This window comes from Lontra canadensis, unplaced genomic scaffold (assembly GCF_010015895.1).
Source record: "Lontra canadensis isolate GAN:19392208 unplaced genomic scaffold, GSC_riverotter_1.0 scaffold81, whole genome shotgun sequence".
In the NCBI taxonomy this organism is placed as follows: domain Eukaryota; kingdom Metazoa; phylum Chordata; class Mammalia; order Carnivora; family Mustelidae; genus Lontra; species Lontra canadensis.
Genome location: NW_022631075.1, coordinates 3,493,579 through 3,697,078, shown reverse-complemented (window position 1 = coordinate 3,697,078; position 203,500 = coordinate 3,493,579). Strand labels below are relative to the sequence as shown.

The following is a 203,500-nucleotide window of genomic DNA, read 5'->3' as shown; positions in this document are numbered from 1 at the left end:
AAAGTGATAGTCTCTAGGCAGGATAAGGAAAAAATGAGAAAGCACAAATTGCTAATCCAGGCATACCTTGTTTGATTATGCTTTGCTTTATTGTACTTCACAGATAGTGTTTTTTACACAGTGAAAGTTTGTGGCAACCCTTTGTTGAGCAAGTCTATTGGTGCCATTTTTGTAATTGCATTTGCTCACTTTGTGTCTCTGTGTTACATTTTGGAAATTCTTACAATATTTCAAACTTTTTCATTATTTTATATTTGTTATGATGATCTATGATCAGTGATTATGACTTACTTAAAGCTCAGACGATGGTTAGCATTTTTTAACAATCAAGTATTTTTAAATTAAGGCATAGATATTGTTTTCTCAGACATAATGCTACCGCATACTTAATAGACTACAGTATAGTGTAAATGTAACTTTTATATGTACTGGGAAACCAAAAAACTCACTTGACTCACTTTACTGAAATATTTGCTTTTTTGTGGTGGTCTGAAACTGAACCCTCAATATCTCCAAGGTATGCTTGTATCTGGAATAAATGAAGAGACATCACTGTAGATCCCATAGACATCGAAAGGACAATAATGGCATACTATCAATAACTCTATGCTCACAAATTTGAAACCCTAGATGAAATGGACCAATTCCTTGAAAGATATAATCTGCCAAAACTCACACAAGAAGAAATAGACAGAAATTATGGAAGGAAGAAATTATGCTAATTCTCCACAATCTCTTTTGGAAGATAGAAACAGAGGGTAATACTTCCTAACTCATTCTATAAGGCAAGCACACCTTAATACCAAAATCAGACAAAAGACATTACAAGAAAACTACAGACTAGTATCTCCCATGAGTATATATGCAAAAATCCTCAATGAAATATTAGCAAATTTAATCTAATAATGCATAAAGAGAATTATATACCACAACCAAGTGGGATTTATCCCAGGTATGCAAAGTTAGTTCAACATTTGAAAATTGATTTAATTCATCACATCAGTAGACTAAAGAAGAAAAATGCCATGATCATATCAACAGGTGCAGAAAAAGCATGTGACAAAATCCAAGACCCATTTATTATTTAAAAAAAAAAACCTCTCAGTAAACTAAGAATAGAGAGGAACTTTCTTAACTTAACAAATAATATACAGTCCTCCATATGCAAACAGTGAATCATGGAACACTATATCAAAAACTAATGATTACTGTATGGTGACTAACAACATTTAAAAAAAGAAATAATATCTACAAATAACCAATAGCTAATATCATACTTAATGGTGAGAAGCTCAAAGCTTTCCCACTAAGAACATCAACAAGGCACAATGCCCCTTCTCACTCCTGCTTTTTAAAATCATACTGGAAATCCTAGAAAATGCAATAAGATAAGAAAAGGAAAACAGAGGTTTACAGATTATGAAGGAAGAAACAAAATTGTCTTTGGTTGCAGACAATATGCTCGTCTATGTAGAAAATCCAAATGAATAGACAATAAGAGAATTGGAACTAATAAACAATGATACAATTCAATTGCTTTCCTATATACCAGCAATAAATAAACAGAATTTGACATAAAAAATGCAGTATCTTTTACATTAGCACACCAAAAAATGAAAAACTAAGGTATAAATCTAACAGTATGTGTATGTAGGAGTGCTGACAACACTGACTCCATCTTTGGGCCCTCAATCTTGTTTATGCCCATGCAATTACCTCCCTGGAGGCAATGTGTTCCAGGACCCTTCAAGGTTAATGTATGTCCTGACTGGAATGTGAGAAGGCTTGTTCTCATCTACCCTAAAGTGTGGCACAGATGATACCACTTTAGATAATTATCCTTTGACCTCACCACAATGCTCTTTGCTCTATAAAAGCTATGAATTAAGGTTTGGACTGTGTGGAGAATAGCTGTGTAGTACCTGGATTGTTGGTCTGCCCAATCCCCCCTGCTAGCAAGTTACCCTGAATAGAACTCTGTATAAACCATATGGAGTGGCTTGCATCATTTTTCAGTCTCAGAGTGCCTTCTCAGTCTGGAGAATACTTCACTGTCTCTCAACTACCTTCTAACATATATACAAGATACAGATGAGGAAAACTACAAGAATCTGATTAAAACTAGAAAAGAACTAAATAAATGAAAAGATATGCCATGTTCACAGACAAGAAGACTCAATATTACCAAGATGTCAGTTCTTCCCAACTTGATCTATAGATTCAATGTAATCCAAATCAAAATCTTAGCAAGTTATTTTGTGGATATCAACAAAATTGATTCTAAAGTTTATATGGAGAAGGGAAAGACAGAATTGGCAAGACAGTATTGAAGGAGAAGAATAAATTTGGAGGACTGACCTTACCCAACTTCCAGATTTATTATAAAGACGACAGTGTGGTATTGGTGAAAGATTAGACAAATAGATCAATGGAATAGAATAGAGAACCCAAAAATAGATCCACATAAATACAGTCAGCTGGTCTTTGACAAGGGAGCAAAAGCAAGACAATGGAGCAAAAATAGTCTTTTCAACAAATGGTGCTGAAACAAATGGACATCCATGTGCAAAAAAAATTGTAGATTTTCAGAGAATTAGCTCAAAATAGATCACAGATCTAAAAAAATTTTTTTTAAGATTTTATTTATTTATTTGCCAGAGAGAGAGAGATTGCGAGCACAGGCAGACAGAATGGCAGGCAGAGGCAGAAGGAGAAGCAGGCTCCCTGATGAGCAAGGAGCCTGATGTGGGACTCGATCCCAGGACGCTGGGATCATGACCTGAGCCGAAGGCAGCTACTTAACCAACTGAGCCACCCAGGCGTCCCAAAATAGATCACAGATCTAAATGTAGAATGTAAAACTATAAAACTCCTATAATGTAACATAGGAGAAAATCTAGATGACCCTGGATTTGAAGGTGAATTTTTAGATACAACACCAAAGGTACAATCCATGAAAGGAAAGATTAATAGGGCTGGACTTCATTAACATTACATTTTTCTTCTCCACAAAAGAAACTTTCAAGGGAATGGAAAGATAAGCCACAAACTGGGAAAAAGATTAATAAAAGACATATTTGATAAAGGACTGGTATTCAAAAATATACAAAGACCTCTTAACACTCAACAGTAAGAAAACAAACCAACCGAATTAAAAAAAAATGGGCCAAAGAGGGGTGCCTGGGTGGCTCAAGTTGGTTAAGCGTCTGACTTCAGCTCAGGTCATGATCTCAGAGTCCTAAGATCAAACCCCACAAGTCCCATGAGCCTCACATCAAGCATTGTGTCAAGCCCCACATTGGGCTCCGCACTCAGCAGAGTCTGTTTGTCCCTCTCCCTCTGCTCACCCCAGCTCATGCTCATGCTTGCACTCTCTCTCAAATAAATAAATAAAATCTTTTTAAAAAATGGGGCAAAGACCTTAACAGACACCTCATCGAAGAAGATATACAGATGGCAAATAAACATATGAAAAAATGCTCCACATGGTGTGTCATCAAGGGTAATGCAAGTTAAAATAACAATGAGATAGCACTACACATCTAGTAGGCCAAAATCCAGAGCACCAACAACACCAAATCCTGGTGAACATGTGGAGCAACAGGAAATCTTATTCATTGCTGGATGGGAATGCAATTAAGCCACTTTGGAACACAGTTTGGTGGTTTCTTACAAAATTAAATACACACTTACCATACAATTCAGCAATCATGCTGAGGAGACAAATACCTTTGCCTACAAAAAACGTCTACATACATGTTTATAGCAGCTTTATTCATAATTGCCAAAACTTGGAAGCAATCAAGATATCCATTAGTAGGTGAATGAATAAATAAACTGGTACATCTAGACAATGGAATATTATTTAGCACGAAAAAATGAGCTATGAAAATTAACAAGTCAGGACACAAAAAATGTTGGCAAAGACGCAGAGAAAGGGGAATTCCCTTACACTGTTGGTGGGAATGCCAGCTGGTACAGCCACTCTGGAAAACAGCATGGAGGTTCCTCAAAAAGTTAAACATAGAACTACCCTATGACCCAGCAATTGCGCTACTAGGTAGTTACCCCAAAGATACAGATGGGCACCTGCACTTCAGTGTTCATAGCAATAGCCACAATATGGAAAGAGCCCAGATGTCTATTGACAGATGAATGGATAAAGAAGAGGTAGTAAATATACACAATGGAATATTACTTAGCTGTCAAAAAAATGAAATCTTGCCATTTGCAATGATGTGGATGGAACTAGAGGGTATTATGCTAAGTGTAATAAGTCAGAGAAAGATAATTATCGTGATTTCACTCATATGTGGAATTTCAGAAACAAAACAGAGGAGCATAGAGGAAGGGAGGGAAAAATAAAACAAGAGGTAATCAGAGAGGGAGGCAAACCCTAAGAGACCCTAAACTCTAGGAAACAAACTGAGGGTTGCTGGAGGGGATGGGAGTGAGGTGATGGGGTAATAGGGTGATAGGCATTAAGAGGGGGACATGATGTAATGAGTACTGGGTGTTATATACAACTGATGAATCACTGAACTCTACCTCTGAAACTAATAATGTGCTATATGTTAATTAATTAAATTAAAAAAAGAGGTATCATGCCATGAGAAGACATGGAGGGATCTTAAATGCATATTACTAAGTGAAAGCACCCAATCCTAAAAGGCTACACCCAATTTTAAAAGGTATGTTTCCAACTATATGACATTCTAGAAAAAACAAAACTATGGAGTCAGTAAAAAGTTCAGTGATTGTGGAGCTCCTGGATGGCTCAGTTGGTTGGGTATCTGACTCTTGATCTGGGCTCAGGTCATGATCTTGGAGTCCTGGAATCAAGCCTCCTGTTGGGTTCCCCGCTTGGCAGGAAGTATGCTTGGACATTATCTTTCTCTCTCTCCCTTTGCCTCTCCCCCAGCTTGCACTCTCTCTCTCTTTCTCAAATAAATAAATAGATCTTTAAAAAAAAGTTCAGTGATTGCCATGAGTTGAGGGTAAGGGAGACAGATGAATAGGAAGAGCACAGAGGACTTTTAGGGCAATGATGCTACTCTTTATGATAGTATATTGATGAATACATGTCTTTATACATTTGTCCAAACACACAGAATGTACAACACCAAGAGCAAACTCTAATGTAAACTACAGACTTTGGATGATAATGATATACTCATATAGGTTCTTGGACTGTAATAAATGTACCACTGTGGTGCAGGGTGTGGATAATGGGGGACACTATGCATATGAGGGGACAGGAGGTATATGGGAAGTCTCTGTACCTTCCACTCAGTTTTGTTACGAACCTAAAGCTGCTCTAAAAACCACAGTGTGCTTTAAAAATATTCAGAAAGCATTTTCTTCAAGCAGCACACAAAACTGACAGTGTTGAGAAATGTATGTCTCTGCAATGTAATGCCAAAATTTTATATGTGAAAAAAATTTTTTGATGTGAAAACCTCATTTCTTTACAGAACTATTAATACTTTTTCAATGGGATTTTGGATTTATTCTTATATTCCAGAACTTCTGTGTATGATAGTGTTATTTACTTTTGGCCCTGGCTTCAGGTAAATACTGATTTTTTTACACTTGGTCATTAAGCATTTTGCTTAAATGTATATCCACTGCACTTCTAGTCACCAATTAAACAAGAGCATCAGAATCACAAATTTTGTGATTCATCCAACAAGCATGTGTTCTGGTTCTTCTTCAATTTTAGGTGTATCTTCATAACTTAATATCAGTTTGAAATAAGAAGATAGATTCTTTATCTACTCCCCCATGTAGGTTTTATTATCACAGACTAGGAGTGACAATCATAGAGGTTTCAAACCAACCCCTCAAAAATCAAAATCACCTTTTTTGGTAGACATTCCTAAACATTTATGAAGTTTAGCACTAATGATCCAATTCAGCAAGTCACTTCATTTGGTTACCTAGGCATACATTTTACAACTAGTTTCGGGAATTATTGTTCCAAGCTAAATCTTTCCTGACATTCATTTTCATGACTGAGATTTGGTTACTGTTTTAATAGTTTTTTTCCAACCTATTATTACTATAGTGATGCTCTCTAGTTTAGAATTTGGGGGTCCGGTTCATTTATGTGCTAAAGCTGATCACAACTTCCTTCTCAAGAGTTTTACTGGCCCTGAGAGTGAGTAGTCCCTTGGCCTGCCTCCACACAAAAGGGCAATGGCTTTCTATTCCAGGATGGGTTCTTCTTTGGCTCATGTTTCACTTGGGTTGACTTTTAAACACATAGCTCTGCACTTCGGCAAACAGAATAGTTGTGCTCTAAGGACTTGTCAGACAGCATGCCCTCAAACCCACAGCTGGTCAACTTATCAAAAGCTCAGCTGAGAGAAATCAAATTTATGGAGGATCGCCTAAAGACTATGAAGTCTGGCCATTTCTCTAGTCTAAAATTTATCCCTGGGGGCACCTGGCTGGCTCAGTCACTACAGCATGTGACTCTTGATCTCAGGGTCATGTGAGTTCAAGCCCCGCACTGGGCATGGAGCCTACTTTTAAAAAATAAAAATAAATTTATCCCTGGATAAAAGTGCATCCCTGAATACAAGAAACCTGTATCCTTGGACTGAATTTATTCGGCCCTACATAACTGCTTTTTAAAAACTGAGATATAATTTACATACCATAAAATTCACCTATTTAAAATGTATAGTTCAATGTTTTTTCATATATTCAGAGTTGTGCAACAATTACCACAATTGTTCTTTGGAACATTTTCATCCCCCCCCCCAAGAAAATCCCATGCCCGTTAGTTATCACGCTGACTTTCCCCTTTCCACCACCCTCATCCACTAGAAACCATTAATCTCTGGTCTCTCTCCTATAGATTTGCCTTTTTTGAACAGTTCATAAATGGAATTATCCCATATATGGTCTTTTTGACTGGACTATTCATTATACAAAATATTTTCAAGACCCATCCATGTTGTAGCATCTATTAGTACTTCATTCCTTTTTTATGGATGAATAATATGCCATCCATGGATGTACGTCTTATTCGTGCATCTAATTCATTTGTTTAACTGATAGACATTTGGGTTACTTCCATATTTTGGCTATTGTGAATAGTGCTGCTGTGGAATTGCTTTTAATGAGTTGCATTTTGGCATTACACTAATAGCCTGCATTAAGGGATAGCCTAAGAAATATGGTAGAAATGGGAAGTTTTCCTTACTGTTCTTCCTTCCATTACTCAGGATCCTATGTATGAGATTCATAAGAGTTGGCCTTAATCCGAAAAACTTGTTTTATGTGCTTAGGGATACTGTGAATCCTGTCATCATTTTTTTTTTTTTTTTTTACTTTTCGTGTTCACCTTTAGGAAGCTCAGAAACAAACTTATGGCCCGCTCCTAGCAGGTATACAGGTCCTCACACCTGACTGATTTTTCACTTTTAATTATATTTTGTCCTGATTACTTGCTTATTTTTATATTGTTGTATTGTCTATTTTGAATAAAATAAAATTTTGAGCCCACTCAAAAGTCATGGCTGAATGGGAAGAAGGCCTTGAATATTGAAAGAAAGCAAACCAGAAGTCAGCTGGGCAAAAGAGGTCCATGCACATTCCCTCTTAAATTTCAATAACTGGTTTCAAGGCTGAGGCATAAAATTATGTTACCAAGACACAAAAAATCCTTTTACCTTTATCCATATTTTCCAGAATAAGCTCCTAGAAATATTAGAGGTCTTCAGTTAAACATTTGTTACCAAACAATGGAGATTTACACTACCTATAGGAACTCACTTGTTATTTTTATTTTTTGCATATTGGAGTTCTGTGTACTATGCAAAAAATAATTTCATGAATTTCATGAAATAGTTCTGCTAAAATGTTGGAAAACCCCTGGGAGTGAGGAAAATTAGAGACAAGTAGTCAAAACACTTGGGTTTGCCTTTAACCTGCTTTGTTAGTCCTTGTGTATGCTTCCATCTGTGTTGAATAAAGTGAGTTGGATTAGAAATTTCTGAGGTTCCTTCCAATTCTGCCTTTCTATGATAAGTCACAAAAATTAAATAGTTTTCTGAATGCAGCCACACTACCAATTATTTAACAAGGCAAAAATCTTAAACAGATTGAGCTGATTTAAGTCAGGAGTTCTGCCATTGGGGAAGTGAATAAGCCAGCAGTGTTCTTGCTGTTGTTGGCTAAGCTCTTTAATTACAATTGTACAGACTTCTTTAAAAAAATATTTTACTTATTTATTTCAGAAAAAGAGAGTACACAATTGGGGGGGTCATGGGAGGGGCAGAGGGAGAGAATCTCAAGCAGACTCAGTGCTGAGCATGGAGTCTGACATGGAGCTTGATCCAACAACCCTGAGATTATAACCTGAGCCAAAAACTAAGAGTGGGCCGCTTAACCAACTGAGCCACCCAGGTGCTCCACAACAGTATACACTTTTTTTTAAAGATTTTATTTATTTATTTGACAGAGAAAGATCACAAGCAGGCAGAGAAGCAGGCAGAGAGAGAGAGAGAGAGAGAAGCAGACTCCCTGCTGAGCAGAGAGCCAGATGCGGGGCTGGATCCCAGGACCTGAGATCGTGACCCAAGCCGAAGGCAGCGGCTTAACCCACTGAGACACCCAGGCGCCCCAACAGTATACACTTTTTAAACAATGGTAAATTAAGTTGTTTTCCAAAAGTATATACAGTCTGTGTGCAATTGGTTAGCTACCTCAGAGTCAATTTATTTGGTACTAGGAACAGGTTGTTAGCATTCCCTGTTTCCACAGACTACATCCTTCTTTCTTAGAAGCTAAGGATCAGTGATTCTTTCTTTTCTCTCTCTTCCTCTTTCCTCATTCCTTCTTTTCAGCATTTTGCTCTGGAGATGGTCAAACACAAAGGAAGTTTTTCAGAGTGAACATTCGTATACCCACCACCTGGAGTCTACAACTAATATTTTAACTACACATACCCATTCATCTATCCACCTCATCCATGAATTGATCCTATTTTTTTAAGATTTTATTTATTTATTTGGCAGAGAGGCAGAGAGAGAGAGCACAAGCAGGGGGAACAGCAGGCAGAGGGAGAGGGAGAAGCAGGCTCCCTGCCGAGCAAGGAGTCCGATGTGGGGCTCGATCCCAGGGTGCTGGGACTTGTGACCTGAGCTGAAGGCAGACCCATAACTGACTGAGCCACTCAGGCATCCCAAATTGATCCTGTTTTTAATGCATTTTAAAATTAGTTAAAAATAGCAATATATTTCACACTTAAACCTTCAGTATAAATATTAACTAGAATTAAATATTTGTTTATGGTTTTTGTTATGAGGTAAAGTATAAATAATATGAAGTGCACAAATCTTAAGTCTAAGGGTTTGAGTTACATAGGACAAAGCTTGTGTCACTTTCCAGTCAATTCTGGTTTTACACACCAAAGACAACCGTTAGGATTTTTCCCACTATTCCTTTTTATTGCTGAGTCATATCCCATTGTATAAATATACCTTGGTTTACTTATCCATTCTCCTATTGATGGAACTTGGGCTATTTCCAGTTTGGGGCTATTACCAATAAAGCTGCTGTGAACAGGCTTGTACAAGTCTTTTTATAGACATGTGCTTTTTACTTCTCTTGGATGAGTACCTACGAATGGAATTGCCGGATCATAGGGCATGTCTACGTTTAGTTTCCTAAGAAACTTCCAGACCTTTATCCAATACAAAATATTAGAGTTTCACTTGTTCCACATCCTTGCCAATATTTTGTGTCATCAGTCTTTTTGATTTTAGCCATTCTGGTAGGTGTGTAATAGTATTTCATTGTTATTTTAATTTGCATTTCCCACATGAGAGTAGTACAGAACACATTTCTCATGGGTTTATTTCTGCCTACCCATCTTCCATTGAAAAGTGTGTGTTCAAATCTTTTGCCTATTTTTATAGGTATTTATTTATTTCATTGAGTTGTCAGGGTTTGTCTTTTTAAGTATCTCTATGCCAAATGTGGGACTCCCAACTCACAACCCTGAGATTAAGAGCTGTGTATGCTCTATCGACTGAGCCAGCCAGGCACCCCTGGAGTTTTTTTTATCCTGGGTACCAGTCTTTTCTCAGATATATATTATATGAATATTTTCCCCCAGTCTATGGCTTATCTTTGTATTTTCTTAATGGTGTCATTTCATTAGCAGAAGTTTTAAATTTTGAAAGTCTATTTTATCAATTTTTTCTTTGATAGATATTGTTATCTATGCCTTAAGAAGCCTTTGCCCTACTGCCAAATCACGAAGATATTCTTCCCATGTTTTCTTATAGAAGCTTTAGATCTATAATCCATTACAGATTGATTTTTGTGCATAGTGTAAGATAGGGATTGAGATTCATTTTTTTTTTCATATGGCCATCCATTTGTTTCAACACCATCTTATCCATGAAGGAATCAGAATATAAAATTAAGATACAGAAATCAATAGCCTTCATATATGCAAGAAATAATCAGAGGAGATAATGGTAGAGAAAAATTCCATTCAAATTGTAATAACAAAGATAAAGTACTTAGAAACAGACCTAATAAGAAATGTGTCAATCCTCTGTGATGGAAATTTTAAACACTCCTGAAAGACACAAAGTAGAGTTGAACAAATGGAAAGAGAGTCCCCGTTCTTTTTTTTTAAGATTTTATTTATTTGTCAGAGAGAGAGAGAGAGAGAAAAGGGGGAGTGACAAGCAGCGGGAGAGGGAGAAATGGGCTCTCCACTGAGCAGGGAGACTGATGCAGGACTCTATCCCAGGACCCCGGGATCACAACCTGAGCTGAAGGCAGACACTTACCTGACTGAGCCACCCAGGCATCCCAATAGTACATGTTCTTGAATAGAATAACTTTAGCATCATGAAAATATCAGTTATCCTCAAGTTTGTTTTTAAATATACCACAAACCCAATAAAAAAAACAAAAATTTTATATGGAACTAAACAAATTGATACTATCTATAGGAAAAAATAAGCATGCAACAATAGCTAGGAAAGCACCAAAAAGGAAACCACGTTTGGGATGTTAAAGCATACTATAAAGCCTTTATAAGTAAAACAGTGTGGCATTGCTCACATAAATAGACAGACTGGTGAAACAGAATAGGAAGTCCAAAAATATAAACCAAATACACAGAGAAACTTAGTGTATGATAAAACTGGTATCCAAAAGCACTAGGGAAAAGTAAAGTAAAATAAAATCACTAGGGCAAAGATGAACTTTTAATAGTGCAGGATAGCCATTAAAGGAAAGATAAAAATCAGAGTCATAGCTCACACCACACAAAAGAATAAATCTCAAATGGATCAGAGAGCTGAATAAATACAATGAACCATGTACGTCCTAGAAGAAAATTGTGCTGAATTCCTATATATGCTGGGTGTAGAGAATGGTTTTAACTATGACTCAAAATCCAGATGCAATAAAAGATTGATACATTTGACCACATATAAATTGTAAGAACTTTTGCATGGCCAAAATATCAGTTAATCTCATAAGCAAAGTCAAAGACAAACGACAAGAGTGCCTTACTGACTCAGTAGAGTATGCCACTCTTTTTTTTTTTTTAAGATTTTATCTACTTATTTGACAGAGAGAGAGAGATCACAAGCAGGCAGAGAGGCAGGCAGAGACAGAGAGAGGGGGAAGCAGGCTCCCCGCTGAGCAGAGAGCCTGATGCGGGGCTCCATCCCAGGGCCCTGAGATCATGACCTGAGCTGAAGGCAGAGGCTTTAACCCACTGAGCCACTCAGGCGCCCCAAGCATGCCACTCTTGATCTCAGGGTCATGTGTTCAAGCCCCACTTGGGCATAGAGCTCATTTAAAAAAAAAAAAAAGACAAATGACAAACTGGGAGAAAATATTTGCAACATGTATCCTAGATAAAGGACAAATGATTCTAAAATCTAAGGAATTCTTTAAAATTGAGTGGAAGGGGCGCCTGGGTGGCTCAGTGGGTTAAAGCCTCTGCCTTCGGCTTGGGTCATGATCCCAGGGTTCTGGGATCAAGCCCCACATCAGGCTCTCTGCTCAGCAGGGAGCCTGCTTCTCCATCTCTCTCTGCCTGCCTCTCTGCCTACTTGTGATCTCTGTCTGTCAAATAAATAAATAAATAATCTTTAAAAAATAAAATAAAATTGAGTGGAAAACATGGGGCACCTGGGTAGCTCAGTCAGTTAAGCATCTGCCTTTGGCTTGGGTCATGATCCCAGGGTCCTAGAATCGAGTCCTGTGTCAGGATCCCTGCTCAGTGGGGAGTCTGTTTCTCTCTCTCTGCCCCTCCTGCCTGCTCATGCTCACACTCAGTCTCTCTCTCAAATAAATAAATAAAATCTTTTTTTTAAGATTTTATTTATTTGACAGAGAGAGATCACAAGTAGAGAAAGAGAGAGAGAGGAGAAAGCAGGCTCACTGCCTAGCAGAGAGCCTGATGCGGGACTCGATCCCAGGACCCTGAGATCATGACCTGAGCTGAAGGCAGAGGCTTAACCCACTGAGCCACCCAGGCAGCCCCTAAAATCTTTTTTTAAATAAGTAAATAAATCAAAATAAAATTAAGTATAAAACACAAACAAGCCTGATAATACAGAAGCAAAAGACATAAGACAATTCACAATAAAAGATGTAAAAAGGGCGCTTAAACAATAAAAATATTCAACTGCACTTCCATAATAGAAATGCAAATTGATGGGGTCCCTGGGTGGCTCAGTTGGTTTAGTCTTCTGACACTTGATTTCAGCTCAGGTCATCATCTTTGGGTCATGGGATCCAGCCCTGAGTGGGGCTCTGTGCTCAGCAGGGAGTCTGCTTGGGATTCATTCCCTCTCCCTCTGCCCCTCCCCCCACTTACATGCACGCACTCTCTCTAAAATAAAGTTTTAAAAAAATGCAAACTGAAACTACACTGAGATACCACTTCTCAGCTATCAGATTGTCAAAATTTAAAAAGTAAGACAAGATGGGGGCACCTGGGTGGCTCAGTCAGTTAAGCATCTGCCTTCAACTCAGGTCATGATCCCAGGGTCCTGGGATCGAGTCCCATATCAGGCTCCTTGCTCAGTGGGGAGCCTGCTTCTCCCTCTGCCTACTGCTCCCCAGGTTGTGTGCTCTCTCTCTCTCTGACAAATAAAATCTTAAAAAAAAAAGACAAGACAGTTGGTGAGGCTTTGGAGAAATAGGCACTTGTACATTCAGTACCATATGGTGGTGGAATGCAAATAGATACAAACCTTAGAAAGAGAATTTGGCAATATTTAACCTAAATACACAGGCATTTACCATTTTATTTATTTGTTTTAAAGCTTTCTTTTAAAAAAAAGATTTTATTTATTTATTTGACAGAGAGAGCACAAGCCAGGGAGGGGCAGAAGGCTCCCAGGGAGCCCGATATGGGGAAGTGTGCATATGTATGTGTATATGAATGGGTATTTCCCAACTCTGTCATCTAAGATGGCCTCTAGAAGCAATCACAACTCAGTACCAATGAACACGTGTAGATCCTATATTCTGGTTTCTAAAGACCATTCTCCAATAAAAGCAACTGGGGCTGCTTGGAAAAATGGCTGATTCCAAGGCTGAGCAGGGGAAATACAAAAGGAGCCTGGAATATTTTGTGGTATCAAAAAGTAATGAAACAATCAAAGAATTATGAGAACATATCAAAAGATAAATAAAAACTTGAAAAAAAAAGAGGAGGGGAGCCTGAGTGGTACAGTCACTTGGGCATTTGACTCTTGGTTTGGGCTTGGGTCATGATTTCGGGGTCCTGTCACTGAGCCCTGCAACGGGCTCTGTGCTAAGTGCGAAGTTTGAGATAATCTCTTCCTCTACCTCTATCCCTCCCGCTTGTGCTCTTTCTAACATAAATGAATAAATCTTGAAAGAAAGAAAGAGAACATAAGACACAGGAGCCAGTTTGAAAGGACTCCCATTGGCCAAATCTGGGACAAATTGATGAACGAAATACTATTAATGAATTATAACCATAGATTAAAACAAATATTGCTGAGTCCATACTGATATAAATAAATAGTAATAACTGATTAAGACAAGAAAGTTAATGAGTTATAGAGTATTTACATGGACTCAAAGTATCTCCCCACAAAGTACTTATTAAATACAAGGCAAAAAAATAGCAACTTCACAGTGGAGAAACCCAGCATCATCTCAACCAAGTAATCAAAGTTAAAATCACCAGTACAGGGACAAATCAACATCATGTGCCTCCTGATACGATGCACTGAGAACACATTATTTCTGTAGTATTCCTGCTAAAAGTGGGTAAGCCCAAAACCATCTAATCATGAGGAAATATTAGACAAGCCCAAACTGAGGGACATTCCATAAAATGACTGGCCTGTACTCTTCAAAAATGTCCATGTTATAAAAGACAAAGACTGGCGATATTTCTGGATTAACAGAAACTAGAGACATGATAATTACATGTAATATGTCATCATGAATTATTTCTTGGACTAGATATTTTTATTCTCTTGATATAAAAAACATTAATTGGACACTAGGAAATTTTTAAATAAAATCTGCAGATTAAATGATAGTGTTGTGTCAATGTTAGTTTCCTGATTTTGTTAATTGTAATGTGGTTATGTAAGTGAATATCCTTGGTATTTTAGGAAATATATATTACTTAGAGCTAACAGGGCATAGTGTCTGCAGCATTATTAAACTTTTCAGGAAAAAAATATGTGCATATTGAAAGAGAATGATAAAATATGGTAAAATGTTAACACTTAAAAATATGGATACATGGTTTGCAAGACTTCTATGTACTAATTCTTGCAACATTTCTGTAAGTCTGACATTATTTCAAAATAAGTAAATGTAATATATAAAACATAGACAAAAAACTATAAATATTGGACTCTAATAAGTGATATGCCTCCTAAACAAAATAGTTGTAAAAAATGACAGAACTTTCCACTGTCAGCCCAGAATACCAGAGAAGAGGAGCAACACCCTAACCTAGATCAGCTACCTTGGACTGCGGAAGGGCAGAGAAAAGCCTCTCTTATGTAAGCAACTGTATATAAGCCATAGTCAGGTCTTGTAACAGCAGTGTAGTCTACATCAACTAATACAGATCAAGTACCTGAAAGAGGAGAATGCTTCCAAACAATTTGTCATTGCCCATGGGTGGCCATGGATAATGGACAAGAAAAACTGCCAGAGGGAGGAAAAGGAAGACGAAAGAAAAGGAAATCCCATCCAGAGAACAGAACCAGAAGTCTTCACAATTTCTGTCTAGCTGGTTTCCTATGAACCAAGTGACTGCTACATTTCCCATCCTTCTGTTTTCTGAATGTGAGTCATTGTAGTCATTCTGTCCATGCCTCAAATTTCTATACTGGGTGTCAGAGGATATCTATCAGTATTTGGACCTGATGGAGAAGACTGGACTTGGAGCTGCAGAGAAACTGGACTTGGAGCTGCATGTAGTAACTGGGATAGGACATCAGGTATATCCTAAGGACTTCAAGTATGTCCTAAGAATAGTAGGATGGATATACGGGGATGGCAAAAAGGAAAAGACTGAGGCAGAGACTGCCAGTGGTCTGCGAAAATGAGTTCTTCCCTTTACCCTGGGCATATGACTAAGGTACATTTCCCAAAACCCCTGCAAAGTTAGATGCAGCCATATAACTAAATTCACTTCAAAGGAATGTGAACAAAAGTGATAGATACCACTTGCAGGCCTGGCCCATGAAAACCTCCCAAACACACTCCTCCATGATCTTTCCCCACCTCCTGTGGGCTAGAATGGTGATGACGAAACAACTTTAGAAGGTGTGTGTTAAAGATGGCAGAGTTGCTTCCCATTAGCCATTGTTTCTCAACAATTATACAGAGAAAAGGTACCTGCCAATTTGGAAGAGCCGTCCTGAATTGCTATCAGAAGGAGAAATAAATAAATGTATGATGGCAGCTAAAAAAAAGGCATCTCCAGAACTCCACCAAAAGGGCACAACATTCAACCTGCCATCCGTGGGTTAGCATGGGGCAGAGGGAAAAACTGTGATTTGGAGGATGAAACTAGTTCTACAGATAGGTTAGAGAGAATAATACTGGTAAGAAAAACTGGCAAAATGCAGGTCATTGGAACACTGAAGTGTTTCGGTGGAGTGGTAGGAATGAAGGCCGGATTGGAGCGTATATACAAGAAAGGATGGCAAAGAGGAATCCAGGCAGCAAAGGGAGAGAAACAGAGCAGTGGCTAGAGGGAGAGGTTTAGTCAGGGGAATGTTTTTCCCCCTAGTTCTGAGGATGAAAGATGTTTTTATGATGCTAGGAATGATTGAGGGGAAAATTAATAATGCAGGGGAGGCAAGAGGGGAATCCAGTGTCTCATATACAGCAACAGCTTATCCACCTACCAAAAGGAAATGTAGTATATAATACTACAGAGGCAAGTAGGTGGGTACATTTACTAGCACAAAGATGAAGGGAGGTGGTTAAAAGCATGGACTGTGAAGTCAGATGACCTGGGTTCAGATCAAGGCTCTATCACTTAAGAGTTATGTACCCTTAGGCAAGTTGATTTAACATGGGCATCAGTATCTTAATCTGTAAAATGTGTATACTATCAACTATAAATTCAGAGCAAGAATTAACTATCAGTAAAGTACTTTGAAGTGTTCAGCACACAGTAAACACCCAACAAATACTGGATATTTCTTCAAAATTACTTAGAATTTAGCTACAAGTACTGTGAAATTATTTAAAAACTAGCTTACTGAAGATTCTTTAGAATAAACATCTCATGCCTAAGATAGCAGAGGGTAAATAAGATAAATTCAAAAGTAAGTAAACTTACTGTAGCTGACTTTTTTTTTTTTTTAGGAGCAAGCAAGTGCACAGGGAGGGGACTGAGGGGCACAGGGAAAGGAAGAGAATCTTAAGTAGGCTCCACACCCAGCACTGAGCGCAATGCAGGCTCAACCTTACCTCCTGAGCCAAAATGAAGTCGGATGCTTACCCAAATGAGCCACCCAGGTGCCCTGTTGACCTTTCATGCTTGCACTATCAGCCCCAAAACTGACTTCAATTGAGCAACCTACTTTTCAAGAATTTACAACTCATTTTTAATACAACCACACAACTGATGAATTGTAGGAAAAGTACTGTATTTCTCAATGGTAGAATAAGCCCAATGTGACTCAAACATCCATTTTAGTAAATGAATCAATTTATCATAACTCATAAATGTACCCTACTATGACTATGGATACTTGCCAATTCTAAAGATATTGCATGTAACACTTCAATTACCAAAGGTGCCAAGTTGTGAACACACTTTTTCATTTTTAAAGCTGATGTAAGGAGGTAGATGGCCAACTATCTTCCACTTTTGCCCCACCCACCCTAAACAGTTACTGAATAGTTCTTACATCCATGATAGTCGTTTATGCTGTGGCCCTTGCCTGGAATTCTCAGCCTTGGTTATACCTTTCACCTAGCCCACTTCTCAGCTTTTAAAATTCAACTCAAGTAGTAGCTTTATTCCTAGAGCCAAAAGGTGGCAATCCAGATGTCCATCAACTACTGCACAGATAAACTGCAGACACATACAACATGAAGGAATCTCAAAAACATAGTGAGACTTTGCAAAAAAATACATAGTGTGTAACTCCATTTATATCAAGTTCTAGAATAACCAAATTTGATCTATGGTGGAAAGAAAACAGTTGTTGCCTCTAGAAGGGATGGAAGCAGGGATTGATTGGTAAGGAACACAGAGGAACTTTCTGGATTGATGGCAATGTTCATTATCTTTGATAGGGATTTGGGTTAAACAGCTGTTAAGCATTTGTTAAAACTTGGCAAATATGTATTCACAGTATTTCATCACATATGAATTACACATCAAAAGAAAAAATGGTAAACAAGTATTAAACTCCTTACTATGACAGGCACACTAAATACTTAAATGGTGGACCCATGTTTGCAATTTTGAAATAAAAAAAATTTAAGTAGGTTCCACACCCAGTGTGAAGCCCAACACAATGCTTGAACTCACAACCCTGAGATCAAGACCGGAGCTGAAATCAAGAGTTGGGATGCTTGACTGAGCCTCCCAGGGGCCTCTACTTTGAAATAAATTTTTAAAATGAGACCTATTGATAGAGGGGTATGTGGTAAAGCAAGTTCACTGTAAAATTCAGCATTGCCGTGTGAAAACCTGCGTAATAAAATGTTGGGGAAATGAAACCTAAAGTGACAACCTTATAGGAACACTTCTCCCAGAGCACACCCAGTTAGTGCCACCCTCTTCTGGGGTCCCAGAACACCCAATAAAAACATTGACTGTACTTCATTTTGTTAGTTTTGCATCTATATCCCAATCCCCCAGAACCATAAAAAACTTGACAAGTCCTACTGGTCTTTGCTTAGCAACACGAGGCCATGTACATAGTAGACAGTTGAGATTTGCTTAAGTGATAGTGAACTTCATCACCTAATTTTCTCATAAACAAAGGCCTTGTACTTCATTGGCTTTTTCTTTGGCCGAGTCATTACAACTACTAGAAGAATCTATCTGACCTAGAACTCACTCATGTGAATCCTTTTAAGTTCCCTTAACTTAAGGGAGGATATTGAAGGCTATTGAGGCAGGATATTGAAGACCTCTCTTCTGGGATATTCTCTTCTTTCCCAGTCACTATCAACTGGTAACTATTCATGGGCTCAGGGCTCAGATTTAAATTATACTCTGTACAGAAGCCAGCTGGGTAGCGTATTAAGGAAAATGTTACTTCACACCACTCAGTTCTATAGCCAGCTGGATTCCATAAAGATGCCCCATTTCCTCACCATGGCACAATGAATAATGTGCCATTCTATCTTTATGCAATTATCTATTGTCCTTATGTATCAGTTTCAATCCCCCTTGGGACTTACTGCAGCCAGACTTTCTGGACTTAAATGTCAACTCCCATCACTCACTAGCCATATATCCCTTGCCCAAGAGATTTTAACTTCTCTGTGCTTCATTTTCCTCACTGCCTCCTCATTTAAAAAAAGGTGGTGGGGTGGCGGATGGGGAGATGATAATAACAACTTGTATCACCTACTGTCATGACGTTTAATAAGTTATTCCATGTACACTGCTTAAAACAGTACCCCAGCTATTAACTATCATTTAGTATGCTTACTTCTGAATCACCAATGACAGAAGACTGGTCTTATAATATGATCTACAAACTAGACTAACCAATGTGCTACCTTTACAGTGATATGAAGCCTTTTCTAAGAGTACAATGTAAATCTTGACACGCTGAATAGTTTTTTTTTAAGTCAATTAGAAAGTTCTTTTTCCAAAAGTTGCCTTTCACTCACCTCCAAGGATGAGTCTCTTAAGGGAGGTTTTACACACACACACACACACACACTTTCTCATTCTCTAGCTCAGCACACACTGTTAATTTTCTTAACACTCCTTACAAGTTTAATTATTTTATTTTTTAGTCCACTAGATCTGTTAGGGAGGAACCTTATCTATCTTGTTCACTGTTAGATCTCTAACACATGTCTAGAACATAGTAGGCACTCAAATGTATCCTGGAGGAACAATGCAGACGTTTTAAATAATTTTTAACCCATGCCAGATACAAATTGAAGCAATAATGGTTGCAGGCTTCTATTTTAAAGATAGCCCAATTAGGGATTTAGTCTCATTTAAAAATACATAATTCATTAAACATGTAAAATGGCAATGTTTTCTATAAATTATCCCCACCCAAACATGTTAAAAGCTGTGATAAGAAATATGTTTTCTAAACCATTCATAGCCACCCTCCTCCTTTAACTATAAAAGATAAAACATACAACATGCTGTAGGTTTATTTTTATTCAAAAAGTTACTGTCTCAAGACATAAATACAAATCAGAAAACAGTACAATTAGGACAATAGAATGTGGAGGACAACAGGTTAGAGTAATATATAAAACATTTTTAGCTGGTTGAAAACAAAGCTGTAAGAACTGCTTTCACAAAGAAGTACTCCTTTCAAGAGTGAGAAAAAAAATCAACTTAGGTTTAAAATCATATATACAGTCCTCTCAGCAGTTCTAGTAATGCAGTGGTATGAAAAACAACATAGGCAGTACTTTTTGCACATAACAATATTCATAGATGGAAAATCTGTTAGACAAGTCTCGTTTCGTTTGTTATTAACCATGATTTAATAAAACAATTGTATTGTATCATGATCTTTTAGCTAACCTATGGTTTTTGGCTACCACAGCCCAATGCTTGTTGATTTCTGACTCTAAGAACTGAAAGCCTTTTGGTATTCACCCATCTGAAGATATTCTCATATTGCAAGCATATTAAGGCATGGAATGATTAAAATAATATACCTCAAGAACTGAGAGACGACTGACAAAAAGATAGATATACATGTAATATAAGTTAATATTTTGTTTTAAACGATGTCTAGCTGCCTAAGCTTCGCAAAATGAGTTGATGTCAAAATGGCAAGTAGCCACTTTCTGTTTTAAACTAATTTATTTGTGAAAGGACATAAAATGAAGTTTAAAGCTTAGCTTTCAAAGAATATTATGGGTTATGAATTCTATTATCCCATCTAATTTACATACAGAGGAAATGTACTGTAACCTGTTAGAAGTATCTTTAACCTGAAGACTGCTTGCAAAGACAGATAGATAAAACAATATAAAATACAAATTTAAAAATCATTTTAAAGCATGAACACTCATGCTTTTCTATTTTTAAACATTGTTAAACTTTCAATATATTTCTGAAACCTCATAATTTTAAGTTGGAATTTAAAAGTAAGAAAAAACTAAACAAACTGCGCAATTATAAAATCAGCACCAATTTATATATATATATAATTTTATTTAAAATTTAGATCCCTATTCCCACACTCTAATAAGCTGTATAATTTTTGTTTAGAATTTTTCTGCAAACATACTACAATAAGCTTCTTTTATTTGGAGACAAAATACAGTGGCACTACTGGAAGGAATATCACAACATTACATTTTTATCTTAAAGGACAAGCAAACTTTCAGGGTTGATAATGGGATAAGCATGTTTGAGACTGGTTACCTTCTGGCAGTTCACTGCATCTGGATTATTTCTGAAAAGTATAGAGAAGCTCTTGGATTTTAAAAATATCTTAAAATACATTTTAGATGAAAAAATTGTAAAAGTTCTGCTTATAAGTTTACTTTTCTCCACAATTACAATATTTAAAAGAAAGCTTTGTTGATTGATGTTTTAAGCATTTAAATTTAGAATGCTAAAAACAATTCTATCCTATAATTTCAGGGCAGGGGAATAAATTCATCCTTAACTTTGTTTCTTGGATGTAAACAGAAATCCAGCAGAGGTCATCATTACTTAGTACACCCAGTAAATAAATGTGAGAGGATTCACGTCTGTACCAAATGCCTCTTTAGATTGTTATATTTTCTTTAAAAAAAGCATGAAATAATTGATTCAAAAGCCAACTAACAGCGCATAAATAAAATATTTACTTTCTAAGAAAAACTGTAGCTTATCATCAAACTGTTTACTTGTCCTTTACTTTTTTCAGGCAAACAAAACTGCCCCTCAATGCACTTGATCTTGGTAAGCATAAGCATGTCATATTCTCCTTAGAGAAAAATCTGTACAGAATTTCACTGTATCTACCACACTTTATTTTAAAACTTCCTCTTCCACTTAGAAAATGACTTCACCACAGATTTAATTGAGTACTGGTATTAAAACATTGACACCCCAAGAACCTAATGAAAGAGAAAAAAAAAACCTTGTTAAAATTATCATTCATTTCTTTGTAAAATGCATCTGTGTAAATGTTACATTAATATTTGTTAACATGAAGTTTAATAATATGTTAGTAAAACCACTCTGAAAAATTCCCCTCCCTTCAGATATATAATTCTAAAATTAAAATTACCATGAATATATTATGAAGTAACAACATCAGGCCTAATCAAGATGTTACTTACCTCACAAATACAACTAAGAGCGGGGACCATGTCTCATTTTTATGTTTATTCATACTCCTGATGCCTAGATAATGCCCTGAACACAGCTACTCAACATTTGTTGAATGAACAAATGTATGTGCTTCTTGACATATACTTCTGGCACAGGGTCAATGGAAAGAGCTAACAATGTCTTGCAAACTTGGTCATCTACCCTGTGGAGTGGGTATAGCTTTTTAAAAGGCATTTGAACATGTAGACCAAAAATATCCAAGAACAATAAAAGTATGTAGAAAATTCAGAAAATCTAGCCTGAGTGAATAAAGAGAACTGTAAATTTTAAGAATTTAAATAAGGTGAAATCTGGGCAAAGTAACTTATACTGATGACTTTTTATACCACTCCTTTTGGTAAAAGAAGGATAAAATCTAAAAATCATCTGTCACTAACTAAAAGCTATTCAACTAAAATTCTAGCACTTACTATGATAAGTAATATTTTAAAATAATATAATGAACTAGTAAAAAATGATTATAAAGGCAGAGGTTATTGAGCTAAGTAAGATTAGGAATGTAAAGCGCTCTTATTTGTAAATGAGGTCTCATTTTAACAAAAGTGACAGAACTCAGAAATTGTTCTGATCTGAAGGAGGTGAGTATTTTCAGACCAGGAAACAAGTATCTACCTGATTACTTAACAATTCACTACAAGGAGGCTGCAAAGTGTTTGGAATCTCCAGTAATAAGAACAGAGAGGATTAATGTACCCCACTTCTTACCTGTCATTCACCAAAACCACCACTACTCACCACCACTACCCTCCAATAAAGTTCAGGGACCTCCCTTTTTGGTTAGAGTCAGAGATTGGATGCTTAGAAAATATTTCTACCAAAGAAGCCTAGATGATGTTTAAAGGTCCCTTCTAGCCATAATACTCTGTGACTCTGGGTAAGGGAAAGTCTGGTGATGAATGAAAGGATATAATCTTAGCTGGCAACTCTTAGTGTAGAGTGTGGCATGAAGATAAACTTTTCAGAGTGCCTAACTAGAAATCATATGAACAGTTTTTTTCCTGTTTTTTTGTACAGACTAGGTTATAAGTAGATTCTTCTACTAGAACATAAAATTAGCTCCACTAGACTAAACCCTTCTTTCACCAAGTTTATACTACAGATAATTCTAATATGAGAATCGCAACACAACAAAGAAGAATGACGTCAATGACACTTTCTGTGCTAATAAACTACACCTGTTTCTGGTGTTAAAAAGTATAAGGTATAAAAAGTATAAATAGCAAGCTTTTGTGTGTTGTGGCAATACTGACCCACTAGAAGCAGAAAGTGATGACTGCTTTAAAATGTATAAATAGTATAAACAGCCAAGTATAAATATTTAAAAAGTAAAAATAGCAAGCTTTAGTGTGTTGTGGCAATACTGACCCACTAGAAGCAGAAAGTGATGACTGCCACAAATAAACCAATATTGTTTCCAATAAAACTCACTAAAACATAAATCTACTATCTTGTGTATAAGTAACCCAAAATTGAGCTGCTCAGAGTTCTTACACTACCCCTTCCGAATCATGTGAATATCGTGTTACAAGATATATTTAGATTTAGTAATAACTTAGAGCATCTATACTAGGATGTTTTGGGTTATTTCACTTAGAACTAGAGAATCTTAGAACTAGGTATAAAAGGATTTAAGTCCCAATTTTGCTATTGTTTTGATGACTCACATATCACAGGCTTGAGTAAAAACAGATGTAGACTATTGCATAAAGATAAAAGATTTTTACATTTAAAAATGTCTGTTATTCGATTTCTTAAGTTACTGTTGAGACAAAGGTAAAGTTTGATATATATTTTAAAATAAACTAGTATTAATTTAAATATATATTAATCAATAAATATAAAATAAGTACATACATATGGTCAAAGAGATCTAAAGATACCCGAACCTTGAAAGATTATTGGGCACACAGTTATGTGACTGCTGCCATCATGTGGTAATACTATAAAACTACAGGAATAGATGCATGTGTTCATTTTCCTAATTTTAATAGAACCAGCTACACTACTATCATCTTAGTTATAACATAACATAAAAAAATCTATAAATAACAAGTAATTATTAGGTTCCTATCTTTGGCCTCACTCAGATTGTAGTTTTCCTTAAATTCTATCAAAAATACACACACAATTTACATTGCTGTTTCATTATTTTAGAAATCTGAAGAACACCTTTTTGCACATCTAGTAAGTGAATAAGGAAACAAATGCCTCAAGCTTTCCTGACTTTAGGTGACCACATGAAAAAATAAAGAGATCTCTAACTGCCCTTATCAATTCTGACTACAGTTAATCATTTTGATTTCTAAATTACTTTTCTTGGTGTTCCTTATAAATGAGGTCTGATTTTAGTTTTGGAAAGTACAACAGCAGAGACAGCATGAAATTTTTAAGTAAAAAAGAAACTCAGATCAAATTACTACTCTGACACTAGAGTCGTAAAACTGAACAAGTCAATGAACCACTTCTTCAGACCCAAGTGTGCTTGAGTATAAAAGTGAGATACTACCACCTTTTTCACAAGGTTGCTGAGAGGATCAACTAAATCATGCCTAGCACAGCATCAGGCACATTAATCTCTCACATACTAGCTTCCATCCTTTCATTTCAAAGAGACAGTCAAGGTGAACTAGAATACAAACTCCTGGAGGGCAGGGAAAAGACCAAACTGGTTTTAGCACTAAATTCCAGCTCAATAAATTGTCAAATTAATATATTTCATCATATCTGCTTGAAAAGATTCTTTTACTCCCCATCAGTCACGACCTTCACTTTTTTTTTTTTTTAAACTGGAAGATACATATTCCTAGATTATCAGGGAGCCATATACTTCAATATGCATGTAAACTATAGACTTACATGAGTAGGCCTAGATCACTTATGCTACTGAGAGTACGGACTGCAGATATGAAGAATTGACAGCACTTGTTAAGATACAGAATCTCAGGCCACACTCCAGACTTACTGAAGCAGAATCTTTAGTAAGATCTCCAAATGATTCATGGGCACATCCAGAGACTGAGAAACACTTACTTAAAGGATCTCAGGGTGGCTTATCCAAAGATTCCTACACCTGCTATTTTATGAAGTGGTGTCTTCTGACTCAAACATTATTTATAGAATAAATAATTAACAGAATATGTTGGTGTGAGTTAGTCTGTCAAAAATTTTCGAAGAACTATCTGAAAGCAGATTATGAGGTGAGGAAGGACAAGAAGAGAATAGTAGAAATTGGAGCATGGGAGGCAAGCCTCAGCCGATGGTCACCCAAGGCAGCAGGTGTTAGGAGGAAGGAGCAGAAATGGGTAGACACTAGAAAGTGAGATGGAAGGGGACTTAACCGGTTTATTCATTTGACAAATAAAACTAAACACCTATTATGCTAGGCAAAACTCAAAATGAATAAAATCATCACTGCCTGGCACTCAGCTTATTGAGCAAAATGTAGTATCTATTTCACTGCACGGATCTGGTAATTATCAAAATAAAAATGTACACGATGTGTTATGAGAGCCAAGAATAAAAAAGCATCTATCTGGAGGGGTCAGCAAAAACTTTACAGGGAGTATCAGAACTATTAAAGGATGAATTCACTAGGATGAAAAGGAAAGGGACAATTCTGGCAGAGAGAAAAGCTTATACAAAGTGATGGTGTCATGAAAGAGTTTAGTATGTCTAAGAGGAACTTTAAGACTTGATATGGCTGGAGAGTAAGAAGCATGTAAGGAAAAAGCCAAGATTAACTGGCAAAGGACCAAGAACACAAAAGTCTTTGTTCTCCACACTGAGAATCCACAATTTTTTCTTAATGACAATGGCGAAAAAATCAGTGGAAGACCTAAAACTATGAGGGACAGAACCAGATCTGCATTTTAGAAAGATGACCCCAAAAGAGCTTTAAAGGGGTGCTGTAGCAACGGGATCAGTCTAACAAATAAATCTAAATGCCTATTATGCTAGGCAGAACTCAAAATGAATAAAATCATCACTGCCTGGCTACTGCACCAGGCCAAGTAAAAACTGAAGACAATTTATACCAAGGCATTGTCAGGGACAATACAGCAGTGGGGACAGACAGGAGAGGTACTTAAGAAACAGAACTGACAATACCTAATAAGAACCAGTAATCTCAATTACCTTCTCTTTATTATCAAACCTTTATTCAAGTTCTATTTTTTATCATGTCTTCGTATTATGGTTTCTCATTCATCCTATCCATCCATAAATGCCAAGGATATCTTTCTGAAACACAATTCTGATCATGCCACTCCCTCATTCAAACTCAAGCTTACAGGAAAAGTCCAAATTCCTTAACATAACACTCAAGTTCCAGTTGGCCAGGGATTCAAAGGCACTTTTAATCTGTCACCACCACTGAATCACCCCTCCCATTCTCCTGAAAGCCCTCCTGCTGCCTGACTCCTTTTCTCCTGTCCAATTGTTTTTAACCACTCTCAAAGTGCTACCCCAGCTCTTCAATCTCAAATTTAGGAATTGCCTGTACTTTTGATTTTGCAATCCTGGGGTACATTTAAATTGAACGTACTGATTCATCCATAATTGAAGCTGGATCAAAGAAATCAGGTTTCAGTTCTGTTCTTTCTCGTCTGTTCTTTGATGGTGGCTAAGGAAAAAAAAAGGGTGGGGGAGTTGACAATCGCTATTATCTATAAACCAGACAGCAGCTGAAAATATTAAAATTATTAAGTCTTCACGTGGCATATTTAACTGTGCAAGTATACTTTACAATATTTTAAATACTGTACATTAAAACTACAGAATGCATAAAAATACAAAAAGCAAATCATTCACAGGAAATTATTCTGAAAGATGAAAACTAGAAAACTCATTTTTATTTTACTTTAAAAATGCCATTCTCATTTTCCTTTAAAGGTGCCAAATTACACTACTCTGAAGAGAAGCCATATTTAATTATTTCTTCCTTTTAAGGAGAACACAGCAAGGTACACTATGAAGTACAATCAGAAGACCTAGCTTATAATAAGTCTCAGCTTTACTGCTGCTTCTTAGTTTTGTCTCCTTGGACAGGCTAATTGTCTTAAGTTTCAATATCCTCCACCCTCCTAACCTACTTCACTAAGTTGAATAATATATGTGGCAAGATGAAATATGCAGAAGCATTTCATGTATTTGATAAAGCCTTATTCATATATGCATTTAATATGGAAATTTGTCTCAATAGTATGGTAATATCAAGTTACTCATGTATTGTTTTGATAATGGCAAATAAATGGAAAATAAGGTGGATATGATACCTGGTATAACAGAAAGCAAAATGAATACTTTAACTTTATATAGTCCTAAATTAATATGAAAATCTACCATCTTAAACTAAGAGTTAACACCCTCTTCAACCTTACCCTCTCCTCAATCCCTTCTCATATACCAAAATACCTGGCAACTATTTTATTTAATCTTTTTTGCAAAACTTACTTTTCATGGCAGGTATTTCCTTGAATTCCAACTCAATTTCCAAAGGATCTTAAACAAAAATCTGACAGAAATTATTAAAGTTTCTTACCAAGTCTATATCCATGGTGTCAAAATCCATTCCTTCGTTAAGATCTTCAATCCTCCCTTCTGAGGACATCATGACATCTTCAACAATCGGCTCTTCATCATCTTCCATTAGGCTTGTACCACGCCGACTAGAGAAATATAAAAACGAAGTCAAGATCTGAACCAATGTTGTGACTATTAATATACTGGCAGCAACTATGTAGCTCTCTATATTGAAGTGTAATGGAAAATGATGAAATTAAAGGTCAGGGAAAATGATTAGGCATTGATCATGTCATCAATGATGTCAAAACCCCAATGTTCACTTGTCTAAAAACACTAGGAGCTTTTATTCTACATTACTTCAATACATTTAGCTTGACAGTTCTGATATCCCACATAAAAGTTCAATGAGAATTTCCCACATGGGAACAGACAAGATACCTCAAATCCTTTTTGAAAGTAGGCAGGGTACAAATTAATAAACAAATATAAAACAGAGACCAAAGAAATGACATTTTCAGAATACATATATTTTCACTAATATATAATTAGTTTTACCCATCATTCACTCATTCACTCAGTACCTAATTTGTACCAGGTACTCACTCACTTACTCATTCACACAGTGCCTACTATATGCCAGGATTCTTTTATGTCCTATTGAATGGGGAAAAAAAAGGTAAGTGAGACATGGTTCCTGCCCTCAAGGAGCTCACAGTCTACTATGGGAAAACAAAGATAATTGTTACAAAATGTGACAAATATCACAAGAGAAGTATGTATCAACTGCTATTAAAATTACTAAAAGAAGAGATTAATTCTGCTTCAGGTAGAAATGAGCAACATTTAGGCTAAAACTTGGATTCTGTGTCCTATGAAACTCAAAACTAAGATATATGTGGAAAAGTAAAAATAAAAACTTAACACCAAAAATTCTGTATGTAATTTTAAGGCATAAACTCAGATTTCAAATTCATAAATTAGCCCAGATCAGCATGAAGGAAGTCAATGTAATAGTGAAACTGAAGGTAACTAGTTGCCCAGTTTGCCTAATACTGCCTTCTTTCCCATTCATTTAACTCTTTTCACCACTATCAAAATAAATTACTTACAATTTAAACAACACAATGTTGAGTTCTTAAAAAAATAATATAAAAATAGCAAGACATGATGTTTAACCCACACTATCTGAACAAACATGTTGACAATGGTCCCTGTTTTCTAAGAGTTCTGGAGAGTAAATGACAATTTTACTATATTTGGTAGAGCCAACAATGAAGGAAGTATGTGTACTTTGTGGACCATGTTACAGAAAACCTGAAGTCCATTCTGCATCTCATCTGGAGTGGAAGATATGTGATAGAAACTATAAAAATACAAAGAGATAACTTGGAAGTATTTTCAGTTATAGAGCAGATACCATTACAGAAAAATCATTGTAAAACAAAATTTTTTTAAAGTGTCAGGCAAAAGACCACTTATGGCACAGCAACCAAAAGAATCCTATGGTAATAATTACTTAAATGGGAGAATCTCTTTCAAGTCACCTGGGGAAGTTTATCTCTAATGGGAATTAAACTATAAACAAAAGAATAATGATAAATGGTACTGAGTAATGAGATGCTATGGAAGATCTTAGGGACTAGAAGGAAATTTTCAGGGGAGAGGTAAGGACCAAATGACTGTATGGTAGAATTCCAGAATGGCTGAACTGGTGACGGGCTGGAAGCTAAAAATTAGCTTGTTGAATTCAGCATGAAATAAGGATATACTACAGGGAAATGCGGTCACAGAAACAGAGAAGAGGGGACAGGACCAAGTCATAATATAGATGATGACCATATCAGACAAGTTAGGATCCAAATCTATAGATTTAATAGAGTGTACTTTATCTGTAGAGGTTCGTAAGACCAGTATAGAAATAACGAAAGCAAATTTTAATAGGTTACCATACATATGGTAAATAATCATTTCTTAAGAAAAACAGGTGGAATTCTCATTATTTAAAAACCAACAAAATAAAACATAAATTTTAAAAAGGTAACAATTACTATCTCCCAGTATTAAAACATGTGCTACATTATGTTACAAATATAAAGTTTCTGAACTCAAAACTTAAATAATCAGAATCATATGTTTCCTTTTTTGTACTAAACACTGAAAGACTGCTTTTCTGCCATCTCTCCTAGAGCCAAAGCTAATATTCATAAAAGTCTCATACAGATTCCAGTAAAAAACAAAGCATTTAAAAGTCAAACTACAATTTTTTTGCATTGGACATTTATTCATTCACTGAACACTTAACTTAGCACTTTTTATGTGCCAAGCACCAACAGGCAACAATGTGGTCCCTGCCCTTGAGGAGCTCACAGTCTAGAAAAGGGACAAATTCATAAACAAATATTAATAATACAATGTGGTAAGTGCTACAAGAAATATGAACATACATAGTGTTAATGGGAGCATAGATGACCACAGCTTCACTTAAGGTGACACCTGAGCTTATTCTTTTACAACGATTTTACCAGTTGCCAAGAAATGGGGGATAGGATACTAAAATGTAGGCAGGGATCATAATTTGAAGGATTTTGCATGCCATGAGCTAAAGAGTTTGGACTTTATCCTGTAGGCAATGGGGACCATGGGAAGGTTTAAGTCAGAGTTACATGATCAGATTCTTATTCTACAATAGTCATTTTTGATGGCAGTGTGAATGATGGAGTGGTGGTGGGGAGTGAGGGGAGGAGTTTGGTGAGAGGATAAATGGGAGATTTGAGGGAAGAAAACAAGTTAGAAAGCTAATACAATGGTTCAGATGAGGGATGAGGACCTGAACTAGGCTGGGGAATCAATTAAGATGTAACAAAAGGGGATTTTTAGCTATAATTCTGTGTACCAAAATAAACAAGGATTCAAATTTAAACTTTTTCCAACAGATCAACCTAAGATTGGTCCTTTAGCTAACTAGTGAATATTTAACTTCCAAAGTTTTCTTCTGTTGGAAAGACCAAATTTTAGTTCCTTGATTATTTCAGCTAACTCTAGAGAGTCTGCTGAAATTTTTAGGCAAGGCACACATCAAAATATGTTAAAATGAATTAGTGAACTTCCTAGACTCAGACAATAAGGCACTCTCACTTACATGGCATGCTGAAGATTAGTTCGTAGTTTAACATAGCTCACTGCTGCTCTCTCCTGCTGTTGCCTTGCTTCCTCGTGTTGTCTTTGAGCTAACATCCATGTTACCTGCGTGCTTCAAGGAGAATTTTATTCTTCTTTTAACTTAACTTTTTTCTATGTAATTAATAAAGTTGTAATACAGAAAATGATCAAATGTACTTACTTATAATCCAGAGGAGTTTGATGATGTTCAGTCTGCATGGGATAGACACTCATGAAGCTATCCTCAGGTCGTAATCTTTTGGGCTCTCTCATAATCGTTGAGGTGAGTTGTGGCGTCTGCATCATAACTGGGGTGTGCAGTGTTTGTTCTCTGCTTAACCACATACTGTCACTACTACTGCTTTCTTCAGCTAAAAGAGAAAATTAATCGCAATAAAGTTCAGTCACTAACTTTGACTAACCCAATGTCTACTACAACCTACTCTGGTCAACAAACATCTGGTTACCTTCCATATGCTAGTGCTAAACAGGGGGATGTATACCAAGGTATGTAAGGTGCGATCCCTGTCCTTGGAGACAAAGAAAACACAGGCAATGACAACACAGTGTGGTAGTACTACAAGAGAGGGCAGCACAGGTAGAATGGGAGCAATGAAAAGGATCAGAAACAACTCCCCAAAAGTGACTTCTAATTAGTGTAGATACTGTATAAACAGTGACATTTTTCAGGCAGGGAAAAGAACAAAAGCAAAAACGCTGAGGCATGAAACCCAATGACTGAACCTTATTAATTTGCTGATATTCAGCAGTTTTTGACCTACAAAAATGGCAATTTCATATGGTTCAAACTAAAAGTTTGATACTCCTAGGGTAAGCAGCAAAAGGTAAGGCTGAATAAAAAGACAGGAATCAATTTACAGAAAGTCTTATAAGCTGTGCTAAGGTGATGGGAACTACTGCCGAAGGTTTTATGGAAGGGAAACAATGTGGAAGTTACATGTTTTAGTCAAAGGTGGCAGTGTGGAAGGTGGACTTAAGAACATGAAGACTAGTGAGCAAACAGGCCAGTTAGGAGGCTAATTGTATATAGCCCAGGTAAGTTAGAGGTGGGAACAGGAATGAATATAGTGGAAGAATAATTCCTAGTTTACAGGATGTTCGCCAACTCCAAAGGGAGCACAAATCTGTATACACATTAAGCACTGGACCAAAAACACCAGATTTCACACCTGCAAAAGCTATTTGTTTTCAAATCTGTAGATGCTGCCATGATTAATAGAAGACAAATTCACATGCAAGTATTACTGAATTCATAGTGATTTTTTTAAAAAGATTTTATTTATTTATTTATTTGAGAGAGAGAGAGAGAAAGAGAGAGAAAGAGACAGACAGACAGACAGACAGTAAGAGAGAGCATGACAGGGGAGAAGGTCAAAGGGAGAAGCAGACTCCCCGTGGAGTTGGGAGCCTGATGCGGGACTCGATCCCAAGACCCTGGGATCATGACCTGAGTTGATGGCAGTGGTTTAACCAACTGAGCTACCCGGGTGCCCTCATAGTAATTTTTTTTAAACCACTGATTTGGGAGGTGAAGGTGATAGCACTTGATGACTGACTGAATATGAGTTTGCAGGAAAACTATTTTATTAGAAGATTATACATGTGCATACAGATGTGTTTTTAAGAAAAGAGTAGACAGGAAAATGTACTGGTACCTAATGACCTGGTGCCAGATAGATTAGACATAAATTTCACAATCTGTAATATAATTGTATCAGCCCTTAAGTTCTACTGTGTTTAGGCTCCAATTTTGCCTTCAACATTGCCCTGAACTAAAAGAAAAAAAAAAATGCCCCGAACTGGCCAGTCTGTCAGCATCATTCTTCCTTCTTCTAACTTACTAATGCCCCAATTTCTATGGTTTTCTCCAAAAACCTAAACAAAGAATATGGACTCTTTCTGTAAAAGCTTAACTACCTGGTTTGATAATCTGTCTTCAAGGTATTATATAAATACCAATTCATTTGTTCTCCATGTAGTCTAAGGAAAAGGAGAAAATTGATGGCCCAGCATAAATCTTCAACAATTAACTATTTGTTCAGATGAGAAATACTTATAGTGATGTGCAGGAAACATCATCTTTTAATCAGATAACTTTTGGACTTAAATCTAAGGTTGTATTAGTTATAAGTTTATACAGGGTTTTTTTGAAGATTTTATTAATTTATTTGAAAGAGAGAGACAGCAAGAGAAAGAACACAAGTGGGGGAGTGGGAGAGGGAGAGGCTCCTGCTGAGAAGGGAGCCTGATGCGGGACTTGATCACAGGACCTGGGATCCTGACCTGAGCTGAAGGCAGATGCTTAACCGACTGAGCCACCCAAGTGCCCCAGTTTATGCATTTATATTATTGGACAAGAGATACAACCATTACTCTATGGGACAATCAAGTATTGAACACTATATACTTGACAATGGCTGAAGAATTATGTAGCAATTAGAAAATATGGCCCCCAAATCTTTGACACTCCTCCCATTAAGAGGTGGACAATTATGTCCCATCCCTTTGAAGCTAGGCCCTGATTGCTTGATCAAGAGAATACGGTGGAAATTATGCTGTACCAGTTTCTGGCCTTAAAAACCTGGCAGCTTCTATTTTTCTCTTCAGACACTTGCTCTTGGGAGCCCAGTCACATGCTGTGAGAAAGTGAAAAGCCGTATGGAGAGGTCACATGTAGGTGTTCTGGCAGCAGACAATCCTGCTAAAGCCCAAACTAATAGCTAGTATCAGATAAGTAAAGGTGCCTCCATAGGATTTGTCACCAGCCTTTGAGTCTTTCTAGCTGAGGCATCAGACATCACGTCCCTGATATGTCCTAAGTTTTGGGGTAGTCCGTTATTCAGCAATAACTGGAATTTTGGCAATTATGCTAATTTGTTTAAAAGTTCCAAAAGAGGGGCGCCTGGGTGGCTCAGTCTTTAAGTGTCCACCTTCGGCTCAGGTCATGATCCCAGCGTCCTGGGATCGAGCCCCACATCGGACTCCCTGCTTGGCAGGGAGCCTGCTTTCCCTCTCCCACTTCCCCTGCTCATGTTCCTGCTCTCTCTCTCTCTCTCTCTCTCTCTCTCGCTGTCAAATAAATAAATAAAATCTTAAAAAAAATAAGTTCCAAAGGAGAGTGAAAAAGTCCCCAGGCCCATTACAAACCAACCCTACAGTGCTAGGAGTTCAAGAGACTGAAATGTCATATTGCATTCCTACTTCTAGGATTACAGACAGAAATCTTTATCAAGTTCTTCATGATAAATGACCTCTTCCCAGAAATTCAAAAGTCAGAACCTCCCTGAAATCTCTTGCTCCACACATAAACTAGATAATCTGATCTCCTAAGTAACAACTAGCTCTGTAATGCTGAGTCCATATCCCTACGTATATATAGTATAGCATACTAATTAAAAAGCAGAGGTTCCAGAGTGAGACTGCCTAGCTACTGAATAGCTGTGTGATCTTATGTAAGTTACTTAACCTCTTTGTGCTGGTTTTCTTATCTGAAAAATAAGGACATACCTGAAGAGTTATGAGAACTGAGTTTATGTATATAAAATGCTTAAAACACAAACTTACACATAACTGGACACACTGTGCAAGATATTATTTAACAACACATATCTCAAATGTGAACTTACTGACAATTCAGTTAGTAAATGTAAGGGGAAATAAAGAGAAATGAACCATGTTCTTACTGAGTGCAAGTTGCATGCCTTCAACTACTTTCCGTTTTCCTGTAGATGGTTTTGACTTTTTACTCCGCACAGTTGACCCCCGACTGCTGATTCCACTAATGACTGACATGGTATCATCATCACCACCAGCTAGCAAAGAATTTCGGTAAGACATCAGAGGAAGCCACACATCTTCTCTTCGGAGTGACATCTGAAAGGTCATGAACTTTTCCAAGTAAACATACCTTAAAAAGAAGTAGAAACTTTTGATACATAAAACTGCCACAGCTCTTTCCTCCTTTTTATTTATTCCTCCTAATGATCTTAATGTTCACATGCCATATGGAACATACAATGATTTTAATAGAATTAAACAAAAAGTAAATTAGAATGAAACAAAACAAACATTTTCTCAAAGCATACAGTAACAAATGAAGGCTGTTAACGTTTTTTTTCCTAATATGTCTCTGTTCTATCTTAATTTTACGGGTCTTCTGATAGAAGAACAAACCCAAGTCACATTTCTGGAAAGAAGACTGATTTAAAATCATGCAATTTGGGTTCTAGTATCAATTCCACCAACCCCTAGCTGTGTAAGTATGGGCACATTACTTCACAATTCAAACTCAGCTTCACTAGTACACTGACGAGCACTTCTGTAGCTGTCAAGAGTCTTCATTAAATGAAATAATCCAGAGCATTTCAGCTTAGTATTTGTCAAGCATCCACTATGTCACTATGTCCCTGGCACTGAGGATTGGTACAAAAATGAGTTAAGATATGGCCTCTATCTGCAAAAAAGTTTCAGCCTGATGGAAGTCACATATTTGTCCTTGGATGCAAGTATCACAAGGATTCTATGGGTTACATGTAATATAGCAATCAAAATTCAACCAACATTTGTGTGATTACTTATGTGTTAGTTATTTTTCTCTTGGGACCTTTAACTTTATTCTTAGTCATTTTTCTCATGGGATCTTTAACTTAATATTCTTACAATCCTGTGAGAGAGACATTTTCCTTGTTTGACAGATGAGGAAGCAAAAGATAAGAATGAGAAAGCAATATAACCATGATTCAAATCCCAGGCTTCTGACACTAAGAGTTCAGTGCTTTATTGTCTAAATTATGCTTCAAATACACGAACACAATTTTTGTCAACTAACTATAAAAAGTGCAACCCAGGGACGCCTGGGTGGCTCAGTTGGTTAAGCAGCTGCCTTTGGCTCAGGTCATGATCCCAGTGTCCTGGGATGAAGTCCCACATCGGGCTCCTAGCTTGGCGGGAAGCCTGCTTCTCCCTCTGCCTCTGCCTGCTGCTCTGTCTGCCTGTGCTCGCCCGCGCGGTCTCTCTCTCTCTCTCTGACAAATAAATAAAATCTTTAAAAAAAATAGTGCAACCCAAGTAATCTGTTGTCATAATTATGACTAATTCTAATCAATTCAAAAGCACCAGCTTTGAACACCATTAAAGAGAAAGGATAAGAGGAATTACTTACAAAGATATTACTTGGTGTTAGCTCAGTATTTAATTTTATTTCAGCTACACACAGTAGTACAGTACTCTTCAAAGTGTGGACTTTAAACTGGCTGTCAGTCTAAAAACTGTTACCAATCTGTGACAAGATATGGAGCTTGAGCCAAAATACACTCACTGGTAGAAAGATTTGTAGGTATGTATCTACCACATAGCTTACCTGAACATTCCAGATAAGGAGCCCTCCTTAATGCTACTTCCCTCTGATGCTATTTGTCCTCTTCCCTGCCACAAAGGCTACCACTAACTTGAACTTATAACCCCACACAAACTTTCATATTTTTAACATATTTTTTTCTCAATTTTTGATTTAAATTCCAGTTAGTTAACATACAGTGTAACATTAGTTTCAGGTTTAGAATTAAGGGATTCAACACTTCCACAGAACACCCAGGGCTCATCACAAGTGCCCTCCCTAAGACCTATTTAACCCATCCCCTCACCCACCTCCCCTCAAGTAACCATTAGTTTGTTCTCTATAGTAAAGAGTCTATTTCTTGGTTTGTCTCTTGTTTCCTCCTATGTTTGTTTTGTTTCTTAAATTTCACATGAGTGAAATCATAATATACTTTTAATATATATTTGTCTATAAACATTATAGAACAGTTTTATACTTTGCTTTTTGTACTCAACATTATGTTTTAAAAATATAACCATTTTTGGAAGAGTGGCATCAGCTAATGTCATGGTATTAATCATTTTCCAACATGTAAGTCTATCAAATCAACATGTTGTTCACCTTAAAATTATACAATGTTATATAGGTCAACCATATTTCAGTAAACTTAGGGAAAAACTTTTAAAGATGAATAAGATCTGAGGATATAACATGATTATAACTGATGATGCTGTATTATTATAACGCTGCATAATTGAAATTTGCTAAAAGAGAGCTTAAGTATTCTCAAAAAAAGCCAGAGTAAGTATGTGAGGTTTTGGATGTGTTAATAACTTGATCAGGGGGATCCTCTCATAATATATACATATATGAAATCATCATGTTGTACACTTTAAATTACATTACAATTTTATTTGTCAATTATACCACAATAAAGCTGGACAAAATTTTTTAACATTTTAAAAACAGAATAATCAATTTGGATGTACGAATCTTATTTCAAAGCCAATTCAATCAAACTGTAGAAATGAAAGTCATTTATGACATGAAACTACCACAAATTTGAAGAATGACTCAGTGTTTAAAAACATTAAGGAATTATATTTACTTTGAAAAAAATCTAACCATTTTGACTGCTCATGATATTCCACTATACAAAACTCTATTGATCTCATTTTCTAATTAACAGATGTTGTTTCGAGCTTTCCTCTATCCAAACAATGCAATGGTCAAATTCTTTTATGGTTCTCCATGTACTCACATGTAAGAGTTCCTCTAGGGTATCTACCTATGAACAGAATTACCAGATCATGAGATAGGGAGAATCTTAAAACTTTACTAGACATTGCCAAATAGCTCCACAAAGTGGTCTTGTACAAATTCATAGTCACCAACAATGTATAAAAGTTTCTTGCTGGGGCACCTGGGTGGCTCAGTGGGTTAAGCTCAGGTTAAGCTCAGGTTAAGCTCAGGTCATGATCTCAGGGTCCTGGGATGGAGCCCTGCATCGAGCTCTCTGCTCAGCAGGGAGCCTGCTTCCCCCTCTCTGCCTGCCTCTCTGCCTACTTGTGATCTCTCTCTGTCAAATAAATAAAATAAAATAAAATAAAAAAATAAATGTTTCTTGCTTCACATCTTTGGCAACACTTTAGACTATCAAGATGCCTTAACTTTTGCTAATCTGCTAGGCGAGAAATAGTTTTTCAATGTTTTAATTTATATTTTTTCTGATTAACAGTGTTAACATTAATTCTTAATTGGGATAAATTTATATATAATAAAATGCATTAAATGCACAGAACATTAAGAGTACAGTTGGGTCATTTTGCAAATAAATGCAGTAATGTAATTCACACACCTATCAAGATAAAGAATATTCCTACAAAGCACCTTATGTTCCTTTTCCCATTCAATATCCCCAAACTTAAAGTATCCACTATTGTAATTTTTATCACCAGAGATTAGTTTTGTCTGCTTCAGAATTTCATGTAAAATGTATACAGTCTTTAAATGCAAAATATTGGTAGACTTTCAGAAGTGGTACATATACTAGGAGTTATTCATATTCTCCTGCCCTTTTATACCTCAAACAGGGGAGTGAATTTTGAGTTTAATTCCATTAGTTGGGTTCTCTTAGAACGTAAGTCACCATTTTAGGATACTATACTAGAAAAGTATTCTAACTGGTCTGCTGAGGATAGGACTAGTAGTTAAAGCAAAAAAGATAAAAAGGAAACCTACTCTTCAGGGCACTCACAGCTCAGCACATAGACTAAGATGCTCCTGGATGAATTACCAATATTACTGTCTGTTAAAGGTTCCCTCCTTTGTTAGACTAAGTGAAGAATGCAGATAAGGATACATAAAGCATTCAAGTTACACCTCTAAAGCCACAACTACACTGTGAGGGGAACACACAGAATTAAAAAGGAGTATTATGCATAAGATATAGTTATAATCCTTAAATCATAAATTTTCTGAAGCATAAATTTTTTGTGCATTAATGTAATCCTGAATTCTAATCTGTGTGTGCGCGCTGAAAGGAGAAAAACCAAGTATAACAATTCATCTTTAAGAATTTCAAAACAAAATTAAACACAATTATTTTTAGCAAATACATACACCGTTCTTTTGTCTTGTCGGAGTAGTTTAGAAGAAAATTCACTCAAAATATCAAGAAATGCCAAATTTAAAGGTGGATGGCTCTCTCCTTGTGGGTTAGGCTCTTTAAAAGCAAATTCTATGCCATCTCTGCAACAGTAACAAAGAGACAAACATTAAAAAGACTACAATACAAATTTGCTAACTTAGGAAATTTCTCTCTACAGTTTGATTCCACTACTAAGATATTTCCTCTGCTATGTATTTAATCTGAGGAATAAAGAAAATAAGGAGGCTATAGTGTGAGAAAGAGCAAATATATTTACATTTTAGGTCACTATTACTTTAAAACAAAACAAAAACACACAGAGGTACACACATTCACACAGAAGCCTTTACTCTGAATGTGGTTTGGTCTATCTACTTTCCTTCCTTGGTTCTCTTCTCAGAGAAAATAGCCCAAATTCTCTCATGTAATGATCAATACATTTTCTATATTTTTCAAGACATAAAAGGAAAACTAACTTAAAAATAATTATTAAGAACTATCTGTAGTGACCCAGGTAAGAATAAATTTAAAACTTAAACTTCACTCAGGGCCTATTTTAACTATATTTACTTAATAATAAATACCTCTAATCAAGACAACAACCCAATATTATATTCTTATACTATACTGAAAATGTAACTGTAAAAAAAAAATCCAGATGAAACTGGAAAGAAGGAAGGTTACGACATGAAAAAAACAATATATTACCTTCCCAAAATAACCACTAATCACTACATGTGTGGTCCTTAAATATTACCTATTATCATCTAATGTATTAAGAGGCATAAAAAGGAATTTGAGACTTTCAGAGCAAAGTGAAAGGAGAGAGTAAACTGAAGTTGGGGTAGGTATGGAACTAACTTAAAGAGCAGAAAAACATCTGTAGGGAGACAATTAACACTTTTATAATTAAGTAAGGAGTATGGGATGCCTGGGTGGCTCAGCTGGTTAAGCATCTGCCTTTGGCTCAGATCATGATCCCAGGGTCCTGGGATGAGTCCCACACTGGGCTCCTTGCTCAGCAGGAAGCCTGCTTCTTTCTCTTTCTCTGATAAATAAATAAATAAAATCTTTAAAAAAATAAGTCCGGAGTAAAAGAGACACAAATCAAACAAGAGACCTTTCATAAAATTGGTGAGCTCAGAAGCTAAGCTCTTCATCCAGAATTAAGAAATTATCTGTGTTGGTTATGTTAAAACTCTAAAATATGCTCATTAAAAGTATGATTATCAGTAAATTACATGCCCCAAATAAGATCAGATCATTTCCAGTATTGATAAGGCAAAGAATATATGCAGACAGAAAGGTGGCTGTGGCTCAAAACATGGGAAAAGGTCACTATAAAATAGAAAACAGAACCAGAAAGAGAAAAACTGCATCAAGTCTCAAAAATTTCTCTACCTAGCAGTGAGATTATAATAAAAGCTGTTAAAAGAGATTTTATAATACCTAATGAATATGTGTTTTTCTTCACATAATTTATTAAGATTTTGTAATGCTTTAATTAAAGCAAAGACTTTCTATAAAAGAAGTTTTAGTCCCAACACATGTGTTAATGGAGATAGCATTATTACTGGTTCTCAAGAAAGAATATATGCCACAGATTTGAAAAAAAATAACACATCAATTGAGTTTGGTTATTCTAAACAAAAGAAGTAAATACAAAAAAATTTCATGATTAAAAAACAGGAGAGCTGAATAAAATATTTGGAGATTACTTGTGTAGCATAGCAATGGCCTCTCTTGTTTTCAATTGATCGAGTCCAAAAGTTAATGCAAAACGTCGAGCAAGCTCTTTTATGCCGCTAAATGTTGAGGATGATCTATCAAAATTATAGCCGTTTTCTTGTATCATTTCATTAAAAAGCTATTTGGAAAAAAAGAAAGCATGTTAAAGAAGTTTTGTTATAATTACAGATTACTAACATCTTTTAAGATCCCATATTCTCTACTTTAAAATATAGCAGATGCTCATAAATGAGGCATTTCATTTTATTCTAAAACATGGATTTTTAAAAATCCCATGATACAAATGAACAAAAACACAGTCCTTTATATATTCAGACCAGAGGTAGTTATGGACATTAGACACTCTTAAGATTATGGCACAACTCTGTTCTGCTGGTGTTAACTGGATCTTAAAACAGCATATAAAAATATAAAGAAAAAGGAAACCCATCCAATTATTAGGCAACTATGCTATTACTCTACGTTTACATAATGCTTTTTCACATCAAGAACTTCTATCATAAATAAGCGCAACAAAATACAATTTTTCAACTACCAAAGGGCCAAGGTTTTTAACAGACAATGGCTACTACTGCTAAGAATATTACACAATGAGCACTCTGACCTGGTAGAAACAAAAACTGAGATAACCTTTCTACGGGGGAATCTGTACTGAAAGCTGTAAAATTCTAATGTCCTTTGACTAAGCAATTCTAATTACTGGCCTTTACTCAAAGGAATTATAATAATATTTGTGCATGATACATAGGTACAAAAATGTTTTAGTGTTATCTGTAATGGCAAGGATGGTAAAAGACCTCAACGTTGAACAAGAGATCTTGGTTAAATCATGGTCCCTCTATAAAATGTAATACTATACAGTCATTAAAAATGCTCAGGAAGTATTTAATGGCATGAAGGCAGTATGGTTTTATAACATGAAAAATTCAGGCTTGCAAAATAGCATGCCCAATATGGTTTAGTTTTTATAAAACTTAAGACTTCATATAGGCATAAAAAAGACTAAGAAGGCTATTAAAAACTAAAAATGTATTTGTTAAGTGAAAAACAAGAATAAGTTGTATTTTTTCCTAGTTCCTGTATTTTCTAAATGTTCTACAGCAAAAGGCTATTATTTTATAGGAAAAGACTTAAATGTTACCTTTCAAAACCTTTTAAATTTTATTAATTTTAATTAGGAATATCTAAATATGCAAACGGAACTTAGAGATTTAACACCTAGATTTCTTAAAAACAAGAAAACTTATGACATTGAAATAGGTTAGGTTATATTCTGCATGCATTTGGTCTCCAAAGACAGAAGTATATTAAGCATATGATTTTTATGCAACTAAACCTACCTCACCACTGTCAAAATGAAAATGAGTATTGCAGTTTGATTATTAAGATTGATAAATGGTCATTAAAATAAATATGAAAATGAAAAAAAGTAAAATTCACTTGAACCCTACCAGAGCAAGTTAGCCACAGCTAAAATTTTGGTGATTATTTTTCCAGATAGATATACAGATAAGTACAATTTTATAGGGATGCTGTACTATAATCTTTTAAATTTTATTCTCAAACTATGTGTTGTGATCTTTACATATTAGTGAATACAGATCTACACTAATTTTAGGTGCTAAACAATAACCAATGCAGAGATACACAACACAACACATTCATCTAATAACCTCTTGATGGACAAATGTTTCTAATTTCTTGCTATTATAAACACTGTTGCCATGTGTAATATGGTATACCCCTTTTTGGAAACTTGTCCTATTACCACCTTGGATAAAATTTTAAAAGTAGAACTGCTGCCACAAATGGCAAACACATTATAAACTTTAACATACACTGCCAAACTGCCTACCAAGGTTGTATCAACACATAGTGCTGACAGTACTATTTCCCCCCAAACATTAGATCGTGGTTACGTTTTGCTAATCTTACCAGTCTGCAAGCAAAAAATGATCTCGCTTACAGTGTCTACTACTGACATTGAAAATCTTACATTTCTATTTTTATGAACGGTCTATTGCATCCTTTGCCCAGTTTCCTACTTGTTATCTTGAAAAGTATTAGGTATTAATTACGTTTGCCTAAAGTTGATACTCTTCATATCTTACCTGCTGCAAACTGAGAATGAGGGTCTTTGCACACTGAATTTTGTCTATCTGCCTTGTTTTACTCATTGTTTCTTTGATGATATCTCCATAGTCATTATAATACTAGAAAAGAAATTTGTACAAATTAGAGCTTTATTTCTTAAAACTCCTGGACAATAAGACTAGTTTTATGTTAGTCATGTGAGTAGTATATATTACAAAATTCGTATTTGGCTAAAATTATGCATTCAAACAGAGAAAAGAATGTTACTGAAACTTGAAGATAATTTCTAAGCATATTAATCCCTAACACCAATAAATTCCAAAATAGACAATCACTTTAAGCTCCAGACCGGTTTTAAGGAGGTGTGGAGTAAAACAATAATCAGGCTCTACACGCTTTCAAAAGTAACAAAAAGGACATAAACAAAGTTCTTCTGCTCTTTGTGAACTACTAAGACAATGAATATAATCAGTTACTTTTATAACTTTTTCATTGTTAACTGGCATGTAGATCATGTGCCATTTCCAACTTTGTTAATTTGGCTTATAGAAACTAAAAGCCTGGGGCCCCTGGGTGGCTCAGTCATTAAGTGACTGCCTTCGGCTTGAGTCATGATCCCAGGGTCCTGGGATCAAGCCCCGCATCAGGCTCCCTGCTCAGCGGGAAGCCTGCTTGTCCCTCTCCCGCTCCCAATGCTTGTGTTCCCTCTCTCGATGTCTCTCTGTCAAACAAAAAAAAAAAAAAGAAGAAGAAGAAGAAGAAGAAGAAAGAAACTAACAGCCTGTTAATACTTAAAAGAAAACTCACTGTGTGTCGACATTTATGTTGTCACATTATAATCTAAAACCTTGTTTCAAAATGAATACATAACAACTCTCAGAGATAACAGGATAACTATGCCCTTAAGACTAATAAAACTGACTTTATAGGGGCGCCAGGGTGGCTCAGCGGGTTGAAGCCTCTGCCTTCGGCTCAGGTCATGATCCCAGGGTCCTGGGATCAAGTCCCGCATTGGGCTCTGCTCAGCAGGGAGCCTGCTTCCTCCTCTCTGCCTGCCTCTCTGACTACTTGTGATTTCTGTCAAATAAATTTTTTTAAAAATTGACTTTATAATACGTAAGCCTAGAAAGTTTAAAACTTGCAAAAACAACTTCACAAACCTTAGTTTTTTTCTTAAAAATCTAAAAATGGTAATGCCAAATAACTTAAGTCCCAAAGTAATTTATGATGGTGTTAGAGTTCTATCATGTGGCAAAATATTTCAAAGAGAGAATTCATTAATTGGGTTTTTGACAAATTTATTACATATTTATCTGGTGACAGCAAAGACTTAAAAAAGTTTATATTCATAATTAGTTTTTCTTTAATCCTTTCTCAAGTAAAATCTATCTTATCATATTTAGTTATATTTCATTAGTATAATTAGTAATATCTTTTCTACTACCACTTAAATATTAGAGAATCTCACAGGTACTTATGAAGACTGTGAATAACACACAGTGAATCAAATCAGATTTTCAAAGCCTAAAGGAATCTTAGTTATCACAGTGGAACAGATGAAGAAAGGCAGGACCCAACAGGTACTGAATTACTCAAGGTCAGGAGCTACATAGTAACCAAGCCAAAACTATAGCGGCTAGGTCTCCTGAATCCTAGAACAATACCCTTTTTATGCTACATCAAGCAGAGGAGGAACACCATCCTATTGTCTTAAACTACACCACAAAGATAAATTCTAACAGTGATACTTAACCCAAAACATTTCCAATATTCTATATGAAGTGAACTCAATAAACTCAAAATGTCCATTAATGGAAGACTAGAAATACGAAGTAATGTTATAAAAAATGTTAAATTTTAAAAGAAATTTATTTTATGCTAGAAAAGTAATTTACTATTTAAAAAATTCAAAGGCAATCAGAAATAAAAGCCAGTGTTACATTCATTTTCTTTTAAGCATTATAAAAAATAAGTTGCTGTCCATTTTCCAACTTTACCTTCATATACTGCTTGAAGATATCTGCAGCAGTATTCATCTCCACCACAGTATATACAATTAGCTTACAAAACGCTGCAAGTAAATTTCTCCTCTTGTGCAGAGCTTCAATTTTACTGGCTTCATCCTCCTGCTGACCATCTGGGAAAAAAAGTTACAAACATTAAGCCATCTGTATTTTACTTCAGCCATATGTATTTTTAATTCTTACTATAAAATACCTTTATTTTGGAGAATTTGAAAAATACAGTAAACACATTCAAATAAAATACCAATTATAATCACTCCTAATATCTCAGTGAATGACCAGTCTATTAATCCCAATACACAAAATTTTTGTGAACTCAAAGAGTAAGCATAAGGCTGCTTATTCAACATTTAACAGGAACCAGTTGAGTGAGTCAGAGGAACTGATGTTTAGCGAAGTCAGGCTAAGCCTGCCTAAGGCAATCATCCACCTCCCTAATAGGAACGCTTGCCAATGAGATCTGCATATTCAATGTTCACTGGTTAAGGCCATTGGGGGGGCTGGGGGCAGCCAACCTCAGAAATTCTCCTATCCCTTCCAAGGATGACCCCATCCCACCTGAGCCCCAACTCTCACTGATACATACTTACTTTATATATATTACATATACTCAATAAGTCTGACCTAGGAACTATTCTGTCTTTTTAAGATAACTTATGTTTCTGCTCTGACCCATTATGTGAGATGTTGACATTCAGAGTTATCACGGAAATAGGCTTATTTCCAACTCTGTCGTCAAGGAAGCCGGACTATAGCTTCCAAGTACTGCCAAAAGATTATTTCTGATTATTTGATATTGCAAACAAAATTGTGATGAAGCCTTTTATACAAAAAGCTATGTAAAGAATTTTCCTCTGAACAAACTTTATCAACAAAATTCCTTATTAAGAGCTACCTTATTCTGATTTACATTTCTTTGGTTAGCAGTGAAGTTCAAGTTTTTTGTGCATTTATTAGCCATTTATACTTCCTCCTTTGTGAACTGTAGGGGTATACCCTGTCAGGTCTTCAATATAAGGTTCCCAATATCAAAAAAATAATTTGTAAAATAGGAATATTCTTTAAAACAAATGTTTATTTTACCCTACCTCTGATAATCTTCAATAACTGCTAGTAAGTTAAAACCAAATTCTGAGACCAGGAATTTAAGACAGACCATAAGAAAAAGTTTTATCACAAGTGCATATTCCAGAATCCCAAAGACATTTGCTTAGAAACCTAAAATGTCTTGTTTACTCTTTCAGAAGATTACCCTGAACATATAAACTTTTTGTAATTTTCTCTGTGATTAAAATGGATTTCTATACAATACTGTTTCTAATCACTGTTCAGTACTACTCTCAGAAGTACACATATATAGAGGTTCTCCCCTATAGACTAAATTACCCAGATATTAATTACCCATTTTTTTCACCTTTTTCTTTTAAGGTAGGGGTGTATGTGTGTGTGTGTGTGTGTGTGTGTGTGAGAGTGTGAGTGTGTGTTAATCTCTACAACCCAATATGGGGCTTGAACTCACGACCCTGAAATCGAGAGTTGCATGCTCTTCTGAATGAGCAAGTCAGGGCACTCTGGGGTTTTTTTCACTTCGCATCAAAAACTAGCCACCTTTTATCTTGTGGGGATTAAAGAATGTTAAAGAAGTATCCAACATACTGGGCCTTTCATATATGTCAACTGCCTTTATTATTCTGTGTTATCAGTGCCTCTAGAAGCATTCTCTTCCATTCTTTCTCATCTAATGTACATGGGCTAACAAATCAAATAAATAACCATGGGTCTACAACACCAGGGGTTAGATGAGAATGAAAACCAATGGAAACTCACCCTGCTGGTGGGAGAATAAAACAATACAACCACTAGGGAGAATATTTTCACAACATGTGGTAGAATTTAAGATGCACAAAGACTATATAATCTGGCAATTCCACTCTTAGGTATGCACTAGAAAAGCATTTGCACATGTGCTCAAGCCGGTAAGTTTAAGAACATTTATTGTACACTATTTATATAACAGGGAAAAAGTGGAAAAAGTTGGATAAAGTAGTCGTGCCTGGGTGGCTCAGTTGGTTAAGCATCCAACTCTTGATTTCAGCTCAGGTCATGGTCTCACAGTCATGGAATCGAGCCCCACTGAGCCCACCAGGCCTCTGCACTCAGTGAAAAATCTTCTTCAGATTTTTTCACTTTCCTCCTCTGCCCCTCTCTGCTCATGCTCTCTCTAAAATGAATAAATAAAATCTTTTTTTAAAAGGGTAAAGTGGGGCGCCTAGGTGGCTCAATCGATTAAGCGTCTGCCTTCAGCTCAGGTCATGATCCCAGGGTCCCGGGATCCAGCCCCACATCAGGCTCCCTGCTCAGCAGGGAGCCTGCTTCTCCCTCTCCCCTGCTTGTGTTCTCTTGCTCTCTGTCAAATAAATAAAATCTTTTTATAAGAAAAAAGGATAAAGTAGGGTTAATTCATATTACATAATAATTCAGCAGTCAAGATGAATAAGCTATAACCATATGTCAACACTGACAAATTTCAAAAATGTTAATGCAAAAAAGCAAGATGCAAAATAAAATGTTCAACATAATACCATTTATATGGGAGCTAGCAACAGAAAATAAACTATATATTGTCAACAGATACATAAACTCCTGGTATAGTAAAATTAAAATGCAAAGGCATGATAACACCAATGCAGGATAGCAGTTATCCCCAGGGAAAAGTAATAGGATTGGACAGGGATACAACTGAGGGTTTCTTCTGTATCTATACTTTATTCCCCCTCTAAAAAATTGCTAACAAACAACAAAATTTGACAAATGCTGGTGGCAGATATGGACAAACATGTTATATTTTACATTTTTCAAAAAAAATGGAATACATTTCATTTTTAAATAGGGAAAAAAAAGTCCAAGAAGGTAAGACTGAGCATAATTTCAAGAAGCTCCTAGAAAATTCAGAAGTATTGCCGAGCAATAATTATTCTCATTCTAGTTCTATGGTATAAATGAAGCAGAGGCAGTCCCCCAACTATAACAAAAGGATTAAAAAAGAAAACTGATTTGGTATCAATTTTTTGAATGCAGCTAGGCTTTCCCAAGAAGTTTTAAAAACTCCTACTCGTCTTTTAGGATCCAATCCAGATGCTAGCTTATTTCAATGTTTTGACTGCCAGACCAGTTAATATGTCCTCTACATGACAACAATGTGGACATGCTTCTATTACTTATCAAACCCGCATTATAATTATTTTTTTAGATATTTTTTGCACTTGAATTTTTTTTGAAGACTTTATCTACTCATTTAACAGACAAAGATCACAAGCAGGCAGAGAGGGGGAAATAGGCTCCCTGCTGAGCAGAGAGTCCCATGCGGGGCTTGATCCCAGGACCCTGGGATCATGATCGGAGACGAAGACAGAGGCTTAACCCATTGAGCCATCCAGAAGCCCCTGCACTTGAATTCTTAAAAGGAATTGTCTCATTTTTTGATATCCACAACATCTACTTCCTGACCAACAAATGTCAAATAAATGTTAAAAATAGAAGTGTAACTAAACCACCAACTCCAAGTAAAAGGTAAAAAATTTTAAGTATATAAACTTTAGTACACGGACTTTTGACAACTGTTTTTGCTACTCTAGGTTTCTCAATTCTCTTCTGGCTGTTTTAAATACTTAATAAGTTCTTATTGAAAATAAGCTACAAGCCATTTCTAAAATTATATGTATTTAGAATCTGATTTGCAGTGGTACATTAGTGTATGTATGGAGATTCACATATACTGATGTTATATTTTTTTAAAAGATTTTATTTATCTACTTATTTGTCTGTTTACCAGAGAGAGTGAGCACAAGCAGGGGGAGCAGCAGGCAGCGGGAGAAGCAGATTCCCTGCTGAGCAAGGAGCACAATGTGGAACTCGATCCCAGGAACCTGGAATCATGACCTGAGCCAAAGGCAGATGCTTAATAGACTGAGCCACCCAGGTGTCCCTATAATGATGTTATATTGTCCTTCAAGTATAACTTCAAATTAAGACCAAACCCAGAAAGAAGCCACCCAACACTTTTTTCCATGACCTCTTATTCAAGTAAGACATCTGTTGTATGTAATTAGGGTAGAAAGAGTAACTTACCACTAGGGAAGACTGGTGAGATTATTTTCCTGTGAACATTCTATACTGCCCCAGAGATTTACAGAACAATTTCAAACATCTTCTAACATTGAGAAATTACAAAGTTTAATAACCCCCTCAAAATATGAAAACCTGTGTTACAAAAGTATACAACAAAAATGTCACTTAAAGAAATACTTTATTCTGCTCTACCTACCTGAAAACTGGTATTACCAATAACTAAGGGGAAGAGGGAGTAAATTTTACTGAGTACCTACTTCATGCCCAGGCACTGCACAAGTCACTTTCCTCAATTAATTCAGACAGTTCTGTAAGGTAGCTACAAATTAGAAAAATAGGCTTGGGCTAGTGAGAAGCAAAGATCTGACTCCAAAGCCTATGCCCTGAGACATCACCATGTTTTTAGAATATTACAAAAATTAATATAAATGTGCTGAAACATGCACTTGTGTTTCATGTTTTCAGAATAAAATATCAAATAGTATCACAACACTTTACATCACTGTTACTTAAATTTATGGTGGATGCAAAGACTTAACAAAAAGATGCCAACAAAATTACCTGCACTGTTGTTATCATCATCCTGTTCAATGAAGACATGATCCAGAATGAAGCTGAGCAACTCAGACTGCAATGAAGAATCAGGGGTGTAAACTAATGGCTCTAACATGTCGCGCCCTCCTGACATAATTTGATGGCTGAAGATCATCAGAATATCACATAGAATAGTGAAGGCCTATTAAAAAAAAAGTACAGCATGCTATAATCCAAGGTTTCTCACCAACTGCCACAAGTAACATATATTTAACACAGAAACACAATCCAACTTCCAAGAAAAATCAGTGTAGAGTATGTTCTTAAGTTTTTAAAGGTGAGGAATAACATTTCTGTAAAAATGATTTCTAGTATTTGCAATCATGCTTTACTAACTGCAAGGTAATTTCATTAAGTATTATTTTCAGCAACATTAAGTGACTTGTACATAATCTGTTAACACTACCAAAACATGCAGTCAGGACTCGACTTCAGGTTTTCTGACTCCAAACCCCACTCTCCACTATATGACAATACCTCATGGTATACATCCCTAAATAGGGAATAACATAAACTTGGTACCATTCCTTTCCTCTATGAAGACAAAAACATACCAAGGAGCTCAACTATCTCCCAGAAGAAAGATCACAAAGCCCTTGGTACTTTTTAAGCACTCTCATTCTCAATACGTGTAGCAATTAAGTAGGGAAAAAAAACCACAATAAACTATGTGCCTGCTTAGGTACTCATCAGACAAATCCAATAATATCATAATAAACATAAAGCCAAAGTTGTATCTCAAGAAGCTTATAAAAACTCTGCCAGGAGTTTTAAATGGATTCAAACACTGGTAAAAGTATTCAGAAGAAACTGGAAATTTTTAATTATCTGTTGGGAACGGGTTACAAAAACAGAATTTAGCAGTCACAAAATCAATAGCAAATTACATTAAAGAATTACATTTAAATTACTGCTAAGACAGGTAACAGAGAGCACAAAGCAGATCTCAATAATGTTTTCACCTTTTTGGAACTAAACACATTTACTTCTTTCTCTTTTACTTTATGCTTTTACTTCTTTCAGTTCTTCCTCACTTTACTATGATAGTAGTCATTTACACCCATCAGGATATCTGAGTTTACAAAAACTTTCGCAACATACGTGGTAAGAAAAAAAGAGTGATAAGCATGGTGATATTGACTAAAATGGTAAACTGGCAGGTCAAGTGAATTGACCAGGACATATTTCTGAAAGCTATTAGGAAGACTGACACACAAGGTATTTCATGACCAAATAATTAATTGCCAAGGCCTGAAAAACAGATTAAACAGAAGGTTACATATGATAACCCATAAGAAATTGTGTTAACACTTTAATAGGGAATATTACGCTGAATATCTTGGTGGCATATGAAAACAAAGAGGAATACTTCATGTTAGTAATTCTGGATCAATGTATACCTCATTAAAATCTATCCTAAGAGTTTAACTCTAAATTGAATTTACTATCTATGGAAATTTTTGTTCCTTTCATGTGAACTATAAAGATGAAAATTAAATTTCCAAATCCTTTATTGCTACAATTCAAAACTACATACTTAACACTGGAGAATTTGGCAATGTAGTAATTATAGGAATATACTTCATACTTTTGCAAGAAAAATGTGGAAGTCAGTTACTGGATCTTGGCCATTTAATATCTTCTAATTTATTTATGCCCAAGTATACAGGTATGGGAGTGACAAATGGGAGTTGGAAGAAGAAAAATAAAATTAACAGCTGGATAATGAATGTGAATTTTTAACTACAAAACTCTAAATGTATTTCACTGAAATCAGTTTTGATACTTTAAAATAAAATACAGACAAGGGACACTCACAAAGGTTGAAGGAATTTACTAATCGCTTTATAGCTGGATGACCGTATCTGAACTACTTTCATAGTAGCTTTAAGAAGGACGGGACTGGAAGAGACTATGCTGAGTGAAATAAGTCAAGCAGAGAGAATCAAGTATCATATGGTTTCACTTACTTGTGGAGCATAAGGAGTAACATGGAGGACATTGGGAGATGGAGCAGAGAAGTGAGTTGGAGGAAATTGGAGGGGGAGACGAACCATGAGAGACTGTGGACTCTGAGAAACAAACTGAGGGTTTTGGAGGGGAGGGGGGTGGGGGGTTGGGTGATCCTGGTGGTGGGTATTATGGAGGGCACATACTGCATAGAGCATTGGGTGTGATGCATAAACTATGAATGCTGGAACACTGAAAAGAAATAAAATAAAATAGAAAAAAAAGAAGTATACCCTAATTTAAAATGAGTAGTAACCCCAAAAATTAAAAAAAAATAAATAAACAGTATCCAACGTAACACAAACTGTTGAAAATAGAACTTCTGATGACTGGTGGGGATCTCCCCCAATATGCAAAGGTTAAACAGAATGAAATGGGTCAAAAAAAAACCCTTGAAATCACCATAACCACTTTGACTGTATCACTATTAATATTTCTTATGATTATAAAAATGTCTTCTCCATAGAAGCATTAAAAAAGCAAATGTACAAAAAAGCTTAATCCTCTATTAGGGAATTAAAACTAAATAGGCTCTCAGTCCCAGGATTAGAATTCATTTTACAGATGGGAAAACTACCTATGACAGCAGTTAACAATGTATTTCCACAATGAGAGCATATGAAGTAGGAAGATAACACTTTGAAGGCAGGGGAATGATTAAAATTTTTATTTCAGACAAAGTCCACATAACAAAAATAATTTGCACAGTCAGGATGGGCAAGAATGTCAATATCTATCTGATAATATTCTCAGAGATGACAAAACCATGTGGACCCGTTCCCCTCCCTGAGGCATACTTGCACTTGTTAAGTTCAAGAATAACTTATGTAATTTCATACATCTAATTTGTATATATGGGCCTGTTTACCAAGTCATAAATAATACAGAATAATTTCAATGAAGGTAATCTATAAACTCCATATGAAATTATTAATCTGTCTTTTTGACTATCATATACATGGACAGATATAAGACATTTCTGCTTTGCTCAACCTCAGTATTACTTAAATTTTCTGTATTAGTTCAGATATTTATTAAGGGTTGCTTACAAAAGATGGCTACCTACGGTAATTACTAACCTGTTCCTTAACAGTAGTATTCACGTTGGTCAGGTAATGCTGACATATCTGACAGAAAACTCTCATCTGTTTCTTTAAACGCAGCAAGTCCTCCTTAAAAAATTTAACATGAATAAAAAAAATTTAAAAAAAATTTAACATGAACAATTGTATAAAAACCTCATTTGGTACTTAACATACTTCAAATTACATAAAATATTATGATATATTTAACTATATTTACTCCACTTATACATTAAATTCTTGTTTATTATTTATAAGAAAGAAAAAAATTTGACCTTTTTTTTTTAAAAAAAAATAGCAACAAACTACAGCCTTAAAAGTAACAGGTGTATTAGTGCATAATATCCAAAGTGGTCTGGGTCCTTTAAAATGAGAAAACCTATATGACTGTATATGGCTATCTTTTAACCAATCTACTACCTCAGAATGCTTAGAGAGTAAAGATTAATGCTCCATCCTTGTTTTGTAATTTGAAGGGCAGCCAACTGATGAACAGAAGAAATTAATTAATAAAAAAGCATCTTTTAGTTGTACTTTTTAAAGAGATGGAAAAAATCAGTTTTGTAGTATTACTCCAATTTAAACAAATTTTAATGTCTTGTAAACTTATATTAAAATGATAAAATCTGGGGCGCCTGGGTGGCTCAGTGGGTTAAAGCCTCTGCCTTCGGCTCAGGTCATGATTCCAGGGTCCTGGGATCGAGCCCCACATCAGGCTCTCTGCTCAGCGGGGAGCCCGCTTCCTCCTCTCTCTCTCTGCCTACCTCTCCATCTGCTTGTGATCTCTGTCTGTCAAATAAATAAATAAATCTTTTAAAAAAATGATAAAATCTTTTCCTAAAAACAGGTTTAACTTGATTGATTTGGTAAAGAAAACTTAACCAAGCTTCAGAGTAATTTTGTATTTAGTATCATTCATTTTTACCCTTTCCCCTCTACTCAAAATATAATCTTTTCCCACTTTAGTTTTTAATTCAATGCTTTTGACTCAGATGAGCAATCATATTTGGTTGTTGTTCCTGCTATAAGCTTGATATTGAGTTAAATGAATTTCTTAGCTGTCTGACAAAAAATACACTAACAACAATACTGAATTGCTTTTTCAAGGAGAAAATATCCATTTCTTGCTCTTTAAAAGCTCACAGAAATTCTAAGCATTTAAAATTATTCTGTGATTTTACACAAAAGAAACTTAGTATCAAGACTATCGTTTTTGAGGAAAAAAGCTATGAACAACAAATTCTCTATCTCCAAGATATTACATAGTATCTATAAAAATGAACCTGAATAATATTTACGGCTATATGTACAGCAAGTGTAATCTTTTTAAGTTTATAGTTTACAAATAAAAAAAGACAAGGGGCACCTAGGGTGGCTCAGTCAGTTACAAATGAAAAAGGCAATATTATTTTGGTTCAATTACTAAACAGCGACTTACAATGAAGTGGAACATCAGTAGAAAAATCCTGCGTATGAAAAATGTGATCCCAAAACAATACTGAGGCATAAGAAGATCCAGGGGCAGCTGGCTTGTTATCATCAATTTATATAATCCAACAGCTGTAAGCTTGTTTCGAAAGCTCTTGGTCATAATTTACAAAATCTGTATTTCTATATGTTCTCAATACTTTTGAGAACATGAAAATACATAAATTATGCCACCTTAAAATGTGAAATTTTTTAAATTTAAAATCATACCTTGAAACATATTAATGTTTTCACTGAATATACATCAAACTATAAACATAACTTTCTAATGGTACACATGCCTAAACAGTAATTTAGAAATAAGCAAGACTTTACCGAAATTGATCTCATTGAAAGTTTGCTGAAAACAGTTAATGATATTTAATGTAATAAGAACTCCACTGGACTACCACAAACCTTTGTAGAGCTGCTTTCAGTTATCTTTGCAAGCTGCCAAAGGATTACATAGTGAGTACACTGCAGTGCATGAATAACTATCTGTAAAAAGAAGAGAATACAGTTAAAACTATAAAGTCCCAAGTATTCATTCTCAAAGTTAAATATGTAACTTGAAAATAAATAAAAACCTGCTCAGGCATGTCTCCATTTTCAATTCCGGTTTTCAACAGTTTGTAATTACAAGCAAACAAATCCCACTTTGAAAGATCATGGGCACTATAAAAAAGAATCAAGTTATATTTAAAAGTTAAGCTTAATCACTTTTATTCTGGACTTGAATGTTAACAAAATGCTGTCAAAGTAAATACAGCAAACTTTGTAACATGCACCCACAACAAAAAAAAATGTATTTTTTTAAAAAGTATGCTGGTTGACAGTCTATCAATTATTTCTCACCTCAAAACATGACTCTGTCAACTACTTTTTACATATAAGCACAAGAAATCTAGCACAACTGGGACGCCTGGGTGGCTCAGTTGGTTAAGCCATCTGCCTTCAGCTCAGGTCGTGATCCCAGCATCCTAGGATAGAACCCTGCACTGGGCTCCCTGCTCAGCTTCTCCCTTTGCCTGCTGCTCCTCCTGCTTGTACTCTCTCTCTCTGACAAATAAATAAAATCTTTTAAAAAAATTATTCAAAAAAAAAAGAAATCTAGCAGAACTGATAACATTATAACACTAAAACATGCAAGTTGGTTTTGATTTTGCTACAGTTTTAAGAAATCAGAACATTAAAATTCAACTTACTTATGAAAAGCAGTGATTCTCTTCAATGTTGACAATACCTGATATGCATCATCTTCATCAGGTTCTTCACCCTATGAATATCAATTATATATAATATTAAATCTTAATAACCACCAAGTGAAAAATCTTAGACTATCACATTGGTGATACCACCTTGAAAAGAAAGAATAGCTTAATACCACAAATTAACTCTGTCATTCAATACCTAGATCTGTCCAAATTTAAAGCAATATGGCTGGAGTAATGAATCAACACAGTTATTATCACAGGTACATTACACCCAAGAGATAAACACTGAATGACATTCTCCCCTCTCTTTTGAAGTAATCTTGCCCAAACTATGAAGACATTTAGTCTTTCACAGTAAAAAATGTATTAGAACTATAAAGAAAAAAAACAGTAAAGGATACGTAAGAGATCATAAAAACAACACCTAAAAGACAAAACCTTAATGAAAGAAACATAGTGCCCAAGAAAGACATACCAGACCAGTAACAATTTGGATAAAACCTTCTGAATAAAGAGATTTGCATAGTCCTTCCTGGATATCAATTTTCCAATTGAGAGTAACTTAAGTTTTTTAAAAACTTAGGAGTCTTACTGTATGAAACTTGTAAATTTTTTTAAACACTACCAAACATACTGTACTGAACCCCAAGTCTCTCAAAAAATGCTTATTTCTAAACATGGTTTTTCTACATTAATAAACTTAATTAACCCATTGCTTGATTTTAAATTAACTTGTCCTAATCACAATCATATCTAGCCAAGAGTAGAGCCATCACATTTTTAAACTAAGAATGTGATCACTATACATTAACTTATTTCCACAAACTACCAGTTAAGCAAAACTTAGTAAAAGCATGGACTGTTACACAAAAAAGAAAGCTAAAGAAGCAGCTATTAAAAAGAAAACTGAAAATTACACTGTCCATATGATTTTTGCAACATTAATGACAAAATTATGTGAAAAAGGCTAAATGTATTGAGAATTACGACTTTATTTTAATGCAAGTCAATTAAACTGTTAAGTACATACTTCTTTTTTATTATGTTCAGTTAGCCACTATACAGTACATCATTAGATGTGATGTAGTATTCAGTGATTCAGTAGTTGCATACAACACCCAGTGCTCATCACAACATGTGCCCTCCTTAATCAAAAAAGATAAAAGTAAAAAAACTTTAAGTGTATTTGAGTGCCACACTTTAACTTTCTTTGGAAATATTAACAGAACAGAACACAGGAAACAAAATCAACAGTGGCTCTAATAGCAATTTATCAAGGCTTAACAATATCAAAGATTATTACCTTTCCTTACTAACACTGCCAAAACAGTAAGAAATAGCCTACTTTTCGCTCCTGTTTCATTTACACTGTGTTGCCTAACAGCCTCTAGTTTGGCTAAACCCTGGTAACATCTGAGATCATTTCTTTAAAGTTAAAAAAGTGTAAAGGGTATTAGTTTTGCTTTTACCTTCTCCAAGTCACAGATTCTTACCACCTTCCCATTTTGGTGGAAGAGTAATAGTAGCATGATGAATCAAAGAACAGAATATCTGAATATTTTTCAACATTACTGCTAGGGACTATCACCAGGAATGGTGACTAATTCAGTTATTAAAGGGGAGGGACCCAACTGACAAAATACTTTTAATATATACCTCTTGCAGAAAATCTTCAAGAAGCCGGTTAAATTTATCTGCCAACTCATCTATCAGTTGACTTCTTGAAATATCTACCCTGTTGAAGATTGTGAACTCTTCATTACAGAGTGCATGGTAAGTTTTAGAACATGCTTCCAAAACATCTGTATCTGTGTGCTTCTCTACGATATTCCGGATCTGTCGTAATAAGGCATCCAAATGCTGCAAAATCAAAGTTTTTTTCATTAAAACTAAGGTACCTATTAGAAAAAACTAAGGTACATATGATAGGCACAGAAAGCCTATACTAACTTGGTGAAAAGCTTCAAAAACAGTAACTCTACAAGTAGGGCATACATTTCAGTGTGTCTTCCTAGTCGTGGTAAGTAAACACACTGACCCAACCATACTTATTTCCTCAGCTTTAATGGGAACAATATTACCTATCTTATAGGGCTTTGGTAAGAATGTTAATACAAAGAATTTATATTTCTGGATATATTATATAAGTATTTATATTCCTGGAACACAGTAAAAGTACTATTAACTGATTTCATTTTATAATTGTTATTATCCACTTACCTACCCCCAATCTCCACAAATCTCTCAGATATAATCAAATAATGGCTAGGAATGAGGGCATGGGTATGGGTATGAATCAAAGGGAAGCCTCATTAATACCATTCTCTAAATATAACTTATAAAAAACAAAGAAGATATATAAAATGTAGGTTTCCTTTAAAATTAGAAGTTTCAAAAACATAAAGAAACAATATGATGGGACAAGCTAAACTAATGGTTTTTCTTCAAGGTTGTTTTTATACAGAGAAAACATTGTACCTTTTCTAATCGTCCAGTGGTATATATTTCCAAATCAAAATATTGTGGCAACTGCAACAAGTTAGTCACCTTTTCTGCATCTATAGAGTACTTTGAAATAAAAAAGTAAATAAATCATGTCAAAACATCACAATAATGTTAAGTAAACATTATGATAAAAATCAGTTTGACATTTCCAAACAAAACCTATTAATTTCTTATGAATACTCTTCTATTATACAAACTTACCTTAGCTAATAACTGAGGAAGGGCCACAGCAAAAAGTTCAGTGATTTTTGTCCTGTCATCCAACTGGGTCTTCTTCTCCTTCGCTGTCAGCACCTAAAGCAACACAACGATGCTTTTAAGTATTTATTAAACCTAGTAACACTGTTAGGTGCTCAAGTTGAAGTTAAGACATACAAAATAAGTAATGAAACTACAGTTCAAATGAAGGACACTAAAATCTCTACTGTAAAACATGAAACCCAAAAGTAACAAAGAATAACTTGCACAGTATTTTTTAAAAGCCACCTAAAATAACAGCACCAAAAAAAAAAAAAACCTCTAAATAGTTCTAGAGGCAAAATCAGTACCCAATTAGACTAACCAATGCTACCATTAGACAAATAAGGCAACAGTTAGGAACAGGAAAAGTTTAGGAGCTTATACAATAATGGGACTGAGTAGCATTTCAGCCTACTCTAAGCTGTGGGCCATAATGCATGGATTATGAACTCAACATGAACTCACTTAGGATAGCATGAATTCTATCATCAATTAGAAAAAGAAGAAAAAAACAGAAAACAAAATAAAACAAAATGTGTCACATACCATAAGCATTGTTCGAAGAACTTTTGCTTCAATTATACACAAACACACATATATATAGATGTATACTATGTGACAAACCATGTATTTTTACGCCTCATAATCAAAAAAAGTTTCAAAGGTTGTGAAATTATTGGTTTACAATACAAATATATGTGAACTTTGTAGTGATGAATTAAAATATAATCCAAGGAAATAGGAATTTCTCCATTTTGATGAATAATTATGTTTTAATTCCTAATTTTTATTAAAAGAAAAAGCAAATCTATAAATAAACCAAAATGAAAAAATGCACCATTCTAAAATGGTAAGCTATATTAAGTCTTGAGAGAAGTCAATCACTTTATCTTCTATAGTAACTAACAAAGTATCTCATGGAAGGAACTCAAAATTTCCCGAATTGTTAATGCTTCAAAATTTATTTCTAACATATATGTATGGACAAAGATCATCTGAAAAATAAAATGTAAGATTCAATAATTTGGCTTTATAGTTATATGCAAGAATTTTTAAAATCATATCAAAAGGAGAAACACACCTTAGAATAGTAAAACTATACCAACATACCCTTTTGCCTGTCCCTCTTCCCACAGGGGGATGACATTCAGCTGCTTGTCTAATGGTACAAAGCATTATTTCAATCAGAGCACTCTCTTGTCTATCTGTTAGTGCTGAAAAAAAATCAGAAAGAATTAACCTTTTTCATTTTTCCCTATGTTACTTGTAAGTATTACATAACAATCCTTCTGCCTGTGACAGAATCTGACCTAATGTACTAAAGAAAATCCCATTACTGTATCACAGCTAGGATGAGAATTAAACTTTACTAAACAGTACAAATCTGTGTACCACTGGTCCACAATTTAACCAAAGAAAATATGAACAGAGATACCACAAAAATTTTTTAACTCAGTACTGACAGCAACTACATTTTTCTTCATAATATTCACGTATATGAAAACAAAATTATTAATGTAGATTTTCAATTACTTTTTTTTAAAGATTTATTTGAGAGAGAGAGAGAAAAAAAAAACACGCAGGGGAAGAATAGAGCATAAGGGAGAGAATCTCAAGCAGACTCCATACACAGCCCGAGGCCCAATCTAAGGACCCTGAGAAAGTCCTATGCCCAGCCAACTTAACCACCCAGGTACCCCTCAATTAGTTTTTAGTGTATGCGCTGCCAAAGCAAGCACTCTCAATTACTTTTTAATATTAAAGAGAAAGAAATGGAGTAAGTAAAATCTATTTTTAAAACTGTCTAGGTAACAAAACACCATAATTAAACACCCATGTACCTTCTTCTCCACTCAGCGGCTCCTCCAGCAACAAGCTATTCATACATTCCCAGTCTTTCAGTAGCTCGGTAGCGCAGTCCCACATGCTATCCACAAGGTATGCCGCATGCTCATGTAACTAAAATTTAAAAAGACCAATGTGTTCTTAGACAGACAGCATACTAGCCTCAACTCAAAAGAATGGAAGCTTTGCTGGCAACATGTACAAACTCAAACAGCAATCTGGTTTTTTAGGTCAAATGGAAAAAAGAACAAAGAAGAAACTGCCTTAGCTTGCTGAGTATAAGTAAACTCACAATAATTACTATGATAGTTAACAAGAAAATTAATTCTGATTAATTATATGCATGTATATTCAGTACCTATTTGGACTCAATACTACATGAGTTAACCACACTCAGTTATAAAATACATTGTTAATTTAATTTAATGGGAGTAATTATGGTTACTTAAACATTTTTTAAAAATTTACTTATCAATTCAATATATAAGCATATTATTTCTCTTCATTTTGTGAAGACTAAAAGGCCCTACAGATTCCCAACTTGTTTCCAAGGACTATCATTATAATGATACCAAAACCTGTCAAAGACATTACCAATGAAAAAATATAGAGGCCAACATCTAACATGAACAAAGAGGGAGTATCCTCAAAAACCTAGCAAAGTGAAACCAGCAATATATAGAAAGGGTAACAGATCATGACTAAGTAGGTTTTATCCTAGGAATTCAAGGTTGGTTCAACATTAAAAAAACTAGTCAACATTATTCAAATATTAACATAATGAAGGATAAAATATTCATCTCAATAAAATAATCATCTCAGAACAAGCACTGGACAGAATTCAACATCATTCATGATAAAACTCAACAAAAGGGATAAAAGAAAACATTCTCAATATAAATAACTACACCATGTGACCTATAACTAAATAACAATGTAGAAATAGTGGATGCTTTACCCCTAAGATCAGGAACAATCAAAAGATGTCCACTCTCACCACTTCTAGTCAACATTCTATTGGATGTCTTAATCAGTTCAATAAGGCCAGGGGAAAATGGCACAAATACAGGAAAGGAAGAAGTAAACTGAACATTATTTGCATTATTATAGATAATCCCAAGGAATCTATTAAAACCTTACTAAAGTAAGTGAATTTAGGAAAGATACAGATGCAAAAGCCAACTATATTTCTATATACAGCAAAAATTTTAAAATTTAATTAAAAGACCCTAAAACTGACTGAGTAATACATAATATGAACACGAAAAATGTATGTTGGATCCTCTCAAATTCTGGTAAACAGGCAAATTTTCAATCTGAGGGAGACCTAGAAGAGCTGAGGTTAAATGTAAATCCCTACCCTCAACAAAAGTTAAAAAAGCAGGTACCAAATACTGAGAACGAAGCGCAAGGTCTGTATTAACAGTTTCACATGAAAAATGAAGAGTTTTACAGGGATTAGCTCAATGTTACCTGAGAAATTATTATCCACATTTTTACAAAGAAAATGAGACTTAGAAAGATTAAGCAACTAAACAAGTTACACAAGTAAGTAGAGGAACACAATTGGTAATAAGGTCTTTCTGACTCCAAAATTCATACTCTTAGTACTATACAGAAATCCCATTATTTGAACATCTTACTAAAAGAATGTTTTTCTAAATTTTGTGTAATGGGTACAACTTTATTCTATCCAAGATTTACTGCGATATATGGAAGATTTTAAGATGTACATCATTTCAACCCCTTCTCCAAATTGTTTTGAACGTTAAGTACAAAATGAACAACATCAACTAACCTCACTTTCCAGAAAGAAAAAAACCAATGTCTTAACAAGGTTGGCATTTGGACCTTGTCGCCCCCTTCTTTTCATCATTCCATCATCCTCTGGATCTCTACGACTGAAGAGCCTATGATCAAGGAAAATATTAACTTTTAAAACAACAACAAAAAATTATTTCCTAATTTTAAAAAACAGTTTGGATTCTATATTTAAGCATCTCATAGAAGAGAGTAAATGGGGCCTGTGTAGGTATTCTCCAACATGATACCCAAGTAAATAATAGTTATAAATCCTTTTCATTTCATACTTAATGGTACTTCTAAGTCCTCTTCAATTAACTTCTCCATTATTTCTTTTTGTTAATATTTTATTTATGTATTTGAGGGAGGGCAAACGAGCAAACAAAAGAGAACAAAAGCGGGGGGGGGGGGGACATGCAGAGGGAAGGAGGAGAAAGCAGGTTCCTGGCAGAGCAGGAAGCCTACTGCAGGGCTCAATCCTAGGACCCTAAGACCACAGTCCCAGCCAAAAACAGACACCCAACCGACTGAGCCACCAGACACCCGTGGATTTTTTTTTAAAAGATTTTTATTTATTTGATAAAGATCACAAGTAGGCAGAGAGGCAGGCAGAGATAGAGAGAGAGGAGGAAGCAGGCTCCCCACCGCGCAGAGAGCCTGACACGGGACTCGATCCCAGGACCCCAAGACCATGACCTGAGCCACAGGCAGAGGCTTAACCCACTGAGCCACCCAGGCGCCCCTGGATTATTTCTTTTTAAAAATATTACTGCATTTTATGCAACTATTTCCTTTTGTAGAAGTATTACACTAGCCCATACCATTTATGCACATTAACCTATAAAGAGTCATCTCTTTAAAACTGAACATATATTTTCCTTCTTTCTTGCACAATTATTTCAAAGTGTGAATATAGTGGTCTCTTTCTACGGATATCATGGTGGTTTTTCCTTATAAATAACAAAGAAATACTACTGGATAGCAATGAATAAAAACTGGACTATGAACATTACATCATATACTCTAATAAATGCTTCCCCCACACGCATTTTAATAAAATCTTACCACAAAGATACAGTTTAGTCCATGTGGTTCAAATTGTTCTCTTTATTTTTTGTTTAAAGAGAAACTGTCTTTTCTTTTTTTTAATGATTTTACTTATTTATTTGAAAGACAGAATGAGAGAGAAAGAACACACAAGCAGGGAGAGAGGGGCAGAAGGAAAGGGAGAAGCAGATTCCCTGCTCAGCAGGGAGCCCAAGGCCGGGCTCAATCCCAGGATCTTGACCTGAGCAGAAGGCAGACACTTAACCAACTGAGTCACCCAGGTACCCCATAAATTGTTCTCTTTAAAAGCCATTACATAACATTTGCCGAATGTTTTCTGTGGTCAGATATTCACACTGCTATCTATACTACTTAATCTGAAGTGTTATACCAACATAAAAAGGACTATAGGGTTTTAGGGATTCTTACGTCAAACTCTACCAAACACGTAAAGCAAAGCCCTTTAATATTTTCTAAAGCAAGCAATAACAGACTTAGGAATAAATATTATAATAGGTCAGTATTTAGGAACTGACATTGGCGAAAACAATAAAAAATTAGGAAAGGGTCTTAGCATGATGATTTTTATATACTTTGTATGGATTTTCATATACTTTATTCATTAGAAGACATTTCCCTTTGAAGATTTAATTTACACAAATCAAGTAAACTGGAGAACTGAAACCTCTGAAGGAAAGAGTAAAATGTGAAAGTTTCTACTTGACCTGTATGAATAGTTTTTTAAATGAATTATATATATTTTAATACTGATTAAAGTACAAAAAATTACTGTCATAAAAGTATATTTTAAAGAATAACAAAAATGTAGGTTTACTTTTTGTAGAGAAATTCCCCAGCTGCTACTGCTACTGGCCGGTGAGCTGAATAAACCAGATGGTAGACATTTTCACAATCTTCTGCAGTAAGAACTTCTTCACTACTCCTAAAAAAAAAAAAAAAAGCAGTAGCAGTTTCAGTGACTTAATTTTAAGGGTATTGAGTGAGTACAATGATCCATGCTCATACATTAAAAAATAATACACTTTTCACTAACGTGTGTTTAAGAAAATCGACTTCATTTGATTATCATCTGTCAGTAAAAGCAAGCCCTGATAAAAAGCTGAATATTTTGACAACACCTAAGATCAATGGGAGGTAAAATGAGAGTGAATACCAAAATACAAAAATATCTGCTGAAGAGAAGTAATAATGTGACAAGGATATTAAAGAGAAAGGTAGACAAAATAATATAAACTAATGTAAAAAAAATTAAGTGGTGGCATTCTAAGAGCTTAGAGTTAATAATCACAGAAAACACTGTATTTCACAGTAATATTAACAAGATAATATCACATTAAAATATACTAACAGCCCAATTATCTCACAATGATAAATACTTCATGCACCATGTACCGAACACCATATGAGGAAATGCAAATGGTTTTTTGAAATAATCAAAATTTAAATACCAAAGACCTTTAATTACAAACTACCACTGGAAAAGTCTTACTGAAATGTACTGCTCATTTTCTTGATCTTACTTTTAAAAAACAAAATAAGCCTAATAAAATCTTCTTGGTAAATAAAAGTCATTATTAGGCCCATCAACCACAGTACCCAAGGGTAAACATTGTCGAGTTCTTCCCTTACAGACTCTGCTTTCAGGGTCCTCGTGTCTCACAGCTCTTTACCCCCTAATATGCTTTCCGTCTGCTGTGAAATAAACAACCTAGGTTTTTAGCACTCTATATAAATTGAGAACCACAGGACCACCACCAGCAAAAAAGGTCTAAAGTACATTAGATGGTTAGCTGAGGAGCTCAGATCCTTTTTGGTTTTCTTTTCTTTTTCCCCTTTTTGGTTTTCTGCTGTGTCAAGGTTTCCAGAAGTCTGATGTCTAAGGAAACATTACTTCTTTTTGAGAAAAATAAAACCAAAATGTTAAAATTCAAGTTTTGAAAGCATTCTGACTTAAATTACTCTATGTATAATACTGAACTGTTACTGGAAAAACCACTTGTGTCATTTTACAATGAAAAGACATATATTGGGACGCCTGGGTGGCTCGGTTGGTTAGGCGGCTGCCTTCGGCTCGGGTCATGATCCTAGGGTCCTGGGATCGAGTCCCACATCGGGCTCCTTGCTCAGCGGGGAGCCAGCTTCTCCCTCTGCCTGCCTGTGCTCACTCTGACAAATAAATAAACAAAATCTTAAAAAAATATATAATCTTAAAAAATCTTAAAAAAATATATTGAATCAAACCAGTTATAGTTAAATGTGCAGTAGTTTGCCCATTTTAATTGTTTGAGAAGGACTGTTCTTGACAAGTTTCAGTTATTAGGTATTTATAATGGCCAAATCAACATAAATGAGTCTATTATCCTTCATAAAAATATGAGAAATAAGGAAAAATGTCCACAGGGTATTGAGGAAGAACCAGCTACAGAACCTGTAGAGTACTATTACTTTCTTATTTCAGAATTCTTCCGATACTTTCATAACATGTATATATATTTACAATTTTTTAAGTCCAACTAGAAAAGAAAATGTCATAGTTAAGACTGCTCAAAATAGCTATTACATATTTAATTCTTCCTCTACTGATAATCACTTGTGTTATTTCAAAAATTCTATTAAAAACAATGTATTCATTAGAGAATGTGAGCATTTAAAATTTTGAATAAAGATACTGCCAAGCTTTTCTCCAAAGAGGATATACCAATTAATAGTCCCCCATCACAATGTTTAAGGACCTGTTTTTGCACAGCTTCAACAACACAGATACTATCAAACACTTTTCTATCTTTGTCAAGCAATGGTTAAAAAATGATCTCATTTTAATTTACCTGTCTCTGAGTGTAGCTGAACATGTTTTCATATATTTAAGTTATTTTCTTTCTGTCCATGATCTGGTTCTCTAACTTTTGGCCATTATTGGGTTTCCATTCTTTAATTTATTGAATATGACTCCAATGATAAAAATATTTTCACCAATCTGTCATTGGTTTTCTGAGTTTATGGTATTTTTCACTTTTCATTTTTATGTAGTTAATTCAATGATTTTTTTTAAAGATTTTATTTATTTATTTGACAGACAGAGATGACAAGTAGGCAGAGAGGCAGACAGAGAGGAGGAAGCAGGCTCCCTGACGAGCAGAGAGCCCAATGCGGGGCAATCCCAGGACTCCGGGGCGATCCCAGGACTCTGGGATCATGACCTGAGCTGAAGGCAGAGGCTTTAAACCACTGAGCCACCCAGGTGCCCCAATTCAAAGATTTTTTATGTCTAGGTTTTATTTCATGTTCAGAAAGATCTTGTTCATTTTACATATAAAATAAAAACATTTAATCTCCCCAAATTTTCATCTAGTACTTTAATGATTTCATTTACTTGCATTTAAATTTAAACATGTCATCCACCTAGAAATTATTTTTTTTCCATTTTACTTTATTTCTTTTCAGTGTTCTAGCATTCATTGTTTATGTACCACACCCAGTGCTACACGCAGTATGTGCCCTCCATAATACCCACCACCAGGCTCACCCAACCCTCCCACTCCCCTCCCCTCAAAAACCCTCAGTTTGTAATTATTTTTATATAAGGAATGAGATGGGAATCCGATTTAATTTTTCCCCAAATAGAACCTAGCTGTCACAAAACCATTTATCTTTTTAAGATTTCTTTATTTGAGGGGCACCTGGGTAGCTCAGCGGGTTAAAGCCTCTGCGTTCGGCTCAGGTCCTGTGGGATAGAGCTCCGCATTGGGCTCTCTGCTCCGCGGGGAGCCTGCTTCCCCTCCCTCTCTCTGCCTGCCTCTCTGCCTACTTGTAATCTCTGTCAAATAAATGAATAAAATCTTAAAAAAAAAGATTTATTTGACAGAGAGAGAGAGCACACACGCATAAGCAGGGGGACCAGCAGGCAGATGGAGAGGGAGAAGCAGGCTCCCCACCAAAAAGAGCCTGACATGGGGCTCGACCCCAGGACCCTGAAAATCATCACCCGAGCCAAAGACAGACATTCGGCCGACTAAGCCACCCAATACCCCAAAACCATTTCTTTTCTTTTCTTTTTTTTTTAAGATTTTATTTATTTATTTGACAGGTCACAAGTAGGCAGAGAGGCAGGCAGAGAGAGAAGGGGGAAAGCAGGCTCCCCGTTGAGCAAAGAGCCCGATGCAGGGCTCGATCCCAGGACCCTGAGATCATGACCTGAGCTGAAGGCAGAGGCCCAACCCGCTGAGCCACCCAGGTGCCCCAAAACCATTTATTTTCTTAAAGGAAACGCCACCCTCATCCTATACTAGGTTCCTGGATTCTTCTCTGCTACTCATCAGTCTATTCACACACCAGTACCAAAATTTAAAAATTACTAGTTTTACAATACGACTTAAAATGACACTGGGCAGTCATCACTCATTAGTTTTTATCACAATTTTACTGGCTACTATTACATGATGAATTTTCCATAGGAGTGCCAGAAGTAGTATGCTGTATTAAAAAAATACCCTTTGGCAATTATTATTTGGATCATCGTAACAACCTAAATGTCCACTGAGAGATGAATAGGTAAATAAGATGTGGTATAAACATACAATGGAGTATTACTGAATCTGAAAAGTAAGTGAAATCGTGATACATGCTACAATATGAATGAGCTCTTAAGATACCATGCTAAGTGAGATAAGCCAGATACAACTGGACAGATACTTATGTGAGTCACCTAAAATAGTCAAATTCATACAGATAAAAAGTATAACAGTGGTCACTAGGGACTGGGCAGGAAGGAAGGAATGGGGAATAGTGTTTAATGGGTACAAAGGTTTAGTATGGGATGATTAAAAATAGTTATGGATATGGATAAGGGTGATGGCTTCACAACAAGGTGAACATACTAAATGCTACTAAACTACATTTAAAGTATATTTGAAATTGTAAACTTTTTTTTTAAAGATTTATTTATTTGACAGAGGGAGAGAGACAGCAAGAGAAGGAACACAAGCATGGGAATGGGAGAGGGAAAAGCAGGCTTCCCGCTGAGCAAGGAGCCTGAAGTGGGGCTCCATCCCAGGACCCTGGGATCATCACCTGAGCTGAAGGCAGGCGCTTAACGACCAAGCCACCCAGGTGCCCCTAAAATTGTAAACTTTTATGACTAATATTCCATTGTATGCATGCATGTGTGTGTGTATACATACACACACCCACACACTTTTCTTTATCCATTCATCTGTTGATGGGGGCACTTATGTTGTTTCTATGTCTTGGCGATAGTAAACAACGTTCCAATAAATATGGGGTGCATATATCTGTTCAAATCAGCGTTTCCATTGTCTTTGGGTAAATATCTAGAAGTGGAATTCCTGGATCCTGTGGTACTTCTATTTTTAGTTTTTTGAGGAACCTCCATACTGTTTTCATTTATAAAGAACTCATATAAGTCCACATCAAAACTGAAGAAAAATCTGATTAAAAAACTCGCCAGAGGGGGTGCCTGGGTGGCTCAGTCATTAAGCATCTGCCTTTAGCTCAGATCATGATCCCGGGACCCTAGGATCAAGCCCCACACTGGGCTCCCCGCTCAGCCGGAAGCCTGCTTCTCCCTCTCCCACTTCCCTGGCTTGTGTTCCTTTTCTTGCTGTCTCTCCCCCACTCTCTTTGTCTGTCTGTCTGTCTGTCAGATAAATAAATCTTTTTAAAAATAAAATAATAAAATAAATCAAATCAAATAAAACCTCGGCAGAAGACCCAAACAGACATTTTTCCAAAAACATACAGATGACCAAATGACAAATGAAAAGGCTGTCAACATCGCTATTAAGGAAATGCAAATCAAAACCACAATGAGGTATCACTTCACACCAGTCAGAATGAAAGACAAAAAGAACAATATTGGAAAAAAAGGGAGCCTCATGCACTCATGCAAAGGGGAGGGGGGTAGGGGAATGGGCGAAATGGGTAAAAGAATTTAAGAGGTACAAACTTTCAGTTATAAGTAAGTCACAAGGATGGCAGTATGACGACAAGTACATCATAGGAAATACAGTCCGTAATACTGTAATATACATATTGTGGTGAGGATTTCATAAAGTATATAATTACTGAATCAATATGTTGTACACCTGAAATGAATTTAATATTATTTGCCAACTACACTTCAATTAAAACTTTAAAATGTTTTTAAAAATTAAAATGGTAAATTTTTTTAAAAGAAAAAATAAATTACATCATTATTACACTTTAACATAATAGAATGTTTTAAATTCAGATTGTTTCCAGAGAAATTTCAGTAAATACTAATTTCTAAAAGTTTAACAAAATATAATAAGCACATTTAATACACTCAGGTGTTTAATTTTATTTCAAGGGCACCTAAGACAGTGAAATGGAAAGGAAACTGACAGTTAGAATGAGAACACATGAATTCCTAGCACAGTTAAAATTTTTTTACTCTAATGGTTTTTTCTTTCCATTTTCTCAGACTTACATGAGAAAAATCAAACTTCCAGCTATAAAACTTCCATGACTTATGTTATTAAAATTTATAACAGATAAATTTAAACCATGTAGTCTAATGTATTATTTAAATATCTGGACATTAGTAATATGCAATAAGAACATACTTACTGTAAAACAAGAGTTAGTAATTTTATTGCTTGTACTGCAACATCATATTCTTTGTCAAGGGTCATAGACACAATTCTATCCTAAGGACAAAAGAAAATTAAGATATTTTTAAAGTAAAAGTAAGAGAAAAATATTTTCAAACAACAGGTAATTTTTAAATACAAAAAGGAATACTAACCTTGAACCGACTGGTAAAAAGCTCCAGTTTGGAATTAAGCTCTTTGTTATAATAAAGCCCTTGTAGAGCAGTGAGACATTTGAGTCTTACCTCACCTTGCTAAATGAAGCAAGAAGAGAAAATTCATTAAAACTTGGCATATTTTCAACTTGAATATTCAAGACATACATAGTATCTTTTACTTTAGGTTTTTAAATATGTTCCATACAATTCTTCAAAACCCTTATTTTAAAAAACTCTCATCTTTGATAATGAAAAAATAGGAATCAGTACATACATTTAATACTAAATACCTTTGGGGTTACTATTTCTGTATGTCAAATGAAAATTTTTTGAAACTCTGTTCAGAGCAATACTATTGTGAAAGACAATAGTAGCATATTTCACAGTAAGTTTTCCTTTACAGAAAGTAATATCTGTAAAGGATATATGCAAAGAACTTCAAGTCTAGTTAAGAGGCAGCCTAAGAGAAAAGTAGAATAAAAAAAGTAAAATAAAAAATGTCAGAAACCAAGTTGTAATTTATAATCTGGCTAAGATACATGTTTATAAAGAGATAAGAAAAGTTAGAAAAACTTTAAAAAGTATATAGCACTCACATAGTAAGAATAAAGACTCTTCTTACAGTTCTAAGAAATGCCTATCCACCACCACCCACATGATTCTAATGTTTGTTTCACTATAAAAAATAATTCAAGATTGAAGTCTAAATCAGTTACTAAGATTAAAAAAATCGAGGGGACCACAGAGACCATGTTTTCATGGTCTTCTATTCAGATAGAAAAGCATAAAGGAGAAAGGCCTATAGGAATGTGGCCCCGGGTATACCTATACACAGATAACTCCTTAGGAATGAGAGCTATAGATAGCTCTGCCTATGTATAGACATATAAACATTCTGTAGGGGCATATCTTACCTTATCATGCATAGTCCAGCCAACATATTTTAAATAACTGTCATTTAGAAAGGCATCACTATACATCTTCATCCAAATGCCAATTTCTTCAATGCAAATAGCTCGAATTTCAGCTATTGCATCACTGAATGGAGGAAGGAAAAATTATGTACATTAGTGCCACTGTAACATCAGGATTTGTGATTTATCCAAGAGCTGCCAAATACTTCACACCTAGTATGAACATACCACTATCTTAAAGATCACTGGGGGTTTAAAAGTAGAACTGAGGCATGACCCCCGAATGTTTACAGACTACTTGGCAAAGCGTAATTCTCATCACTTATATACTTAAAATTAAACTAAATTACAAACAAAATTAGATCCCCACCGTTTATACCATGCCATATCCCAGCCTCTGCTCACACCTGCTGGGCATGGTGTGTTCAGAAGAGAGCAGGCATACTAGTTTGGTTAGAGCATAATTTTCCAGGAGAGAATTAGTTACATGTAAAACTGAGGCCAAGCTTCATTTGGATTTGAATGTCAGACTAAATTATTTTTAATTCATCCTGTGGGTACTAGTGAGTCACTGAAGACTTCTGAGCAGAGGAATAACACAACAAAAGAATGTTTTAGGAAAACTTCAATAATCTCTAGGCATGAGAATGAAAACAGACTAAGGTAATGGTGACAACAGAAACAAAAAAGTAAGAATGTACCAAGGGACATTACAAAGAAAGCGATTCAGTAACTGCCAAGTTGAGGAAGTGAGGGAGAAGTTGAATAAAAATACCACCAACATTTAAAGAATAGGTTACAATAGAAATAGTGATAAGATTATCTATTTCTTTCCTCTGCTCACTCAAAATAGTAAAAGAAAATACTTAAATCTATCCAAAATTTCCCACTAACATGCAAACGGTAGAGTCCAGAACGAGTATGTATAGTTTCTGCTAACTTAGTACATCCAAAAGCAATTACGTGTTTTGTACCCTAACTCCTAATCGTAGAATTAGATTCCATCTGCTAGGCAGTTACTAGTCAAGCACATTACCCCATTTTTTCAGAGAGGAAACATCAATTTCAGAGCAGTTAAATAACCAGAGTATCTCAATCAGTGGAAGACCTTACCTTCTAACACTGATCTTATTCCAATGTTCTACTACTTTATACTGCCTAAACCACTAAATATCCAAATCTGAATATAAGAACTGTCGTGACTTACCGGTATCTATGTACAAACACTCCCTTAAATATTGCATTCATCATATTTTCTATTTCATCTTGATTTTCTTGAAGCTGAAAAGAATACAATATTTCTTTTCAATTGTAATGGAATACAACCAAAATAACATCTAAAAGTCATACAGGTTTCTCCAGTGTTTTCGTGATTACATCTAATTTTCAATTCTACTAGACAACAGTAACCACATAGAAAAATTAACAGCTGTTATAGGTCAGGTAGCTAAAGTCCCTTGATACCTGAATATTTGACTTGGCTTTTAATGTTTAGCTAGTAGATTAGCCTTTTCTAAGGCTCACGAATTTCCATTGCAAAAAGGCACATAAAAATTTGTTAAGTAATTGATTAAAACACATATCTATAATATAACATATATGTTCATATCCAAAAAGCATAATAGTATTTCACTATCTTGGTCATTATGATCTGAAAAAAAAAGTAATGTTAACTAGTACTTGCTCAAAGAACAAAAGAGGTTTCAGTAAAATAACTTGGCAAAAATTTACGCTACTAAATTCTTCTGAAGGAAACAAGGCTCACCTTAAATAATCAAGAAAACATTTCAAAATCTTGATTTACTTACCGACTCCTATTATTTTCAATTCAGAGTTTGAGAATTAGGACAAAATTGTTTCAGAGTTTCAGAGTTAGGAGAAAAATCTTTCTCACAGTCTAAGTATCAATTAGCTCTTAGATTATATTCTGTAATTTTGTAAAATGTATTTTTTCTTTTCATGAATATATTCTTACATTTCCAAGTAATGCTAACAAGGGTGTGCACTTCTTATATTCATTAGCACAGAGAGTCAAAGGTACAAAGTGGTCAAAAACTTAACCCTAACCCAGAAATATCAGTATCTTGTATTTGCACAGGAATTTTAACCTCAAAATCCTTTTACCTATACACACTCATTCAATGCTCACAATCTTAAACTTATGTCCAAGAATTGGGCCATAATTTCAAGGCCAAAGACATGCATTATATTTACCTAAAAAATCATCTGATGAAATTTAGTAACTACAATTAAGAGGCAAAAAGGTCAATTCTTCATTTCAAACTATATGAAAAAGATGAGGGATTCAGGTAGGGGGAAATATGGACAAGATTTTCAGGCTTTTATTGAGTCAGAGCATTTTAAAAAGTTATTGACTATCTCAGAAATAACCAACTAAAAATTATAGCTATTACCAACCCCAAATAAATCCAAATCAAGTAGTAAGTTCCGAATTACCATGTCAAATATTACCTCAAATGTATTACTAAAACATTTTTGAAACATCAGATTTTGCCTACTAGAAATAAACATCACCAATATTAGGTAACAAAATACCGTATCACTAATGAAGAAGAATTTAAATCACGAACACAACAATGAAAGGTTTTATTTAGGGGGTGCCTGAGTCAGTTAAGCTTCCAACTCATGATCTCAGGGTTGTGAGATGGAGCTCTGCACTGGACTCCATGCTGGTTGTAGAGCCTGCTTAAAATACTCCCTCCCCTTTCCCCAACAAAATTAAAAAGATTCTCTCTCCCTCTCCATCCATCCCTCCCCTTCTTTAAAAAAAATTTTTTATTTAATATTATTTAGCATAAGAATGAAAAAAAACATCTTTCTCATTCAAAGTTAAATTTGGTGATCAGTCATGTCAATCAACTGCCTCCTATACTACCAAAAAAAAAAAAAAAGGCAGCAACTGAGACACCATAAATAGCCTGTTATTTTTCAAAGTGATGTCACATAAGTGAAATCTGAATTCATCCTGACAACTAGTTCAGGGAATAAGTTAGGAGAGACATTTTCATGGCAGAGATGAATAATACTAAGGCTTAAAACAACTTGTCCAATTGATCCAGGACCTTACTGAAAGCCTTAAACTCTTAACCCTAGTCTACAAAGAAAGAAAATACACACAAAAGGTATTGTTGGCATGGACAGTCAACAAAACTGTTATTTAAACAACTTGAAATGTTATTTAAATTTAAATCTTTCCAAAAAATATATCTGATAAACTAGCAACATTATATCATAATTAATGATCAAAGTTGGTCAGGGATTAACAGCTCAAATATTCAATACAAAAGTTTACCTCTTTCCGCTTCTGTAGCAAGAGTTCTAGCCTCTCATTGGCTCGTTTTCCAATCATTTTATTCCGTTCTGCCTCATACTGTCTTTGTGTATTATCCATATTAATGCTAAGATTTAGTGCCACATTCACCAAAGCGGTCATCAACTTCATAGCTATTTTTAAAAGGAAAATTTTGAAATTAGTCTCACAGATGCGAAAGTTTACAATTTAATATCAAATTAAGAGACATTAAAGACAAGATGGGCTGTTCTGCTTCTAAAAGAAAAGAAAAATACACCTGCTACAAATGACAACAATAAATGACAGCTAATGTGTACTGAACACTTACTATGTATCAGTTACCTATGTTAAGTATTTTTCATGGATTATCTCCCAATCCTCCCAAAAGCCCTCAAAGTTAAGTATTATCCCCATTTCATTCATAAGGAAACTAAAGTCCACAGAGATTAAGAAATTTCCCTTAGATTACACAGTTCACATTAAGTAGTTAAACCAGTATTCAAAACTAGGTGATCTGACGTCAGACTACTCTCAAATTCCACTATTCTAAAATGTGTCCCCTACAATGATCTTTTTCAAAGGTTATAATTCAACTTCTCAGAAAATTTTGGTTCCTGTGGCAGTACTTAGCTATTTTGGTTACCAAAGGGAGAAGGAGCTTAAGTGCTTCATATCAAACACAGTATGTAAAAATTAGTTTCATCAGTATTTGATTTCTTTTAATTTTACTCTATTGCATATCATCATAAAGACAATGGTGAAATTACAACGAAAAGACCTAGATCTAGATGAAAAGTCAAAGTACAGAGGCCCCTGGGTAGCTAAGTGGGTTAAAGCCTCTGCCTTCGGCTCAAGTCATGATCTCAGGGTCCTGGGAAAGAGCCGCACATCAGGCTCTCTGCTCACCGGGGAGCATGCTTTTACCCCTCTCTCTCTGCCTGCCTCTATGCCTACTTGTAATCTCTGCCTGTCAAAGAAATAAAATCTTTAAAAAAAAAAGTCAAAGTACAAAGAAAAATATCACTCAATACAGTCCGTTTTATTACACTTCCTCCAGATCCCCTTACCTTCAGTTACTGAACCCTTGCTCACAGACAAGACTGTGATTTAAAACTTACTAATAGAAATATCTCACCATTTTATGCCTTTTTAGTTTACTCCAGACTATTCCTCAGATCTGGTTCATTGCGTAAGAGAACAACACAAAACTGTATCTCTATTTGTGACTACTGGGTCTCTTTAAAAAGGATTCTCAACTTTATCTTCAGAGCTATTTCACTCCCTTAGGAAACCAGTTTGTTATTCTGATCTAAATTATTCACCTTATGCCATCATACTTATTTTAATTTGCTTTAGCCACCAAGTTCTTAACATTAAATGCTACCTAAGTTAATAGAGCAAGATCACATTCATATTTTGTGACTTCCAATCTAAAAACAAAAATCCTAGGGGCGCCTGGATGGCTCAATTGGTTAAGTGTCTGCCTTAGGCTTGCGTCATAATCCCAGGATCCTGGGATGGAGCCCCATGTCCTGCTCTCTGCTCAGCAGGGAGCCTGCCTCTCCCTCTCTCTCTGCCTGCTGCTGTTCTGCCTGCTAGTCCGTGTGCACGCTCTCTGTCAAATAAATAAATAAATCTTTAAAAAATAAAAAATAAAATCCTATAGAAAGACTGCATTTTTTTCCTCCACCTCCTTCCTCCAGATTACCTACATTTTGTTTTTTGAAAATTGAGGATTTAGCTAAAGTACAGCTTTAATTCTTTAGGGAAATGCTCTAAAGGAAAACAATATCCCCATACTTGGAGAACAAAAACTTTTTGTATATATCAATATATTCTACCATTAGGGCTTATAATACTATAATAATGCCCAGCTGATTTTTTTCAAACTCAAACAAAAATATACATGTTCAGTAATAGTGTATCAAAAATTTTACCTTCACCACAAAGGAGAAATCAAAAGATTTTATAAACACCAACATCAAAAATCACTGTTCTAGAAATGTGTGAGGCTTAAAAATATACCTCATTTCAAGAAGCAAAGGATTTAGCTCAGCCTAAAGTTACTCAGAAAGGTAAGAAAAATCAACTCTTACGGTATGGTTAAAGAGTAAACATCATCCTATAGGGACCATTAAACTAGGAGGGACAGTTCACATCACAGACAAAAAGTAAGGAACATTAGAACTACGTATCTAAAATGACTTAACGGTCTCCCCAAATTTTTTGTTAGTATCATTCCTGATAACACATCTTTCAAGAATGCAACACATTCCTATCCACCTCTTTTCCCTTTCTGTGGCATGTAATCAAACAGGCTGAACAACAAGAAAATCACCATATACTAACTATAGTATACCTTCACAGAATCAAAACTGAAAATAATCATTGCATTCCCAGTAATTCACAGAGGGAGAGGAGAGAGTGTTCTGTTAGTGGTTACTCTATAAGCAAAATTCATTAATGAGTCATCATTTCTTTTAATGAAACCATTTTCATCTCTAACCTAAGGAAATATGCAAAAAAAAACTTCTAAGTACTGACCTGCCAAGGTGCTCGTATGTCGAAATGCTCTGACTTGTGAGTCAGACAATCCTGTAAGAAGTGAAATGACTGTATCCATCATGTACTCATCATATATGATACTATATTGACACTGCCGTACTAACACGCCAATGAATTCACAAAAACTGGATTTGAACTTCTTCCACTGAGGACCAGCCATAGTAAGTGGATAGTCTCCACTATCCTAAAACAAAAATTTTAAACAGTAATTTCATTTAAGACACATGATTTGACAAAATTTTGCTTGTTTATGAAATACTCTAGGCAGAAGCTGAAAAGACTACTTTACCCCACCTTTCTTCTCCAATAAATCCCCAAAGTAGGAAGGAGTTACTTTTGAACGGTTCTGCTCTTTAAGACCAAAATGGATATTATGAATTCAATTTAACCAATAAAAATATATGCTAATTACTCAAAGTTAAAAATAAAAAGCTTCTCTCATCAAAGCAAAATATTATACTGATAAACAAAGATATACTCATTGAATTTCCTTAAAACAAAAGCCTAACAAAAGCATACAAAACCAAACCAAAGTTATATTTTTAAATAGATTCAAAACAATGAAATCATATTTTCAACCAGTCTGATGTTATGATTTATAAATAATCAAAAGATTACAATGTATATTTTCATTAGCCTCAAGGACTAATGGACAGACATAAACAATGACATAACTTATTTTTAAACAATGACATAATTTTAAAACGAAATGGAGGTGCACCTGGGTGGCTCAGTCATTAAGTGTCTGCCTTCAGCTCAAGTCATAATCCCAGGGTCCTGGGATCGAACACCACACATCGGGCTCCCTGCTCAGTGGGAAGCCTGCTTCTCCCTCTCCCACTCCCCCTGCTTGTGTTCCCTCTCTGTCTCTATCAAATAAATAAAATCTTAAGGAAAAAAAAGAAATGGAAATATAGCTATATAGACTGGAAACACTAGTACTTAAGTATTCTTCTATACAGAGATGAGGCATTCTCCAAGGAAGTTACACTGAAAATCCCCATAAACCATTAAAAACAAATCCTTAAATGGGGTGCCTGAGTGGCTTGGGGGTTGACCTTTGGTTTTGTCTCTTAGGTTGTGGGCTAGAGCCCCATGTCAGGATACGTGCTTAGCAGGGAGTCTGCTTGAGAGTCTCTCCCTCTGCCCCTCTCCCCACTCACTCTCTCTCTAATTAAATCCCCCCCCCAAAAAAAACAAATCCTTAAAAATAAAAAGGGCAATACTACACAGAACCTCTAAAGGCAAGAGCTGCTTTGAAGGGTATTCTGGAGACTTAAGATCATTTTATCAATAGAGTTTACCAATTTTTTAAACCTCTCTCTCTCTCTCTCTCTCTCTATATATATATATATATATTTTTTTTTTAAAGATTTTATTTATTTGACAGAGAGAGAGCATGCATAAAAGCAGGGAGAGCAGCAGAGGGAGAGGGAGAAGTAGGCTCCCCGCTGAGCAGGGAGCCCAACGTGGGACTCTATCCTAGGACCCTGGAATTATGACCTGAGACGAAGACAGTCGCTTAACCAGCTGAGCCACCCAGGCACATCCCAGCCGTTTTTGTTTGTTTTTTTTAAAGTAGGAGAATGGTCGAGTTTCATTCTTCTGTATATAGCTGTCCAATTTTCCCAGCACCACTTGGTGGCTTGAGACAACAGAAATTTGTAGCATTATTTACAATTGTCAAAAGGCAGAAACAACCCAAGTGTCCACTGATGGATGAATGGATAAACAAAATGTGTATACATACAACTGAATATTATTCAGCCTTAGAAAGGCAGAAAATTCAGATACATGCTGTGACATGGGTGAAACTTAAAGGCATTATACTAAGTAAAATAAACCAAGACACCAATCAATCAATCAATGTAAGTAGGGGCCCCTGGGTGACTCAGTTCGTTAACTGTCCGACTCTTGGTTTCAGCTCAGGTCATGATCTCAAAATCCTGGGACTGATCCCCATGTCAGGCTCCCCACTCAGTGGGGAATCTGCTTCCCCTTTCTCCATGCCCCTCCCCCATGCTCTCTCTCACTCAAATAAAATCTTTTTAAAAATAAATAAATAAAATAAACTCTATGCCCACTATGGGGCTTGAACTGATGACATGAGAGAGAATCACATGCTCTACCAACTGAGCCAGCCAGGCACCCCTATTATTTTGTCATTAGAGCAATTTTCTTTTTAATTTTAAGTCATGCCACATGTAAGCTGAACTATTATTTCTTATTTGAGAATAGGATCTTAATATTCTACAAAAAGGATTTCTTCCATATTCTCTGAATCTTTTAGTGACTACACTGAAATGCATCATCTTAATTGTCTGCAACTTTGTTTGCTTACACTTTCAAATCATATCTCAGGATTCTTAAATAGCTGTTTCCTTTTGGTAAGAAGGTTCTCACTAAAACATTTAATATTAGTAGGTCAATAAAGCAGTTATGTTCCCTGCTCCCTGCTGCCCTTTATCCATAGTTTCACTTTCCACATTCTAGTGACCCCATGGTCAACCTCCATCTGAGAGCAGATGATCCTCCTTCTAAGGTGTTGTCAGAAGAAGGTCAACAGTAGCCTAAAACTATGTCACAGGCCTATGTCCTTCACCTCACTTCATCTCATCATGCAGGTATTTTATCATCTCACATCATCACAAGGGTGAGAACAGAAGATATTTTGACAGAAACTACATTCACATAATTTTTTACAGTATAGTATTTAATTGTTCGGTTTTATTATTGTTGTTAATCTCTTACTATGTCTAATTTATAAATCAAACATTATCATGGGTGACGTACACACAGAAAAAAAAACCAGAATATATAGGGTTTACTACTATTTGTCGTTCTAGTCGTCCACTGGAGATCTTGGAATGTATCCCCCGAGGATTGGGGGGGGGCTACTGTAATACCATTACTCATAATTACCTCTCAAGCACTTGTGACTGATTAATAGCACTTAGCGATCATCAAAGCCTTTTAAACAACTCTTGTCTATCTTTTAGAATGATTACTGAAGGCTCCTTCATCAGAGTAAGGAAGAAAAAAATGATAAAGTAAAACTCAAATGGGACAAGAGTTTCTACTTGAAAATTCACAGGGACAAGTTTTGAAGAGTGAAGCTGCTGCTGCTAGAATGCAGCTGTGAACAAACAAAAATCTCTGCCCTGAAGGAGCTCAGATTTTAGCAAATCTAAATGTCTTTATGAGTAACAATACTTCAAAGGCATTACTGTGATAACGGATTCACTCAAGTCTAAGCTACTATTTTTTATTTGTATTGTTTTTATTACTCATACTTGAACATAAAGGAGATTTAAAAAATTTTTTTTTAATTTATTTGACAGAGATCACAAGTAGGCAGAGAGGGAGGCAGGGAGAGAGAGAGAGGAAGAAGCAGGCTCCCTGCTGAGCAGAGAGCCCGATGCGGGGCTCGATCCCAGAACCCTGGGATCATGACCCCAGCCGAAGGCAGAGGCTTTAACCCACTGAGCCACTCAGGCACCCCAAGGAGATATCTTTTTTAAAAATTTTGTTTTCAAGTAATTCTCTATCTACACCCAATGTGGGGCTCAAACTCACAACCCCAGATCAAGAGTCACATGCTCCACTAACTGAGCCAGCCAGATGCCCCCGTAAAGGATATTTTAAATAATTACATGTAGAGAGTGGACCATTAAACAACATGGGTTTGAACAGTACAGGTCCACTTATATACAGATTTTCTCCAATAAATATACCTACAGTACTGTAAATTTATTTTCTCTTCCTTATGATTTTCTTAATAACATTTTCTTTTTTCCAGCTTACTTTATTCTAAGAATAAGTATGTAATACATATAACATACAAAATGTTTGTTAATCACTGTTTATCGGCAAAGCTTCTAGTGAAAAGTAAGCAAGCTATTATAGTAGTTAAGGCTGGTGGGGGAGCCAAAGTTACATGCATATTTTTGACCACGTTGGCAGGGGGCGGTAAGCATCCCTAACCCTCATGCCATTTAAGCATTAACATTATAGTCCTTTGCCTAAGCTACCTATTACCCAAATATTGACCAAATCTATCTTTAACCATATTCCAAGACATGTTCTTAGGCACTAAATTTCACTGAAGTTTTAATTTTTTGACAATAACAATAACAGCTACCATTTATTAAGTTCTTATCATATACCAGGCACTGTAAAATGCTAATAAAGTTTTCAAACATTACTCATTTAAATCCACAACAGGCTTATGAAAGAAGTATTTTTACCCAAGAGTATTATTCACAGATGATAAAACCAATGCTAAGACAACAACTTGCCCAAGGTCACTCCTCATCATTTGATTCAATGTGATGCCAAAGCTGTTATCCATTAACACTAATACTCAGAATTTAAGAATACTTTTAAGGTTATATCAAGATCAACATGCATAAAATTATCAAAACATTAGGGTAATAAGTTACCTCATCAAACTCTTCAGTCATTTTTCGAATTATTTCAGAGTTCTGCATATGTCTAAACATTTCTGCTGTGACAACTCCTGAAATTTGCAAGTGTAAGAAGTTAATATACATTGTAGAATGAATAAAATAAAGAGAATTTCTAAGTCTCTCTCTTACACTGTTAGTCTCCATCACATTCCTACCTGACTTAATCGACTCTTGCCTACAATATATATACTGGCTTAGTCCCTTTTAATATAATACACGTTATCAAGGGTTAGGCAGCACCCAGGATAACAATTAAAACTTTAAGGATAAACCTGAAGACAAGAAAAAGAGTGATAGGTAAAGTTCACCCTAGCCAGGTTTCTTTATTAAGCATTACTCTACACACACACACACACACACACACACACACACACGACAACTACATCCAATCATCCTCTAAAAGGGCTTCAAATAAACATAAACAGTAAGTTGTAGTTCCCGTTCATCCATAATCTAGCTGGAAGTTTAAATAAAGAATAACAAAAACAGGAAGGAAGGGAAGGAGGGAGGAAAAAATAGAACTATTAAAGATAGTACGTAAGAAAAGCCCTAATGAGTGACAATGCCAATAAAGGCCACGGGTCATAACTAAATAAATAAATAAATAAGCATAAGTCAGGTGTTTCACAGAAAAGGAATCTGATAAGGATATTCAGAATTTCAAAGGAAGATGGGAAAGGGGAAGAAGAAGGATACACATTATAAGAAGTAAAAGTTAGCCAGGTAGAGATCAAATATCAGAAAAGGGATTTCTAGAAGAAATTATGAGTAGGAGACAATACAAGAAAAAATATACGTGAATTTCCACTGATAGGGTACCTGATTATTTTAAAAACAAATGTAGAAACTGGATGCTCAAAGCTGGATTTCTATTGCTGGATTACTTATTCCTTGCCAGTCATATTACTACTATGAATACCATAAATATGAGGCAGGATCTATAACCCTGGCTTTACTGATGAGGAAATAAAAGCTAAAGCAAAGAGAAGTTAAATACCTTGTCTGAGATTATTCATCTACATCATGATGCCACCCCCAAGTAAGATCAACTTCTAGTGGTGCTGTGAGGAGTCTGCCCTTACCACATTAAAGAACTAAATGATTGTTTTAAGATATTAACAGATCTGGAAGAAGGCACCATTTCCCTTGGTAAAGAAGCAGCACTCTCAAATACCTTTTGAAGGGTTAATTTTAATCAAGTCACGGATATATCTTCTGAACCTTCCTGTACTTTACACCCAGGTGTTATAAACTTGGCAAAGCTATAGAAGGACAAGTTACTCAATCCCTGAAACAATTTCTACAAAATAAATATGTATATAGCAGTAAATCTCAAAGCAAACATACTGCATACATTTTGACAACTGTCCCATTTCTAAAGCTCCTCTCTCATCTCAGACCATTTAACAGCCAGAAACCCAAAAATAAGCAGAAAAAAAAAAAACAGCTGTCACAAATTCCATGCATGTAACTCCTGGGGCAGGTGTGAAGGTGCCATTAAGACACCACGTGTGAGCCCCATGCCTTGAAATTATAGCAGACCTGAAGGGAGAATGCTAAAAACTGGCAAAATGAAAAGTGGCAGGTGACCAGGAAAGAAGAAACAAACACTGGTCACAGACTGAGCAACCACAAAGCAGTCTGGAACCAGTCAGTGTAGAGTCAAACGTCCCTCCACACCTCAACAGCTGCTGAAGGCAAAAATACAGTAAAATAACTGATGCTTGCAATGACAATCCTGAGCCCAAAAGAAAAAGCCTGAAGTAAAGCACATATAAAGATGTTTCTAAAAGAATTCAATCAAAATAATTCTAAGTATGTTTTGAAAGTAATGACCTTAACTTTGATTAGATGATAAATTCTCCTTTATGGAGTTTTCTTGATTCATTATGACAGTGTTTAAATCTACCTGATAATTTAAATTTCCAACACTTTCAATTTTTAATAATCTGGACAACCTGGTATATGACAAAGTACATCCAAAGGTTCAGTTGGCAAGCTCCTGATTCACAAAACAGAATGGTGCCAGGAAAGGAAACAATCTGATAAAGGGAAAACGTTTTGACTATAGCCTTGTTTTAAAATTACAATTCAGAAGCCCAACTAAGAAACTAAAACTGACCAAACTACAGTATGAACAAGGAAGACTGAAGATAGAAGTCAGAATTTCAGCTCATTGCGTTATTTCTGGCACCTGTTCAGTTGTTCTGCAATCAACCTTCTACTTGCACAGAATCTGAAGAGAAAGGACATGGTCCTTGATTACACAATACAACTAACAGGTACCTGATTCCTTCTACTCCAGAAAAATAGACCAGACACAGACAAAATAAAAATAATACCAGTATATCCTCTTTTTCAAAGTGTTAATCCGATTCACCATATTGTCATTACTACATTTCTTTTGAGCAGAGTCAGTCAAATTTTCTATATTGATTTGAAGCTACCTCTAGCTAAGAAGTCAAATTAGGCAACTCTCTGTACTCTAAGGTTTTAAATTCTCTAAAAAGTTTTCAAAAAAAATTTTTTTTCTCAAAACTGACCATATTAATGGCATTATGCAGATCAGACTCAAGAAATTAATATATTTGTCTATCAGGCTTCACATACATAATATCTAGTATGCATGCTGCAATGAATGTTGTGATCAACCTCGAATAAAATGTATCAGTTCATAAAATATTATTTATATGGAATTGCTAAATCATGATATTGTACAGCTGAAACTAATATAACACTGTATGTTAACTACACTGGAATCAAAATAAAATTTTAAAAACCTAACTGAAAGAAAATCTTTATATACAGTCAGATTATCTAAATTTTACACTGAGCAGTGTAACTTTAAGAGTTAGTATTTTAACCCTATGCTACCTGGGAGAAAAAGTAATGTGGAAAGAATGTAACTCAATTTATTTTCAATAAAATGTCACTGAATCAAAGTTAAAAAAATTAAAAACTCTTTTTAAAAATGTTACTTGTTTTACAATTCCAATAACAGTATTTTTGAAGTATTACTGTAGAATCAAAGCAGTAGACATAAATAAATTGCTTCCTGAGATTCTTTTTACAGATTTGTTTAAATCATTCTTTACCATCTTAACTTCTCAGATCTATTTTTAAGCAAACTTCCCTCTTTCTGATTTCTGATGTACATGTTTTTGGTGTCACTTTCATAAAAAAATGTAATACTCTTTGGAAACTCTACCATTTATTTTCCTGGACATCTTCTTAAATTTCAAGGATGGACCAAGTATTAGGGAGAAACAAAATAGATCAAAACTTGTCCATGATTTTGTCTGAATCACTTACTGATTCAGATCAAGATGTAGGACACCACCCCAACTTACCTAATTGTGTCCCCCTGCTCAATGTCTGCACTATGTATTTTTGCCCCAGGGAAGACACTACTGTATTTTATATTTTCCCCACTCATACTTGAAAATCTTTTTAAATAAAAAGTGAAAACATTTCCAAAAAGACCCCACTCCAAAACTTCTCTACTTTTTAAGAAAAAAACTAGAAATTTCACTACTTAACTTAGTTACTTACCTACCTACTTATTTAGTTACTGTCATTCATGGCACTTTTAAACTCCCTACACTTTACAATTCCCTGCCACTTGAACTTGTACCTCTTCGTCAACTTCCTCCTCCCATTTTAATCCATTTCTTTGGTCTTAAAACCAGATGCTGAAAGTGGGAAATGTATCTAATAAAAGTAATAGACGTTATAAATTGCGAAGCTTTTAGTTAATTTTTACACATGAATACACAACTATCTCAACAGAGTTTCTTTCTTTGTTCTTTGCTCCTTTTTCCTTATACATTCTGTATGATTATAACGCAAACAATTCCATATCTTGGCATTATTTTCCATGTAAAGTGCTAATATATATTTAGGTGGAACAAAGAGAGACCATTTCAGAACATTCTGCTTCCAAAATAAATTTATCTTACCTTTACAGCCTGAACACTGAATAAAAAAGTTGATGAGGTCAAGAAGTGCTATATCTCGGTCATGCTTGTATGATTCTATCCAATCATCTACCACCGACTACAGCAGAGAAGGAAAAAAAAAAACATTAGCTTTTGCTAATGTTCTAAGAATTAAGTCTGATTAAACTCATTAAATCTCAAGATTAAGTAGTATCACATTACTTCAAATTAATATACATTTATTTGTATACTAAAATTTAAAGTTAAATTTTAACAATAAAAGAAAACCAAATTCAGTAAAATAATCACCTGATAACACATAATGATGATCAGTCTTCTGTTTATTTGGCATTAAAAGGAATCTGAAAACTAACTATGGGACCCAACTCTATAAAGTGTACTTATTTCTTAGTGACATTAAGGATATCCTAGAAAATGTTAAAAATCATACCCATGTTTCTTTTTGACTAAAATAGTGTACTAAATACAAATAACACTTAAATATTAACACTGCAATGGAATGAGAACAAAAATCTTTCTAAAAAGATGTAAATGCCTCTGTCAATGAGAAAATGCAGAACCAAATTTTTTTCAACAGTGAGCACTATTGGTCCCATGTTAATAACAAAAGTAAATTAATGGCTAAATAAACATAGTTAAGTAGGACAGTTCCTGAATCTGTAGACAATTACTCTCCAAATAGATCTACAGAGTCAATGCAATCCCTATTAAAAACCCCGCTGGCTTCTTAGCAGAAACTGGAAAGCTAATCCTAAAATCCTTATGGTAATGCAAGAGATCTAGAATAGTCAAAACAATCTTGAAAAAGAAGCACAAAGTTGGAAGACTCACATTTCATTATTTCAAAACTTACTAGAAACTACAGTAATCAAGATAGTACTGGCTTAAGGACAAAAGTATAGATAAATGTAATAAAAATGCAAATCAAAAATAACCTCTCATATTTATGGTTACTTGATGTTTGACAAGGATGCCAAGACAATTCAATGAAGAAAGACTAGTCTTCAACAAATGGTGCTGGGACAACTGGCTATATGCATACAAAAGAATGAAGTTGGGAGTGCCTGGATGGTTCAATAGGTCAGTTAAATGTCTGACTCAACTTGAGCTCAGGTTATGATCTCAGGGTTTTGAGATCAAGCCCCTCATGGGGCTCCACACTGGGTATGGAGCCTGCTAAAGATTCTCTCTCACCCTCTCCCTCTGCCCCTAACCCTGCTCATTCTCTCTCTCTCTCTCTCAAATAACGAAATCTTTTTAAAAATTAAAAAAAAAAAGACTGAAGTTGGACCCTATCTCATACCATAAATAACACTTAAAATGGATCAGAAACTGAAATATAACAGCTTAAACTATAAAACACGTAAGTCTTCATATCCATATGTTAAGCAAAGTACTCTTAGATATTAAAGCACGAGACAAAAGAAAAAATGAATTTCACTTAATCATAAAAGTTTTGTTTCAAAAGACTCCATCAAAGATGAGAGAAGCAACCCACAGAATAGGAGAAAACATATGCAAATCATATATCTGATAAGGCACTGGTGCTCAAAATATAAAGGCATATCTCGGTTTACTGCACTTCACTGCGCTTCACACAGAGAGAGGGAGAGAGAGAGAAAGAGAGAGAGAGAGGGAGTGTGTGTGTTTGTGTGTGTATTACAAGCCAAAGGTTTGTGGCAACCCTGTGTCAAGCAAGTCAATCAGAGCCATTTTTTCAGCAGCAGGTGCTCACCATGTTGTCTCTGTCACATTTGGTAATTCTCTCAACATTTTAAACTCTTTCATTGTATTTATTAATGGTAATCTGGGATCAGAGATCTTTGATGTCACTATTGTAGTTGTTTTGGGGCACCACAAATCGTACCCATATAAGACAGCAAACTTAATAAATGTTGTGTGTGTTGGGATTCCTCCACCTCTCCCTCTCCTCAGACCCCCCTATTCCCCGAGATTAACTGGGAATAGTATTAACAGATTAACAGATAACAGTGTTAAAATTAGGCCAATTAATAACCCCACAATGAGCTCTAAGTGTTTAAGTGAAAGGAAGAGCTGCATATCTCTCACTTTAAATCAAAAGATAGAAAATGATTATGCTTACCGAGGAAGGCACGTGGAAAGCCAAGACAGGCCAAAAGATAAGCCTCTTGAGCCAAACAGCCAAGTTATAAATGCAAAGGAGAAACTCTTACAGAAAATAAAGTGCTGTTCAGTGAACACATGATGACAATAAAGTGAAACAGCCTTATTGCTATATGGACAATGTTTTAGAGATATGAACAAAAGAATCAAACCAGCCACAACACAGCCTTAAACCAAAGCCTAATCCAGAACAAGGCTCCCAACTTTTCAATTCTTTGAAGGCTGGGAGAGGTGAAGAAAAATGCAGAAGGAAAACTTGAAGCTAGCAGAAGTTGGTTCATGAAGTTTAAGGAAAGAAGGAGTCTTCTTTATATCGAAGTGCAAAGTGAGGGCGCCTGGGTGGCTCAGTGGTTTAAAGCTTCTGCCTTCCGCTCAGGTCATGATGGAATCAAGCCCCACATCAGGCTCTCTGCTCCACAGGGAGCCTGCTTCCTCCTCTCTCTGCCTGCCTCTCCACCTACTTGTAATCTCTGTCTGTCAAATAAATAAAATCTTTTTTTAAAAAAAAGTGCAAAGTGAAATAGTAGTAAATGCTGATGTAGAAGCTGGAGTAAGTTATCCAGAAAACTAGATAAGATAATTAACCAGGGTGGCTACACAACAATAAATTTTCAATGTAGACAAAATAGGCTTATATTGGAAGTAGATGCTATGACTTTGATAGCTGGAGGAAGTCAATTCCTGTCTTCAAAGCTTCAAAGAACAGACTGACTCTCTTGTCAGGGACTTACTTAATGCAACTGATTAAACTGAAGCCAGGGCTCGTTTACCATTACAAAAATCCTAGAGCCCTTAAGAATTATGCTGAATCTACTCTGCCTACGCTCTACAAATCAAACAACAAAGACTGGATAATAGCCTATTTACAACATGGCTTACTGAATATCTGAAGCCCACTTCCAAATCCACTACTCAGAAGAAAAAGATTCCTTTCAAAATATTACTGTTACTGACAATGCACCTGGTCACTCAAGAGCTCTGATGGAGATGTACAATGACATTCATGTTGTTTTCATGCCTACTAACAAAAAAATCCATTCTGAAGCCCATGGTTAAAGGAGTAATTTCAACTTTCAATTCTTCTTATTTAAGAAATACATTTTCACAAGGCTATATACATAGCCTTACATGGTGACTCCTCTGATGGATATGGACAAAGTCAACTGAAAACCTCCTGTAAATGATTCATCATTCTAGACTCCATTTTGAACATTCATGATCCATGGGAAGAAGTCAAACTATCAACATTAACAGGACTTTAGAAGAAGCTGATTGTAACTCTAACAGATGACTTTGAGGGCTTCATGACTTTCAATGGATGTGGTAAAAATTTCACTGCAGATGTGGTAGAAAATAGCATAAGAACTACAATTATAAATGGAGCCTAGGGGCACCTGGGAGGCTCAGTCGGTTAGGCGTCTGCCTTCAGCTTGGGTCATGATCCCAGGGTCCTGGGATGGAGCCCCATGTCGGGCTCTCTGCTTAGTGGGGAGCCTGCTTCTCCCTCTCCCTCTGCCTGTAGCTCCCCCTGCTTGTACTCTCTCTGTCAAATAAATAAACAAAGTCTTTTAAAAAAAAGAAATGCAGCCTAAAGATGTGACTGAATTGCTGAAATCTCATGATAAAACTTTTAACGGATGAGGAACTACTTTTTATGGATGATCAAAGAAAGTGATTTCTTGAAGAGGAATCTACTCCAGGTGAAGATGCTGTGAAGATTGTTGAAATAACATCAAAGGATTTAGAATATTACATCAACTTGGATGATAAAATAGCAGGAGAGTTAGAGAAGACTGACTTCAATTTTGAAAGAAGTTCTAATGTGGGTAAAATGCTATCAAACAGTATCTCATACTACAAAGAAACCAACTGTGAAAAGGCATCTATCATTGCGGCAAACTTCATTGTTGTCTTATTCTAAGAAATTGCGATTGCCACCCAAACCTTCAGCAAACACCACCTCAATCAGTCAGCAGCCATCAACACTGAGGCAAGATCCTCCACCAGAAAAAGGATTACAACTCACTGTAAGCTCAGATAATTAGTATTTTTTAGCAATAAAGTATTTTTTATTTAAGGTATATACAGTTCAGACATAATGCTGTTGCACACTTAACAGACTACAGTATAGTGTAAACATAACTTTTATAGGAATTGGGATACCAAAAAAATTCATCTGACTTGCTTTATTATGGTTATCTGCTTTAGTGAAGTGGTCTAAAATTCAACTCACAGGACCCCTGAGGTATGCCTACATCAAGAACTCTTGCAGTTTAATAATTTTTTAAAAATATTTTTATTTATTTATTTGACAGAGATCACAAGTAGGCAGAGAGCAGGCAGAGAGATAGGAGGAAGCAGGCTCCCTGCTAAGCAGAGAGCCCGGTGTGAGGCTCAATCCCAGGACCCTGAGATGGTGACCTGAGACGAAGGCAGAGGCTTAACCCACTGAGCCACCCAGGCTCATGAAGTTTAAGGAAAGGGACTTAAGAGCAATTCAATAATTTTTTTAAGAGCAATTCAATAATTTTTAAAAGCCAAGTAATCTAATTAAAAATATAGACAAAGATTCTGAATATAACTCATTATAGAAGACATACAAATAGCCATTAGCTCATCAAAAGATGCTCAAAACTGGCCACCAAGGAAATAGAAATCAAAAGTAAAGTAAAGATACCACTTGGGAAACCTGAGTAGCTCAGCCCATTAAACATCTACCTTCAGCTCAGGTTATGATCCTGGGATTGAGCCCCACACTGGGCTCCCTGCTTATTGGGGAGCCTGCTTCTCCCTCTCTCTCTGCTGCTCCCCCTGCCTGTGCTCTCTCCCTCTCTCTCAAGTAAATAAATAAAATCTTTAAAAAAATAAAAAAGGTTTGGGGCCCCTGGGTGGCTCAGTTGTTAAGTGTCTGCCTCCGGCTCAGGTCATGATCCCAGGATCCTTGGATCAAGCCCCAGATCAAGCCCCACATTGGGCTCCCTGCTTGGCGGGAAGCCTGCTTCTCCCTCTCCCACTCCCCCTGCTTGTACCCCCTCTCTCGCTGTCAAATAAATAAATAAAATCTTTAAAAAAATAAATGAAACAAAACAGGTTTAACAGTTACCATATGATCTACAACTCAACTCCTAGATATATAATACCCAGGAGAAATGAAGACATATGCTAAAAAAAAAAAAAAAAAAAAGACTTGTACAAGAATACCTGTAATAGCATTACTCACAATAGCCAAAAAGTAGAACCAAAGCAAATATGCATCAAAAGATGAACGGATAAACAAAATGGAGTATTATTTGGCAATAAAAAAGAATGAGATTATAATACATACCACAATATGGATGAACCTTGAAAACATGCCAAGTCAAAGAAACCACTGATAAAGGACCGCATATTGAATGAATCATATATATGAAATGTCCAGAATAGGCAAATTTATAAAAACTACATTAGTGGTAGCCTAGACCTGGGACAGGCAAAGAGAAAGTAATGGCTAACAGGCACAAAGTTTCCTTCTGGGATATTGAAAAATATTTTAAAATTAGACTTGGTGTTGGCTACACAACTCTATGAATATACTAAACACAACTGAATTTACATGTTAAAAGGGTGAATTTTGTGGTATGTGAATTATGTTTCAACATAGTATTTTTTTTAAATAGGACAGAGCTAAAAAAATAAAAAGCAGCACGCGATTCTTTGGGGGGATAGAAGAGGAAACCAAACAGCAGATGAAAACTATTTTTAAATAAACCAAGTTTTAAAAATTAGGATGACAGGGGAACCTGGGTAGCTCAGTTCATTGAGCATCCCACTCTTGATTTCAGTTCAGGTCACGATCTCTGGGTCCTGAGATGGAGCTGAACTGCGCTCCACACTCAGCAGGAAGTCTACTTGATATTCTTTTCCTCTGCCTCTCCCCCTGTTCTTGCACACACATGCACTCTTTCTTGCTCTAATAAAATAAATACATCTTTTTTAAAAACAAGCGTCAGTAGGGAAAAATGTTTAAGTTATATACAAATAAATACGAAACCTGGGTATAAACTAAATGAATTATGTGTGCAATCTGACGTACAGAAATGGTGGTGTCATTACAAATTAAAGAAAATAAAAAGGAAATATTATCTAAGAATTACCTGGCTCAAAGAGATTGACTGGAGATCTTCTAAAATTTTACCTAATTTCTAGATTTCAGTCCTTTTCTATATTTGACAATAGCTTATGTATGTAAACTTAAGATTATTCCCAAATATCATACAGGTAATAAATATCAAAAGAATGTATTATGGGACTGTGAGAGTTTTAAAACATGGCCCAAAATGTTTGACACTGCTCTTCAATAAGTGGGGTCTACATTCCCTTTTCTAGAACTGAAGGCAATAAAAATGATGCTTCCAAGATTAAGTCATGGACCACCATTCCACTTCTGTACTTGGTTCTTGGAGAACAGAGAATCAGATCTCTGCTCAAGACACTCTCCAAACCCAGAAGCCATACTGTAGGAAACCCAAGCCACATGAAAAAACCATTTGAAGGTATTCCAGGTAATAGTTCCAGCAGCGCCCAGCCTTCAAGTCACTCCAGATTAGGCACCAAAAATGAATAAAGAAGGCTCCAGGGAAGTATAGTCCTTACCTGTTTCTGTAACCGCTGAGCATTAAAAGTATCTCAGGTTAAGGCACAAACCATCACGGATGGGAGCACAGACAATTTCATCCCTATTTAGTTCTGCCTGAATTCTAGACCAAGAGAATCATTAAGCCTAGTAAAATGGCTGTTCCTTTACATCACTAACTTTGGAGTGATTTGTTATACAGCAATAGATGACTGGAAGAAGGGCTATTTCAACAATAAAGATATAAAAATACTTAATGAAATCTTACAAAAAAAGATCACATCATATTAAAAACTTATTCAAAAAGATCAAATAGAATTTGTACTGGGAATACAAGGCTGCTGTAATAAATATAATGCAATATAACACATTAAAATATTTTAAAATTTTAATCATCAAGCAGTATGCTAAGAATTTATCCAATAAAATTCAATATATATTATCTAATAGAACTAGGGACATATGCATGCATGATCCTTTTTTTTTTAAAGACTGATGTTTTTTTGAAGATTTTATTTATTTATTTATTTGACAGAGAGAGAGAGATCACAAGTAGGCAGAGAGGCAGGCAGAGAGAGAGGAGGAAGCAGGCTCCCCACTGAGTAGAGAGCCCAACAAGGGGCTCAAGCCCAGGACCCTGAGATCAGGACCTGAGCCAAAGGCAGAGGCTTAACTCACTGAGCTACCCAGGCACCCCTTTAAAGACTGATTCTTTAAAAAGATTTACTTATTTGTCAGAGAGAAAAAGAGAAAGCACACATGTGCAAGCAGGAAGGGTAGCATGCAGAGGGAGAGAGGCAGGGATAGGGAGAAGCAGAGAGGGAGGCAGAGAGAGAGGGGGAAGCAGGCTCCCCACTGAGCAGGGAGTCCCGCTTAACAGCAGGAGCCGAAGGCAGACACTTAACCTACTGAGCCACCCAAGTGTCCCAGATCCCTCCTTTCTTAATATATATAATAACTATTTTAAAACCAACAGCCAGTCTGATACTTATCCTCACCTCTAATTACTGAAATAGGTATACCCTGGGATTAAAAAAATGAATAATATACAGTCTTTGATCAAGAAATTAATGATCTAGAAGCAAATTCAGACATATGCACACCTATAATACAATATATTAAATGCTATAAGGGAAAGAGAAGAGTAAAAAATATATTCAGGGGGAGAAAGAGACAGAGCCCAAGAATGCTTCTCAACGAGTGACATGTGATTTAAGTTAATCTTACGTGAAGACTATTCCAGGCAAAGGGAAAAACAAAAAGAAAGGGGGGGGGGTGCGTTGTGGAGAGTAGGGTGGAGGCAGAGTACGTACAGTGGCTGGGGAATAGGAAGCACATCATAAAAAAAAATCTGGGCTGGAACTTTTAGATAAGGAAGAACTGTTAGAAGCTTGTAAACAGGAGACTTCCTTGATCAAATTTCATATTACCAAGATAACACAAGTGGGAGTACACAAAACAAACTGGAGGTTAAGAGTCCATTCAGGGAAATCAGTGGAGAGATACTGTGGACATTTCACTTTTAAGGGTGAAAAAGAAAAAACAAGTAACACAGAGGTACAATCTTAATATATGCCAAAACATAATCAACATAAAAATAAGGAAAAAGTTCATTCTTTAAACAATGAGATACCACTAACAAAACAACTAAATATAAAGCTAAATCCTCACATTTTCTATTGAAAATTTTTGATGAACTGAAAAGTTAAACAAAAACCCTATAGACTAGACAAAAATAGAACAGCCTAATTAGCTGTGGATGTAAGTTGAGATTTCTGATGTTAACAAAAATGAAAGATACCAAAAAAAGATTAATGCACTTAACAGCTTAAAATATTATAGAGAAAAAGTATAATATAAAAAGGAAAGTAATGAAATGGTATATATAACGTAACTGAGACAATTTATTCCTTTGATAAAGTTTACCCAAAATGGGAATCAGAGAGAAGGGGATAACTTTCTAAATTAGGGAATGACTAAATAAACCATATCACTATAATATAATAAGATATTATTTTTAAAAATATTGAATATATATATGAAATAATAATTTAAAACATTAAAGAAATAAAATCTACACCCTCATCACAACTATATAAAATGTAAACCATGTATGACTAAATTAAGGCAAATTCAAATTTTATTTATTTTTAAAGATTTTATTTATTTGACAGAGACAGCTGAGAGGGAACACAGCATGGGGAGTAGGAGAGGGAGAAGCAGGCTCCCTGCTGAGCAAAGAGCCTAATGCTCAATCTCAGGGCCCTGGGATTATAACCTGAGCTGAAGGCAGTTGCTTAACAACTGAGCCACCCAGGCATCCCCAAATTCAAATTTTAAAAGTCACATTCCTCTGTACAACTGATGATAGCTCAAAACAACAATTTTTTATTTTACATGTAAAAATGTGGCTTATCATTCCCAACTGATACTTAAAAATTTATTTACAAAGCCATACATATCAGATAAGCCCATATTTATAAACAAGATTTGCATTTGTTACTCTCTCATAAGAGAATGCTTAAATGGCTAGTTCTCCATAAATCATTTAATTAATTAAAATTAATTTGCTAAAAAATATTCACTATGGCTTTTATACAGTAAAAAATAACTTTATTAAGCATGTATATACTTTGAGCATAGTGTTTATTCAATTTCTTTAAAACCGTATGGGGGGGGAGGGCGCCTGGGTGGCTCAGTGGGTTAAGCCGCTGCCTTCGGCTCAGGTCATGATCTCAGGGTCCTGGGATCGAGCCCCAGGGAGCCTGCTTCCTCCTCTCTCTCTGCCTGCCTCTCTGCCTACTTGTGATCTCTGTCTGTCAAATAAATAAATAAAATCTTTTAAAAAAATTAAAAAAAAATAAATAAAACCATTTGGGTTTAGTCTCCACTATAAAGCCTAAATGCTTCTATTGTCATAAAATTATACAGAAGGAATAAAATTAGGATGATTTGACATGGCTATGACTCTCACTTTTTACTCTTCTGCTAAGAAACAGCACAAGTAATAAACTTTGTAACAGACAACAGTGATCAACATAATTCAATTCACTAAAGTGGAGAGTGATTATATTAGATCACTCAACCAAGAATTCTATATGGGCAAAGGACTTCATATTTTAATGGCAGCCAAACAAATTCAGGGGAAACTGAAACCTCACAGTTTACATCAGCGTATTTTTTTAGCAAATAATTTTTATTATATGCTATTAAAAGAAAATAATGCAGCAGAAAATGACTCAAGACACAGCTTAAAGGTCTTATGTCTGAATAGACAGATCCCTAGTTTTCCGATGACTCTGTTGCTTTTTTCTATAAGCAAGTGTTAGTTTCTTTTAGTGCAATTAGAAAACTCAGGGATTTTATATAACTCACTAAAGTTTAAAATGAACAAATAAACTGGGAAGAACACAATAAATATTACCTGCATAGCACTCTTGCCCATTTTAACAACTTCAAACAACATCATGTTTTCCACTCCATTCTGTTGGTGATGACCATTCATTCGGTTTGGACCAGAAGGAGGTTTTCCTCCACCATTTCCACCTTTGCCCTTTTCTCCTGGGCCCTTTTTGCCTTTTTTACAAGTCTGCATAAAAATACAAGTTAATTAAGTTATATCATTATCCTTGAAAATTTAAAATAAAGCTATGGCAGAAAGCAGTTAAAATAATTATATTATTTTAATTATATAATTATAATTATAATATGCCTAAACCTGACCTAAAGAGGAGTGCCATACACATGTCATAATAAAAAGATATGGTTAAGACAGCTTCTTTGTGGCATCAATTTTTTCATTTATAGTACCAGACACCTCACATGACACAGTAGTAAGGAGCACAGCCTCTGCAGACTGACGGACTACGTGGGTCCAAAGTTTTACTCCTATTAGCTGAGTGATGTTGGGCAAATTACTTAACCTTACTGTGCTTCAGAGTTTCTAATTTGTAAAGTGAGGATAAAACTGTGCCTACTCATAGGGTTGCTGCTTTAAGGGGCAGACTGCAGTGGGCAGCAAGAATAACAAAACACTATCAAATAAGTAACTCGTACTTAGTTCAAATTTCTAAATTTTAACTATTAGTCTTATAAATTACTGCAGTGCACTGATAAAGGAATTCTAAAAAGTATGAGTATGTGTATCAACCTCATTCATATTCCGGATAAACGAAGGAGAATTCAAATTAAAAAAAATCATGTTCCTCTGTACAACTAGTGATAACTCCACACTTATTTATCAAGAAAATTTAGTTAATGAACACTATGGAAATGAACCCCCTTTATAAGGAAGTTGTCAGTACTGGGGAGTGGGGACTTCATAAATCCGCGAAAAGGCTGCCTACACGCTTCAGTTATAAAATACTTCCCACGGCCTTTTAACTTGTTATAGAAAAGCAAGTCATTCCCTAACTCAGAATTCTCATTTCTAAAATGTCAAAGTTGTATTAAATCTTTACAGATTAGGGGCGCCTGGGTGGCTCAGTGAGTTAAGCCTCTGCCTTTGGCTCAGGTCATGATCTCAGGGTCCTGAGATGGAGGCCCGTGTCAAGCTCTCTGCTCAGCAGGGAGCCTGCTTCCCCCTCTCTTTCTGCCTGCCTCTCTGCCTACTTGTGATCTCTGTCAAATAAATAAATAAAATCTTAAAAAAAATCTTTACACATTAGAATAGATGATTTCTACATCTCTTTTCAACCTACACATTTCTGTGATTTAGAGCAAGGATCGGCAAACTTTCTGTAAAATACCACACAGTAAATATTTCAGACTTTGCAGGCCACCACATTCCATCTCTGTCACATATTCTTTCTTTTTTTTAAGGATTTTTATTTTATTTATTTGACGGACAGAGATCACAAGTAGGCAGGGAGACCGGCAGAGAGAGGAGGAAGCAGGATCCCTGCTGAGCAGGGAGCCCAATGCGGGGCTCTATCCCAGGACCCTGGGATCATGACCTGAGCCGAAGGGAGAGGCTTTAACCCACTGAGCCACCCAGGCGCCCCCTCTGTCACATATTCTTTTTTTTTTATTTTTACAACCCTTTGAAATTTAAAAAAAAATTCTTAGATCATGGACACTATAGAAACAGGCCATAGTTTGCATACCGCTGATCTACCGCCAACTCTACACACTTATTTCTACTGACAGCCTGTATGTTTGTATACTTTGTTCCGAAGAGGATCCTTCCTCCTTCCTCAAGAGTCCAAAACCACCCTACTCTTAACAACTACCTCAAACTCCTTCCTAACAACTGAAATATATTACTTGTTAATTTACATTGTTTTGTTAATGAGATTCAGTCTTTGTGAACCTAAGTCATTAATTCCTAATTGCAGAATGAAAGGTTATTGTCCCCAGTAAAAGTAATTTCAGAGATAAAGGAGAAAGAAAAGATCAACTACAGAGAGTACACCAGAAAAGTAGAAAATGTAAGTGTTAATTAAATGGAATTATATATTTTCAATTTACCTATCATATGCTTCAATATTCCCTGTTGGTATGGAAAACTAGTACAATTAAAATGGCTCAGTGGATATGCTATGCTAGAAAAAAAAAAACAATGTGCAAGGAATGATAATACAGGGAAGTACAAGAAGTAAACATGCTAACCTGGGTACAATCTTGTAGATGAAAAAACATCTCTAAAGCAAGACTATGGGGTCGGGGGATGTTGGGGGGGGGGCCTGGGTGGCTCAGTGGCTAAGCCTCTGCCTCTGGCTCTGGTCCTGATCCCAGGTTCTGGGATAAAGCTCCACGTGGGACTCCCTGCTCAGAGGGGAGTCTGCTTCTTCCTCTTCCTCTGCCCCAACCCTGCTTCTGCTCTCACCACCTTTTAACAGATGTGGGTTCAAACCCTTTAACCACTGAACTTCTCTGGACCAGTTTCCTATGTATAAAATCAGGAAGTTTTCTAATTCACAGGGTGGTTCAAATATTAAATTAAGATAACGTATTTTTAGCACAGTGCTTGGAACATACATAGCATAGTGTCAAAACGTAGTTACTATGATTATTATTATCATTATTATTATTATAAATCCTTAATCTGAGACCTGACACCTCACTCGTAGCAGTGACTATACAACTAAACTGTGGCACAAAAACTTTGGGGAGTCCTCTAGTCAGATGCCACTGTGAGTCTTGTCCCAACTTGTAAATTAAATCAAAGTCAAAAGTACATTTTCAGTTTTGCAAGATGGCTGCAGAGTAAGAAAAATTAGTTTTCTAATGGATAACCATACACTACCCACTAGAATTATGACTGTCTTTGGACAGTCATGAGTTAACATTTTATTTATTCACACTTTTGTCTCAAAATGTCTATGTTTTAAGAGACTAAAAACAGATATGAAATTATGAAATATGGATTATGTGAACTCTAAAAATATATACCAAAGATTAATTAAATAAATTGTATTCCATAGATAAAATGGGGTGCTCTGACACCATTAGAACTGATAGCAAAAATTCACTGACAGGGGGCGCCTGAGTGGCTCAGTGGGTTAAAGCCTCTGCCTTTGGCTCAGGTCCTGATCCTAGGGTCCTGGGATCGAGCCCCACATCAGGCTCTCTGTTCCGCAGGGAGCCTGCTTCTCCTCTCTCTCTCTCTGCCTGCCTCTCTGCCTACTTGTGATCTCTGTCTGTCAAATAAATAAATAAAATCTTTAAAAAAATTCACTGACAGGAAAGCTGCTTACAACATACTATTAAGTTTTAAAAGCAAATTAAACAGTTTGCATAGTATGAATCCATTTAAGTAAAAGTCTATGTGCATGTTTACAGACAGGTGTATGTACAAAAGAACGGTTCACAAAATGTTTAAAGATTATCTTACCTCTGTGAGATAGGTTTACAGGGAAATTTACTTTGTTTATTGTACAGTTCTGTATTATAGACATCTTTTCTTTTGTTTTTAAGATTTTATTTATTTGTCACAGAGAGAGAGAGAGCACAAGAAGGGGGACTGGGAGAGGGAGGAGCACGCTCCCCACTGAACAAGGAACCCTGAGTTAGGACTCCATCCCAGGACCCTGGGATCATGACCTGAGCCAAAGGCAGATGCTTAACAGACTGAGCCACCCAGGCACCACTATTACAGACTTTTTTAAAAAAGATTTTATTTATTTGACACAGATAGAGAGAGATCACAGGTAGGCAAATAAATAGGCAGGCAGAGAGAGAAGGAAGCAGACTCCCTGCTGAGCAGAGAGCCCAATGCAGGAATCCATTCCAGGACCCTAAGATCATGACAATTACAGACTTTTTAAAAGTAAATGTGTCACGGTGCCTGGGTGACTCAGTCAGTTAAGCATCCGACTCTTGATTCCAGCTTAGATCTTGATCTCAGCGCCACGAGATCAAGCCCTGCATGGGTCTCCATGCTCAGCGTGGAGTCTGCTTGAGATTCTTTCTCCCCTTTTTTTTCTGCCCTTAGTCCTGCTTGGGCTCTCTCTCTAAATAAATAAAATCTTTAAAAAAATTTTTTAAATATCCTGCCACATTGCTGAATTGCTGTATGAATTCTAGTAGTTTGGGGAATGGATAAGGAATATGTGGTCCATATACACTATGGAGTATTATGCCTCCATCAGAAAGGATGAATACCCAACTTTTGTAGCAACATGGACGGGACTGGAAGAGATTATGCTGAGTGAAATAAGTCAAGCAGAGTCAATTATCACATGGTTTCACTTATTTGTGGAGCATAACAAATAGCATGGAGGACAAGAGGAGATGGGAGAGGAGAAGGGAGTTGAGGGAAATTGGTAGGGGAGGTGAACCATGAAAGACTATGGACTCTGAAAAACAATCTGAGGGTTTTGAAGGGGTGGGGGGTGGGAGGTTGGGGGAACCAGGTGGTGGGTATTAGAGAGGTCACAGATTGCATGGAGCACTGGGTGTGGTGCAAAAACAATGAATACTGTTATGCTGAAAAGAAAAAATTTTAAAAAAATTTTTTAAATAAATAGATTTTTAAAATTTGTTGTAAGAAAATATAAACCCAAAATTCATTTTGGGAAAGAAAATGGTGAACAAAAACAAGTCATCTTTTACACACTGTATTTACACACATGCACAGAGTCAAATGTACTTTCCAAATCATCAAAATAATTTACACATTCACCAAGTCATTCAGGGTCCTCAGGCTATGCACATATATTCTAAATCTTCATTCTATTGAGTCAGAACCTCACTTTGTTAGGTTTCGGGTTTTTTTTTTAAGTTTTATTTATTTAAGTAACCCCTACACCCAATGTGGGGCTCGAACTCACAACCTGGAGATCAAGCGTTGAATGCTCTTCTGACCGAGCTTGCTAGGCACCCCTCACTTTGTTACTTTTTATCCTTAGCATTACTTATAAAGAGTAAAACTCTTGTCAGCTGGAACCTACTGGACTTAAACTGATTATAGGTTACATTTTTAGGACAGTTTAGAACAAGGAATTTTATTTATTGCTTTGCTTTGCTTTATGTTTGACTACTCATGAGTAAATAAAGCCAACAGTGTACCACATTGTGCTTAGCATACTGTGCTTTACAAAATAAACTATTAGAAATACAAACAACAAGTGTTGGTGAGGATGTGGAGAAAAGGAACACTCATGCAGTGTTAGCGGGAACACACACTGGTGCAGCCACTGTGGAAAACAGTACAGAGGTTCCTCAAAACATTAAAAACAGAACTACCTTATGATCCAGTAATCACACTATTGGTATTTATCCAAAGAATATAAAAACGCTAATTTGAAAGGATATATGTACCCATATGTTTACTGCAGCGTTATTTACAATAGCCAAATTATGGAAGCAGTGCAAATACCCATCCATAGATGAATGAATAAAGAAGATGTGGTGTCTACATATACAACAGAAAATTATTCAGCCACAAAAAAAGAATGAAATCTTGCCATTTGCAAAAACATGGATGGAGCTAGAGAGTATAACATTAATCAAAGTAAGTCAGAGAAAGACAAATACTGTTATGATTTCACTCATATGTGGAATTTAAGAAACAAAGGAAAAGAGAGACAAACCAAGAATCAGACTCTTTAACTACAGAAAACAAACTGATGGTTACCAGAGGGAGGTGGGTGGGGGAAGGGATGAAATAGGTGATGGGGATTAAAGACTATACTTATCATAACAAGCACTGAATTATGTATAGAATTGCTGAATCACTAAACTGTACACCTAAAACTATTACACTGTAGGTCAACTATACTGGAATTAAAATTAAGAACTTAACAAAATTTTAAAAAAATAAACAATGTTGTATTATTAATTACAACTTTACAGTAGTGGAAAACAGATAATCAAAAGATAGTTGACCTAGAAGCCAAAGAAACCATATACATTCAGAAGGCTTACCATACCAGTGGTGGGGAGAGAACTTTTATAAAAGACAACATGTGAGACCTAACTAAAACAGCTATGAATTTTTATATGTACATATGCATATGTGTATACAAATGACCTAAAGAACCAAAATAAAGTCATATATTCTATACATACTTTTCCTTTGCCTTGCTTTTGGTTTTTTCCTTCAACGTCTTCAAAATCTGTGTCAGAAGAAAAATGTGTTTCTGACTCCCTGTGACAGAAAGATAAGCAATTATTTAAAACTTTCTTTAGAAATATAGATGAAGTTTCTATTTTTGCCATATTTTCTAAAACAAAGGCTTGGTTAACTCTTTACAAAATTCCTTATTAGCATTACATGTAACTAAGATGCTTCCCCAAAACATCATACCATAGCATATTACCAAACATAAAATTATGTAACAAACTACAAAGCAATAATCTAAAGCAAAAATATCTATAACCATGTTTTATTTTCTTAATTTTTAACCAAAACAAAAACATGTAATACCAGTGGCTCTCAAAATTTTAACCACAGGGGTACCTGGGTGGCTCAGTGAGTTAAAGCCTCTGCCTTCAGCTCGGCTCATGATCCCAGGGTCCTGGGATTGAGCCCCACATCAGGCTCTCTGCTCAGCAGGTAGCCTTCCTCCCCCTCTCTTTCTGCCAGCCTCTCTGCCTACTTGTGATCTCTGTCAAATAAATAAATAAAATCTTTAAAAAAAATTTTAACCATAGTAACTGTGGTGTTCTATTTTAATGGCTGGTTTCATTTTCTGATTCAACACCACGGAGTTCAGAGAAGACTACATTTTAACACTAGGAACTGGATGATCTTTATTAGGGAATTTTAGTGATATTAAGAATCCTCTGACCACTCCTCGCTCACTCAAAAAATATTTGGAAATCTAAGTATAACTATACAAAACATGTACTTCTGAAAGGATATGTATAAAACATTTTTACAAACTAAACCATTTGAAATACAATAGGAAATGCTAACTGATCAAAATCCTTTATGAAGTAAAAAGGTGGTGAACTACAGGAGAACTGATTCTAGTACTAAGAAACTGTGTGATCTTAGACAAGTGACAACCTCTCAATCTTTTCATCTATAAACAATCTACATGCAAGAAAGAATGAAATCTCTAAAGTTTCTTCAATCTCCTCCAATATGTAAATCTACATATTCTGTCTCTCAAATAAATATATAAATCTATAATTCTAAGAAATTGCCCTTTATTTTGGAGTAGGTGAGGTGTTTTATATAATCTGGATTTTCTCACACATAAGGAAGAAGACTAATTTAAATACATATGTGTAATGCTTCCTATATATGCAAACATGAGTCTATCTAAGTAGTAGTAACATACCCTCACATTTAAGAGCTGAAGGCAAGGCTTACTTGAAATCTGGGTCATAATGAGTTTAGAACTGAGCCACACCCATAAAAGATAAAAGTTTTACCACTTCAAATATGTAATCCTAGTACCAGTTTTGCTTAAAACAAATGGAATAAAAATGCAAAGCTTTTCTTCTCTAACTAGATTTCTTCTATTTCCATTTTCATTGCTAAAATAACTAGTTGTCCAGAGGTTATGAGGTAAATAGGTATACTTTATATACCTATAGTAATGGTTAAGTTGCTAGCAAGGAAAAAAATTACTATTAATAGCAGTTACCTACAACATAATTTAAACAATGTATTGAAGATTGTGGCAATCCTAACTATGTCCTATTACGTTGTGAGGAAAGGGCCTATAATAAATCCCATTTCCCAAGAGTTAATGCACCAAAACCTGAATGACTACTGTCATATTAACCCTGAAAATCATGCCTATTACATCTTAAGAAGACTGTTGTCATCAATATCCTTCCCACACGCCTATATGGCCTTGCAAAAAAAAAAAAAAAAAGAAAGATAATGTCTTTAGGTATCTTGCTGTCTATAAGTAATATTTCTTTATTCCCAAGACATTTGTGGGACACTAGCTCTCTTAGCTCTGTAACTGCTATAAATCTGCAAACAATCACTAGTCTTCGCAATATTCCAATGGCCACAGACTAATCACAGGCTCAATTACACTCTTAATCCTCATCTCTCCCAACTAAAAGAATGAGCCACTAGAGGTTTGATTACTAACTGGAAAACCTTATGAAGAAAGCTAAAGTTGAGTAATCAGGGTAAGAGCTGAAAACATCCCCAACCAGAGAAGAAATACTCCTGAAAGTCTGCCTTTCTCCTATGTTTTCCTCTGCTTTTAAGATCAAAAGAACACCACCACCACCTATCCCAGGTAAAATAACCTATGCTAGCATGTTTATGGAGCATACCAGGTTAACCTTTTAGTGGCCTGAAATTTCGTGAGTCATCTATTATATGACTGACTCTTCCACTCCTTTCTCTTTACCCTGTGCCCCCATCTCACATACCCAACCAAACACTGTTTATTCTACCCTCCACATCAATTCCCTCTTCCCCATTATCCTATTTCAGGCCTTAATTACTTGAGATATTCTAATAGTCAGCAGTCTAGTTTATAACACAAACATTCTTAATTGTCTCCAATCTTAACATATTTAAGAAATTTCGTAATTTTCTAATAGTCCAACCAAATATTGTATTTTCCTTGGACTATCCTGTATCCTACCTCAAATGAAAACAAGAAATTTTCCTCAAGAATCTTAAAAACAGAGTCCATACACACTGGGATTAAAATCACACTGAAAAGCACACTTCAAAATACTAGCAATATCCCCGTAGAACACCTTAGTCTCCACCGAAAATAAAAAAATTATTTTTAAAATGAATACCTATAAAGCATCAAAAGTAGACACTGGCTACCATTATGTACAAAGTATTTACCTAATGTTTTCAAAATTCATAGCAGCCAAATTATTTTCAAATCAAGTGTTATAAAGATTCCAACAACAAATATAGTATAGTATATATGTGTATAAAGTTAAAGGGATCCAAAGGCAGTTTAAGGGTTCCTTTTTCACTGAGGCACCTCATGAAACTGCAGCTTAGTATGAAAACCACTATTACATACAGTAGCTGAAATTCCTTCCTACATCAAATACTTAAGAGTAATTAGAATAAAAGTTGAAAAAGGAGTATAGGAAGCTTTTAAGACAAGGGTGAAGAAAATACCTATGTTGAAGTCACTTTATAGACCAATAAGCATGTAATTTTTTCTGAAAAAAAAAATGGACAGCATGTCCTACCCTCCCATATTTAAGCTTATTATCAGTGCGTTTTATAACAGAAATCTGGTATTACACCCTAAATACTACTATGTGGTATATATTCCTTACCAATGGGAACACTTAACTTTTAATTTCATGGCACTCCCTCAAAACAGTTGCTATTGTAAAAACTAAATATGGATTCGAAGAACTGCACAGCAAAATAATAAATTGTACTGTATCTAAATTAAAAAATAAATCAAAAACATAGTACAAAAAAAACATGGAATCACTGTTACAAAGACCAATGAGCTTTGATATAAACTGTTTCAAAATATACATACTTTTATCTTATACATTAGAACTTCTGCAGAAATAATTTTAACTGAAGTTAATATATTGCCCATTTTGTGGAAAAAGTATTTAAGAATTTTCATAATATACTTACTGTAGTAGATTAAAATCAGTTGGTATTTCTGGAGCTGCTATCATTTCTTTATCATCTTCTGGAACACCCCAATGTCAGAAAGATATTCATAGATTTACGTGGGTAAAACAATGGTTTGCTTCTTTCTTCTAAGACAAACAATTCCTTTAAGGGAAGGGATGCCATATTTATTACCAACAAATGAAAAATATTGGGAAGGATATCTGTACTCAAAAATTAAATTTCCCAGGGCCTGCTACTGTACTTCAGATAAAAAAGGATTTTTTCCTCCTTGCATTTGACTGCATTTTTTAAAAAAGATTTTTAAGACTTATTTATTTATTTGAGAGAGAGTGCACAAGCAGGGGGAGGGGCAGAGGGAAGGTGAGGTAAACAGACTCCCCGTTGAGCAGGTAGCCCAATAAGGGGTTCTATCACAGGACCCTGAGATCATGACTTGAGAAGAAATCAAGAGTCAAATGCAGTTAGATGCTTAACCGACTAAGCCACCCAGACACCCTGCCTTTTTAAGATATGGATTTGTTATAAACTGTTGCAATCCCGCAACAGTCTTAACAGATACAAAGACAAACCCTGGTATTATAATTATTTTTAAAATTTGTATGATTCTCGCTCTTTGGTCTTAGCCACAGAAACAAGATGATGAAGGGGACATAATCACTGGAAACCACTGCAGTAAGACACACATTTGTGCCGCCACTGTGGCTCTAAGGCCTACCACCTTCAGAGATTGACCTATGGCAAATGTGGCTATCCTGCCAAGAGGAAGAGAAAGTACAACTGAAGTGCCCAGGCTAAAAGATGAAATACCACTGGGACTGGTCGAATGAGACACCTAATTGTATACCACAGATTCAGGCATGGATTCCATGTAGGAACAACACCCAAGCTCAAGAGGGCAGCTGTTGAAACACCCAGCTCATCTTAAGTATTTCAACGATGAGTCACATAATAAATGTTCTGATTTTAATTAATTAAAATAAAATAAAATAAGATTTGTTATGATGCTCTTGCCTGGCTTAAAAAGACATATGCCCTAAACAGGAACAGGATGTGATTCTTCTACTAGTCCTAAAATCCTTATGACAAATTCAAATCATAATACAATGCCTGAAAACTCCACAGCTTTTGCTAGCAGTAGCTGGCTGGTCACGAGTTCAAGCACCATATTGGGCATAAAACCTACTTTTAAAAAAAAAAGGGCAGGTTCTTCTACGATAAAAGAAACATAGAGCCCAAAGTCTTAATAAATAACCGTGATAATACTATACTGTGTTGAACAGGGAAGGGGAAACAATGTTAGCTCTGAAGAACTTACAATCAATTTAAATACCAAAAATGTCATATGAACAGATGAATACCATCTGTGACCAAAATAAGTTTAGTTTGGCCATAGGAAGGATATTATTTCTGGTTTTGAAGGTCAAAGATGCAGTTCCTAACTGAGAGAAAGATCTAAAAGCAAATGACAAATCTGTAACAAAAGAGAGAAAATACGCTGAGTCTGAAGCTCTTAATTTGTATATAACTTTCTTTTATAATTTTCTTATGTTTTCCTTTTATTTCCATGTGAATCTAGGACTTGATGGCTACCTAAAGAAAAAGCAGGTAAGATTTGCATCCAATTAATAATAAATGTTAAAGTATCACATAATTATTAGCTTCTAATCTCTCCCAACAAAGACATTATACAAAAAAACCAATTCAATTTTTCCATTAGTTTTAAGATTTTTTTTTTAAGTGATCTTTACACCCAACCTGGGGGCTGAACTCATAACCCTGAGATCAAGAGCTGCATGCTCTACCGACTGAGAAAACCAGGCACCCCATTTTCTCCATTAATTTTAAATCTCTAAAAAACATCATAAAAAATCATAAATGGCTAGTAATATTCAATTAATAAAAACTTAAAACAGTACGCTTCCTAGCTCACTCTAATTAACCTACCATGAACAACAAAATAATGAGGTTAACAGGACAAACAAGAAGAATGAATAATCCACAAATCAAACCCTGAATAATCAAGAGTTGTCCACACCACCACTTTGAGTTTTTCTTTTTTTCTGAAGAATACTCATACCATAAAATCTTTATTTAGATATGACTGTTAGAATGGGCTTCTCCTTGCACTAAATCATGGTCCCAGGACTGGCTTACCTCTAAAGCCACTAATTGTTCATCTGTTACTATTCATATTATAACCTAGGGAATTATCTAAATAGCGCACCAAAGTTCAGAAACTTGCCCTCACATGTAGGGTAATACCCTAGGCTACTAAAAACCCCAACTTATTAAAAAAACCTATTTCTTAAAAAAACAATTTTGTTTTTTATAAGGGAGCTGGAAAAGTATAGAGCTAGTAAGTTCTATACATGTCAGGTAATCTAGATGGCAAGTTGAAAATAAAGTGCTTGTATTGTCTGCCTACCTGCAATGCTCTCTATCCACCCCTCAAGCATTTTGTAAAACCAAACTTGCTGCATTCCTTAAATACACAATTTTTTAAAAGTAGTTCATAACTATATTCTCCTAAGGGACATAAAGAATGCATCAGCTCTGTACAGCAGAGAACACCAAATAAAATAAGTATTATGTGATACAGTTTTCACCTTCCTCTAAAAATAGCACAGATTTCTAGTGTACAAGTTTTGCCAGATCAAATTATATTGTTCAGTGTATAGGGCTATCTTAACATGTATTTGGTAATTAGAAACCAAAGCAAACACAAAAGAAAAATGGAATTTATAAAGAGGTGAGTCTCCCAGACGAGTTGTTTGTATTTTAAAAAAAAGTATCATGACATGGTCTAACAGATTTAGAAAAAAATTATTAAACTGACTAACTCCCTATTCCAGTTAAATACATATTTTAAGAGTTTTTAAATATTAAAAATCCATCCAACTAATCAAAAGTATCTACCATGTGCCAAACACAATGCTGGGCACTGGGGCATGCAGTGGTGAACAGGAGAGAGCCTTGCCATCATGGAACTACTTGTACCAATAAACATGAGAATGTGTTTCTACAAGAATGTACTTAACTCTACTGCCACCTAATATTATTAAATATAAATATAAACTGCTTATGTCTGAGTTTTTACTATTTTAATCATTGTCTAAATAATCAATTTGCCACCAAACATTTCTTTATAGCTCAGAATATAAGTCGCTTTATACTTTAAAAGAGGAGAAGCAATGGGTAAATTAGCACTGGGGTTTTTTTAAGAATGTAAACTTTACATGCAGGAAGGGCTATGAATTTTTTTTCATTTTAAATGTCTACAGCTGTATATAAAAACAATTTGCTTACCCCAAAGAGTTACATTTAAAAACTTAAAAACGAGGTCTTTAAATATACTTAATATCATTTGTCTGAAGTTGGAAAACCCAAAACTGTAATAATATGTAATGTTCAAATAAAAAGTATGAGTTTAATGCTTAAACTCACCACACCGTTTCTGGACTACTGTAGGTTACTAATTTTTCAAAAAATATGCTCAAAGATCACAAGGTGGAGCTCTCACCTAGTGTCAAGGAAAAACTGAGATTTTTTATCACATGTACCAATTCTCTGCAACTACTATAGAAGAGTTAACATTCCAAAAGCTCTGAAAAATAAATTATAGAAATGAAATTTGCTTTAACTCTCAATCACTATGTTCCTTTTAAGAAAAAATACATCCAAAAACAATTAGCTTCTATTTATCCTCACTGAAAACTAAGCAAACACATTTGTAGATGAGTTGAATACACTTTAAAACCACTTCCTTAGGCTCAAGTGTACAGTATACCACCATTAAAGGTTTGTTAAATACATTCATATATAATTATTGAATTAAAAATGGGTGATTATGTATTTTTAATTCTCTACATTAAATTCAAGTAAATGCTCTCAGCAGCACTGCTTTTATACAGAGATCTAAAAGCTAAAACTTGATCACCATAACTTTTTCAAGTTATCTATAATGAATATGTTTATAGCCCATTACTCAGAGTTTACATTACATGTTTAATTCAATAACAAAAAAGCTTTCTTCTCTAACTTCTAAAAACATGTTGGACACCAATTACTATAACATATAAACACAAACATATAAAAAATTATATAACTATGCTTGCATCTTTAACTTCAAATGACTTACTAAATTCATTAAAATTACACCCCCCCCCGCATAAAAGTAAGAATACACAAAAAACCTGTTTTTCTATGATAGTGTTTAAAAATCTTAAAGTAATTTTGATTTTTTTGGTAAAAGAATAACTGTTTCAAAGTTCTTTTAACTCAATCCCAAGTGGTCTCAAGATAAAAATAAAAATCTGCAAAACAGAGAGCCATCACTAACAAGGTCCCTCAGAATCCACACATTATGAGGGAGTGAGGGAAGCACTTCAGAGTAGCTAGGTGTGTTATTTCCCTAAAAATGCAGAAAAATTCAGCTGCTAACAGCCAGCAAATTTAGCACATACAAATACGCCAATCTATTATCTTAACACTCCTCCCAAAAGGATTACATCCTTCTATCTATGAGAATCTCACATAAGTACACAGAACCTTCTGAAATGCAACCATCACTATAATACAAACACTTTAAAGTAGGAACTACCTAAAGATACAGCCATATGTTAATTTACCATACAAAAATACAATTAATAGAAAACTCATACTATTTATGATGACTAGTAACATGGGTCAAGATTGATAAATCAAAGCCCTATATTAGGATGCAATTATTACCAACAACAAAAAAGCAGCAGCAAAGGAAAACAGCATAACAGGGTGGTGACAATGTAGGTGATTTTTACATTTTTAACCTATAATTTTATTGTTCATTTGGAAAAAGTAAATTACGAGGGTGGAAATGTACTTTTGAATGTCCTCTTTTAAAACCTGAACTACCTGAGAAATTACAAAATATCTGCTGGTAAAACTTGATTTATTCATATTTCAGGTCCATAATCTTATGAAGTAGGTACAAAAAACTAAGTTCTATCATTGAATTATTTTTCTAGGGTGGGTGGCTCAGTTGGTTAAGCAACTGCCTTTGGCTCAGATTATGATCCTGGAGTCCCAGGATTGAGTCCCGCATCAGGCTCCCAGCTCCAAGGGAGTCTGCTTCTCCCTCTGACCTCCCCTCTCATGCTCTCTCTCACTGTCTCTCCCTCAAATATTTAAAATCTTTTTAAAAAATAAAACATTTTTAAAAATTTAAAAACTAAAAAAATAATCTTTTTAAAAAGTAATCTCTAAAGGGGAACCCTCCTACACTGTTGGTGGGAATGCAAGCTGGTGCAACCACTCTGGAAAACAGCATGGAGGTTCCTCAAAATGTTGAAAATAGAACTACCCTATGACCCAGCAACTGCACTGCTGGGTATTTACCCTAAAGATACAAATGTAGTGATCCGAAGGGGCACATGCACCCGAATGTTTATAGCAGCAATGTCTACAATAGCCAAACTATGGAAAGAACCTAGATGTCCATCAACAGACGAATGGATAAAGAAGATGTGGTATATATACACAATGGAATACTATGCAGCCATCAAAAGAAATGAAATCTTGCCATTTGCGACGACGTGGATGGAACTAGAGGGTATCATGCTTAGCAAAATAAGTCAATCGGAGAAAGACAACTATCATATGATCTCCCTGATATGAGGGAGAGGAGATGCAACATGGGGGTTAAGGGGATAGGAGAAGAGTAAATGAAGCAAGATGGGATTGGGAGGGAGATAAACCATAAGTGACTCTTAATCTCACAAAACAAACTGAGGGTTGCTGGGGGGAGGGGGGTTGGGGGGGTGGGGTTATTATGGACATTGGGGAGGGTATGTGCTATGGTGAGTGCAGTGAAGTGTGTAAACCTGGCGATTCACAGACCTGTACCCCTGGGGGAAAAAAATATATGTTTATAAAAAATTAAAAAAAAAAAAAGTAATCTCTACCCCCAACATGGGGCTCGAACTCATGACCCTGAGATCAAGGGTCACATGCTCCACCAATCAAGCCATCCCGGAGCCCCCAAAAAACAATCTTTATCATGTTCATCTACTCAAGGTGAACAGGGAACAAAACTTTATGAACTCCTGACAAGACCCATAGGTGTGCTCCTTTTACTGGCCTACCTACTTAGAAGACAAAAGGAAGAAGTCTCATTTAGGCTGAAATCGTGAAATGTTAAAAAGTAAACTTAGTTCCTACAGTAGCACATTTAATCAAAGCACGCAAGTTATTATCCTTCCTTACATCAAATGATAGGTGGCAACTATGAGTACACAGTTAAGAAATGAAAAGCTCATCAAAAACACCAAAAAACTGTTATATGTAAATACATACACCTTCAAAAGAAGAAAATCTACTGCCCCTTTAATGATTACTAAGACTTTTTAAAAAGATTTCTCCTTGCTCAAAAAGATATTTTTCCTATATTTATCTCCCCAATTTCTGCTACACATCTTCTGAGGAGATGACAAGGTGAAAAGAATGACAAACCAAGCAATGATCATGCATACCCAGACCAATAACAAAATTTTAACCAAAACATTTTTTAAACCCCTGGAGGCTTGAACTCAGGACCCTGAGATCAAGACCTGAGCCAAATAAGATCAAGAGTCAGACACTCAGCCGAAGGAGCCACCCAGGCACCCAACCAAAACGTTTCTTGATAGCATACCCATATCATAGCTACCCACATATATCATTTGCAAATATAATTTCCTTTCCATAGCCTGGGCAGTGTCCTTAAGAATTTCTAATGGTAGCACAGGGAAAGGTAATCTGGAAATGGTACTAGAAGAAATCTGCGTGGGGCATCCGGGTGGCTCAGTGGATTAAGCCTCTGCCTTCGGCTCAGGTCATGATCTCAGAGTCCTGGATCAAGCCCCCATCAGCTCTCTGCTCAGCGGGGAGCCTGCTCCCCACCCCCCTCCGCCTGCCTCTCTGCCTACTTGTGATCTCTGTCAAACAAATAAATAAAAACTTTAAAAAAATAGAAGAAATAAATAGAAGAAATCTGACACTTAAGAGAATTAATTACCCTGTCTACATTTCTAACGAACTTGATAGGTCAAATGTTTGCCCTTACAAATTTAAAAAATAATATACAGAAGAAAGGCAGGAGGCCAAAAGTAAAAAAAAAAAAAAGACTTTCTCAAATAACTAAATAGACAAATTGAACACAATTAACGCCAAAACACTTCTGAAACAATTTCTACTTTCAGGAAGAAGGGAAGGAGCAAGCTGGGGCACGGATATGGCATCACTACACATTGCCAGAAACTAAAGCCAGACAGAACTGGAAACATCCACCTGTTCCCTTCCTATTTTTAAGCATATGATAGTAGGTGCTCAGCAATCTTCCTCGTTTCCTTGTCTACCCACATTCCCCCAATACTTTCCAAATAGGACTCCAGTCCTAAACATAATTAGAATCACCTGGCCCAACCTACATACTGACCTTGCCCCAGATCTCAGACCATCAGTTTTGATTTCTATAGAAAATTTAGCACACCACTCCTGAACGTGGAAACAAATGAGTACTACCAGTTGTGGTTAGGGGTTGGAAGGAGTAGGGAGGTAAGAAAAAGGTTCTGCCTTATTCCTGCAGACCCACTACTGTTTCACCCTATACTCAGTTGTACCCTGTGCCTGAGTCATCCCAGGATCAATATTCTACTTTGTTCTTGCTATATATTATCTACCAGCCCCATCCAAGGAAGTGGATTCTTGCTCCTAAACCTACTCTAAAAACGGTCTCTGTCTCTCCAGTTGCCACAACCTCCTCTCATCTGTATACCACACTGGCACTTGCTACTAGACACTGGATATCATGTCATACCTGATATACCGGACATATATCACCTATCTAATTCCAAGTCTGATGATTCCCCAGTGTGCCCTAACAAGCTGTAGTTGATTTTTATAAATAAATATCAAAACATATAAGTATCAAATAAATATCAAAATAAATGTCAAAAGATAAAATATTTATCATATATTATCACCTTAAAATCTTACCTCAGTCTACCAAGGTCAATACCTAAATCATGAATAATTTTTTAAAATAGTATCAATGATCACTCTTCAAATCACTTATACCAGAACACCATATTTAGCTTTCTACAGTGAGTTAATTTAAAAAATATATATGCCCCACTGACATTACTTTCTGTATGTTAAGACATCATAATAAACAGTGATAATTACAACTGGGTGTAGTAGCTATCAACATTTCAGAGGTGGGACCCAATTAATGAATATCTAGATCTGAAAATCAAATATACAACCATGAGCTAAATTCATGTGTGAACACTTGTAAAAATGGTATACAACATAATATAAGCACAGTGCATGATTACCATCAAACTCACTTCATAGTGGGCATCACTGGCTCACTGGCAGACTTCAAGCAGTAACAGATACTAAGACAGATTTCCTAGCAAAGTAGATGAAAACAAGCTAATCTTGTCTGAATTTTTTTTTAAGATTTTATTTATTCATTTGACAGACAGAGATCACAAGTAGGCAGAGAGAGGCAGGCAGAGAGAGAGAGGAGGAAGCAGGCTTCCCGCGGAGCAGAGAGCCCAATGTGGGGCTCGATCCCAGGACACTGGGATCATGACCTGAGCCGAAGGCAGAGGCTTTAACCCACTGAGCCACCCAGGCGCCCCCTTGCCTGAATTTCAAGGGAAATCCAAATTTTTATTTCACATATTCTAAGACTGATTACATGAAAATTTCACATTTATTTATTCAAGGTGTACAAAAAAGTATCTAAATGAAATATTGAGTCTTTAATATTAATTCACAGGAAGGTAGAGATAAAATTGTAACTAAGATAATAACAACAAAAAAACAACTAAGATAATAACAATAAACAATAATAAAAACTAATTATAAACAAGCTAAACCACTTTATGGAGGATAATGGGAAATTTTAATATAAAATTTAGAATTACAGGGCACCTGGGTGGCTCAGCGATTAAGTGTCTGCCTTTGGCTCAGATCATGATCCCAGCTTCCTGGGATCCAGCCCCCTGTGAGTCCCATGCCTGGCTCCCTGCTCAATAGGGAGCTTGTCCCTCTGCTCCTGTCCCTACTTGTACTCTCTCACTCTCCCTCCCCTCCCCCCTCTTTTCCTCTCCCTTTCTCTCAAATAAATAAAATCCTTAAAAAATTTATTAAAATTTAGAATTGCAGTTACTACTAGTAAGCACAAAATTTTTGTCATTTTAGTATGACCACAAAGCACAACATACATCCTACATACTTAATATTTTTTGTACCTTCCACTTTTTATTAGATAACACCCTATTAAAATACCTAGCATTAGTATCCACTTGATACAAACTGCTAACCTTTCTACTAACATGCACAGTATACAATTCATGGGCTTGAATTATATTCATATTGAAGTTTGGAAATCCAATATGCTTTCACAGTGAAGTTTATAAAAGCAGTATGGATACTTCCCATTTCTTCTTTATTTTTTTAAAGATTTTATTTATTTATTTGACAGAGAAAGATCACAAGTAGGCAGAGAGACAGGCAGAGAGGGGGAAACAGGCCCCCCACTGAGCAGAGAGCCCAATGCAGGACTCCATCCCAGGACCCGGGGATCATGACCTGAGCCAAAGGCAGGGGCTTAACCCATGAGCCACCCAGGCGCCCAAGGATACTTCCCATTTCTTATTGCAGATCTAAGAGATTGGTTCTTCAATGGTAATTCTCAACAAAGACAATGACAGAAAAGTCATATGTATTGTACTCTAAATTTATTTAAATCCTAACCCTTAGCTTTCCTAGAGTAAAACATGTAAATTACTTTAAAAGGTAAATTTAAGCCAAAGAGACACCACGAAAAACCTCAGACCAACATCCCTGATGAACACCAACACAGAAATCCTCCAAAAAAATACTAACAAACCAAATTCAACAGCAGCACATTGTAAGTATTATACACCATGACCAAGTCAGATTTATTTCCAGGATGCAAAGCTGGGGCAATGCATCAAAATTAACCAATGCACTATATTAAGAGAATGAAGGACAAAAAAATTCATAATTATCTCAACTGGTGCAGAAAAAGCATTTGATAAAATTCAATACCTTTTCATGATAAAAACACTCAACAAAGTAGGAATAGCAGGAAAGTACCTCAACATAACAAAGGCCACTTGGGAAAAGCCCATAGTTAACACCATACTGAATGGTAAAAAACTGAAAAGTTTCCCCTTTTAAGATCAGAAATAAAGCAAGGATGCCTGCTCTCACTTCTATTCAACATAGTATTAGGAGTCCTGCCTAAAACAGTTAAGCAAGGAAAATAAATAAAAAACAGAAAGAAGTAAAATTACCTGTTTGCAGATGATATGAACTTGTATGTGTATAAAACCCTAAAAATTTCACATTCACACACACACCCCCAAAAAACCCATTAGAATAAATTCAGCAAAGTTGCAGGATACATAGTCAACACAGAAAAATCAGTTGTGCTTCTATACACTAACAATGAACAGTCCAATTTTATTATACATGCTGCCAAAGTGAGCACTAACAATGAACAATCCAAAAGGAAACTAAGAAAATAATTCTATTTGCAATAACACCAAAAGAAAAAAATTCTTAGAAATAAACCTAACCAAGGGAGGCAGAAGATTAATACACTGAAAATTATAAAACACTGCTGGATGAAATTAAAGAAGACACTTGGAGTGCCTGGCTGGCTCAGTCAGTGGAGCATGCAACTCTTGGGTCTCGGGTTTTTGAGTTTGAGCCCCATACTAGATGTAGAGATTACTTAAAAATAAAAGAGGAAAAAAAGAAAGAAGACACAAATAAGTCTAAAGATACCCTATGTAAACTGACTGGATGGCTGTTATTATTAAGATGTCCATAGTACCCAAAACAATCTACAGATTCAATGCAATCCCTATCAAAATCTCAAGAGTTTGTTGTTGTTGTTTGTTTTTTTGTTTTTCTGGGGTTTTTTTGCAGAAATGGAAAAATTCGTCATAAAACTCAAGGTACTACAAATAACTCAAACAATTTGGGGGGAAAAAAGAAGAAACAGAGTTGGAGGCATCACAATTCCTGATTTCAAAACGTATCACAAAACTACAATAATGAAAACAATGTGCCACTGGCATAAAGAAAGACATACAGACCAACAGAACAGAATGGAGAGGGCAGAAATAAACCCTTGCATACACATTCAAATTATTTTTGACAAGACTGCCAAGACCACTCAATAAGGAAAGGACAGTTTCTTCAAAAACTGGTGCTAGGAAAACTGGATATCCACATGCAAAATATGAAGATAAACCATTATCTCACACCATATAAAAAAATTAATTAAAAATGGGTTAAAGACCTAAATGTAAGACTAAAACTATAAAGGTCCTACAAGAAAACGTTAGAGGAAAAGCTTTGTAACACTGGACTTGGCAATGATTTCTTGGATATGACACCAAAACAGGTAATAAAAGCAAAAACAGACAGAGACTACCATCAAAACTTTTACGTATCAAAGGACACAATCAACAGAGTGAAAAGGCAAACTACAGAATGTGAGAAAATATTTGCAAATCATGTATCTAATAAGAGGTTAATATCCAGAATATATAAAGAATTCCTACAACTCAACAAAATATCAAATAACACAAATTTTAAAAATTGATAAAAGACTTGAATCAAAATCACATCAAAACCACAATGAGACACCACCTCATACCCTCTGAGATGGCTAGAATCAAAATACACAAGTGTCTGCAAAGATGTGTAAAAAACTGAACACCTGTGCACTGTTGGTAGGACTGCAAAACTGTGTATCTGCTATGCAAAACAGTATGGAGATTCCCCCAAAATTTTTTAATGGAACTACCATATGATCCAACAATCCCCACTTTCGTGTATGTATCTAAAACTGAAAGCTGATTCTCAAGATATATTTGTACACCCACATTCATAGCAGCACTGTTCACAACAGTTAAGAGGTGGAAGCAGCCCACATGTCCATCAACAGCTGAATGGATAAACAAAGTAAGATGTATACGTACAACGGAATATTATTCTCCTTAACAAAGGAGGAAATCCTGTCACATGCTACAATGTGCAGCATGAACCTCCAAGACATTAAGTTACATGAAATAAGCCAGTCAGTCACAAAAAGACAAATACTGTATGACTCCACTGACATGAGGTACCTAAAGTTGCCAAATTCGTAGAAACAGAAAGTAGAATAGTGGTTACCAGGAGATGGAAGGAGTGGGAAAAGGGGTGTTGTTTAATGGGTACAGAGTTTCAGATTTTCTTTCTTTTTTTAAAAAAGATTTTATTTACTTATTTGACAGGCAGAGAGAGAGCACAAGTAGAGCAGAAGGCAGAGAGAGAGGGAGAAGAAAACTTCCCAACAAGCAGGTAGCCTGATGTGGGACCTGATCCCAGGACCCTGGGATCATGACCTGAGCCACAGATGCTTACTGACTGAGCGACCCAGGCACCCCAAGTTTCAGATTTTCAAGATGAGAAGTTCTGGACATGTTACACAGGAGTGTCAATGTAACTGCTGAACTGTCCACTTAAAAATGGTTAAGATGGGGGGGGCACGTGAATGGCTAAGTTAGTTAAGCACTGGACTCTTAATTTTGGCTCAGGTCATGATCTCAGGGTCGTTATGATTGAGCCCCATGTCAGGCTCCACGCTGGGCATGTAACCTACTTAAGATTCTCTCTCTCCCTCTGCCCTTCTCCCCACCCCCTCACTCTATCTACTGCTCCCAGAAAAAGGGTTAAGATGGTATATTTCATTATTTTTTTACAGTAAAAAATTTCAACCTCCTTTTATCAAGTAAGCAACTCCTTTATCATACAAACTCACAAGATTTCATAAATCATCAAACATTTGAAAATACGTTTCTACTGAGCAAGCATATTATAGACCTTAACTACTGATATATTTTGAAACAATTTTCTTTTAGAGGGAGGGGCGGCAGATGGAGAGGGAGAGAGAGAATCTTATGCAGGCTCCACTCTGGGCATGGAACCCTACACAAGGCCAGAGCTCACAACCCCGAGATCATGATCTGAGCCAAAAGCAAAAGTTGGACACTTAAACAAGTGAGTCACCCAGTGCCCCTGAAATATAGTTTTATAAATAAGACACTAACAATTGATATCTACACACTCAAAGTACTTTGTTTTGGCAAATAGATTTTGTTACTTATATACTATGATAAAAATGAACCAGGGCACCTGGGTGGCTCAGTGGGTTGAACCTCTGCCTTCGGCTCAGGTTGTGATCCCAGGGTGCTGGGATCAAGCCCCGCATCGGGCTCTCTGCTCAGCAGGAGTCTGTCCTTGCCCCCTCCGCCTGCTTCTCTGCCTACTTGTGATCTCTGTCAAATAAATAAATAAAATATATATTTTTTTAAATTAACCAAAGCTTGTGTAACTTCATGGCAAAGGATCCAAAGAAATACCTAGCTTTTGGGGGGAAAAAATGTACTTGGTTGAACAATTTAATAAGCTAGTCCCAGCAACATTTTCAAATTTACTCACCATATAGTATGAAAACAATCACTGAAACCCATTTAATAACAACATTTCTCTCCCTTGTTAAAAATTTGATGGTATAAGTTTCATAGTTTCCCACAAGAGAACAGCACATAACTTAAAGCTGGAAAAAAGGCAACAAGAACTTTCTAGCAGCAATCAAGCAAACTGCAGTCAAAAACTAACATGCAAGTTATACTGATCCCTAAAATATAGCATGTGGTTCCATTAATTTGGGAGAGGGAGCTTATCATTAGTGTAAACCATAAAGATGATACTGAAGAGAGATCAAAATGTTAAAACGTGTATAGATTACTGGTACTAGTGTTACAAAGGACCCCCACATTTTGCCCTATAACCTATTCCATTTTTTTCATTTTTTAATTTTTTTATTTACATATAATGTATTATTAGCCCCAGGGGTACAGGTCTGTGAATCACCAGGTTTACATGTCACATCACTCACCATAGCACATACCTTCCCCAATGTCCATAACCCAACCACCCTCTCCCTACCCCCTTCCCCCAGCAACCCTCAGTTTGTTTTGTGAGATTAAGAGTCTCTTATGGTTTGTCTCCATCCTGATCCCATCTTGTTTCATTTATTCCTTTCCTACCTCGCCCAAACCCCCCACATTGCCTCTCAACTTCCTCATATCAGGAAAATCATATGATAATTGTCTTTCTCTGATTGACTTATTTCACTAAGCATAATACCCTCTAGTTCCATCCATGTTGTCGCAAATGGCAAGATTTCATTTCTTTTGATGGCTGCATAGTATTCCATTGTATATATACACCACATCGTCTTTATCCATTCATCTGTTGATGGACATCTAGGTTCTTTCCATAATTTCACTATTATGGACACTGCTGCTATAATCATTCGGGTGCACATGCCCCTTTGGATCACTACATTTGTATCTTTAGGGTAAATACCCAGTAGTGCGATTGCTGGGTCGCAGGGTAGCTCTATTTTCAACTTTTTGAGGAATCTCCATGCTTTTTCCAGAGTGGCTGCACCAGCTTGCATTCCCACCAACAGTGTAGGAGATAACCTATTCCATTTTTAGGGCCTTTATACACCCATGAGTGTATTTCATCCACCCTGCTATGCCATCCAATGATGAAAGAGAGAGAGAGAGAGAAAAAAAAAACAATTCTCAATTTGAGCTCTAAGATGATGGGAATTTTTTAAAGTCCTAGAGCAACTGAAACCAAAAGACTACCTTATTTCTAAACCACCACAAATATATTAAAGCATCCTGAAAAACATCTCCCCGAAGGATTATCTAAATGCTAAAAAAGGAGGCAAAATAATGATTCAGCACACATTTAATATTAATAATGATATGCTATTAAAGGAAAATATATCCTAGAACTAATGCTTTAAGTATTAGGTACCCTTGAAAGTATACTATAGCATATAGTATACTATAGTATACTCTAGTGTATATAGATAGTATATATTATAGTATACTATAAACTATAAAGAGGTTTATAGTTACTGTGACCTTACTTTTAAGACATAATTTGTTGTACTAATGATTTTATCCGCTAAGTCATTAGAAAAGAAACTCCTCAATTAGAAAACTCTTTCTACAGAAAAACATGTGTTGTAATGATCTACTTCACAAGTTTCTACCAAATAATTCAGCAAAATACTGAGAACAACATGCGTAAGGAGATTCTTCATACACAACTATCTCCCATTTTATTCTATGATTATTACTTTGGCAAAGGGCTCAAAATGCTCTTTTCATCATGAAAAGCAATCTCTCTCTACCATCGATTATGCTCAACCTTACTGATTAATAAATTCCAAACAAGAAAAAGATTTCTTCTTCAACTGCTTCTTGCAAATCATTCTGCTCATTTGCCAAATACTCCACTCATGTCATTTTACTCTAAAGTTTTACTTCATTATGCCCCTGCCACCGCCAATGCCCACCCCCCAACCCTGCCCACACACAGGTTAGTCCTGTTATTATTATTACCTGCTTTGGCTAGCAGTGACAACTTACTAGGTATTCAACTATATTTCACCTGTCTCTTTTTCTGTCTAAAATTACACAGTAAAAAGCAGATTTCTCCAATGATGTAAAAATCATCAGCATAAGTACTAGTAAACCTATCTCCCTAATTCACATTGATCGCAACTTGCAGATAGATCAAGAAATGGCTCAGGTCACTATGGCAGATTGAACTCTCACACCATGGAAAACATCATCAACACAACTCAACATCTTCTGTTAGGTCTGGCACTTAATATCAATGTCTGTAACAAATTGTTTTTGCCAATATACTACTTTCAAGAAAGAACTGTAAAATATATATGGATGTATTTGCACAAAAAGAAATACTGGAAGGATTGACAAGAAACATTTTTTAAGTTGCCTATAAGAGGGAGGGAATGAAAAAAAGAACAGCAAAGGCAGGAGTCTCTGCAAACTTCTATGCATAACTTTCTATATCAAATTTTAACTTTTTATTTGGAATTTTAACTTTTGATTTAGGAAAATGAATTACCTCTCTAAAATAGGAGCCTGAATTTCTGAAATTCCTGAAGTTGAAAAAAATTTAGAAAAATAAACCTAATCGTGTATATCAAATGCGTATGCAGAGAAAACACTTATAGTAAAATTGCAAAACAACATCCTTAGTGAGATAAATTCCAAAGACAAAAAGACATATAAAGAAAATTCAGACTTAATAGTTTTGTTGTTTTAATACTGATTCTGCTCTTCTGAAGCTATTTTCTTTTTACTGTTGGACAGCAAATAAGTAATCATGTTAATGGTATTAAAAATCAAGAGTTTAAGTGTAAGAGAAAAAGGCAGCTATTAAAAAAAAACCTTTAATAACACATGCTAAAAATTTTTTTAAAAAAACACATGTTAAAATTGAGCTGAAGAACAATGAAATATCACTATTCCTATCAGAATGGCCAAGATAAAAAATAGTGACAAAACCAAATGACAGCAAAGATGCAATGAAACTGATACTCATATACTGCTGGGTGTAATTGTAAAATGACACGGCCACTCTGGTAAAAAGTTTAGAAGTTAGTCCTAAAAGCCATACATGCTTGCCACAAAAAATAAATGTCTTTTTTAAAAGCTTTTATTTATTTTTATTTGAGGAGAAAAAATGTGTGCTCTGTGAGCTGGGGTGGGGGGCAGAGGGAGAGGAAGAAGCAGACTCCCTGCTCAGCAGGGCTCAATCCCAGGATCCTGAGATCATGACCTGAGCCAAAGTCGGACACTTAACTGACTGAACCACCCACGTGCCCCAAGAAATGATCTTTATGTGACCAGACAGAAGTGTTATCTAAAAGCTATGGTGGTAATCATATTGCAATATGTAAATATATCATCAACACACTGTACACCTTAAACTTACACAATGTTATATGTAAATTGTTACATGTAAAAATTTTTAGAACTAGAAAACCATATATACATTTACCATAAGAACCAGCACTTATTCCCAAGCATTTATCACAGACAAATGGAAATCTATGTCCACACAAATATATGAATGCAAATGTTCACAGCAGTTTCATTTGTGATGGCCAAAAATAGGGAACGATTTTGTTCTAGGTTGAATTGTGTCCCCTCAAAATTCGTATTTTGAAATCCTAATTCCCCATACCTTGGAATGTGACCTTATCTGGAGTTAGGGTCTTTACAGAAGTTATCAAGTTAAAACGAGGATTTCAGTGTGGGCCCTAATCCTGTAAGACTGGTGTGCTTATAAAAAAGGGAAATTTGGGGGCCCCTGGCTGTTGGTGGATCATACAACTCTTGATCTTGAAGTTGTGGGTTTCAGCCCCACACTGGGTGTAGATTACTTAAAAATAAAAAAAAATCTTTTAAAAATGGGGGAGGGGGTATTTGGAGAGACATGCACACAAGTTAGATCATCAGGTGAAGACAGAGGCAGAGACAAAGGTGACACTTTTATAAACCAAGGAACACCAAAGATTGTCAGTAAACTACCAGAAGCTCGGCAAGAGATATGGAACAGACTCTCTCCCACAGCCCTCAGAAGGAACCAACCTTGCGGACACCATGATCTGGGATATCCAGCCTCCAGAAGTGTAAAACGATAGACTGGTCATTTAAGCCACCCACTTTCTGGTACTTTTTAATGAGAACACTAGCAAAGTAATACAAACTAATAAAAACACTAATTCAAATACCCTTCAATGAGTCGGTGGTTAAAACAAACTGGTACATCCATACTGTGGAGTATGACTCAGCAATATAAAGGAATTAAGTGATGGAATTCAACAACTTGGATGGATCTCAAGACAATTATGTTGAGTGAAGAAAGGCTAATTTCAACAGGTTATATACTGTATGATTTCCCATTTATCTAAGAGCCTCCAGAAAGACACAATTACAGAGAACACATCAGTGGTTGCCAGGGATTAGGGACAGAATTGAGAAAGGTGAAGGAAGGTGATGAATTTAACTATAAACAAGTAGTATGAGGGACCTTTGTGATGATAGAATAGTTCTATATCTTCACGGTGGTCGTTAACCCATCTACACCTGTGATAAAACTGGACAGAATCGGGGTGCCTGGGTGGAAGCATCTGCCTTCAGCTCAGGTCATGATCTCCGAGTCCTGGGATCAGCCCCGAGTCAGGATCCCCGTTCAGCAAGGAAGTCTGCTTCTCCCTCTCCCCTCTGCTCTGTGCTATCTCTCTCTCTGAGTAAAATCTTTTTAAAAAATGGGACAGAGGGCGCCTGGGTGGCTCGGTGGGTTAAAGCCTCTGGCTTCGGCTCAGGTCATGATCCTGGGGTCCTGGGATCGAGTCCCACATCGGGCTCTCTGCTCAGCAGGGAGCCTGCTTCCTCCTCTCTCTCTGCCTGCCTCTCTCTGCCTACTTGTGATCTCTCTAATAAATAAAAAAAAAATGGGACAGTCATAAACACAAACACAGTCACACAAATGAGTGCACATATAACTACAGAAATCTAAATAAACTCGTGTGGATTACACCAATGCCAATTTCTTGGTCTTGATTTTGTACTATAGTTATACAAGATGTTTTCATTGGTTGAAACTGAATGAAGAATATATGGAAACTTCTCTCCTGTTTTGGCAACTTCTTATAAATCGAGTATTATGACAAAATAAAACTTAAAAATGTCTTATCAAATTCCTAGCAAGGTTTGGAGTGCCTAGGTGGCTCTGTTGGTTGAGCATCCAACTCTTGGTTTCAGCTAAGGTTGGGATCTCAGGGTCATGGGATGGAACTCCTTATCAGGTTCCATGTTCAGCACAGTGCCTACTTAAGATTCTTTCTCTCTTCCAGCGTGTGCCTATGCATGCGCTCACACGCTCTCTCTGTCTCTCTCCCCCAAATACAAAAATAAGTAAAATATCCTTTAAGAATCCTAACAAGGTTTTTTTCCCCCTTCAAAAGCAACAAATGATTCTTAGGTGAAAAGGCAAAAAAATTATAAATGCCAAAACAATTCCGAAACAGAACAAATTTAGAGAACCCACACTATACTATACCTGACATTACCACACTGTATCACAAGCTTACTATAAAGCTACAGAAATCAAGACAGTACAAACGGTGATCAAGACAAACCTACAGAACTAGAAACCTGAAATAGATGCACATATGCATGGTCACTTGGTTTTTGACAAAAGTACCAAGGCATTTCAATGAAGAAAGACAGTCCTTTTCAAATGGCTGGATACCCATGTGCCAAAAAAGGTTACTTAATCCACACCTCGTAACAAATCCAAAAATTAACTCAAAATGAATGCTAGACTCAATATAAAAACCTTAAAGTATAAAACTTCTAGGTGGCTTTACTTATGGTCACTAAAAGGTAAAAAACAATCCAAATATCCTTCAACTGGTGAATGGATAAGCAAATTACATTTACACCCATACAATGGAATACTACCCAATAATAAAGAGGAACAAACTTCTGATACACATGACTCAGCTGAATCTCAAATGCATTATACTAAGCGAAAGGAGCCAGGCTCAATAAGCTGCTTATTGTAGGATTCCATGTATGTGACAGTCTAGAAAAGGCAAAGAAAAAAAAAAAATCTACAGACATAAAACAGATCAGTGGTTGCCAGGGGCTCAGGCTGGGAAGAAAGACTGATTACACCAAGATTACTGAGGAGATCTGGGGGTGGAGGTACTAGAACTGTAATATATTTTGATTGCGAAGATGTTTACCTAACTATACACATATGCCAAAACTCTCAGAACTGTACACTAAGAAACAGAGTGAACTGGACTTTATGTAAATTATCTTAATAAGAATTTTTAAATTTGTGTCCTTCAGTGCTGTCCCCCACTACCAGTCAAATGCTTCCTTCTAATTAATTTCTCTAACATCTACATTTGAACCCCAAAACGATGCTTTAGCCAGTTGAAAAATATTTAATTCAATGTTTCTCTGGTCATTTTAATCAATTAACAAATAAGCTGTCCCTCATACCAACAGACACAATTAAAGATTTTGGCCAAAGGCCATAAGCATTTGTCATTTTAACAGATCACACCGAAACTGGCCTCCGTAAACAAAGGCTATACCAATCCGTACGTCCACCAGCAACCAATGTACGTGTCTGTTTCTGCACATTCGCTAACAGCACTGTCAAGACTTCTGAATTTAGGGGGCACCTGTGTGTCCTCCTCTTGGTTTCAGTTATGTTGTGATCTCAGAGTCATGAGAGAGAGCCCAGTGTTGGCTCCTTGGTCAGTGCAGTCGGCTTGTCCCTCTCCCTCCCCCTCCCCCTCTTCCCCTACCCCCTACTCCCCCCACAGACCCTCTAAATTTCGCAAATAAAAAAAGTTTTATTTGCCAATCTGCTATTGTGAAAAATTCAAGACACAGGATAATCTCCTTAAAATGAGGTTCCACTTCACAAACTTAGGAATCAAAAATACTTTGAATAAATCCCATTATTCAAAACTGATAAACTGAAAGATTTGGGTAATGCAGTATTCATTATTATCTGAGCTCTTGCTAATGAAAATCAGGAACCAAATAGGTCTGGCTAAAGAGGGGTACTTGCAGTTTTAATTTGCACTTCCCTAATTTCCTTATGTTTATTTAAGAGCCATTCTTACTGTCTTTTCCATAAACACTCTATTCATGTCATTTGCCCGTTTTCCAAACAGGCTGATGATCTCTTTCTTACCAACTTCAAAAAAGCTCTTTAAGTGTTAGGATAGTCTTTCAAGCTTGATAAAACAGATTCTCTCCACTGCTTCCACAAAGACAGATCACTTCCTGCTAAAATGGCATCCTTGTGCAATGCAATAGTCATTACATACAGCTCCTATAATCTCTCCTAGCCTGGCTAAACCTTGTCCACCAACGTTTTATCTTCCAGTCTGCTCATCTCTTTCTCTGCTCCCATTGCCACATACAAAAGATACTATCTTTTGCACTTGAGATTTGAGATCCGCCATCTCCTCTTGAGCTAGCTCACTACTCGCCATGCTTCTCTGATGCACTACCTACTTCCCTTACATATTTTTTGTAATGTGCACATTTTCTCTCTCTCCACGTATGCATTTTAAAAAGTCTGCAAAGGGTTTTTTTCTGTTCACCTCATTATTTCTGTATCATACCCAAAAAGAAAAATGCCCTTACATCATGGTAAAACCAGGAAGTCTTATCAAAATCCTAAGTAATGTCATAAAATGGTTTCTACAACACATCATAAACTTTTGCTGAACACTGACGGACACTGAATATTTTTTCAAAGGTTAAGAGTTTTGCCCAAGGTCACACAGGTGAGGAAAAATCTGGGCATAAACCTATCTTCTGCTCATTTGCTATGTTGTTAGGCTAAACCACATACCATCTCTTCAGAACATAAATGAGATTATGCTCTTAAAGTCTTCTGAATCAACCCATTCCAAATATAAGATGTGTTGGATTTCCTTACTCGGTATTTTAATATCTAAAATGATTACACAGAAAAACCCCCTGAAATATCTTATATACTTTGTTCAATGTAAGCACTAAAAACAACTGTTTCCTTACAATCGTGTACACAAAATGATCACTAGCAAAATCTTGAACAGCAGAAAATCCCCAACAGCTGCATTTTACCATCAATCTTATTATAAAGCAATGAGGCATTTGCCACCTGTAACTGTGCTTTTCTAAAGGCGAGCAGTGGCTCCAGCATAACACCAACAGTTGATCACTTAATAAATAAATAATGTCTACATATAAAAGAGTGGTTCTCTTAAATTCCAACTGCATGAGAATCATATAAAATGCTTGTTTTTTTTAAATTTTTTTTTATGTATTGTCAGAAAGAGAGAGAGAGCACAAGCAGAGGGATCAGCAGGCAGAGGGAGAAGCAGGGTCCCCAATGAGCAAGGAGCCTGATGTGGGACTCCATCCCAGGACCCTGGGATCATGACCTGAGCTGAAGGCAGACCTTTACGAAATGACCCACCCAGGTGTCCCTAAAATGCTTATTAAAATGCAATGTCACAGGACCCACTTCTAGGGCTTCTTCAGTAATCTGTATAAAAGTCTCAGATATCTGTATTATTCATAAATCCCCTACATAGCTAGGTCCATACTGCACTTTAAGAAAAGCTGCTATAAGCCATAGAATCTGCAACCTCTAATATACAGAATGACCCAGTTTTAGAGGCAGAGAAGGCGAGAGTAGTTAGGAAGAGAAGCAAACACACTTCCCCTTTCCTGCCTTGGGCCACTTAATCATCTGAACCTTATTCACTCAAATGCCAGAAACCCCAGCTCAATTCATCTCCCCAAAATGTCTGTAAGAAGCTTCCCAGAGTCTAAGCCACCAATAGTCACCATACCACTCTTCTTTCCACTAGAAAGAAATGGGTCTTTTCTAGAAGATATTGCCCAAGTTTAAGTTAACCAAGATTGAAAATCTCCAGGAACTTTATTCCATATGGACTTCAATTTGCCACTGGAATCTTCTTCCTCTTTCCGATTTCTCTATTCTACAGAAACACCAGGAACTGCTACTTTCTAGAAAGTCTGAATAACCCAAGACAAAAGTTTACTTAATTGAAAAGTATCAGATAAAGTTTATTTTTTTAAACTGTGAGTTTAAGAAAAATACAAGATAACCTCTTTTAGTACTTGTCATATTTTTTAAAAGATTTTATTTATTTATTTGACAGATCACAAGTAGGCAGAGAGAGAGAGAAGGAAGCAGGCTCCCCGCCAAGCAGAGAGCCTGATGCGGGGCCCGATCCCAGGACCCTAGGATCAGGACCTGAGCCAAAAGCAGAGGCTTTAACCCACTGAGCCACCCAGGTGCCCCACACTTGTCCTATTTTAACACCATCAAGCCACTTCTCAGTACTGAGGAGATCCTGCAACAACCAAAAACTAATGTTTTTATTAATGAAGTTGAACTTATGGCTCCAATTACAATTCTTGTCTCATTATTCCACAAGAGGTACAGTTTCTCCAGCCTATAGCTATAACCACCCTCTTCTACTCAACCTAGAACCATTCTTTAAAGCCCAATAAAAACCCTAGCTTCTAACATCAGTTTCTGATACCCTCTCAACCTAGTTATTCCTCCCTACCCTATCACCAAATCCACTGCCTAACTACCCTTTTCTATTAACCTAATATTTAGTTCAGCCTTTAAACAATACATTATTCTAATAATAATAATATAGTAATTATCCCTGTTCTATGAAATTCTCTCGACTCCAGCCCTTAATGAATCACTCCTTACAAGTACAATACATTTATAGTTAAATGCACAAAATAAAGGATTTCAATTCAAATACTAGGCACCTCTATATTAGTACTTTGAGAGCCCTGATGATAAAAATAACAGGCACAATTTTCAAAATTTAAAAAAAGGATGAAGATGAATAAAACATGAACTCCATTTAATGACCATAATGCTGACATCTTTAGGGATAGAAAGGTACTAATGTCTGCAACTTACTCTGAAATGTATCAAAAAAAAAAGTCAATGAAAATGGATAGAAGGGAACAATGGCTAGATGGATGGGTATTGGCAAAGCAAGCATAGCAAAATGTTAAAGATAGAATCTAGGTGATGGACATATGGGTGATCACTCTAGAATTATGTATGTTGTAAATTTTTCATAATAAAATATTGGGGAAAATGAATAAAACAAAGTCATCCTCCTCAAATGAGCTCACAGTGAAGATGCCACACAAGCAATTACACTATTAAGTACAATTAAAGTACACTGGCATAAATATGCATAGGAAGCCCCAGGGCACAGAGAAGTAACTCTTAACTGGGAAAGAGGAGCTTCGATATGGTTTCCATGTGACCCCAATCTAAATCTGGAAGGACATATACAGTTATGCTGGCAAGTGGGTGCAGGAATATTCCAGGCATTAGAAAGCTCAAGCAAAGAATCATGTAGGCATCACACAGCGTGGTATGTTAAGAGAACTAAGAGCAGTTGGATACTACTACAACGTGTAAGAAAGGAGGAGAGAAGGAGTAGGTTGGTTGGTTTGGAATGCCCTGATAAACTTCTACTGAATCTCAATCACTACTCACCCCCTCTAAGGCACACTCCCTTTAGACTCCCAGAAAATCACTACCTCTCTCTATTCCTATACTTTACACAAGTTTCCATCATTACAATAATGATCCTGTATTTATGTTTTTGTTTCCTTAGCTACTTTTTGTATTAAGACTGTGAAAGCATGGGGCGCCTGAGTGGCTCAGTGGTTAAGCGTCTGCCATTGGCTCCAGACATGATCCCAGGGTCCTGAGATCAAGCCCCATATAGAGCCCGCCCCTCATCTGGCTCTCTGCTCAGCGGGAAACCTGCTTCTCCCACTCCCATTCCCCCTGCTTGTGTTCCCTCTCTTGCTGTTTCTCTGTCAAGTAAATAAATAAAATCTTTAAAAAATAAAAAAGTCAGACAAAAATACAGTCTATTTTAAAAAAAAGACTGTGAACTCTTTGAGGACAAAAACTGCACCTTATACACAATTCATCACTCTGTAAAGACACCATTATAATACATATACAAAGTTTTTCTGACAAAGTATGCCCTAAATCACATCCCCATAAACTTCCCACCCAACAGAAACTGTCTAGGCCAACTTAGTATAAAAAAATAATACAACACCACTTTTTCTGGAAGAAAAAAAAACACTAAATTACATGTATTTCCAGAAAAAAAAATCTACATTTTTAAAAGCTCTGGGGGATAATTAGATTCATAAATATTAAGCATATACTGCTAAAATATGTGCTGATATTATAAAATGTGTCTAGGGGAAAGAACAAATTACAGACCAATATATATAAGCTTTTTAAAAAATTTTTCTAAAGCTTTATTTGAGAGAGAGAGAGAGTGAGAGAGTGTTTGCACACATGCATGAGAGTGGAGGGATGGAGGGAGAGTGGAGAAAATCTCAAGCAAGAGTTCCCACTGAGCATGGAGCCCAACGCAGAGCTCAATCTCACTCACGACCCTGAGATCACAACCTAACCAGAAATCAAAAGTTGGACGCTTAACTGACTGAAGCACCCAGGCACCCCTAAGCTTTTTCTTTTTAAAGACTTTATTTTTAAGTAATTTCTATATCCAATGTGGGGCTCGAACTCACACCCCTGAGATCAAAAGTCGCATGCTCCACCAACTGACCCAGCCAGGAATCCCACACACCAATACATATAAATATGATACAATTTTTTAAAAACATCTTATTTATTTATTTGAACAGAGAGAGAGATAGCACAAGTAGGCAGAGAGGCAGGTGGGGGGGGGGGGAAAGCAGGCCCCCTGCTGAGCAGAGTGCTATGCAGGGCTCAATCCCAGGACCCTGAGATCATGACCCGAGCCAAAGGCAGAGGCGTAACCCACTGAGCCACCAAGGCGCCACCCCTAAATATGATAAATTTCTTTATGCTTACAAATTTTCTATAAGTACACAAAGAAACTATTAGCAATGGTTACTTCTGAAATTGGGAATGGAGGGACTGGATTTTTCACATTACACCCCTTCTGTACTGAATTTTTATCATGGGTAGAGATCATTATTTTTATACAAGTAATAATACAGTTATTCCTTCTTTCAGAGTAGTTTGTGCTAAACATTTTAAAAATCCTTTGAAGACATGAAAACCATGCTACAGAAATCTGTAAGTCTTTCAATGTCTGTGTAAAATACACAAGAAAAGAGAACATTCCAAGGAATACAGAGAACTCTCAATGGTTTCACCTGCAGACATATTTCCTGAGTATTAGTTTAAAAAAGAAATCAGGGGCACCTGGGTGGCTCAGTGGGTTAAGCCTCTGCCTTCAGCTCAGGTCATGATCTCAGGGTCCTGGAATCAAGCCCCGCATCAAGCTCTCTGCTCAATGGGGAGCTTGCTTCCCCGTCTCTCTACCTGCTGCTCTGCCTACTTGTGATCTTTCCGTCAAATAAATAAATAAAATTTTTTTAAAAAGATAAAAAACCAGACAGAGTGCCTGGGTGCTCAGTCAATTGAACACCCAACATTTGATTTTGGCTGAGGTCATGACTTCCTGGGCTGGGGGATCCAGCTCCGCTTTGGGCTTCACACCCTGGGGAATCAGCTTGGAGATTCTCTCCCTCTACCTTTCACCCTTCCACAGCCCCACCACACACACACACTCACACAGGTAAGTTAGCAGTCACTTGCTCTCTCAAATGGAAAAATAAATCTTTAAAAATTAAAAAAAAAAAATCAGGGACACCTGGGTGGCTCAGTGGGTTAAGCATCTGCCTTCAGCTTAGGTCAGGATCCCAGGGTCCTGGGATGGAGTCCTGCATTGGGCTCCTTGCTCAGCAGGGAGACTGCTTCTCCCTCTGCCTGCAGCTCCCCTTGTTTGTGTCTTCTCTGACAAATAAAATCTTAAAAGAAATCAGACAGAGGTGTGTACAAGAGCACACACATGCAGTGGTTGGGGGGGGGGGATATTAATATAACAATACCCTTAACTGGAACACAACTCGGAACAACTAAAAAAGTATCCTGGTAAGTTTTCAAACCACCAAGACCATCATATTATTTACACAGGCAAACTCTAACAAGCTTATTTTAAAATCCATATATAAGTGAGAAATACAAGAATCAATGATGCACTGTGTCTTACAGTACTCACAGATGAATAGAAAAGGAGGAGTCAAAACTAACACCCCAACCAGTCTTTTTTATGGAAGCAATGAAACAGAAAAGAACACAAATACCATAAAATATATCAACCATAAAATGTATGAAGTAATCTGAAAGGCAGAGGGCAGTAAAGTATTTGCTTTGCTGATTGACAAGCTACACAAAAAGCAATGGGCATAGAAGATTACAGTGGATGGTTTCCCTCATAATACTGCATTGGGACATATATCTGGGGCTTAAAGCATGCTTCTTTTATGTCACCAAGAAGCTGAAGATTTGCAAATCCACTAAGGGAAAAATGGTTATATAATATAGGTCTACTTACTGTGGCTGTAATTTTCAAGAACAAGAGGAATAACACTAAAATTCCATGGTAAAATCCGATAGTTGACTGATAATGTGTGCTGAGAGTCCACTTGAAGAATAAAGTAAAAATCCAGTAGTTCATAGTATTAAAGTCCCCTCAAAGTATTAAGATAAAATATATTGGACCATGTCATCTAGGTCAAACCCCCTGAATATTTTAAGGGCAATGACCTTCAATGCATACTACACAGGAAGCATGTGAGTTGGTTTTCACAAAATTACATTTAAGAAACTCAGAACAATCACACAGCATCTATTACCTAATAAATCACTTATTTTCATATTTCTTCCCAGGCTTTGTCTATATATATATATATGCATAAATGCTTAGGTGTAAATTTTTTCAAAAATATAAACACAAAATAGGGGCGCCTGGGTGGCTCATCGGTTGAGGATCTGACTCTTGATTTCAACTCAGGTCATGATCTCAGGGTCAGAGGATCAAAACCCTGAGTCAGGGGAGTCGGTTTCTTTCCCTCTCTCCTCGCCACTCTCCCTCCTCGCTGATCCCTCTCTCTAAACTCTAAAATAATTAAGTACCTTTAAAACTATAAACACAGAATGGATAATAGTGCATAATTTTTCATTGGTATATGCACTTCTACCATTTCTGTAATATTCATAATAAAAACTAAGGGTTTCATGAAATTCCACCAGATACGATGTACCGTAACCTACTTACTTATTGTTAGACATTAAGACTGACCCCAATATTTCACTATAACTAACACTGCTTCCTGTACATAGATCTTATGTTAAATTATTCTTGATTTTCTCATTATTAGATCCAAGTAGATCAACATTTATTTTTGGGCTCTTGATTACAGACAAGGTACATTTCTACAGTTTTGGGCTATTTGTAAAATAGGAAATATTCACCTCTTCTTTGCCAAGGTTACTACTGCCTAAAGATTAAAAATGATAGCTGTCAAGCATTAGTGTCTGGCACTTAATAAGACTCAATAAATGGTAGTCATATTATTAAAACCTTCAAATCCAATAGCATTTAAGATCAGAATAGTTTTTTATATCAATTTGTACAAATGCTAAGTAATATAAAACCTCTGGTTGTATTTGCTATAAATGCTTTCTCTAATGTTTAAGTTTTATTTATTTAAGTAATCTCTATTCCCAACATGGAGCTTGATCCCACAACCCCAAGATCAAGCATCACATGCTCTCCCAACTGAACCAGGCAGGTGCCCCCAAATTTGTTTTCATCTTACCTGTTCCTTTCTGTACTGCAAAAAGTGAGTTTCATATGTAACATTTTATAAAATATTAACATTATGGGGCACATTTCACATGTCAGAAACATAACATAAGACACATCTTTAATTATTTTACTGTAGGTGATATCCTGCCCATTTTACAGATGAAAAAACAAAGAAGTTAGGTAATTTCCACAAGGTCACACAGTTGAGAAAAGGAGTCACAAGATTCCAACTTAAATTTGCACAGCTCTAAGACTTATATTCTACTACCCCAAGATGCCTCAAAATACATACAAATATTTCAGGAAGCTATTAACCATTACAAGCATACACACGGGCCAGCAAACTATTAAGAAACCCAAATACCTTTGTTACCAGCCAGCCAATTCATTCAATAACATATACATTGCCAAGATCAGAGACATGGAAGATTAGAAACAACAGAAAACCAGTCTGAGGAGAGCTGAACTGCAGTCCTGGCACATTAGCTTTGTAATGTTAAATTATGAGATTAAGAGTCATTAAAGCTTCCTCCTTATCTAAAATTCTATAGTTCTAAGGAACACAGAACCAGGAAACAAAAATGCATGTTCTAGAGTTTATTTTACCACATTTAGTTGTGTGACCTTGAGCCGTGTTTGGCATCTCTGAAAGGCTAACTCCTCCTTTGTATAACTGCCTAAATACCACAAGACTTCCATCCCCCTAAAGGATTATTATGAGGACAAAGTGAAAGTGCTATGTAAACTCTACAATGCACTAAAACTATGCTGGAATCATCACTACTGTTACACTTGATTAACACACATAATGAACAGCACATCTGGAATTTAATATTAGGTAATATGTTTAACACTGGAAAATATAGTGCAAGCAAACATACTTCCCCTACCCCAATCCTCCTACAAGATGGTGGCAAAAAAGCAATAATACAGTTTCTAACTATAATACAATAACAATAATAGTTTCTAACTATTCTCTTCTCACTGGCTTCAGATTCTTTCTGCAACATGCAAAAGAAAATAAGTCTGGAAATATACCAAATCAGATGCTTAAGAGTAAAAGCTTGTCTTAACTTGTGAAGATAAAAATGATCAGAAAAAATATGCTAATAAGCATAATCCAGATAATTATCTCAGACATAGTTACATATAGCGTAAGATTTATTTAATGAACTTTAGAGACAGGGGTCTTTTTTAGCCTTACCTCTAACTTCTCATATTCTATAGTAATACTGACAAGCCCAAACCCCTCAGATCTCAAAACCTTTTCCACTTCTCAAAACGATTTAAACAAAAAGCAAAAAACCCTGAGTGATTTCTAAAAGTTCGTAAGTTTAGTTACATTCTTAACTAAAACTAATTTCTAAATAATTCTAAATCAGTATCCAGATAAATTACTATCATTTTTTAAGTAGGCTCCACACCCAATGTGGGGCTCAACTCATGACCCTGAGATCAAGAGTCTCATGCTCTACCAACTGAGTCAGCCAGGCACCCCAAGTATCCAGATAAATTACTTAATAAGTTATTCATTCAACAAATATTTGAATACCTACTAGGCACTAGGTACTGTCAGAGCCACCAAGGTTACAGCATTAAACCACAAAATTCCCACTCCCATGGTGCTTAAATTCTAGTAGGGGAAAGACAGACCACAAAGAAAGAAAATACCAAGCAGTGGTAAAAGCTACCTTGAAAATAAAACAGGATGATTGTGTTGAGAGGAGAGCAGGGCTCCATTCACAACACTTAAACATCGTATCACATGTCCATGTATAATCATTTTAACTAAAGCTATAAATACAAATTTTTTATATTTTTTATTTATTTATCAATACAACTTGTGTTCCTAACTAAAGTAAATCAATCTATAGAATGTTTGAAAATTAACTACTCTGTATTTCCATTTACCCCGAACTTCTCTTCCTGGACTTGAAAACTGTTTTACTACAAAGTTACTACTGTAGAGGCGCCTGGCTGGTTCAGTCCACAGAGCATGCAACCCTTGATCTCAAGGGTTGTGAGTTCAAGCCCCACAATGGGTGTAGAGCTTACTTTAAAAGAAAAAAAAAGTTGGGGCACCTGGGTGGCTCAGTCAGTTAAGTGTCTGCCTTTGGCTCAGGTCATGATCCCACGGTCTTGGGATCGAGTCCCATGTCAGGCTCTCTGTGCTTAGCGTGGAGTCTGCCTCAGATTCTCTTTCCCTTTCCTTCTGTTATCCCTCCCCCTACTTGCACTCTCTAAATAAATAAATAAATATCTCTTTTTTTAAGTTGCCAGTGCATCTTTAATAACTCGAAAGTTAGATAGTCCAGAACATTCTCAGATATCCTGAAGAAAAAATGGTATCTTTTTCCACTGGTTTCACAATGCCTTGGCACTGACAAAATCTCAACAGGGAATCTACGGACTTTCTTCCTAGAAGTAGTCAATGGACTACCACCTGACATAACCATAAATGCAACCAAGTAATTATTTTTTAATCATGTAATTTTTTTTGAAGATTTTATTCATTTATTTGACAAAAAGAGAGAGATGACAAGTAGACAGGCAGAGACAGAGAGGAAAGCAGGTTCCCTGCTAAACAGAGAGCCCAATGCGATGCAGGGCTCGATCCCAGGACCCTGAGATCATGACCTGAGCCAAAGGCAAAGGCTTCACCCACTGAGCCACCCAGGCACCCCAATCATGTAATTTTTTTTAAAGATTTAATTTATTTATATAACAGAAAGAGAGCGATCACAATCAGGCGGGGCGGGGGGCAGGCTCCCCCGCTAAGCAGAGAGCCCGATGTGGGGCTCCATCCCAAGACCCTGAGATCATGACCTGAGCCGAAGGGAGAGGCTTAAACCACTGAGTCACCCAGGCGCCCCACCAATCATGTAATTTTTTAAAAATAATGTCTAGGGGCGCCTGGGTGGCTCAATCGTTAACCATCTGCCTGGGTGGCTCAATCGTTAACCATCTGCCTTCAGCTCCGGTCATGATCCCAGGGTCCTGGGATCAAGCCCACATGGAGCTCCCTGCTCAGTGGGAAGCCTACTTCTCCCTCTCCCACTCCCCCTACTTCTGTCCCCTCTCTCTCTTTTCTCAAAAAAATAAATAAAGGGCGCCTGGGTGGCTTAGTGGGTTAAGCCTCTGCCTTCGGCTGGCGTCACGATCTCAGGGTCCCCCGCATCGGGCTCTCTGCTCGGCAGGGAGCCTACTTCCTCCTCTCTCTCTGCCGGCCTCTCTGCCTACTTGTGATCTCTCTCTGTCAAATAAATAAATAAAAATCTTAAAAATAAATAAATAAAATAAAATAAAATCTTAAAAAAGAAAAGAATGTCTAACAGCCTATTTTACTTTATCCACCCTGCTCATGACTAAAAATAAGCATTACTATCAAGAAACAGGCTGAATAAAAATTTAATTTCACTGTAGGTTTCATTGCTAAAAAGATTACACTGCAGTAAGAAAAAAATCTGGGCTTTTCCCCCGGTCTCATACTCTGTTTAAAAAACACTTCAGGGGAGCCTGGGTGGCTCAGTGGGTTAAAGCCTCTGCCTTCAGCTCAGGTCATGATCCCAGGGTCCTGGGATTGAGCCCCATGTCTGGCTCTCTGCTCAGGGGGGAGCCTGCTTCTCCCTCGCTCTCTCTGCCTGCCTCTCTGCCTACTTGGGATCTCTGTCAAATAAATAAATAAAATATTTTAAAAAAATAAATAATAAAAAACACTTCAACACAGCTTATCTACAAACTGTCCACTGAATGCAACTTAGCACTACTGGGCTAGACAAGAGGATGGATAAATTACTGAAGGTTTCCTAAGTAACTGCTACTTGTATATTGAAATGAACTAGAAACACAAAGTGAATAGCCATTACAAAATAATACACAGATCCAATTTAAAATAATTAGATATCTACTTAATACTAAAAACCATTACTACCAGTGATTAACCTGAAAACTATTACATACTCATAATTAAAAGGCCCTCAGGTTAAACTTACGTGTTGTCGGTCACATTCAAAATACCTTGCTCAAAAATAAGAGGAAATGTTCCTTCTAGCTAATAAAGAAACCCAAATTAAAGACATCTGAGATATCACTGGCAAAACTGCTTAAAATAGAGGCGCCTGGGAGACTCAGTGAGTTAAAGCCTCTGCCTTCGGCTCAGGTCATGATCCCAGGGTCCTGGGATTGAGCCCCATGTCTGGCTCTCTGCTCTGCGGGGAGCCTGCTTCCTCCTCTCTCTCTGCCTGCCTCTCTGCCTACTTGTGATCTCTGTCAAATAAATAAATAAGTAAAAATTTTTTTTAAAAAACTGCTTAAAATAACATCTCCAAAGCAGGGATAGTGTGGTTAACATACATCACAGCTACAGTGGCTCTGTTGGGTGGGTACAATCCTATTGGAAAATAATAAATCTTTGGTTACTTAGAGCTTTAAAAAGTTCATGCTGAATGACAGCATTATCCCACTGCTGGACATAATTAGGGGGAAAAAAAACCACAAAACTACTCACAGAAGCAGTGCCTCCAATCTAAAACAGAGGAAGAGACACACAAACGTACAGCAAGAAAATTATTAGGTAGTTCATGGCATGGCACAAAAAAAGGCAAAAGCTCCATTATGTTGTACACCTAAACCAAATGTAATATTTTATGTCAACTATAACTCAAATAATTTTTTTAAGAAGACAAACATGTGGGGCGCCTGGGTGGCTCAGTGGGTTAAGCCTCTGCCTTCGGCTCAGGTCATGATCTCTGGGTCCTGGGATCAAGCCCTGCATCGGCGGGCTCTCTGCTCAGCAGGGAGCCTGCTTCCCTTCCTCGCTCTCTCTGCCTACTTGTGATCTCTGTCAAATAAATAAATAAAATCTTTAAAAAAAAAAAAAAAGAAGACAAATATATGTACAGATCAACTGGCTCTGAGACAGAATTCCAATGTGTTTTTCTTCCCAAAGAGCACCAAGTAATTCTCCAGTCACCAGCTCGGTGTCCTACAATTTAACTCAATTCTGACACTATGTACCTCAAGATAGCATCAGATTCCACAGGTTAAGCGTTCAGTCCTATAAGACTGCCCTCTCCACCATCACCTTCTGCCACTAGTTGCAAACCCTGTGCTTCTGACAATGAGCTAGAGAATGCAGATTCCCATGACTGCCTCCCTGGACTTCAGAGGACAGCTGCAAATTCAGGTTGTCACCTGTACTTCTAACTAAACAGCTGTAAGTGAGAACTTCCTAGGACCCTCTCCTCAGGTTCAATTAACTTGTTATAGCAGCTCACAGAACTCAGAGAAACCTTTTACTCAGAGAACTCAGAGAAACCCTTCACCGGTTTATTATAAAAGAATATAATTCTCAGAACAGCTAGATGGAAGAGACAAAATAAAGCAAGGTACAGAGAAAGGACACGAAGTTTACCTGCCTACTCTGAGCTCACCACTCCCCATATCACCAACCTGAAAGTTCTCGGAACGCTGGTGTTTTGGCTTTTGTTTTCTTTTTTTTTTTTTAAGATTTTATTTATTTATTTATTAGAAAGATGGAGAGAGAGCACAAGTAGGCAGAGCAGCAGACAGAGGAAGAGGGAGAAGCAGGCTCTCTGCTGGGCAAGGAGCCTGATGAGGGGCTCCATCCCAGAACAGGGATCATGACCTGAGCCAAAGGCAGCCGCTTAACCCACTGAGCCACCCATGCGCCCCATCTTTTGTGTCTTAATGGAGGCCTCATTACAGAAGCATGATGGATTAAATCGTTGGCCAATGGTGACTGGATTCCATCTCCAGCCCCTCTTCCCACTCCTCACAGAGTTGGCACCACGGGCAACAAACCAGTCCCATCCTCAAGTGCTTTCCAAAAGTAACCTCATTAACATAATTTAAGACATTAACTTTTTATTTTTTTTTTAAGATTTTATTTATTTGACAGACAGAGATCACAAGTAGGCAGAGAGGCAGGCAAAGAGAGAGGAGGAAGCAGGCTCCCCACTGAGCAGAGATTCCCGATGCGGGGCTTGATCCCAGGACCCTGGGATCATGACCCCAGCTGAAGGCAGAGGCCTTAACCCACTGAGCCACCCAGATGCCCCAAGACATTAACTTTTTAAATGTGAAAAAAAGCAGAAAAGATTTCCATGCAGTGGTGCAGGGAGTAGGGTACTGCAGGGGATTATACTGGAATATGGAAAAGCATTTGCTGTTTTGTATTCTTCTCACTAACAATATATACATTACAACCATATAAAACATATACATGGCACTCTGTACTTGCCCTTTTGTAATATTTAACATACTTAATTGTAACTGCTTATTTAATACCTTTTACCCCCAGCAAATTAAATTCTTTGAGGGCAGGGGACAGGTCATTGCTTTATCTCCAATGCTTAGTACAGTGCCTGCCACATACTAGACAAATATTTGTGGAGCAATTATACTTCTGGGTATATACACAAAAGAACTGAAAGTAGGGGCTCAAAAAGGTGTTAGTACACCCATATTCATAGCAGCATTCTTCACAATAGCCAAAAGTTGGAAGCAACCCAAATGTCCATCATGGATGAATGAACAAAATGTGTTATATACATACAACAGATTATTATTCAGCCTTAAAAGGGAAGAAAATTCTGGCACATCCTACAAAATAGATGAACCTTGAAAACGTTATGTCAAGTGAAGTCAGTCAGTCCCAAAAGGACATGCATTCTATGCTTCCTCTTTTATGAACTACCTAGAATAGTCAAATACATAGACACAAAGGAGAACACTGGTTTATCAGGGACTGTTTTGAGGGCAGAGGGGAGATAGGAAATTGTTTAATGGGTATAGAGATTCATTAGGGGATGACGAAACAATGCTGGAGATGGGTGGTGGTAGTGTTTGCACAATGAATAATGCCACTGAACTTTCAGTACACTTAAAATGGTAAAATTTTATGTTTACCAAAATTAAAAAATAAATATTTTTGGTATGAAGAAAGCATTAGAATTATGGGTAGTTTTCCAGATTGGTAACAGTAATTTCTCTTCATAATATTATCCCAAGAAGCAGAAAAGTGGGAAAATTTTGTAAGATATTCATGTCTAGTATTATTCTACCCAAGATAACTTTTCCACAAAACCTGAAGAAAACTGAAGTTACCTATATACTTTATTTCACATAGAAATACAGAGGGAAGAAAGAAAAAAAGATTTTCCTTTTCTTTTTTTTTTTAAGATTTTATTTATTTATTTGACAGAAATCACAGATAGGCAGGGAGGACGGCAGAGAGAGGAAGGGAATCAGGCTCCCTGCTGAGCAGAGAGTCCGACGCGGGGCTCGATCCCAGGACCCTGGGATCATGACCTGAGCCGAAGGCAGAGGCTTTAACCCACTGAGCCACCCAGGCGCCCCAGATTTTCCTTTTCAAAATAAGACTCTAACGAATCCAATCATAATTATCATAGCTGCTTTGCAGAGGACATCAAATTTCAGTGTCCTAATACCACTCACATATTTAAGTATAATCAGTTCTTTGATTATCCAAACTGACATAAATGTTTCATACAAAATAATTCCAATGAATTCTTACTTGACTTTTTAGAAAGTAGTAAGCCAGGTATGCCCTCCTTTATCCTCGACCACTTCCCAGCTTAGTCTTATTCTTGGTAACTTGGGACCCAGTGTGCAAGAAGAACCCACCCCCCAAGAGATGCCACAAAGAAAACAATCTACATCAGGATAATCACTGATTATTATCAGCTTTAAAGATAATTTCAGCTTGATATAACCAGAACTAGTTTTTATACTGTACATAATTTAAAAGCATCTCCCAGAGGAGAGAACATGCCACCTGGATTCTTTTCAAATGTAGACACTTCGGGATTTTATTCTGCATTTTCCTAGATTTTCTCCTATCTCCCTGACCACTCTCTACCAATGGTCCTTCTTCTTTCTCCTGTCCAACAATGAGTTTTCACCCCCATCCTTTTTATAAATTCTCCCCTCTAAAAGCCAACGTACTCTATGCACAGAAATCCCTAACGTGTATCTCCTAGTCTTCTATCTACTGAACTCTGATTGCATAACATCGGCTTAAGGTTGAAGTATCTAAGATCTAATTCAACTCTTTCTCTCCAAAATCAGCTACCATTTAAATGCAAAAGCACATACAATATTATCACTACTGTGTTCCAACTACATTAATCATTACAAGAAAACTTTCAAGAAGTAGAAACAAAGAAAGAGGTATGCATTCCAGGACATCATAAAATAATGACTTACGTGCTATCAAAATATTAACTAAAGCATCATTATTGAAGTTTCAATACATGGCAGTGTTTTAAACACACATGTATATTTGCATATACATATGTTGTACGTATGTCATTTTCTACTAATTTGTAAATGGCAAAGCTAAGAATCCTCCTGTCTGAGGCCTACTCCCTACACATCTACCTCCACACTATGCTCATTACAAATACACTATAACCTCAATTAACAAATCTTTAGGCAAAATGAGGGAACTGAAAGTTAAGACAGTAAGGAGCTGGAAGTCAGACCTCTACTAAGAGATAAAAGGCTTCACAGAACCTAGAAACTAAGCTGAGTGCACATGCTCCTCCTGGAATTGAAGGCAATTCATGAGAAAAGTCTTCTAAAAACTCTAAGACAAGACTCTGTGACCTCCCCACTCCCACCCCCAAACAGGCTCAAGCACATGCCACAGCAGTTCACTATTCCCGGGAATGCCCACCGTGGAGCATTAAGAGTAAATCAGGGGGCGCCTGGGTGGCTCAGTGGGTTAAAGCCTCTGCCTTCGGCTCAGGTCATGATCCCAGGGTCCTGGGATCGAGCCCCACATCAGGCTCTCTGCTCGGTGGGGAGCCTGCTTTCCTCTCTTTCTCCTGCCTGCCTCTCTGCCTAAATGTGATCTCTCTGTCAAATAAATAAATAAAATCTTTAAAAAAAATAATAAATCAGTATGGGGCGCCTGGGTGGCTCAGTGGGTTAAGACCTCTGCCTTTGGCTCAGGTCGTGATCTCAGGGTCCCGGGATCAAGCTCTGTCTCAGGCTCCTCACTCAGTGGGTAGCCTGCTTCTTCCCCTGCCTGCTTCTTCCCCTACTCGGCCTTTCTCTCTCTCTCTCTCTCTCTCTGACAAATAAATAAATAACATCTTTTTTAAATAAGGGTGAATCAGTTTAACTCAGGGTCAGCTTGCAAAGAAAAGTCTAGTGAGTCTCACAATATCAGAGTTAAGGAGGAAAGTGCATGCTGAAGGCAAAGGATATTATTTTATATAACATGACCAAAAAATACCTCACTGAAAGGCTAATTACTTTAAAAAAAATGTCCTGAATAAGTGAGAAACCAAGCCAGGCAGAGGGAACAGCAAATACAAAGGCCCTGAGGTAGGAAGCAAATTATTCCAGCCATTTGTTTCTTTAGGCCTCAGTTTTCTAACCTGTAAATTAAGTATGTAACATCCCCTACAACAGGGCACCTGGGTGGCTCAGTCGTTAAGCATCTGCCTTCCACTTAGGTCATGATCCCAGAGTCCTGGGATCCAGCCACACACTGGGCTCCCTGCTCTACTCTTAGCCTGCTTCTCCCTCACCCACTCCCCCTGCTTGTGTTCCCTCTCTCTCTGTCTCTGTCAAATAAATGAATAATTTTTTAAAAATAACATCCCCTACACCATATAAGAAGGTAGTATATTACGTCAAGTATCTGACACATGGAATGTATTCAAAAACGGAGACTATTACAGTTATCTGGGCACCTATCATTCCGGCAAAACCCTCAGCATATTGTCCAGCACACAGAAAACACTCAGAAAAAATACTGTTAAATAATCCCCATAATAACATAATGCAGACAGAGGTGCCTGGGTGGCTAAGTCAGTTAAGCATCTGCCTTCAGATTGGATCATGATCCCAGAGTCCCAAGATCGAGCCCCACATCAGGCTCCCTGCTCGGCGGAGAGTCTGCTTCTCCCTCTCCTCTGCCCCACACCCACTCCTTCTCTCCCTCTCTAATAAATAAAATCTTTTAAAAATTAATAACATAAGGTAGATGGGATCGTGCCTATTTTACAGGTGAGAAACCTGTGAATCAGAAATTTGCCCAATCTTCTGCTGACCCCTAAAATTCCTGTTAAGGATAAACAAACACACTCTACAATTAAAGACAGCACTTAAAATAATATACTGCCATAATAATGAAACCATTCAAATTACTGTCAACTAATCAGCAGCATTAAGAACATGGACTCTACAGCCAAACTGCCTGGGTTCACATCAAAGCTCCACTACTTCCTAGTTAAGTGTCCTTGGGCAATTTTACATATTTACTCACACCTCTGTTTCCTCAACCATAAACAGGAAATAATAAAAGTACCTACTTCACAGGGCTGCTGGGAGGATTAAATGGGTTACTTTTTTTTTTAAGATTTATTTATTTGACAGAGAGAGAGAGAGACAGCAAGAGAGAAGGAACACAAGCCAGGAGATAGGGAGAGAAGCAGGCTTCCTGCTGAGCACGGAGCCCAATGCAAGGCTCTTGATCCCAGAACCCTGGGACCACCACCCAAACCAAAGACAGATGCCCAACAACTGAGCCACCAAGTAAATGGATTACTTTTTGAAATCATTTCTATTTCAGTGTCTAGCATTTGGTTATCCAGTGTTAGTAGTAATAGCATAAATTTTAAAAAAAAAAGGAAATCACTATCTAAACCTTTCTACTTCCCATGGAGAATTTTAGAAATTGTAAAGCTACTGGAAGTGGAAAAGCAGCAGAAAATGGAGACAGGAGAAAATGAAAAAAAAAAAACAAACCCACCACCACAAATTGACCTAATGTTGCCTGGACTCAAACCAATTTACCTGAACAGATGTTCCTATTAGTATTATTGTCCTTTAGTAGGAACACTAGTAGTGAGATTATATGCCAACAATGCTTTGGATAACATTTTACTTCATAGTTTATAACAAGTTTAATTACTAAATTTTTTTCTTTTTTTTAAGATTTTATTTATGTATTTGTTGAGAGAGAACAAGAGAGCAAGCAAGCACACAAGCAGGGGGAGCAGCAGACAGAGGGAGAAGCAGGCTCCCCACCAAGCAAGGAGCTCAGTGAAGGACTCGGTCCCAGGACCCTGGGATCATGACCCAAGCTGAAGGCAGACAGACACTCAACTGACCAAGCCACCCAGGTATCCCTAATTACTAAAAATTAATTCAGATGTCCTATTTCTGAGGATTACGGCAGGTAGAATATAATAAACTTTATCATCTTCCCCCCCCATCCAAACCTCTTCTAGGTGTTACTTGATGCTTACTACAAAATATGAAACATCACATGTTAACTTCAGACTGAAAATGATTTATCCTTTATCAGCTACTGGTAGAAATAAACCTTTCTAGGAGCCTGGGTGGCTCAGTAGGTTAAGTGTCTGACTCTTGATTTTGGCTCAGGTCTCTGGGTTGTGGGATCAAGCCCCACAAGAGGATCTCAGCAGAAGTAAAACTGAGATTCTCTCTCCCTCTCCTTCTGTCCCTCACCCCTGCTCACTCTCTCAAATAAATCTTTTTGTTTGTTTTTTAATGATTTTATTTATTTATTTGACAGAGAGAGACACAGAGAGAGGGAACACAAGCAGGGGGAGAGGGAGAAGCAGGCTTCCCACCTAGCAGGGAGCCCAATATGGGCCTCGATCTCAGGACCCTGGGATCATGACCTGAGCTGAAGGCAGCTACTTAACAACTGAGCCACCCAGGCGCCATCAAATAAATCTTAAAAATTAAAAAAATTAAAAAAGAAGAGGGGAGCCTGGATGCCTCATAGTCAGTTAAGCACCTGCCTTCAGCTCAGGTCATGATCTCAGGGTCCTAGAATTGAGCCTCCACATAAGGCTACCTGCTGCGCAGAGTCCGCCTTCTCCCTCTGCCCCTTCCCCTGTTCCTGCCATGCCGTCCTTAACGCACATGCCCACATGCTCTCTCAAATAAATAAAAATCTTTAAAAAATCAAAAACACAAGGGGCACCTGGGTGGCTCAGTGGGTTGAGCCTCTGCCTTCGACTTGGGTCATGGTCTGGGGTCCTGGGATCAAGGCCCGCATAGGGCTCTCTGCTCAATGGGGAGCTTGCTTCCCCCTCCCCCTCTGCCTGCCTCTCTGCCTACTTGTGATCTCTCGCTCTGTCAAATAAATAAAAATCTTTAAAAAATTTTTTTTAAAAATCAAAAGCACAAGAAATGGGGTGCCTGGCAGGTTCAGTCAGTAGAGCATGCAACTCTTGATCTCAAGGATCATGAGTTCAAGCCCCACAACGGGAGTAGAGTTTACTTAAAAAAAAAAATTACAAGAGGGACACCTGGAAGGCTCAGTCAGTTAAACTTCTACCTTCAGCTCAGGTCATGATCTCAGGGTCCTGGGATGGAGCCCCACAACAGGCTCCCTGCTTGGCAAGGAGTCTGCTTCTCCTTCTTCCTCCTACTCATTCTCATTCACTCTCTCTCAAATAAATAAAATCTTACACACACACGAAACAACAAGTGTTATCAAGGATGTGGAGAAAAAGAATCCTTTCTTGATCACTGATTGTAGGAATGCAAACTGGTGCAGCCACTGAGGAAAACAGTATGGAGGTTCCTCAAAAAAACTAAAAATAGAACTGCCGTATGATCCAGTAATTCCACTACTGGGTATTTACCCAAATAATACAAAAACACTAATTGGAAAAGATGCACCCCTATGTTTGTTGCAGGATTAGTTCCAACAGCCAAGACAAGGAAGCACCCAACTGTTCAACAATAGGTGAACAGATAAAGATGTAGTGGAGGGGCACTTGGCTGGTTCAGTTGGTGCAGCATGCGACTCCTGTATTGGGGTTTTAAGTTTCAGCCTCCAAGTTGGGTGTAGAGATTACTTAGAAAATAAAATAAAATCTTTAAAAAAAGATAGATGTGGTATATGTGTGTGTGTGTGTGTGTGTAGTATTAGTCATAAAGAATGAAATCTTTTAAGATTCTATTTAATTATTTGACAGAGAGAGGGAACACAAGCAGGGGGAGTGGTAGAGGGAGAAGCAGGCTTCCCACTGGGCAGGGAGCCTAATGCAGGGCTTGATCCCAGGACCCTGGGATCATGACCTGAGTCTAAGGCAGACATTTAACGACAGAGCCATCCAGGCACCGTAAAGAATGAAATCTTGCCATTTCCAACAACATGGATGGATCTAGAGAATATAATCCTAAGTGCGGTCAGTCAGAAAAAGACAAATACCATGATTTCACTCATATATGAAATTTAAGAAATAAAACAAATGAAGAAAAAAGAGACAAACAAAAAAACATACTCTTAAATATAGAGAACAAATAGATGGTTACCAGAGGGGAAATGGGTGAAGGGATGGGTGAAATAGGTGAAGGGGATTAAGAGTACCTACTGTGATGGGCACTGGGTAATGTATAGAATTTTTTGAATCACTATACTATGCACCTGAAACTAATATAACACTGAATGTTAATTAAGCTGGAATAAAAAATAAATAAATTCAGGGTAGCTGAGTTGGTTAAGTATCTGACTCTTGATTTCAGCTCGGGTCATATCTCAGCGTCATGAGATCAAGCCCCTCAGAGTCAGGCTCTGCACTCAGCGTGGAAGCTGCATGTCCCTCCACTCCTAACACTGCTCATGCTCTCTCTCAAATAAATAAATAAAATCTTTTAAAACATAAAAATAAATTTTTAAAAATGTGTTTTAATTCTCAGAGCAGGAAAAAACAAGCCTTTCTCAGGGCACCTGGGTGGCTCAGTGGGTTAAAGCCTCTGCCTTCGGCTCAGGTCATGATCCCAGGGTCCTGGGATCGAGCCCCACATCGGGCTCTCTGCTCAGCGGGGAGCCTGCTTCCTCCTCTCTCTCTCTCTGCCTGCCTCTCTGACTACTTGTGATCTCTGTCTGTCAAATAAATAACTAAATAAAATCTTAAAAAAAAAAAACAAGCCTTTCTCCTACTTAATTTCCAAAAGTCCTCAGACTACTTTGAGAAGTTTAACTTCTCCTTGGTCTCAACAACTTTGGATTATTGTCTCCATTTTTTAAAAATCTGTATTTATTTTTTAAGCAGGCTCCATGCCCAACACGGAACTTGAACTCATGACCTTGAGATCAAGAGTTGCACGCTCCACCAACTGAGCCAGCCAGAGGCCCCTCTCTCTCTTTTTTTTTTAAAGTAAGCTCTTTGGCCAATGTGGGGCTTGAACTCATGACCCTGAGATCGAGTCATGTTCCACCATCTGAGCCAGCCAGGCACCCCAATTATCGTCGCCTTTTCTTTTCTTTCCCAAAAAAAAGTTATCACTAAGAAATCTATAAATCACCCCACTGGGAGGCAGTGTATCACCACATAAAGAAGTATGTTAGACTTGGGTAAAACTGGATTTAAAAGTAGGCTCTGCCACTTACTAGCTAAGTGAACTTGGGCAAGTCACTTAACCATTCCGGAACCTCAGTAAACGAAAATACCTCCAACTACATAACAAGGTTGTTTAAGAAATAAAAAAGTCAGTGTTAGAAAAGTACTACAACTTGCCACCTAGTAGATGCTGTAAATGATATCCTATAAAGTTCATCTTCACTGCAAAGCCAACTAGAGGAAATTAATTACTTTTCTTCCAACACACAGTTCTTTAATATGAATATTAATACTGTAATTATAATGCAGAGTTAAATTTCTAGAAAACCTAAGGTTTAATTCAATTATCATTTAAGAATCTGTATAACATACCACATGACACAAGAATTCAAAATTAGATAAAAACACAATTCCCAGTCTGAAGAATAATTTACTTGTAAGAGATAAATGTGAATATTCACCAATACTGTACACTTAAGCACTATATATTTATACACACACTCAAATAGTTACCTCTCATGTTAGACTTGCTGTTCTCATGCAGCAACCTGGATGCCTACGTTCCAGCCTAACTTCAAAAGTTCAGGAAACAGGGGTGCCAGGGTGGCTCAGTGGGTTAAAGCCTCTGCCTTCGTCTCAGGTCATGATCCCAGGGTCCTGGGATCGAGCCCTGCATCGGGCTCTCTGCTCAGCGGGGAGCCTGCTTCCTCCTCTCTCTCTGCCTGCCTCTCTGCCTGCCTCTCTGCCTACTTGTGATCTCTGTCTGTCAAATAAACAAAATCTTTTTTAAAAAAAAGTTTAGGAAATAATTCCTCACTGAAGAATTTTTTTCTAGGGGCACCTGGGTGGCTCAGTTAGTTAACCAGTTACCTTCAGCTCAGGTCATGATCCCAGGGTCCTGGGATCAAGCCCCACCCCATCCAGCTCCCTGCTCAAGCCTGTTTCTTCCTCTCCCTCTGCCTGCCACTCTGCCCACTTGTGCTAACTCTGTCAAATAAATTAATAAAATCTTTTTTTAAAAAGGAATTTTTTCTGGAACTCCTGGGTGGCTCAGTCAGTTAAGCTGCTGCCTTCGGCTCAGGTCATGATCCCAGGATCCTGGGATCCTGTCCCGCATTGGGCTCCTTGCTCAGCAGGGAGCCTGCTTCTCTCTCTGCCTCTGCCTGCCACTCTGCCTGCTTGTGCATATTCTCTCTCATTCTCTGACAAATAAATAAATAAATAAATTTTTTCTAAAAGGAATTTTTTCTAATATAATCCCATATTGTCCAAATAATCCCTCTGAAATTTTGCAAGTACATTTTGAACACCCAGATATGAATGCAACTACTGAATATTCCTCAATGAATTGCTCACTTTATGCATTGATATTTAATCAAAACTCAAAAAAGTACATATACATAGAGCTGGAAAAATCCATTTGTCATTGACAAATTTGCTTTTCAAAAACATACCTTCATGCTTCAGCTTCTCTGCCAACCATGGCTACTACCACTTCCTCAATTCTCCTGCCAGGAATAAAGTCTGAGGAATGTCTTTTGGCCTGAGTGAGTAGTGGAAACAGAGAAGGATAGATCCCAAAAGAAAAATATTATGGCTTTGCTAATATTTCCTACATTTTCTCTATTTCTTTAGTGTAAAAGGGAAATTCTCAAAGGTTCATGTTCCTAACTATCTTTAATATTATTTCTTTAAACCACAAAAAAGACCTTTTTTAGTAAGAGAATATTAACCATGTTCTTTGTGGCAGTAGACACATCAGTGAGTGTGGAAAAATTCTTCTTGCTTTTAAAAAAGGGGGAAAAGATTAGAGATCCAAGAAAAGAGGAGATCATATATCCCCATTCTGAAATGGAAAATACTTTAAATATATCAAAACTAAATCATTATATATATCATATACATAGAATGAATTTAATGAATATCATATACTGCTACAAAGACACTTTAAGCTAACATTCTAACATAGAATTCAAAGTCAAAAAGTCAAACACACAAACACATTTAACTTCAAATCCCTATTTTTAAGTAATCTCTATACCCATCCATATGGGGCCTGAACTCACAATCCTGAGATTAAGAGTTGCATCCTCTTCCAACTGAGCCAGCCAGGCACCCTAAAATTCTTGTTTAAAAGCAAGCATTTAGAAAGTGAAATACAGACACACAGGACTGCCATGTAACAGTGACTGCCAGGGCACCTGGGTGGCTCAACGTCTGCCTTTGGCTCAGGTCATGGTCCTGGAGTTCTGGGATCCACGAGTCCTATGTTGGGCTTCCAGCTCCACAGGAGCCTGCTTCTCCCTCTGCCTGCCGCTCCCCCTGCTTTTGCACATGAGCTCCCCAGGACAAATAAATAAATAAAATCTTTAAAAAAAAAAAGTCATTGCCGATTGCCTCTTTTGCTTTTACATAAAACCATAACATCATTTAGAAGATCTCGATTTTTGGATAACATGGGGGATGAACATGGGCTCTTTTAACTTCATTTATAAACAACCACCCAAGACTGAAGCATTCCAAGGCTTCACTTACAGTCCTCAATCGTTATTTTTCACCCAAAGCTTCTCACTGGGGCGCCTAGGTGGCTCAGTGGGTTAAGCCTCTGCCTTCGGCTCAGGTCGTGGTCTCAGAGTCCTAGGATTGAGTCCCGCTTCAGGCTCTCTGTTCGGCAGGGAGCCTGCTTCCTCCTCTCTCTCTCTCTCTCTCTGCCTGCCTCTCTGCCTACTTGTGATCTCTCTGTCAAATAAATAAATAAAATCTTTAAAATAAAGAATACTTGTCACTGGGGCACCTGAGTGGCTCAGTGGATTAAGCCTCTGCCTTCAGCTCAGGTCATGATCCTGGGGTCCTGGGAACCAGACCCACATCAGGCTCCCTGCTCAGCAGAGAGCCTGCTTCTCCTTCTGCCTGCTGCTTCCCTTGCTTTGTCTCTCTCTCTCTCTCTCTCTCTCTCTCTGACAAAAAACTAAAAACTAAAAAAAAACTTGTCACCAGGTACACCTGGCTGGCTTAGTCAGTAGAGCATGTGACTCTTGATCTTAGGGTTGTAAGTTCAAGCCCCACTAAAATCTTAAAAAAAAAATTCTTGCCATTAATCTCAAATTAAGGACACCATATCAAAAACAACTGCATTGATGGCTACTGGTTTTAACCTAATATTCTTTAATATACAGTAATCCCAGTATGTAGTGTTTGGGGTAGTTGTTTTTTTTTTTAATTTTACTTATTTGACACAGAGAGAGCGCGAGCGCACAAGCAGGGGGAGTGGCAGGCAGGCAGAGGGAGAGGGAGAAGCAGGCTACCCGCTGAGCAGTCCTAGATTAAAAACAAGCAACAGCTTTTTAAAATACCAACAGCTTTTTAAAATACCAGGAGTAGGGGCTCCTGGGTGGCACAGTCAGTTGAGCGTCAGACTCTTGGTTTCTGCTCAGGTCATGATCTCATGGTCGTGGGATTGAGCCCCATGTCAGGCTCCCCACTCACGGGGGATTCTGCATGAGTTTCTCTCTCTCCCTCTAACCCTAGGCTCTCTCTCTATAAAAATAAATAAAATCTTTTAAATAAATAAATAAAGTCCCAACTGTATTAATTTCATATAATAAACCAAATCCACAAAAAATAACCTTTTGTCTATCAGCGACTATGTGGCCCACAAATATGGTGGGCCACTTTCATGATGGATTTAATGAACTAAAGAAAAGACTTGCAAAATTAGGCAGACCCACTTAATAACCTTGCAGTTGTTTGTAAAATATTGGCACCAACAAAACCTCCAAAAGTGAACTAGCTAAGGGATAAAAAAACACACAAATTCCTCAACGAAATATTAAAATGGCCAAAAAACAGCCAAGTATGAAAAAACTTAGTCCTCTTAACATCAGCTCTCTACTGGGGCACCTGGTTGGCTCAGTCAGTTAAGCGTATGCCTTCCCACTCAGGTCATGATCCCGGGGTCCTGGGACCAAGCCCCAAGTGGAGCCCTATGTCTGGTTCCCTGCGCTGTGGGGAGCCCACTTCTCCCTTACCCTCTGCCACTCCCCCGCTTGTGCTCGCTCTTTCTCTTGAATAAATAAAATCTTTAAAAAAATAATTTTTAAACAGAAGATCAGCTAACAACTACCCCCACTAAAAAAAAGGGGAGTGGAAACCCTAGTTTACAATATAGTATAATCTGAGATTATGCTAAAATTATTTCTCTAAATGTTTGAATTAACCTACAGTAATCATTTTTGGGAGATGGGATGTATCACAAATATAAACAAGCAGGAACAGAAGCCAACTACAAAAGTCACCCCAAAAAAAGGAAGTACTGATTTTATGATAACACTTCAGGGGCTCCTGGGGTGGCTCAGTCCTTGATCTTCATTCAGCTCAGGTCTTGATCTCAGGATCCTGGGATCAAGCCCCACCCCATCCGGCTCCCACCCAAGCCTGCCTCTCCCTCTGCCACGCCCCCTGCTTGTGCTCTGTCGCAGGGGCTCTGTACTCTCTGTCAAATAAAAACCTTTAAATAGGGCACCTGGGTGGCTCAGTGGGTTAAGCCACTGCCTTCGGCTCAGGTCATGATCTCAGGGTCCTAGGATCGAGTCCCGCATCGGGCTCTTTGCTCGGCAGGGAGCCTGCTTCCCTCTCTCTCTCTCTCTCTCTCTCTCTCTCTGCCTGCCTCTCTGTCTACTTGTGATCTCTCTCTGTCAAATAAATAAATAAAATCTTTAAAAAAAAACCTTTAAATAAAATAATAAATAAAAGAAAATATACCTCAATATCTGTAAGACTTAACTCTCAAATTATGTTACAGGATCAGTTTAACTTGAAATAAGTCTCTGAACTGTACCTTTTTCTTTCTAACACCACTCTCCCCAGTCACAAAATTATTTCTCTTTCAGCTTTCTTCTGAGAAGAAATTTAAGAACCCCCAAGAAATAGCACAGATTTAACATTTCCTCCCAAGAAAACAGTAAGGGGAGTCTGAATAATACCTAAGAAAAACACAACTTAAACAATCAAACTAGTTATCTTGGCTTTTTCTTTTTTTTATTTCAGTGGACCTCAGAAGTTGTTTTTCAACAGTCACTCAAAAGTCCAATAGTCACTTGAAAAAAGACAACTGGACATTCTACTAGGAAGAATTTTAAAAACTGTCTCTTGTCTTTTGCAATCAACCCCACACCAACAGAAATTCCCCCGGGAGTAAAAACAAACTCTCAGAACATGGCTGTTTAAAGTCATTTAAATCACTTTCACGTTCAAATAAACTGTAGAGGTTGTGAATCCCCTACTATCACTTACTAATCAGGCAAGGTACTTGGCTTCCCTATACCTTAGATTCCTCCTGAAAAATGGAGTATTAATCAGGGACATCATACACCCAGTTTCTCTGGGACAGTTCCAGTTTATACTATTATCCCAGAATGCCATCTAGTTAGTGTCCCCTTTCATGCGCAAAAGTATCCTGGTTTGAGCAATAAATCACATGGTAATGGGTAACAAGTTCATGAAGATTAAGTGAGGTAATACATGTAAAGCATTTTAACAGTGTCTGATGAAGAGTAAGAGTTCAGTTAGTGTTAACTATTACTAATGTTAGTCACTGTCAAATACTTTTTATAAAAAATTTTGAATCATACAATGAACAGAATTTCTACAATATTTCTTTTTACAAATGAATTATGCATTTAACTTCCCACATTCAATTTTCTGAAACAACTAAGTAGCACTAACTGCTTGCAACCAACACTAACCAATTTATCCTGAGATGGCAATATTATCAATTGCATTCATATTTTATTATACATAAATTTTAGTAGAGGCTATATTAAGGTTACTGACAGGAAAGTAACTGAAAAGTAAAACTCTGGGGGCACCTGAGTGGCTCAGTGGGTTAAAGCCTCTGCCTTCGGTTCAGGTCATGATCCCAGGGTCCTGGGATTGAGCCCCATGTCTGGCTCTCTGCTCTGCGGGGAGCCTGCTTCCTCCTCTCTCTCTGCCTGACTCTCTGCCTACTTGTGATATCTCTCTCTCTCTCTCTCTCTCTCTCTCTCTGTCAAATAAATAAATAAATAAATCTTTTTTTTAAAAGTAAAACTCTGCTTAGCACCAAACCAAGGCCCTTAATATTCTGCAGCCCTTCTCATCCAGGGTTCCACAATGTTGATTAACCACAAAACTCAAAATTATTTGAATGACCATTTCCTGAATTCTCCCAAGAATGGCACAAAACTAGCATCTTGCCAGATACACAGGAGAGAAACTAATTCATTACATACAATGGAAGCTTTGGGGCATAATCCTGTTGTAGAACACCAGGGTCTTGTTATTCTTGGGAGTACAAAGAGGTAAATATAGATGAAAAGACTCAATATTGAACAAAGAATCTAGGGTAGAAGAAGACTGCATCCCTGGAAAAATTATCTTCCACAGAATGAAGCTTAAGGGACCAATTAACATAAAATATATACATTTGACTCATGGCTATGAAAAGCACTATACATTGTTTTACCTCATCTCCACTAATTTACTGTAGGCCAGCTATCCAACATCTAGCAGTCCTTCAGGTAAGAAAAGTTCTAATTGTAGTTTATGAGAAGCAGAAAGAAGAGAGGAAAAGCAAAGCTGAGACCAGGATTCCTGTCACTGATCACTAATGAACCTACTAATGATCAAAGACACCAATATTAACTATTACCTATACAAATTAGAACAAGAAAATTTAATAAAGTCAAAGATGAACTAGAATAGCAATTAGAAGCAAACAGAAATACTAACAGAAGGAAAGAGAATTATTTTTAAGGTACCATTAACTAACAACAAATTCCCCTTACAGAATCAGTCAGAGCAGTGAATTATAAAATAGTCGTTTTTATTTATAAAAATAAATTTTTATTTCAAATCTAACTGCTCAATAAACAAGCTGAAAGATTGGGTAACTATTCTCAGACACACTTAGCCTGTATAGAACATAAATGACACTTTTTGCATGCATAACATTGGTGTAATGGGATTTGACCTATAACTTGTTGAATCCTGAGATATTCTAAGAAATAATTTAGTTTGAGTTCCTTTTGAATGGCAATAACTGTTTCAACTTTTTTTTTTGTTTTAACATTTTTAATTTAATTTTACATACCTTGCAAGATAGGTGGTTATTGTCATTTTACAGATGGGGAAATTGAGACTCTCAGAGAATAAATGACTTGTCACATGATAATAATTGATGGTCTGGATTCAGACCCAAATTGGCCTCAAAAATTGGCAAAAATTCAGTGAAACCACTCGATCTACCATAGCATGACCACCCCCCAAAAAAATCAAGAACACGATTCATCATATTATCGCACAAACTTTTGTATAATGAGCACATGCAAGAAAAACAAAGCTCAGATTTATTTCAACTAATCTTTTAGTGTAAAACAAAGTTTTCATTAGGCAGCAACTCATCTAACCCTGTGTAGATAACCCAAGACTTAAACCACTTAGTTAAGGGAAACTAATGAGCATTAACAAAAAAAAAAAAAAAAAAAAAAAAAAAAAAAAAAATTTTTGCCAATTTTTGAGGCCAATTTGGGTCTGAATCCAGACCATCAATTATTATCATGTGACAAGTCATTTATTCTCTGAGAGTCTCAATTTCCCCATCTGTAAAATGACAATAACCACCTATCTTGCAAGGTATGTAAAATTAAATTAAAAATGTTAAAACAAAAAAAAAAGTTGAAACAGTTATTGCCATTCAAAAGGAACTCAAACTAAATTATTTCTTAGAATATCTCAGGATTCAACAAGTTATAGGTCAAATCCCATTACACTAATGTTATGCATGCAAAAAGTGTAAAAAGGACTTACTCTTTTTCCCTTTAACAACAGTGGGACATTAAAAAGGAATTTTACCTTTGAGTGTACCCTAGATTATTCAGAGCTTACAGTAATCTCTCTAGTTGGTCTCATCAATCCTAGTAATGTATTTTCCAATTAAAAAATTTTTAAGAAACAGCATTAACATTATTCACCCATTCCTTTGGAGGAATGGGGAGTATAAAACAATTTCAATAATCTCCTGACTAACCATACGTAAAGACTTCTTGTTTTCTTCTGGTTTGTATCAAAGAGAGAACTATATCAAGCATACATTAGGAACACAGTTCAGGTAGCAGATTACCACGGCTGCTAAAGAGATGTAGTTTGTTTTCTAGAATGCACATATTCAAAACTCCGCAAGCAACACCACTTACACTGAATAAATATAAACTTTGGTTCGATTAAATGCAAAGCAGGCAACCCAGAATATGTTAAAAAAAAATCTAACTGACAATTTTGTTTTCTCACATTATCTTCACCAAACAGAAAGAACATGCAATAACCAACACTCATGACAGCCAGAGATACAGAGAAAATATTATACAGGGACAGTACTGAACCACAAATTAAAAGTCCTATGCATGGAACAAATGTAGAAAACTGCAAAAGGAAAACGTACAGAAGTTTTAAAATAGCCTAAATAATTAAAGTTTCTTCTTTATTCTCCAGTAATTAATCACATTTCAGTATATACTGATACCCATAGCTAACGGTGACTATCCCTTTCCTTTGCTAAGGTCCCCAACTTCCAAAATAGGTATACACTAGTGCTCCACTGTACAATAACTGTCATTTCAAGTATCTGAATAATCTACTAATAGCAATTTCAAAATGCTGATACAAGACCAGGTTGGTTTTTTTTGAACATGTGAGGCACAAAAGTCACCACATTAAAGAGATGTGAACATTATCCTGCTAAGATAAAATGAACAGATCACTGTGTCCATTTAATGTAAATTTTAAACTCAAAGTTAGCTTGCAGCATCAAAATCTGGAGTCTTCCACGTATTATAAAGAACCAAAAGCAAGAAGAATACGCTATTCACTGTTTACTCCCTTCCCACACATGACTGTGGGTGGCATCAGTTAAACATGCGGAATATTAAGCACTACTAAACTGTCCAAGGCATATTTTCACATCTAACACTATATTCCCGAAAGATAATTTATTTGAGCCTGAGCCTGCTCCCCACCCTTCCCTACCCATTTTAATACACAGGTCCACAGACAACCACCAGTCAATAAGGCAAGATTGAGAAAGGAAATAATGAAAAATGTAGGATTTAATTTCATTAAAATCTGGAGTGTGTGAACTTTAAAAAAAAATCCTAACTAAACAGACTTCAAAGTTACCAAACTCATAATCTGTTGGCTTAATCGTTTAACTGTTACCTTGCCACAATAAATCTGAAGCCACAATCCTCATCATCTACTTAAGATTTGCATACAAATAGGAATTCAAAATATGTAATCTGTCTTCTCGTAACATTCTTCTAAAGCTAAAATGCTAAATATGAATATACAGACTAATATTAACAGTTATGAGATATCTGTTCCTAGACTAGAGTGGAATTTTGCTTTAATAATGATGAGGGAACACACTTCACCCAACACAAAAATTAAATATCTATTATTTTGGATTCCCTTTAGAACTTTGACATATATGCAAAAATACAACTCATGGGGTAAAAAGCCTGACACTGAATAACACAAAACTACAGGAAATAAGGTACTTACCTTCAAAGAGTGTAGGAACAATTCACAAATATACTAATTATGAAAACTGATTATTTTAACTGCAATGCACTTTTACTGCTGATGGTTAATGGTCAGAATGTCCTTTATAGAACACATTAGAATATTTTACATATCAACTTTTAACTACAACATCAAATCCTTAAAGAGGTGGGATTTAACTCATTTTATAAGTAAACATTTGTTTTCGTATCAGTTACCCAAAAAAAAAGAACCCACCCCACCCCCACTGCCAGTCTCTGATACCTTGGAATGCTAGTTATTTCACAGTGGGAAAAGAATGGCTAATAAGTACATTTCTTATCCAATCCTCCTCTCTACCCATTCATTAAACACCAAATACTGAAACTGAATTCAACTCCTACCTCTATCTTCCTACCAGGAATGCGCCCTAGGGCACCCGAATCCCTTCCACTGTCACTTATTGCAACTGCCAAAGCCCCTCCTATTAATAGTAAATCCCTTTCATACTGACTCACTGTAACTCCAACTTAATGAAATAGACAAGAAGCAGAATTTACAAACTTTGAGAATGGAATTTTCCCGTTTTCAAAGCCTTAAAAAAAGAAACTAAAAGTTGACCACATTCAGACTAAGTTACAAACATTTGAAGTTCAGCTAATTTGTAAGAACTTATATTGCTTATTCTATACTGGTTCAATTTAAATATTTTTTCAAAGTTTATATATCAGGCATTGTGTAAGTATTTATATACAAGGACAAGTTTTCCATGCAGTACCTGATACATAAATATAAACTTTATGTCATCACACCAAAATTTCAAGACAATCTGAAATCTTTTTTCAATTTTTTTGTTTAATTATGGAAATTTTCAAGTACACACGAAAAAGTAGAGAGAATAATAGTACAATGAGCTCTCCTGTAGTCATCACCCAGCTACAATCAACTCAAGGCCATTTTTTTTTCATCTCTACTTCCCACCCTCCCTCCTCCAATTATTATCTTCAGAAAAGAACTATAAGAAGACACTGTGCTCAGTAAAAACTCTGACAAAAACCCAAAGATAGGGAAGTATCAAAGACTAGCAAGAAATCAAGAATTAAGCAATGTAACTGTCACCCTACACAACTACTTGTTAAGCGGAAAATTTAAGAATTCAGTTAAAAACAAAGAAATGGCCATCTTTAAGAATTTTAATAAAGTCCATAAGATCCAAAGGGCATATTTAAAATTATATCCACAAGGATAAAAAGGAATATGTGATGAAAATGAACTTAAACATCTGCAATTAGCGTACATTCATTTAGCACTTCGGCTCAAAACGAAAAAAAAGAGACTATTTAACATAATGTGTCATAAAATCACAATTCAACCACTTGAAAAAACGCTTAACACTTATGCCTTAACTGGTCCTTCTGATCCCTAATTATAGATTGATATCAATGTAAAAAGAAAACCAGGCATTTTAATGTAAGTGGTTTAAAATGTTCAAAATTAACCCCATCGTTCATTGGAAAATATATGAAAGCAAGTCTAAACTACCTGAATTGTATGTCATTAAACAGAAATGTATCCACTTTCCAGGGCCGGTTTTTTTTTTTTTTTAATAAGTTCACATATACCCTGAAACGCAACGCGCTAGGCTACAGATAGAATTAGAAGACCGCCTCCTGCTCTTGCTCCTAACCAATACGCAGAGAGAGAAGGTTGGCAGGAAAGTGCTGCGAGGACAGTAACAAACACCAGCAGCTCCCGAGCAGGCCCTGCTAGAGCCAGGAATGACGCACTTCGGTAACCCGACTCTTTCTCCCCTCCACCCCCGCCCCCAGCAGCGGTGCTGACACCGCCAACAGCCCGGAGTAGGAAAAAAGACAACAGAAAAAAGGCAGAGGTTGGACCGCACAAGGTTTCATCAAGAAACCTCGATTATTCCTCTTTCGACACTAACCACTAGGACTAAACAGGAAAAGAAGCTTCGTGCTTAAGCAAGTCCCATCATGGTGGTTTAAGAGTCACTAAATTAAGCTGATAATGAGTCCAATCCACAGAGACAAATACAGGGTGTGGCTGCCGTGAAATACGGCGGTCCGTGGGAGAAAAGGGGTATGGAATTTACACTCCAGTACGAGGGGAAGATGGGGCTTTACCGGGGGGGGGGGGGGGGGCGGCCCGCGCATTTTAAGGAACCATTTCAAAGCAACGCAAGCTTTTCGTTTACTTAAACCTAATCCCACAGATCAAAAGTTTCTAATAGATATAGCGTGTAAACTGTAAATAACCATTTAATCAAGCTCCATGACCCTCAATTAAGAAACTACATCCAAGAGAAAGGCGGAGGGAGAGGGAAGGGAGGGGTGGTAGGCAACATATAAAACATTTCTAGGCCACGGAGGAGAAAGTCTCACAAACCGGACGAAACTACTAATGCAATATTAAAAATTAAAGCTGAACACTGCAGCACGAAAAATCTCACGATAAAACCCATTACAGTTCAGAATTTAAAATAAAATGACATATACACCAAGGGAGAGCGGAAACTACATGTCGAAAGTACAGCGGTTTATAAAAAACTAAAGGCAAAACAAGACCTTCTCGCGACGAGGAAAAAAAAAAGGCAGAAATCAACAATACGTTTACGAATGTAGGCCAGAAGAAAATGGGAACGGGGCTCAAAGTTTTGCGGAACTACTTGATGCTGTTTCCCACACCTTCTCTCTCCCATGGCCCATCAGACCCTTTTCCTGCTAAAATCGCCGTCCACAGATCACTGGGTACGCGAGAGAAGAAAAAAGAAAGTCAACCCCAAGCAAGAATAAAAGTGTGGAGGGAAAAAGCAGAAGCTGCCTACCTGGGGCAAGGATCAGCTCAGTTCGTGCCTTGAGAAAGACAGTGCGGGTGGGGGTGGGAACGAAAAGCAGCACTAAAACTAAAACAAAAGTGGCGCCAAAACCCCCCAACAAACAGCCTTCCACTCCCGCCCTTCCCCCCTCCTCCCATGCCAGGCAGGCAGGGCCCCCTTCGGGGCAAGGTCTGCACGCGGGGGCCAACACCGCCAGACCCCAGCCTATTTATAAAATTGTTGCCCGAAGAAAACTGACCGAAGTCGGGCCTCGGAAGGGATGGAGAGATCGATGCCAATCGCTTTCCCAAGCAGTTCCCCCACCACGCGCTGGAGATGATGGGGCGGGGGAGAAGCAGAGGGGCCCGTCACATGAATGTTGTTCCCTCTCTAGGAAGGGAGGAAGAGAGGGAGGGAGCGAAGGGAGGGAGGAAAGGAAAGAGGGGAAGGGAGAAGGGAGGGGGCACGAGGGAGGGGTGTGATCAGAGTAGATTTTCCCTCGCCTCCCTCGGTCCGAGGCCCAAATATACACAACTGAGCCTCCGCTTCTCCCCTCCCCCCTAGGTTCCCAGCACCACCATTTTGCTCTCTTCCTTCCCCTCACCACGATACCGCGCTCTCCCCCACCCCAGCCACGGCCTCCCCGGCTTTCCTCCCCCGACTACGGCTCGCACGCCACCCCACCTCCAGTTTGGGCTCTCCCAGGCTTAAGAGCCTGCCGGAGAAAAGGCACCTAAATCTAATGCTACACAGAGAAGCGGAGCCTCCATCTTGCGCTGCTCCGCGTTCTCCATTTTGGGCCACCCATTGGGGGGGGGGGTCTCCGTGGAGGCCCCGAGGGAGAGTTGGGCGAGGGAAGGAAGAGAAAATCTTCAGCGAGGGTAGTCGAAAAGAAGAGTCGTGCAGTAGAAAGCCACTCTAGGAGTAGGAGGTAGGGAGGAAGGGGGGCTGGAAGTTCCTTGGTAGTGTTGAGGTAGCCACTTGCGGGGAGAAGGCAGAAAGAAGGGTTGGGGGTTACACGGGGACGGGGAGGCTTCTCCCCGTCTTGACTTAGCCACCCGCTCCATGGCTGCCCCCGCTGGGGGCAAAGGGAGTAGAGGGGAAATTAAATGGCAACAGAGTGCCCATTCTCTTTCCCTCCCAACTCCTCTCTCGCGCCCTATTTCAACCATACACACCTCACAGTGGGCCCCGCGCCCTCCGGGTGCCCCTCCAAACTTCTAGAAGCTTCGCCTCCGCCATTTTATAACTTACCTCCCCCCTCAGCGTACACAGAGGCAGCAACGAGACTGTTCGCCTCCCCCACTCCTCCTTCCTTCTTTCTCAGGCCGGGGGCTTCTTCACCCCTGGGCTGGTACAAGATATTTTCCCCTTCCTCTTCTTTACACCCTCGAATTCTACTCAGGGACGGAAGCTCCCGCGGTTCTAGAGCGGTGGGGGGTTTTGAAAGTGGCGGTCGGATCCGGCGGGTTTTTTTTTTCTTTTTTTTTTCTTTTTTTTTTCTTTTTTTTTTTTTTTTTTTGGTGGCGCTTCGGGATTGTTTGGGGTGTTCGCTCTTCGGCGACTTGGAGGCGAATGGAACGCGCAGGCGCCATCTGTCGGCCACGAACCCGCGCTCAGCTCCTGTTGGGAGGGAGCGGCATCTAGCGGTAGCGAGCTGGCACTGCAACGCTTGTCTCCCAGCGTCCTCCTCCCTATCACTGACCAATCGTGGCCGACTGCCTCCCGGGTTCAGCGTCTCCGACGCCGTCTGCGAACGAGGCGCCCGCAGGGGCGCGCCGCCGAGTGGGGTAAACAAGGTGCCGTGCCCGCGCCTGACTTACTCATTCGTTTGGCAGCGCTTCCGCCGCGGACCGAAGTGGGCCGCGTTTCCTCTTTCTTTAATGGTGGGGGGCGGGCGCGCCGAGGGTCGAAAGGAGGTCGTTAGAGATGTCCGGCAGAGCCCGGGACCGTGGGAAATCGGAAACAGGGCTCGCTCGGGACTCGTCCCCCGGGCCCTTGCGCCCCGCGCGTAGCCCGAGGTTGGCAGCCCAGTCGGGCATCACCCTACCCTGTCCCCTCCTCTGACACGCCCCAGCAAGGGGCCTTCCGTCCTAGTTCCCAGACCCTCGCTTCCCCGCGGTCCCTACTCCTTACCACCAAAACAACTCTACTCGCGGAACTCTGGCACCTGATCTTAAGTGATTTAGGGGGTTTGCTTTTTGAGTTTCTGTTTTGTTTTGTTTGCTTTCTGCTTCGGCTGTGGAGGGAAAGCAAGCCGATTCTCCACCAGGAAGACTTGACACTGGAGAAAAAAAAAATTGTTTTTTTACAGCCCACTATTCCTGTCTCCCAGAAAACGTGGTCTTTCTCTCTAGGGTCCAAGAGACTTAAGGAACTGGGCTACGAGCCTAGGCCGGGCGCTCGACCAATTTATTGACTCCTGGGGCGGGGTGGGGGGAAGAAACGGGACGGAGCAAAGTGGAGGGAATTCGAAATTTGGGCTGAAGAAGTCGAGGGGTACCTACCCCGTTTGCCCCCGCCTTCCTCGATTGTCCACCGTGTTCCTGGAAACGTGGGACCCGGCGGCCTTGCGACTTTGTTAAGAATTTTGGCTCCTTCTTATCCTGCTTCTTCACCCCTCCTCCAAGGTGAAGTGCAAAAGGACCCCTTGCGCTCCTTTGACCCCCAGTTAACGCAAGTCTTTATCACCCTTTTTATTTTGTTTGTTTGTTTGTTTGTTTGTTTGTTTTCCAGCCTCCCGGACTTTTAACCGCCGAGAGCTCTCTACGCGGGGGAGAAAAAAACTCAGGGAGGGCCTGTCCCCTCCGAAAGCGCCGCTTTTCCTAGGACAGGAAGAAGTGACCTATTACAGTGTCTCCATTGCTGTTAAAGAAGTTCTCGGATTCATACAATAGTATATAGCTAAGAGCTCTTAGTTCCTCTTACTTTTTTAAAAATTTTTGGTTTGAATATTCCTTTAATATTACTTTTTAATTAGAAGAAAAGGAATAAATGTATTTAATAACAAGACAAATTTTCTAAATGACGAGAAACGAAAGACCCTTGTGAATCGTGGAGATTTCACCCAATATCACCTCTAAAGCATTCCTAATGCAATATAATGATTAATTTCAGCCCTCAAATTATATTCCACACTTGTTTTAGTTTCCCATTCTCTGTGCTGTTTTTTTCCTGCAACTTTAAAAAAGAGTTATGGTATATTTAATCAACTGAACAATAAAAGTTAAACAGAAACATCTAAATATCAATAACAAATAAAATCCGAGACATTTTTACTTACCTCTAAAGCTTTCGGGAGTGGAATACTATTCAAAATAAATTTCCATTTCTTTTATAGACCTTCTTTGGTAGAATATTATACAGTTTTTAATAGATTCAAGTTACAGAATGATGCAGCTAGAACATTAAATAGGGAGTAGTGGAAAATTTACAGTTATATAAGTTAATGCAAAATTCCACTTAAAGTAATAGAAAAATTGGGCTCTGTACCAAATCATTTTACATTAATTTAGTTCAGTTGTGCCAATTTAATATCAATTGATATTCAATGATTTCCTGTCTTAGTATTAGCTGAAAACTACTGATTTTCTGCTCCAAACATCACATTATATAGTACGTGGTACAAACAGTATTACATCTATCTTATAAATTCACATTCTTGTCTGTGTAGCAGCTGGGATTTTAAACAATTTTATGCTTTGAAAAATTCCTTTTTAGTAAACTTATTTTCATCTTGTGAAAAATACCATAGAAAAAAATTAATAACTGTAACTGGTGTAACATCAGAAAAAATTGCATAGCAAATTTATACTGATATTTAAGTATGTTTCACAGTAACCTCTCTTTCTGAGCTTATTCACAAGAATATTTATTGAGCCTTCGGTGTGTGCAAATCACAGTGCTATGTGCCCCAGTTCTATACAAAGAAGTGAAATTTATTTCGTAGGGTCCTGAAAGAAGAGTAAACCTTGGGAATTTGAGGACAAAGTGAGAAAATGCCATCAAATGAAATATGTAACTGACAGAAAATAAGCTTTAATCTAATTATTTTGTAACCTATCCGTCATGGAAAAAAATCATCATATTGTAATGACAGGGGGCGCCTAGGTGGCTCAGTGGGTTAAGCCTCTGCCTTTGGCTCAGGTCATGATCTCATGATCTCAGGGTCCTGGGATCGAGCCTTGCATTGGGCTCTCTGAGAGCCTGCTTCCCCCTCTCTCTCTGCCTGCCTTTCTGCCTACTTGTGGTCTCTGTGTCAAGTAAATAAATAAAATCTTTAAATATATATATATATATACACACACACACACATATATATATATGTGTGTGTGTGTGTATATATATATATCTCGTGTGTGTGTGTATCTTAATGACAGAAGTTTTTGGTGCCTGATGAGAAATAAGAGAAAGGAAAGTTGAATACTTAGAACGTTTGATGCTATCTAAGGGACAAGACACTATTTGATGCAAAAATATTCTGGTCGCTAGAAATGCACACCCCACAGTGTAGCACAGATAATCTTCTAGCCTTACCATAATCTGAATAAAGTATCCCATAGTTCTCTTCAACTCCATCTATACAAATGGAACAAGCTTCTGATTATAAATTAAGTTTCCTAGATAGCCTAGAGTACTAAGCAGCATGTTTACATATTCTGTATTTTCTAACACCATTCTAAATGTGACCTAAAATCCAGAAGCCTGAAGATGGATACATTTGAGTCCACAGAAATCTAAAATTATGTCTATCAGAATACCATAAACAAAGTCAAAAGATGAAGTATAAGCAGAATATATTTGCTATATGAAAGGAAAAGGCATACTACATGTGAAGAACTCTAACAAATCAATAAGATAAAAATACTCCAATAGAAAAATGGAGAAAAGATATAAAGAGTCAACTTAATGGATAAGAAATGCAGATGGCGCTTGGGTAGCTCAGCTGGTTGAGCTTCCCTGTCTTGGTTTCAGCTCAGGTCATGATCTCCTGGTGGTGGAATAGGGGCCTGAGTTGAGCTCTGCCATCAGTGCAGAGGCTGCTTCAGATTCTTTCTCCCTCTTCCCTCTCCCTCTGCCCCTCCCCACTCACGGGCATACTCTCTCTCTCTCTCTGAAATGAATTTTTTTAAAGATTTTATTTATTTGACAGACAGAAATCACAAGTAGGCAGAGAAGCAGGCAGAGAGAGAAGAGGAAGCAGGCTTCCCGCCGAGCAGAGAGCCCAATTCGGGGCTCGATCCTAAGGCCCTGGGATCATGACCCGAGCCAAAGGCAGAGGCTTTATAACAACTGAGCCACCCAGGCGCCCCTCAAATGAATTTTTTTTTAAAAGAAATGTAGGTGACTAATAAATACATAAAACAACGCTCAACTTCGTTCACCACTATGTCCTACAAATTAAATACACTTTGCCTACGGCAGAGATGAAAAATTTGGGTAGCATTCAGTGTCCATGAAGAACTAAGAATTCTCATATACCATTTGTGGGAATTGTTTAAAAACAAGATATCTCAACATATAAAGTGTAAAATTAGGGGCGCCTGGGTGGCTCAGTTAGTTGAGCTTCTGCCTCGGGCTTAGATCCTGATCCCAGGGTCCTGGGACCAAGCCTTGCATAAGGCTCTCTGCGGAGTGGAGAGCTTGCTTCTCCCTTTCCCTCTGCCTCCAACTCCCGCTGCTTGTGCGCTCACTCTCTCTCTCTCTCTCTCTCTCTGCCAAATAAATAAATAAAATATTTTTTTAAAGCAAAATGTAAAATTAGCCTAACACTTCTATTTCTAGGAATCTATCATGCAGATACGCTTGTACAAATTACACAAAGATCTATGTAGTAAAACTTTCATCATAGCTTTGTAATAAAGAGAAACTGAAAATAGAAATGGCATCATTTAGGGAATTGGTTAAAGAAATTATACATCCAGGGTGCCTGGGTGGCTCAGTTGGTTGAGCAGCTGCCTTCAGCTCAGGTCATGATCCCGGACTTCCAGGATCGAGTCCCGAATTGGGCTCCCAGCTCCTTGGGGAGTCTGCTTCTCCCTCTGACCTTCTCCTCTCTCATGCTCTCACTCATTCTCCCTCAAATAAATAAATAAATAAAATCTTTTAAAAAAAAGAAATTATACATCCATACAATGGGGTCCTATTTCCATTTTAGCAGTTAACTACAGGGACATCTGACTGGCTTAGTTGGTAGAGCATGAGACTCTTGATCTCGAGGTCATGAGTTCAAGCCCCACATTGGCTGTAGAGCCTACTTAAAATTAAAAACAATATTTAAAAGCACGTACATATTTATCTACTGACACCCAAAACGTCTAAGATATGTTAAGTGAAAAAATAATTTGTAAATAACTTATATAGTATGACCCCATTTGTGAATATATATATTTATATACACACATATGTGCTTACATATGCATAAAACATTCTTTTTTATTATTTTATTTATTTATTTATTTATTTGTTAGAGAGGAAGAGAGAGAGAGCACAAGCAGGCAGAGTGGCAGGCAGAGGCAGAGAGAGAAGCAGGCTCCTTGCTGAGCAAGGGGCCCCTTGCAGGACTCAATCCCAGGACCCTGGGATCAAGACCTGAGCTGAAGGCAGTGGCTTAACCAACCGAGCCACCCAGGCATCCCTGCATAAAACATTCTTAAAGAATATATAGAAAACCTGGGACACCTGGGTGGTTCAGTTGGTTAAACAACTGCCTTTAGCTCAGGTCATGATTCTGGAGTCACAGGATTGACTCCCACATCCGGCTGCCGGCTCTGCAGGGAGTCTGCTTCTCCCTCCGACCCTCTCCTCTCTCATGTACTCTCTCTCTCTCAGTCTCTCATATAATAGATAAATAAAATCTTCAAAAAAAGAATATATAAAAAACTAATGACAATTACCTCTCAGGAAAGAGGTTGTGTAAGCTTCCAGGATTTGTCATTTTACTTTCACTTTATACGTTGCTACCTTATGTGAATTCTTTTACAGTAAGTGGATGTTACTTATGTGATTTTTAAAATCTAATCCTGGGGGACGACGCCTGGGTGGCTCAGTGTCTTGGGTCTTGGGATGGAGCCCCACTCGTTGGGCTCTCTGCTCAGCAGGGAGCCTGCTTCCTCCTCTCTCTCTGCCTGCCTTTCTGCCTACCTGTGATCTCTCTCTCTCTCTCTCTCTCTCTGTCAAATAAATAAATAAAATCTTTTAAAAAAATCTAATCCTGGTTACTCTGGAAAACAATTTGGTACTTTCTTATAAAGTTAAACATATACTTACCATATGACCCAGCAATCTTGGTCTCTTAGTCCTGAGCATTTATCCTAGAGAAATGAAAATGTATGTTTACTCAAAAACCTGCATACTAATGCCCATAGGAGATTTACTTTTGAAAGTCAAAAGCAAGAAACAACCCAAATGTCCATCAGCCAGCAGATGGTTAAACTGTGATATGGTCAAACAGTGGAATACTACTCAGCCATCAAAAGGATTACTGATATATGGGACACCTTAGATGAACCTCAAGAGCATTATGCTTACCGGAAAAAGCCAATCTCAAAGAATTTACACATCATGTGATTCCATTATGTGGTAGTCTCAAAATGTCAAAATTACAGTGATGGAGAAGAGATCAGTGGTTGCCAAAGGCTAGGGTTGAGGAAAGTGTGTCACTATTAAGGGGTAATGGGAGGGGGTTTCTTTGCAATGGTGAAACAGTTGTATATTCTGATTGTGATGTTTACTTAAATCAACACATTATAAAATTTCATAGAACTGCAAACACACAGACACACACACACACACACACACAAGTGCATGAAAAAATGTGAAATTGGATAAGGTCTGTATTTGAGCTAATAGTACTGTATCAGTGTCAGTTTCCTGGGTTTGACAATGTACTATGGTTACATAAGCTATTACCATTGGGAAAAGCTGCATGAAGGGTACATGGGAATTATCTATTATTTCTGCAACTTCTTGTGAGTCCTAAACTATTTCAAAATTAAAAATTTGTCATAAAAAATTGAGTGCTGGGGCACCTGACTGGCTCGGTCGGAAGAGCATGTGATTACTAATCTCAGGGTCATAAGTTTGAGTACTGTGGTTGAGTGTAGCAATCACTTAAATGAATAAATAAATAGAAACTTGAAAAAAAATTAATGTTGGTAATAAAAGAAAAATCTCTGGTTAGTGGAAAGGTAATTACTCCACTATATATTAATAAACTGAATTTCTAGGTTTTGTGAACTTTGATATAGTGATTTAATTTCTGAAATCCTTATCATAACCCCTGTATGAATTTGTATGATTAAGGGCCTGATACTGTGACACTCAGGAGTACACTTTGGACCTGTGGTGTCAACAGGAAGTAGACATACCGATAGGCCTTGTCCAAAAAGAATAGATGGCATCTTCTAAGACATCTCAAATACCTTATTATTGAATTTGCTGATATTTTTTCACTTTGAGTAACATACTATATTTCCAGTATGAGTTAATGGAACTAAAGCTGTATCTGTACACAAAGGATTGATTGTCCCTCACATCCAACCCCTCCCACTTCTTATCTGAGCTACAGTAATAGACCCATGTCCAATTTCTTTTGCATCCGACCCAGAACTGATTAGAATACCACTTTACTTCCTACTGTCATACTTACTTACTTGCTCCATTCTTCCTCCTTTACTTTAACTCATTCATTTGCAGACTTTCTTACTGGCTCAGTTGGCCTTGAACAATACACCTCGAATGTTAATGTGCTTAAGGATAATCTTCAACAGATGAATGGATAAAGAAGATGTGGTACATATATACAATGGAATATTATTCAGCCATCAGAAAAGATGAATACCCAGCATTTTCATCAACATGGATAGGACTAGAGGGGATTATGCTAAGTGAAGTAAGTCAAGCAAAGAAAGACAATTATCATACGGTCTCACTCATTTGTGGAACATAAACCATACAATGGAGAACCATAGGAGAAGGGAGGGAAATCTGAAGGGTGACAAATCGAACAGGGAGAAGACCCATGAGAGACTATGGACCCTGGGAAACAAACAGGGTTTCAGAGGGGAAAGGGGTGGGGAATGGGGTAACAGGGTGATGGGTATTAAGGAGGGCACATTTGGGGGCACCTGGGTGGCTCAGATGGTTGAGGGTCTGCCTTCGGCTCAGGTCATGATCTCCAGATCCTGGGATCGGGCCCCTTGTTGGGTTCCCCGCTCAGCTGGGAGTCTACTTCTCCTTCTCCCTCTGCCTCTCCCCGTTTTTGTGCTCTCTCTGTCTCTTTCTACCAAATGAATAAATAAAATCTTTAAAAAAAAAAGGAGGGCATGTGTTGTGACAAGCACTGGGTGTTATACATAACTAACGAATCATTAAACACTACAACAAAAACTAATGATGTGCTACTATATGCTGGCTAACTGAACATGATAAAAAAAAATAAATTTTTAAAAAAGGGTGAGCTGGAGATCTTGCTAAAGTGCAAATTGTGATTCAATAGGTTTGAGGTTCAGGCGGGACCTGAGATTCTGCATTTCTAACAAACTCCCAGGTCATGCCCAGCCCGTGCAGCTAGTCTAAAGTCCACACTTTGAGTGTGAGGGCCAGAGGAACAAAGTACAAACTCTAGCTTTCAGTGCCTTCCACAGTATTATCCAAATCTCATTGCTCGTAACTCCGAACTCTGCTGGGGCAATGTCTGTATAGGTCACTGTTTATCCCCGGCACTTAGAATAGAGCCTGAAATAGGATAGGTGCTGAAAAAATATTTGTTGAATGATTAAAGGAACGACGGAATAAACTAAACAACTACTCCCAGCTCACATACCATACTTTCTGAACAAACTAAATTACTTCCCATTTTCCTAGTACTTTCCCACCTCTGTACATTTGCTCATACACTTTTGTCTCCTTTCCCAAGATTTGCCCTATTCAAATTTTCTTCAGCCTTAAATGCCCAGCTTAAGTGAGAAAATCTCCATGAAGCCCCCGCCTGATGTCCCAATACGGAAATAATCTCATTTTATGAGGTTTCTCCTACCAGATTTCAAATGCCTCACAAATAATAATCACAATAGTATTCGTATTTTGTTCACATTTGCTATAACCACCAGGGCTAGCACAAATGTTAGCATATAGCTGAAAATCAATATTTATTAAATTGAAACGGGAAAATAAAGAATTTTCCAGATCAGCACTATGTAGTGGAACTTTTTGTGATGATGGAAATTTCTGTAATCTGTGCTGCCTGGTATGATACACACAAGTAGCTATAGAGAACTTGAAATGTAGATAGTGTGACTGAGGAACTGCATTTTCTTAAAATATTTTATTTATTTATTTGACAGAGAGACAGCGAGAGAGGGAACACAAGCAGGGGGAGTGGGAGAGGGAGAAGCAGGCTTCCTGCCGAGAAAGGAGCCTAATTCAGGGCTTGATCCCAGGACCCTGGGATCATGACCCGAGCCAAAGGCAAATGCTTAACAACTGAGCCACCCAGGCGCCCCAAGGAACTGCTTTTTAATTTTAATTAATTAAAACTTAAATGTAAATAGCTACATGTGACTAGTGGCTATGTACTGGACAGTAGCTTTCTAGGCAATTTTAGTTAACAATTGTTCCTCATTCAATAGTATTTTCTGAGTACCTCCTAGGTGCCAGACACAGAATAGGCTACAGGCTGGTGATACAAAGATGAATAATTCATGGTGCTTGACCTCAAAGAGCTTGCAACCTATTAAGAAAAGATAGTCAGGATCAAATAAATTCAATCAAGTGTTATAGATGCTATTATAGAAGACTGACAAAATAGATTGTGTGTACAAAGGTGAATGTGGGCATGAGTCAGAAAAGGCTTTATAAGGGAGTTAAGAGTTGAAATTACATAGTGTTCATTAGGCAAACAAAAGATAAAGAGCTTTGCTCTGGGAGGAGTGTGAACAAAGACAGGGAATGTCAAAACAGAGAGCCCCTCTCCTCCTGGAACCACAATTAGTTTGACTAACAACTGGGAAGTGGAGGGCAAAGAGCTCTATTAAAAGGAGAGCTGGAGAAGTTTATGCTGGAGACATGCATACACAGGATCCCAATCACAGCCCCCCACCTCCACCGCCAAATGCCCATGCTAAGGAATGAGCTTGCTATCTACAGACAATGGAGTGCCATAGAAGCAACGTGCTCAGTTTGACGTTTTAGAAAGATGTCTCCAGATGGTGGATTGGAAAGTGATAGGCAACCTAAGAAGTTGTAGCCAGGGCGCAAAGGCAAGAGCACCTGACACAGGGTCCCGAACAGATCAGGTTCAGCCACTTGCCACCAACAAAATCCGAAGGCGGAGAAAGGGTTGGTGATGAAAAAATAAAAGGATTTATTTCAGAGAGGCCACCACCGGGAAGACAGTGGACTAACATCTCAGAGACTGTTTCCACAGTGCTGAAAATCCTTTCAGGTTCATGTAAGGAAAATGTGGGACAAAGGTTGGAGGGTACAAGCAGGTGGACAGGAAAGGTCAGGTTGATCATTGTCCTGGGGTCAGTCATGCGGGGTCTTGCTGGCTCAGGGCAGACCTTATTGCTTGAGGGGGTAGTTTCAGTTCCCATCCCAGGATGCTTTGCCCACTGGGACTTTTGCCTGAGTTAAGAGTTAAGCTGGAAAGGAACTTAATCAATTAGAAAGCTAAAGGTCAAAATGGAGGTAGTGAAGTCATCTTTCAAGGTAGATGGGGCTTGGACTGAACAGTGGAAATAAAAATGTAGTCAGGGTCTAGATAGGGTACACGTGATTTTTGGTCTGAAATAAGATGATAATTACAGTGAGCATCTTTTTGTCCTTATTTGATAATCCATTCTATTTTCCTTTTTTTTTTTTTTTTTTTTTGCATATAGAGACATAGCTTTTCACTGGCCAGATCTCCATGGAAGCAAAGTAGAAACTTAGTATGAATATCTGGAAATTTCAGGGGAAAAAACTGCCTTCTGCCTTCTGCTTAAATCATTTGAGAAATACTAGCCAAAATAATCCATTCCTATCAGTAGCCAATTCTTTCATCACTCAGTGCTGTCACTAGTCCTAGTTATTTGTATTAAATAGTTAAACATGTCATAGGATTTGTTGCACAGACAGATGACATTTGCATTATTTTTTGAGTGCCTACATTTAGTAAACAACAACAAAAAAGACTTACCAAGACACAGGCACACCTATTAACTCAGACTTATGGATTGTTTTATTTTTTTAAGATTTTATTTATTTAGGGCACCTGGGTGGCTCAGCGGGTTAAGCCTCTGCCTTCGGCTCAGGTCATGGTCTTGGGGTCATGGGATCGAGCCCCACATGGGCTCTTTGCTCAGCAGGGGGCCTGCTTCCCCCACCCCCCACACCGCCCTCTCTGCCTGCCTCTCTGCCTACTTGTGATCTCTCTCTCTCTGTCAAATAAATAAATAAAATCTTTAAAAAAAGATTTTATTTATTTACTGACAGAGCACAAGCAGGGGGAGCCGCAGGCAGAGGCAGAGGGGGAAGCATGCTCCCTACTGAGCAGAGAGCCTGACATGGGGCGCAATCCCAGGACCCCAGGATCATGAGCTGAGCCAAAGGCAGACGCTTAACGGACTGAGCCACCCAGGTACCCCTTATGGATTATTTTATAGGTCCTATTGTGATGCAGGAGTTTTCAATGTGTTCAGGAGATATTTATCAGTTTATACCTATACACATTCTATGATTACATTATTCTTTTTGTTTGTTGCTGTTGTAGAACTCTTTGGTGGGCATTCCTTTTTATAGAAATAGCGCTAGTTTTGGCAACAGAAGCATCATTGTTAGCAGAATAACAGACAAACACACACATGCACCCCAAAATTAACATTTTTTACCTATTTTCTTATATGAGTGAAAGTGATTTGGTTAAAATCAGCATTGCCCAAGATCTCCAATATGGCTGTCTTTTTTTCAAGACTCTCTTTTATTGGCACTCATGCAAGCTTATAAAGCCAAGATCAGGGGCACCTGGGTGGTGCAGTCAGTTGGGCATCCAACTCTTGGTTTCAGCTCAGGTCTTGGTCTCAGGGTCTTTAGATAGAGCAGGCTCTGAACTGAGGGTGGAGTCTGCTTAGGACCCTTTCTCCCTCTCCCTGTCCCTCTGCTCCTCCCTTCCTCTCTCACAAATAAATCTTTTTTTTTTAAAAGCCAAGATCATATTAATTAATGCCTAGGAGGGACACTAACATTAATAACAGCAAAGACTATTTCTTGAATTTAAGTGTATTTGGTGTTAGTAACTACCAACATTAAGTAAAACTCAAACACTTGAACCGCTGTAAGCATTTGATGTCTATCATTGGTAGCAAGTTTACTGTTACATGCTGATAACACTTCTAATGTTAGACACTAGAAATTAATGCTAGAAGTGTTTGTGGAAAGATTAAGAGGTGTGAAGAAAAGATGAAGGGAGAATTGCAAAGTGGAAGAAGAAACTTCTGAGAAAATGTATTTTATCCCCAAAATATAGACAACACTGGATTAGATTCTGGACCAAAACCTTTTTTTAAGCTATAAAGGCTATTTATTATTGGGACAATTGGCAAAATTTGAATAAGGTCTAATACATTACATAATAATATTGTGACAATGTTAATTTCCTGATTTTGATAGTCATATTGTAGTTACTAGGAGGTTGTCTTCATTTTTTTTTTTTAAGTAATCTCTACACCCAACGTGCAGGTCAAACTCAAGACCCTGAGATTAACAGTTGCATGCTCCCTGACTGAGCCAGCCAGGCGCCCCACTGTCTTTATTCTTGAGAAATACACACTAAAGTATTTAAGGGTAAAGGAGGCATTACGTCAGCAACTTACACTCTTTTTTTTTTTAAGATTTTACTTATTTATTTGACACAGAAAGAGAGAGATCACAAGCTGGCGGAGAGGCAAGCAGAGAGAGAGATGGGAAGCAGGGTCCCTGCTGAGCAGAGCCCGATGTGGGGCTCGATCCCAGGACCCTGAGACCATGACCTGAGGCAGAGGCAGAGGCTTTAACCCACTGAGCCACCCAGGCGCCCCAGCAACTTATACTCTGATGGGTCAGAAAGAAAGGTAAATATATTCCTCATATACATGGTACATATTATGGTGGTATGTTAGACCTGCTAGCACTGACTCACAAGAGCTGAGTGTGGACATCCTCCCAACTTCAGTTAGTGATCTCACATGGGGATCTTGAAATCAGACATGGTGAGAGCATTTACACCATGAAAACCAGTAAATGCAAGAGATTAGGGCTATTTTCCCCCATGGAGAGCCAGTTGTTAAAACATATTTACCATGGATCAAAATCAAGGATAATGTCCAGAGTCATGAAATTTTTTGTGTTATAATTGATAGACTTAACACAATTCTGTTTTTTTTTAACCTGAGTTGATACATTAACAAAAAACCTAGTGATCTTAAACACTCAACAATTATAATAGTAGTAAGAATAATAATTTTTTTTTAGAATTTATTTGACAGAGAGAGAGCACAAGTAGGCAGAGAGGCAGGTAGAGAGAGAGGAGGAAGCAGGCTCCCCGCTGAGCAGAGAGCCCGATGCGGGACTTGATCCCAGGACCCTGAGATCATGACCTGAGCTGAAGGCAGAGGCTTAACCCACTGAGCCACCCAGGCGCCCCAATAATATATTTTAATACACCATCCTCTAATCATCTGAAAATACATTTCAAATTTATCCACCCAAGAAAGTAGGGAAATATATACATATTTCTAGTTCTGCAGTTATTTAGTATACACTATAAAAGCAATCATATCTAGCAATAAGAACCAATCCAGTTATGCCTAAACACAGCTCGCCTCCCAAGCACCTGAATTCTTCATGGGACTTTGTGAAGCTTCATGTTCTCTTTAACATCTCTCTTGAGTACTACAATCCACATTGGTCCCTTCCTTACAGTTCATATAATTGTCTAGAAGATACATAGAAGAGCATCCAGACCAGCGCCCCCCCACTTTTTTTTGCACTCTATAGTGTTTTAATTTAATTTAATATTTTTCAGCGTTCCAAAATTCATTGTTTATGCACCACACCCAGTGCTCCAGGCAATACATGCCCTCCTTAATACCCATCACCAGGCTCACCCAACCCCACACCCCCCTCCCCTCCAAAACCCTCAGTTTGTTTCTCAGAGTCCACAGACTCTCATGGTTCCTCTCCCTCGCCGATTTCCCCCAATTCACTTCCCTCTCCATCTCCCAGTGTCCTCCGTGTTATTCCTTACGCTCCACAAGTAAGTGAAACCATATGATAATTGACTCTCTCTGCTTGACTTATTTCACTCAGCATAATCTCTTCTAGTCCCGTCCATGTTGATACAAAAGTTGGGTATTCATCTCTTCTGATGGATACTCCATAGTATATATGAACCATATCTTCATTTTTCAGAGGAGAAGCTGAAGAGTCAAGAGATGAATGTCCCCAGTATAATACAATGTCCAGTGACAGAGCTAGGAGCAACACCATAGTCCTCTCATCTCCAAGCCCTCAGGTATTTCTCTATACCACTAGGGAACACACTTTTCCAGACCACATTTAGATACTGGATCATTGTCTTCTGCTTCCTAGCCAAATTTAGTATGCTTACTCATTTTGAGAATAGGAACAACTATCCAGCATAGTAGATAAGTAAAACTTGGTGCTCAGTAGACATTTGATATATCCATTAGTTTAGAATGGCTTTCATAGAGACTTCTTTTTTTCAAAGATGCTTTTAGATTTATTTACAAAGTCATAAAACCTGACATATATTTTCTTAGAACTGTAAATGAAGAACTGCCTACCAACAATGAAAGTGGATGACTTGTTTCACAGAGGGTTGAACATCCAAATGTCTAGGTGCCAAATCATAAAATGAGATCACCTTTGGAATCTCTACTGAGATTTTATTTTTTCAGATTTAAATATGGTTTACAGAACACTTTGAGAACCAATTTAAAGTCACTTTACAAAGCAAAACAGTATAGCCATTTAGATATTCTTAAAAGAGAAGTGTATCAATTATTGGCACAAGAAAATGCAAAATATAAAGGCTATCAGAAATTGCATATGATGAACATTTTTTCATGTGGCTATCAGACACATGAAAAAATGTTCATCATCACTAGCCATCAGGGAGATTCAAATTAAAACCACATTGAGATACCACCTTACACCACTTAGAATGGCCAAAATTAGCAACACAGGAAACAACATGTGTTGGAGGGGATGTGGAGAAAGGGGAACCCTCTTACACTGTTGGTGGGAATGCAAGTTGGTGCAGCCACTTTGGAGAACAGTGTGGAGATTCCTCAAGAAATTAAAAATAGAGCTTCCCTATGACCCTGCAATTGCACTACTGGGTATTTACCCCCAAAGATACAGATGTAGTGAAAAGAAGGGCCATCTGTACCCCAATGTTTACAGCAGCAATGGCCACGGTCGCCAAACTGTGGAAAGAACCAAGATGCCCTTCAACGGACGAATGGATAAGGAGGATGTGGTCCATATACACTATGGAGTATTATGCCTCCATCAGAAAGGATGAATACCCAACTTTTGTAGCAACATGGACGGGACTGGAAGAGATTATGCTGAGTGAAATAAGTCAAGCAGAGAGAGTCAATTATCACATGGTTTCACTTATTTGTGGAGCATAACAAATAGCATGGAGGACAAGGGGAGTTAGAGAGGAGAAGGGAGTTGAGGGAAATTGGAAGGGGAGGTGAACCATGAGAGACTATGGACTCTGAAAAACAATCTGAGGGTTTTGAAGGGGCGAGGGGTGGGAGGTTGGGGGAACCAGGTGGTGGGTAATGGAGAGGGCACGGATTGCATGGAGCACTGGGTGTGGTGCAAAAACAATGAATACTGTTACGCTGAAAATAAATTTAAAAAACTTAAAAAACAACTGAAAAAAAAAAAGAAATTGTGTGGGGAAAAAAAGTTGTTTGTCCCTACTTTGAAAAAATAATACTTCCCTACAATCTTCAGGATGAGAAAATGACAAAATTTGGATACATTTTCAAAAGGACTACCAGAGGAGGTTAGCAGTCTGAGATCCCAGTCATCAGAGAGACTTCAACTGGGATCTTTATTCCTTTAAGAGTTGTTCAAACAGGGGCGCCTGGGTGGCTCAGTGGGTTAAAGCCTCTGCCTTCGATTCGGCTCAGGTCATGATCTCAGGGTCCTGGGATCAAGCCCCACATCGGGCTCTCTGCTCAACGGGAAGACTACTTGCTCCTCTCTCTCTGCCTGCCTCTCTGCCTACTTGTGATCTCTGTCTCTGTCAAATAAATAAATAAAATCTTTAAAAAAAAGAGTTGTTCAAACATTCTTAAGGTTTACAACCTACCATTCAGCAAGTTAAGACCAATACGACACCCACTTGACAAATTCAGTCTCTTCCCAAGAAGAAATAACAAAATTGAGGGTTTTTTTTTAAAGATTTTATTTATTTTTTTGAGAGAGAGACAGTGAGAGACAACATGAGCGAGTAGAAGGTCAGAGGGAGACGCAGACTCCCCATGGAGCTGGAAGCCTTGATGCGGGACTTGATCCCGGGACTCCAGGATCATGACCTGAGCTGAAGGCAGTAGTTAACCAACTGAGCCACCCAGGCGCCCACAAAATTGAGTTTTAAAAGACATTCATTACAGCTGTTGTGACATGAAATTCAGAAACCTTTGAAGTATGACTTTCAAGTACAATGATCAATCACTATGTATAAAAAAATCTGATTTTATACAAAGCAGAATTGGTATGCTATTTGATTGGAAGTTAGTGTCTATACTTCAGTTTGCAGATAGCAGTATGCAAAAATTAAAAGGCAATAAAGTGATAATAATAATAATAATAATAATTAATAAGACCAGTATTTGGTGTCATGACATCATCACTTCAACCAAATTGTAATTTTTTTTTTAAGATTTGTTTATTTGTCAGAGAGAGACACAGCGAGAGAGGGAACACAAGCAGGGGGTAGTGGGAGAGGGAGAAGCAGGCTTCCCATGGGGCAGGGAGCCCGATGTGGGGCTCGATCCCAGGACCCTGGGATCATGACCTGAGCCAAAGGCAGACGCTTAATGACTGAGCCACCCAGGCGCCCCCCAAATTGTAATTTTAATGCTCAAGAGGGTAGCTGCAAATGTTTAGAAAGTCAAAACACCATTGGTTTTTTTAACATACATTTTTTTAAAGATTTATTTATTTGTCAGAGAGCATGTACACACACACAAGCAGGAGGAGTGGCAAAACAAAACAAAAACTTGATAAAGTTAAAGATGAAGAACTCCAGAGAAATTCTCATATAGATGTGCACAAAAAAATGTATGAGAATGTTCATTACAGTACTTTTTATAATGGAAACAACCTAAATGTCCATCACGGAAGAGGAGATATATTGCTGCATATTCATATGACAGAATGCTATGTAGTAGTGAAAATGAACTACTGCTACATGGCTAAATCTCAAAAATGTTATGTAAGAAAAAGCAAGGTGCAGAATAATAGTTAATACATTATGGTTAGCTTATTATGTTCTAAGTGCTTTATATGTATCAACTCATTTAATCCTTAAGACAACATTACAAGGTTAGTATTTTTATGAATTTCCATTTTATAGATGAGAAAATGAGGCACAGAGAGAGAAAGTAATTTGCCCAAGGTCACACAGCTAGTAACATGTACAGCAGATATTCCAGACCACCTCTGGCTCCAATGTTGGTGCTCCTCTGCATTGCACTATACTGCCTCTACTACGGAATGTATGATGCCATTTAATAAAACTTAAAATATGCACAACAATGTCCTATGGATAAATACCTGTGTGGTAAAAATAAGAAGACATGCATGGAAATGAAAGTCCTCAAATCCATGATTGCAGCTACTTCTGAGAAAGGGAGACGGGAAATGAATGGAGGCAGGAAATTTCAACTGTATCTGTAAAGTCAAATTTCCTACCTTTCTTTCTTTAAAAAGGATCTTCAGTAAATATGGGAAATTTTTAAGATTTGACAACATTGGGCAATAAGTATATGGGAGTTTATAGTATTATTCTCTTTATTTTTCTGTATACATAAAACATTTCATAATTTTTTAAAGATTTATTTTTTTATTTATTTGAGAGAAAGAGCATGTGGGAAAAGGGTGGAAGGAGAGGGAAAGAGAGGATCTCAAACAGACTCCCCACTGAGTGTTGAACCCAATGCAGGGCCCGATCCCATAACCCTGAGATCATGACCTGAGCTGAAATCAAGAGCCAGATGCTTAACAAACTGAACCACCCAGGTGCCCCCATTTGATAATTTGAAAAACGAGTTTTGGAGTACTTGGCTGGCTCAGTCAGAAGAGCATGCAACTTTTGGTCTCGGGGTCATGTGTTCAAGCTCCACGTTGGGTGCAGAGAATACCTAGAAAAAAAACAGGAATAACTAGGTGGCGCAGTCAGTTAATTGTCTAACGTGATTTTGGCTCAGGTCATGGTCTCAGGGTTGTGAGATGGAGCCCTACCTGTGGCTTCACACTCAGAGCAGAGCCTGCTCTCCCTCTCCCTCTGCCCCTCCCACTGCTTGTGCTCTCTCACTCTCTCACTCTCTCAAATAAATAAATAAATAATCTTTAAAAAAAATAAAAAATAAAAACATTAGGTTCTACAAATAACAGTAATGAAAACTTCACAATAAAATATTACTAGTATACATTCATATATAAGTAACTCTTGAGAGACCATGTGTAAGTTCAAACCAGAAGTCCACATAACCATTTGGAATTCCTTAAATGCAATACTGTTGTTTTATACTTTCAAGTTACATGGTTTAAAAAAAGTTATAGTTAATCAAGGGCAAGGAAGAATTCTGAAATCAGCTTTCCGAAGTATCCTGATAAATGAATAGGTTTGAAAAAAAAGCATGATTCAAAAAAAGAACAAAAAATACAAGATTCTATTTGGATAATAGGGCATTTTATTTGCATAACAACTAATACAACATTTTTTTAAAGATTTTATTTATTTATTTGACAGAGATCACAAGCAGGCAGAGAGGCAGGCAGGGGTGGGGGGAGAAGCAGGCTCCTCGCTGAGCAGAAAGCCGGATTTGGGGCTTGATGTGGGGCTCGATCCCAGGACCCTGAGATCATGACCTGAGCCGAAGGCAGAGCCTTAAACCACTGAGCCACCCAGGCACCCCTAACACAACATTTTTAATTTAAAGGTCAAACTATTGATTTGAAATGTGGCAGATGACCCGCCAAAATTTAAGATGCACTAGCCTTTGCTTCATTTGGCGGAAAGGGGGTTTCGGCTTCTGTTGACAAGAGAAAGAAACATCTTTATTACTATTTTCCCCTTTTAAGTAGAAGAGAAAATCCCCCACGTAGGTTTCCTTTCCTAGGAATAGTCGAGAGATGGGGTGGTTCAGTCATTCAAGTGTCTACCTTGGGCTCAGGTCATGATCCTGGAGTCTTGGGATCAAGCCCCCCACATCAAGCTCCCTGCTCTCCAGGGAGTCTGCTTTTCCCTCTCCCTCGGATTCTCCATCCTGGCTTGTGCTCTCTCTCACTCACTCACTCACTCACTCTTTCTCAAATAAATATAATCTTTTAAAAAAATTGTCAAGAGAGCTCAGGGTTATATAAATATTCTATAGTTCCCCCCACCTTTTAATTTGTTTCTGCCTCCCTCTTATTTACACATTTCCAAGCACATCTTCCTTGTACAGAAGAATTATCCCCATCTTTTAACCTGGGAGTGAAAGGAATTTTCCACCGCAAATGTTGCTGTCTAGCTATTGTGCCCATAAATTATGTTTCTGAAGCACTGGTTCTCCATGATTTCCAAAGCAGTGTTCACTCCACACTGGAGGGGTCAACTTTGGCACATGCTCAAATCTCAAAAGTAACATGGAGTTAATTACCATGTTCATGAGACATTTGTTGCCTCTTCTCTCATTCTCCATGTATGTGAGTTCACCCCTTTGGTGTGAAAGATCTGGGAAAAGGAGGTGAGAAGGAAAAATCAAATTATGATACCTTTAATTTCTATGTCCTAACAAGGAGCTCTAAGTACTTTTATAATGCTGCATTTTCCTTTGCAACTTCCCTTTGAGCTGCGTGTGTGAAAGCTAAGGAGAAGGACTCAGGCTATCACTTACCCTTCTAGTTTCATTATCTGTTAACTGGGAGTAATAAGACAGGCTTGACAAGCTTTTGTTCTTTGAAGTTAGAGTTAATAAATATAATACATGAATCCATTCTCCTTTTAAAAAAATCAGATCATTAGGGGCGCCTGGGTGGCTCAGTGGGTTAAGCCTCTGCCTTCGGCTCAGGTCATGATCTAAGGGTCCTGGGATCGAGCCCCGCATTGGGCTCTCTGCTCAGTGGGGAGCCTGCTTCCCTCTCTCTCTCTGCCTGCCTCTCTGCCTACTTGTGATCTCTCTCTCCATCAAATAAATAATAAAATCTTTTTAAAAAATCAGATCATTAAAAAGGGTAAAGCTAAAATCTCTATTGGTTAGGGTTCTCCAGAGAAACAGAACCTGCAGCATATCTATATATCTATATTGATACTTATGCATGTGTATATGTATATGTATGTGTATGTGTATGTGTATGTGTGGAGAGACAGAGAAAGAGAAGGAGAGAAAGAAAGAGAGAAACTGGACTTATCATTAAGAATTGGCTCAGCATGGTGCACCTGGCTGGCTCAGTCAGTGGAGTATGTGACTCCTGATCTCAGGGTTGTGAGTTTAAGTCCCAGGTTGGGTGTAGAGATCACTTAAAAATGAATGGAGGAATGAATGGATGAATGGCTCAGCACAATTATGGAGGCTGGGAGGTCCCAAGATCTGCGGTTGGCAAACTGAAGATTCAAGAGAGCTGAGTAGAGAGGCATGAGGAGCTGATGTTTCAATTTGAGCTGCTTAAGCAAGGAAGCAGGAGGAAGGATCAGCCTTTCTGTTCTCGTCAGGCCTTCAACTGATGAGGGCCATGCCCATTCGGGAAGGCAGTCTGCTTGACTCAAGTCTTCTGATTCAAAGGTTAATCTCATTCAAAAACATTCACTGGAGGGAAAGGGGTGGAGGGTCAGGTGAGCCTGGTGGCGGGTATTAGGGAGAGCACGTAGCCTGGTGGTGGGCATTAAGGAGAGCACGTATTGCATGGAACACCGGGTGTGGTGCATAAACAATGAATCTTGGAACACTGAAAAAATAAAATTAAATTGAAAACAAAAACAAAAACATTCTCACAGACACATTCAGAATAAGGTTTAACCAAACACCTGGGAACCCTGTGGTCTAGTCAATTTGACATATAAAGTTAACCAGCACAGACCATCCCCTTGGCCACCTTCCCAACTTGCTTCCCTCCCTTCTCCCCACAAACATTTTTTAGTTTGATGAGTATTCTTCCAGATAAATCTTTTAAATACCTTTACCTAAATGGTATAGAAAAATACATAGTATTGTGGTATGTTACATAAATGGTATCAGGCCATTCATATCCCTTTTTTAAAAGATTTTATTTATTTATTTGACAAAGAAGAGAGAGAGAACACGAGCAGGGGGAGTAGGAGAGGGAGAAGCAGGCTCCACACTGAGCAGGGAGCCTGAGGCAGGACTGGATCCCAGGATCCTGGGATCATGACCTGAGCAAAAGGCAGGTGCTTAACTGACTGAGCCACCCACGCTTATGATCAGGGGGCTAACATCAACAGATGAGTTTGGTGGAAGTGTGGAGGATGGACAATGGGGCAAGACTAGTATCATGGGAACCTTCCAACAGGCTGTGACACTGGGTCAGAGCAGAGACGATGAGGTAGACCCTGGACTAAAACTATGGCAGGGTAGACAGGATTCAAACTCAGGTTTATTAGGATGCAAAATATATGGGCTTTCCACAACCAAGCCATCTTTCAGTGTAATTATTTCATTATATTTCTAGGTATCATTAATATCTTCATTCTAGTTAAACATATCTTTTTTTATACAGACTTTGTGTCCCCTTCTGGTTTACTTTTTTTTTTAAGATTTTATTTATTTGAGAGAGAGAGCATGAGTGGAGAAAGGTCAGTGGGAGAAGCAGACTCCCTGCCGAGCAGGGAGCCGGATGTGGGACTTGATTCCAGGACTCCGGGATAATGACCTGAGCCGAAGGCAGTCACTTAACCAACTGAGCCACCCAGGTGCCCCCCACTTCTGGTTTACCTTAATAGTGGGCTTCATTTCATTTCTTACCTTGATGGGGAGGAGTTGAAGGAAGAATCAAACTTCTGCTGTTATCTAGTACCTTCTTAATTCCACCATTGTATATTTTTGCTTAATAAAATGATTTTGCTTTGCTTTTTTGAAGATTTTATTTGACAAAGAGAGAGACAGTGAAAGAGGGAACACAAGCAGGGGGAGTGGGAGAGGGAGAAATAGGCCTCCCGCCCAGCAGGAAGCCTGATTCGGGGAGCCTGATGCAGGACTCCATCCCAAGATCCCAGGATCATGACCCGAGCCAAAGGCAGATGCTTAATGACTGAGCCACCCAGGCACCCCTTTTGCTTGCATTTTTAAATGTCTGACAGAACATCAGTAAACAGAAAATGTATCACTTATGAGCAGTCCTCTGTTCTTCCCTTAATATAATTTGCATCTTTATTGAAGTATGTGTCTAATTCTGTAGCCATTTTTATCTTTTAAAAAATGGCTAAACCAGGGGCGCCTGGGTGGCTCAATGGGTTAAGCCTCTGCCTTCGGCTCAGGTCATGGTCTCAGGGTCCTGGGATCAAGCCCCACATGGAGCCCCACATGGGGCTCTCTGCTCAGTGGGGAGCCTGCTTCCCCTTCTCTCTCTGCCTGCCTCTCTGCCTACTTGTGATCTCTCTCTCTTTCTGTCAAATAAATAAATAAATAAAATGTTTTTTTAAAAAGTGGCTAAAACAACAGAGCAAGAAGAATCATTCATAAATTTCGGGAGTCATTCATTCATTTGTCCATCCATCCATTCAACAGACATTTATAGAGTACCTATTATGTGACAGGCATTATGTTAGTTTCTGAGGATAAGAAAATGAATGTGACATGATATCTATTCTCAAGAAATTCACAGTAGATGGCAGGGGGGCGTCCTACAGGCAAATTGACACGATGCAATGTGATGTATGTTCTACCTAAGCAGGAAAGTAATATAGTGGTTTTAATAGGGGTTCCTTGAGTCAGGCACTTTGGGTTCAATCCTAGCTCTGTCATGTACTAGCTGTCACAGTGGGGATCTCCTTCAAGCAGCTGGTATGAGTATTGAGTTATTCATGTGAGTGATCGTTAAGTATTATTATTATGATAGCAGTAAGAACTAGGTGCTATCATGGCACAGAAGAGGGGCACCTAATACAGAATGAGGGCCGTATAGTTCAGGAAAGTATTCCTAGAGATTGGGTCTTGAAAGAAAACTGGGAGTTACACAAGAGGAGGGGGCAATAGTTTTTGACACAGAGTCTAGCATGGGCAAAGACACTGGGACATGAGGCATGGATGAAGTAAGGAGCTACAAGAAATTTGGGTAGCTGATATATAAAAGGCAAGGTCAAGGCGGGCAATAGAGTGAGATTAGGTAGGGGGACAAATCATGGCAGGCCCTTGTATTCAGTGCTAGAGACTGAACTCTCTCTTTCGAGAGTGACAGAAATCCATGAATGCTTATGATTAGGGGGCTAACATCGGCAGACGAGTTTGGTGGAAGTGTGGAGGGTGGAAAATGGGACAAGACTGGTATCATGGGAACTTGCCAACAGGCAGTGACACTAGGTTGGAATAAAGACAATGAGTTAGACCCTGGACTAAAACTATGGCAAGGTAGATAGGAGGATGGGACAGTCAAGAGATATTTAAGAACTGTGATAAGTAACACTTGGAGGCCATTTGAACAAGGTAGGTAGAAGATTTGAGTCCCTATTTCTGCCATTCACTAGGTTAGGAAATATAGGAGAAAAAGTTTGGGAGATACGTTCTTGGCTTCAGTTCTAAGTGCTTGCAAGATAAAATCTAAATTCCTTAGCATGGCATTCAAGGTTCTCTATGATCTGGCCCTAAACTCTACTTCCAAGTGCATTTCATTGGTATAGCTTTTCCCAGTCAGATTATGGGAAGCTGTTTTTTCAGACTGTTTCCTTAAACCCCTGCCTCCTTCAAGAGTGTCAGGAGCATGCCAGAGTATAACAGGGGAAACAGTCATGGACAGAAGAATAAGATAATGTCCATGAGATAATGAGATAATCTGATGGTCCTCCCCCTCTCGTCCTCTGTATCACACATGATGAACAAAGAGGTGACATTTCAGCTGTATGGTTGTTAAAAATGGCTCCCAGTGAATTATGCTTCCCTGCGTTTCAGGTCCCTTTGCAAAGTGATTCTGTAACTCCTCCTAGCAAGAGGTGGAGTCCATTCCCCTTCCCCTTGAATCTGGGCTGACTGTATAACTTGCTTTGACCAATAATATGCCACAGAAATGACATTCTGGGATTTCTGACTCTAGGCATGTCTGAAGGTAAGTAGCAGTTTTCTGCTTTTGCTCTTGGAATCCAGTTGCCATGGCAAGAAGTCTAGGCAATGGTGCTGGGAAGAGGCTGTGTGGAGGCAGAGGCCCTGGAGGATGAGAAACCACATGGAGAGAAGACCAGGTGTGACAGCATCGCAGCTGAGCCCAACCCTTAGATGACGTACCAGCTGAGGGAGCCCAGGCAAGCCCAGCACCCCTGCCCAGCCAACCCACATAACCTTGGGAAAATAATAAATCAAGTTGTTTAAAGCCACTCAGTCTGTGGGGGAGTTTGTTATGCAGCAATTGGTAAATTAGACAAACTGGCAATGGAAAGGTGAATAGGAATTCCTTAGGAAGATAATGGAGGAAAGAACTTTCCAGTCAGACTGAACGCTACAAACAAAGGCACAAAGGACAGAAAGGGCACAGCCTATCTCAGGAAGGGCAAATGGTCTTGTGTGGTTTAAAGCAAAACAAAACAAAACAAAACAAAACAGAAAAAAACAGAAGGTGCACGGCAAGGAGTAGCTGATGAAAGGGGAAGCTGGATTTAAGTTTGGAAGGGAAAAGTGTTGTTACCAGTTGTAATTTATTTTTTTAAAGATTTTATTTACTCATTCGACAGAGAGATAGCACAAGTAGGCAGAGCGGCAGGCAGAGGGAGAAGGAGAAGCAGACTTCCCACTGAGCAGAGAGCTTAATGCAGAACTCGATCCCAGAACCCTGGGATCATGACCTGAGCTGAAGGCAGACGCTTAATCGACTGAGCCACCCAGCTGTAATTGAATGTGAGCTTTGACTCTATCACATCTTAGCATGTTATACAGGAATTGTGTTTCTCTGGTATTGTTCCTTGTTGCTTTGTAAACAGTTCTCTCCCAAACTTCCTCAAAGAAATTATTAGGTCACCATCTAGTTTCCTTCAATGCCATCATGTAAAGATTACTAAGAAACACTGTCAGAATTTAGCTGCCTCTCCAGCAGGTAAGTGAATGTTGCCTTCCATTTTACCTTCATTATTTAAGTAGGCTCCTTACCCAATGTGTGGCACGAACTCATGACCCCAAGATCAAGAGTCGTAGGCTCTGAGCACTGAGCCAGTCAGGCACCTCCCACTTTCATTTTTCTTAGTTTTTTTTGTTTTTTTTGGGGTTTTTTTTTGCTGTTCATTTATTAAAGACGTGAACCTTTATTGAGTTCCTAGCACATGCCAGGCACTTGGAATTCAGAACATTTAAGCCACAGATTTTACCTTCTAGAAATTAATAGGAAGTAGGAAATTACAAAACAGCATGCTTAGCCCCAGAAAGGAAGAAGAAGCTTCATTTTAACAATTATTATCGAAGACAATACTTTATTTACAGAAAGAATTACCATCAAGATCCATTATTTGTTTCTGAAATAAGAGACCGTAGGTTTTTAAGCGGCCACGAAACTGTGATTGGCATGATGCCACCAGCTTTGGTTAGAGACCACCTGGAACACTTGAATGTCAATGTAAACTTTGCTCCAAAAAAACCAAATTAGGGGCACCTGCATGGCTTAGTAGGTTAACCATCCGAGTCTTGGTTTCAGCTCAGGTCATGATCTCAGGGTCATGGGATCAAGCCCTGGGTAGGGCTCTGCACTCAGTGGGGATTCTGCTTGAGATTTTTCGTTCTCCCTCTCCCTCTGCCCCTCCCACCACACTCTCTCACTCTCTAAAATAAATAAATAAACTTAAAAAAAAAAAGCCAAATTACATATAGCCAGGCTCCTTTTCCACCTCCTATGTAATCCTTCTGTGAAATCCTCTTTTTAAAGTTCTTTTAATTATTTTCCTATCATTTTCTTTTTACAGACTAGGACCTGTTCTATGTTTTACACATTTTTTCATCCATGTATAATTTCTCAGCCATTTGGGGGTGTTGGAATCAGCTCTGGGCTAATACTTGCAGCCTCTGCATCTGGAGATTCTCATTGCTTCTTTTCCCCTTTTTGCTTTCGATCATACTTTTGTCAATTCCCTTCACCCAGTCTTTCTTCTTGCTCATTAGAAGTTACTGTATAGCCCTTTGATTCTTTTATAGTGTACCTGGCTGTCAGTTCCCTTTTTGCCCATGTGCCTTTGAAAACCTCTGGGAGAGCAGCCCTTCCCTTTCTCCCATGTTTGTCCCAACATGGTAATCTTGATCCTGTGTCTGCTAAATTCTGAGCTCTCTCCTATTCCATGCTGGCACTGAGAACCCTAACTCAGTCTCCAGGAAATTATTTCCCTCTTGCTTGGATGATATCCTTCAAGTCTTCCTGGGGATGGAAAATATCATCCGGCTGAGCCTTTAGGATGTTGTTTGAAAGAATGATGTAATTTGCCAGGAATATCTGCACAGTAGTTGGACTTTCAGTATATACATTATTTATCATCGCTTAGCCAAACCTAGTCTCACATATCATACACATAGGATACTAGGCAAAGATTTGGCTTGGATCGGGAATTCTTTTCAGTTCTATATCAAGGTATATATTAGTTTGAGTCTATCTGAGTTACCTCATTATTGACTCACACAGAACATTTTAATTGGAAAAGGTTTTAATACTTAAACAGATGGGCTGAGCCATTTTTTTCTCTTTGATTCCCTCAGGACAATAATTAACTCACAGAAAATGTCAACTAGAGTTTTCCTCATCTCGCTTTGGTCTTATCTACTGCTACCTTTTTGTTTCAAATATATGTTCAAAACCTAGCCTTAATATTTCTTCATTTCCAAAAAAAAAAGGCTGTATCTACATTTTTGCTATACTTGACACTCTAATATGAAGATTTAATCTTTATGAGATTTATTCCTTTCTCAAAACAAATCTGAACCAGTCATTTTGCAGTGATGGCACCTGGGTTAAGGTAAATTTCTGCCTAAACATCAGCATGATTTCCTATTCTTATTAATAAAAATATGATTCTATAATAAAAATAAATAGACATTAGGGAGTACCATTAATTTGTTTTTTATGATATCTTAGACCAACTTTTAAAAGAAATAAAGATCTTTAAAAGAAATAAAGCATCTTTTTTTTTTTCTATTTTGAAACCTAAATTCTTTATATGGAATGTTAAGTTGTAATCAAAAACCATTTCTGGGGCGCCTGGGTGGCTCAGTGGGTTAAAGCCTCTGCCTTCGGCTCAGGTCATGATCCCAGTGTCCTGGGATCGAGCCCCACATCGGGCTCTCTGCTCCGCAGGGAGCCTGCTTCCTCCTCTCTCTCTCTGCCTGCCTCTCTCTGCCTACTTGTGATCTCTGTCTGTCAAATGAATAAATAAAATATTTAAAAAAAAAATTTCTGAGGCGCCTGGGTGGCTCAGTGCGTTAAGCATCTGACTCTTGATTTCAGCTCTGGTTGTGATCTCAGGGTCATGGGATGGAGCTGTTTGTTGGCTCTGTGCTCAGTGAGGAATCTGCTTGAGATTCTCTCCCTCTCCCTCTGCCCCTCCCCCCATGCTCTCTGTCTCTCACACTCTCTCTCTTTAAAATAAATAAATAAAAATTTAGAAAAATATAAGCATTTTCTGCCTTTCTGATGTATCAAACTTTGGTTCTGAATCACTCCATCCTCAGAGGCCAGCTTACCTCTCAGGGGTGAGCTTTCTTCTTTTTGTCTCAGCCATGGGTGGTTTGTCTCCTTGTCCATGCTGTTTGAGTAGGGCCTAGCAAAGTCCTGGTTAACTCTTTTTAACTGAAATTCTTATTGGGCTAAATGTAGATTTGCATGTAGTTGTATAAAAAATACAGAAATCCCTTGTACATTTTGCCCAGGTTCCCCCAGTGGCAATGTTGTGGGGTTGTTGAGGGAACAATCAAGAAAGAATTCTTGAGACATTGTATGGTGCAACTTAGTAACTTTATTTGAGTAGCACAGGGACAGGGCACTGGGCAGAAAAAGCTGCACTCTTCTGTATGAAGCTGGTGGTTATACGCTTAGTGCTCAAGGGGGAGGGGACATGCAGGGAGTTACATCATAAATGTCTTCTTCAAATTTCTACTCCTAAAACCACTTCTGTAAAATTTCTCTTATAATTTCTGCTTATATAACATATATAATTGCTGCTTATAATTCATTTTGTTATCAACCATTAGTGAGATATACAGGCAGTCATGAGACCCTTTAAGAACGTAGCAACCAGGGGCGCCTTGGTGGCTCAGGGGGTTAAGCCTCTACCTTAGGCTCAGGTCATGATCTCAGGTTCCTGAGATAGAGCCCCACATCTGGCTCCCTGCTCAGGAGGGAGCCTGCTCCCCGCCCACACCTGGCTCTATGCCTGCCTCTCTGCCTACTTGTGATCTCTGTCAAATAAATTTTAAAAATCTTAAAAAAAAAAAGAATGTGGCAACCAGCAAGTATTTGATGCTTGTCGGAACTATGTAGGCTATAGGTCAGCCTTCTGGACTAAAGGTCAACATTTTTTGCTTCTATGCTTCATCAGTTACATCTTGCAAAACTACAACATTGTTGGGGAGGAAGGAATTTACTCTTCCTTTCAAGATACTTCTTTTTTTTTTTAACGATTTTATTTTCTAATTCATGAGAGAGAGAGAGAGAGGGAGAGGGAACAGGCTCCCTGCTGAGCAGGGAGCAGGAGATGGTATCTCATCCCAGCACCCTGGGATCATGACCCAACCCGAAGGCAGACACTTAGGCATCTGAGAAACCCAGATGCCCATTCCAAGGTCCTTCTAACTAGACTAAGAATCACATTGACATGAGACAGATGAATGGGAAAACTAAATTTAGTTTCACATATATGGGGAGTCCACACAGACATGAAATCTCAAAGACAGGCAACATGAGGCACAAATGACATACTGAGCTAAGAAGAGGGGTAGGATGTGGGGATACAAGAGGAAGAAGAAAGCAGGAAAAGTGAGAGGATAGCCCTGTTATGCATATAAGTTTCTTAGGTAAAGAGGAATCTCTGTTAATAGCTCTCCTCCTGGTACAGGTAGTAGGCACTTGAGGGGGAGGTAAAGTTTTCCTGAATCTCTTGGGTTTTGATTGCTTTTAATTTAACTCAAATAATCCTCATTCCAAAGTGGCCCATCGTAGGGCAACCTGCTCTTGGACCCTATAGTATTATATCACAATCAGAATATTGACACTGATACAGTTCACTGATCTTACTCGGATTTCCCCACTTAAAAAAAATATATATTTTATTTACTTATTTTGACAGGCAGAGATCACAAGCAGGCAGAGAGACAGCCAGACAGAGAGGGGGAAGCAGGCTCCCTGCTGAATAGAAAGCCCAATGCCGGGATCTATCCCAGGACCCTGAGATCATGACCCAAGCTGAAAGAAGAGGCTTTAACCCACTGAGCCACCAAGGTGCCCCGGATTTCCCCACTTTTTTTTTCTAAAGATTTTATTTATTTGACAGAGAGAGATCACAAGTAGAGAGAGAGAGAGAGAGAGAGAGGAGGAAGCAGGCTCTCTGCCTAGGCTCTCTGCCTAGCAGGACCCTAAGATCATGACCCGAGCCGAAGGCAGAGGCTTAACCCACTGAGCCACCCAAGCAGCCCTCCCCACTTTTAATTGTACTAATTTGTGTGTGTGTGCACGCATGTGCATGTGTGTATTAATTTACATACAATTTTAATCACCCATGTAGATTCATGTATCCACCATCACAGTCAAGATACAGAACAGTTCCAATACCACAAGGATTCCTCCAGTTGCTCTTTTGTAACCACACCCGTTTCCCTCTGCCCTCCCCTCCCCAATCCTTGGCAACCACTAAGCTGTCCTCCATTTCTTCCATTTTGTCATTTCAAAATTGTTATATAAATAGATACTTTTCAAAAGTTTTCTGCACTTAGAGTGAGAAACATATGCAGAGCTATAGTATTTCAAGAAGGGGAAAAGCCAAGCCCTCTTGGTGTTTTTTACTCCAATCGAAGGAAAATATTTCCTACCAGCAAAGTAAAAGTAAAATTGACCCACTCTCTGGATATCTTAGTCTGTTTAAGTTCTAGTTTTGTGATGGTAACTGAAGCCATTCAGAAATGGGCACTGCTTTGAGTAGTGGTTTCTATGAAAGGAAGCTCTGTTCCCCTAGGTAGTGCAGACAGAACTCGGGTTGGAGAGAATGAAAGAAAGCTTTTGCCCGAAATTCATGTAGAAATTGTCACACATATTGCTCAGGTAGATATAGATTCTCCTTTCAAGCCTGACATTCCAAAGACTTAGAGACCACCTCTCAGAAGCCAAGAACAAAGATCAGACCTCTTTTGGGGCAAGGTTAAAATATTTACTACACAGTGAAATCAACTGCAAGATTATTACAATCATACAATTGTAATACACAATTTCATATTTAAAGAAACATATTTGACTATTCTGAAATATGTTTGACTTCTTTAAAACCTTTAAAACTACCAACTGCATTTTTTAACTTATTTTAAAAATGAAAACCATAACTTATTCTTTACTTTTTACAGCAAATAAAAATAAAGCTAACTTTTAGTTGCCTGGGAGGAAAAAAAGAAGAAAGGGCAGATCATTTTTATGTCCTTACATTTATCTTGCATTTCAACATTATCACTACCAACAGATTTTATTTTCTTCTTTAAAATGGGGAAATGCCACGGATAGAAGGAAATTAATGAGACACACAACGATATGCAGTGTGGGATGCTGGACTAGACCCAGGAACAGAAAATGAACACGAGGGGTAAAACTGGTGAAATTTAAGTAAGGTTAGTTGTTTACTGTTACGTATGACTCTTGTGTATTTACCAAGGCTAATTTCCTGGTTTTCATCATTGTTCTAATTCCTTGAGTTGTTACTATTAGGGAAAGCTGAGTGGAAGATAGATGTGAAAATCCAGTATTGTTGTTGCAACTCTTCTGTAATTTTAAAAGTACTTCAAAACAAAAAGTTAAAAAAACAAAAAGAAACTGTCACACATATTGACAGAATTCAAGCTGAGCTTAAGAAAAAGGTTGGATTTATACTCATATTCCATCTTAGAACCAAATGTTCAGGAAAAAGTGTGCTTTCCTTTGAATAAAGATGTCACTATGGATCCAAAGTCATTAGGATAGATAAGCTTGACGAGCTTTTCCTGTGACGGGGAGGGATACCACATTCTCTCGCTCCCTTCTGTCAAATGGTGAAATGGCAAAAGGAGTTTGTGGAAGGCGCCCCGTGTTAGGGGTCAATGGTTCTCTTTTCCTGTGTTCTCAATTAGCTTTGTTTTTCTAGGTTTCCCCTTACTACCCAGATAGACTAGGATGTTGTCAAAACATCTTGCTCGCATCTCCCCTCTAGTTTTCTGCTTGGCCAATCCCAGTCCCCCTCCTACCCCCCAATTCAACAACTCAACATTTGGATTTTAGCATCTCTTTTCCTCTCCTGCTGTGGAGTCATCTAAAGAATTTCACCTGCTGTGTTTCCAACAGGCCGATTAAAACGGCGGAGAGGGGAGGAGGGAAAGAATAGGAATAAGAATAGCAAAGAAGAAATTACCAAGTATTAAGCAAAGCAAAGAAGGGCCTCCTGTTAGGTTTCAGTGAAGCCATTGAGCTGATCTTTTACAATCTTTGGGGATTATTATCAGAGAGGAGATGAGTGAGTCAATTGAAATGGGAAAATTGAGAAACGTAGGTTGAGAGTGATCTGGAAAACTAAACTCCCCAGAAGGAAAGACTTTAAGAATCCTAAAGCCAAAGGATTAGTGGTCCTTACAATGCTGTGGGCTGCATTCCATTTTAAAGGCAACTGGTATCAGGGCTAAATAATGTAGTAGTAACTTGAGAACAAGGAAAAATCTACCTGAGCTCTGTCATTTTGAATACCTATTAAAGAATGAGTGGAAGGAGCCAGCTCACTGCAGGATGTAATTATGAACTTTGAAAGCAAGGTTCATGCATGGATCTCAAAGCACATTACCAACTTCAATTATTTTTCATAACACCTCTGTGAGACCATTATTTCCTACAGACAGATGAAGAAACTGAGTCAGAAAGGTTACCAGACCCCTTCAATCACACCATGAATCACCTGCTGAGTTGCTCCTATTTCAGAGTTGTCATTTGAATTAATTGACCACTTCCAAATGAAGAGAGAACTACTTGAGCAGTGCTCTGAGTGAATTCTGGCTTTTTTTAAAGTCTTATTTATTTATTTGTCAGAGAGAGAGCACAAGCAGGGGGAGCAGCAGGCAGAGGGAGAAGCAGGCTCCCCGCTGGACTCAGGGGTCATGACCTGAGCCAAAGGCGGGTGCTTAGGCTACTGAGCCACCTAGGCATCCAAATTTTGGCTTTGTTTGTTTGTTTGGATGCAAGGGAGGCTGAATTCTTTTTGAGATAGAATGTTGTTCAGGGGCGCCTGGGTGGCTCCGTCATTAGGCGGCTGCCTTCGCTCAGGTAGTGATCCCGGGGTCCTAGGATTGAGCTCCGCATCGGGCTCCCTACTTGTCGGGAAGCCTGCTTCTACCTCTCCCACTCCCCCTGCTTGTGTTCCCTCTCTCACTGTGTCAAATAAATAAATAAAATCTTTAATAAAAAAAAGAATGCTGTTCAAAGCGTTATTATTTAATGGAATGGGTGGAAATATATTAAAATATTATTCAAGACACATGCCAGAAACCACAGATAAGCCCATATAGCATAACAGCCCAAGTGGGTCCTTTTGTCCTCCATCATTAAACTTGCATACAAAACAAAACAAAACAACAAAGGTGTCATATACAATCATAAAGTTTTTTCAAGATGTTATTTATCCATTTGACAGAGAGAGAGATCACAAGTAGGCAGAGAGGCATGCAGAGGCGGGGTGGGGGGAAGCAGACTCCCCACCAAGCAGAGAGCCTGATGTGGGGCTCGATCCCAGGACCGTGAGATCATGACCTGAGCCAAAGGCAGAGGCTTAACCCACTGAGCCACCCAGACGCCACTACAATTGTAAAGTTTTAGTATCTGGAACGACCTTCAACAATCTCAGATCCTTTAGCTTTGGTCACACCAATTTCATGAAACCTACCCTAATTATTGGTTCACACCCTCATTTGTCCTTCTGTGTTCCTACAATAATGATAGTCTACACCACACAATCTAGCACTGTATCACACTGTATTAACATCTTTTGCTCTTTTGATATTTTGAGTTAAACAACACAGTGGTTACCAAAAACCCATGTATTGTTTGGAACGGGGGAATATCTTGTGAATGATGAATGTACATCTCCATTTGCTGACAAGACTGTAAACTCCAGGAGGGCCAAGCCTATCTTGGGGGAGACTGTTCTGAAGGAGGGGACCCTTGAAGTAGTCAAGGAGATGGAGAAAGGGAGTTCTGCCTAGGAGAGAAGCACTCCTATCCCTCCTATTCTCCTATCACTACCTCCCAGAATTTCTGCAAGCACTCAATACACACTGTTGGTGTGACTTAACAAGATTAAAGACATTGGTGGAGGCCCGAATGAAGTGAAAGAAGGTTTCAGTTAACTCATTAAACAAGGTGGCGTAATTTGAATACATATTTCTAGTAAAAAGGTGCCTAAGTGAAACTCATATATTCCATCCAGCCCCAGCAAAGGCAGTGATGATTGCCTGGAAAATGAGTATCTTTTCCTTTATCCCCAAATGTACCTCACAAAACCTACTTTAGAAAATAAGTTTCCTATTCAGAAATTCAAAACCCATTACATACCAGCTTGAATTTCTCTCCCCTGTAGTGGGAGAGATTAAATGTGTACCCAGGGAGACCTAGTGTGCATAAAGAACCCTTGAGAGGGGCGCTTGGTTGGCTCAGTCTTTAAGTGTCTGCCTTTGGCTCAGGTCGCGATCCCAGGGTCCTGGGATCCAGCCCCACATCGAGCCCCACATCGAGCCTCGTGTTGGGCTCCCTGCTCGGCGGGAAGCCTGCTTCTCCCTCTCCCACTCTCACTGCTTCTGTTCCCTTTCTCACTGTCTCTGTCTGTCAAATAAATAAATAAAATCTTTACCAAAAATAATGCCCTCGAACCTCTCATTCAAAACCCCCATTTTTAGTTCTTCAGAGGTGTCAGACTTTGTTGACTCTGAGTTCTGCACATGCTTCTCTCCTAGGCAGAACTCCCTTTCTCCACCTCCTTGACTACTTCAAGGGTCCCCTCCTTCAGAACAGTCTCCCCGAGACCCTCCCCCAAACAGTTTGAATTAGAGACAGTTACTACTGCCCTTCTGTGCTCTATGACAGAACAGATCCCCTAGCATCTAGCACAGAGCCTGGCACAGAGCAGGTGTTTGATGTTTGTTCATAAAAAGGGTTGAAATTTGTGGGAAACCAGCATGAATTCTAAATTGTATTATATTTGTCAATGCACAACTTTTAGATGAGGTTTTCCCACTCCGTTTATTTATTTCTTCATTCCTTCACTCATATATGTATGTATTGAAAAAATTAACTCTGTGCTTATTAATGGACTAGACAGCATGGTAGTCATTGCAAACACAGTGATTGGGAAGACATGGTTCCTGACCTCCAAGGTTTGCCTTGGCAATGTAGTGAAAAGTCCTCTTTCCCACTTCCAAATTCTTGAGATCAGAAACACAAATTTTGGAGGCACCTGGCTGGTTCAGTCAGTAGAATGTGTGACTCTTGATCTCGGGCTCGTGAGTCCAAGCCCCACACTGTCGGGCTCGTGAGTTCAAGCCCCATGCTGGGGTTAGAGCTTATTTTAAAAGAAAAATTTTAAAGAAAGAAATGTAACTTTGAGTTTTTCAGAATTAATTTCGTAATTCTAGTTGAGTAGACATAAGGACGTCATACACGTATTTACGGCTTCTATTTGGCCTTGTGGTTTGGTATCATATGGCCAGTCAGGTCTTGGCATCCAAAATAGAGCCTGGGTTTGGACATATATACTCTAAGTTCAGACAGTGAGGCAGCCAGTCTTGCTAATCCATGCCAAAAATTAGCTAAAAACATTCTCACTGCCTATAAGAACAGCTTGACTGGTGATTCACCATATGATTTAGGTGAGTCACATAACCTTTATGTCTGGGGTGCCTCAGCTGTAAATTACAGAGATGCTAGGAATATAATGAATGAGAGACACAATGGCAGAGTGCAAGAATACCAGACCAATTATTTTATTGTCCCTAAATTTAATCTGGTTTATGTATTCTTATTTTCACATGTTAGAAAACAGAGCTGACCTGACTGCCCAAGCAAATCTATTTGAGAGCCCCTCAAATGGCAGGGTTTATGAATATGATTTCCACAATCGTGCACGGCAACAATTTCTCCAATTATCTCTGGGCTGTTACCCATGCACTTTTCTTTTTTTAAAAGATTTTATTTATTTATTTGACAGACAGAGATCACAAGTAGGCAGAGAGGCAGGCAGAGAGAGGAGGAAGCAGGCTCCCCGCTGAGCAGAGAGCCTGACATGGGGCTCAATCCCAGGACCCTGGGATCATGACCTGAGCCAAAGGTAGAGGCTTTAACCCACTGAGCCACCCAGGCACCCCTACCCATGCACTTTTGAAATAAACACAAGGAGTAACCACATAGACACTGGAAGACATAGAGACTATGTATATGAAGGGTTTTGAGAGTCATGGAAATGGCCAAGAAACTATATAAATGAATTTCATCACCATATATCCCCCATTAATCATATGCTGGTCCAGAATTGTTTCGTTTTGTGTAAAACTGCCCATAATTAGTGCAGTAAATTCTAATTAGAGGAATGATTCCTTGGGCTTGTATAGAGGGTTTATACTTTTTGAAGCTCTTTCATGTACATTTACTCATATGATCCTTGCAACAATCCTCTGAGATAGATGGAGTGGGGATTATTATCCCCGTGTAGTAATACTTTTGTTACATTTTATTTTGTATAACTAACCAAATCTTGCTTTAGAACTTGTAGGTACCATAGGTCTTTTTACTTAATTCTTATATATCACATATGAATATAATATATACAAAAAGTTTATAGTGGGAAACTAAGAGAGGTATAAGTAGAGTACATTCTTTTTAATAATCAAATGACAAACAAACAAACAAAAAACCCTAGTTGAAAGAAAAACAGGTTTTTCCAGACAAGTTAGGTCATTCTCTTAATGATTAACATGGGCTTTTATTAAATTTCTACTAGGAAATCTATGCATAATGTTTATTTAATGAAAAATAAAATGATGTTTAGTAAGCTTTTATCCATTTCTGATTAATTTAATGGAGGAGAATTGGGATATTTTTGTATTTAATATAAGTTCTTCGGTGGGGGGGAGTAAGTTCCTCTTAAATATCAGTACGTGTTCATGAACATATTCATGTGTTCTGTTTTCCCCAATACGGTTGTCAGTAATCTGGCAGAAGCAGAGCCTAATCTTTGCCAAACAAAATTCCAGTATTTAATGAGAAAATACATTTTTGATGCTTTAGCCAAAAATGCAAAGCCCCTTGCATAAGCTAATGGAATTAAAAAGAAATCCCTAGTACCTGGTAATGGAATAAAATTGAAGAAATACAATGCACAGACTTAAAGAAAAATAACTCTCAGAACTTTAGGTAACAGATGGATATCTATAATTTTGTATGTACAGCACTCCCCCCTTATCTGTTTGGGATACATTCCAAGACCCCCAGTGGATGCTTTAAGCTGTGGATAGTACCAAACCCTATATAGACTATGTTTTTTCCTACAGCTGCCTACCTATGATAAAGTTTCATTTATAATCTAGGCACAGTAAGAGATTAACAATAATAAAGTAGAGCATTATAACATACTATAATGAAAGTTATGTAAATGTGATCTCCCTCAAAATATCTTATTGTGCTGTACTCACCCTTCTTGTGATGTGAGAAGACAGCATGTTTATGTGATGACATGAAGTGAGGGGAATATGATGTAGGCTGGTGAGGTAGCGTTAGGCTACTATTGACCTTCTGACGATGGTCAGAAAGAGAATCATCTGTTTCTGGACCACAGTTGGTTACAGGTAACTGAAACCATAGAAAGGGAACTAGATAAGGGGGGATTATTATAAAATATATGTTTTAAATATATATATACATATATTTATTTAAATATTTATATATATGTATATATATACATATATACATATATATATCTTTAAAAATATTTAATTTATTTATTTGACAGAGAGAGAGAGCTCAAGTGGGCAGAGTGGCAGGCAGAGGGAGAGGGAAAAGCAGGCTCCCCACTGAGCAAGGAGCCTCATGCAGGACTCCATCCCAGGACCCAGGGATCATAACCTGAGCCAAAGGCAGACGCTTCACTGACTAAGCCACCCAGGTGCCCGCCCCCCACCCCAAATATATCTTTTTGTTTTATTTAAGCGATCTCTACACCCAATGTAGGGCTCAAATTCATGACCTCGAAATCAAGAGTCACATGTCCTTGTGACTGAGCCAGACAGGCCCCCCTGTAAAATGTATCTTTAGTGAAGTTTATTGAAACAAAAATTACTTTCTTTAAAGATTTTATTTATTTGACAGAGAGAGATACTGTGAGAGAGGGAGCAAAAGCAGGGGTATTGGGAGAGGGAGAAGCTCCCTGCTCAGCTTGCTTAGTGTTCTATCCCAGGACCCTGGGATCATGACCCGAGCTGAAGGCAGATGCTTAACGACTGAGCCACCCAGGTGCCCCTGAAACAAAAATTAGACTTTGAAGCAGGATCGTTTCAATCACATTACCTCAACTGATTATACTCGAGTTGTGTGTTGTTTTTTTTTTTTTCAACTTTAAATTCCTCTGGGAAATTGACAGGGGAAAATAATGATCAAAGTTTGGTTTCTTGGGGCGCCTGGGTTGGCTCAGTGGGTTAAGGCCTCTGCCTTCAGGTCATGGTCCCTGGGTCCTGGGATCAAGCCCCTCATTGGGCTCTTTGCTCAGCGGGGAGCCTGCTTCCTCCTCTCTCTCTCTCTCTCTCTCTCTCTCTCTGCCTGCCTCTCTGCCTACTTGTGATCTCTGTCAAATAAATAACTAAAATCTTTAAAATAAATTTTAAAAAAAGTTTGGTTTCTCTTGGGTTTTTATTCCTTGTTTTGAACGGGTATCCTTCCATTATTTATTCATAAACTAAAGTTAACAAGTATTGGCCCATACAAAATATTTTTTATGCTGTTGTCATTAATTATGGTGAATATAGGCTCTTGAAATCTCAAATTAAATAGAATAAGGTTGGGATAAAAAACCTCTGAGCAGACCAAATCTATTCAAAGCTAAATGGCCAGTTTATGTAAGTATTTGTTATAAACAAATTAGTGGTTTGCAGGAATAGAACAGAAAAGAAAATCACCGACTTTCATCTAGATTTAAGATTTTAATTTTGGGGCACCTGGGTGGCTCAGTTGGTTAAGTGCCTTCAGCTCAGGTCATGATCTGAGGGTCCTGGGATGGAGTCCCTCATTGGGCTCCCTGCTCAGTGGGGAGCCTGCTTCTCCCTCTTCCACACTCCCTGCTTGTGCTCTTTCTCTGTCAAATAAATAAATAAATAAATAAATAAAATATTAAAAAAAAAGAAATTGCAATAAGATCTAATGATCTTATAAGAAAAAAACTATTTTAATTTTGGTTACAGTTAAAGAGACCAATAGTGACTAATAAGTGTGGATTTATGCAACTCTGAAGGCCTTCAGAGACCCGACACCACTACAGGAAAGAAGAAATCAGAGGTGTTATTTATTATGAATTAGAGAGGCTTCGAACTCTTAACATTCTATCATTGTAGATTAACTCCTCACGTTCCACTGAAGCTTTGGCCCTTTCTAGAGTGCAGGTCTGTTCTGTGCAATTTCAACTGATTCCTGTCACACTAGCACCTGTGAGTGCAGCTTCAAATCTTTAACTCTTTCATTGCTTGATTGGAGGATAGTTTAATGGCATGGGCAATGTGGGGCAATGACGCATTTAGCAGTGAAAGGGCTAAAGATTTATACTTATTATTAAATTCAAAGAGTACTCTATGCCAGAAAGTTTTGTTTAAAAGTAGAATCAGAAGGGACTTTCAGGATGTTGTCTTTTATGTCTTCATGTTTTGATTACAGGAGAAAATACAGGACTGGATCAGCAATAAATTATAAGGAAAAGAATACGGAGGATGACAGTCATTTGCAGAGAGCTACATCAGTTAATTTATAGGTTTCAGCCATTTAGTTCTTTCTGGATTCAGACCTTGTACCATATCCCAGGGGTTTTCAAACTTTGGCCTGCATCAGAACCACTTACAGGGCCTGTTAAAACACAGATTGTTGGGGCACCTGGGTGGCTCAGTGGGTTAAAGCCTCTGCCTTCAGCTCAGGTCATGATCCCAGGGTCCTGGGATGAAGGCCTACATCGGGCTCAGCTCAGGCTCTGCTCGGCAGGGAGCTTGCTTCCCTCTCTCTCTCTTTCTGCCTGACTCTCTGCCTACTTATGATTTCTGTATGTCAAATAAAATCTTAAACACACACACACAGATTGCTGGGTCAAGCCCCAGAGTTTCTGATTCAGTAGGTGTGAGATGGGGCCCAATAATCTGCAATTCTAACAAGTTCCTAGCTGATGCAGATGCTGCTGGTCCCAGGAACACACTTTGAGAACAAGGTATCCATTCACCATGCAGTTAGCTTACTCATCTATATATTTCAGGTTTTATTTATTTGAGAGAGAGAATGAGTGGGGAGGAGGGGCAAAGGGAGAGGAATCAGACTCCTCGCTGAGTGCAGAGCCCTAAGTGGGGTTCCATCCCAGGACTATGAGATCATGACCTGAGCCAAAGAGGCTTAACTGACTGAGCCACCCAGGTGCCCCCTTTTTAAAATTAAGTAAACTTTATGCCCAGTGTGAGGCTTGAATTCACTATATCAAGATCAAGAGTCACATGCTCTACCGGCTAACTCAGCCAGGTACCCCAAAACTACTAACTTCTAACAACTACCACATTTATTCTATAATCTATAAACAAATTACAAATGACATAGTGAGAACAGTTTTTTTTTTAAAGATTTTAGTAATCTCTACACCCAACGTGGGGCTGAACTCACAACCCCAAGATCAAGAGTCACATGCTCTACTGAGCCAGCCAAACCACCCCAAGAACATAGTCTGAAAGCGTTCTTATTCTTTTTAAAGATTTTATTTATATGACAGAGAGAGGGTGAGCGTGTGCGCACACTCTCGAGCAGGGAGAGGCAGCGAGGGAGAAGCAGACTCCTCCCTGAGCAAGAATCCCAGTGTGGGACTCAGTACCAGGTCCCTGTGATCATGATGTGAGCCGAAGGCAAAGGGTTAACAATGAGTTACTCAGGCATCCCTGAAAGTATTTTTGTGTATCAGTTCTTTTTTTATTTTAAGATTTTGTTTGACAGAGGGAGACATAGCAAGAGAAGAACAGAAGCAGGGGGAGTGGGAGAGGGAGAAGCAGGCTTCCTCCTCAGCAGGACCCTGGGATCATGACCAGAGCCCAAGGCAGACACTTAACAACTAAGCCACCCAGGCACCCCTTAAATATCAGTTCTGAGGGGGTTTATTTACCCTAATCTTCAAATAGGGGAAAGGGCAATAAAGTTGACTTTAATTCTTATTTAGATGTCCATTAAAATTCAGCAACAGTAGAGTGTTAAAAATTTTAATTTTTTTTTTTAAATTTATTCATTTATTTGAGAGAGAAAGAGAGACTGAGAGCACAAGTGGGAGGGGCAGAAGGAGAGGGAGAGACAATCTTTTTTTTTTTTTTTAAGATTTTTTTATTTATCTAACAGGCAGAGACCACAAGTAGGCAGAGAGGCAGGCAGAGAGGGAGAGAGGAGGAAGCAGGCTCCCTGCTGAGCAGAGAGCCCTATGCGGGGCTCGATCCCACGACTCTGGGATCATGACCTGAGCTGAAGGCAGAGGCTTTAACCCACTGAGCCACCCAGGCGCCCCAAAAATTTTAATTTTTGTTAAAAAAATTCTAATCTGGTATAGGTACATAATAAGGTAACTACAGAAGAAATGACATGATGCCTAGGATTTGTTCTAGAATATGCAAGCAAAAAAGGGGAGGAAAGCGGGGAAATCCCAGATGAAACAAGATGAGCAAAATGTTATTTATTTATTGAATAGTTTTTATTTATATGACAGAGAAAGAGAGTGAGCACAAGCAGGGGGAGTGGCGGGCCAATGGAGAGGGAAAAGCAGGCTCTTGTGGGGCTCGAGACAGACGCTTAACCGACTGAGCCACCCAGGTGCCCCCAAAATGTTATTTATTGAAGCTGAATGAGGAATACCATGGAGTTAGCTATAATTTCCTTTCTACTTTTGTGTAAGTTTGAAAATTTCTGTTAAGAGAAAGCTTTTTTAAAAAAATTTTTTGGTGCCCTCTCTGGGGCTTGAATTTCAAGAAAAAGTTTGAAAATTTCCATCTTTATCAATATTCATTGAAAGTATAGTTGACATGAAGAAAGGTAGGCTGCATTTAAATTTCTTGCTCATGATTTGTTATGGTGACTAATATTATCTCTTGGGAGAAATAGGCCAATCTTTGTGGGGAGAGGGTAAAATAGTTTGTATTTTTATACATTTTAAAAACAGGCTTTTCATGTACTTACAGATTTTTATAAATTAGTATGAAAACAGATGTCTTTTTTCTTTTAACAGGACATGACTTGTGTACCTTAGTGCCAGGCCCAATAGCAGAAAATATATTTAGGCATCATTTTAGTAATTTTAAGAGGGCTATTTTATTTTTTCTAAGGAAGTAAAATAAATACAAAGGAATAAGATATCATTTTAAAGAATAGTACTTTATTGAATAAGTTTTATTCACAGAAAAATAAGCTTTAATCTATGATGACTGCCAGATTATACAGTGGAAAGCTATTTTCTTTGTTTTCCATATTGATGGAAAGGTTTCTACTAAATGAAAAAAGTCATAAAATTATATTCACAAATATAGCACTCTATCTGAAAACATTTCACGATTATTCACAGCACTAATACAATGACATAAGAATCCGTCATTCTGTCAGATTAAATATTAACAGTAATGAAAAAAAATGCAAAATCTTCTAACCAAAAGTACATTAAAGCCTTTATTACATCAAATTGAAAAACGCGTATTTGTTAGTAAATATAGGGAAAATGACAAAATATACTTATATAGTAATTTTAAATGTTGCATTAATGATACACAATAAGAACGTAGGAAATGCCAAAAAAAAATCTCTATGCATATCTGCAAACTTCAGTCTTCAAAATAGAATCTTACCACCCAAAACATTAACGTAGTATTGTACAATTTGAAGATATATGTATTTAAGATTGTCCTACTGTATTAGTCATAAAGTGTCATTTAATATGTAGTGAAAGTTATGTTATAAAAGAAAGAATAGTTGAAAAATAAACATTTGAGACCTCCCAGGAGAGGTAACTTGAAGTTTTTCACCTTCAAACCATGCGTCAGTCTGAGCTGCCACTAATTAGCTAGATAGTTTTGAATAAATCATTCACCTTTGAGCCTCAGTTGTCTCACCTGTAAAATGAGGGGGAAGAATCAGATACTCCTCTAAGGTCACTTCTAGCTCTGACA

General features: G+C 37.5%; 1 protein-coding gene across 5 annotated transcripts; it reads right to left on the bottom strand.

The window, feature by feature from the left end:
- Nucleotides 1-19,867: 19,867 nt before the first annotated feature.
- STAG2 (stromal antigen 2) lies at nt 19,868-161,160 on the bottom strand. Of its 5 annotated transcripts, XM_032882338.1 has the most exons (35): nt 160,110-160,238; nt 159,685-159,815; nt 104,327-104,470; nt 100,843-100,921; nt 94,754-94,918; nt 84,573-84,669; nt 80,587-80,663; nt 76,124-76,328; nt 73,580-73,731; nt 71,474-71,547; nt 70,267-70,390; nt 69,350-69,448; nt 69,172-69,251; nt 63,380-63,487; nt 61,493-61,604; nt 59,691-59,808; nt 58,960-59,063; nt 57,811-57,903; nt 57,583-57,672; nt 56,761-56,964; nt 55,096-55,166; nt 54,478-54,565; nt 54,308-54,388; nt 52,421-52,513; nt 49,299-49,473; nt 44,583-44,722; nt 42,603-42,704; nt 40,461-40,609; nt 38,715-38,843; nt 34,459-34,682; nt 30,936-31,125; nt 30,735-30,845; nt 27,612-27,738; nt 26,616-26,693; nt 19,868-21,795 (listed from the first exon to the last, which is right to left on the bottom strand). In XM_032882338.1, the coding sequence occupies exons 3-35, from the start codon at nt 104,368-104,370 to the stop codon at nt 21,772-21,774; spliced, it is 3,807 nt and encodes a 1,268-aa protein (XP_032738229.1). In that variant the 5' UTR covers nt 104,371-104,470; nt 159,685-159,815; nt 160,110-160,238; the 3' UTR covers nt 19,868-21,771. The 5 variants fall into 5 exon arrangements, with proteins under 5 accessions (XP_032738229.1, XP_032738228.1, XP_032738230.1 ...); XM_032882337.1 differs by lacking the exons at nt 159,685-159,815; nt 160,110-160,238 and adding an exon at nt 160,680-161,160; XM_032882339.1 differs by lacking the exons at nt 159,685-159,815; nt 160,110-160,238 and adding an exon at nt 160,604-160,679.
- Between the last annotated feature and the right edge of the window lie 42,340 nt (nt 161,161-203,500).

What these genes read in the sequence shown, in the direction of transcription:
- STAG2 (XM_032882337.1), bottom strand. Translation starts at nt 104,370, where the DNA reads ATGATAGCAGCTCCAGAAATACCAACTGATTTTAATCTACTACA. An exon ending in GTGTTTGTACATAGATACCG is followed by an intron (nt 70,391 to 71,473) that starts GTAAGTCACGAC and finishes TCCTCCATTCAG; the next exon opens with TGATGCAATAGCTGAAATTC. An exon ending in ATACTACTGTTAAGGAACAG is followed by an intron (nt 49,474 to 52,420) that starts GTTAGTAATTAC and finishes TTTTTTTAATAG; the next exon opens with GCCTTCACTATTCTATGTGA.